The 211,443-nt window shown below is 41.7% G+C and overlaps 7 protein-coding genes across 62 annotated transcripts; 4 read left to right on the top strand and 3 right to left on the bottom strand.

Annotated features, from left to right (window-relative positions):
* The first annotated feature begins 666 nt into the window (after positions 1–666).
* Positions 667–61,867, top strand: LOC137106006 (corticotropin-releasing factor receptor 1-like). Of its 2 annotated transcripts, none has more exons than XM_067488979.1 (15): positions 667–2,089; positions 6,029–6,116; positions 7,309–7,368; positions 7,753–7,878; positions 27,918–28,003; positions 38,808–38,914; positions 44,837–44,957; positions 45,599–45,752; positions 47,748–47,808; positions 51,197–51,269; positions 52,612–52,697; positions 52,865–53,000; positions 53,147–53,188; positions 56,892–56,993; positions 61,324–61,867. In XM_067488979.1, exons 1-15 carry the CDS (start codon positions 2,060–2,062, stop codon positions 61,369–61,371), a joined length of 1,320 nt encoding a protein of 439 aa, XP_067345080.1. In that variant the 5' UTR covers positions 667–2,059; the 3' UTR covers positions 61,372–61,867. The 2 variants fall into 2 exon arrangements, 1 of the variants encoding a protein (XP_067345080.1); XR_010911884.1 differs by having other exon boundaries at positions 670–2,089; positions 56,892–58,079.
* Positions 61,868–67,025: 5,158 nt separating this feature from the next.
* Positions 67,026–94,673, top strand: LOC137106153 (KAT8 regulatory NSL complex subunit 1-like). Of its 7 annotated transcripts, none has more exons than XM_067489196.1 (15): positions 67,026–67,622; positions 73,767–75,225; positions 83,204–83,345; positions 84,442–84,525; positions 85,686–85,795; positions 87,430–87,571; positions 88,278–88,443; positions 88,835–88,990; positions 89,418–89,630; positions 89,752–89,906; positions 90,684–90,808; positions 90,952–91,009; positions 91,520–91,632; positions 91,729–91,981; positions 93,037–94,673. In XM_067489196.1, the coding sequence occupies exons 2-15, from the start codon at positions 73,835–73,837 to the stop codon at positions 93,244–93,246; spliced, it is 3,318 nt and encodes a 1,105-aa protein (XP_067345297.1). In that variant the 5' UTR covers positions 67,026–67,622; positions 73,767–73,834; the 3' UTR covers positions 93,247–94,673. The 7 variants fall into 7 exon arrangements, with proteins under 7 accessions (XP_067345297.1, XP_067345298.1, XP_067345301.1 ...); XM_067489197.1 differs by lacking the exon at positions 67,026–67,622 and adding an exon at positions 70,616–70,798; XM_067489200.1 differs by lacking the exon at positions 67,026–67,622 and adding an exon at positions 70,616–71,080 and having other exon boundaries at positions 90,687–90,808.
* Positions 94,674–94,824: 151 nt separating this feature from the next.
* LOC137106155 (microtubule-associated protein tau-like) lies at positions 94,825–118,265 on the bottom strand. Of its 28 annotated transcripts, XM_067489205.1 has the most exons (16): positions 114,017–116,077; positions 112,246–112,402; positions 110,400–110,459; positions 109,182–109,205; positions 107,097–107,131; positions 106,207–106,341; positions 105,883–105,940; positions 105,746–105,784; positions 105,276–105,520; positions 103,796–103,888; positions 102,420–102,512; positions 101,972–102,064; positions 100,547–100,628; positions 99,552–99,658; positions 98,601–98,751; positions 97,708–97,872 (listed from the first exon to the last, which is right to left on the bottom strand). In XM_067489205.1, exons 1-16 carry the CDS (start codon positions 114,098–114,100, stop codon positions 97,844–97,846), a joined length of 1,485 nt encoding a protein of 494 aa, XP_067345306.1. In that variant the 5' UTR covers positions 114,101–116,077; the 3' UTR covers positions 97,708–97,843. The 28 variants fall into 28 exon arrangements, with proteins under 28 accessions (XP_067345314.1, XP_067345304.1, XP_067345305.1 ...); XM_067489213.1 differs by lacking the exons at positions 98,601–98,751; positions 114,017–116,077 and adding an exon at positions 118,091–118,222 and having other exon boundaries at positions 94,825–97,872; XM_067489203.1 differs by lacking the exon at positions 98,601–98,751 and having other exon boundaries at positions 94,825–97,872; positions 114,017–114,267.
* Positions 118,266–124,451: 6,186 nt separating this feature from the next.
* On the bottom strand, positions 124,452–138,516 carry LOC137105970 (transmembrane protein 150A-like). Of its 9 annotated transcripts, none has more exons than XM_067488866.1 (9): positions 138,360–138,512; positions 137,210–137,418; positions 136,643–136,770; positions 133,939–133,986; positions 133,619–133,705; positions 132,390–132,457; positions 129,941–130,068; positions 126,298–126,475; positions 124,452–125,663 (listed from the first exon to the last, which is right to left on the bottom strand). In XM_067488866.1, the coding sequence occupies exons 3-9, from the start codon at positions 136,699–136,701 to the stop codon at positions 125,416–125,418; spliced, it is 816 nt and encodes a 271-aa protein (XP_067344967.1). In that variant the 5' UTR covers positions 136,702–136,770; positions 137,210–137,418; positions 138,360–138,512; the 3' UTR covers positions 124,452–125,415. The 9 variants fall into 9 exon arrangements, 8 of the variants coding, with proteins under 8 accessions (XP_067344967.1, XP_067344968.1, XP_067344965.1 ...); XM_067488867.1 differs by having other exon boundaries at positions 136,643–136,767; XM_067488864.1 differs by lacking the exon at positions 136,643–136,770 and having other exon boundaries at positions 137,210–137,376; positions 138,360–138,516.
* A 2,800-nt stretch (positions 138,517–141,316) lies between these two features.
* Positions 141,317–143,917, bottom strand: LOC137106102 (hydroxycarboxylic acid receptor 2-like). The gene is made up of 3 exons (XM_067489114.1): positions 143,772–143,917; positions 142,756–143,309; positions 141,317–142,626 (listed from the first exon to the last, which is right to left on the bottom strand). Exons 2-3 carry the CDS (start codon positions 143,131–143,133, stop codon positions 141,940–141,942), a joined length of 1,065 nt encoding a protein of 354 aa, XP_067345215.1. The 5' UTR covers positions 143,134–143,309; positions 143,772–143,917; the 3' UTR covers positions 141,317–141,939.
* Positions 143,918–145,485: 1,568 nt separating this feature from the next.
* stxbp4 (syntaxin binding protein 4) lies at positions 145,486–190,982 on the top strand. Of its 13 annotated transcripts, none has more exons than XR_010911889.1 (23): positions 145,496–147,131; positions 152,258–152,331; positions 152,478–152,573; positions 152,678–152,747; positions 153,105–153,179; positions 157,305–157,390; positions 157,948–158,101; positions 159,301–159,433; positions 160,084–160,190; positions 160,718–160,943; positions 161,065–161,146; positions 165,467–165,537; positions 165,675–165,771; positions 165,997–166,121; positions 167,858–167,947; positions 168,028–168,093; positions 175,051–175,230; positions 176,883–177,002; positions 178,045–178,094; positions 181,240–181,402; positions 181,525–184,817; positions 189,592–189,649; positions 190,390–190,443. XR_010911889.1 is itself a non-coding variant. In XM_067488998.1 (22 exons), the coding sequence occupies exons 1-22, from the start codon at positions 147,076–147,078 to the stop codon at positions 190,550–190,552; spliced, it is 2,313 nt and encodes a 770-aa protein (XP_067345099.1). In that variant the 5' UTR covers positions 145,488–147,075; the 3' UTR covers positions 190,553–190,979. The 13 variants fall into 13 exon arrangements, 8 of the variants coding, with proteins under 8 accessions (XP_067345104.1, XP_067345102.1, XP_067345101.1 ...); XR_010911888.1 differs by having other exon boundaries at positions 145,498–147,131; positions 181,240–181,376; positions 189,592–189,637; positions 190,390–190,477; XR_010911887.1 differs by having other exon boundaries at positions 145,498–147,131; positions 181,240–181,376.
* Positions 190,983–198,658: 7,676 nt separating this feature from the next.
* On the top strand, positions 198,659–211,191 carry hlfb (HLF transcription factor, PAR bZIP family member b). 2 transcript variants are annotated; one of them, XM_067488166.1, is made up of 4 exons: positions 198,659–199,049; positions 200,536–200,892; positions 206,906–207,120; positions 208,363–211,191. In XM_067488166.1, the coding sequence occupies exons 1-4, from the start codon at positions 198,917–198,919 to the stop codon at positions 208,579–208,581; spliced, it is 924 nt and encodes a 307-aa protein (XP_067344267.1). In that variant the 5' UTR covers positions 198,659–198,916; the 3' UTR covers positions 208,582–211,191. The 2 variants fall into 2 exon arrangements, with proteins under 2 accessions (XP_067344267.1, XP_067344269.1); XM_067488168.1 differs by having other exon boundaries at positions 198,662–199,049; positions 208,366–211,191.
* The last annotated feature ends 252 nt before the right edge of the window (positions 211,192–211,443 follow it).

The raw sequence follows: 211,443 nt of genomic DNA, 5'->3' as shown, positions 1-211,443 counted from the left end.
TTATTATCGCATCAGATGAAGCCTGTATAGCTCAAAGTGTTGAGCTATTCCACAAACGTGCACCTCTTTGGAATAAGAATGTCAGAACTCACTTTGTTATTTTCATTTCTTCCCACCAAACTATCTGCAGTCTTGACTGATTGAGGGCTGTCTGGAGGTTGTACATTTCATCACCGGATGCACTTGTTGGAAGAACAGCGCATTTATCTGAACATCTACCGGGGCTGAATCCATGTTCATCACATAAATGCACTGCACCCCAGTCCCACCACGTGATGAATGCTGGGGATGTCTCATGCCTAGATTGAGAAATTGTGTACTAGAATAGACGAGGATGATGAAGAGGGGGGCATGGAGATGGACCACTGTCTGCTTGATGGTACCCTCGTGCAGCTGCAGACAAAGGAATTAAAATGACTGCCTTACATAACCTTCGATTTTCTTGAATAGGACCAGGTGGCCGTCAGAAAATCAACCAAAGCAAATGGTTCTGCTAAATCCAGCATGACACTCGTCAAATTGTTTAAGCTGATTTATTTCAGCACCTATAAACTGGCCTCACAGACACCGTGTAGCTACATGCATGTATCTACACTGCGTCCTCAGAGGAGCAGGTTCATACTAATAACAGAATCTTATAGCCCAGTTTGCCACCACTGACACCTCACGAGATGACATACTCAAGGGAGGGCACTGTCACCTTGGATTAAAGCATGTTTTGAATAATGCCTTGTTGCACATCAGTGGCTCTAAAGAAAGCTTTAGGGCACCGTGCATAAAGCGCTTTGTGCACTCAAAGCCTCTGTGGTGTACAGATATTCACAGCCGTTCCATCCCTGCATGTTAGCATAATATCACATCTAATAATGTGTAAACTTTAGACCAAGATGAGCAGTGACAGGATGGAAATCTTAACTAGGACAGCAACTAATGATTTTTCTGCTTATTGACTGGTGTGCTGATTTATTGTTTAGCCTATAAAATGTCAGATAATGTCCAAGGAGACATCTTCATATGTCACTAACAGTCCAGACCTCAAACATATTTGAGAAACTGGAACCAGAGAATACTCTGCTCTTTTTTTTATTATTGAAAATGGTCTGTGTATGTTTAAATTCTCTTACTCATCTTAACAGCTGAGACCCAGAGAACAGTTGAATTTTAAGTGAAAGTCCTCCGGAGATACTTTTTTTGACACAGTGGAACCATCTGTCCACATTAGCTCACAGCTAAATCTGTTAACTCTGAACTCTGGCAATAATTCAACTGAAAATGGGGACACATGTTAAGAGTGTCCTTTCCTGGACCCTTAAAAACCGCTTCTCCTCTCTCCAGTGATGCGCACGGATCCGCCCCTTCCAAAATCCGCTCAGCCCGGGGCCGTGCTTTAACTTTCTCATATCAGTGACGTCTAGATTGCAAAGGGATTAAAGACTAGCTTCTGGAACCGTGTTGCAGAATTAACTCCACCATGAGGAACTGAGTTACTCTTCAGCCGCGTCACTTACTCCCGATAAAGTCGCACAACGTGGGCGGCGCGTTAGGGAGACGAACCACCGCCACAGCGGCTCCGCGCAGGAGGCACAAGCGGGCAGAAGCTGGTAGAAGCGGGGTAAATCATGCATCTGAAGAGGAGCTTTGGGCCAGGTCCAGACTTTAAGGGTACGGCAGCGTCCGTGTGATGGTGCGCGTCTCCCCAAGGTGGCTTCGGTCTCCAGCCCTGTAACTCAAACTGATGGTGCTGAGTAGGAGAAACCGGGCGGAAAGGACAGTCCATCACCTGCAGCTGAAGCGTTTCTCCTCCCGGGCTCGTCATTACATTATGTTAATGGAACATAACCCGGTACATTATCTGGATACCTCGTCTCTGTGGCTACTCGCCTGGTGACATTCACAAGCCTTGTTTGGCTCCAACCAACAATTTACCTTTTGATTTGCGCAATTAAACTCACGGAATAGTCTCGACGGAGTGCGCTCCAGCCCTGGGAAGGTTTGGTCAAGTCCACAGAAGACATTTAATCACACGCATGGGAATTATGTGAAAAACAAAGGCGTGGAAATGCGTTGCAAACGCTTCTTTCTGCTCGAGGTAAGTTCTGCACCTTTTGCGCTTCAGGTTCAAACACGTAATAGAAAAGGTTTCATAAAAGCAGCATGATGGGTCTTATGTTCACTGACTGCAGCTGGGTGTAATGTTGACGCGAAGGGATTTGGCCCCATCGTCCCATCCAGATGTCAGTTCGGGGCATTGTTTACATTTCATATTTAAAATAAAAAGAGCCATAAAAACCACCCCTCATCTAATATCTGTCTGAAGCAGGACAGTAATCGCGAACAGAGACACATGGGGGATTTTTCTTTCTCCCCCACGTCCCACGGCACCGCTGGAGTCCCGAGTCTGCATCACATTAGTTGAAATAAGCGCTGAAGCTGCAAATTGCGTGTTTGCTCATAAACACTGTCACATGAACCGGGACTCTGGGTTAAGATGGCATGAGAAAACGATCCCGGGTGACACGGACTCCTCCACTAGAGCCTATCTGAGAGTCAAATGCTGATGCTGAAAAACCCGGATTTGCCTCACACTCGTGACGAAAAAGAGTGTTAATGCAGCAAGTGCACTTAATTGAAACTTAAAATTGTTTGTTTCTTAGTCAAACAATTTCAGCGGTTTTTACAGCAGCAGGCAGCAGATAACTGGTAACCATCTCTGTCCGTCCTGGACAAAAAGAAGAGCCTGGGGTCTGTGTAGTGACAAATCCTGATGTTACAGATGCCTGAGGTGAATTCTGCCCGTTGTGTGATGGGAGCCGCTGCACTAATAATATTCAGGAATCCTCTGCTTTCTATTCACGTCCCCACTGTTGTGATTTAAGACACCCCACCCCACTCACTGCAACTCACATAGCACATGCCTGCGAAGGTCAAAAAGTACATTAACAAGTACTGGACTCAAGTACAGCTTTAAGGTACTTGTGTGTTTCTTGAGTGTTATTTAACAGTCATAGGAGGAGTATCAATAATAATGTATTCTGGCCAAATTACATGAATATAACAGCTGTCAAGGTGGTAACACATAATATAATAATGCAGTGTTTTACTTACTGATTGTACTTTGTAATTTTAATGGTAATGCCGTAAACCTACAGCATTACCATCATACAGAGAAATATCAGAAGTACTTTAGAATTGTACAAACTCCATTTACATAAAAGTGAATTGAACACTTTAGTGGGCTGTTTAATGAAGAGGTGAGGCAACACACCAGTGAACGTGTCCCTGTCCCAACATTTTGAGGCACACTTAAATTTAAAAATAAGTAAGTAAGTTATATATAAAAGCATTAAATTTGATATATCTTTGTACTTTTATTTAATGAGAAATAGGTTTTAAATGATTTGCACAGTGTCCCAACATTCAGGTCATATTAGTTCAGAGTCCTTAATGTTGTTTTTTTTAGTACTTTATTAATGGTGAAGAAATCAGTCTGAAAATGTCCTCATGCTTTCACTGCAAATGGACTTGTTATAAGAATTGTCTAAAACCTGCAGCCTGTCTTGTTCAGTCTTGTCTCAGTGACAGCGCGAGCAGAGCGGGTCATTCTGTGTCCGTGCCAGTGACATTTAGCAGGCGAACACACTTGTAAAGAGCTGAACACTTCAATGCTACAGTCACACAGGGAAATTAATAAGCAGGGCGTGTGGAACTGGTGTCCATGCCCAGATGCTAATTGGACGGATGATATTGAGGAGACAGACCAGGAGTCGAATAAAACTGAATTTAGAATGATAAAGCATCAGGCCCCAAAATGTCCAGAATCGGTCGAGCAGAGAATTAAAACGTGGTTAAATATGTCCATTGCACTGCAATAATTAGGTATGTGGGACCTAATTACAGACGGAAACACTGTTACATAACTGAGGTTTTTGCAGCTCCACTTGTTCACTTCAAGCAACTGCAACAAAAATGCTGCTCCAATCAATGCAATTAATCCTGTCCATTTTTTCACTTGTGTTCATAATTGTGTCCATTTACTTTTTATTGAGAAAATTATGTTTTAGTACTGAAGAAATTCACGTTAGCTGTATTACTGGCTTGTTTTATCCCATTTAGACTGTGGCTGTCAGTTGAGCTGAAATCAGTTGGGAGGAGGTGGACAGCTGGTACAGTAGGTTACTGCACCATGATACCTGCCCGACAGTCACTGAGTGTAAAACAGACGCAGTAAACCATAAGGAACCCAGCTTTGAAATCTGGGGCACTCTAGCATTTTATATGAAGTGACTATATACTCTGAAAGGTATTTCAGGCACAGACACACATATGAGGGATTGTACTGAATTTACAGTTTTGTTTTTGACAAATGTGTTTACTGTTTCAGACGCTCCATTATTCATAAAAATGTTTTATTTATTTTGAAATGAAACATTGGATTAATGCGCAATAGTAGCCACCCAGTCGTGTTCAAGGGCAGCTCCACCGAGCTGTAACCCAGTTAGGGTTCAGTTAGAGAGGCCGGTTTAGTCTGAACAAAACAAGGAAACCGATGACATTTTGCAGTTTTCTGTGTCTCATTTCTCCTCATACTCGTACTGACAGCTGCTGCCTGTGCGCAGGCAGTGCATCTGTTTTTCGCTATGCAACATGAAGCACGTCATACACATTCACCTGTTTTGTTTGTGTGTGTTGCCAACTGTCTTAGTTTGGGTGGGTTCCCAAGTCCAAGTCCTCCGTCAGGTCAGGTTAAGGAAAAATGTCGGGGTTTGGCCTAAAATCACAGCTGGGAAAAGTCTTGCTGTTTTGTGAGATGCAAGTGAAAGACTGAGAAGACACTTTTACTTTAAAAAATACTTTAAGTACGTAGGAAAATGTGCAAGTGTTTCACCGTCGGCCGTTTTGTTAATATTTGGAGTCGCGCTGCTGTAAAATCGCTTTCCCCCCAAAAAAACTTTGCTTGGGATGGTTTTTTTGTCAGAGTGCAGCCGGAGAGATTGTAGGAAGGTGCTGTTGAGTTGTAGGCGTATGGACAGTGGTATGATGTGTCCTTTTTGACTTATCAAAAATGAGAAGTGCTGCATTTTGGTTTATCTTTTTAGGGTTTAATTGTGCTGCTGGTAGCAGCAGAGCACTGAGATATGACCAGTGTCTGCTGAGGAGTTGCTCAGCATATTTAGAAAGGCAGCGTCTGATCTTTCTGATGCTGGAGAGGGCACATCTGCTGCCAGAGAGATGGATGAGATGTGATTAGTAAAGCCTAATTATTTGTCAGTGTTGACCCCCAGATTTCTGGCAGAGTTTTTAGAGGGCTGAAGTTGATGCCGTGTTGTTTGGCAGGTCTGACTTCTGTCCTGAAGAGACTGAGTTGAAGAGGAGGAGGACGGTAATTCTCATCCAAACAGGAGTGTGTGTGCTAAAGCTAAAGTGTGTGTGTGAGTGTTAAAAAACAATAATTCCAACCCTTAATTTCCTTCCTGTCATTTAACAACACTCTAAATACAGGTAGTTATCCCGTTCCCACCTTTTTCATTCAGGTGTGTACTGTAAACGGAGCAGATGCTATCATAACACGGGTGCTCGTGTTTAAAAGGCTTCCAGCAGATACAGGTGCATGACGACTTCTGAGCTGCCTTTTTATAGTTTTAGATTTATTTACAGAGACCCCTCTGCACACATGCAAAGTTTGCGATCTGCAACCACACACCCGACGCACATACGTAAATATTTAATATAACATTACAACGCACTAAGAAGGAGACAAGTAATTTCTTTGCCATTATATATTATGGACGTCTTGTCTATTGGCATAAAGGAGCGTTTAAGTGGTGAATGATGTGCTTCATATTTGTTAGAGCCGCTGTTAAATAAATCTCCTCCGGGGCCAAACTCAGTTTGATTCAGCTACTGGTCATGAGGGAATTAAATGAACTAAAGGCAAAAACATTAAAAACACCACAACAGAGAGACTGTTGTTTGTCTTGATGCTGTGATAACTTCTGATTCACTGATGAAGCCTGACCTCTGTTTACAGGTGTGTGTCGTCCTGAGCCTCCTGCCGTCAGCCTCCGTGGCAGATTTGACATGTGAGGCTCTGCTCATGCTGTCAGGGAATTTCTCATGTAAGTTGTGAACAAACTTTTATTACAACTGCACAAGCTTTTACAAAGGCCCTTGTTTTCCAGCACCATCCAGCCTGAGTGTTTTGCTACACGTGATTTAAAAAAAAAAAAAAAAAATCATTCCTATTTCGTCTAATCCCTCGTCTTCAATCACAACTTTCCCCCTGTGGATATTGGCAAACTATCTTTACATAGTATTACATTTCTGTGTAGACTCACTCACACGTACAGTAGATGTTGGGATAAAACAGTTTTAACCACAGCACACACCCAGGACACACACACACACACACACACACACACACACACACACACACACGCACTGATAAACTATTCTTGTTGTTTGCCTCTGGTAATTCTCATAAAGATGCCCCGAGCAATAACAAAGCTTTCTTTTCTCTTTAACTGCCACATTGCTCTGCTATGACAAGGCCTGGGCTTTGCTTCACTACCTTTTAAACGCTGACTGAAAAGTGTCCGGAATTTATTTGACTAATCACTTTTGCATGTAGTCTCCTGGCCGGTTGCAGTTGTCCACAGTGTTAATGGTCCTGATTTGTCCAGAGTTTACAGTTACACACAACTATGAAAAAGCAGCAAATCCACACAGTGGAGAAGAATAAACCACTGAATTGAGTGTCACTGGGATTTGTAACATCTCTTATACTGTGTAAGTGACGTTGCTGTTCTGAGTGCTACATTAGCTTACAGCTACATTAGCTTACAGCTAGTCCAATGATGCATATTTGTTAAATTGATGGCTGAAGAAATGTATTGTAGAAATTTTTTTTTTTAACAGTCTCTAAAATGTACCAGTGCTCGTTTCATATTTTACTGTGATTAATTCATTTTCTCAGCCCAAAAACATGGGTTAAAAGCCAGCTGAAAGCATTAGAAGGGAGTTTCAACTTTGCCCCACAGGACATGCTTATTTCCGTATCTTTTAATTTATATCATCTTGAGTTATTACAGAAATAATAGGCTGACCCTCAGGGCACGTCTGGATTCATATTTGCTGCCATCTTGCTCCTATTGCTTGGGGAAAGGTCTGTCACCAGTGTTTACTGTTGCCCTGCATTGCTCGTCCTTTGTCGCTTTTAAGATGTATCCAGTGAGATTTTGCTGTAGTCTCCTCTAAACTCTGCAAACAGACGTTGAACTTATCGATGAAACTTTTCTCTTTGAATTGCAGTACAGACTCTGGCTTCTTCCTGGAACCAGACCCTGGGCAATGCCACCGCACAATGGGGCGGTGAGTTGGACACATTATTCTTCTCTTAAAACAATGAAATATTAAAATTGGATGTTTTCTGGAGTTACAGCGTGCAGAGCTGTTGTGGGATACCCCACGAGGGACACGAATTTGATCTGAACTTGGATTATAGGGACTAACATCAAAGACAAGAACAATGCTGGAAATAGACTTGGAATTATGCCACAGGAGATGATGCTCAGGCGCAGAACAGCCAACGAAAGCTTAGGAGTAATCATTAAAACCTGTGCACACAAACAGTTGATTCAGCTCCATAATTTAGTGCTAAGCTCAGTGCAGCATTGTCAGAATTTCACTGTGGCTATATGTAGTCCTGACTCATGCCAAGAATGTATGTCAGACATGTCTGTCCCCTTTCTTCAGGCTCAGGACTTTTTTGCGAGACTTCCATCGATGGCATTGGCACCTGCTGGCCCAGGAGCAGCGCAGGCCAGATGGTGTCACGACCCTGCCCGGAGATGTTCTACGGTGTCAGATACAACACCACCAGTGAGTCCACACTGTCAGATGCTGCCAAAGAAAACCAGAAACAGTAGATTGACAACAAGATTTGAGTTGATTTCGCTCCCTCTCCGCATCTTTCCCCTCGAGCAAATCCTGTTTACGTAATTGTGTATACAGAAATTAGCATGAGCATACAAATTAGCGAGAGACAGACAAAAGTGTAAAAACATGTTTACACAAAAGTAGGACTGCTGCAGATAATACAGGATGAATTCCCAGAAGAGAGGAGTGTTATGTACTGAAGGAAAGACGAGCAGTGCAACCGCTGTGAAGGAAAGAAAGATGGATAATATCACAAAGCAAAGCTTAAAGCTGCTGCTTAAGCTTGTTAACATGATGTAGACAGTTATTTCTCAGCAGCCACATGTTAGGAGCAGGAGATGCGTTATATTAATAGTGTTTGTACTTCATTTTGGTAACCACTCCCACTAAAATCCACTTTCTTAAAGATGATCTGAGTCATACAATCCCATAATATCATCTGCTTAATGTGCGGGTAGCTGTAAATATTTTAGAAATCCGATTTTTAGGCTGTTTTTGTTTTTTTGTGAAGGTAAGAAAGTGGTTCAGGTTTCCGCTCTGCAGCCAAGTGACTCTGCTCCTCAGTTTCTTTGAAGGTCAGACTCTTAAAAGCTCAACTGAAATTGAATAGCTGCAGGAAACAGATCTGCTCCCTAAATTGCATCCCCTGCTCTATTCTGAGATAAAATCAGTCCCCAAAAAGGAGAAATTAATAATTTACATTTTTTTTTTTTAGCACGTTAGTGGAATGACTCTGGGGACGACCGTATCTGTTTGATCCACAATGGATTTCTATAATATATATATATATATATATATATATATATATATTTATAAAGCACCTTTTAAGAAAACAACACAGTTGGCCAAAGTGCCGTACACAAACGTAACTACAAGTAAAACACACAAAGAATTATAAATATAAGACATTTAAAGCCACAAACATAAAAATAAATATAATACCAAGTTAACAACAAATAAACACACACACAAAAAAAATCAAACAGTAAAAGCCAATATCTCAAATGGAGTTAAAACGCCAGGATTTTAAGAGAAGATTTATAAGCAGGAAGTTCTGGAACTTGGTGCAAATTTTCATGTGATTCTGTGATTTTTCCCATAGTGTCACTATGAGGTTAACCTGCTGTAAACATTCATCTTCCCCAGAGGATGAATCCTGTGATTTTTCCCATAGTGCCAGTGTTTAATTGTGAACAGAGCAAATGCTGCACTTAATATATAAGAACGAAAAAGCAAACAGTAGTAAAAAAGAAAACATTTAAAACTCATTCACAAAATTAATTTTGTGCATAAATATTGTTTCTTTGATCAATATGATGTTTTGTCAGTTTGGATTTGAACGTTTGAACCCAAATTTCTGACCCCTTCATAATCACAAAGAAACAAACCTGAGTGGGGGACTGTTACATGTGCGGTGATCATTACAGTCATCAGGGAAGTTTCTAGCACATTTTTAGTAGTATGTTTTATTTGAGAGTGGTCTTAGTGAGTTACTTTACCAAAAGGAGCTTTGTACTAATCCCTGACACCAGTGTGTGTGTGTGTGTGTGTGTGTGTGTGACTGCCAAGTAACACTCTGCTAAAGTTAACCAGTAAAATCCTAAAATCCATCATAAACTCACTGAAGTACAGTAATGTGCTGCAAAAATAGTGTCAGGTCAAGTTTGAACACTGCACTTAAGTAATTAAAGCACATATTTGCTTAACAGACAGAGAAACGTTCCTGTAAATTTGGAAAGGTGTTTGTGTTGACATGCTGAATCTAATTTCAATGTTCCCTCCCGTTTAACTGTGTTTCTCATTCTCTGGCTCTGTAGCTGCTAAATTCTCCTCTACGTTGACCAGCTCATGTCTCTGTCGGTTTGCTGCTGAGCAGGTCGGCCACAGTGGCTTTGTAGAGCTCCTCCTCTGAAAGCAGCTGCTGCTGAAAGCAAAGCTGTAGTTGTGGTCTGCACACAAATGAGCTGAAAACTAATATAAAATTTCATAAAGCTGAGCAGAGCTGCACATTCAGCAGATTATTCTCGTCAGGTTCAGGACTACTGAACTAGAAAGTCCTTTTAACATTGTGAAAATACTGATGCCTGTGTACAGGCTGCACTGAGTCTTAGGTCAAACCTCATGGAAGTCCTGTCCTTGATGTTTCTACACGTTATTTAATCCACGGAGGTCGTCATCATTGAGACTTCACTCGTAATAGTGGCACGTGTGTCCTCATCTTTACAGGAGGAAAAATCGTTTTTCACAGCACACTGGAGAACTGTGCTCTTTTAGCCACATCTGCTCATTGGTGAACATTGTGCTGCTTTGTATTTTGCTGTTCCCTCCGTGTTTGGGTCTGTTTGGCTCTTGCAGCTGGTATAATTATCTTCGGGTCTCTTCATTCCTGTCAGCCTCTGCCTGTCCTCAGATCCCTTTCACGTCAGATGTCTTCAGTTTGGAAAATGTATCTCTGCGTATAGAGTTGTGGTAGGTTTTTCACAGGTCTGAAATAGATTTCTGAATGAAACTGTAACAAACTTCCAGCCCACAGAAAGTTCTGGGTAGTCATGAATTTACATGAGTAAAGTGGGAATTCAAGAGACAATAATGACCTTTTGAGCTGTATTGTTTAAATGACGCTGATTTTGGTAGAGAATGTCTTGGTAAACTCAGGTTTACATTAAACCTAACTGGCCACTGCTTCTCCTGTTGGCTGACTCCTCTCTCTTGGGGTTAACACAGCACGTTATCAGTTTCCATCTTTTTCTGTCCCACCAATTGCAGCTTTTGGCATTTAAAATTTGCGTTCGGTTAAATTGAGATTGTTTTCATTCTGCCACCCTCTCTGTCATTTATGCCCCTGTACTCTATCTTGCTCCTGCCGACTTTCAACCTCCTTCTCTCCAGTGAAGACCTCTACCTCTCATCATCATAGTCTATGGAGACTCCTGTCCGACCTTATCCGTTAACCTGTCCATCACCACTGCAGACAGGAAGAGGCTGAGAGCCGATTCTTCGTGCAAAGCCATCTCCACATGAAACCAGTCTGTCATTCCTACCTCACAGCTCACCGCTGTCACACCGTTCTCACACATGTCCTGCACCGCCCTCACATATTTCTCTGCCACTCCCGACTTCCTCATACAGTACCACGACGCCTCTCTCTGAAGCCACAAACAGGCAGTGCAGCTCCTTCTGGCCTTCTTTGTACTTTTCCATCTACGCTCTCAAAGCAAACGCAGCATCTGTGCTGTTCTTTCTTGGCCTGAAACTATAATTGCTGCTCACTGATAATCACCTCTCCTCTCAACCCAGCTTCCACTTCTCTTTCCACAGCTTCATGGTGTGTCTGATCAGCTTTTTGACTTTGTAGTTGCTTGGGCTCTGTACATCTCCCTCATTCTTGAAAATCCAAATTTAATGGACACTGCTATTCTATTTCGTAAATACTGGCCGTGGTCTTGTAGGTTGCTAACAGATACTGTAGCCAGTCAGCTGTTGCACATCGAGCAGCTTGGAAATCTGAAGAAATGTTTAGGTTGTCTATGTTCCTTGGTCTTCACCACCACTGCTAACAGCTGTCAAGTTGCATTTTTCCTCATTGTTTGTTTTCACGCACTTTAGTAACCCGCTGGCTGTACTTCCATGTATACAAGCAGCTGATTATGCAATGATTTGGTTTCTCCTCTACCCTGGACTCAGATTTTAACGGTATGTGACAGAAGACTCTGCTTCCAGACTTGTTTTTAACAGTGTCTGAATTTTCAATCCAGTTTCAGACTCTAGACTTATTTTAAATATGAGGTGTTGCTCCAAGCACTGATCTCTCGTTTCATCCGTTTCGCTCCCTAAAGGTCCATGTCTGCAGACTTTTGTCGTGCGTGTCCTGTCCTGCTACAAGTACACAAAGCAGAATAGTGGGAGAATCAGGTTTCCTTGCTAGTAGTAACCAGGTTTGTCATTGATATCTGGCAGTTAAGAAATCAGGTACTGGAGAAAGGTGCTTCTAACCAGGTTACTTAAGGACACGAAAACACTGATTGTGTCCCAGTGCCCCCTGGGCTCAGCTGTCAGTCAAGCTTGTGCACCAGTCCTGCTACCCAGAGGCTTTTAGGCTAAGTGAGCATTTGTGATAGACCTCCAAAGATGATTAATCTGCCGGTTATTTAGTTAATTGTTTATGTCACTTAGCAGTGAAAAATGCCTTTTTATAATTACGGCATAAAATAATATGAGCATTTTAAAGAGCTGGTTTTAGCAGACAGTAAGTCGAAAGTCGGTATAGTCTGTATACTGTCAAAGAAAAGCAGTGGACAGCTTCCAACTAAAGACGAGACAGCTTGTTCTGTGTATTTGATAATTGTGACCTTTTTTAATAGTTTACTTTATTAATAGAAGGGATGTTGTGTGGACTTTGTCCTTGTGACTGTGTCCTGAAATAGCTCCACGACGACCACATTGCCTGATGTGACCTGACCAGAAATTTCAGCTGCACTGCCTCGGCAAATGTTTTATTACACTTTATTGCATGTTTTGTCATCCCAACAGCAGCTTGGATGCACGTCTGTTGCGTGACTTTGTATCTGTGAAGCACTTCATACTGGTTTAACTGCTCCTCTGAGATCACAGCACTTTCTCCATTCTTACTTCCAAATGTTTGACTTCCTAGTTTTTAAACTACTGATTTGTTGGTGTTTTACAGAGACGCTAATCTGTTTTCTGAATTCATGCACGTCAATTTTTGTTAATTTACAAATGGATTTACTGAGTAGTCGTTTTAGGCAAAGGTTTCTCTCCCACCACAAATGAGGCTGCCTCATAGATTGTGTTGACGTTGTGTGTATTTGTGTTCTTTTTTGGTGTTTCTTTGTGTCTTTTTGAATAGTTTTCCTTGTGGCTGTTTATTGCTGTTTTGGGAGAGTTTTGCACCTCTTCGTAATCATTTTGCATCTATTTTGGTAGCCGTGGAGCTTTTGTGTGTGTTGGGGTTCATAATTTGGATCCTTAATGTCTCTTTTTCGTAGCTGTTTTGTCCTTATTGTTGGACATTCTTATTCTCTTTTGTTTTCTCTTCTTATCCTTCTTTATGTCTCATTTTAATTATTTTTGGGTTGTTTCCTAGTGTGTCATGGTGATTTTGTGGGACTTTGTGGTTGTTTCTGTCTCTTTTTGGTCATTGTTTGTCTCTGTACTATTTGTTTTCTATCCGTTAGTGTTCATTTTGCATCTTTTACCTGAGTTCTCTGACTTCCAAACGAGAAACACCAACAGTGACTTCACACAGAAGCTCTGGTCCAGGTGATCCACCTCTGCTCACAAACAAAACAGGAGCAATGTGACTTTATGTGATTTCACTTGGACGATTCAAATCTAGAATCTTAGGGCTCAATTATAAATTAAGTGCAATATACTTCATAAATTTATAAGGTTTTCGGCACACCTTAGTTCTGAATCAAGTTGAACAGCTGTTTTGACTTAGAGATTCTGTAAAAATTAGTCATATAATCAAAAATCACTGTTATTACCATATAAACTGTGCAGGAAGTATGAATATCCACCAAAACATCTTCCTGGCAGTGATTCCTATCAAACTTGGATCTGTATTCTGTGATGTGTATCTATCTGGGCCACTGCAGCACTCTGAAGGTAATACAAACAATGCCAGGGGACAGGGAGTAAACACAATTAAGTCGATTTTAGGAGATAAAATCAAACGTGTTTCTTGGTGATTTAAAGTCTGAAACCTCCAAAGGAAACATGGAGGCAACTGAGAGTGCGACTGAGTGAAGTGCACTGCAATTCAACTGCAGCTCACCAGTAATTTGACACTGCAACGTTCATTTCACCTTCAGGATTAACATAATGTTCATCGAGTGAAGCCTAAAAGCCTAAAAAAGACTGCAGTGCATCAGCTGACGCTGCAAGTAAAGGTCAACAGTGGGAGAAAGGTTCCGGGGACAGGATGGTGACATGTTTACTTTATGACAAAGTTACAGCCAGTTCATTTGGGATTTTGACTCTGTGACATTGGTACTGAAACGGTAGCAACATATGAAAATGAGAACTTTATTTTTAGAAACAATTTATTATTGAGAAATATTAAATATTTGATATTTCCCTCACTGAGGTTAGAAGAGGAAGCATTTAATGAAACACCAGAGCTGTATGCTGTCGTTTCATGAGCTGAATGGTTTATAAAATGATTGTGCGGTTTATTCCAGAGATGGTTAGTTATAATTAATTATGCTGTTAATTAGTAACTAATTAAACTGTAGGTCTTCAATTATTTATTTGAACAAAAAGACAAAATTGGCCCAATGAACCTGGATGAAGCATGGTGGAGTCTGTCATTTTAATTATTGATGAGTCCCAGAATGACCTACAACACGACTCCTATTAGTTTCACTTTCACACTTTCAGAGTAAAGAAATGCCACACACTGCCTTTCTATGCAGAGACACAAACAGAGCACAAATACTCAGATCTGACTTTTTCTTTGGTTTGTTTTTTGGGTTTTTTTTTTTTTTTTTTTTTTGTGTCCCCTCAGCTTATGCCATTAGTTCAGTGTCGCCACAGTGGATCATTGTCCGCATGTTGGTTTGGCACAGTTTTTACGCCTGATGCCCTTTGTGACGCAACCCTCCCCAACTTCTAGCGGGCTTGGACCACGACTGCACAGCTGGGAAGGGGAATGGCTGTTGGGGGTTCAGTGTCTTAGAACTGACTAGATATGAGAAATGAACAGGAACGGAACAACCAGAAAAGGATGCAAAACAATGCAGAGGCAACAAAAAAGACAAAACCAGTGCAAGGAGAAAGAAAAGCTCTTCTGTGCAGGATTATTTGAGGTGCTCTGTGTTCCCTTATTTCATACATTCCTCCCATGAGTTTAGTGTAATGTCTACTGTCTACATTCTTGCTCATTTTAACACATTACAGGGACAAAATGAGCAGTGTGTGAAACAGATAAACAAGTAAACTAATCAGGTCTTAATGGATTAGCGCCGAATCTTAACACCTAAACGCTTGATACAAAACAGCCTCCGAAAACCTGAGGGGTTGCGCTAAAATGTGAAAGACTTGCAGCATTTCCAAAACCTTAATTTCATTTCAATTTAGCAGATAGAAATATGAGATATAAACCAATTGAAAACTTAAACATTTGGCTTTACCTAGAAATGATGTCTTTGCCCAAATGGATATAATTTCTTTAAACAAAAAAACAAAACAAACAAAAAAAAAAACTTAATGCATTTGTGGCACTTTAAGAATAGTTTTTTATTTTTCACCATTATTATTATAATTATTAGCCTCCTAGATCATTGTAAATTTGTCCATCGTCATGGCTTTGGGGACAGCTGTCTGAAAAACTATACTATCTTTGACTATTTGAATTTCTTCCACCTTTTAATAGCATAAAGTCCGGTCAGTCTTCACCTCTCTTACACCGTGCGTGATAATTCCCAGTTTTTAGTTCATCTTGGAATCTGACAAACTTGCCAAACTCCTCCTCCTCCTTATTCCCAAGCATGTCTACCATCCACTAACCAGCCTCTGGGAGATGTTTAGCAGTCACATCATACTTTAGTTCTGAAATGAAAACTTCTAATATTCTGTTGTCTGTTCTCATCTTCAGAGTAACTGCTACACTCTTCATCGGTGTCACTCTCCTCACTTAGTCATTTATACACAAAGGCTGCACCTGGTCTTTACGGGTTAACAAAACAAATTGTTTTTTGCAAAATGTATTCATCACTTGCCTCAAACATTTCTACATAACTTTTTATCTCTTGATTTAAAAAAACATTAATGAAAACAATGTATTTTAGCATTTCAGACATTTGAAGACCAGAAAACTGTTAAAGACAAATAGTTCGAGAAACACCAAGGAGCTCAGAGGCTTAATTGAATTAAATAAATTAGTTAGACATCGTTAGCATTGGTTGTGGGTCACTCGAGACCAGTGAAACCACTGACGGATTAAATTGTAATTTCTAAGATTTTTGGCACTGGTGCTGGTAAAACTGCAGATGGCTTTAATTATTAAAAAGCCACAATCCCAAGAGTAAGTGGAGAAAAGATGTATGCGATTGGTCCTGAATGTATGTTCTGAAATGTTTAAATGGTTTTTCTACTTTTAACTGGATTTTTCACGTAAACTTTTTTTGTTGCAAATATGAAAGTGTATGTCTACTTTTAGATGTAGAGGAACACGTGGACCCTGAAGTTTGCTCTTTTATTACTGTTGCTTGGACTCTTAGAAGCTTTACTACGTACAGTTTGTTTTTTATCTTAGAGGGTTGATTAAAAAGGAAAAACAGGATTTGTAAATGTACACTTTGTAGTTGGCTGCTTGTTTAGTGGACACTGGGATTACGGCTGCAAACGAAATCTAGCTATATTCAGAAAAAGTTTCATTTCAGTCTGAAGCGCTATGACTCGTATTTGAACAAGAAACAGATTTTTATGGTGCCACAAATGTTTATAATGTTCTCAGCCTGATCAGGCCTCATAAAAATAGTTTGGTTCCACCCATGGATGATTTACTGGCACAAACCCAGAGGCCCAACGGATCAACAGGCTTCCGGGACAGAGTGTCGGTGTGAAGTGACTGTAAATGTCTCTTGTTGTAAAGTCAAATGACCACGAAGAGACACAAAATGATGAAAAAGAGATGCAAAATGACTCGAAACAATTACAAAGGGAGAAACTGCAACAAAGGGACCATTTACAGCAAGAAATAGACTCACGACTGCAGAGACATGCAAACTAACATAGTCAAGATACAAAAACAACACAAATGGATGCTAGATGCCTACAAAGACGAAATGACAGAGACACAAACGGATCACAAAGACACAACTGAGTAAAAGATACAAGAAATGAACACAAACGGGAAGAGAAGAACCAGAACGGGATGCAAAACAATGCAGAGCCAACACAAGAAGACAAAACCCGTGCAAGGAGAAAGAAAATGAAGCACGAGAGATTTGAAATAGTTTATCTTGCCTCTATACAGGAGGTTGTCTCCATGAGTAATTCAGATGCTCTGTCATTCTTTATTCCTTTTTATTCCCATGAGTTCCGTGTATTGTCTGCAGTCTACGTCTTTGCTCATTTTAACACATTCCAGGGACACAATTAAGTGGCTCATTTCATTGCAAGCACATGATGGATCTCATCAGTTTTGGAATTTTTACAGGGAACACTTTTCCATCTTGTGTATTTGAGAGGCCAGTTATTTTATGATAGTGGTGAGAGGCACAGCCTTTAAATTTGAATGTGCTTGACGTGACAGTGATTTTTTTATTTTTCGTCTGAGCCAAAATAGTCACCAGAAGAATGTGGATATTCGGGCAGAACAGGCTTCAGCTAATTGGTTCCCACTGCCTTTCGCTGGAAGCTGCTGCAGAGAGACGAGGTTGCTCTAAACTCAGTGTCTATATCCTGACAGAGAGCTGATCCAGTGTCTTCATATGGTTTTTAATGCAGAGCCTGTGTTATTAGGTTACATGTGGATCGTAGCCTTGATGAGAAGTGTGATGACTGTTCTGCTCATATAGACAAAGCTAAAGCTAAAACAGAACAATATCTGCTGCTCACACAGTCTTTGGGTTTGTGACCTGGTCCAGTGCAGATGAAGAGAGAATGCAGGCAGGTCTCTGTGGGCCTAAAGTGAAGCTGGGGCTGACTTGCACCCCTCTTAACTTATTTTGTGGGGGTTACATTACATTAAATCTGCTGAGCAACAAACTTGTTCTTATCTGACGCATTCGCAAAAATCATCAAAACTTTATTGAAAGTGCAGTTTACTCTGACAGCCACCGTTCTAAGCCTGGGTGGGAGAACTGAAAGGGCCCAGGGGCCAAAGTTGTTAGGGCTGCCCTCATTTTATCTGCCCCGTCGCCCAGGATGAGAAACAAAACCGCGATGATGAGACAAAACGACCACGAAGAAATAAGACAAAATCATCAAAGAATAAACACAAAGACAAAGAGAAGAGCTACTAAAGATTTAAACATCCACAGATGCGAAACAATGATTTGGAATAACAAAGATTTTAACAATCACAAAGAGGTGCAGCACCAGGGCAGTGTGGTTTTTCTGTGTGTGTGTGTGTGTGTGTGTGTGTCCTGGGGCCCATTGGGTCATCATCTGTTCATGTGTCAACTATTTGTGACTGATACAAGCAACATGTTGTCTAAAAATACACATGGCTGCTAAAGATGCTGAATAGAAGTGGCTCCAACATCCCTGGTGTCTGAGGTCTGAACACGTCCCCGCTCTGAACAGCAGCTCCATGAATCAGGACAGAGGGACCCGATTTCTAATAATAGATCCTCACAAATCCTCGACTTAACTTGCTCAGCCATACGAGCGTGTGCACACGGTCACACTCGGAGGATCCCCTTTATCAGAACGAGTCTGAATGTATTAACAGATCATACATACGAAGTGTTAACCCCTTCGGACCCTGATGTCACGGCATCACTATATGTGTTACAGAGACAGTATTTGGCACTGAGTTACTTAGATAACAGCACCAGTACATTAATGTATAAGTACTACGTGACATTTAATGGTCTGACAGAGGTATTAGGAGCAAATTATATTTTAAGTAGCAAAATAAAAGTACTTGCTTCACAGCTGTAATATGGACGGTGTACAGCTTGAGTAGGACGCATTACATAAGACAAATGTATATATTTGTAAGGGCCCTCAGAGAAAGTGGAGAAGTTCTTTTAATGCCAGGAGAGCTTGTAATACCAGCTGACGTTGGACTAACAGAGGATGACATGAGGACCAAAGAGGTGAAAGAACATGAGATTAAATGGCATCTTAGGCCATTTTCTGCCACTTAAATGACATATCACCCAAACTAAACCTCTGAGTATCATGTTGTGTCCCACTTGACATGTTTGACCTCCACATGAGCTCCTGCATGTGCTGCCTGTGCTACATGTGCATACTGCTTAATCCTATGGCATTAAAGCAACATTTGGAAATACACTTATTTACACTCTGAACACTGGCACCTCTGAAGTTGTCTCCTCTTTCTGGGTTGTTTACTAATCTAAACTAATTCAGCAGATACATGAAAATGTATATAGAAGAAAATCATCTCACTTTCCTCTAAGGAAGAAAATAAGCATATTTTACAAAATGTCCAACAGTATAAAACAATGAACAGAGTTTTTTGTGACTGTAAAATATGAGTATTATAGTAAAAGACAGAGGTGGGTGATGGGCAAAGGATGGCAGTAAAATCTCATTAGGGGAAACTCCAGATCTGAAGATGAGAAAAGTTTAAATGCACTTGAGTTAACCTTTCTGCAGTGACTTGGAGCCCGAAAAGAAGCCTAATTGGACTGATCAAAGCATGGTAATCATGCTAATCAATGCAAGATCTTCAATATTGCTGCTGCTCTCTGAGACGAGTGCAGCATGGAGGGGATGACAGACGTCCTGGGGGCATTGTCCAGACCGCTCATCCACTGATTCCTGACAGGGCCCTGTGGCGCTGCACACGCTCCTCTGGTTTCATGACTCAGCCTGGCATCACTATCTTCGTTGCCCCACCCGGAAACCCCTTCACCGTTTGTTGCCAAGCTTGACTTTCCCATAATGGTCCCCAGAGGGAGGCCAGTGGATTTTTAAAAAATGTATGTGCGTGTTTCTGAAAGTAGTGGGGGCAGCTCATGTTTGTTTATGTGGACGCCAGGTTCTCGGGACCTGCCGTGAGTTGTTGGGTCTTCTGCAGACAGAATAGAGGAGGAGAAGCAGGCGGGGGTTTCATTCAGAGTAGTGCTCGTGTTCAGTCGTGTGGCAAAACCCTCGACCCGGCTCGCCCTCCTGCTCACTCACAAGGAATTCAATGCAGCTTCTTGTTGAATGATCGAGAGCTCTGAGGAGCATTCGCTGAATTTTAATGTATGAATGTTATGTGGGCGTGTAGACGCGTTACATCAAAAAGACACAGAAGACAAAAGAGATAAAAGTGAAGCACTGTGGAGGTTTTTGTGCATGAAAAAGGTGCATCCCTGTTTTGATAGCACTTGATGAAACAGTCCATGATTTACAGGGTTTTCTTGTAAGAACCAGCTTCTGCAACAACAGCTGCTAGTTTTCCTGGGCTCCACACCTCCAAATTAAAATGTGACATAAAAGGTTTCTATGGGGACAGTGACCTGAGCAGTACAAGCGAAAATAAGATCTATCAAATCGCCATAAACTATGAATATTGCAGCATCTTTAAAAATGTACGATTATAATAAGAGTCCATTAGAACAATAACCAAGGTTCTGCTAAGACATGGTCACCGAAGAGTTTCAGTGTTTTCACTTTTGCCTTGAACGACTAAAATGCAGGTATTTGAAGACTACTACAGATGTTAATTTCAGGATCAGGATGTAGCAACTGGGCAGAGAATCATTGTGGTGAATCTGATTAAGTTAAACCACAGCAAAGTGTAACTGCTACTATGCATCTCATCAGTACTGGTATAATAGGAACAGCTTTAAAGTAATCTTGCAGTACAGAAATGCCGTAACACTTATTGATGTCTTTTACAGACATTGCCTGGAAAATGTTGCTGCATTCTTTTGTGTTTTTAGAGTTTTTACTAGGTTGTACACTTTAGTGCTTTAGTATTTGTATCTGCAGGGAACAGTACTGGAACCAAATTGAGGAAACTGCTAAAAAACTTTCTTCTTGTAGCAGAGTAACCACGGACACACATCAGCTATGTAAAATATTCAAATCAAATCAAGTTTAATTATATAGAACTTTAAAAACAACATCCTGCTTATCAAAGTACTTAACACACTAAATTCATAAAAATAAACATAAAATAAATAAAATTAAAATAAGGCAAATCACAAAAAATAAAACTAAATAAAATGCAGAATGATTTCGAAGTGTCAGTGTAGTTATATTTGTATATTATATATTTATGCAGATTTACTGTCGAAAAGATATTAAATCAGAAAGAAAAGAGCAAAAACATGCACAACTGAATAAATACATTATCTGAAGTAGAGAGAAATAAATACAGGCAGAAAGCTTATTTACAACATCCCAGCAACCATAAAAACGTTACAAACTATAACCAAACATCTGTAACACAATCAGAAAAAATGAAACTCCAAACAGACATCAAACTTAATATTTCTTTCAGAGTACCGGGCTTTCTGGGTTCCCTGTTCCTTTTACAAAAATAGCCATGATTTGCCCTAATTTCCTTGTTATTTATCATTGTCCTCTATTTATGTATTGGTACTTGATCATACAAGAAAATTACACAGTAAATATAGCACTTTATTAGAGAATGGGACAGATTTCCGATCACATTAAAGTACAGGACGCAGCATGAGAGTAAGTAGTACTACTCTTTACAGACTTTGTTCAGAAAACCCTGGAGATGTCCGATTCTGCAGAACCAAACAGAAGTGAGCCAGAACACACACCCGGTGTGAAAACTGGCATCAACTTCCCTTCTGTCTCCTTAGACTGCTGGTAATTTTTTAAAAAGTTGCTCCAGTTTCCAGTTTGGATCGAGATAATAGTTTGTTTGAATAAAAATGAGGTGACAGAGAACTTTTCCATGAGCGGCAGGCTGAGGCATGCTTTCAGATCACAGGTCCAACTCCTCACCTGAACAACTGTGAGCAAGTCAGTGTGGAGGAAATGAGGAAAGTTACAGTTAAATATCTGTATTCTGTATTTTTGACTCACTCAGAATGAGTTTGTGCAATATTTATACTTTAACGTAATTCTTTTCAAAACACTGTACTAAAAAAAACAAGTAAAAGTACATAAAAAAAAAACAATTAGCAAACTGAAATAAAAAATGAACGTACTCACTACAGGAATAATTGTTATCATACTAAGATAACAATAGCACAGAGAAGTACTTCAGATCTGTACTCTAGTGAATATAGCGAAGTTATACAGTCCAGAACATCAACTTTATGACATTTCAGAGAGAGGTTGTGCTTTTTACTCCACTACTTTACATTTATTGCAAAGATTTCTGTTTGTACTGGTAGGAAACGTTTCATTTTTATTTATTTTTTTTACTAAAGTTCTGTGTGCTTTTCCCTCCGAGCAGTTGTATCAGGAGTTGGTTCCACACTGGTGCCTCATCTGGAACCATTTCACATAGCAGAAATAGATAGAACACGCACCCACTCTTTGCTGATCTAGAACCAAGAACCGCTCATGTTAAGGACTGTGGAAGAGCTATACAGTCCACTAAATATCCAGTCATCCAGTTTTAATGAAGACATTTGGATCTGGATGGATATGTAGACACTCACAGCACTTGGTTAAAGACAAAGGAAAATTGAGATCTGGCTTAATCGAGAGAAACTTACCAGTGACTTCGGATGCAACATGTCGATTTGCTTTCAAACGAAACCACAATCTTTCTCTAACCTTAACCAAAGTGCTTTTCATTGGCTTCATGTTTAGAGCCGTAACTAGTAAACTCACCATGTTGCACTTCAGATTTCAGAGTTGGTTTTGCTCTACAGTGGTGCAGAGGAGAAAAACATTATTTAGTGCAAATAATGTTATTTTCCCTGCTGATGCTGATTTTAATTAGACCCCTGTTCTAAATGCACAGCGGGGGAAGATGCTGCTTAGCTGCAGCCATTGATCCGATGTATTGAAGTGCTAAGCAAGTGTGACTAAATTTGGGTCAGCATATTTGCTCGTGCAGGGCCTACGAATGCAGCTATGTTCATCACTATTAGCCAAAGAGGGAGAAGACCCCCTGTGTGCAGTGAAGTCTGTGGCTCAGCAGTGTGTTAGCACGACCTGCAGTGTTTTTGATACAATACAATACAATGAGAAGAGGATCGTTTTAGCCCTGTAGCACCTGGAGCTCCTGTTTGCACAGGGGGGATTTAGCATCTGGCAGAGACCCCCATTCAGAAACAACAAAGCCAGGTCACTCAGCAAAGATTAAAGCTGATATTTAGTGTGTGTGTGTGTGTTGGGTATTGCTGCAAACAGTGACATCCCTTCTGTGATGCTCTAGAGACAAACCTGTCTTCTGGCAAATCACCAGTTTGGCACTAGCCACCAAATGAAATCAGCAGTTATTTTAAGAACTTGGAGCTTGTGGCCCATGCAAATGCTGTCAGTGGCTCATTCCCTGCAACCTTACAGGACTGCAGAAGAATGTTAATGTACATCCCTAATTCCAAAAAAGTTGTGAAGATGTGAAAACAAGAACAGAACGCAATGATTTGCAAATCTCATCAACCCATATTTATTTCACAATAGAACATACACAACATATCAGATGTTGAAACTCTGGAAAATGTGAGCTCATTTTGAATTTGATGGCAGCAACACATCTGATGTAGGACACGTGCTCATTTGTAGGGCATTTAGGTGGAAGCATGCAATGGTGATTTCTTCATTTCAAACAACTTATCGAAACAAAAGCTAACAACAATGGTGGGGACACAACAAGAAATGTCAATGTCTCAATAACTTGTCAATTGTTAGGTGGCGTCTTGGTCTCATGAGGTCAAGATGTGAACAGCATGATGAAGAGGACTGTTTAAATACAAAGTGTTATTGAACTAGAACATTTAGTGTTTGATTCTGATCCATGAATCACGTTGTGATTTTTGCTGTTAATCACAGCACGTAATGCAATAAGTACTGTTGGACATGTGCATTCAAAGGTTTAGAGAAGGTCGAATTCAGTTCACCTGTAAAGGTTATAGGGCATTTTAGGTGCATTCAGAAATTTCACCTGAAAGTCAAATTTCCCCAACTTTTTGTGAGCAGTGTAAATGTGTGGGTCACTTGATATTTTTAGGTGTTTGACCTGATGCAGACTCATAGCAATGTTTCAATAAAGCAATGCAAAATCTTCCACTGACAGTAGGATGTAAACATGTAATAATTGGTAGTCAGTAGTTACACTTAAGCTTACTAACACTCAAATTTTATTTCCAGAGAGACAAATATACTGACGGAGCTTTAAAGGTTTTTACCATTTGAACAGTGCTATTGTTTCTGGCGTTTATACTAACACTGCAGTTTCATTTACAGGCATGAAGTTAGTATAAATCCTCTCATCTCAGAAGGAAAGTCGATGCACATTTATCCCAAATTATTGAAGTAGTCCTCAAAATGATTTTAATTGTCACGCATTTTTCACACACGTTAGCCCAAAACAAAACGGTGTTTGCAGACTGTAGCACTGATCCTATAAAATGCTGCTGCTGCTGCTGTGGAGAATCAGTGAGGAAATCGTTTTCTTATACCCACTGACTGTAAATGCCAAAAAATAAATGAGCATTCAACAAAGAGGATTATCACCAGACGGCTTAATTTGCTTATTACATAAAGACATAGCTTCAAGGACATTTTCTCTTTGTTAATAAATATGACGGTACACACTGTCAGTTTTTTTATTAAGAGGTTTTCGAGCTATAAATCAGTCTGTGGCCCAGTGCCAGAAAGAGTTAATATCAAGGTTGAAGTGCTTCATTGAAGGCTCTATCATTTAGACCTTTTAAGGTTTTGGCTCTGCATGACGTCCACTCTGTGTGCTGCTTTCACACATGTACTTTATAAATCCTTCTCTAAATAAAGTGACTTTACTGCTCCCACGCCAGTAAATGCATATTATGTCTGGCAGTGTTATTGTGCAGTGTAAATTTGATTTGAATAAAAGCAGAAAGTTATGGGAGCTTTGAGAAAATGAGTAGCTTTAGAGGAAAAGTTGCAGAGCGGTGCACTTAAAAGTGTGATAATAATAGGAAATGGCTATTTTTACTGAGCAAATAATAGAAATGATATTCTGATTCAACTACGCACACACAAAAAGACCCACACAACTTTAGCTTTACCATAATTCTCCACAGACATATTTTAAAGCTCTCTAGATATTGTATTCGGGGTTTAGGGAACATCAGCAGCTAGGTAATCTTGATTGGGGATGACAGTCCCCTCACACTGTCAACAGGCTATTTTTTACGCCGCTCATTGCACATTGTTGCCCTCAGGCTTTATCTCCTCCAAGAATTCTCATCATTTAATTCATTCATTTATTTAGGGTTATGTGCCTCCATCTCAGGTCATGTGTCACGATTGTCGTTTTCTCTCCTTTGGTTTATTGTCATTTATTTGTGGTTTTAGACCTGAAAGGAGGAAATGTCAGAGATGCCACAACAATTAGAAAAGATCGTGATGATGAAATCTTTCACACGCTGTTGTGTGTGTGTTTATATTTCCAATGAGACATGTTTGCTTTGCTATGAAGGTATTACTGATGTAACTTTATGACATCAGATATTCAGGCACAATAACCTTTTTAAGTTTGCGCAAAATCTTCCTAAAATATTTTATTGTTTCTTACTCTTCTGTTTGGGGATATTTCTCATTTATTATAATTTAACCCAAACTTTTGATGTAATAATTGCAGACTGGCTTTGTTTTCATTCCAATAATACCGTCCTTTACCCTGTAATTGGTAGCAATATGATGTAAGAATAATTTCTACCATGTTATTTGTCCTGGGCTGCATGCAGGATCCTTACCTTGATTTTCTTTAACAAAAATCAAAACATGATTCACCACTAAATGTTCTGGTTCAATAACAATTTGTGTTTAAACCGTCCTCTTCATCATGCTGTTCACATTTTGACATCATGAGACACCAAACAATTGACAAGTTATTGAGACATTGACATTTTTTGTTGGGTCCCCACCTCTGTTGTTATAACTCTGGGCATAAACCTCCATTCAGTTTTCGTTAGTGACTATCTGCTATTTAAAGATGCTAATGCATGATGTTTCTCTAGTCAGCATCATTGAAGTGACATGATTCATTCAGATTTTTGTGGCATTTCTTTCTTTTTCTTCTTCTTCTTTTTTTTTTTGCATAAACCTTTTTTATTATTTGCTTAATTCTGCCTGTGGATTTTTGTAAGATATTTGTTTAAATAATGTGTAATGTGTATCAGTGCAGATTTTCTCAGCTGAAAATCACGCAGATAATAGCATTAAAAGACCCCCGGCCCCTCCTACTGTATAAAAACATGTTTGTACTCATATTTAGACATAATTACCAGTTTCTGATCAATTATTTTGCTCCTTTTTCCTCCTTTTAAAATTCTTTTAAACCCCTTTGGTCATTTTGTGTCTTTAAACTGAGATTTCTGCCGATCTGTCGATGTGTTTGTCTGGATTGTCACAGAACACTTCCATCCTTCCTCTGCTCTTCCGTCTCCCACAACCAGTGCTCGGCTCCTCGCATCACGGCCAGATACAACCCAGTGTGTAGTTAACAACATACTGTCCTTATGCTAATAGAAAACGTAATCAGGTTGCAATTTTGTTTGCTCCAAATTGTATTTCCTATCGTAGGAGGTGTGGCAGGCTTACAGCGACTCGGCCAGTTTTGCACCAGTTGTTGTTTTTTAATTGAAGGAAACAGCTGTCAGTCAGCATGTCTCTCATTTCAACACATCAAACATGTGGGCAGGGATTCAGAGGTCTAGAGCCATGTCCAGGAAACGAACACTGCATTTGATTTACACGTTATTTTATGATTTCAAAATGTTGACAGCTTTCAAACGCTCGCCGAGAAAAAACAGTGCAGGTTAAACTGTGTCCCCGACCCCTCAGCAAGCTTCTTTTGCTCCGCTGAATTTCTGGAACAGGTCGACAAAGATGTCACTGACAAAGGTGTCTAACGACCCCTGGAGAAGAGCCGCCATGAGATCAGGCTGAGACGTGTCCATATCACTGTGTGAAAAATGTTTCAATACGATACGGGCAGTTACCTGGCTGACACACACGTGTGCGCTCTCACCGCGGACTGTCAGACTGTTCCACCGCTGACAGTAACCCTGACCTGGAGATGGAATCATCTTTCAAACCTTTTTAATATGCTGGCCACATACAGCAATCACTTCACCCTTTTAACATTACTACACTGCAAACCCCAGAACTAACTTAATTTGAACTGTACTTATTGAATTAGCTGCTCCTCAGGCTTTGGCCCCGAACATTTTATGTTCCGGCTAAGAACCAGCAGCTTCACCTGCTCCCCTGCAGACAGCTGCTGATGTCAGAAATATCTTTTTGAAAATGTCTGACATTGCTCTTTTCAACTTTAAATTGCCTCATTTGCAGTATTTCAATTCCCCAGTGGCCTATTTTATGAATTCCATTTCCTTCATCTTAAGAAATACTAAATGTGAAGTGACAAATGTGAAATTTGCCACAGATTATTTCATTTCTGCCCTGTGAATGTGGCAAGAAATGTTTGCTCTGATACAGTGGGCCTGCATGAAAGGATGTATTTACTCATCATTTGTCTGAGCCTTGACGCCGACCCCCCTGCTGTTCGGGTTGCATTATCCAGCAATGTGCAGAAATGGTAATTTATTTTTCTCGAAAATGAACGCTTTTATGCTGGTTCGCTCTGTCTCTGAGTCTCTTTTGATTTAAAGGAGGAGATGGAGATTGAAATATGCTGCTTTAAATAGTGTCCCAGCTTGTGGTAAATTTGTCAACGATCGCCCCTTTTTGTGAAGCACTGGCCGACCTGCTCCCCACACATCTTGTGTGACACAGCTTGACACCAGGATAACGCGCGTCGCCAGTTCTTGTGTCAGATGTTGAAGACGTGCACGTTGAATGCCGGTTGTTCGTGGACAAATCGCTGGTCTAAATGTGAAAGATAATAACAATACTTAGGCAGAGGGTGGTAGACTGTCCTGACAGCAAACGTGTGAAAAATCACAGCTTGTAAGACCTCGTCTAATGATATCTCCCCCTATTAGCCTCAAACGCTGAAAAAGGTCACAGTGCCACAATGAATTGAGCAGCGATTCACATCCTGTGTATTTCCAAGGATACAAGAAGCAACAAACAGTTGCAAACCATTATGAGTATGTGAGAATATCAATCCCCTTTTGATATTAACAGCCTTCTGTTCTGTTCTTCTCTCGCTCTCTCTGCAGATAATGTTTACAGGAAATGTCTTGCAAATGGGACGTGGGCTTCGAAGGGGAACTACTCCATGTGCAAGGCCATACTTCATGAGGAGGTGAGATGTCATTGTTTGTCCTGATTAATGGGGGTTTTACGTGAAGACCCTCAATACATGAAACAGCTCCATAAATGAGGTTTGTGCTGAGGCTTATTTATAGGGAATATGGATTCGGAGTTTGGTTTCTCACAGCCTGCAGCCTTGAAAGGACGCAAAAGAAAAATCACTGGGGAATTTCTGAGTGTGTCATTTGAAGGAATCTGCTTCACAAGCACAATGAAATGTTTTGAATTTGCATTACTGAGGTTCCAGCACTGAGACTTTAACGTCCTCCTGCTCAAAGTCACAGAAGCTTTATTTGCAGGTGGCACTCTGCTAATCAACCTGCAGCCAAGTAGTTTTCCCTCTTTCATTTTGTAAATTCTTCAAAAGCAACAGCAAAGCAGAGATTCTTCTAAACAGCTCTTGTTCTGTGGTGATGTTGTGAAAGAAGAGAAGGGAACAAACATCCTGCTGTGCTCTAGATTTGTATCTATTCGCATGTTGCTGTTTTATTTATTTATTTACTTTTTCATTTTTGGATTTTTTTGCAGCCTCCACCTGCATGTTGTATTGTGATGTGCAGATGTGATGGTGATGAGAGCTCATTTTAATTAGGAGTGAAGCAGAGGACAGAACATGCCGACCCAAATCAGGCTGGAAAGCCTCACACACAGTGTTATAGTTGAGTGAAAAAGTAATGGCACTGTTTGCAATTCCCTTGTTTTCTGAACACCAGATAACATTCCATGACCAATTTCTGCCGGAAATCGCAAACAGTGCCGTTACTTTTTCCTTTGGCCAAATATTCTAAATGTATGTAAAACATAACATCACATGATGGAAACGTGACACCGCCTGAAGCCAGCTATTAAATAATTCATGAACATTGTAGCTGTGCAGCTTCACTAAGCTTTGTTTCCTTTTTTCCTTTTTTAGAACATTGCATCCTAGATACTTGTGGTACTTTCAAAGGATGTTTCGGGTTTAATCTTTATTTATTTTGCCGCCAAAAAAATCCCATTAAAAGACCAAAACAAGCAATGTGTTAGTCACCCTCTCTATACTTTTGGACTTCTCTGCTTTATGAGTTTCCCAGTCTAAAGCCAATTAGTTTCTACTGAGGTTATTAATCTTTATTTGGTCATAAAGCTGCACACTGTAGTTTTTAACTGTTGTTACTCAAACAATTAGCAGATTATTTAACATCTTTCAGGTGGAATTTCTGCACTCACAGACATGCTGACAGGAATAATTTGGGTAATTCATAAAGAATATACATGAGTTGTTATGCTTAGAGTAATTATGGAAGAAGAAAATGATGGAAAACTAGAACAGGGAAGCACAGGGAAAAACTAGAGGTGCCGTTCAGGATCTAAGCAGTGGTCAGAACCAGGCAAACGGTTAAAAAAATATAACCAAACACATAATCTGCGAACAGATACAAAGGGCAGAGTAGTGGAAAAAAAAAACGGGCGATAAGAATGTGCACGAGGAAACAGATGACTGAGGCAGGAAAGACACACAGCACCACTTGACGAGAGGCTGGGGGGAAACAGACCAGTATGAACGGTGCAGGCTAAGAAGGGTTAACATTCACAGGTGGGTGGAGCAGGGACAGGGCGGGAAACAGAACAGGTGCAGCAGGAGAGGATAAACAAGGACGGAGAGCAGGAGCAACTGGTGTCAGGCACAATAGACCTTTTTCACTAAAAATTGGAAGTAAAGTACCAAAAGCGAACGGGTGACTCGATTTCTGCTTTACGCTGTGCAACACAGTGACTCAGTAACAATGTATCGTAGGGGGAATGAAACTCGCATGTCAACGAATTAAATTACTCTATTTGTATAGTTACGAGCATAAACATTCATAAGTCAGGACATTTAGTTTATGTTTGACAAACATACTTATGCACAATTTAATGACTCACCACATTTATGGCTTAATTTCTCCTCTGCACAGATTTCATCACAGATGTTTATTTATTTTTTTATTTTGTGGCTTTGGGATCAATTTCTATATATTTCAGATCATTTTTCATCTGCTTCATCTGAATTTTGTTGTGAATTTGCATTTTCTTCTTCTTATTATTTTGTTTTTGGTCATTTTTTGTGGTGTTTTTATTTTTTAACGTTTATATTGCATTTTGTAGGCTCTATGACTGTGACCCAGGGCCACCTGGCCCAAGACTCTGGGCCTGTGCAGAATAAATCCACTCTTTATTCCATTTCTGAACGTAAATGTGACAGCTATGAGGTGGTTAGCCTAGCTTAGCATAAGGACTGGACACCACAACCCATACAAATATGTCAGTTTTTCATAAGCTGGGTTCACTCTACATTATATAAACGTGAAAAACCCGTGACCGTTCTTTTCAGCCCATAAAGTACTAAGATTTCTAATCTTGGTTCATAGTGGGAAACAAACTGCTGGCTCCTCACCAAGCTCACTTTGTCTGTCTTTAAAACACATCACTATCAGTCACAACTGTCATATTAACTGTAGCAACTGAGTTTCACTTTATTTTCAAACCTATGTCTGATAATAAGCCTACTGAACCTACTGGGATGTAGGTCACATACTGAGCCATAATTATGGGCTGATAACAAGTGATAATGCCCCACTGAACGGGGTGGTAACAGTCAGTCGTATCTTGAGCTAAGTCACAGACAATTCATCTGGCGTAAAGTTCACCATCTGACAGGCAGTGTGCTGAGTGTAGTGCCATGTTGAAATGAGCCCCCTGAGCTGACCCCTACAGACTGATACTAACACTCTGTTCTCATGCTGGTCAGTGCAGAACACAACGACCTAAATGAATGTTAGAAAAGGTTTTCAAAGTGTACGGGCAGAAACAGTAAAATGTTTCCTCTTGTCTTTCCTGTTAGTCGGACACACTTCTGCGAAGCTACATGTAACATTACACACAGCAGCAGCGGTTACGCCTGCATTAATTATTTAGACAGCTGTTCTGAAAGATTCACAGTGGAGAAAAGCAGCAGACCAGCAAATCTCCTGTCAGTGGCATCGTCTGTATTGCTTCTCACCTTTCAATATTTAAACATAAAATGAAATGTCACAATACGTATAAAAAGCAAAAAGGGAGACTGATGTCTTCGGGGGGTAAGCGTTTCTTAGGGGTCTAAGACCTTCCCACTCTGCTGCACCTATGTGTTTATTTACACATAGTTGCAGCATAAAATGGGACAAAAAAAAAATGAGATAAAAAAAATGGGATAAAATGAACAACATAAAATGGGTTGAAATGTTTAGGTTCTGACAGGTATGCTGGCTGCTTCCTGTCCATGCTAAGGTAAACTCATCAGCTCCCTGCCTGAGATATGGAGACAGTAAAAACATCAGTCTAATGCACAAGACAAGCAAAATGTATATGAGGGAATAAAACATTTTAAATCATGAATACGACACAATATGTTTGCAAAACCTTCTAATAAAGAAAGCATCAAATATTCGGTTCCAACTGGCTAAAGCACAAAAGCTGCACAAAAAAAAACTGAAAGACACAAAGTGCCAGATGACCTGAGAGGCCGACTTGGTTTATGTACTGGAAGCATGTCAGACAATTCAGCTTGCAGCAGCTGAATTGTCTGACATGCTTCCAGTATATGAACCAGGGAGATTCCAAGGAGTTTGAAACAAGGGGTCATTTCAGAAAATGACAGTCAACCAAAGGATTGATGTTAAAAAAGGTCTAGTGAATTTTCTCCTGCTTTCTTCTGTAAGCGCTGAGGCATCTCTGATCTACCCTGTCTGCTACACCAGCAGATGTTTAAAAGCATAATGCTGAACACATCATTTTGTTTTCACTTACTGCGAAAACCGTTAAAATACTGCAAGTCACCAAAATGTCGATTCTGAATGTAGCAGTAAAATGCTTTATATTTATTTCTACTAAAATGTCCACTTTTGATTGCATTTCATAAATTAAGTGCTTCACTAAGTTGCAGCTGGTCCAAACCATTTTTTTTTGCTTCCAGCTAAAGTTCAGCTAATGCACAGTAGCTGCAACAACGGCAGCATTATTCACATCCTTGTTTGCACACTTTGTGTGTATCTGAAGGTTTTGGTACAGTATATCTGTAGGGGGTCCGGACGAGAGAGCATAGGTTTGATGGGATTAGGAGCCAAATTGTTATATCAATCACAGAAGTTCACCAACAAGTCTAGTTTCTGATAGAAATTACGTTTTCTAGGTAGTGATGCGTTGAGTTAATTTGTTACCAGAAACGATGATGCAGAATCTTCGTTGATGATCAGTTTGTAATGAAAAAAGACTAAATAAGACGTAGCTTCTCATCAGTTAAACGGATTCTTCCACTGTCCACAATACTGGGTTCAACCGTTGGCCTGTTGCACCTCTGTTAATAGGAAACTTTCTGCCTTTGTCTCTGAAAATGAGCAGAAACGATCAGATAAAAGGAAGTTTTTGTTGAATGAAACTAAAACGAAATCAAAATCAGATGCTAAAACAAAAATGTGTGTGTGATGTCACAGAAATGAGCGAAGGGTGAACACTGCACATCCAGCTCCTCCTCAGTAAATTAAGGGGTTGCTGTACATCTCTGCAAACAGCTGAATTCAGCAAAGGCAGAGCTGAAGAGCAGTGGGTGAGCAAACTGTAGACCACATCAAAGCCTTCTTTAAGCTCTACAATGTTATTAACGTAGAAATAGGTTCCAAAATTACCACCGGATTCCTTATTTAGGAACAACTAAGTGTCTGAGGTGAGAATGAGTCCAGGAAAAATGACTGACGTAGTATTTGTGGAGAGGGTCTGACACTTTTTGAATGGACACTGATTGGAGCCAGGAGCCGTCACTGACTTTAAGCTACTTCTGCACTTCCTGCTGTGAACATAATCCAGCCAGCGATTATGTTTGTCACCACACAATGTAATTGGGAAAACAATTTAGTAATAAATAAATGCCATTTCTAGGGAACAGACAAGGCCGCTGTTATGTAACTTACAAAAACATCATCCCATTCATGCTCTATTTGTTATGGCAATATTTCAGTCACCCCCTTTCCTGTAGCACAGGAAGAGGTTTTTTCTTCCTTATCAATTCAGTTCCCAGACGCAGCAAAGTTCCAGTCATTTGTACTTTATAGATCTGCGAGCATGTACAAACAGTGTTGTGGAGTGAGACCCTTCATTTAGTGTTTTCTCTCAGACTGTCTGACTGTGATGTCCAATCGATCCCTGCAGAAGATGGATGTAGAGTGTGTGACCTTTTAAAAATGTGCGTTTGATTTCTTGTTTTTTTTTTTTTTTTTTTTTTTTTTCGTAGCCATGAAACAAATCACCTGGTGGTATCGGTGGCATGATTGACGCCAGGGGAAAAGAGGGAAGAGGGCAGTTGGAAAGTAGCTTGTCTTTAGTGAGCCAGATGTGGAGTGGTCTCACTGGGACGAGACGCTGACCTGTTGTCTGTTTGCGGCTCACTCAAGCTTGTTTTCTCAAATATTGAATATTGTTTCTTTTAGAAGAAGAGTCGACTCTCATCCACTCATTCTGTTAGCAGTGTAGTCAGTGTGGCTGGCAGGGTGGGTGGGTCTTATATTATCCTCTTGTCATCCCCCCCCCACCCCCCCACCCCCTTCAGGCTTAACTCGCAGCTCTGCCATCCATTTTAAAACCCCCCGTTTGCTTGATTTATGTCCTGATGTGTTAGCCACTCCTGCACCAGTCACTGTCTATTACAGGACTGATCCACATTTTTCAGCTCTGTATTAATTCTCACACTCCTCGGCTAAATGGTATCTGTACTCATTCGTCTTCTCGTGCTACCTTTAAAACGATCCCTTTGTATGGTGACTCTGCTGTTAAAGAATGAGGACAAAGTCGACAGACCTTGTTTGGTGAAAAAATGCCTGTTACTGCAGCAGAGAGAGATGGTCTGGTCACTGCAGTTAGGGTTGTTTTTACTGGGACAAAACAACAGCAGTAACCATAAAGTATGTAACTGTCAGGACAAAAATACCCACAGCTGAGGACTCGTGTTGGGATCAGCTGTACTTTACATGAAAGTATTGCTTTACACAATGTCCTTTACTTTAGGTGTTTCTCAATACAGAGTACACCAAGTTGGGATTTGGCAGGTTTGAACTTGGAGCCCAGACCCTGAGGAGGAGGGTGGAGGATTATTTACAGTTGTTAACAGCAGCATCTTATCTCAAACACAACTGTGCAGAAGTTGATGTGCAGTGGCAAAATTATCTCAACTGTTTCAAAAACGGACAAAACCAACTAACAGTGATTGTGATAAAAGAAAAACTCATAGGCTACATATGTGTATGTGTGTATGTATGTGTGGCGCAGTGAGGTAGAGCCGTTGTCCACCAGTCCCCCAGTTACTGGTCCAATCCCTGGCTCCTCACATTTCAAAATGTCCCTGAGCAAGACACCACCTTAGTTGCTCCCGGTGAGCGTTGGCCAGCTGCGTAGCAGCTCCTCATCAGTGTGTGTGTGTGATTGTGAGTGTGAATGGGTGAATAAGAAGCAGCTTAAAACACTTTGAGTGTCAATACGTAGAAAAGCGCTATATAAGTGCAGAACATTTACCATTTATGTAGGCTTATATATACAAACCAATGCAAAATACAATGCACTACTTCTGTTAATATTAATATTCATAGCTCTGTATATGCATGTATGTATTTTTACAATGATTTGGACGTTATCTGGTCTGGTCCTTTCAGAAGCTGGGCTGCATGTTGTTTGGTTGAGAACTTTGAATTAGAACAGTACTTGGGCTTTGACTGATGATGTATCACAAAACTACAAAAACGCAGAGAATACCACAGATTGAGAAAGTATATGTTGTATGTGAAAGGCTCCTGACCTCCTCCTCTCTACAAGAACAGTGTGTGTAGGTTCAGCACAGTAAATCATATAAATGAGGATAAAGTAATCTGCTTTCAAACAGTCTCTCTGAAGGAACCGGGTGACAGCGTTACACAAACAGAAGTTTAACTTTAGTATTTTCTTACTAAAGTGTCTTCCTGTATTTTTTTTGTGTTATTTCCTGTATTGTAAAGTTGGTCCCCTGAGATCAGAAAGGTGTGGGGGTAGAAGGGGCTGTTTGAAGCCCGTGAACCCCATCACAGTGTGTTCATCCTCCTCAGGGACCCACAACCTCCTCGAAACGCTCTGCTGAGGTGGAGAAACCCAACAACCACGGGCCTGAAACGAGTCTGGACTTTGGATCACACACGCACACTCAAAGTGCCCACGACATGATTACGTCACAGTGCCAGCAGGTGGCAAAATAAAAGGCAAACACGATTCACCTCAGGCTACATCCTCTACTGAAAATGCCATGTTGTTGGGAGCAGGAATCCAAGCCGTCATGGCTCTGACTCAAAAGTTTAATCACATGGAAGCTGCCACTGCCAGGGAAATAAACAGAAGACAGTTGTGGTTGAAGTTTGCCACATCCTGAATGTTCCTGTGTAAACATAACTTAGCAAAGTGAACTGATGCACTTAGAGAGGTTGAGCTAAATCACCCCATTGTTGTTCTTCTTTGATCTCCCAGGTCTGATTAGGTGGGTACGACCGACCTTTACACACACATCCTTCAACCCACAAAAGAGATTATTTAACCTCCCCTGATGTGAGGTCTGGGGGCAGCGGTGGCTCAGTTGGTAGATTGGCTGCTTATCGACCACTCAGCTTGGCCACATTTCAAAGTGTCCCTGAGCAAGACACTAAACCCCCAAAGTGCCCAACCCCAGCTGTTGAGGATTCACAAGCCAGCGCACATCTGAGTGCTGGTCCAAAGTCTAGTGAAAAGCTTTCTGGGCTAAATTAATATGCAGATCGTGTGATGTGCTCTAGTGACCCCAAGCTCACATGACAAGCTGGAGGAGAAAACCTATATGAAGTCTATGCAACAAAGCAGAGTTGTCTTCAGTTTTTTGCTGGTGCTTGTTAAAACAAAAAGTTAGATCCATAATGTCTTTGTTTCTGGCACATCTCAGTAGGTGATGGACCATCTAAACATGTATTCTCCGTACTACACACACTAGTTACACACGGGTTAAGTAGGTGTACTGTCAGTGTTTGGCACTGACCTCTGAGTGAGCGTGAGGGGTTTGGCAAATATGGCCACGTTCATCGATGTTAACGTTTTCAGTGAGCGACCGTATACTGAGATATTTTCTCCAGACATTGTTAAAAAAAGAAGCCAACAAAACGTTCCTGTTTGCTCACACACACAAAAACCTGTCACAGTGATTAATACTGAAAATGGCTTCTTACAGTCAGTACTTTAATCACTTCATTAACATGTTCTTCCTGTTTCACACTTGTCCTTGTGGGTTATTACTATAGGTAGTGCCCTAGTTATCTGAGTGAAATATAATAGTTTTACCATCCATCCATAAACAGTGCTAACATTTGCATTACATTGACCCCCGTTGTTGTTTGGCAACTATTACAGACAAATCAGGAGGCCAGCAAACATCTCTGGAGTCTGAGAACAAACATCACTTTTAACAGTCTCTGAAGGATGAAAGTGTCACTGCTACACACAGCTGTGAGTTACAGTTGTTGGAGTGACACATAGTTTTAACACATTGGATTCACTGAACTGCACTAGAGCAGCAAAATAAACAGACGTGAAGAGATAGAGAGGAACTTATTATCTCAACAGAACTTTTTTTTGTAATTAAGGAACGTGTCACACAGTGCAGAGGTGTGCAGTAAATCCCTAATGTGTGTCTGTGGCAAAGATGAGATTTCACAGTGAGCGAACACAAGTCATTGTTAGTTTTAGTCTTTGTACGGGAGGTTTGGGAAATAACAGCAACGTGCCAGCGTTACCTTCTAACAGTTTGCATATGTTTCTATCTGTGTGATATCCTGTTCGTCCCGAGCAAAGAACTTGTCTTGTCATGCGATGATACATATTCCACAAAATGCAGCACAACAAGCACAACAAGCACAAGAAGCACACTCACTAACCTGCTGTTTGTCAGAGAGACTTTTAGAGCATCTGAAACATGTTCATACTTGTCCTGTGGGGAACCTGAGATCTCATTATACCATAGAGAAGTTAGGTTCTTCTGTCATAAGTTTGTGAATACATGAAACCCACATTTGCAATGGGGTGTGAGTCTATCAGGCAGAGACCCGCACACTCTGCCCATAGGGTGGTCTCAGTCCTCTTCTGTCAGAGTATCTTGCAGGCATAAGCTTTATTGAGGCCATCATCTGTGACAGCTGTAATTTATGACACATTTTCCCTAGTTCGTTTCTGCAGATGACGGCGTCTGAAGTTGATCTGAGCTTGTCGTTCCTAGTCGTCATTAATTTATTTCCTCCAGAGAATAAAAAAGTGCTACATGATTCATCGATAACTGCTGCTGGTTAAACTGGAAAAACACTTTGAGTTCTGTCTGTAAGTTAGTGTATGTTTTTAGTCGTTCAGTAGCAATCTATCAGAGAGGGTCACATTATGAGACAATGGGCCCCTGAGCACATACAGGGGAACTTGTTGAACTTGTTTTGTATCTCTTCAGTCATTTTTGGTCTTTTTAATGGAGCTCTTTCAAGCACGAAAGATGGAAAGTGACTTCAGAGGCTCTGGCCCTTGGGCCCTTTGACCCCTGTGGGCTGTGCCCAAAAGGCCCATTCAGTAACTCCTTTATCCTACTGCCACCGAAAAATAATAAAGAACATGTAATCAAACATTACTTTTTTCAAACCTGGTTCATAAAGAAAATATTATTTTCTATTCAGGCAATTGCAGGATGTTTTACAGAAAAATCATAAAACCTCTTCAAGAGAAGGTTGTGGAGTGTCCGACTTTGACAAAGGAAAAGAGGTTTTATGCTCCACCAAAGAGGTGTCAGATCAGGAAATGCTCCAATGACTCAGCCGGGTGATGCCATCAAGATTGTGCCATCTGTCCATTACATGGTTAAAGATTTGAGCTGCTGCAGCAAAATACAGTGAACGGGACAGATGACGTGTTTGAGGGTGGGTGGGTAGCACACGGATTAAACATTTAATCTTGGCGCAGACACCAGTGGGTTACGTAAATCCACTTACAGCACAGATTACGGTTGGTAGTGGGGGGGAAATCGCATCACAATGGAAATCAACGACTTAGAGGAAGATGTTCTCTGTAAAACCATCAGATACTGCAGGAGGCCTGATCTGGATTCTGAAGTGTGATCACACACAAAACTCTCAGGCTTGTTAGCATCATAGATGGATTAGTGAACGGGCCTATTGTTTACAGGCCCAGGGCTCATGGACAACAACATTTATATAAAGTGACATCATCAATAAAGAGTAAGTACAACAACACAAAAGTGATTAAAATGTCCACAAAGAAATAAGGAGACACAAAATGCAGAACAAAGAGACCAAAGTTATGGTGTTTTCAAGCTTTTGGTTTCTCAAAAATACTGCAGACAAAAAATGTTTACAACGACATTGAATACAAAGTTGAAAAGCTACTACAAATAGAAACAAACTACGAAGGAAAAGCTGATGCAAATTTATAACAAAAGACACAAAATGGTTGTAAACTACAGTACAAACAAAATGTGCAAAATGACGACAGTAACACATAAAAATAAGAAAAAGGAACAAAATTATTATTGCAAAGAACAAGTGCTTTAAATTTGAGTGCTAACTTTCCTGCTGTTTAAACACCAGCCCCTGCTCCGAAACACAGCAGAAACCTGTTTTCAGTTCTTTGAAGTCATTTCTCTCGTGTGGAAAATACTGTTGATGTGAAGCAGAAATACCCCAAAGACTCATGCTGTGTTTCTTTTCTCCCTGCAGAAAAAAGGCAAGATGCACTACCAAATAGCTGTGATCATAAACTTCCTGGGTCACTGCATCTCAATGGTGGCTTTGCTCATAGCCTTCTTCCTGTTCTTGTGTTTGAGGTAAGTGTTGCTCCCGCCCTGCCACCAGTCCACTGATAATCCTGTAGATATCCTTGATGTGACAGAAACGTCAGTATTCTCATGATCCCCCGTTCAAAGCGCCTCTCAGTCTTATTCAAAAACCATTTGGTCATGGGATCAAACCTTCCTATCTCAATCCTGCATATGCAAAGGGGTTTAGACGCCTGCAATAACTAGGGCACATTCCCCACAAATAGACCCATTAGAGAAACCCCCCAAAACACAGTCTAGTGGAGCCCTGCTGGGACATCCAGCAGAGGGGGAATGGGTCTCTCTGACAAACCGGAGTAAACCGTGCGTTAACAAGAGAAAGGTCTTAGCACCCTCGACAGCCGAGGCTGTTATCGATTCCCAAGACACCCCCGGGGAGTGAGAAAAGCATGAAAGGGCAAAGAGAGACACAGAACAAATAGAAGCTCTACAGGACGGCGTTTATGCACAATCTGTGTTTGTGGGCCACAGCAGCCTGGACAGGAAAGAAGCGAGGGAGGACAGCCAGTTAAAATGGCATTTATTACTAATCTTTTTCACTCTGTAATGAGATTGAAAACCATTTAGGAGACGGTTGCCTCTGCCTGGGTGACGCAGAGAAGGACTGACAGTTGTGTTCAGTGTTGTGGAGCCAGAAAGAAATAAAAGGAATCACAGTGTAGAGGAGGGTGTTAAAAAGTTTTACAAATATGTTCAAACTGTGAAATGGCCAGAAGTGCAAAGTAAATGTACCTTAAGGACATTTGAAGAAAGTGGTTGTTAGTAGTCCTCAGTTCTTACTCAGAAGGTACTTATTAAAGATTTATCAATCACAGTGCAGCCAGAAAGTACAAGTAGTTCCCTAAACAAGTACTCCACTACAAGTAGAGTTACTGAAGTTGAATTATTAAGGACCTGCTCTAAAATGTTCTTTAGGTACAGAAGTACAATTACTGCACCAAGAAAGTGATTTCTGTGTCCATCAGTCTGACTGAGTTACTGCAAACATAAGTATTAGCATTTAAACACTATTGAATTTGATGCTGTCGACAAGTCCGGTCCAGATGTGTTCCACATGTGGCTCGTGAATAAGGTTCCTGCAGAAATCTGAAATATTCAGATCTTGTTAGGTTTGATTTATGAACAGATTCAAGGTGACAACCACTAAAAAACCTAATTTCTGACACCGACTCCTCCAATCTTTGATACGTGGTCTTTAACCTGAGCTAAATGTACCAAATGATCAGAGTCAGTGGGCGAATCAATGACATCATGGTGCCTCACTTCTTATACTGAATGTGGTGCATGTACAATAATGTCATGTTCTTTCGTTAACCTCAGAAACACACACACATGGCAGAAGTGAAGAAAACGGCACATTTTACCACAGAACAGACCTAAACTAAGGGTTCAAGTGGACTAAACCAGGCAGAAGGCAAATAGTCTGCAAATAATCTAAACACAGGCACAAGTCCAGAGAAAAGAGCCCAAACTGGCAAGTACGGCTTGAATGTTAGAGCTCAGAAAACGAGCCAGATGTGCTGATACGTGTTCTTAGCAGGGACTGAAGAAAGAATCACAACCAGGTGGGCTGGCTGGGGTGTTCAGGTGGACGTTATGTGGCTGGACTTAGAGGGAAAGTCCAGGGACACGCAGCAGAGATGACATGAGTTTACGGGAATGTCCAGAAGGGAACAGTGTGACAGAGACAAGCTGCTTCTCATCACCTTATTTTACATGTCCTCACTCTTGGTGACCTGGACATGCTTTCTGCTGCTCCATCATTAGGGACATTTTAGTCCAACCTTTGTCTTTTCCCAAAGTGACACAGTCTCTATCTTTGTGTTGTGATTCACAGTCTGACGCCTTTCAGCAGTAAAAACAGTTTAAACATCCATCAAGTTGAAAATCTCATTGCATCATGTAGAAATAATATCTGGATTTGAGATATTTGCATCGTTTTCAGACATCAAAGTCTCAATAAATATCAAATAATCATAACATAACTAAAGCACCGTGGTAAAGCCAACAAACTGTCTTTTGAAGGATCTGTTCAAAGTGCAGCTGCTGTCTAACTGTTTAGAAGATAACTTCAGCCATTTTCTGAGTTAATCATAGTTTTAATCTGCCTCCACAAAGACACAAAAATGAACAATGAATCTCATCAACTTACAGATGATTTCTTTCAGTCTGCAACCAGGATTAGCTCATGTCTGTGCTGTAGACCTGTGTTGTCCAAAGAATGATTAAAAACACATCACCCAGACACATCGCTCCTCTGGGAGACAAGACTCTTTATTCCAAAATGCTTGTTCGAGACTTGTTAAAAATGTTGCTCCAAATGTCCAGTAGAATTATAGTCACCCGCAACGTCTATGGCAATATGTTTTTAATAAATTAAGCCACTAAACTAATGCAGGTTGCAGACTGACACACGTCACCCCTGAGTAGAGGCAATTTGTTGTTGCTTTTAGTGTCTGTATGGGCATTAAAAATACAATTATGATATTGGCCCAGCTCACCAGAAAACCACTTGTTCTTTTATAATGATTATTCACTTTCATCTTCATCTAATCCCTCTATTGAAACCCAGAAGCTCCATACAGCTCCTCTCTTTGCAGCCTCTTGGTAGGAAATCTGATCGAATCGCTGGGGTATTTGAGCGGCCGTGTTGATTTAGCATGTATGAGAGGAAGTGAAGCAATTTTCTGCTTGTAGGTCACTATTCACCTTCACCTGCACTGTTAGATCAGGAAGAAGAAGAAATTAGTGAATTACACCACAGTCGTGCTGCTTATGAAATGTAAACAAAGTTTTTACACACACACACACACACACACACACACACACACACACACACACACACACACACACACACACACACGTGTGATGGGATGTGACCTCTGTTCTCTCCACATTAGATTCATTAATATCTCTTGAGTGCAGGAGGAGTCATCAGAGATATATAAAAGACAAAGTTAAATATATAAAATACTCAAAAAATAAGTTTTTCCTGTCATAAAGTCAATATATGATTTATGACCAAAAACAATTATTGATCTCAGGGTGAAATGCACAATGTACAGCAGCACAGACACTGAGAGGTGTGAACGGAAAAAACAATTTCAGATGCACAAACCCACTTTTGAGAAACATTGGGAGGCTGCACAAATTGTAAAAGAGAATGTTGCTTTATTATTTGTTGTAATTAGGACAAAGACAACAAATCAAATGATGAGTTGGATTATATTTGGTTTATAACAGCATGCTGACATATGTGATAAGAACTTTTTGGGTCCCTAATTTAAAAGTCTGATAGTGGCCATTGGACACTGAGACCATTTATTTTGGATATTTCCACTGCCAATAATAATATGGTCTCTTCAAAACTGAAATGGAAAAATAATCCAAAAAGAGGTCCCACTGTAGCAGCTGGAATACTTTCTATTCCTGATGTGGGGAGCTGCTCCCCCTGCAGATCACCTTTAAGTGGGTTAAGGTTAGTGGTCTTAAACCCCCCAGATGTTCAGTGATGTTCCTTTCAGGAGGGCCACTCCCTTCAGCTGGGCCTCCTGAAGTGTTTCAAGGTGGGTGTTGAGGTCTCATTTGGATCATAGTCCTACTGAAGAAGCCTGCCTGTTTCTACATCTATTACTTTAGGAGTCTTGACTGACTGCAGGACAGAGTGAGCTCTATCTCACATCTGTGTGTGTCGCTGGCTGCCACACAACCCCACATCCACATCAGAGGGTGTTACTCAACAGAGAGGATACAATCCTACTGTCCATTATAGAAATTAACAAAATTGCCATTTACAGCACACAATGTACTACATAAAGAAGATTATAGAGAAATAACATTATTGTCTATTGTCAAAATAAAATCACATAAGGTCTGTCACTATGACTTATGCTAATTTCTGTCATAACAAGAAGCAGCAGAATGAAAAATGCAGCAACACGTAACAGGAGTCTGGATTTTCTTCCTTTTCACTGTGTCTTTTTTGTCGGAGCTTTCCTCTTAATTAATACATCGGCAGTCGGTCAGTAGGATGTCAAGGGAAGTGAGCTCACACAACGAAATGAATATCACTGTAAAATTCCTCCGCTTCTAGTGTGGCAGCAAAATTTTAGGTTTGTCTGTTAATATACATCATTTTCAGAGAAGGTGTGTACCGGGTAAGTACAAGTAGAATGCAATGATTTCAGACCTATATTTAATTGAAAATATTATGAACAGTGTATAAAATGTTAAAGGATGCCTTTATTCATATTGAACTTGATCTAGTTTGAGTAGTACATGTAACTGAATGCCATTAAACTTCCCTCTGAGTTCCCTATATTAAAATATCTCCACCTGATGACATCACTTGGAGGAGCCTTCAGTTCAGATTACGTCATCTTGTTGCTGCATGTTGGATGTTGTAATCATGGTCATGGTCATGCATACCAAGAGTTCCTCTAAATGATATCATCTGAACTCCTAAGGAAGAAAACCTCCTCCAGGTGATGTCATCTTTTTTTTTTTTAGCTAGAAGCAGGGAAATAGTTAAATATAGGAAAGTCAGAGGGAAGTTTAAAGGAATTCGTTTACATTTACACCCTAAATTAAAGCCATAGAAAGCAAGTATAAAATTAGTGAAATCACCCTTTAAAAGTAAGAAAGTTTAGTTTTATAATAGGATGTTATAATAATATTTTAATAAAATGTATTAATTTTAAATGTGATGCCAATGAAATGTTTATAAAAATTGGGAGATGGGCAACAAAAAACTGAAAAAGTTGTATAATGCTAAACAAAAATCTCAAAACTAATGCGGTAAATTGACATCAGGTCGGTGTCATGCTTAAAACTCTACCATGCAAAGAAATAACCATATTTAAACAAGATCTAGCAACAGCGCTGCGTCTGTCGCCTTAGTCAAAATAGTGTCCTCCATCCTAAAGACCAGAGGAACCATGTGACTTGTTATTAGTGCAAAGTTCAAAAGCATGTTTGATGGCGGTGGTCGGGGGGCTCCATTAATACTGAATGACCCACTGTACATAGTGTATGTAATACAGCCACATATGCTCTCGCTCTAATATATCTATGTAATAATTACACTATCAAAGCACATTCTGCAGGTGTTGCCACAGCATGACTCACCAGGTCAGTTTGGACACTAGGAGGTGAAAACTAGGACAAAGGAGGCCTTTGAAAAAATGTGTTGCTGCCATCAAATTCAAAAAACACTCAATTTCTGCTGTATATTGTTTTTATTTTATTTTGTATGTAAAATTGCACAATAATGTCACTGGAACATTCCTGCTCCTGCCGGCCTGCTCGGTCAGCACAAAGCCAATGCAAGTGACAGCTATTAAGAAATGATGCATGCTCCAAAATAAATCTTATCATTCATGGTTGGCAGAGGAGGATGAAGCCTTAGGTTGCTAATAATGTCATCAGCTGGTGACAACGCACCCGGTTTGTTATGTCCATTCAGTCGTGCGATTCTATTTTCGACCACTTGCTCTGAGGCGCTTGGTCCGATTTTAATTGTGCCCTAAGGTTGATTTTAATATACAGCATTAAAAAACTGATGTGACACATAAAAAAGATTCCAAGGGGAGAGAGTAAAACGGTAGTTCATATATTATTCGAGCTGAGGGTCACTGGGACGTGATGGGAAGTTTTACTTATAGGCTACATCTCTCATTATTCATGCTCATCATCATTTTTGGTATTAAAGCTGATCTCATACTGCGTTGGGTGTTTAATGGAGGAGATTTTTCATTCGGACGTTTCCCACCAGTTTGCTCACATGTTTGCTTTTATATCTTCTGTATTTTCCACTTCCAGCATGAAACCTTCTCCCGTACTCGGCAGGAGGAATGTTGAAATAACAAACGCATAAATATCTCCGTTTCCCTCCCTCTGTTATCCTCACAGGAGCATCCGCTGCCTGAGAAATATCATCCACTGGAACCTCATCACCGCCTTCATCCTGAGAAACGCCACCTGGTTTATCGTCCAGATCACCATGAGCCCCAAGGTGCACGAAAGTAATGTGGTGCGTAGAAATACTCGGTCACAAGTAGAGTCTACTTTTAGACTTACAGACGTTATGATGTATTTTACTTGTGCATTAAGTTGTATGTAGAATTTTACTGCAATACACGTTCCAGCCACTTTATTAGGTACACCTGTTTAGAAGGAAGAAACAAGTTTGCCTTCAAACCTGGTCCTGTTTTTCAGAGCTTCTCTTTTGTCTTTGTTTTTTAGAAATATTATAAAATGTGAAGTTGCAACATCTCAAATGTTTTGTGTGGAGTTAATAAACCTTTGGTGACTTTTATTAGGAGGAGGACAGCAAGCCACTGGATTTGTCTTGAACAGTGTATTTTATGTTTATCATAGTTTTATGTCAAATCTTGCTTTTAAGTTATTTTTGGCTAACAAATCTAAATAAAGGTGCAGTAAAAAGCAGAATATTCTTCCCCTGAAATGTAAAGAAGTAGACACATAAATGATATGCAAATGATTGTGAAAAGTGAAGTACAAGTATTTCAGATTACAAGTTACTCAGTTCTTTGTCTTTAACCAATCACCGTCAAATCCAGCTTAGAAAACAAATTATCAGCAGAACTTGTGTTTTACTTTGGCAAATCCTAGAGAAACAGAAAATGTTTAACGCATTATTTGGTTTTGTAGATTTGGTGTCGCCTCGTCACCGCCTCCTTCAACTATTTCCACTCCACCAACTTCTTTTGGATGTTTGGTGAAGGCTGCTACCTCCACACCGCCATCGTCCTCACCTACTCCACCGACAAGCTGCGCAAGTGGATGTTCATCTGCATCGGCTGGTGTATGTACACTTGTACTTCTCTACACTTTTAGACACCTTAAAGGAATTCTTGGACTTAGCTACACCGACTTACCAAAAGTTCAGAACTGTTTGTTAAAGTGCCAGAATGCGCTTCCACATGTGAGGTTAAGTGGGCTCATTTTGACTGTTGTGAACACCGTTTCTACAGTTTCAGTTACAGTTTCTTCTATAATTTCTAATAAGTATTTTGCTTGATATTTTCTAGATAAGAAATATTACAAAAAGAAAGCTGTGTTTATGCCAAAGACATCAATCTAACTGTGTGACTTCCAAAAGTAATTAGCTGCACCACGTATGATTTAGGTCAATTCATTCAAAAGGGTTGAATACTTATAAAATAATGTTTTTGTTTTTTTACTTTCTTTCTTTACTTTCTCTGAAGGCATCTGCTTCCACTTTGACGTCCAAAAGTGTCCTTTTGTGACTTTTCTTTTCTCTAATTTTTATAGACACTGTAGCAACCCGTCCAATCAAGTCCCATTTTTCTCATCTTTAAATACGGCAGGGTCATCATGTCAACATGTACAAATTAATGGATTATCCTACACGTTCACATACTTTTGCCACAGACAAATGTTTATCTAGTTTTAGGACTTGTGTGACAATCTAATTACATGTGATGGTTTCACAAACTTTCAGGCCACAATATTCAAATAGTGTTTCTTCTCACTTGCTCAGAGATGAAGCATAATTCGGGGCACTGCACCTATGCTATTGACAGGTAAACTGATCTTTTCAGCCTTGCAGTACTGATTGGTTTGCAGGTGCCTGGGGAAATAAAGACACTGACAGGTGCAAATGGGGGTCAATAAGAACACAGCAGCAAAGCTTTGCGCCCCGGGGAGGAGGTTAATTTATGATCCATGAGCAATTTTCCAGGAGATAAATGGTCAAACAATCTACTGGAGAGGTCTCCCTAATGAATTAAACAGCTAAAAATACAATGAAAGTGTTGTACTGGGGGAGGATTCTCCACAGAAACCTGCTTTTATTAATAGCTTATATCAAATTTATAATGCATTAATAAACTACGTATTAATGAATAAATCATTATTACGGCCGATAAACTGTGTATAATTGCGGCCCAGTTTTCTTATGCAACTCTTGGCAAGAAAGTGAATAAGTGTATTTCCAAGCTTATTCATCTAAAAACTCCAGTAAATAAACGGTCAAATACTATTTAACCCGACAATGGGAGCGTTGGACTTGAGATGGAGATTCCAGGATTTTGTGTGGCAGCTGGGAAATGTATTTGTGTGGACTTCACTAACGCCCTGTTTCACTCTGTCAAACTAAACTCCTGAATATGCTCTGGTAGATTAGGTGTATTGTGCCAGCTGGATTACATTTCCCCCAGGGCAGCGTGAAGCGTCCATGTGAAGAGAAGATGGCAGCGCGGTGAAAAAAAAAAGGAAGAAGCTCAGATTCTCCTGGCTTTGCTGAGCTGGTCCTGAGAGCTGAAACATTACCAAAGAGGCAAATTATAGACAAAGATGAAAACAACAAGAAAAAGTGCATTTTTCTACAGTAACTCAAGGATGTGAGAGTAGATTTTCCAGAGGTTTAACACCTCACTGATGACAGTACATTGCTAATGAAGTGGAAAGTTTCCAGTGATGTGTTGGATGTTCACGCTTCTGTTAGTTTCATTTAGACGTGAGTAATGGCTGTTCGTCTGCTTTGCCCTATTCCTGTAAGTCAGTTAATATCAAGATCACTCTGCGTTATCATCAGCGAGAGTCCAGTTGTTCACTCACTCACACAAAGGTCCACATGGTGACAAGTCTTGGCTCGAATCTGTGGCTCACATCAACCAAGCAAGAGCTGCTTCTGACAGAGCTTGGCAAGGTGCTAGTGCTGTGCTGAAAAAACAAACGGACAAGGACTTATTGCAGTGTCAGATCCCCGGAGATATATTTTGTGATATGAACAGGAGACAAAGATGAAAAAATAATCTGTTTTTGTGCCTTGCAGGTATCCCATTCCCTATAATTGTGGCGTGGGCCATTGGGAAGCTTTACTACGACAATGAGAAGTAAGCCCTTTGTTGTCATCCGTTCTTAATATTCTTCTCAGATTTTTACGGAAACTGAACTTTTTTCTTTGTCCTCATCATTAAACCACAAGGGCAAAGTCAAGCTGTCTTACATTAAGGAGATGAATGTCTATTAATAACCTGCTGTAATCACATTTGCACTATACAATGTTCTTAATTACACATTGCCCCCAAAACCATTTTCACTTAGCTCAGGTCTGCTTTCGTTTGATACACGTGGACTTCTGTTGCCCCCATGAGACTCAGCATTGCCCTTGAAAAGTCTTCTTTATTTAAACATTTTTGTCTGGAATTTAAGTTGTAAAAATACACTTTGATCATTATTTACCTTTGTGTGACAACAAAGTGACGTAATATAATTAAGTAGATTGTAGTTAATAAAAGTTTGAGTAACATGTATGAAATAAATTACTTAAAAACCCACCACAAGTCAATTCTAAGCGAGGCAATAAGTTAATATAATAAATATATTTAAAAAGCATTTCTGTTGACAGGCCTACATTTAATGCCTGGGTGAATATCGCAACAAAGCCATGAACATGCGTGAAAGCTGTGAAAACCCAATGCAACACAAAATGAGGACTATTTCAAACGAGTCAGTATAAGTGGACTATAGGTTTTCAATAAACATTTTGCAAAATACAAATAAAAGTAATTAATAAAAAAATAACTATTCAACTAATTATTCAAATTTGAAGATAACATACTTTTATTTCAAATTAGCTGCACTAAAATTGTCTCAGCTTTTTTTTTTTTTATCACCCCTATTTCCAAAAGTTTTTGAGTGATAATTCATTTATGAATGTCAACAACCCCCATGAAAAAGACCAAAGCTAACAGTGCATCTGGCAGTGACTAATCTTAGGCCTCTACACCATGGAGCTCCATTGTTGCTCCAAAAGCACATCCTGCAGGAATTTGTAAAGTAGTGTTCCAACAATTAACACAAGCTCAACCGAGCCCCCAGAATCCTGTGTGGCCTTGCAGTTTCTTAGCCACTGTGTGATGTGTTCCTTCATTATCATGAACATACACTGTAGATTCTTATGACCAAGGCTTAGTCCCCACGATTACACACAGATTTTAAAATTCATTTCAGCCTATGTGCATCTACATGCAGACTGTGTTTCAGAGGCCTTAAAAAGTTGGTCCAGGGTGAAGATGTTTAGAAACTCAGTTTTCCGCGTTGTGGGTTTGTAACGTGCTCATTGTTACAGGCTTCTATTTATGAGGTGATGCTGTGCAGTGTCTGAGCCAAACAAGTGCTGGTATTAATGCTGCTAATGGGATATTTCACATGCTCACATATACATACATGCTCCCACTATGTTTATAAACAGTCTACAAGGAGTCAGTCATGACATTTTTCTCAGGCTTATGATTGACCAAAATGGCTTTATGGTTGCATCGCTGCCTGTTGGTTTGGCAACATAAAAAGACTTTGTTTGCATGGATAGTAAGGAGGAAAACCCCTAGTTCAACAAAATACCCATGTGGGCCAGGCCTGGATCACACACACACACACACTGCCCTGCTAATGTAAATTCAAGATTCACAGAACTTTATTAATCCCAGGGGGCTGCTCACAGCTGCTTTCTGCCCAGAAAGAACTGAAGGAAAAGGACCAACCCAACATGACAACAAAGAACTCTGACATCTGTCAATAAAGGATAAAAGGTCTAAAGATGAATACAATGGGGAGCATAATAAACAGAGGTGGGAGTAAGGAGGAGGACTTAAGTAAGCTGGAAGCTGATGAAGGGCAGTTATGATGGTGATGATGATGATATGATTTGGAAGGACAGTGATTTTGTTACTGAACTAGAAATATTTTATGAATACAAGAAGTAATTTCATCCACTTTCAGTCTGGAGGAGGAGATGTGCAGGTTATTGGAAAAAGGAAAAAGAACCTGGGCGACTGTGGTGCAGGAGGTAGAGCGGTTGTCCACCAATCTCACAGTTGTTGGTTTGATCGCCGGCTCCTACGGTGACATGTCGAAGAGTCCTTGAGCAAAACATTCAAGCCCAACTTAGTTGCTCCCAGAAAGCATTGACTAGCAGCATAGCAGCTCCCCCATCAGTGTGTGTGAGTGTGAGTGTGATCGGGTGAATAAGAAGCAGTGTAAAGCGCTTTGAGTGACAAAAGGTAGAAAAGTCCTATATAAGAGCAGAGCATTTACCATATCTCCATATCATATCTCAACATGTAGCTGACAGGACATGTAGCTGCACAACTCCAGTTTCCTCCTTTTCCCATTCCAATCTGAACACATAGCAGACTTTGGACCCCTGTGCTGCCTCCCCATCACCTTAGCTGAGCACCTGCTTTCTCTGATTGTGATTGGCCTACATGTTATTGGTTGGTTGGGAAGCAGCTTATTGCATTGCCTATGTAATGTGTTTGATGCAGTCTGCCGTCCCCCTCCTGTCCCCCAAACATGCTGAAGCTCTCTGTAGTCAGTGATGCCGTCAAGCAGCCATGTTTCTGTGAATCACATCACTTGACACTCTCAAGATGTTCTGATACTCAGTAAAGCATTAAATCTGTGTCAAGTACCTGTAAAGGAAATACTCTGCCTCCACTTAGCTTTACAAGGAAATGTATGGTCAGGTAGAAATATAAGTAAAAAGACGCCAAGCGAATATTCCCATTTGTAGAACAACAATATGCACAATGGCTATCACAAAAATCATAAAATTCAAATTTCAGTTTGACCTTAACACTTCAACAAGCATCATCTCAAATCAAGTTTAATCTGCTTTAATTTTCAGAGTAACATGTTAACATCACACTACAATCGTAGCCACGTGTTATTTCTCATGTCAAGAAGACGTTTAAAGAAAATTATAGAAGAAAAGATAAATTGTTTTCTATGATTAAAAAAATATTAAGTTAAAATTATGTCAAAGGTTTGACTTTATTTAAATTGAGCTAAACAGGCCACCTGTTGAGTTTTTCAATATTTATTTTTGCTTCTTATTATCTAACTTTGACTCACTATTGTTCGGTTTGTCATCATGACGAACATTGTTTTTTTGTCTTTTGTTTTCACTGGCAGAAGTTGGCTTCCATACAGACACACTGATTAGTTTTCACCTTGATAATTGTACAGTGCAGTTAAAGTTGCTTTAAAGAAATTTCTCACCTCTGGCCAAAATCATGCCAAACACTGTAATTCATATGTTGGTTAAATCACTGACTGGAAAACGTGAGTTTATACCCCTGAGCAACAATTTACATTAATGACAGACATTAATGGGAGCTCATCCTGACCTCAGAGGGGAAATCTTCATGCCAAATAAAAAGTAACAATATAAAGACATCTGCATGTTGGGACTAAGCACGAGGGATTTTCTTCTTTCAGGTGCTGGTTTGGGAAGCGAGCAGGCGTGTACACAGACTACATCTACCAAGGTCCCATGATTCTTGTGTTAGTGGTAAGAGGCTTTGTTTTTGTGCTGTTTGATACGATTAGTCTTCATTCTGTCTTAAAAACGGCAACACATCCTTCATGTTAGCTAATGTGAAGATCTAACTCTTGAGTGCAACTTTACCGTCCTGCAAAAAAACATGGAAACAAGAATGAAATCTGAGGTTCTGTTCATTCTTGTTTGTACCTTTTACAAATACTAATCCCTAAACGCTGGATCATTTCCACAACCTAAGGGGAAGTTTTTCATGCATTTAAATGACTATTATATCAGAACTATCTTGAATTTACAGGTAAGTGTTGTCACTCACATTGGATAAAGGCATCCAGGAGCTTTAAATCAGAGCTCAGACAGAAGACAATGAGCTCTACAGCTGGACCTCAGCCATCTGTATGATTCCTCCTTCAACATTCAGACCATAGCTGTGTTCCTGTTCCTCATTTAGCCAACAGTCTTTGTCAGGCTGGATGTGCAGCTCATCTGACTGGGACTCAGCTCTGCTGCTTAAACAAGCTTTCGTCATCTTTTCCTTCCCCAGCGTCTGCTACCACCCTCACTGTGGCTGTTTGGCCGTTTCTCTGCTCAGTTTTACCTCTTTTCTTATTGCTGGGCCTCCAGTGCTGGTGTTTCTGTCGCCCTAACCTTACATCACATCCGCCTCCTGTCAGTTTCTCATTGCTGCTTTCCCAGATTCTCTAGTGCTGACAGTAGCCTGTTCACTCAGGCTTTTATGTCTTCGCATAGCTCTTGATCCTGTAGGATCAGAATTGGGTCGCCAAGAATATCTGTGGTGCCTTCTGTCATATGGTGCTGTGGTCGACATGGGTGCTGGTAAAGGCAACAGTTAAACTACACATTTAATGAGAACACACAGAACGGAAGCACAAAAGCCTTAATGCAGTTTATCCAAGACCAGTAGAATGGACGGCTATTGAACCACTGCCATACATCTGTTAGGGCTGAGGTCAGGTCATCTGGTCCTGGAAAGTATTTCTAGGGTTATTTTTGCTCCTATCTTACGTCACTCACACATATTACACGAGCCATTGATTTTGACACTCATCACAGTGTGGAAAAATAATCACAAGGACCAATTTTACAGTTATTAAGGACAAGACTGGCAATATTTGGGACATTTCTAACTGTCAAAATATAATCAGAAAAGAAGAGTCAAAGCATGAACTGAAGCTGTAACAAAGCCAAGACCAAATAAATCTCAGTCCTCGTCACACAGTTTTCATTTTGTTTGAGTGAAAACAGGTTTTTCAGTGACTAGAGTCCAGGTTAGAGTCTGGGTTCAAAACAGAACTTCTGGATTCTTACTTTGTTTTCTCTGATTTTCCCACAGATTAATTTCATTTTCCTCTTCAACATTGTGAGAATTCTGATGACCAAACTTCGAGCCTCCACCACATCGGAAACAATTCAGTACAGGTACATTAAATGGCGTCTGCTGTTTCATATTCGCCTGTAGGTTTACACTTTTAATACTTTGAGTTTCATGCTTGATCGGACTAGAACACAATTGTGCCTGTGCACTGTTTTTTTTACCATTTACCATTTTGTCACCATTGTCTGATCAACACTGTCCTCATCTGCAGGAAAGCTGTGAAGGCTACACTGGTACTTCTTCCTCTCCTGGGAATCACCTATATGCTGTTTTTTGTCAACCCGGGTGAAGATGAGATTTCTCAAATCGTCTTCATATATTTTAACTCCTTTTTGGAATCCTTCCAGGTATGAGTTATTTTTCCAACAAACAGTCCAATACCATCTTCCTCTGAGATTAATGTAAAGAGCGTGATAAGCTGCTGTATGTGTGATGAAAACGGCATCAGGGTTGTTGGTGTTTTGGTGATTTTGTGTTCCTCGTTTCCTTGCAGGGCTTCTTCGTGTCTGTGTTTTACTGCTTCCTAAACAGTGAGGTAAGCAGATTCACATGCAGCATTTTATGTTCCCTCTGCTTCAGACAGGGGGAACATAACTTTTACATCCCCTCTTCCAGGGCTTCCACTCTCCCTTTTGGTGACTGTAGCTGTAGCTGCTAATGCAGGGAATCGAGTGGTAAAGCCCGAAGCACTTTAATTTAGGGCACAATTAAGACTTGTCATGTGCAGACATAAGTGACATCACTTTTTACGCTTTAAGACAGTGTCAGCTTCGATTTGGCTCCATGGAGGAATCAGGGGTGAAACCCACTCAGAATAGCACAGAGCACAAATGTTACTTACAGTACATGGTATTTCTGATTTACATTAGTAGCATAATAGTTTATTTGTATTAGTGTTGCATTTCTAAGACGTATATAAACATACAGTAATAATATATATATATATAATAATACAGTAAGTATGAGCTGTAAAGTGTCTCATCCTGAACAACTCAGGCCTGATGACAGTCAAACATTTGACCTTCTTTCCTTCGAATTGCCTAACTCTGCCTTCCTCCTCCTCCCCTCTTTCCATGATCTTTCCAGATGTTTCCTTACAGCTAACAAGCCCACTAACACAAGCAGTTATTTCAGAGATGATGTTTTACCGCTACACAAAACACATGTTACAGAAGAGGTCATGAAGCTGCAGGCCTGTACCGTGAACATCCAGTTAGACACTGACAGTGGCAATGAAAACATGCAGATGTTCAGACGTCAGCTAATGAAACCATTGTTAGCATGTCAACTAAACACAGTTTAAAATATTAATAATATAAATAAACAAGGATTGTAACAGTGGTCATTTTATAGCTGACCAACAATGTCCACCATCACAGAAAAGTGAAAATGTTTAGAAAATGTGTTGTTTTGTCACATCATCCCCAAAATCACACAATGAACAAAAGAGAGGGAACAAAAAAACAGCAGTTCTGTGGACATGTTTGTTAGAAAATATTGACTTGATTGATAGTTTAAATAATTGCTATTTATTGACTAGTCCTTGTGTTTAGGTTTCCTCAGTCTGAGAAATTTTCTTTGCAGTACAAGTAACTTTAGCAGCAGTGGCAAAACACAGTGCTATAGATGGAATCATTAGTTTGTCATTAATATCATGATGATTTTCCAGTTTGTATTTATTAGCTTTATCCTTTATACATTTCGGTCATTCTAATAAATATAATGTCATATGAGTATTTCATATTTATAGAATGACTTTCATTTAAAGCTAGTTTAATAAAAACATTGATGTACGTAAGAAGAAATGTGCGTCGCCTCGTGCAGTTCGCCACATTATATATTTATTGTCTGTTCAGTGGCTCCTTTGTAATATTTTCTGTTTGCAGCCAAGTTACAGTTTACTAAGATCATCTTTAAATATTGTATAGAGCTGAGTTGGTGTTAACTAACTCTGTAATGTCTGTGTATCTTTGTCTGTACACTTCCCTTTTTTAATCAAGTCCTTTTGAATGGAACTAAATTTGAAGACAGGATTTTTTTTTTTTTACTGTCTTCTGTTATATTAAGTAGAAAATTATATTTTTTTCTTTATAAAACCAAACTTACAGCTGCTGTGAGAGTCAAACCGTTAAAACGAGGCAAACTTACACTCACACTTTAACTCTCAATAAATCCTCCTTATGTCAATGACAAAATTCCTTTGGTGATTAGCATTTTCAGTTTAGCTGTATATAGATCATTTTGGGGAAAGATTTGAATAATATTCAGCAGGACTGTGTAGGTGTACTTTCATCAAATTTGACAGGCTGTGCTGGCAAACAACCACATTATTGTTCAGATGTTACACAGAAATCTGTGCCCACTTAAAGCTAGTGACAATAAATGTATTTGGTTGTATTTTCTAAATCCTCCACCTGGGTGATCAAATGAGTGAAGGAAGTTTCTTAATTTCTTTTGTATGGTTGCGTTGGGCACTGACCTTTCAGGGCCACCGTACAAGGCTCGTTCGCTCAACAGCAGTGTGCTACATACATGTTGTTTTTCTCAGCTACCTCCCTCAGCTTGTTCTCTGAACTTTCAGTCAATACCATTTTGGCTGGGACTACAAGCCTGATGTCACCAAACGGACCCTCGTTGACCCCCCACCTGAGCCAGAATCTAGGGGAAAATCTTATTATGTCTTGACCTTTTCTGCATAATGAAGAGGATTAAGTTAGATTTTTAGGTTTAATGAAGACAGCCTTCTGTTTTGAATTCCAATCAGGCTCTGGAGTCACAGCACTGACCATCTTTATATCACAGACTAATCGCTGTCTTACTGTAGTTATTCCTGGAGTAGCATGTGGATGTAATATCAGCTGACTGCTGCCCTTTGGTTATCATCCCTCACTGTTGATGAACAATTGGCTCATCATGAACCGTGTTGTAGCTTCAACAAGGGGCTTAAGCAGCATGTGTGTCTCACACTGGATATTGATTTAGTGGTTTTGTTACGAGCTGAGAGAAGCAGAAAATGCAGAGGGGAAGAAATGAGACAGATGAACAAAGGATACCCGGGGTCACATTCAAGAGAAAAGAAAAACACTTAGTGATAAAACGTGTTGGGGATTCATTTGTCTTCCTTTGGGTCAGAGGACATTCACTAACCATAGGACGGATTCATACGCTGATGACTCGTAAAATGAGGTTTTGGTATTTACTAAACCGTGTGTTTCAAGCAAAGCGCGTCTTTTCAAACCATATTGTGAGCACTGAGGAGGGGGGAGGGGCGCGTACAGAAGGGGACACGTGGGACGATTGATTGTGAGGTGGGGTTGAGAGAGAGAGAGTGGAGGAACCCAGCTTAATCATCATTAAAAGGACAGATGGCGTGTGGTGGACGTGGATTCAGTTCCGAAATCTTAGAAAATGCTGGCTTTGTACGGATGAAAATTTCTGCCAGAAAAAAAAAATCAATGCATAAAAATCATAATGATCATTGGAACCATTAGCTAATTAGTTATAATTCTGAGAAATTAAATCCAAGTCAACATTTGGGACATACTAAGTTTTATGGTAGTAAATCAAAAGCTGACCTAATAACACATTGTTCTGAGGTTATAATATTCTTAAATATCGCACAGTTCGGAAATATCTTACACTTCTGCCCAGTTTCTCAAAAGGTTTTGACCTTTAACCTAATTAATTATGACTTTATATCTAAAACTTGACTCCTAATATTAAGTTTTATATAATATCAAATTTTTACTTCATATCGAAGACATTTTTGACATAATGTCATTTTGATATAATTGCTGTTTTATTTTGACTTTGATTTCATGAAAATGAAACCAATATCTTCTGATTTGATCATGTTGCAGTTTTGACGGAGTATGTCATAATCCTGAATTTTCATTTAATTGGGATTTTTACTTGTTTTTCTAAACATTTTGTTCTCAAGAATTTACTTCATCAGATTAAATATCTGCTGTGTAATATTAACATACAACAATAGTAACATTAACATTGTAACATTGCACCATGTGGGTTTTCTTTTATTTGATTTCTGAAACACCTGCTTTAAGCTGAAAATGAAATGTCTTTAACTCAGATCCGTTAGCTCAGTTCGTAGAACTTCTTTTTTTAAGTACTTCTACTTTAAACATCCATAAGTGTATATTTGGTGAAGATGCACCTCCAACCCTCCATCAGCTGTCTGACCATCATTTTTCTTAATCCCTCGGGTTTGTTGCTGACAGGTGCGTTCGGCCGTGAGGAAGCGGTTTCACCGATGGCAGGAGCAGCACTCCATCCGAGCCAGGATGACCCAGGCGATGTCCATCCCCACTTCACCTTCACGGGTCAGTTTTCACAGCATCAAACAGTCCACATCACTATGAGAGAGGGAACCAGCTTTGTCCTAGGAGCTTCCAGCTGTCGTCATCATTTTCTGCCACATCACTGGAGTGCACTAACACTTTGCGGGCTGGGCCGAGGCTAGAGAGCAAGGGAGAGACTACATCAGTTTCCTAAACCTCAGGAGGGACACTACAAAGAAAATGGATGGGGAAAGAGGACACTGCCGTCTTAAAGAAATGGGAGGTTGGTGGATCAAATGATGCACGTGGAGCTGGGTGTGAATGTACAGCACTCTGTGTCCTCTCATGTTGTAGTCCAGCTTTTTATTTGTTTGCTTCTCGCTGGACTGCACCGAACTGGATCCAGCCCAGCACAAACTGGACTCGAGTGCTACACAGGCAGTTCACAAAGCTATTAAAATGACTTATCACGTAGTGTTGGTTTGTTGTTAATGTGGTGTCCTGCTCGCTCTGCTCCGTGCTGCTTTCATTAACTTTCCAGGAGAAAACAACACATTCCAAACTTTATCCCTTTAGAGAATTGTTCCAAAACAGTGTCTGCAACGTCACATGCTCTTGTGTTTTCTTTCCAAGAAGTGGACGAGAACAATCGGCGACCTCTCGTGTGTTTGTGGAAGCTCCAGGAGCATTAGCTTAGCATAAAGACTGGCAGCTGGGGGTGTGAGGCCAGTCTGCCCATCTCCAGACTGCAGAATGTCACCTACACCTGTTACGGGACTTGCCTCTGTCTTAAAACCACAAATGATCTTTTCTGTTGTGTAGGTCTTCTCTGTGCACTCCTTTCCTAGCTTCTGACTGGCTGAACACACCTGATCCAGGTAATCCACTGTGGGTTGTATAGGGTCCGTTGGAGAACTAGCACAAGGACCAGGATTGAGAACCACTGTTCTAAATTCATCTTAAAGCAGAATGGATGTTTAGGTGGACAAAATAACCTTTAACTGGGGTGGATTGATTTCTTTGCGCTGTGAACACGTTCATCTCACAATGCTGATATGGTGAAACTGCTGCCTAAAAACACCTCCAGCAACACGGAGCAACACAAGCATTTGCTTAAAGTTGATGAATGTAAGCCCAGTATTTTCTTACCTCCTGATAAAAGCAGACACATTCTCAGGCTTACAGAAGTGATCTGAGAGCGGGACACAAACCAAATCAGACCTTTTTTTGTTTTGTTCGATCCACAGCTCCTCCAGTCCACATAACAATGTCCTTGTCCTGTGTGTGTCCATCACCAGTACGTCTCTTTACATAAAAACATCTGGAAAATAACGCAATGTTGAAGACCTTAGTGATGTGATACAGCAACACAGATGGATTTGATTCGGCTAAAAAAATCTGAATTGGGCAATATTGGGCCTCAATGGTGGAAAGTTCACGTGCTTTGTTACTGCGCCTAAGTACATTTTTCACAGAACTATGCTTTATTTAAGTAGATTTAATTATGGCTACTTTGACTTTTACTCCACTACATTTTAATCTCCCTCCATGGTCTTATTCAAAAGACTTGTTTGACATATTAGCAGCACTCAAAGTGAGCTGTTTGCAGTAATTTTACTCTCAAACACATCTTTCACCATATTGGTCCTCCGTCCAGACAAATTGATCCCTTTGAAAGTCTCTTTTCGTCCACTGATTTGCTGAGCTGACCAGTCAGAGTGGTCTCTCTCAATGACAAAAAAAGCTGCCCACAGGTGTCCATCACCCCAGGTCATTGGCACTAGTCAGATCAGTGCATGGGAAGAAGAAAATCTAACAAAAGTCAGCAAACAACAATGTGAACATTCCAATACGATAAAATGAATTCCTTCATTCCAGATGTGTAAATGTGAAGATCTGTGGTGAGAGTGGTGCAGCTGCTAACGGTTTTTAGTTATCTCCACTAATGCAGCAGAACGTAGCCGCTAGTTGGCTATTGGCTGCAGTCTTTGCGATGCGTTCAGGTGCCGTAGTGGCCCCGACAAAGCTGTCACGAGGCCGTGCAACAGTCGGCCCTGGAGGAAAAACTCAATTAGCTTTTTCCTGATACTGTTCTCTGCTTGTTCTGATATGAGGCCGAAACCTAAAACATCATTTGGGAACCTGTTTTCCAGTTTGTCACAGTTTGATGTGGACGGAGGTGAATGTAAAAACACATCGAGAAGCCTGGTGTTGACGCATAAAACTGCATATTAGAGCTTAATGTTGCTGCACAGGCAGAGATACGAGGACAAAGAGCGGAAACATGCTGAAATGAATCAGGTGATGCTCTGTGTGTTGACCAACACCTTCAGTGTTAAACATGCAAAGAATAAACGTAGTGTAACAGTCATTAGCATTGAAGTGTACATTAAAATCACATTGTCAAAAGAGATGTGAGATGTGAAGCTGAGGACCACAACTTAATTTATTTTGTAAAACATCTGCAGCATTTTACAACCCCAATTCCCATAGAGTTGGGAAGATGTGTAAAATCAGAAAGCAATGATTTACAAACCTCATCGACCCATATTTTATTCACATTAGAACACAAATAGCATATCAGATGTAGAGGTGATCTTCCTCGTATCCAGCCGTCCAAAGGTTCTCCACTCCACAGATCGCTGTATAAAAGTGAACATTTATTGAATCCCATGTACTTTAGGAACCTTGTTTCTATGACAACTAGTTAAGCAAACTTAAAAGCTAAACTTCAAAGGCAGTTATATGACTCATTAATGACATAATCAGGACGCTTACATACGCTTTTTAATCTGACTCTAACATACACGTCGAAACTTAGATGATGAAGCTGAGACATCTTACAATTTCATGGAAAATATTAGCTCATTTTAAATTTGATGGCAGCAACACATCTCAAAAACGTTGGGCAACAAAAGTGTGTTCAACGGACGAGGTCGAAGGTGAAAACTGCATGTGCCTGATTTTCAGACATGGCTTCGCAGGAGAAACATCCGGGTGCTGAAGTGTCCTGCCTGCAGTCCAGGCCTTTCACAAACAGAAAAATGTAATGCAACATAAAACGAAACACCCAGCAACAAAGACCCAGGCTGTTGAGAATGGAACAACATTCCTCTGCTAAACCCAGGTGTTTACAGACAGTTGTTAGGAGAAGAGGAGGAGATGCTACACTATGGTCAACATCACCCTGTTCCAACTTTGCTGATGTGTTGATGCCATCGAATTCAAAATGAGCTCATATTTTCCATGAAACGGTTTCAACATCTGATATGTTGTTTATGTTCTGTTGTGAATAAAATATGGGTTAATGAGATTTGGAAATGTTTTACACATCCCCCAACTTTTGGGGATTTGGATTTGTACTTTCTAACTCATGGATGTACAGCGTTTGGAAACAAACCTTAATAAAGAGACTTATTATTTCTGCCTCTACACCAGCAACATAGAGAAGCTGTTTGTTCTTATGAGAGACTTTCTGTAGTGTTCGCTCGACATTTGCACGGGCAGCACAGTTACTTTATTGATTTATTGTAAATACATAAATATGTATATATAATATATGTATATATAATATATGTATATATAATATATATATATAATATATATATATATATATATATATATATATATATATATATAAATATATATAAAAGCAGGATGAGGTGTAAAATCCGGTGGAGTTGTCACAAATATAAACCAAAAAACACACAAACAACACACTGTAAGTCATGTGGGCACATTATCCATGTGATTAGCAACGTACAGTCCACATTCCTACTCTGCCAGGACGCCTGTGCATTTTTATCATTTCTATCCTCTTTATATTAAATATGAACCTCATGTTGTTTTTTCACCCCCTCCCCTCAGAGTCGTGTGAGCACTTGTAGTTTCAGAAAGCTAAACTTCACATGCTGCTGTGATATTGTGCATTATTCTAATGTTAGTGGTTGAGAGGTTTTAATATTTGCTCAGATGAAGGAGACTCAAGCACTTTGCAATGTAAAGGCAGTTACCCCAAAAATAAAATTGTAATTTTATGTTATTTCAAAATGTGAGCAGGAATAAACGGAACAGGTGTTGGAGACGTTGAGAAAATATGTCTTTATAGTCATGAGGTACATATATGGTGGTCAGAAAAATCACAATGTATTCAACATTATTATTGTTATTTATGTTCAATATTGTTATTTTCATACTTGAAAGATGTCAGATAATAAACACAGTTGCATTTGACAGAGTGAAAAATTGAACAAATGGCTGAGCTGTGAACTTTATTTATAACACTGTTCACTTTCCATATGAAACTCCCAGAGATTCAGCTGTTGTCTGGTGCCCACTCTGCTCACGATCACTCTGCCATTTGTCTCCACAGTCCCCCGAGAAAAGCCAGCACAAGAAATGCATTTGGAGCTTTCTGTGATCCTTTTAAGGGAAGACGCAGCCCAACATCGACTTTTTCAACAAGATCCTTCTGCCCGAGTGAACACAACCGGAGGCGAGGAGCTTCTCCTGCTTTTAATCTGGGACGTCACAGCAAAGCACGGCTCCTAAGACAAGCGAGACAAATCTGGGCTAAAACACAAGTTGCAAGGATTTCATTTGTGAAAGTGAATCGGTTTAGTTTGCGAGGAGGAAGTCGGACTGGATGGATGAGTCAACAAAATGCAGAGGTTTCCCACAGGAGACCAACATTTGGTGTGGAACAGCTAGTTTTACTACTTATCGTAACCAGTCATGTCAGAAACGGGATGTGATGCTGAACAATTTGGTGTTTTTGAGGCTTAAGCCAAATTAAGCCACCATGTTTGCACAGTTGTAATCCAGCATTTTTCACCGTTCAGAGCATCAGCTGGCTGTTTGGTGCCCTTGTAAAAGCTAGTTTGGTAAAAATGGGGCCATTTCAACAGGGGCAGGGAGGGAGGCAGGGAGGGAGGGAGGGAGGGCGCCCCACTCCTTTTAAATAGGAGCTTCTTTATGGATTTTTATGGATTTATTCATTTTGCTACATTTGGCCTCTCTTTGTGCTGATTTAGCTCATTCCGAGATCTTCAAACACGAAATGTGAAGAGTCACTTTGTACCGAGGCCCCTGAACTTCAGGGATCCATCCATGCTGACCCGACTGTGGGTCAGCGCTTAGACTGTATTTTCAATTCTAGTCTCCAAAGATACAAGAAATGTCCGAATAATGGTGAAATAAACGAGTGAAAATCAAGCACAAGTCAGTTTGTCTGAGCCATAAATAGGGTTTGAATGTTTGCATCGTATCCAATGTTGGAGCAAGTTGAATACAAATGATGTCAGTCACTGTCAAACTGTGTGGAATGTGATGGCTTTAATAACGGCAAAGCACCTACGGGAATAAAGGGAAAAACATTATGTCAGAAGGTTAAATCTGTGGAAAGGCTGAGGAAACTGTCATGAGAACTGGCTCTTAGTGGTGAATTGATATGCAGTTAATAAAGTAACCACATCATCTGTAATGAATATGGATGACTGTCATAATCACCCTGGTATTGCTGTGTGTAACTGGTAGCAGAAATGGAATATAATAATCTAAACATTGAATATAAAGCTATCAAAAGAAACCTCAGTCCTCGACTTTGTTGTGGGCTGAGGTGGATGTGGTCGTAGGCCACACGTTACCTGACGGACACCGAAGTGTCTCTCAGAATTAAGCTCCTCACTCCTCACTGCTTGACAACACCAGCACAAAGTTAAACATTTGTACACGGGACAAGTTACAAAAGAAGAAATAAAAAAAATACAGAGCTGGGACCCGGTGTCACAGGTGTCTATGAATTATTAGCACATCTGAACCATTTTCCTTATCCACACGTTATAGCAGGTAAAAGATGCCAGAAATGTTGAGATAAGTAACACACACGTGTATATTGGAACATTTTGTCTGTTACACGTTTGAGCAGCAGTTTAGTTGCATAAATCTGTGGCTGCAGAATACTTTCTTTTTTTAAAGTATGTCTTGCTTATAAAACTTCTGATTCTGAAGGCACTGAACGTATGATTGTACAGCAAAGCAGTAATTAAATACAGCATGTACATACTTCAGACTGATTGATTTGAGTATTTAGATTTTTACCCAATTTACACTTTGAACACATTGAGTGTTTGACGTTTTACTCCACCACAGTTCATATGTGACAGCTTTGGAAGCAGATTATTTTAATTCATATCAAATATAATTAACAAATGAATTACCTTCAGGTTACATGATCATAAATCTAAAATATGGAAGTGTTCCGTACTTCCTCTCCTTCTCTTTGATCCCACACACTGTGCAAATGCATGGAGATCTCTCACAGAGATCAGAGCATTTCCAAAAGTATCAAAGCTTTCATTGTGAATTGCACAGAAACATGATAGACGATGCACATTAAGATGCTGATGAGAGAACTTGTTGTCTGCTGTCTTGCCTCTGTTACATTAACTTGATCTGAAGAGTGATCGTGCTCCACAGACAGAGGAATGAAACAATGCAGTATGCAGCTTTTGTTGGTTAAAAATATGTACGTGAAAGTACCTTCAATGAAAAAAGGTGCATGGTAGACACTGAAAATCGGTTTTTGAGAAGAGTATTTGACGTTTGAAATGGCTCCATTGACACTAATGTAGCTGCAAACACACTGACGTGTGCGTAGGCTGCTGCAAAAACAGTGACAATGTAGTAAAACACAGTTGTAACCGAAATGATAAACTTTGCCTTCAGAGTCTTTACAACTGACAGACATTGAGCTGTTCGGGCCAGTGTTGGTGAGTTATTAACATTTCTGAAATCATGATGTAGTGTTTCTCAATGCTAAGGGATGAAAAGTAGAATGCTTGAGCTCATTGGCAGGATGCAGCTGATGGTGTTGATGGAGCTTCAGCTCCACCTACTGCTCTTTTGCTGCAACTACATTCTGATTTGTGCTCAACGACTGGACGCCTCACAATTTTTAACGCCGAGAGGAAATTTGTGTTTTGCAGCAGCACCGAGGCAGATGAAGAGGAAGTACAACGATGAAGTGCTAATTGAATAACACAAAAGGAAATGGCTCACAAAACCTGAGCAGCATTGGTGGTGGAGTGGTTAGTGCTGCCAGCTCACAGAAGGTTGTGGCTTCACATCAGTGGAAAAGTTTCACATGTGCTACTTCAGTGAAGCTGAGTCTATTCTCCACCTCATGTGTCAAGAGTCTGAAACAACTACTGAAACATCACAGGACAAAGTTTGTCTGAAGCAACAAGAGATGAAACATGAAATGTGAAACATTAATTCACTACGACATTTGTTCGAAAACAGTACTGACACTACAAAACTGAAGTACCTGTACTGTACTTGAGTTGCTTTAATAACCGTACTGTGTTCAACTCTTCTGCAACTTACAATTATTGATTAAAAACGAAGAAATGGCACTTTTCTTTCTCAGAGCTCTTAATTATGTCTTCACTGGCTGTTTTTGCTTGATTGACCATTTAAAACCTCGGTACAATCAAGTTTCTGTCCTTTTGGAGTCTCACTTTATTTTTAAAATAACTCAGCTAATGATGCTTGATATTGTTCCAGCTACATTTCAGAGGGAAACTGGGAAATTTGTTATCCACTATATTTGTTTCTTACACTTTTACAGAAAAACAGTTTTGGATCTGATGTGTTTTATACTAAATGCTCTAAACAGCAGTAGGAAGCACAGAGGGATCATTTTCCCTATTGTGCTTCTTATAATAAATTTCATATACGTATACATTAGTTCCCACAATTAATTTCATGTTTCTTTTTGTTATGCGAGTGGAATGTGTGGGGCTTTTGGTAATGCTGTAGGATGTGAATACTTCTTTCAGCTCATGGTCTGTCTCACATCATTACAACACTGATCTCTTAAGTGCCCACGTAGCTCACTGTGTAACAAAAGAAATGATTAAAGAAGTCAGATGAGAAGTGATGAATAAACCCGACCCAACATAAAAAACTGTGGTAAAATGTAACAAAGTAGTTTTACTAAAGTATTGTATTTTATACTACGTTACATTTCAGAAGACAGTAGTGCACATTTTCCTCCACTACATTACTCTCACAGTGTTTGTTACTTTACACATTAGGATTTTTGCATTAACCTTTATAAAATATGACGCTGTGTTGTAAATAAAACTACTCAACCACAAATTCCAAGTCCAAAAATGATCCACTCCAGAGATCGTTGTGTGACAAACAGAACAAGGTAAGAAACTCCCCAAACTGTCAACTAAACCTCTTTGGTTAGACAAAGTCAAAGGCAGCCATGTGATGTCAATGATGGCATCATCAGTACTTATACATACACTTGTTAATCTAACTAATCTTACAATACACAACGAGAAGAGAAATAGAGGAAAACCTGTTTGGCTCACACAGCGATAACAAATTGATTGGATTTTAATGCAAAACATGACACAAGTTCCTGGTTTCAGCTTCTTTTCTGCCACTTTTTTTTCTTGTAAATTACAAAGCTCTGGGTTGAAATGGGAATTTCTTTCGCTTTTTGTAATTGTTATAAATAAGCAGACAATTGATTCAGCAAATAATGAAAATATTCACTTTAAACCTTGATAAACTACAAAATAAAAGTCTGCCTGCATGTAGTTGCATAAATAATTATAATTAATTTTAAAGATTAACAGTTGGGTCATTCTGTGAAGTATTCCTACTTTAACGCCATTAATCTGGTTAAGCGTAAATAATTTTACGTTTAGCTGAGTATTTTCAGGATGTGGTATTAGGAGGCATTTTTACGAGCGTAATTTGTTTCAACATGACTTCCCCTTGATTCCAGTCATTAGGGTAATTAACACACAGTAAATGTTCAGTGAGTGAGCTGTTATGGCCATTAAATGCAGAAATCCTTTCTTCTACCTCGGGCCTTTGTTGCCATGCTGCCAGCAGCGGAGGGTGCAAGTCGTCTCCATCCAATGTGTTTTAGAGGAGCTCAGACTCCAGGATCCCTCATGCAGATCTCTGAGGAGGCCTCTACAACCCCCCTCACTGCAACCCCGAATCCTGGACGTTGATACTTATTAATATTTCCATCCATTGTGTGTCTTTTGCCTGCTCTGATCTCCAGTCACACCAGCTCCAGCTTGACCTCCAGCCGTGTGACGGCTTCGGGGTGAGCTCTGTCCGGACGCCTGTTCTGGGGACACGTTAACAGACCCAGACAAATCTCGTTCCAGCAGCAAAGTGTGTTTAGCATTAGATGCAAAAATTAAGATTCAAAGTCGTGCTCAGTGTTCGGCCTAATCTTCTTGTGAGTTGCATTGTGCTTGTGCATTGTGTGTAAAATTCCGGGGCTCATTTTAAAGTAGGTTCCAAACACAAAAGAGTGGAAATATCAGATACTACAGTTACTTTGACTGAATATACAGCAATCTTGACAGTGAGTAGCTAGCAACCTGCAGTGTAAATAGCATATTGTCATATTGTGGCAGAGTAAAAGCAGACACTTATACATTTTGGTGACGTTGTGGGAGTCAAAAAAAGGTTTTCATATGAAAACAATATTTTTCGATAATGAAGTTTCGTGCTATGAACTTTCGGGACCACATTTCCGCTGTATGGGCATTTGCTCATACTGACAGCCGCGACAGCCAATAGAAAGCCTCAAGCTGGCGCGACAGCCAATAGCAGCGCAGGGGAGGGTTGTTATCAAGTCGTAAACGGTTAGTAACAGGACAAGCAGGTAAGTAAGATTTTCGCTTGTTATTTTCTCAAATTTAACAAACGCTCCGCTTGCCAGGAAAAAGCACCCGGTTAGTTAAATATTCGATTGTTGGCTTTGTGCTGGCTGGACTTTGTAGTACAATTGTTATGCAAACGTGCAAAAAACGGTAGTCATTGAGAAGTCAGTATGGGATCGGGAAGCAAACGAGCTAACTAGCGTTAGCGCAGCCTGCTAGCTACGTTGTAATTGGCCAGCGCCTCGGCGTTAGCTTCCTACGTCTCTGTACCCCAGTGTCAAACATTAGCATGGCTAATATTAGCTCCCCCAGCGTTCAGAGAAACTGCTGTTATTTCAATAATAAAAATCACAGGCAGCTCAGTCTTCTACAAGATAGCAACAGGGGAAAGTCTTTAATAGCTAACATTTAAATTTCTCATCTTGGTGTCAACATTGTTCAACGTTGAAAACTTTTTCATTATAAATGTGCAGGGATAGCTTCAGTGTCGGGAACGTTAGCCACAGCCAGCGCTAGCTTGCCAGCTAAACGCAAGAAGCCCCTGAGACTCACGTCGCCGCCAAGACCGTTAAAAACTTCATGCACTGAGCCTGATTGTGCCCCGGTTGTTTCCACAGAATCCAATTAATGCTTCTTCTTTTTCTTCTTCTGTGTTTTAGGCGTCACGTTATTTCTAAGCATGGGCATTGGAATTATGGCACTTTGGATTATTCCACCAATGGATTTCCAGGTATTTCTAATCATTGTTATTCTTTTATTTTTGGATTTTCCTGCCTGACGCCGACACTGTCCGGCGATCCTCCACCTGTGCTCAGTGGCTCTGAGTAGTGACCCCAAAGAGGAGGATATGGCGGATACAAGTGGCCGAACTGAGATGCCTTTTTCGGATTCCGGGGCTTATCCCAAAAGGAACAGCGGCTCTTTTGTCCTAAAGGGATCTATTTCTGCAATGGAGATAAAGGTATACATCCATTTAATTTTGATTTTAGATTTTCGTGTATTTCTCTCTGGGTCTGAAAGTCACCGATTCCCCACCTGTGGTCAGTGGGGTTTCACTGACACCCACTGGACGCATCCCTATGGAAGTATTTGGCCCATGCATGGATCACATATCCTAACCAGAGTAAAACCGCTCTGATTCCCCTAAGAGGAGCTTGAGGACGTGCCCTGGGACTTTAGACAGCTTTGCTTAGCATGTTGCCACGTCCCCTGGAATGTTACTAATTACCTATAAACTGCCAGTGATGAACACAGTGGATATCATCAGCTAATTCCGCGATAACGTTTGTAATGTGCCTCAGAGACGTTAATGGGGATTTAAATTTCCAAACAGGCGCCTAGATCGTTCCCCCTTTATCTTGCTCGCGCGCACGCACACACACACAAACACACACATAGATAATTGCATAACAATTATGTAATTATCTATGTACATGGGCAATGCAGGACCTGTAGCAAATAATTGGTTGCATTAATTATTGTTTCTCAACAGTATAAAGTCACAAGCATTGGCTGATACTAATTCCATCTAGTTTTTTAACATATCTGATAAATGCTAAGGTTATGTAAATGATTCATACCATTACTATAGACTCTTGTATTAGTGTATGTAGTATTACCCATCCAAGGATGTAACCCAACACCCAACAAACCTCTAATGTGTCACAAGCTTCTTCTGGTAAGTTGTTCTATTGCAGTAAGTGATAAACAGTTATTTATTTAACAGTCATAGAAGATAAACCGGATAAGCATCAGCAACAGCAGTCACATTGTTGTAATATATAATAAGTATTATAGGTGAGTAACTGCTTAAAGTCACACTTCCTCCACCTATAACTAAAGATGATCATTTTTCTGAGGAGCAGCACAGAACAGTATTGTAGGAATAACTCTAAAAACTGTAAATTACTAGGTTTAATTTACCAGCACTACTCTAAAACATTATGCTTTATTTTTAATAATAACTGAGCAACTGAACAGGAAGACACGTAAAAGAAGTGAGGAAGCTGTCATTAGCTGCCAAATCTAAATTGTATGTCAAGCTTACAGGGAGTGGATTAAACTAAAATGTAATGCATTCCAATACAATAAGCCTGGTTGGAGTTTTATCCTTATAAATCTGGGGCTGGTAATTAAACCCCTTTATTTTATAGTATTCTGAAGTCATGTGATTGGTTTTCTAGGAAATGCATGGTTAAAAACAATACCTGGCCCTATTTATAGCACTATGTACAGTTTTGTTGGGAGACTGCACATTGTTGTGATGTTGTACTGCATTATAGAATGTATAGTGCACATTGTATAATCTACTACAGCAAAACAAACTTGCTGCAGCCTAAACTTACCATTTGCCAACTTGTGACTTAGAGTTAACAAAACGCCTTTTAAAGTCTAATGTATTACATTGCATTATATTAGGGATCTTGGCTTCCATGTCCACTCCTGTAATGTTTGTTTAACACAGGTTTGATGTGACTTCCACAGCATATGTTGCTGAATTGTATTTGGCCCATGATTCCATTTAACAGTCATGTTGGGAAGAGCCCCTTCAAGTGGTCACTGGCTGCATCTTCACTAGTGGTGGGCCATATACTTCCTGTGCGAAGTGCCATGAGAGAACAGGGAGTTTGGGCTCAGCTCAGCATTTGTCAAAGGGGTGATCAGAGTCATTCCCAGTATTTTTTTTATCATTATTATAATTTAGCAATTTACAACAGGGTCTGTAGTGTTTGTCAAATTAAATGTAAGAGTTTTTCATAATTACAGAGAAAATTCTTTGAATAGATTTTTCATAGTTTGGTCAAACACAGGGTGACGTTAAGCACATAGGGTGTTTACTGTACAAATGGTTGAAAATAGTCGTAAATACAGGCCGTCTGCACTAGCGAAGCACCGAATCCTTCAAAAAACCCTTAAAAGGTTAAAATCTAATTGTCTTAAATTGAATTCCTAAAAGGCCTCTTATCTACAGTTTTAATCTGTTCATCAGTCCAATGCATTTTCATTGTGTATGAAAACTCTATATTTAGCTGCTAAAACTAGCAAATATAATTTGCCTAAATTGTTTTGACATACTAATTGAATAATCACTGTAACTCAGTCATTCTTGTTTCCCATGCATATTTGGGTGCAAGCTTCATTGATTTGATTACATTAAGTATATCCATGCTGGATTCATCTCCTATTTGTTTGGCCCCTATGTCCCTCTATTGTAAAGGATCATCATTTCTCCTGGTGCTGAGAAACCAAATTATTGGATTTATTGATATCAGCTTGTCATATTTGAGTACTTGCTGGTTTCTCAATTCTTAGTGATAGAAATATTAATGTAACTTTTTTTTCACATGACAAAAACAAGTTAAATAGGGGACAGAAATTTAGGAAATGTGTGTAATTATTGAAGGAAATAAATTATCTTACTGATAATGAAAGTAATATTTCTAATATGAGCATACCCAGGTTTTTCTGTCACACAAACAAAAAGGAGAAACATTGGTCAATTAATGACCCATTAGGAGTTCTTGTTATATACAGCTGGAAATGGGATAAAAATCAAATTGTTGATAATTTCCCCTGTCTTTTACTGTCCATTCATACTAAATTACTAATTATTAATGAAACCCCTGATTTAAAGCTAATAATAATTGGCCTGTTATTTTAGACTTTACAGTAATGATGCCTTTTACTGAAGATAAACTTGGTGAACTTTAAATAGCAGTGGATCTACCAGCAGCACCTTAGCACCAGTTTGTCCCTAACGAGGACACCACTGACACTGCGCTATCTTTTGGAAGACAATGCCCTGCTATGGTATCTTCTTTTGAGCTTTTATGTCGTTTCTTATCTGCCCTTTACTCTAGTGGTGACTATGAGAAATGTCTCCCGCCTACTAGCAGGCAACACACACACACACACACACACACACACACACACACACACACAGAGCACTTCTATGTTTGTCAGAGTCAAATCCGAGGGAGAGCTGCTAGCCGCCATTTTCTAAGCGTCTCTTCCTAAAACGAGAGAAAAGGGCTCGCGACAAACCACCATCTGGATTACGTTACGCTTGCCGAGAATCGGATTTTTTGGTGGATTACCGCGAAAGCGCTCACATTTGAAGTAATTTGGAGTAGAAAGGTCAGTTTCACGGCCTTGCCTTATATTCGCTGTAGCGGCGAGGCGAGCTAGTTGGCGAGCAAGGTGTAGATCGTTGATTCGCCCATTGCTTGAATCCGGAACGGACCCGAGCGGCTCGGTGAACCGGGCCACATTCGGCAATCAGGCTGCGGTTTGGGATTAATTAATGGCAGAGTGATCGATTCCGGGTTCGTTTTTGTGTTAACACCCTTGGTTTTTTTCCACCCAAACTGCAGGGGATTGTTGCTGAAATTCCCTCGGATAGTGCAACCTCGTCACGTGGTAGGTTCCTCCTTTTTCTTTGTTAGCGAGCTAGCTAGACTGGCAGCGTCTACTCCCAACTTCTCGGCGTTGACATATCTGCATTAACCTTACGCACCATTTTATTACCCAGCGGCTACAGCACTCGGGTAGAACAAAGGACGGACACCGGAGATTGCAATAACAGGCTGCCGCTGTTTGTTTCCTTAGTCTAATTGCAATGCATACCCTGTCTCCGCTCTGCAATGGGGCTTAAAGCGTTGTGTAAAATAAGTTGCGAGTGACGGTGTCATGTTATTGTGGACAAATATTAACGTGTGGGACTTTACCGGACGTGAATTCCGCTTTCACGTTCACGTAAGTGCTGCCGCGGCTTGTCGCTTCTACTCAGGGCGTTATTGACCCTCAGCTATCACTGACAAGAGCGTAGGTTGCGTAGCCAGTGACTAAAATGTTTACTTGCCTAACGAGGTTTGCGTAAGGCTGCAAGTCGGCTCGGCAATAAACAAATGGAGCTGAGGCGAAGGCTACAAATGGGCATATAATGTGATTAGGGTAGGTAACGTTTCGCTGCAGTTGCTTTAGCAGACCCGCACGCTAGCTGGTGAGCAGGTTGTTTCTTGCATCAGCAGCTTTCCTGAGCTAACGTTAGCTACGAGCGAAGCGCATTAATTTGCACGCAGTGTATAGAGTGACAGGGTTTAGATCGTTATCGTTGGGTTCCTGGGAGTTTGGTTGATCTGGTGATCGGCTGCTTTATTTATTTTTTTCCTTTTCTCTTTTAACTGGCACGTCTCACTCATGCAAACACACCGATCTCGTATGGGTTTCCTCTTTGATGTATTGAGGGTTACGAAATGGGGTTATTACACTTGCAAACAGCCAGGACTGGAGCACCGGGTCCTCTGATGTATTGACAAATGTTTTTCTGAACATCAGGAAGACGTTTTGGTGATTACGTTATGGTTGGCTAACGTTGGATGTGGACGTTTTTGTCGCATCTCTTATCGTGCAGTGCACAGAGACACTGGTGTTATAATGCGTGGAAATGACAGTTTACCCATGTTAGCGGTTTCATATCCCTCCCATGCATGAACACGCTGCGTGTGTTTGGAGCGGAATGGGCGGTTTTACGGAGATGAATTGCATTGCATAATCTGCTTCGGAAATACCAACATGGCGTAGTGCGCGCTGACTAGAAACTGCGGTGAAATACTGAGCCCCCATTCATCTGACCCTGCAGACGATACGCGGAGATGCAGCTCTCTCTTATTGTATCATGTGAAGGGGGCTTAGTTTAACGTGGCCGTACAAGCCGTGTAAATCAAATGTTACAATTTAAATCAACACCTTAACCCCACAGTGGACGTTCTCTGTACGTAGTCTATTGAATTTGGAAACATTCACTTGGTATTAATGTTCTGCAAAATGGGTTTAATAGGTTTAATAGGTTCCGCTGAATTTGACACAGGAACCTAGTCAGGATGACATCATGTGCTTTGGACTAATGCTAGGGCCTAAATCCACCTACTTACACTGCCTGTGTGGAACCCTACTGCACGCTGATTTGCCTGGGCACATGTAGGGCACTGGGGTTCAGGCAATTTGCGTGGTTTGCCCCGTTTCTTTCCCCTTGTAAAATAATTGATTGCAAAGCTTATTATAAGAAGAGAGGTCTGTTAAGAAGGAAGGCAGTGAAGGCCTGTTCACACATGCATGGGTGTAGGTGGGCATTATTTATTGGCCTGGAATTTAGCTCGGATGCCCACTGTTGTTTCATGTATATCGTTACCATCCCACTTTCCAATGTCGGTGCATATCTTTAATGTTTCAGTATTTCTTTCAATCTTAGAGAAGGTCCTCGGTAGAATAGTGCATTATTTTGACTACAGTGAATCAGATGACATTTACTGGAATTCGGTGAGCGCTGAGTGGACGGTCAGAAAGATAAGGGTGCATTTGATCATGCCAGGTGTTCCTTTCATTTAAATGTTTTCCCTGTTAGTGTTGTATAATCATTTTTTAGCCATGCTTGCAGCCAGGAGATCAAAAAATGTCTGAGTCATTCAGTTTATTTAATTAGGCCTTTAACTAGATAAGTTGTAGACATTAACTTAAGACTTATATTTGAGTTAGCTCGCTGGACTTATTATTCAGCAGTATTTTTATTTTGCTATATTTGGTGTGAGATGTTTAGGAAATACTACTTCGGGAGGTGGTTAGTAGTTTTCCACTCATTGCACAGGGTAACAGGACCTGTAGTGCAAGTATCTCAGCTCTATGTTTGTATATTTGTTACCATCAACTAAAGAAATGGTGAATATGCACAAGGATATTAAAATGTTTATTCAAGTGAAGCAAGTTTTAAAGCAACTTGCCTATGTTTTAAACAGGTTCCTCACTAAACATGTTATTAGTCTATAAATAATTAGTTTTTAATTGTAATTGCACTAAATACAAATTACATTTTGCAGAGATGCTCCTTTCATAATTAAATCAATATTTGAACATGGTTTAACTGGGGTCTATACATGTTTACAATATAAGGTTGTGGGGGATGTAAGCACTATCCCGCACCAACTAGGGTTGGAATTTGACGTTGAATGTTTGTAATGTATTTCAGCGCTTCAGTTCATAAAGTAACTCGTTTTGACGATTAATTTTTTCTCCTTTCTTTCTGTCGTGTCTTATCTGTTCCTCTATCCAGGCTGTCCTCAGGTGGGGCAGTAAGCGGGTCGTGTGGAGCAGGCCGCGGTGCCCGTCCCTCTGCACTGCATGGCTGCGATGGCGCCCGCTCTCACCGACGCCCCAGCCGAAGCTCACCACATCCGCTTCAAATTGGCTGCCCCATCCTCAAGTCTCTCACCAGCTAGTGCAGAGAACAACGGCAACGCCAGCAACATCCTCATCCATAGCAGTGGCCCCACCAAGTGCAAAGCCGCCTCCGAAGAGTGTCCCCTTGACTTTTGTGGCAGCGATCAGGAACAGCAGCAACAGCAGCCCCAATCCGACTCTGTGGCCCAGGCCCAGGCCCTGGGCAAGCTCCAGCCGCTGGTGGCTTCTTACCTATGCTCTGATGTGACATCTGTCCCGTCAAATAAGGAGTCAATTAAGCTGCAAGGAGTGCTCATCAAACAGTCTGTGTTGAAAAGCCACAGAATACTGCCCGGCTCCCTGCTCAACGGAGGAGGAGATTTTCTGTTGAGGAAGAGGCAGGCAATAGAACTCTCTGGGGGTCATCTTAAAAGCCTCATGAGTGGCAGCACGAACGGAGGTGGCCAGCCCATGGCACCTGTCAATGGCCTGGCCAAAAAGCTTGCTACTATGTCTGGCTCTGGCTGTGTGGTGGCAGTGAATGGTGACAAGTCTTCTGCTACCACAGACTCTCAGTCCCAAAATCTGCCCCTGGACTCTGAGAATTTATCAGGGCATATGTCGGTGAAAGGAACCCTTAAACAAAAGCATTCCTCTGGCGTTTCTCAAAATTCGGATGTTAAAAGCCTTGAACCACCCGAGCTTCAGTCTGCTGCACTTTCCCCCCTTACCCATGACAACCCTAACCCCACTGTACAAATGGGTTCAGAGGAGGCTGATTCACACACGCCCAGTCAGCCACAGGGTTCTGAGAGGGAGACACCAGGTAGCAGCCAGCAGGCCTCCCCATCTTGCACACCTGCACCCCAGCCTCCTCAACCTTGTAGTTCTTCCTCGGACTGCGTTGATGCTCATGTTAGGGAGCGCACCCTTCTCAACAGCAGCCGCCAAGCTGAGATTGAAAGCCGGCTACGGCGCCTGCGCAAACGTCTTCAGGTGGTACAGGCCAAACAGGTGGAGCGGCACATTCAGCAGCAGCTGGGTGGCTTCTTGGACTCCGCCCTCAACCGGCTACTGGCAGGTAATCGCAAATCGGAGTCAGCGACCCCTACAGCAACGTGGAGGACTGGACGCCACTCCTCCTCAAACAACAGAGACAGCCTCAGTCGCTTTCTGAAAAATGGGTCCATGCCCTTGGAACTGGAGAGGCTTTATCTGAGTGGCACAGCCAACCTTCATTCAGCAGAAAGCGCCTTTGACTCAGACGTAACTGAAAGTAGCTCTGGTGGGGACTCTGACCTGGAGGAGGAGGAGCTTGCCAGAGTGGACATTGAGCAACGACATGTCAAAATGTAAGTAAAAAGGCATTCTCACCCACAGAAGGCTGATTCTGCTGAGCTGGAGGATTCACTGCTAAAGTCCATATTACATGTTATGTGCAAACATTTTTCACTATTAAGAGTCGACTATAATCTACTTTAACAGTTTGTAAGTAACATAGATTTAACTTAAATTGTCGTTTCAAATATTAACTGTAGGCAGTGATAGACACCTGCTGTGCAAAGAGCATGCGTAGTTGTCTGTAGGGGGTTTATCAGCCTGTAAAAAATGCACAGGCTCGAATGGACTGAAAGTAAAACGCTCTCCTGTCAACATGCTTCCTTCTGAGATCACCGAGACTGAAACTGAATGTTCTGTTTATCTGCAGAGTGAACAAGTGAGCGCCCACAGAGCCTGTGAATGTTTTGATTTTAAACTGAAACCAAGAAGAGACATAGAGATGAGGGTGGCAGTGGTTTTACAGAAGGTGTGGGTTTTAGGTTCTTACACACTGCCTGTTGTGATGTCAGGTTTACCTCAGCAGGAGCGAGCAAATGTATTCCATGGGAAGTGCACATGAGAGTACACATTTCTCTGTCATTAGTGTTTGGAAAGAGGCATAAATACAGCAGGTGGACCAGCTGCATTAATGGACCTACTGACCTGTGTAGGATTTGGTAGATTATTAACACAGTAGCTAAGAACACCGATTTTCTTCTTCTTCTTTCCTGTTGAATTTAGACCTTTGTCCTAAATGTCTTAATAACCCAATAATAAGCTTGTGTGTTTTACACAGATGATCCAAAAGTTGAAAATCTGCTTTTTTAATGTACAGGATATAAGAGCTATTGTGTACCAGTGAGCTAAAATAATTTACTAGTACGTACAGCAAAAGATAGATAGATAGAGAGAGAGAGAGAGAGAGATCATTAGTAGTTTACCTAAATGAAGTACTGTTTTGAGTTTTATTTGTTTACTGTGTTTTTCAGGTCTTTTTTTTTTCTACAGTTTGACTCCAGACCCTTCAAAATAGTGTATTGTTTGTTCAACCATAAAACAATATCACAATACTTGGGTCTTTTGAATTCAGTTTTAGGCACTAAAGACTGTGAGGTAGATTTGAAGCTAATTATGTGGAAACTAAGGGCTGATATTCAAATGTGGACTTTTGTTAATGCAAGAAGGACATGTCTTTATAAAAACAAACACGGCAGGACATTTACCATGCCATGAGTTGTGACATGTGGTTAGTAATTTTCTTTTATAATTATCTTCTTTCAAGATATTTTTATTCTTTAGTCATTAAAGTACAGATTTACACCAAGCAGTTCAGATGAAATGGCTAAATATGGCTATATCTATCTATTTATCTATCTAATTATCTATCTATTTATCTATCTATCTAGTATTAGGAAAAACTTGGTCATGTTTTGGTTTGTAAAAAAATATTAAATGTGGAAGTTTAGGAATCTCATCCACCTCTTAGTCCTAAAAGTTAACCACAGTTTATTTTGAACATGTAATGTAATTTTTATGTCCATTTCCTAATACAAGACAGTTTAATACCAGGTAATTTGTTGAAATGACATGATCAGTTACTCAACACTTGGTGTATGTAAATGATATATGAACAGATGATTATTATTATTATTATCACCACCATTGCAATCATTTTGTTTTGTAGTGAAAGAGGCACCCAGTGTATCTAGTGGGGATCTGAATAAGGAGCCTTGGAAGTTGTGGGTGCTTTCCACAATGAGTGAATCATGTTTGAATACTTTGAACTATATTTGGTCAGGCTTATTTTGAAATAGTGAATGCTACATTGGGGTCATGATAGAAATAATTACCGACATTGTAATCAGACATTTTCTTAATTTTTGAAAGTAATGCTTAGAAATTAAAAAGTAATATTTTGGCACTATGCATTGTTACTGGAAGACATTTGTTATATGTGTTTTTGTGAACAAATGCCAAAGTAGAATATCACAAATGTAAAATATCAGACAAATGAAATTAAGGTAAATGCTACACCAGTTACAGGCTGTCAGCACATTCATGGATTAATATATATTTCCGCACAGTGTTTGTCGGTTTCGGTTCTGTCATCAGATTCATGTTCTGATTTAGAGCAAATGACTGTTTGCAGAGTTGAAGTAGAACCGTCCCTTATTACAAAGCTCACATAGCTAAATGTTTGGAAAATATATTCAGGTGTAACAGCAGGTCAATGGAAACTTGACCCCTGACTAACTCAAAGTCAAGACTGACTGCAGTCTTAACAAACTTTATAGTATCAAACATGTCTTCTCATGTGCTCTAGACTGAGGTGTGGTAAATCCTCTATTACAGAAAAAACAATACATCTTGTTCCAGCTTTACCTGCTTTCCAGTGATCAATCTTTTAAAAGTTTTACTCTAAAGTATCTACACACTGCTAACTCAAGTTACAGTTGTTAATGCTAGAATGTCTCTTAACTGCATTACTACCTATGTGAACATCACACTGAAAACCACCAAACTCTGATCTTTAAGTGTGAACCCACAAACAGCCCTTTGAAACTAATATTGAGACTTTGCCCACCTTTCTGTGGTTTTAACAAGCCAATGTAATTGTTTTACTCATACAAATAAGCCAGACCTAAAAAAAAACTTGAGAACTGGTTCTGCTGTGTTTCGCACGGACAAAGAAATGCCCACATTTCTTGCTACACAATGCAGCACAATTTAGCAATTTGAGCAAAACTAACTATAGTCGTTTGCTCAGATGTTTCCATTATTAATAGGTTTTTGAATGTTTGCCAAGTGGTGGTGCACAAAAGGCTAATAGTTCTGAGTGAATGCTGCCTTGGAAATTTAAACTGTCCATCTGTAAATGCCTTCATAAGCAGCTGTGTGATGCTCATTGTGTAATCATCCCTAATACAACAAGTTAAAAACTGGTTCCCAGCTCCCAGCGTACAGAGAAACCATACCTCATTGTGATCATGTTGGTCTTCTAGGAAGTAGGGTGTGCGTGTGTATAACCATAATGAGACATTTTCACAACTGATATTTGGTCTCAGTTACCAATTAATGGCTTACGGCCCTTCACCGGTCAACACGACAGACAATATAACGTCTTCTTCAGGCAGCAGCACCTCAATTATTTAACATCAGCTGAGTTGACAGCCGTGTGGAAAATAATCTATTTGGGCTGCTTGTTTGGATACAGTGTGCTCCTTACAACTAATCCTGTCATCCCTGTCTATAGCGTGGACTTGGTTTCTCGTATCTTAGGGGATTGGGGGCGAACCAACATCTGCTGCTGCGCTTATGCTGCAGGGCCTTTCTGCTGTAGCCCATGAACCTTTCTGTGAGGCTCAGAACGGCCTCTGCCAGGCTGCGAGTGCGGCTGTTCCTGCCAGTTTCTAGCTGTAAAATGTAGTAAACGTATAGGATTAGCTCTGTATGAAAGTCTGCTATTTTAGGTATGTTGAGCACGGGTTGTTCTGTGTTGAGATGAATGGATATAGTTTCTTGTTTCTGAGGCAACAATAATGCTCATCCGGAAATCTCAGATCTTACATAATGTCTCCCAGAACAAAGAAAATGCTGTCATCTGAACAGCATGAGAATGTACCACGATCTGCAGGACGATCCAGAGTACGGGCCCCTTGTATGATCTTAATGCAGCAAGCCAGTTAAAATGCCTGTCTGCTCCTGAATGAGGGTAACTGGGTTGGCTGAGACTACAGCATGCTTTTCATGCTTATGGCTCAGCATTACTCTGCAGTTTGAGTAGCTATGTTTTCTCCCTCTCTTCATTGCTGTCTGTGTGTTTATGAATTTATGCACGCTCATGTATAGGTTTCTGTCCTGTCTGCCACATCTGGATGTGTTTAGCTCAACCCAAGTTCCACAACACAAACCCACTGGCGTTACATAACCCCCCCTCTTTTATGTAATGACTGCTGCAGCTCTCTGGCTGAATTTGCCCACTCTAGTTTTTCCTGCCCCACACCCTGTCAGCCTGCCTCGTTCACAAACCCAGGATCCCGAGGCACTTCTTCCTGAAAAAGATGAGTTTAACCAGCTGTCCCGTGGAACTCCAGTCAGCCTTCCTGGTATATTAGAATGAAACTGAAAGATTATCTCCCTCCAAAATGATATTTTCCAGCTCTTTTAATGTGCTTTGAAAATCCTACACTCGCGATAAAAGAAATTAAAGTGACAGCTGATGCTGTGATTTCACTTGTTCTGAACATGAATGATGACTGACTGTTAAGTGGAGAGCATTTGCAAAATGTTTAGCTTTTGGCATCCACAGAAAAGCTAGATGTCTTCAGGCATTTGTTTTGCTTTCTCTCTTCTCCTTTGCGTGTTCCTCTGTCAGTGTTTTATACAATCAGCTGGGCTTTCAAGTATGAACATAGGTGTGATAAAGTGGAAATTATGGAAGCATTCGTTGGCCCTTCATGTACATAACTGAGGACACAGCTTTGTTAAAAATAGGCATTTGTTCAAGTGTTGTCATTAGTCCTAAAATAATAGTTGGGGTTTCCTAAATTTAAACGCCCTGTTTGACGACGTGTAGCTCTACATTGAGAGAATACTGACTAGACCGCACTTGTCCTTTTAAATACCTCATATATTCCTGTTTTTCCGTTGTTGTTTTGTCTACGGAAAAATGTTTAGTGTTGCAGTGTAGAACTGTTGTTGCAGAACGGTTAGAAGAGCGAGTCTGTTGGGTTTGGAGACTATACCCCTCTGTATCCTCAACCTGATGATGCAGAATATGTAAATTCTAATTCTGTCTTCAGTCAGCAGCAGCGCCTCAGACATGTGGCACACCTTGCTGAGACAAGGAAAAGGAACAAATGAGAGCCTAGCTTCCAACTGAAACTCAAAATTGGCTGTGTGTCAGAGGAGACAGCAGAGCTCAGGTGATGCTCACACCAAGATGTGGGCAGCAAAAATGTCATGGACACCAGTGTGAATAACTGCATGCTTTGTGCTTTTTAGAGTGACGTCAGTTGTTTGGTTTTAATGGAATTATTGTGGTCAATTGCCTTAACAGATTTTAGTTATTACAGAAAAGCATTGTTTTCCAACATGATTTTGTGTTGTTGTAACTGATTGTCGACATAGACCTCTGAAGGCTTTGTGCATCTGTACAGGCAGAATTTTAGGGTAAAAATGAAGTTGGATTGAGCTGATTATCAGGACAGGGATCATTGCGTTTTGAGAGATTTGCATCACATTGGAAATGTTGAGAGGCTCGGCTGCTCCCGTTTAATGGAAGGTGTATGTTCTAATAAAACACTTGTGAAATGGTGGTGATTAAAACGGTCGTGCACAGTCTGGTCTGTCCTGTAGTGGACTGTCCATACAATATTATTGGTGTTAGAGTCCTTTTTTTTGAGTACTTTAATCCCTTTCACATAGAAAAGTGTATCCGATTTACTCAACATGTACCTAATGTGCAGAGTATTGAATGACGATACTAATGGCAGAGTGGAAACTACATGTTTTCTAAGTGTACAGCATCAGTGAACCTGCAGAGCTTTGTCAGGACAGAAGGTTAATGTCACATGAAAAGGAAGTAACCCGCCCACAGTGCTAACAAAGACGTGATTAACGAAGCAAATTTGACCAATTATCATTGACAAAATAATCACGTGGTTTATTGACGTAAACATGCTTTTTTGCTAAACTGCGCATAACATGACACAAAGTAAATTTGTTGTGGGTTCACTGTGCGTTTCCAGTAGACGGCAGGTATCAGGTGTAGAGCGGTTAGTCAGCTCAGCAGCCAGCTCTCAGCTCTGTTGGGGTCTGTTGGTTTTTGGCGCGAAGTTTGGCCCCGTTTTTGAGCGGTCATGTTGCTTTTGGAAGGGTCAGTGTGGCAGAGGGGTCCCCAACACAGTGCAACATATGTGCTGCATCCAGAGAAGACCTACTATTGAGAATGTGCTGACATCCCTAAAACGGCGGCTGTAATGATTGCTGCTGGTGCTTTTGTGTGTGGGAGTAGGGGAGGAGGATGTCCTGGTTAAGGGGGGATGGAGATTTCTCAGTGCTTCTAACTGGCCCCTCATCCTCCTGTTTCTCTCTGACAATTAAGATTGGACCCAGAATGTCCTCTGTTTGTTTTACCAAACCACAGTTTACCTCTTCATGCAGCTGTGTCAGTCCATTGGACCCAGAAAGTGTATTCATTTTAATTCATGAGAAATGTCCAAAAACTAATAGGTTTGAACTGTAATTTCCTTAAGTTTCTGATCAAGTCTTATTGTTTTCTTTGTGTGACCTTTCTAAGAAGGCTAATACTGCGATGTTGGCTCTCTCTCTCCATTTTAACAGACCCTGCAGGATATAGTTGGTCTTTCCTGTTGTTGAGATCTCATGGATTATTTTCCAGTTCTTTCAGAGAGACATTACACCCGGAATGTCTCTCAGAATTATCCCTTTGTCAGATCAGTTGTCCAACCAGCACTTGGTGAATTATGGCACACAGGCTCAGAGTAATGTGTGCAGTAGATGGTGGCACTTGTTTTGGGATGAGTCTCCACAGGGACATGTAAATGCAAATTATTTGCCAGTGCATTGATCTGATTCACCAGCCATGGGCGTGTTTAGGAGCAGTGTATGTGAACATTCACCACTCGATGTACAAGAACAGTACATGTTTGTTTGTTTGTTTGTGCAGAACAGTATTGAGAATATAGTAAAGGTTAGCACGGAAACACTGCGGCTCTCTTTCCAGCAGTGTCCTTGGTACCATATTGCAGTGAATAAGTCTTAGATGGCTAAATGTTGCAGCTCCTTAAGGGAAGGAATCAACAGATCTTTCATTGCTCTGATTAGTGACTGATGTGTGTGCGTGTGTGTCACAGACGCAGTAACTCTCCTTCTAGTCAGCTCTGAAGAAGACAGGATTCCTGGCTGGATTATTGGTTATCCCAGTGTCTGCTGCACTCTTTACTGACTGAGCCTCTCCGCCTCTCTCAGCACCCTGTGGCCTGTACATTGCTTTTAAAGCCTGTCTGTTCCTCTCCAGACGACCAAAGCCTCCCAGTCCTTGTTGTCCCTCTTTTACTACCCTCTTCCTCTCCCTCTCTCGGCACCAGCCTTTCTCAACTTCCTCCATTCTGGTGGAGCTCTGAAAATTGAAAACATTGGTGGGTGTGGGGCAGAGAAAGCACAGAGGAGTGCAGGATCTCTCTGTCTGCCATCTGAGTCATTATTTTCATTGTTCAGTCATGGTCACTGCAGCCAGGACTTAAATGAAACAACGCCCTCTGTGGTCATTGCTGCACAGTGCAGGAGCAGACATTTTCCTCTCATGTCTGCCTTTGAAATGCCCATTCTCTGTGTCATACTGGTAAAATGGAGTACTTCACTCTATGCTGCCATTCCCTCTTTGACATGGAATGAAGCACTGAAATGGAAATATTCCTTTTTTTATATTTCTTACACACTTATGATGGATCCTGGATCATGTTGTTTATTTGATTAGCAGGCTTTTACAGGGTGCCTGCAGTTGCCATTGCTGGAAGCTTTGTATAATGCTGATTCACTGACCTCTGCAGTCTGACAGGGGAAATGCTTGGAGTCTCTCTTGAATATGTGCTCGAGATGATCCATTTTAGGCTTTGGGTGTTTTATAGGACACAAATGGGCTGCAACTAAAGATTATTTCCATTGTCAGTTAACCTTTTTAAAACCTCTTGATTCTATATAAAATGTCAGGAAATGGCATAAAATGTTTATCCTGGGTGTCTGATTCCAAGGTAACTGCAGGTGACTTGTTTTTTCCAGCCAACAGCCCATAACCAGAAAACTTTTAGATTTTAGACTGATATGATACAAAACAGAAAATGTTAATCTTTGTTTAAAAACAGCAGTTTAGCTTTAAAGGTGGTTAGGTGTTGTTGTTGTTGTTTGTTTAAACATACTTGCAGTCCTATTTCTTATTATATGAATTAGCATCTCGAGTCTCACTCTCGTACCCTATTTGACCACCAGATGGAAGCGGGCCGAAAGCCGCTACACGGTTGAGAGAGCGGCCATCATCAGCCACTGGAACTGGCTCCAAGCCCACATCTCGGACTTGGAGTACCGCATCCGACAGCAGACTGACATCTACAGACAGATCCGCGCCAGCAAGGTTGGTCGCTCGCTGTTGTTCGATATTTTGCTGTGTCCCTAGCATGTGTTGGCTTATGTGCAGGGTAGCAGTCATAAGAATAGAGAACGTTTAAGTGTTTCTGTGGAGGCTTTATGATGTTCTGGGCCCATGTTTCTCAAGCGTCTCAGAATCACTCTTAGGAATCCTGCAGGATCCCCTCTACCTCAGGGTAGGACATAAGTCAGCCTTCTACTCTTACTTTCAGCAGGGACCCACATTGCTCTTAGTATAGTGTGTACCGTCACTCTTTTATGATATTCAGAGCCACAAAGTACAAAATATAGTGAGGTGTGAGACAGTGGGAAATTGAAATGCTGGAATTAGTTCAGTTTTTCAAATGAAATGTTTATGCTTTATATGCACAGCATTGGTGATGTAACACAAGTTTTCAAAGCTTTAATAATCATGTTAATACTAACTTTGTTAGTTTATTGGATGCAGCATGTTATCAACGGTGTTAAATTATCCTCTCCAATACCCTATTTTCCTCTTTTCCCTATTTTCCACATTTGGTAACATGTTAAAAAAGTTTTAGTTCACTCTCACTTAGGACTCAGTCACGTGTGGTCATTTGTTTACTAAAGCATTGTGATCATTGTGTAATTCTCAGCAAAAACTGCATGTGTGTTAAAGCTGCAGTAATGGTTTTTGATTCGCGTGTGGGTCCTTGTTTATGCTCAGGAAACGTTGACGATAATGACAGTGCAGGTTAAAGCAGTGGTTTACATACATGTAACTCACAGCAGAGAAATATAATTTATATTAGTATATTTGCAGCTTGTTTATCAAAACTCGATTCATATGAGTAAAATTGTTGTTAGTCTCAACTCCCACAATCTACCTGTTAATAAACCTCAAAGTTGTAGTGACTGTGATTTTTATACAGCATGTTTAGCTTTTTCATAGAGGATTTGCATCCAGTACACAATCTCATTTTTTTCAAATTTACTTCCACATAGTGAGCTCAGTGTCGTTTTTCTTTTCACAGACTCGGGTTAATGAACTGCAATTTAACTGGTATTTATTAACTAAAATTTTGAAGTGGAGGTATAACACTCTGGTCTCTATTTGATAGGGCTCAGTAGAGTTAGGAGGTATTGCCCCCAGCACAGTGCCTGTAAGTGGGACAGAAGTGAAGTCAGAGCCTGTAAATACTCAGGTAAGTAGAGGGGCGTGTGTTGATACACAGCTTAAATTCTTTAAACTCAAATTGATGACCAGTGTCTCAGAGCACATTCAGTATCTTATGCATTATATCTCATAGCAGTCAGTAGGACCCAACAAGATCTTAAGTTTTTTGTGATTTTTGCAAGAAAAATAAGTTTATACCCACTGGAGGAAAACATACTAATTTGAAGAAGTTGCAATTAGTCAATTGCAATAATTGGGAGACTGAGCAATAGAAATGTGCAGCTATAATTTAGGTCATGTTTATACAATGAGGGCTCAGCACAAACAGCTCAGGTCTTTAAGATTTTCATTAAATAACATTTAAGTGTTTTTATTCTGCTGATTGAATAACAATCAAGCCAATCTGAGTGAACTTGCCGTTTGATTCGATGTCACTCTGATAAACCAGGCTTCATTAAAATGTACTGTCCTGTTCACTTACAAGAGTAATCCTATAGGTGTATAGGTAGAATCAGTGAAACATTCAACCTGTTTGTTCTTGGAAATAAAGCAGCGGCTGGAAATTGTTAAATGTTCACAGGAAATTGTATTTTCATCTTTCTCTCAGCTCTGAATGAATCAAACATAGTGCTTATGTGTAATCATGTCAACATTCATATCCAAATAATTTATCACAGCCTGAACAGTGGATTTGTTTAAGATGTTTATACAAATGTTTGTCAGAATAAGGCAGGTGTGGCCTGTAACTGTAGTGGTTTTATGTAGTGATAGTCACTTTTCACATGTTATATGACTTTACATTTCTGCTTTTGGTCTAAAATGTAAACGGTCTTTCTCAACAGGTTTCTGTGTAAATATTTGAAAAATTTGAATTTGTGAGACATCTTCTGAATTATTACAGCAATTCTAAGGAAACATGAGTTTGATCATAACCATGAAATTGTGTTAATTTGTGTGTAAAAGCTTGTGAAGGAGCTCAAAGCTTTGCAGCTTGGACAGTGGAGAATAGCTCTTTCCACAAATCTAGACTGAATAATTCAAGGCCACAGGACTGGGATGGTTCAGTTTGTCGGTTATGTAGTTTCCCTAAATATCCTGGCTTTGCTGTGTGCTGCTGGTCAGCTTGTGTTCCTGTGCCAGTTAAGATGAGGTGTAACCTCACTGGTTTTGTCTTATCTGTTGATGCAGGATGTTGGTTCAGAACGGCTGGAGCACACAGGCACCGCCCACATCACCAACACAGAGCCGGGCCCTTGGAAAGGTCAAAACGGGCAGCCAGTTAACGGCATTCTCAGCAGGTACGGCTGATAATGATTACCTCACTCTCAAGTTCCCAGAAGGGAATCTGCTTTCTGAGAAACACGAGGGGAGATTTTGATAAGGGATATTAGGGATTTGTAATCATGGAATGCTGGTGTTAATCACAGCTGCAAGAATTATTCACCCTAATTGAGCATCAAGAAAGCAAAGCGCACTTGGTTTTGGTTATTTTTCAAGTAAATAAAGATTCAACGCTCTTCTTAGTCATATAATAGTAAACTGAATGCTTTTGTGTTCTAATATGTTGGTGAAGATAACAGGTTCTTGGAAGTTGCTATTAATGTTATTATATTATTATTATTGATTAATCTTAAAAATGGTTGGTATACTAATCCTTTATAAAAGTAGCCTTTTGTGGTATGTGCATTTCTACAGTTGCTTTTGCAAATTAACCTGAGATTGTTTTATCATTGCAGGTATATGTATTTGATTTAAAAGTGAAAACAATTCTTGATTATAAATGGTAAAAGGCAACAAATGCCATTTAATTTTTTTATTATCCAATTTTTTTCTCATTTTGAATTTAATGCCAGCAACACATTTCAAAGAAGCTGGGACCTGGGCCACAGTAAAAATAGTTGTGTAATGCAATACAAAAAAAACCACACCTGTTGGAACTGCTGAGGTTAACTGGCAACACGACCGTATCGTGATTATGTATAAAAAGAGCATGAGTGGTAAGGATGAGGCCGGGGTCACAATCTAATTTTAGTTTAGTGTACAGCATCTGTGATGCGTTTAGGGGCTTCATTGGGTAACATGCACATCTATGAAGGCTCCATTCGCATTTGTGTGATGACCTGCCTGCAGTTCAGACCCATCAGCCACAAAAAATATCTGCAGCATTTTAAAGTGCTTAGTGTTGTTAAAAGAGGTGATGTAACAAAGCACGGTTTCCGGGGAAACGGAAAACAAACGTGCAGTGTAGGTTCTGAGCCAGTTTTGAGCCCATTTTGTTACTGAAAATAGCTTCAACAAACAAGGCAAAAGCAGAAGAAACTGTTTTTCCTGCATCTTCTGTGTTTGGCTTATGCCTTTGTCAAGTTACAACAGAAACTAACAAAACCTGAGTATTGGTCTTACATTATTTGCAGATATTAACAATATTTCATATTGTCCCAGTTGTTCTGGTAATAGGGTCTGTAGATGTAAATGGACCATGTTGGGGTTTTAGGCTGTTCGTTGTTGAGGCAACACCCTGAACTGGTTGTCATTTTCAAACAATTGTTAGAGAGAAGAATAATCAGACTGGTTGATATTGAAAACTAGTATTTGGAGCCATGTTTACCATCAAATAAATACTAAATACTGTAAGTTTACTGCTCAACCAGATAATTGATAAGAAAATAAAATCCTCAATGTATATATGATCATTTTTACTTCGTGCTTTCACAATAAAAACGTACAGATTAATATCTTAAAAGACCTTGATCAGCATTTTAACTCACTTTAATGGACACATGACCTGAGTCAGTAAAATATTTTTTTCAGTAAACAATGGTATCAGCTGGTGTGTGTGTGTGTGTGTGTGTGTGTGTTTTTATTTATTTATTTTTTACGAAGATTTAAAGATCTGTAACTTTGTTTCCTCCGTTGGTTTCCTTTGTGACAGGATGGGAGAGAGTCCAGACGCCAAGCACCAGCAGCCATTGGCATACGACAGCACGTGCGTGGCTGCACGTACACGACCACTCGTCAGCTGTCGGCGGCGGCGGCTCATTCAGCCCAACGCTGTGCCCAACCTCAATGGCAAGGTGAGTTTAACCGTCTGTTCTGATTGGCTCACGCTAGTTGGAACAAGTCATGAGCATAAAATGCAGCATCATGTGTGTTTCGGTCTACACTGATCAGTTCCTTTGTTTGAAACCTAATAACTGAGTGAAAAAAAAGGTTGTTGACTTGTGAAAAAGTAGGTCATCTGCCCTTGGTGTCCAACAACAGAGTAATCACCCTTGTGACAACTCACATGTTTTAGTTTGGGGAAAATGGAAACATGGACTGATTGTTCATGTTTTTTCCCTGTAACACTGGAGGTTTCCCAGTGACCTTTAAAAATAAAGATGTGTTAGTGTGAAACCTTTAAACTTACAAATATTTTATGTTTAGAGCTTCAGGTCTTTATAATGGAGAGTTTTCTTTTCACTACTCTCACATTGATGGAGAACAAGTTAGAGTCCACTTACAGTTTCAGGGCACAACTAAGGCTAGTTTTTATAATTTTGTCCATAATGTTTCTGCTTTATAAATGAGTCCCATTAGAACAATTTCTCAAAAAGCAGGTATGTTGGCACCATAAAGCCTTCAAAAGCGGAAATGTTTTGCGACTCATGAAAGAGTTTTTAGAATCAGTTTGTTTTAAGTCATATCCGTTCAATAGTAGTTTTAATATAGAAGCTGAATTAAGAATATTCTCAGCTAAGCTCACTTTAAAACCCTCTTTTTTTGTTTGTCTACCTACAGGCCCAGAGAAGCAGCTGTGTCCAGTGTAACTGCAGGGTTAACCCCAGCTGTGTGATGTGTGGTGGCTGGCCCACCCCCAGAGAAGACCCTCAGTATGAGCTGCCCACCCTGGAGCGCCTGTCAAGACTGGATTTTGGCATCCACCCCATCCTCTCCTTCCCTGATGGTCAGTTTTGGGTTTCTTGCTCAAAGGAGATTTCAGTTTACTCAGTGACTTCCTACTTTACATCTAGAGGGGAAGACAAACAAGGAGTGGCGGTACAGAGAATTTTCTACAGGAAGTTCTTAGAACATTTTCTCTCTGTAATGTGTGTCATATTATTCTGATTAGGTGTCGTGTTTCAGTGCTAGGCATCAGTTATGATGGGCCTTTCTCTCTGGTTTCAAGTTTTGTCATTATTAAGCCATTTATTCAGGACCCAGAATGATACTGAGTTGTACTTGCATTTGGCAGAAGCTCATATAGTAGACTCATTATAAACTGTACATGTCACTGTTGACTGCATGTCCACTGGTGAAACCTGAGACTTGAAGCTCTATGTTTATTTCTCCTTCAGACGTTTGTATAGGCCTTCGTCTCCAGCAGGTGATGAAGACCCAGTGGCAGAGCAAGTCGCTAGAGAGGAGCAAACCTCTGAAGAAGCTCTCTCTCAAACACAAGCTTTCTTCATCCAAAGAAAAGCACAAGTTTACCAACTCACTCATGGCAGTCAGTAAGTACAAATGTCACTGAGCCACAGGCTATAAATAAGAGGCCATGACTCAAGAATCGTAGGAAACAAAATACAATGCCACGAATTTGTGAAATGAGCCCATCAATTTTTAAAACTCAGCTCATTATTAAGAAATGTTTTTATTGTTTCTCTTCACAGTAAGAGGTTCTTGCAGGGGTGGTTCATTTCATTCCTGCTGTTTTTTATTTCACAATACTTTATGAACTAAATGTCATTTGACATAATGTCCCAAGACCGTTTGTTCGATTAGCTGTTGCGCACACACACACCTGTGTCTCCAGTGGGTAACATTGATCCTTTTTGTATAGCAGTGAAGAAGGATCATTTAAATTAAAGCATTCACTTTGAAAACTTGACCTCATCTTCACGTGTACAATAAAACACGACTGGGTTTGTGTTGTCGCAGGACTGGGCCAGTATAAGAACCGTGGTGAGAAACAGAGGGCAGTGGACAGCAGCATGGGCAGCAGCAGCAGTGCTGTGCTAAAAACAGCCAGGCTCGAGGCCCATGGTGTATGCAAGACCGAGCGGCTGCAGGCCCTGTCCACACCCTTGGGGCCCTACGACAAGAACTACGGCCGCAAGAGATTAAGAGAGCACTCGCTGGACAGGACGGACAGTAAGTCGTTTGTAAAAGACAGTCAAATGTTTTTCACACGATGAACCTTTGGTATCACATTAAACTTCCAAGGTGTGACCCAAAACCTGTCACCTAAACCTGTCTGTCTCGGATTTTCTAGCCTCCCCTAAAGTTTTCCTGGACTCGAGCAACTCCTGCCCAACTCTGGCCAACATGCACTCGTCCATTCACAGCCCCCTCACGCGCCAGCTGTCCACATCGTCAGAGAACTCCACGCCTCTGGGCCCCAGCAGCCAGAGTGTCCCAAGCACACCTGTAAGGAGACCCCGGTTTACATTAAATGATGATGTTACTGGGCTTCCAGCATTGCTTGGTCTACTGCCATCTGCTGTAAATGCATGCAGAGGACTGTTTTGTTAGACAGGCTTTTTCTATTGTGTGAAACAATATCGCGTGACCACTGAGGATGCAGGTAAATGCAGACTTTCAGGCTCAACGTGTCTGTTATTCGTGCCTGAGACTCAAACCTTCTCAGCAATCCAGGAAATGTTAGAAACATTCTGACAACAAAACAGCCTAATATCAGTCACCAATCACAGTGATCACGTGACGAAACCTGTGAAGAGAAACTCAACTTTTTTATTTTTTATTTTTTTTTTGGTTTCTAAAGCAGAGCTCAGAGTAGTCGGAAGCTTAACCTCAGACCTGTTGATAGTGGATTTTGCATTTGCAGACAAGACTCCTTTGAGAAAAGCTTCATGAGCAAACTTTACCCATATTTACAGTAAATTCTATTGTTTTGTTCAGCACTTACTTTTTAATTGTTAGTCTAGTAGAAATTCCCCTCCCATAGATCCACTGCTACAGGAAGCTTAGTGCAGTCTGATCCAAAGGAGTTATAAGAAGTGCAAAAAGTGAATTTAAATCACAATGAGTGATTGAAATGTGCTTCACTCAAAGCTACAACAACTACAGCCTGTGAACATTTCAGTTTACAGGGGTTGATTTAATCCTTTGGGCTTTTAATAGATGGTCTTACAAGTGTATCACTGTTTTTACATAAATGGTCCTTACACGTCCCTCATCCTCCAGCAGCAGCCCATCAAGCGGAGACGAGGTGAAAGCTCTTTTGACATCAACAACATAGTGATCCCCATGTCTGTGGCTGCCACCACCAGAGTGGAGAAGCTGCAGTACAAAGAGATTCTCACACCCAGGTAAGAACCTGTGCTGTTGGCTGTGACCAGCAGGATCTTTGTGCTGTGGTGTGTTTGGTTGGACATGGTCCCAGTAACTGTAGTTTGTGTTAGGAACCTTGTTCTAAGTGCTGTTTTTTTATTTCTCTCCTGCTTTTGCATAGCTGGAGATCAGTGGACATCTTCTCCCAGCCCATCACAGAAGAGGAGAATGAACGTGAGGTTAGTCTGTTTGTACCAGATTATGATTATGAGGAATCCTTTATTAGGCTCAACTCCAAGATTTAAAGAGGTATTAAGATTATGCAAAACAAAAAACACTTCCAGCATTTTGTCTAGTAAAAAGGCCGTGAGTGAACAGTGGCACCTGGTGGCCAATTTAATAATGGTACAGTATGAGGATGCAGTTTAATAACCTTTTTGGCTAAAATAGAACCACATACATCTCATTTTATTAAGGATTAAAATGCAAGTTTTCTGTTCTTGTGTAAAATAGCTATAAATGGGAAAGAATAAGTAATAAAATTTAATTAGGAATTACAGTACTTTCCATTGATATAGTTATCGATTAACATGCTTTACGAGCATTTATAAAGACTTAGTATCTAAAAATTATTTGGTGAACGATGGAGAAACCGACCAAGGCTGTTCTTTAATATATGATCCAAGAAAATCATTTTCTGTCAGTTGAGTTCTCGAATCCAGGGTCCTGACGGTGTCTTGTGTGTGTAGGTGGAGGACCTGTCAGATGCAGCCTTTATCCTGCTCCATCAGCCCTTTGAGGACCAGGAACGTGCCCGCTGGACTTGGATGGCCTTGGCTCCTGCTAAGAGGAGGGGCAGCAGGTCACTAACCCCCGATTTTAGATGCACAGTGACAAGCTAGACTTTGATTGAACCCTGCAGACATGACTCTTAAATCTGTCTGGTCTCGTCCCTCAGGTCGTACAAATCTGTCGACGGGCGGACCACGCCGCTGCTGTGCGGGACCAATCCTCCCACCCCTCAGCCCGCATCCCCAGACCCAGGCCACTGCCCCATGCTCCACGACTACAGTCACATGCCCTCACCCATGAGTCCAGCCAGCCCTGACACCGCCTCCAACCCCCACACGCCCTGCTCGAGGGACTCCCATCGGCTTGTGTCCAGCGAGGACACGAGGTGCTCAACGCCAGACTTCAGCTTTGAAGAACGGGTATGTTGTACTGAGACCAGTACAGAGTGTTTACCTGAACATGTGAGGGGGTCAAGATTTGCTTGTTTGATCCCTTTGCAGCATCTTATGACGTTGCAAAGATTCCTGTGTGGAATTAAACAGTATCTGGGATTCTGCAGCGTCAGCTTAAATCTCTTCTTCTCTCTCATCTGTGAGTCGGACAGTACTGAATTATTTGTCTTTATGTTGTCAGTGTCAGTTTATTAGGTACACCTAGCTAAACTACTGCTACCAGCCCTGTAATCCACAAGGGTGTTAGTTTTAACAGAGGAGCAGAATCAGCTGCAGGGTTATTATGGGGCATGTAGTTTATGTCTGTGAGGTCAGGCTGAATACAAAAACAAACTTCTCCAGAAGATGCAGCACTGATCCGATCAACAGCCTCCAAAACCATCACACACTTGAATTGGCACCATTCCAGAAACTGATTGAGCAAAAAGTAAACACTCACCCTTTATGAAGGTGGGTTTATTTCCTGCTGAATAGGTCTGCATTCATTTTTCTAAAATAAAAAGTGAGCTTCCTACGTCTTTATAACTGCTGCTGGGTCATCGTGCTGTTTTAGCTGAGTTGGTGCCAACAACACAGGACCTGCAAAAGCTTGAGCAGCTGATGCTCGCTGACACCCCTCAGATTTGATCTCTGCACCTGAACACTCCCGATGAAGCAATGTTGGAGATTTCCAGGAGTTCTAAAGCAGTTCTGATGAAATATACTGCTCCTGTTATGGTTCTTTATTGTCCCATGAGGTAGAAGTCGTACTACAATAAATGTATTCATCAGTTAGCAGCTAATGATTTTCTTAAATTGTTTTTAGGTGGTCTCTGAAAATTGTGATTATTTTTTTTTTCTTTCCTGAATTTACCATGTTATCAAGTGCATTTTTTGCAATGATCCATATTAAGTTCAGTCATCACAAAAAGCGGCAAATCCTCACTTTTGAGCTTGTTCCTCTATAACTATCAGTGTAGCCTAATGGTAGTTGTTGAAGCCATGTTTTCAGGCTCCTTAACCATCATTGCGTCATGTTTTAGACTGTAGCGCCGTGGGAGCGCCGCAGCTTCCCCCTGCTAGAAGACCCGGCCCCAGAGCCAGAGGCGGAGAGCGACCATCACATCAGGCCCAGAATGCGCAGCATCTCAGGTTGCCGAACCACAGCCTACGGTCGGCTAGATTCGGACGACATGGACCTGCCTTGTGACGATGACAGCGCCCACAAACACAAGGCCTCCACCCACCGATAAAGGACTTGATAGGCTGAGGTCGCCCGGCTCTCCCCAACCAACCCCCCTCTACCACCACAGCTCTTTTCTGGCATTAACAAGCAGAACCTCAAAGCAGAATACGATATTAAATGGGTTCCTGTTGTTTGATATTCAAACATCAGTCTAATACTTTTCACAGTTTTTAGTGAACATTATGGAGATAGAAGCCTTTCCCTACACTTGTTTTTGTCACAGGAAAAAGGATAAATGTTAAAAAAAAAAAAAAGTATAAAACAACACAATACAAAAAATGACTTCTGTAGTAGACTAAACAATGTACATGGGGGCTTAGTGGTGTTTCATATGTCGCGTGTACACTTGTAGCGCACTGTGTAGCGGACTCCTCAAAATATGGCCAAAGGGTGTTTTCTATTGACTAGTTTGCTTGTAATTCCCATGTACATTTTTAGTGGAGTGACATAACAAAATAAGGAAAAAAAACAGCCCCTCTCCCCCAAATAAACAGGTACATTTGAGATGTGGTTCCCTCGTTCTCCCTCTAGAGGTCGCCTGAAATCACCAGAGCACTTCTCCAACTGCCAAGTCTAGATTTGTTGGTTTGCTTTCTTTGTTTTTCATTCCTGTTCTGTTTTATTTGTCTGTTCCAGCGTAACAACACATTCTGTGTGTTTTGTTTTTGGATAGTAAAATCATTCCTTTACAGTATGTTTTGGAGAGTGTCCAGCTCCCATTTCACCCCATTGTCAGTTCTGTTGGACAGAGGTTGATGGCGTAGACAACTGGGGTGTCTTTTGAGCACTTGCCTGACTGAAAGTGCTGCCGCATGCTGGAAAAACATGCTAACGTGATCACAACAGTACACAGTAAGATTCTCACAGTGGGGGAAAAAGGAATAAATCTCAGTGGATGATTGTACCATCTGCTAGTTTCACTCCCCTTCCCTCAGTCATTGCTGTATTAGAAAAGTCAAATTGTGGCAAAATAAAGACATAACACAATTACCCCCCCTCCTGTTTTTTTCTCTGGTTCAGCTTGACAAGTTTTCTCCTGGAAACATTTCAAATGTAGCAGTTCTCAGCTAGAAGCCACCCCAAGCTCAGGTTCTTCAATTTAAGGGAATATTTCCTGCTGTTTAATGGTTTCATTGAGTTGATCCGACCCACACTACTCTTGCATGACAGATTTCGTTTTTGCCGCCCTACAGTGTCATTATAACGCACTCTTACCCCCAACCGACCCCCCACCACACCTTTAAGTAACTAATTGCTATGCAAAAAAAAAACTATGGTTTTCATTTTACACCTGTCACAGCCATCAGTCACATTTCTTTTGTAGTTAAGATGTCAATGTACCTGTTCGATTGTTGCAGCAATTAACCTAATCAAAAGCGGAATTGTTTTTCTTTTTTGTAAATAGTACCATTAAAACATTTATGTTTAACTTGGTGCGATTGTTCTGGCCTCAAGTCTGTCGGTGTGAGAACTTTCTGAAATCACGAGTTACGTTGAGGTTTCGAAGCCATTTTGTATCGTGTGTGTGTGTGTGTGTGTGACTCGGCACCGAGCGATTTCAGATGCAAACCCGTCACAACAACAATGACTTCATAGCATTTATTTCCAAATACACATACAGCAACAAGTCATAAACCAGTTATTGATAAAATGCACAATAACGAGAACAATCACATTACCACAACTGTACAGCATCAGAAGTAACCAAAACAAACAATAGGTGAGTTTTTGTTACTGCAGAAAGCTCCACCGCACACTCGGGAACAAGTCCCTCCCTTTAGCACCCAAGTCTAGGACGAACGTGGTCAACCGGAGAGAAAACAACTGAAAAACTACTGTAGCATGCAGATGATGTACGCAAACTTAAATCCTACACGTCTGCATTTCTAACTTTTTGCAATCATAGACATAAAATGTTTTATATCTATGTTGGCAATACGTGTTTAACACACACACACACACACACAGTTGGAAGTAAAGTGTGGGACTGTTTGCTGAAAGTCTGCTGTGATAACAGTTTCTTCCAAACTCAGAACACGTATCTAACACAGGATATAGAAGGAGACCACTGTGAAAGGGAGGCGACAAGCAGAAATCTGTGAGGTGCATGCAACAAGTTATTTCCCCTCACATTTACTGTGACATGTTGACTCTGGGGGTCTGACATTAGGATGCAAACTGAGGGACTTTATGGGGAACTCGTAATAAATCTGCAGCTGGTTGTGTTCATTTCTAATAAATAATTTTTCTCTTGTTATGAAACACACAATATGGCCAAAAGTATGCAGACATTCCTGATGGTTTGCTGTCAGTCATTTTACTTTAATCGTTTGGATTTCTAACAAAACCAGTCGATATTTTAAACCAGTGGCTCCCAACCTCCAGACAGACTTCAAGACAATGCTGAAGCATAGAGAGATGATTAACAGCATGAGAAAGAGGAATATTGTAGTGTTTCTCAAATATGTGGCAATATTTGAAGATAAAGGAGAAACAAACAGCTCTGCATGTGTGTGTGAAGATAAAAAAATGTTTTCACACATTGTTTTGTTTGGTGATGAACAAGAACTAAAGGTTCAGCAAAAGTTGTTCCAACGTTTTGAAAACAATTTTAAGGAAGAACTGCTCTGCACAAATCCGTGACCTCAGCCACCCTCCCACCCCCTTGGGACGACAGCGTGGGCCAGACCACTCTGAGTGTCTGAGTGGGCAAAAATCCTGCTGCCAGGTTCGACATCTGGTGGAAATCTAGAAACCAGAAGAGCTGAAGATATTGCAGCAGCACAGAGCTTTGGATTGCAATGCTCATAACAGATAATCCATCTGTCCACATACTTTTGGCCGTGCAGGTTGGGGTTTGCATCTATCATGAGACTCATTTTCTAACTGTAATGTAAACACAGCCAGCTGAGTGCCACCTCCCGTTAGTTTCTACATGTTCAGTGCCCAGCACACGCTACACTAAGTGTAAATGCTAAATGAGCTGAAGGAACAGGTTTCTCTTGTTGCTCACTGACACACATCTCAACTTCACCTATCACTAATCCATCATCCATCTGCTTTGCGACAGACGTTTTCATTAGTATTGAATTTCAAAACATTGGTTCACGAGACTACGTCACTTTTGACGGATGAAATAACAGTCGTCTTCTCAAATTCCTGAACAGTAAAACGATACAGGTTTAGCTTTATGGGGTCTGGTGTGTTACAATACTTGGCATTAGATATTTGATGAGTCATGGTTATGGGGCCCTGGTGGCTCAGTTGTGGAGCTTTGGGTGGGGATGCAGAAGGCCACGGGTTTGAATCCCACCAGGTGTGTGCCGGCCCCGGGCCCGGATAAAAATGGCATCTGGTGTAAAAACTCAACGTGCGGGACATGGTCCGCTGTGTGGAACCCCTGAAGGGACGAGCCGAAAGCCGTCCACCTCTTTGTGATTTGATCAGTGATGGCAAAGTTACGTAGTCTCACTTTAAGGTTTATCAATAACAGTGATGACTTGTTATTCTTCTTCTACCTATTATGTGCGTGTAGCAGTTTAAATACTGTGATCGGCTCCGTCTCTTTCGTCTTCATCATTTGGCCATGAACATTTCACACTTTAAATGCTTAAGGTTAAATTTTAGCATCGTATGTCGAGCTTAAGCACATTTACAACAGAGCGGTGACAAAAAAATGAACACTGACAGTAGCAGGCACAATACAAATGTTTCTTCATATCAAATACATGTCATATATCCACAGAGTACGATTATAAAACTGTGCCGGACACAAACCAAAAGTTTCTACTCTAGCCATTCTGGGTTTTTTTTGTTTTTTAAATCTAGGTGGCACCTCTGTCACGTACGTTAGCTCGAGGTGCTGCACATGTCGGGACACAAAGCAAAGACAGCAGTGAGGTCTGAAGCATTTTTTTCAGCCTTAACAAGACATTTGCTACTTTTCTTTTAACAGTTTTCCTCACGCCCCCCCTCACTGTACCCTGTTCCTTCTGCTTACACACAAACTGCACCCCAACAGTCTGCACTTCCCTCCATTCAGAGTGGATTTTCTGTACTTTTAATTAGAAAAAAAGAAGTTCGGGGGAAACCCACCAAAGGACTGAAGCCTATTGTCTGAAAGAGGTTTATGACAGAAAACCAAGGCGTGATCAGATTTGTCAGGGAAATTTTGCTGTGCTCAGGTGCTTTAACTCTTAAAGGGACACTTACAAAAGGTAGAAATAACAGCCAAGAAGAGATATGAATTACATTTGGGCCTATTTGTTAAACTTTTTTTCCTTAAGACCTTTACTAGCAACGCCTCAAGTTTCAAAGGTTAGTGAAGGACAAACTGTGAGGGGTAGGTAAAAAAGTCCAGTGAAAGAAAAGAGGAAGGCATCACAACTCCTCTAAGTGGTCGTGTGGCTGAGCTGAGGAGGTGGAGCGGGTGCATTCACAAGCCTTGTTTGGCCAGAGAGGCGGACACCTGGTCAGCAAGCGTGGACAGCTGCGGAGAGTCGGCCATGTTGATGCTGCCGGAGGAGGACACGGTGCTGAGCTGCTTGGGGGAGCCTTCCAAAGACACGATCTCAGCGCCATGGTCGGTGCGGGCTTTGGCCGTCTCACGGAAGTTCAGTTTGTGGCTCTCGATCTGCAGGTGGAAAAGGTCACAGGTGAAAGGTCAAACACGGCAGGGCAGTCGGGCGCCTGCTACTTTGGTGACTGGATGGTGAAAATGCTCTGGAGCTTTAGTGCAAATCAAACTTACAAGGAGAAGCGCGCTCCCTACACCCCACCCTCAGCCAAAATGGAAAACAAGTAAGCCAGCGGGGCCTTGAGGACCAGGATTAAGAACCACTGCTGTACATTATGATCCAGGCTGCTGGATTAGAAACTGCTCTAGGCTCCCAAAACCCTCAAATTCACCATCTGCCGCCTGGTTTTTGCTCATTTTTAGCCTCAAGGGGCTTTTAGCTCGCTTCTTCTGCGTCTTCCCTTTGATAAAACCTCTCTCAGGTGTGGAGTCATCTGGTCATCTGGCAGTCAACCCTGCGGATCATCTGAATCCTTTTTAATCCCGAAAATTCAGCCGAAACTAATTTGAAGCTTCAACAGTCGGAGTCGGTAACAATAAGTGGCCGTTTCTTAAGGTTACACTGATGTTCGTACCTTCGTTGTGAGCTCAAACACACACTAAGTTACGTGGGAAGAAACCTGTTAGAGTCCAGGTCACACTAGAAGCTTGGAAAGCCCTTCAGCACAGAGGACAGACTGTGGCTTGTTGTCCCACATCATTTAGACAAAACCTGTTAACACCAAAAAGAAAACTCCAACCTGTGATGCTTCTAAACACACAGCTGAGTGTGTGTGAGTACTTACAGGAGTCCTCAATCTTTATGAGGGGGTTCGTCAGGATGGGTGTGTTGGGTGCTGACGGGACAGTCTGAGGTGACTGAGGGGGAGTGACAGCGGGGGAGGGGATTGAGGGGCTGCCTGAGGTGCTCCCCTCTGCTTCCTTCCCCTTCTCCCTCTGCAGAGGAGCCCCAGCAAAAAGGAAGTGACAAGACATGCAACAAAATAAAAGACATGGGATGGCATCAACAGAAATACGTGATAATGAGATAAAAGACAACGAATCATCTATGAAGAACTGAAAATCAGCACGATGGAGAAGACGCAAGCATCTGAAGCTCAAAACAAATAAATACATGAATGAAAAAAAGGGGGTTAGAAAAGCGACAGTGAAAAACGGAGGTAGCAAAGATGAGAAACACACACGTTTGTATGAGCTCTAAACTAGGCAGGTTTTGTGTGGAAGCCTGGTTTTGATTCTGCAGACACGGAGCAGACAAGTGAGGGAGGGAGGGAATGTGGAACCACCAACCTCAGTCTGAAGAAACTGGTTTATTGCTTTAAATAATAAATAAATAATAAATAAATTAAAGCAAAAATGAGAAATTCCACAGAACTGACAACATTATTAAAACTCAAGTTCAGTTTCCTTTGATATGGACCTGATTTTTGTCCTGTATGATCTAATCTTTAATGAATTCACCTCAGAAGTCTTTTAAGTCTCACCGAGCCTCTTAGAGCGATCGAACATGTTTCAGCCCTGAGTCTTGCCTGCAGGCTCCCTCAGGCTGCAAACAGCCCAACCAACCCAGCAACAAGTCGGAGCACTAATCTCTGCTCACACTGAGTGAAAACCATGTTTCTAAAGAGCTGCAGTGAGTTTGCTGACCATCAATGTGGGCAAAACTTGAGCCATGCAACAAGCACAACATGTCCCCCTGCAGAACGACAACGACGCGCTAACCATGCTGTCTTTACCTTTTTCTGTCCTCCTCCAGGAACGTGTCCGATGTTGCCGAGGGAGCCGACCTTAGATTGGACTTTAAACTCCAACTTCTCGTTTTTGATCTCTATGTTTCCACCACCTGATGAAAACACACGATGCAGTAAATAAAAACTGAATGCAATGATTTGCAAATCTCATCAACCCATGTTTTATTCACTATAGAGCATAAACAACATATCAGAGGTTGAAACAGATATTTCACAGAAAATATGAGCTCATTTTGAATTTATGGCAGCAACACATCTCAATAAAGTTGGAACAAGGTGATGTGTGTAGCATCTCCTCTTCTTCTAACAGCTGAGGAGACCAGTTGCTGGAGTTTGGCAGAGGAAAGTCGTCTCATTATTGTCTGATGCAGGATTCTAGCTGCACTTTTTCCAGGTCGTTCTTTTCAAAACCTTTCTTACAATCCTCTCATTGCTTTCTATCCATTTGTAATCTCCAAACTTTCTGTTTGGAGCTGGTGTCGCTTATCGTCTGCCGTCTTAAGAAGGCTTCTCCCCTCATGGAAGCAGATGTTTGCTTCGTGTTATATTCAAAAAAGTCTGTGTGTTTTCTGATATAATCTATTTTGGTCTTTAAGCCAGATTGATAGCAAGTGCCACCTAGAGGCACGACCCAAAAAGTTTGCTAGTCCAATGAGAAGTGTGGCTGGTGCCTGATCTGAGATTAGAGCTTTACCAAACCAGGATTTCTGAATATTGGGTACTAAGTTCATTTAGATAAGAAAAGAATTGATTCTAGAGCAGCTGTTACATGTTTTCAGTGGCATGAGATTTGCAGCTGTTACTTTTCCAAGATGTGTTGCCATCAAATTCAAAATGAGCAAACATTTTCCATAAAATGTTAAAATGCCTGTTTCAACATCTGATATGTTGTTTATGCTTGTTATGTGAATTAAATATGGGCTGATGAGATTCTAAAATCATTTTGCATTGGTTGTACATTTTTCTGACACACATTTTACCTGGTTTATGATGAAGGTTGTCTTTGGAGCCACATTTGGATGTAACGTTGCTCAGGTCAATCTTTTTGTGCACGATCTGGACCTGTGACCCCGACAAAACCGGAGGCAGGATTTACAAACAGCACATCCAACTCACGTTGCATTTAAATACAGAATCACTGAGCCGTCTGCAGCAACACTTGCTCTGATGAATGTCGTCTGTTCACGTTCATTAGATTTCATCAATATTATCAACACCCCTACAAACTGCCATGTTGCTCTCAGAAGGCGTGAAAATGTTAGCTCCTGCATGAAGCCCAGTGATCCTATAAACAGACCTGTTAGTCCTCACAACTGTTATCACACATCCAACACAAAACCACCGGTGAGCACTGCAACGTTTGTGCAGAAAACAAGAAAAAATGCGTTAAACTAAAGAACTAATTGATCACATTCTGCTTTTTTTTTTTGCTCGTGTTGTGGAGATCAAAGTGATATTTGTCAGCGACGCCATCAAATACGAGCCGACCATGACCTCATGTCAGGCTCACAAAGTGCCTAGTCTGTCTCAGCTGAGGTCATCTGATGACAGCAGATCAGTGGAGAGTCCGAGGACAGACGCTCTTTGTTGCTGTGCAGAGACTGTTTCCCCTGATATTTCTATGGCACAATCACTTCAACACAACCTAACATCATTTTTTTGTTAATAGATAAGACACAAAATGAATCAACCAAAAAAACAGGCACAAAATGACCAAGAATAGACACAAATAATTCAAACAATAAGGTAAATTACAAAAAACTCGCCACAAAAAGATGAAAAGCCATCAAAAATGAACCAAAAGCAAAATCTCCCAAAAAATAAAAGACAAAAAGGGTCAAAAATACACAAACATACACAATATTAACAAACACACACACAGATACAAAGTGATCAAAAACAAAGCCAAAAAAAGGAAAAACAAAGAAGAAGTCTGTGCTCAGAGGGGATTTTCTCCACGAACATGCATGTTTGAGAAAAACCTCCACATTCAGGATTAGTGCACAGTGGTTTAGGAGCCATTTTGGGTTTTGAACATTTTTAAACACTGATCTCAGTCAAAGTCACAAACACAGAGTCAAACGAGACCATGAGCATTTCATTACATAACACTGGGGCTAAAACAGGAGGTGATGTGAGGGATTCAAACCGGGACTGGACACCACCAACGGAGCAGCTACGTCTTCCTGTTCCGTCTGTCCAGAGGTGACGCAGCTGTTTGTATGAAATGCTCATGACGGTTTAGGAGTTTAGTGATAAACTGTTAGAAGTCAGCAGGTCCGTGGGAAACAGACAGGAGGCTGCGTGCACTGACATCCTGCTGTCAAGATGCAGTCAGCAGAAGCCTAAGGTTGGGGGGAGGGGAGGGGGGACATCTGCAGCTTGTCCCCTCATCATCTACTCACATTGCCACCACCGGGGACATGTTTTAAATTATCTTTGGAGCCACACCGGGACTGCACATTGCTCAAGTCCAGCTTCTTATCAAGAATTTGTACCTGGAAAGTTGATATATGTGGGGAGGGGGGGGGGAGAAAAAGAAGATTATCTCTGGACAGGAAATTAGATGTTGGAGGGACGAGTCTGAGGCTGGCTGAGGAGGACAAGACCTGTTTCAAGACCACAAGACCACCTTTCTCAAAAGGTGTGATGATATAGTCCACCTTCTGAGTGAGGGTTTGAACCTGATCGACCTGAGACGCCACTGTAATGACACGACATCGGCTTTGTGGTAATAAACAAACCAAGAAAAGATGCTGTGAGGCTGAAGTGAACATTTCCTGTGCTCGTGGCAGCGACATCATAAAACAGCCATTTACAAAGTGACATCTCAAACGCGAGCCGTTTTCTCACCTTGCCTCCACCGGGCGTGTGCTTTAGGTTGTCTTTAGAGCCACAGCGAGCCTGAACGTTACTTAAGTCCAGCTTCTTGTCGAGAATCTGGACCTGCAGAGTGTGAGAAGAGAAACAAAGGAACACGTTAAAATAAAAACAGGTTTGGCTGCAGGACAAAGGAGGAAACATGGTATTAAAGGGATGACAACTAGATGTGTTGGGACTCGTTTCGTTAAAAGCCGCCACTCATAACTGTGCAGGTTCGTCACATTCGTTGCAGCTGCTGGACTCAACCACTGAAGGACTGTTAATCTGCTGCAGCAGTGGTTTCTCATTCAAATAACTTATTCTGTTTAAACCAGGAAACGTGATCCTCAAGCAGGTATTTGTTTTATACTTTCACATATCAGAGTAAACTTGTCGTCCACGTAAACACGTGTCGTGGCTGTTTTTCTGTGTGCACCACACATACAACCTCAATTCCAAAAAAGTTGGGAAGATGAGAAAACCTGAATAAAATCAGAAAGCAATGATTTGCAAATCTCATCAGCCCATATTTTATTCACAATAGAACATAAATAACATCAGATGTTGAAACTGAGACATTTCACCATTTCATGGAAAATATGAGCTCATTTTGAATTTGATGGCAGCAACACATCTCAAAAAGTTGGAACAGGGGCAACAAAATCTTTCAGGGAAGCCTCACATATTTCAGCCAGATGATGCTAAACCACATTCTGCATCCATCACAACAGCATGACTTCACAGGAGAAGAGTGCGGGTGCTGAACTGACCTGCCTGCAGTCCAGACCTTTCACCAATCGAAAACATTTGGTGCATCATAAAACGAAAAAGGCCCAGGACTGTTGAGCATCTCTAATCCTGCATCAGAGAACATTGGGACAACATTCCTCTCCTAAACTCCATCAACTAACTTCTCAGATGTTTACAGACAGTTGTTAGATGAAGACGAGATGCTACACAATGGTGAACATCACCCTGTTCCCAATTTTTTGAGATGTGTTGCTGCCATCAAATTCAAAATGAGCTCATATTTTCTACGAAATTTATTCAACATGTGATATGTTGAATAAAATATGGGTTGATGAGATTTGCAAATCATTGCATTCTGTTTTATTCAGGTTTTACACATCGTCCCAACTGTGGTTGTAAATGAGTTTAAATTGTTGCAGTGGCTTTTTGCTAAGTCCACTCTGAGCTTTCAGCAGCTTCGCAGTGGTTTTGGAGCAGATTGCGACTCCACAGACGTCCAACTGTTGAGCATGAGCAAAAAAAAAAGCACAGTATGTTTTACCAAACGCTGGTTTTGACGATCATAACTGCAGAGACACTCAAGAGTCGGGTGTTGAGTTCATCCCTCAGTTACTCACATTGCCGCCACCGGGTACATGTTTGATATTGCCTTTGGAGCCACACTTAGACTGCACAGTACTATAGTCCACCTTCTGATCAAGGATTTGTACCTGGAAAAATGAAAACGTCAGCTTTTAGTTGTTGAGTGCAGACGATGGTTTGACATATGATCTGTGAAGCCTGAAAGAAACGAACCCTAGTGAGTTTGAGGAGGGAGAGAAGACTTTTACGTCAAACACTGAGCAGGAAACAAATGACATAATAAACACACACACACGACTGAGTTCAGGGAGGTTTCAGGCGTCACATTTGATGCTTCACACTCAGCAGTTAAAAAGACCTTATTGTTATAAAACGTCTTTACTCAGTTTCTGATCTGGACCAGGTCTGAACTGGACTACGTGTCAAATTCTCATCAATACGTTGCAGTTAATAAATCCTGCAAGAACTGAAATTCTCACACGTTCCTCTGCCAAAACCCATTTGGCAGCGACAGGTCAGAGCCACCTTCTCTGAAAAGAGAAGGAAAAAGGACAAACGAAGCCCAGATTTAGGGTGAGATCCTGGATGGAGGATTTGAAATGTCTTTTATGTAGACTAGGTCCCATTTTCATCAACTTGAACGTGGGTTTCAAACAGCTATAAGCGTTTTCATTCATGTCTAACACCCTTTCACAATAAGAGGTGCAGCAACAGAGAAAAGGTCCCTGTGAACACAAACATCAGTTTGCTTTGACATCTCCCTTTAACCAGCATCACATCAGGACGAGAAAAGACACAAACCTTTGTCTGTCCCCTAAAACAGAAGAGCTGCATGTTTGCAGCGATAAAGACAATCGTCCGTTAAAGTGGAAGCAAACAGCTGCGTGTTTTTGACTCATATTTGCTTTTTTTGTTCTGCTAGTTAAACATCAGTGAGATTGATGGATTCCTCTGAACCGACATTTCATTATTTTGCTTTTAATATCTCAATGACAACATCTCCTTCAAGCAGTAAAACATGGATACACCCTTAAAGAAAACCTAAACAAAATTAGAACAAATGTGTTTACTGCTAAAATAGACGTCACACACTTACATAACCACAAAACACGCACACACACTCTGAGCACATTGTAGTTTACACGTTAAAACCCCATCAGGAGGCAGACAGAGGGGTCGTCGCCCTGGAAGAAGAAATGTTCGTGTTGTACTTGCAAAGCACAGGAAACAACTGGAAACCAAATGTGCTGCACGTGAAAACCAACAGGTAAAAGCTACAGGTTGTGCTTTTACATGTGCCCTTTGTCTGTTTCCACAAGTGTTTATGACTATTTCTTCACTGGGGGGCAGTAACTTTCCTTTGGGCAGAGCCAGGCTTTATGCTAAGCTACACCAATTTCCTGAAAATGAGGCCTGCAGAAGAAAATATGTGCTTTAATGTCACATTTCAGCAGGAAATGTTAAAAACTGTCTGCACGCAGCATCTTTGTGCAGTAGGAGCCGGCTCTTTCCTACCTTTCCACCTCCAGGCTGGTGTTTGATGTTCTCTGTGGAGCCGATCTTGGACTTTATGTTCTTCAGGTCCGGCATCGGCACTGCGGCGGCCAGAGGTGCCTGCGGGCGGCTCTTCAGCGAGCCGGGGGATTTGGGTGTAGAACGCACCACTGCGATCTTCTTCACTTTGTTGGCCTCAGCTGCAGCAAGCGCCTGACTAGCCGGGGATTTGGGAGTTCCAGGGCTGCTCTGTCCGCTCTTTGCATCTTAGGGAACCCGAGAAGTAACAGGTGAGGGGTTTAAAGCAAGTGGATGGTTGTGGAATAAAGCCAAGTAATAAGAAATCATAAAAACCAGCTAAGTGCTACAGAATCTCGGCTAAAAGCTGTCCAAGTTTGATCCAGATTAGACCAGATCAGACTGTGGCTTTGAGGCCATGCACAACTGAAGCTGACCTATATTGACTTGTGCACTCGCTTTATTTGTTTTACCTTTCTCATTTTTTGCAGTAGGAGGTTTCTTGGCACTAGCTGTATCATAAGAAATGAAAAGTCACACAGAATTTAAACCTTACTACTTAAAAACTAAATGAAAAGAACATTTTTGTGTTTAGTTCTTTATTCCATACCTGGTTGAACGGCAGGTCTCACAGATGTTTTGGCTGCTGGGGTTTGAGGTTTTGCCCCCTGAAAAGTCACAACACAACCAAAAAAAACGGTCAGCAGAGATGTCAGACTGCGATGAAGGGACGAGTCTTTGGTCAGAGTTTATGTGAAAAAAGGAGAAGGAAAAGAAATCGGTGCAGGTTTGGTGAATTCAAACAACCTCGAGTGCAGTTTACCTAGACGTTTGAAACCCGTGGGTCAAAGAAACTGATCCATCCATCCTTCTCCAACAGCCTGAAAGGACATCAGCTCTAAAGTCTAAACGCTTGTTTCAGACCTGTACTTACTCCGGGCTGCCTGGGCCCTGTGCTGCTGGTTTTAATGGGGATCAAGCTGTGGCCGTTTCTGGAGGAATCGTGCGCTTTGATGGTCTTGGTGAATACAGATGGTCTTTTAGGGGAAGAGGTTGATTTGGTGGAGGTCTTATTTCATAGAGAGGGGAGATGGGGAAACAAAAATGAACCAAAAACAAAGGTTCTAATGAAAAGAAACAATGAAAAACAATGGAAATGAATGAAATGGAAAAGAATGAAACAGACTCACCGATATAATGTAAAAGGAACAATCTGGTAAATTTCAACTTGGGTCTTATTTGTGTAGTTTTCACCATTATTTCTATCAGTTGTGAAAACATTAAACCCGACATTAACGCCACCATCATATCCTTTATAAGCAGTTAAACATTGGAAAGCTTTTTAGGATTAACATGATAAAGTAAGTTTTGGCTTTGTTGCTTTGAGTGTTATGTGTAAAACTCAAATGTGCAAAGCGCTGACATTTAGCTTAGTAAAAACCGAACAACTGGAAAGAGGCCGGCTGCATCCAAAGGTACCAAAATCCGCCTCCTGGCATCTCTAAAGCTCGGAACTAACATGTTATATCTCATTTTTAGATACTGACTGTCGGATTAGCTGTCAACAAGTCAGTGTTTTAGCCTGAACCAACCTAGAACCAGGTCAATGTTTATAATGAACAGTTTGGTTGATTTTTTTAACACATTTTGTCCCTACAAGTTTCTCTGACATGGGAGTTTGTTTAAAAGCTGGAGGATTGACTGCTTGTGTCCTGTTTGACACGTTTAAAGCAACACAGTCGTGACCCAAGTTTCTCAAAGCCAGATTTAACCTTCAATAAAAGAAAGGAGAGAAAACCTTTAGTTATGTTCTTTGTCACGTACCTTCTCTGCAGAGCAATTATCCATCTTTCCATGAGCTACAAAATGGAGACACAGACGTTAGATTGACACGTTTTCAAAGTTAATACCTAATAATTCCATTGATATGCATCCAAATTAAAGGAGTTAAGGCTTTTGCTTCCAGGTGTGAGCTTATTTCTATTCACGTGACCAAAGAATGAAGTGATATTGCTGACGCCGGGTTACGCAGCATGCAGTCAGACACAGAGTACACATACTGCATGTGACAACCAAAAAGTGGCTTTTCAGCCTGCACAACCAGCAGAGTGAGCAGAGATGGAGAGATGAAACAGAAAAAGCTAAAGTGGGGAGGGAGGACAACAAGCTTCTCCTCAGGTCAAAGTTAACGTCCATAGAAAATACTCGGAGGGGGGAGTGCTGCATGACACACAGTGGAAGCTGCGTTGTAAATCAAATAAGTGGAAGGAGTCAACTAAAGAGGACTTGATCTGAACTGGTGAACATGACAGCAAACAGACCTTTGAATTCAGTGACCGGCACCACACACTTTTGAGCTGGAGAGATTTGGGGGGGTGTTTTCTGAGCCACACTGCTCCTCATGTCACAGTCATTAGAAATGTCAGACTTTGAATAGATGTCACTGTGCAACGATGAGTCACTGCTGCCGTTTTCAGCTGGCGTTTTGGTCGACAGGCCGTCCTTTTTGGAAATGTTCCCGTTTCTGTTTGCTGAATGAAGATCAGATTGCGACAGACTTTGAGGTTGTTGTGTTTCCAAAGTCGTTTTGTTACTTCCACTGTCACTGCAGGACTTTACAGCGCTGCCATCAGCAGTCACTCCATCTTTTGTCCTCTCAGACACCAGCTCCTCTGCATGATTAACCCACAAGCCTCTCTCACCAATAGATGTCAGGTCTTCCAAAGCCCTGCTCCGGACTAAAGACGTCCCAGATATTTCAGTCGGGCACTCGGAGGCATCGAGGCTGATCGCCCTCTGCGAATCCACAGCTCCAGCCCACTCTGGGCTCCCCCTGCCGGCCTGCACATCCCGTCCAATCTCTGACCTGCTGCAGAGGTCCTCAGAGGCCCATGAAGAGTCACTTAGCCTCTTCCCACTCTCTCCCACCACACTGGTTCCAGGTTCCCGGGAGCAGGAAGCTCTCATGAAGTCAACGCCCTTGGCAGCAGCTCCTTGTGCAGCAGACTTTGTCCCATCGACCGCAAACGTGAACTCACTGCAGACTCCAGTAGCAGCTTTGTCTTAATTTGTTTGGAAAGCAGATTAACGATGACATTCACTTGTTTTCCATCTCCCCATTCAAACCGAAATAATAAAGATGTGAACAGAAGTGGGCACTGATGTCCAAAAGGAAAAAAAATCACTTGTATTTCATTTAAATAGGTGATAATGTGTGTATATACTAAGTGTATATACTGAGAACTGATTAATGGTGGATGGTGTTTAAAATAAATACTCACAATGAAATTAACTGGGGTGACAGACAAAACATGATGCATTCCAGTGAACATAACTAAACATACTGTATGAATGTGATGAAGTTTGCTTCTGACTGCAAAGGATTAAAAAAAGTAACTTTTGAGGTCGACCCGAAATATAAGAGCTTTAAAAGTTCACAAAATGGCTTTAACAGCCGCAGCCGTTGTTTAAAATTTAAAAAGAAAATTATTATTATTATAATAATGTCCCATCACCACAGAATCAAAAGGATTTTTTTCTTCACCTCAGAATGATTAACTTTTCAAACTAAGTTCAGTAAATTTGCATTTTGTTGAAAATTCTGAACAAACTAATGATTAAACTGTACCCAAGAATAAAGCATTTTAACTCTAGAATCTTTTAAGAGTGAGGAAAATGCAATATTATAAACATGTCTCAGTTAATAAATGTTAATATTAACATCATCATTATAAATAATGGTTATTTATTGATTATATTTAAACTCAGTGAAAGTGTTAAAGTATTCAGGTACAGACGCAGCGTAATAAATCTGCCCCGATCCACATGGATTTCTGAGTGCAGCATCTATGATCTGTAAATAAAGACGGTGTAAGTGCCATCAATAAAACATCAAGCAGCCTACTGTACCTGTTGAAGCTGCTCCTCCTGCTGCTGATTGCCCGCGAGGAGACAGAAGGGAAAACAGAGCAGGTTAGCAATGACTTCCTGTCATTCATGAGCGATTATTACACTCGCTTCAAAGAAATCAATACCAAGCCCACATACAGCATGTTCTCAGTTAGTGCATGAAGCCGGCAGCAAATTAAAACAAGCCTCTGTATTTAATCTAAGAACAAAGGGATGAAAATGCAGACGCAGAGCGATCAGGTCTTCGGGATGTGATCATCTCTTTCTTTAAAATAAAGGCAGCGAACGATGATTTTAAAAGGAGCAGAGGATAAACCGTCGGAGCAAACGAAAGGAAAGCGAAGCCAAAGAGAAAACAAAGGCATCATGACGCTGAGAGAAAGCAGCAGCCCATAAACCTTCAACTTTTGAAAAATCTACTCATTTTCTTTCTCGGCCAGAGTGAGAATGACACCATCAGCATGTCTGTAAGTTCAATATGAAGCAGATCAGCACAAAGACTGAAGAGACACAGCAACCTGAGAAAGGCGGTTTAATTAAGATCATCAGAATGTTTCGCAGTTTATCTCCCAGGTCTTTAATTTACGATGTATGAAAATAAAAGCGTAATAAAAGACAATTTGGGTGATTACAGGAGAATTTCTATCAATGTATTTCATCCTCACACAGTATCTTCAAGACGGCCACAAGATTTCGGGCAGATTTCAGCAAAGAAATAGACCGAGAAATAATATCAACACAAAAAGTTTGTGACTCATAACAATTTTGTTAAAGGCACATGGAAACAAAACTTTAAAGGCTCCATGCATTTACGGATCTGAGTCACAAAATACTGAAAAACCTTTGCGAATATGACTCGCATGTGTCCATCGGTCTGTGCACACACACACACAACTACAGCTACATGTAGAACACAAATAAAATCCTTTTTACACATTTGCAATCAGGATTTTTTAAATTTGTAAATGGCCAAACTGCACAATTCAGCACATTAATTAGTGAATGTATCCGAGGCTACTGACAAACCTGAACCAGTCTAGTTGTTATAAGCTGCAGCTTCATTTTTCCTACAGACATCTGAGTGGCATCAGTCACCTCCTGACAAGAAAGCAAACATGAACATTTCCCAAAATGTTGCGCTCTCTTTTTGAAGATGCAGGAAACACAAACTAATGCAAAAGCACAAGAGGCAGCAAGCGCTCGAAGGCAGGAGCGTACCGAGCTGCCCCTGGTCTTCAGAAACGCCTTCAACGCCGCCTGTTTCTGCAGGCGTGTCCTCTGTAGAATGAATACACATCAGTCAGTGACAAACTGTAGTTCAACCCTGGATTAATCTGTTACTCTGTGTTTATGGTCAAGGCTGGACCCAGATACTTGTAAAGACTGTACATGTCGGCTCAGGCCCCTGAACAACACAGCAGGTTTAAAACAGATGAGGTGATGTTGGTAGAAATCTACATCCATGTTGGGAAGGAAGGACGTAAACTGGTGGCCATGGCGACGAGTGGCAGTAAATAAAATTAACAACAGGGAAGAGGTCGGGGTAGATCAGTGGGTGACAACACTTTGAAACAACTTGTTTCTATGCTGTTTCTGTATTTAACCAAACCACAATCTTTGCCTAACTTTTTGTTGCGGTGCCTGAACCTAACTACCCTATGACCTAGTGAGCCTGCTAGCACGTGAAGCAGGTAACTACTGGCCCATATGATACTGCTATTGTAGAGGCCACAAAAAATCAATTCTTCATGCATCTAATTCAAAATGGGCAAAGATTTTCAATACATTGTCCAATTTCCTATCAATCAAGATCTAAATCATTTTAACAGTTTTATGCAAACTTTACACAGCTTCATTACGCGTCAAACAGGTGAATGAGATACTCACTGTGGTTTTCACCGTTGACAAACGGGACGTCTGCAGACAGACCTGAGTCTGTGCGCTGCTTCCTGTTTGTGTGCCAGAAAACGGAGACAGGAAACGGGGAGAACGACTGCACTAGTGAGGGCTGCAAACTGGGGAAAGCTAAGCTACGGACTATTTGGCCATTTGGTTGACAGGGATTAGAAGAAAGAAAACACGATGCTGAAAGGATTCAGAAATCAAACAAGATGGTTTTTTGTTTTTTTTTAATTTTTAACATTTCACTCACTTTTAAAGCTTCAGCTTTCAGCCTCCAGCTTTGATTCCAGACTTTACAGATGACAGCGACTTTGAGGAAAATCTGCTTTTAAAATGTCAATTCTCTCAGCGATTAAAGCTCTAATATAGTGATGCGTTGAGCTCAGTTGACCTTTAACCCGACAGCTATCGTATACACATCATATAATATAAAGATAACGTATGACTTAAAACACATTAGAATTCTATTTGCCATAATGTATAAAATATCCAGGGCTCAGGCTTTATTAGCATTATTACCTGTTATTAATACTTTCTCTGGTCTGTGCTCAACAACCTCATTTTTAGATTTTATTCACCATTGTTTGTTTTACTGATCATTATCTAAATGTAATTTATTTTATTGTGTTATCAATTTTTCATTTATTGATATGTTCATCTTTAATGTCTATGTCCTCATTTCAAGTGTCTTGTTGTCAACTTTTCTATCATAATTTTTAGGTATTTTCTTTTAAATTGTCTCGTTTATTGGTTATTATTTTTAGTGATTTGGCTGTTTTTATCTTTTATTGCCTTTGCTTGATTCAGCTTTTTACCAACTTTCAATCATCTGTAAAGCTCTTTCAAAGTGCTTTATAAATAAAGTTTGAATTTGATTTGATATAATTAATCAGTTAATTTTGACCTTTGTAAAGCTACAGGATAAAGTATGGAAATGAACCTAAAGTGTAGCTGATTCTTTTGAATGAATTTACGATTTTCTGCACAGACATGACGCAGAAGAACCATAATCTTTGCCTTTCACATTTTCTATTACCACATGAGGGAAAAACATGAAGTGGCGCTCGTTTCTCCAGACGAGTTCAGAAAATCAGTAGCAAGGAGTTCTGCTGTTGTCCCGGCGGCTCGTGGAGGAAAAGCACGTATATTTCCCATGCCTGACCTTTCATTTTGGCGTCTCCGGGGCTCCTGTGTCCCATCTGCACGCCGTTCTCCTGGTGGCGCTGGTCGCTGACGAACATGTTGGCTAAGGAGGAGCTCACGGTGTCTCCAGAACTGTGGCTGTTGTTCATGTAGTCCATTGCTGGTCGCAGGTCAGGCTGCAAGAGAGTACAACCCAAAGCAAGTCAGAACAGGGTCAGACCGTCCTGGATGTGTCGCATTACTGGGTTCAAACATGTGTAAAGGATTTTAAGGATTAACTGTAACCCTGGCGTACTTCATGGACACTCTGTCTTCCGGCGTGCAGAACCCAGTCCCAAACAGCGTGTCTGTGAGAAGCAGTTATTTATGCCTCCTGACGTGGGGTTGTTGCTTCATGTTACAGGCTCACAGATAAAAATAGTCCCTCCTGCTCATGGGCACCCGTCCTCACGGCGACAAGCTGTGACAAACGACCGACGACCACGGTCACTTCACCGGAGCAAAGTGTCAACAAGTGGAGCACTTGTTTCTCATTCACTGCCACATTTCAGCACAAAAGAAGCCATTAAGATGCTGGTGCTGCCCGGGCTGCACTGTCCTGACACGGTCCCTCTGTCGATCGGGTGTAAATTGTGCCAAATCTCATAAAAAGAGGATTACATATGAGATTAAAGCCTCTGGTTACATCAGATTTATTTTTTAAATTTCCCTTTCACAGAACTACTCTCTGAATCCACACTGAGCTCATGGCCTAATCAGATTCGGCGTCTAAACTGCTCTTTGTGTTTCTGTGGTGCAGATTTGGCAGCTTCTGCTCTTTATTCTCACTGTCATGGCGTCACGTTGGGCAATTAAAGTAATTCAGTTCAAGCTTCTCCTCAGAGATTAAACCTGTAGTGACCTATAGACAGTTTAGAACAGTAGTCAAGAACTGTACTCTATGCTACTTTTGACTTTGTTTTCACCACATTTGTTAGCTTTGTTCACCAAAGCCAAGACTGTGCAGAACCAGGGTCATCTGGTGATCAGACACCCTCATGTGGATGACCCAGTTCCTGTGCAGATGCCATCATGGTGCCACCTGTACTTCCCTTCTCCTGGTTTTGGGCAGGAGCACAGTAAGTGTGAGTGGCCAGACGGAATAGGGTGGATTTTCACTTTACAGATATTTGGAGCACAAACAGGTTCATTATTCAAACAGGTTCATTTTTCCACAGAAAAAAGAATGAAAACTCCAAAACAAGCAAGCAAACAAAAAAACCTAATTTGTGCAGTAGAATTAGCTTTTTCCTTGTTTACTTGCTTTCTCCCTCAGAAATTGTGAAAATTATAATCTATTAGTACTTTTATTTCTGACTGAACTAATGCATGTAATACATACGTAGGTACAACAGGAATTTCTGTAAAGTAAAGAATCAGTGAAACCTTTTAGTCTTCACAGGGGGCAACACATGTACTTAAAGGCCACTAAACTCACCTTTGACTTCCCTAAACTAGAATCTCTGTACTCATCTCGTTGCACATACTATATTTGTTATCATGGTCGACCTGCTTTATCCAGAACTCCCCCAGATGACATCATCTGAACTCCTAAAGATGAAAAACTCCTCCTGGCAATGTCATCTGGAGGAGTTTTTCAGCTGGAAGCAGAAACATATTTGAAACTATGGAAGTCAGAGGGACGTTTAGAAGCACGGTTATTCGCTCTAAGCAACAAGCAGCAAGCTGTGCCTCTGTCTGCTGGCACAAGTAGCATCTGTTAGAAGTCGTAATTCTGCAAATTCACTTACAACAACCTCCACAGCTCCATCGGCTTTGGGCTCCATAACTTTCAGCAGGTTTCTCTCTCCAACACAGGAACAGGACGTGCCCATTCTTAATGTCAACCATTGCCAACCCCATAGAAATACTAATGAATGCTGAACGCTCAGTCCTCACACAGCAGCTTCATTGTGCCATTACACATGACAGAATCCAAACAAGAAGAAAGCTGCAGCCACGCCAAGGAAGACAATCCCTGCGAGAGGCCGTTCGCCCTGCATCCGGGAGCCCCGACCGTTAGCCAGCAAACAAACCGGAGGCTGATAGGAGCCGGATCCTTCAGCTGCTGGCATTTCTCAGTGTGAGGTTTCAGGCTCTCAGAACAATTTACTCTGCAAACTTTAAGCTGTTATTTTTATCTTTGATCTCCGTGTTGGGACCACACAGGAGCTGCGTGATGATTTGCTTTGGGACAAAACACACAGGCACACACACAAATTTCACCTGCTGCAGAAAGGGAACGTGACAGGGGCTTTGTGGCAGCTTCATGAGGGGGAAAGAACTCAAAGGTCAGCTGATACAGCCAGTTCTTGTCAGGGGCGTGTGAAAACGTCTGAGCCATAAAAAGGGGGAGCAAAACGTGGGAATGGACTCAGAAGTGGAGATTTGTCTCAAATGGCCCTTCACTGTCTCAGATGGAAAGAGAAATGTTGTCTCTGCACAGACAGTAGACAGAGACAAAGTATTTAGTGCTACAAAGTGCTGAGGGGGGTGATGGGAAATGTAGGTAAGCTGCACATACATCTGTGGTTCCTGTTCCTCCAACCAGACCTGTGTCATTTATTAAAGCTACAATGTGCAACATTTGTGGACTCGGATCAAACCTTATGACCTTTGGTGTTGAAATGTCACTACTGGAGGCAGTAGACTATTAAAAGTTTGTCTGTGTGTCTTCATGTTGCCTGTGTTGTCTCGACCAAACAGTTATTAGATCAGAAGCGATGTGAAGTATGACAGCAGTTCCATCCATCCACTTACTGCTTCATGGTTCGAATGCGTGTCACAACTGAGTGCTTGTTTTGCTGGAACCAAACCCAGTGTTGATTTATTGTGACACATTTCCGAATCCAGAGCCACAGAATGTGATACTTTTGCTTGTTAAATGATAAAAAACTCTAACACTCTCACAGCGTTTGCATCATTTTAGGCCCTAATTTGCAGATTAATCAGAAATGTGAGACGGAGGTGTGTTTATCTGTAACGTCAGTGACGCAAACTCGTAAGATGTTTAAAATCCTTTTCAATGTACACGTCATCAAAATAAACTCCACTAACACTGAGCCAGGACAGGCAAAAGCAGCAAATCCTCACCCTCCCACACAGACAAATATTATAATTCGACTCAGAATTGGCCGCGAATCTCACAGCACTTCTCTAACTGATTCATCGTCAGATCAAATCAAAGCCCCAAACCAAAAGAGTTCGTCCTGCGCCAGCGGTGGCTGCTGCCTGCTCACCAGCGCTGAGAGACGAGGATGCTGCTCTCATGCTCCACTGCCTCTGCATCTCTGACCTACTTTCCCCATCGCTCCCCGTCCTTCTCCTCCTCCTATGTCTGTGTTCTCGTCCAGCCTTAAGCAGCCACACACTGACTCTAGCTTCCTAATGTGGGTCTGAAGGAGGAGCCCCTCTCCACATCTTTGCATCTTAGCAGGGCCGGTCTGCACGTGGCCTCCTGCTCTGCATTGGCAAACATTGGGCAGCTGACGTCCCAAGTTAACATTGTCCACCTTTGTCTTCATACATCCAGGATGTCAGTTACATCCTGCTACCTTTTCACGCGTCCTCCCATCAGTGCAACCTCTTAAAACAACATATCTGTTACCCAATCGGCCGTAGACTCAGGTTTCAGTTTGCAGAGGAGTGAACGCCACAGCGCATCTGCAAATGCTGCTGCGTGGAATTCAAAGCATGAAGAATTCCTCTTGTGCAGAGTTAAGTAACGGATGCTCCAGCTGCAGCATGTTTCCATATGTACACAAATCCTGAATCTGCACAGTGTGATCAGATATTTTACTGGTGCAATGAGCCAGCTTCTCCATCAGCATGGTGCCAATTAACTCCAGATTAACAGCTGGAAAATGTGCTCAGACTTAACTCGACTTTTTCTCCCTGAATTAAAACACACAAGCGAAAAACAAACATGACACTTGAGGGTTTGTCTTCACAAAGCTGTAAAGAGAAAAATGTCCATCAAAGACAAAGCAAAACTGAAGGGGACATCTCAACTTCTCCCCTTCTTGTTAAAAACTAAAATATATTCCCATTTATACTCTTTACTTATATAGAGCACAGAAAAACAACCGATTATCACATGCAAAACAAAACATTGCTTTAAAGAAAAAAGCTCAGCAGTTGTGCCAACCTAAGCTCCTCGGGCAGGACGTGGTCACCGTTGGATGTGAGCCTGCATGAGGCACGGGCCGTCAGTGTCTCTGCTAAGTGGAGCACTGCAGCGTAGATTCATTTCATAACGTTGATGCCTGAGGCCACGTTGTGGAAGCTGAGGATTTGAAGAAGCCAGCAGCCGAACTGAGAAGAGCAACTGCATCAGGCCGCAGCTCTGAGGACTTTGTACATTTCCTATCACCTGCTTTTAAACTACTGTGGATTTGACATGTGCAGGACTTGTCCTCCACCATTTATTAGGAGGCAGAGTGACATATGGAAAATAAGGACATGTTGAATGATGGGTATTTAACATGGTTACAGCAGTTTAACAGCAACAAAGGCTCTGAAGTTTGACACTTTTGGGTGAGGGAGGGGCAGCTAGTGATGTTCGCTGCTGCTGTCTCTCATCCTGTAGGTCAAAGTCTGAGAAACTAGTTCAGCAGTTCTCTGGAAGGGAGGAGTCCGTGCAAAAGCTCACTGTGTGTCGTCCAGTAACAGCTCGCGCCAACGCGCTACAGAAACGTACAGAAAAAAAAAACGCCACCAAAATGTCTGTCATTCCGTTCCGCACATCATCTGGCCCATTGAAATGGCTTCCAGCTGTGGTTACAGACTGCAACATGCCAGCCTGCATCCCCCCCCCCCCCACCCGGCCAACAAACCCATGAGGATGGGAAAGAGGTGTGTCCGAGGCGCAGACATGAGAGTAGAGAACCTCGTTCCAGTAAATCCACCGAACCTCTGCACAGCACAGACATCCTCACCTGCTTTGCAAAAGGGCTTTCGCGAGTCCGCTGACCCTGTGCGGATTACGGCACAGCCCATATGTGTCACATAAGCAGCCTGGCTCGCTGCTCGCGCTTCTGAGCGCACGAAAAATGGGCCTTGGCGTTTGCGCATCGTTCCGATTCCAACAGAGTTTGCACATGAAGCACAGACGCACATGGATGTAAATGAACATAACACACCAGGGGGTTTCAGAGGCTGCGTGTTTATGTCGTTAAATGATGGGGGGACACATGATGAGGATGAGCTAGAAACGCTCGAGGCCCTCGGATGCAAGAAAGAAGCGAAAGAACCAGAAAAACAGGAGGGAGGGGGGCAACGCGAAGAGCCTCCCAGTCAGATTCACAAACGGCACAAAGACACCAAATGTTCATCACCAAAGAATTAGCGCAAACACACGAGAGAAAGGACATTGTTGTCCGCACGTGCTCCTCTGTAATGAGATTAAACATATGAAGCCTATTGTGGGGGATTAGTGCTGAAAGCGGGACCTGCTCCGGAGGGTGATGGAGACATGTTCGCTTTTGCTGGGAGTGAGGAGAGAACAAGCGGAGGTGACTGCTCCCACAGGGCTGCAGCGGCCAACACGTTTCGGCGCGTTTGCGGTCGATGAGGATCGATGGAGACGGAGACCGCAAACAGGGACCTGTGCTCGCACGCGGGGTTAGAAATAACGTTACCCATCCGTGTGCGTGACATTTCTATACGTGTAGCGCACAGAGGCCCAACCGCTCCCACCCATGCAAAAATGAATATCAAGCGGCGAATACCGATGGACTGAGGACCAAGCGTCGCCTCGGGTCTCGGTGTGATGACACAGACATGAGATCGGTCGAATAAAAACCAGATCAGTGGGTTTTTCTTACCTGAGTGCGGACAGCGGTGTCGTCTCTTCAGCGGCAGTCGCTCACCGGGGGCGCGCACACACATACACACACACACATACATACACACAGCTCGCCGTCGTGCAGTGCGGCAGCAGGCCGGAGCGCGGCGCTGCGGAGCGGAGACTGGCTGTCCCGGCATGCAACCTGTCTGCTGGGCCCCTCTGCTTCACTGTGGGCTGTAAACAAAGAAAATGTGCATGTTTTACATGTAGCACACAGTTAGAACGTAATGAATGAGGAGCTGCACCGTATAGAGGCCAAAAGTATGTGGACACCTTGTACCCTGTTCTCCACCTAACGAGCCCAGTCAGACCAGGTGAGAGTAGAGAGCCACTTACTAAGTACTGCACTTCAGTTACTGCGACTGTATCACAGGCAAATATTGTACTTTTACTTGACAACTTTTCAGATTCAGTTTATTCAAATACAGAACGATCAGACTTCACTGATAAGAGCAGTATGTAAAACAAGTCCCACTGCAGGTATTAGATTCAAAACACAAATCAGCTGCAACCTCAGGGTCCAAGGATCAGTGGTTTGAGCCCCACTCGCAGCTATATGTCAAAGTGTCTCTGGGCAAGACGCTGAACCCCTAACAGCCCACTCCCCTCCTCAGCTGTGCAGTGCTGGTCCAAGCCCAGTAGAAATTGGGGAGGGTTGCGTCAGGAAGAGCATCCGGCGTAAAAACGGTGCCAAATCAACATGTGGACAATGATCCGCTGTGGCGACACTGAACTCAGCGGTTAAGACGAAAGGACAATAAATAAATAAAATGTCAGTGTTGTGGAGGCAGACGTCCTACTTAATGAGTACTTTTACTTTTAATACTTAAGTACAGATTGTTAGCTCAGAAAACCCTTTAAGTAACATTTTTAATGCAGGACTGAGTTTATATTCTAAAAAAACTTCATACTGTAGCTTTAAGTAACAACTGCTGAGTTTTGAATGTGGTATTTTTTAGACAGTTTTCTGTCAATTGCTTCAATCATATGATTTATTGTCAGACTGTATATGATGTGTGGAACACTCACTTATAAACAGATGAACTGAATGTTCATTATGTAACAACTGAATTCAGTACATATGGTTTCACTGTATGAATGTCGCATAGTTCAGTGATATTTCACAGACAGAATTGGAATTTTAATGATGTTCTGATATTTACCTTTCACTTCTTGTTTTGTACGTGCATCACTTCATTATATGGATACGGTCAGTGCTACACTGTGGTAGCTGTAATAATGATGAATATACAGGTGTGTAACTATTCAGGCTCTTTATTAAGCAGCAGCTAAATGAAGAGTCCAAACCTATAAGACACAATTTTTACATTTTAAACTTTTTTCTTAATTTTAAGTTTTTCAAAATGATGCACTGAACATTTAAATATTTGGTGACGTGTATTTAAATCTATGTAAAACATCCTTAGTGGAAATTTAAAGCATTTTAAGTGCACTGTCCTAACTGAGTATTAATGTGCTGATTAACAACGATGTGCACTTCTTACTAGTTTTCCTTAAGTTAGAGGTAATTGTTGGTTGAACAAGGCCATATACGCAATGTAAATCAAACACCAGTGGGAGGCAGAAATTTGCACCTAATGGACACAAATTTGGGGGGATGTGGTTTTTGTTTGTTCACTTTAATCAAGTAAACCAGATTATTGTTCAAGTAACTACAACTCAAACGTATAAATTGTGTCACATTAGTGTGTTGGTATGAATACAGTGCACAGTGTGTTTGACTGGTAATGATTTTGTTATGAGAGGAAGTAATTCTGAGTACTCAAGACAGAGTTATCAGTACACCTTAAGTAAATATTTAAGTACTGGACACAGTTTATTTTATTTGTACAAATACAATTCCCATTCCAGTGAATGCATGCTTTTTAAAGTAAGGTTTAATCAGAATTCACAGTGCAGCATTATTTAAACTCCACAGTTAAACCGTGCAGGGACTGAGCAGCAGCTGCTGTAACAGACCAGTGTGGTCTGCAGGCAAAGGTCGGGTCTTGGCACATAAAACAGCAGAGGGCTGCTGGACTGAACACTGCACCCTTGTGTCCCTCTTTCACAGGCCTCTGTCACACACTGAGTGCCAACTTTCACACCCAGCCGAGAACCCGCTAAGTCCCAGAAAACAGCAGTGGAATTCCTGATGGTCAGATCTGTTTGGGATCACCAGGTCCGGATTTCTGTGCATTCTTGCTTTTTCCTGTCTGTCTTTTTTTGGAAATCTGCCCCAGACAACAGCCGTTGTCTCACTGTGGGCCTAAACATGAAGGTGGGGTTCACTGTGGGGTCCATCGCAGTCCCTCTCATGGTCAAATCCTCCCTGTACTCACCTTTTAGGTCCTCAGGTGGTCTGCTGTCTGTCGGCCTGAGGATCCACTAGCCACAGGCTTTTATGTGAAAGGAATAGTTTGGGAAAAACACCCATTCATCTTCTTGCTGAGGGTAAAATATGAAAATTGATACCTCACATGTCTGTGTGCTAAACATGAAGCTACAGCCAGCAGAGGTTTAATGCAGTGAGAACTCAACGCAACTTCAGAAAACACATGCAAATATACAAAACACAAGAAACACTTATTGTAACTTTATACTGCACTATCATGTTTTTCTGAGGCTGCGTCTCCTCTGCTGGCGACTTTATAAAACATGAGCCAACAAAATTTAAGCTGCAAAGCCACAGAAACACTCATGATGCTTAGAAGGTGAACACAGTGTGATGGAAAATCAAGTCTGATTAAATGATGACATTTGACTCTTAGCATTTTACCTGGTTATAATGGCAACTTGTACTCAGTGTACTTTTGAAATGTTGTTCAAACTTTGTCTCATATTCCTGTTTTGTCCTGAAGTGTTTGCAGAACTGCTCCAAGGTCAGTTATTGTCTAACAGCAGACCATCCCACACTGTAGTGACCCAGAGTCACTCCACACTCACAGGTGCTTATAAAAGGAGATCCTGAAATGGAGAAAAGCGCTGGGGGCAGTATCCTGAGGGTGGAGAATGTTCTGCCCAGCAACAGAAAGTTATAAGACTAATGTCTGATGTATGAAGTTTAGAACTTATAGGATGGAGACCTGAAACTCTGTTGATGTTCTTCTCTCTTCCTGGATGTTGAAGCTCCTTTACTGATGACACTGGAGGTGTCATAGACCAGATATTGTCATTTTTGCCAAGACACAAAGAATTTATTTCGATCCCCCCAAACCAACTGATGTTTGAAGCCCACTGCTTAAAATGAGGAACATCAACCAAACATTTTTAAAAAATGAAACAACAACTTGTGGTCAAACATTTTCACTGCTTCAATCAGTCACTACACAGTAAACAGCAAGACACATCTCGTGGGGATTTAACTAGACAGAACAAACCCTGCTGCTGTCTGCACTGTTTCAGATGAGCTGCTGAATCACTAAAAAAGAGATTTTCCTGAGACGGTTTCCTTCATTCATTCCTGCATCCAACTGTCTCTGACCTGCAGGACCTGCAGTGAGAATCTAGACTGGACCAAGTCACACACTCACTAGGACTCAGCGTGTGGCCTCTGTTCTTTCTTCACTGAAAATATAAATAGAAACTTCACCTGAAATCACTTAGTTACTTTTTTCACATTGTTCAAACACACTGTAAAAAACAAAAGGGGGAAAACAATAAGAAACCAAATAAAACTTACGGGTGAAAATGTTCCAAAAATCTAAATGAAGACATGAATTTGACATTTAGTCCATTTGTTTCTGTCCATTAGTCCTCAGTCCTCGTCTGTGATCCAGACTAACATCAGCGCAGAGGAGCATCTGTTATAGATGATGAGGAACTGATCACTGGTTTCTCACATTTACATTGATTCAACACTTTGAACTCTTTTCTCTCAGCAGGGAAAATGTGTTTTCCTTTAGTTTGACTCAGTTAAAGTTTTGAGTTACTGAGTGACGTGTGTTCACTGTAAGAAATGTTTGAAACTAATGGAAGACTTCACACAGTCACAAGAGAAGATTTCTGTCGAGCTAAGAAGAAGATGATGATGAAGATCAAGCGCAACCAACTTTCATTAAACACATGTTAGCAGCTGAGAACAACTGTACTGACAGAGAGACTGAAACAGAAGCTGATAATTACAGTGAAACAAAAACCACTTTCCTCACCTCACCAGAACATTTCTGGTTGTCAAGAGTCAAACAACCACAGAGAGACGAAAAATGACCACGAAGTGACACAAAGAGACAAACCACGAGACACAAAACGATCTCAAAGAGCCATCTGTGATAGTTTCCTTCTAATGAATGAGATGTAATATGCAGAAGTACTCAGTTCTTCTGTCATTGTGGATATGATTTACATAAACACGACTCGTTTGTGAAGTAACTAAAGTGTGAAATACATCTAGAGCAATAAAAAGCCCAACATGTTTCGGTTAAAGTGTTGAGTAACCTCAGGTTTACAGTGCAGTGCAGTAATGACACAGACAAACACATCCATGTAAATGAGATTTTAGGGAGCAAAGACTTTTAAAACACAGAAGCAACCGAGTGAGTGATTAAATCCAACAAACGTCCTCTTTCAGCTGCACTCAGTTGACGGGCTGTAAGGAGGAGAAGGCCGTTTGCAGCTCAGGGATTTATGGGGCTGCATTTTCCTCTGACTGAAAGGACATATTTGTTGGCTTTCTGTTCAGAACGATGCTGCACAGTAAACATTTTCTGCTGCTGGACAAAACCTTCCCCGAGCACAATAAGTCGTCTTTATTCCCAGACACTAGCGCAGCTCAGTGAAAAGACTGAAGCTTTGGCAAATACGTGGGAGCCAACAGTTCTGAGTTCTTCAGAGTCCAGTCATCAAGTATCCTCAAACCCTGAGCCCCAAAGGGTTTTATCCAAATCTGACAAGTTTTGATTGTTTTACTGTTCAGTAAACTCAAATTCAGCTGATAATTCAAAGCACAGTTGGGGCTGGGTTAAATAAGTAAGTGTCACAATCGCTGCATGAACATTTCTGGCTGTCAAGAGTCAAACAAACACAACACACAAAAGCACACTGTCTAATAATCCATAAATATGAAACTATTAATGAGATTTTTAATAAAACTAGCTTCTAATATTAAACGTTTGGTCACCATTTCTTTTCAGAGCAGGTTGGTTTTACAGCGACACTCAGTGACTGAAGCTGGAAGTGAATGTGGACAGTACTTTCACTGGACACTAGAGGGGGACATTGTCTCACTAACAGACTGTCCCCCTGCTGCAGGAGACCATCCTTTTCACACCACAACATAGTCAGGATCCTGTTTGTCTCTGCCGGTAACAGAGTAAAACATCCACAGCTTAATAAAATGCTGAACTTTGAACGACAGGCACGTCTGATATTTGTCCATGTTTGTCCCTTTTTACGCACAAAAATGTCTGTATTTCAATTAAAAACCTGTAAAAAAAAATTGAAAACCTTGATGCCAACATTGGATATTTATTTTTATTTAGCTCATTTTTACTTTGCTGAATTTCCATCCCCTTTAATTTACGGTATCATTAAGCTCAATAACTGAGTGACGTGCCCGGTATAAACGTCCGCCGCGAACACCTGAGTGAATATGATTGGACGCTCGTATCCCACGTGGCGGCCAGTGAGCCAATCTCTGCAAAGGAACTACCTGTACGTCATTAGCGGCGCTGAATTGTGTTTAAAAATTCTCGTCTTTATCACACAAACCGAACACCAAATAAAGATGCTTGTGACAGGGTTTGATGGCGCGTGGATTAAAAGAAAACGGAGGAAACCATGACGTCCAGCGTCTTACCTGCAAATGTGAAATGGAGCCAACGACACTAACTTGAAGGAAAAGGTCTGTGATTTTTAAAAAATATATTAATGTGGACCTCCATTGTTTAAATAGTGTAAAATCACGTGCCTGCTGCTCTGGGTGTCATGTGACCATAAAAGGACAGAAAATCTCAGGATGTGTTACTGTAATAATTCAAAAAGCAAAGCAAAACTAACCATTATTAGAATATTTTCGTTTGTTTACTCTTGGTGTTGGGGGGAGGGGGAGGGGGAGGGGGGTTAAGCTCTCAGGGAAACTGTTGACCACCAAACAACAAAACAAACGTTAATTTTTGTCCAGACTGTATAGTTCTTATGGCTCTTGTATTTATAATTTTAACAGTATGTTTCTTCACATTTCTTAAGCTGATACACGTTCAGAACAAATACGAGCTGTGCAGGTCTTAGTAAATCGGGTTCTGGTCCAGTATAATAAAGGCTGTGCAGAGTTCCTGATTTGGGTTTGACTGGTGGTTTTAGTTCTGGAAGAAGCACAGATGTATATGAAAGAGATGATCTACAGAAAAACAACACACCATGAGCAGCTTTAATAAGTTAATGAATCAGTGTGAAACCTTTGTCTGGAAATCGTGTCAGTGCACAAACACTTTATCACGATGTCAACGCACAAAATAAGCACAACATACAGTAACAAAGCTCTTTTTTCTAGTTTGCTTTAATTGGTTTTCTGCGTACACTCTCCAACATTCTCTTTATGAGCTTTCATCCTAGTGTTTGATCCCGTTAAAGCCGTAAGAACTTTTCTTGGCAAAGAGCTGAAGTTTCGATTAAAACAAAATATACAACAGAGCTTATTGGGATGATACGTGACAGATACTCAGGTCATGTTGCCATGAAAAGTTGCACAAAACGTTTCTGGACTTAAAAGATCTTTGGGACGACATGTTCCAGCAACACGAGTTTAGGCTAAACCACTGTTGAACCTCTAAAAATCAAACATTGTTCTTGGCCCACAGCAGCTGTTCGTCTATTGTCAGACGTTTTGGGAAACTTCACCTTACTATTGAGGTAAGGCTGCTGATGTAACACACTTCCTGAGCAGAAACAATGCGGGTTTCTAGGTGTCTGGGTGTCTAAACATTCAAACAAACAGCAGCAGTGACGCCGCTCAGCGAGGAGCCACATCTGAGGCACTTTCCAGGACATTCTGTTTGGTAAAAGGCGGCTCGGGCTGAGAGATCAGAGCACGATTGTTACACTGAGAGATCTCAAACAAACATCAGGACTGTGGATCTCACTGCTGCCCTGCTCCTTCCAAAAAAGGCACTTACACAATGTTTTGCAGAGCATGAGAAGAAATGTTAGTCTTTGGTCACGGCTGAGGAAAACAGCTTTAGCGCTGCAGCTATGTGCAATCGTGAGCTGGTTAATGTGCAGGGCGCAGCTTCTGCATTGGTGCATGCTTTGACCTTTGACCCCCCCCCCAACCTCCACCCCAGGGCCTCTGAGGCTGTAGTTGAGTTACAGCACCACGAAGCTCTCTGGCTGCTGGTGGTTGGACCCTCCACCCACCTCTGTCTTGTGCTCAGAGGTGGAGAAGCTCTGCGCTCCCCCTCCTCTGGAAAGGACCATTAGGGTGTCCCCGGACATGCCCCCGAACTCAACGGCAAAAGTCCCGTAGAAGAGCATGATGAGCATGCAGTAGATCCACTCAAAGATGGCGGAGGCGTGCTGCAAGGCGAAGCTTTCCTGGCAGAAGAAAACTCCACCTGGTGATCAGAGGTTAAGGAGAAAAGTTGCTGCACAGTGGTGTTAAACAGTTATGTCCAGCAGGGGGAGCATCATGATGGAGGGACTGCTTGTCTGGAGACAAAATTCTCAAACTTCCTTTGCTCAGGTTGCTATAGTTACAGCAAACAACCGTGTTTGACTACAGTTGAACTTCATATTATGATTTACACCGCTCATCGACACACTGTCAGTGCTTCAATCAACCCACTTGAAAAGCTACTTCAGGATCACAGCAGGAGTTGAAGGGAACCAATAGGAGAAGCGAGCTGACCAGGTGAACAAGCACAAGAAATGGACGTCGCACCTGTTGTAACCTGCATGTTTACTTTCTTGTTAACAGTCAGACAAGGCACCAGGACCACATCAAGTAAGAGGTTACATGGCACAAAATCACAGGTGAATATTTTTATTCTGAGACTCTGATAAAATAGGTTTGGGCACTTTCCCTTTTCCAGAAAAATGCTTATTTTTCTTTTAGCTCCTAAAACTCAACAGAACAGACAATGATATGATATATGATACATATGTTCAGCCCAGGGTTTGGATATATAATAAGTATAATTCCACCTCTTTGAGCTGTTTAAGATACTGACAAGCATGTGCAAAGGATACTGAGCACCAGGGCGATCAGTGCCAGCAGGGCCATCACCACACGAACGTGACCAAATCTATAGTCCTCCTTGGTTTTGGCCAGTCTGTACGTCAGAGCCGACTGAATGCACACGAACAACATGCTGGAGGGGAAGGCCATTCCAGCTCCGACGTAGTGAAGGACTTTGGCAAAATCCACCTGAGGACACAGAGAAACAAACAAAACTTTCAGCTTTTGCTGCAAATGGATCAAATGAGACTCTGACGTGAAACGGCCGTGATGTCTGATGATCAAGAACATCAAGCAAAACATATTCATTCATAGCGATGTTTTGATACCACGTTTTCAAGACTGAGTACAACTACTTACGTTTGAGTACTCGCCGATACCTTGTACTGATACAAGTACTAAACTGTTTTGCTTCTACAATGACTGGGTGGAGAGTAAGGTCCACATCAATCCATTGCATTTAAGCAAATAGTGTGAGAACGGAAGATCCCGCACGTTCTTCTGCCGAAAACAAATATGGCGGCGATCTGTGTTTAATAAATGGAGCAACTTTCACTGAAAAGAACAAAAAGAAAAGGAAAAAGATGGACAAAGTACAGATTTAGGGTGGGGTCCTGGATGGAGAAGCTTGGACAAACGAGCTATTGGATCCAGTATGGAGATGTTTTGTGAGTATAAGTACATAGGTAGGATCGGATCTGATGCCTGGTACTGGTATCAGCATCAGGACATCGCTAGTAATTTAATTACGTTGGAAAGTGAGCAGGTCCAAGTCCAACACCTTTTGGGCTTTGGAGTTTTTCCTCCTGTACTCTAGTGTCAGGTCAAAAGTTTTTGTCAGACATTTGTGGTTCCATTAACGTCCTCTGGTGAGGACGTTTCCTAACAATGATTAGATTTTCTGCTATGACATTTACTGTACAGCTGCAGTGTTCATTAAAATTTGAGAAAACAATGAAGCCTTCATGTTTCCTGGAAATGTCGAATCAATTGCTGAAGACTCCATAAATAAAAGAAGCTGGAACGAGAATTTCTGCAGAACAAAGGACTAATGTGACTGTTGATTCATAAAAACAGTGGCAGAATACTCACGAATATGTTCACTCTGTTGGAACATAATAAGTTATTATCTGTCCACATCATTAAATATGTTCACATAATATAACAAAGTCAGAATGTGAAGAGACTATATCTGATTCAAATAGTTTTAACTAATAAATAATGTTCATCTTTAAACTGTTTTTCAAACAATGAACTATATCAGAGTGAAAATCAAAGTGCAGTTTGTTTTGTGTGTGTTGTGTTGTCCACATTTTCCCAGCACAATAATTCAGTTCACAATTTTGCACTGTGAAAAACAAACAGACAACCATCCACACTCACTTTCACTTCAGGGTCCTAAATGAACCTACATGCTTGTCTATGGACTTTGGGAGGAAACCACGGGGACAACATGCAAACTCCACACAGTGAAAACACCTGCATTTGTGTGGATGATCTTCAAACTGCTCCTGGTTTAGACGCTGCAGGTCGAGTAAAAAAAAAAAAAAAAAAAAAAAAAAGCTGTGGAAGGTACTTTGGAATTAATTACATGTTACCAGCAGAAATGTCACACGCTACAATTCCTGGCAAAGCCCCCACAGCCTGGACAGCCGCTTTAACTCTGTCGGCACCTGAGGCCACGACACTGTGGGGTCCTGTAAGAGCAAACGTGTGCATGCAAGTTCTTCTATTTTACATCCAACAGTCCAGAAGGTGATGCTCATACTGACTTTACTGAGAAGACTGGATCCAGATTCAGGTTTGAATTCACAATGATCCTTAATTATGTGCAGCAGCTGTTACACAGGCTTCGAAACCTGTGAGCGATCAGCTTGTGTTGTTGAGTTCATTCACAGTGAAGAAACCGCCAGGGACTCACAGTTAAAGGCAGTGACACAGGGAATTAACACCAGCAACACAATGTTTGCTGTGAATTTGCTGAAATCTTCTGCATCGGGGCAGTGGAGCTAATGAGGACCAGCAGTCCAACAATCAATTGCCGGGAGCAGGAAACACAGAAAAGGGAGTTTTCACAAATGGTCCTCAGGTTCTAAGGCCAGACTGAAGACTCCAGGTACAGACGGGAATCCCAGGAAGTTCAGGCAAAAACTCCCACAAGGAAAGTAACATGGCAAACAAACTGGAGCCTCGACTTGGGGAAGACAGAGAGACGTTCTGGCACAGAGGAGCAAGTGAGCGGAGCATAAACAGGGGAGGCAACCGGTGAAAGCAGTAGACAGTGATTAGAACGGAGGAGAGATAGGAGCCGTAACCAGGACGACACAGATCAAAGTCACCACCTCGACAGACCTGCAGCAGAGATTGTGTCTGTTGGCTCCGACTGTGTGGATGGTCTTAATGTACATATGATTTTTTTAAAATGTACATTTTCTAAAGTCTGTTTTCCCATCATAATCAGATACTGAGTCCAGATGAATGAGGAAAAAAGGCAGCACCACAACAATTTATTTTCCAAAGTGAAAAAACCTTTCTGAATGCACTGAATATAATATTAAAAATGATCTTTTACAATTTAAAAGCCACATGTTCTGCTGCTCCAATAACAAGACAAAAACAAGACAAAAGACGGATGCAGTGTGAATCACACTGAGACAACATGAACAGTTCTTGGAAATTATGTAAGAGGTTACGTAAGTTTCTTATTTTTTCAGCTCCTTTTATTAGATTAATTGTGTGCTCTGACTTAAACGTGTATTTTAAAGTTGTGTAAAAAAAAAAAAAAGTCACACAACCAGGTTGCTGTTCTCCTACAGAGATCGACAGCTGTCATGAACAAGCACAATCACAAAACAATACGTTTCTATTCAGTAAACGAAACCATGAGCTGAAAAAAAGTCTTTCTACTCCGTGTTTGTTCTGTATCGTCCCAGTCGCCTTCAGCTGCCCACAAAACAAGCCGTGCTTTTATTCTGAAGTGCACCGTGTAGATGTTTGTCATGGACTCCTGTGGCCCTAAAGGGCTTTTCCTCCACAGGTATCCATGACAACAGAGACACATCAAACTGCCAGCAGTGTTTTGTATTACAGTACTCGTTTTCAGTACTTAGTTACTTCCCCACAGCATAGAAATGCGATTTTTATACACGTGACTAATTTAAATAAAACTCAATAAAAGCTAAAAACTTGTGTCTAGTTGAAGAACCTGTCTCACCACACTGTGCAGTACGTACGTTGTAGAGTGACGATGCACATAAAAGTATTTTTTTTTTGTTTGTTTGATTTGTGGTTGTTGCATTTTGCAGCTTTAGACAGTTTAGGTTTGAACATTGAGTTCAGGTTAATCCAGTTTAAAGAAGTCCTGGACCATCATTTAAACCTGGTGCCATGACGGTGAGGGTCCCCAGGCACTGACTGTTTTTACCATTTTTAAAAAATACAATCTTTGAATATGAGGCCTGACTGACTGAAGATCTGAGTCTCTGCATCTGTGTGTTTTTATGATTTTTACAAAAATCTTTGGATGTAACCCGTCAATAGGAACTAAAATCAACATGAAAGACAGACACACTGACGGGTAAAGCTCAGTCTTATGGCATCTGTTAGCTGACCATGTGAAACTTGGTCTGAAACGTCCTGAAGTTGAGTTAGTACCTGGAAGTTTCCCACCATGATGAGACCGGCGGCACAGATCCATCCGGCGGAGAGGCCGGCCGTGTTCAGAACACAGTTCTGGTGTTTCTGTACGACGTGAGCGTAACGCAGCAGGCCAATCAGCATCACTACAGGAGGAGACATAAAGGGAGCGTGTTAAGAGCTGAATGTGGACGTGTTCTTATCCGGGAACTGTCCCCACACCACAATCCGCAGGTAAAAGGATGATGGTTTGGGACGTCTGCTCTTGTAGACAATGATTTTTTTTTCTCTCTTTTTGTGTGTAAAGGTGTTATTTCTATCTACAGTGTTTTGTAGTGTGGGACTTGTCCCCGAATGCAGCATGATAAAAATCATACTTCATGTGTCTGCGTCCCCCTGTCTGTGAGGGTCTGGACAGTTTCTCTACAAACTGCTGCATGCAGAACAAACGAAGGAGGGATTTTTATTGATAAGCTTGTGTCCCCACTTGCAGTATGAGTAGGAACGTGTGTCCCCTGTCCAGACAAAAGACAAAAGTGAGATGACTGTGTCTAGTGAGAAACTGCAGATTAATAAGACCCCAGTGCTTTATGGTGTACGTTTGGTTCTGTATGTAGATCTGTCGGTTTGCTTCAGAGCTGGCCTGCGAATGAGACCAGAACCAGTTCTCTTTCAGTCGACAAGCTCTATCTGTGTCCGGGTTCCTGATGTGTGTGTGTGTGTGTGTGTGTGTGTGTGTGTGAACAAAACCGTTCCGTCAATGCTTCGCAGCAGTTTTGCGGCGCTCTGCCAAATGTCCATCCGTCTACAGAGAGCAACTGTTTGGACGTTGGTGTTGTTAGTCCAGCAGGGAGCTCGGTGGTCAGTATTTGATCCTCAAGTCTGTGTCACCATAAGTCTCCGTAGTTTGGGTTCTGGGGAGCAGCTTTCGGATCTACTGGACTCCAACAGTTAACGTTCCTCTCATCTGCACCACACCTCCCAGTTAAATAAACTTCCTACAAACTATTGTTTGTGAGGGAGGAATAGAAAAATAGGGGGAGGGGGGGCTTTGATGTTGAACCGATCAGCACTGGGGCTCCACTATCCAGCTGATTAATGGTTAGTGGACTGAATGAACTCATGAATTGTTTCAGTTTACTATTAAGTATTAGCTGGTAACAGCTTCTGAGTTCCACTTATTGGAATCAGTTCAATAACTTGCTGGGTGTTGGTGAAATAATCCTTCAGTCTGTCTCTCAGAGTCCTTTCTGACGCTACGGCCCAACTTTCATTTAGCTAACTGTGACCTTTGACCCTCTGTGTGGTACCAGCAGGTCTCCAGGAGGTGATCACGCCTTTTCACCCAACGGCAACATGCTGAGTAACTTGGTCCAACAACACAAATGTGGCTCATTACTCAGGTGGAAACTGCAGGGACTGACAGGAGCATCACAAACAAACACCTACTTTTGATGGGTGTCTTCATGAAGGATGGCAGAGCACTAAAGGTTCTGAGGTAAATACCGCAACACAGAAAACACCTGAGCTGAGACAGGTTAACGGGGTCGTTAAACATGGCTGAATTCCTTCGTGTTCTCGGCCCCCCCTCCCACAAACACCAATGTGTAGGTCTGTGGAAGCAGATGTCTGTGAGCCACAGTTACGTTTTGCTGTCAGGTGACTTCTATAGACCGTAGCAGAGAATGATGAGAAGTTATTTTATACCCACATCCTCAGACCTGTTTTAACCCACGTTCTGGATCTTTGGATCTGTTCGTGTTAGAATTAGACAGTAGAGCTTCATACTCTGTGAATGTGGAACATATTAACTACCCCCGTGGACCCCTTTCTCATAGGATGTTAGGACTTGTGATTGTTACAGCCTAACGATTCTTTACCTACTCTCACCTCCTCTATTGTCCACCCATCGAGCCTATTGAGGTCACTAGAGGACGTACCTGGGTCCCTCAGCCTGGTTTCCTCAGACTGAAGAAGGGAAAAACTCCAGGGGACTCAACTACCAGATAACCAAAGCTGGATAACTGAGACCCGCATTAACATTACAGTAAAACTGTCTCTTGTTTTACTTGAACAATCGAACGCACCACTAGGAAAATCTCTGGAACTCCCGCATCAGGGGACATGCAACAAGATGACCAGCGTGTCGGTGCTGCTTCCAGATTTTGCACAACCTGACTGTTGAACTACAACAACGACTGGTACAGTTTTCTCATTGCGATGCTTTTGTGCTTTTGCAGCAGATCAAATCTTACTATGGGAAATGTTCCCCCTCAGTGAGAGGGGGTGAGGCGGGAACTGGCAGAGGGACTTAGCTGGAGTCACTCCAGCTGAAAAAACAAGCCTGAAGTCCGGAGTCCTGTGGAACCCGGCTCAGTGTGTTGGGTAAATGTGCGGTAAAGTTAAACCACAGATACAGAGGAGTGTGTCCTCTGTGCACTTGCTTTAAGAAGGTAGTGGTACGTACCCATGAAGGATCCAGTGCTGCATATGAGGCTGAAAAAGCAGCTTTCAGGCGGCAGAGTTCCACATTTACTGCAATGAAAACAGAGCGGAAAGCAGAGGTAGTTAGTGTGAGCTGGCCTCCAGACCCAGTTCTTACAGGGTTCAGATCAGATCCATGACCGCTCCGCTCCGCTGTGCTGTTTACGTGAAGCCCCCTCATTCCTTAAAAATAGCCAGGACAAAGTAGCAGGACCTTATCTGTGTCCTGTGTGTGATATATGCTGGGTGAGGCTTGCTGGGAGGTCGAGCCCACAATGAGACTAGGATGTGCAACAGTTTCCAATGTTCCAGGCGTCTCCAGCAGAGTTCGACTTTAATTCACAGCAACATAAACCCCATAAACTCTTCCTGCTGGTCGTCTCTGCATGTGAGAGCCAAAGAATTCTTGTTTACATTTTGCTGCTCAGTGTGGCGACATTTTAAAGAGCGGCGAGGGATCGAGCCACGACTCGCAGCACAGGCTCTGCTTCCTGTCGAGGGGGCGAGTTGAGACCCCCACTCCTGACTGGGAGCCTCAGTCGGGCAAGTGTGGGCTCATCTTAACATGCACTCTGCACTGCAGCTGCTCACCAACTATCAGAGCGAGTTCCTGATTTACACCTCAGCTTTACACTTAAACGTGACACCATGTTGCTCAATAATCACTGAACAGGGAAAATAATATAGAGCAAAAACAGACATTTTCTCTGGTTGTTGTTTTAACATGAGAACTGTGGAGCCTGTCAAAGATGAATTACTGTCACTGGTTGGGACAGAAAATAAAGTGTATCTCATCTTATCTTAAATGTCTGGTTAGACTAGTTCCACCAACAAGACAATAAATTAAACAAGATTATTTGTTGCCACACAACAGTTTGGACTCTAATAAGTCAGAATAGGTGGTGGAGTGGTTAGAGCTGCTGCCTCACAGCTACAAGGTTTGAATCCCCATCCAGCTGTAGCCTCTGTGTGGAGTTTGCTGTTCTCCCTGTGCCTCTGTAGGTTCACCCCCAGTCCAAGGACGAACAGAGGTGGGGTTGTTATGTAAGGGTTTCTCAGGTAGACACACACACACACACACACACACACACACACACACACACACACACACACACACACACACACACACACACACACACACACACACACACACACACACACACACACACACACACAGCACAATGAGTTCCAGAGGAGAAAAGTGGATTTAACCTGATGAGTGGTATGTTGTCCAGGGTGCAGCACAGTACAGGGCCCCTCTGTAATGGGAGCTGCTCCTCACATGACTCATTATAGAGCCTGAAAACACACACATTTACTCCACTGTGCAGAAAGATACTCACTGTTTATTGTATAACACCAATATAGGTCATGATTTTACTCCCCTCCATTAATAAGAGCCACCACCATGATTTCTAATAAAGTTCATTATGGGTAAAAAGGTCTCTGATGTGTGTGTGTGTGTGTGTGTGTGTGTGTGTGTGTGTGTGTGTGTGTGTGTGTGTGTGTGTGTGTGTGTGTGTGTGCTGTACCAGTTATGCACAGGGCAGACGTGCTGGTTGTACAGGGCCATCGCATATCTGAAAAGAACAGAAGACTGTTTAGTGAAAGAACTGAACGGACATCACAGAGATGGTTTAAATGTTTTTTAACACTTTATTAATGTTCACATGAAGCTACGCTCAGCTGTAAAACAGAGCATTTGAAAACACTGAGGTCAGTCCAGACTCTAATGATCATACTGTGTTTCTTTAAGAGTGAACCTGCTGGTTGCTTTTTAACCTGCACTCTTTAAACACACTAAATCTGATCTGTTAACTTCTCAGTAAGCACACACACACACACACACACACACACACACACACACACACACACACACACACACACACACACACACACACACACACACACACACACACCTGAGATAAATCATTACACAAATCAGCAGATGTTCTGAGCAGATTTCCCTCAGGAGACACAGTAAAAACTTTGGGTGACCACCCCCCCCCCACCCCCCATTTCATGTGACACTAACTTACATTCAGTCACTAACTTACATTTACGCACACATACAGTAGGACATTAATTCTGTCCTTCAAGGTACAAGCTACTGGTAGACATGGGACGCCAGTGTTAGGCTACACATTCTAGAAAGTTTGCTGAGAGACCAGATTCCTGCAGAATGGATGCTATGATGTTCTCACTCTGCCTTTATGGGTTATTTGGTGAACGCACACATACAGTTACAGACCTGTTCACATGTCTGTTTCTAACACTATCTCCTTCTCATCAGTACAGTAGTAAGACGGTTTCATTGTTTTATTTCTCTCATATTTTACTACATCTGTATTGTATGATTTATTATGCTCGTACATATCAGTCTGGATGGATTAACAAATAACTCTGTGACATAATAATACTTCTCAATTCAAGGACACACTTTTGTGATAATTTTGTGTTGTTTTTAAAAAAAAAATCTCTTTTCTTTTTTTTGTGTCTATTTTTGGTCATTTAGTTCCACTTTACTCCAATTACTTATGTTCCACTACACGTAGGAAGGAAACGTTGAGCTTTTTCTCCGCTACATTGATCAGATGGCTGCTACAGAAACGATAAACTGAAACAACATATAAGCAACATTAACTTAATAATAACTAATCCATCCATGCTTTCAAAAGCCATTTTGGGCCACAGATAAGATTCTCACATGACTCTTCACATATTTGACATGACTGTATTGATCACTGATAACAAAAGAAACAGGACAACAGATTCTATCAAGTTTGTTAGTCAGTGTTGACCTTTATCCATCAGTCCACTAACCACAGGCTAAAAAACATTCTAATAATTGAATTTCTTTGCAAATTATTCTCACTTAAAATGTATTTTATGTCTTTCTGGGCCATGTACAGCATGTAAAACAGGAATTTGTTTCTTCAATACCAAATCTTCTCAGCCTCATCTACGTGACCCTATTCCCACCAGCCTTTGTGTTTTATGCTAATTAGCAAATGCTTGTGTACTAACATGTTCGAACCCTAAAGGGCTCGAACATAGTGAACACTGAGGAACATCCTCTTTCAGGAAACCTCATCGATAATTATAACAAAATTAAGTAAAAAAAACAACACTGTTTTTTTACTTCCTTAAGCAGAAGACCGGGGCCCTAAAATGTGATTTAGCAGAAGTCTGGATTAAAACCTGAAGCTGTTGTCATAGCAACAAGCCCTTAGGCCAAACCCTGCTAAAGAGCAGGCTTATGTCCAGCTGGGCTGGATCAGAACCAGCTAGAAAGAATCAGTTGAAGGAGTCTTTGCAGTGTAACTCCATATATTCAACAAATGTTAAGTCAAAAACACTTAAATTGTTGAACTCAATGTTGAGTTCAGTGCACATTTTAAAATTCACTCACATTTGCTGAAAATATTTGATTTATCTAAACAGGATGTGACACGAAAAACAATTGTTATGTGGAATGATCTATTACCCCAGTGCATGCTGGGAGGGTCTCTATCCTGCCATCAAGTGATCACCTTTTATTTTAAAGTTCACCAAATCAGTCGAATGAAATTAGCAGGATGAGAATTAACAGGATCATTTTACACTGATATGAGCTTTGAAGAACAGGGCTCCACTCTGCACACGAACCTTCTCCAAACTCTAACCAGGTGTAAACAGTCTGTTATAAGAGGCTTAAAAAGACCAAGGGAAAGTAAAACTGAGCTCATCGGTTCCTCTCAACCTCCCCCCCCCGTAGACCCTCTGAGCTACAGATAAGAAGAAATAAACACAACGTGGCAGAGAAACGTAGACATGTGATGTCTCGAGTGCCTGTATTGATCACTGATAACAAAAGGATCAGGACTGATTTGCCTGGAGCTGAACAAACTGTGACAACAGGGTGGAGGAGATTCCAGCATTTCGAGTTTGAACTCCAGTGTTTGGTGTTTGATATAAATAATTCACTAACTGCTGATTCACGTGTAAAACAAGCACTTTTGAATCCAGTTCCTTCTTTCTTTTCTCATGACTCGGACCAGAGCCCACAGGTGTCTGAAAAACCACAGGTCTGACAGAATAACGGGGGGGGGGGGGGGGGGGAGGCTTTGGAGACCTGGTGTGAACTAATCTGGTGCTTGTGAGTCCAATTACACCAAAGACAGAAAGCAAATGGAAACCACCCGACAGACAGTCAGGAAATCAAATACCAAAACTAAACCAAACAAAACACCAAACTTGAAGGTCCAAAGGTTTTGTGAACATCCTAAAGCTGGCTTGTATGTTTTTGTTGCCATAACAGTTTGTGTGCTGCTTCTGGACCAGATCTGCCTTGAAATGAGATTTTAATCTCAACGAGTCTCCTGCTGGTTAAACAAAGGAAGAGAAGGAGACATGTTGATGAGTTAAGGTGTGTTCCCACCTGTATTAATACAGGTAGACACAGATCAGGATCAGCACAGATGCTGCAGGACAACAGCATCCAGTTCCAGTTTCTCACTGTTACTTTAGCTCAGCATAGAATTACGATTAGTAATTAGAATCGAAACTTTGACACGGACACGCGAAGCAGATAAGCCACGAGGAATTTCAAGGATGACTGTACTGCAACACAGAGAGCTACTGTTCCAGTAGAGGACAGGTTTACATATTTGAACTGTGTACAGCCAGTTACCGTGATCAGTGCAGGGACAGTGGAACAGTGATGAACAGACCAGTGGAGGCTGAGCTGCAGCACCACGTCCTCTTTAGTTCTGCAGCAAATGTGGACAGAAGAGTCACATGAACGAGTTTCGATTTACTTACACCACCCATATTCCAGTGATGATGAAGACGGGCAGGCTGACAGGAACGAGCATCCACAGAGACATGGTGACCACCTGCAGACCTCCACTGCAAACGACGACACACACGACTTCTTCACACACCCGAGGGACGTTTCAGATCGTCTTTCTTTTCATCCTTAAAATCATCTGGCAAATTAAACAGTGACCGAATGAGTGTTTTGGGCGTTGCTGAAGCAAAAAGCGACATGAAGACATCAACTTTTTACAATGTTTTCATCCTAAATTTAAGACTGAACAGGCTCATTTTTGCAGCGATACAAGATACATCTGACTTAGAACGAATCCAATCCAATCAATCCAATATGTATCTAAAATTTTATTTATGTACACGATCACCCAAAAAAGTTTGAGTACTGTCATCGCACTGTATCCTGCTTTGTGTCAGTCCCTTTAAATTCACTACGTAAAGTGTCAGAGTAATGACAATTTCCTTTTGTAAATCTGTCTGATTAAGTCAAACCCAAATATTCCATACTTATAACAAATACCTTACAAGTATTCAGTGCTGTAACTAAGTAAAGTTTGAGGTACTTACTTAAATATCTCCAATGTCCTTAATTTATTGCTGTATTCCTCCACATTTCAGAGGTAAGTACTTACATTTTACTGCACTACTGCGTTGTTGAAGTTACTCTACACTTTAAAAATATACATAAATGTCTTGTATGTAAATCAAACAGATATTCAACAATCCATGACAATAATCATTAATAGAGTGTATAACCAGTACTTTCATTGTTGTTTGTTTTACCCCTTTATGCATTTATTTAAAAAAACTAGACTTTTACTTGTAAGCATTTGTAACATTTTTTGAACTGCAGTACATTTACTTTTACTTCAGTTGGGCTTTTCAGTATTTCCTATGCTGCTGCATCAAAGCATAAAAATTCAATTAAAGTAATAGAATCAACCAACTAGCTCAAGAAACACTGCTGGTCTGATCACACCAATAAAATAAAAGCTGCACTATATTCTACTTTAAAACCCGTTGAAACGCTGGTGCAGAGAAGGTAAAAATGCACACGTGCAGCTTCACAATCGGTGTTTTATCTGTTAGTGTCACTACACAAACAGCTGCATGCAGATTTCCAGCATAGATTTGTTTTTACCTCTAATTTCTTCAGAGGAAAAGTTCACACTCGTCTCATCTTAGCTCCTCAAAACTCGTGGAAAATAGTGAGGAAAATTCTGAGGAGCTGCTGGTTTCAGTGGAGATGTGATGATGTGGAGCTGTTTTCATTCATAACACACTGACTGCTGCAGCCTGACTGTGGTGAGATAGAGAGGAGGGGTGGGGGGGGGGGGGGGGCAGCGAAGAACTTTAGACTCCTCCCAGCTCAGGTTCAGGTTTCCCCCAACACTTTGAAGCAGCTTTGTCAGCCTGAGCCGCTGTAAAGCCACTTTTCATTGAACTGTGTGTGAGCGTGTGTGTGTGTGTGTGTGTGTGTGAATGACACATCTCAGCATGTTTCCTTAAAAAGCTCAAAATTGTTTCCAAGTAAGCGATTATGCTGCATTAAAGTGCCATTTGTAAGCTTGGTTTTCCCAGATTTCATATTGCATGTTGTGCATTGGAGGAAAACACACTGTCTTGCAGTAGTACAAAGTAACTATTAGGGATATAAGAAGTACTCAGATTATTTTAAGTACCAGTACCACAATGACTGTTACAAGTACATTTTCTGCATTCAAAATGTTACTGAATTTGAAAACATTCTTAAAACTACCAAATGTAAAGTTCTCTTCATGCACAGTGCATCATTATGCATAATATGATACTACTGGATCATTATTATGAATGTGTATCACTTATTCTATTGCCCTAATATGCATTTATTTAGAATTTACTCATTTTAATTTCCCCAGTGTGAAATACTAAAGTCTGATTATTATACTGTTTTTTTATTCTTAAAACCAACTTTATTGATACAAAATAACAGCATAAAGTATTTGCATGTGTAATGATGTAAAGTAGCAGAAAATTAAAATACTAAAATACAAATACCTTAGAGTTCTACCTAAATCCAGTCCTTAAGTATATGTGCTTAACAATTTTACATCAATATTAACTAACTTTACTCAAATTATTCTTCATTACTCTTTATTCCATGTGAAAACAAAAGCAGATGTTAACGGGGTGACTTTGCTCAGTAACATCTGTTTGTACATCAGCTCATATTATATGAAGCGACTCTTTTCTAAAAGTTGCTCAAATATACTAAATATACTGTTTTATTTGGCCGATGATTAATACAAACAGAAACCTTAAAGAAAGTCATGTCCCATGGTTGGAGTTTCCTCATTCAGATTAAACAGTATTTAATAGTAGTATTTATTGTTTTAATAAATACAAAAGCAGGATGGAGACATAGGAAGTCCTCCGACACCATAGGTGGTGTTGTACTCCAGTCTATGAGAGAGAACACATGAGAGACTCAGCAGTGACTTGTGGGATATGGAGTCCAAAGACACAAGGCGCATAAAGCCAAGAATAGGCTCTTAATTCTGGGCTCCCGTAATCTCCTTTCATGACATGAACGTGCTTCACAATATTGGCACAATGAAAATCCCTTCAGTTAATATTTACTGGGTAAAACGTATACATGACGTCGTGGTGAATATCCTCCTTACAATAACATGAAATACATAAAATACATCCACCGGTATATTTTTATTGTTATGTTTTATTATGTGGGACAGTGTATATATTACATATATCTATTTTACTATGATCCAGAACATTGAAATATAATTGTTATTAGGGGATTGATGCAGTTCTGCTGTGTATTATTGCTATTACTGAATGAGTATTGTTGATGAAGAGCATTTAAATGTTGTGGTCGTTTTCAACAAAAATACTTGTAGTTAATGTTGTTTTTTCCTGCAACACCTGAAGGCACCGTCACGCAGCTCCTCGTGTGCTTCACTGTGCAGATGTTGACAGCTGCTTTCAATTCAGCGGCTTTAAATAAAGGGAAGTTTCGCTGTGGATGTTTCTGCCAAAGTTCACTGTCTCATGAAGCAGAGAAGATTTCTACACCAACTTCTGCCACATGAGGGCGCTGACGTTTTCTCACTGTCTCCTCACCTGGAGGCTGCACAAGACACAGGTGTTCAGGGAAAAAAAGCTAGATAGAAACATTTCAAGTGAACCCTTCATCCATCCGTTCACTTTGTCTTCCCCAGTCCACCCTCGTCTTCCAGCTTCTAACATAGTGGACACAGCCGATTCAGGTAATCAGCAGTGACTAGTGGAAATTAAGGACAGTGGTCCACTCCTGCTGGTTACAACAGGAGAGACCCCCGTCTGGGATATAGCACATCAGTTCCTCTCAGCTGCTCCCTGTCTGCCTGTCCTCTGTGTCCTCTGGTGTCACCACCCACTACTGTAACATAGAGTTTGTCCTCTGTCACCCCACAACCTCCCAGCAGGTCTCCACTGGGACCTAGAGAGGACAGGCTGCATGCTGTGGACCTCTGAGACAGATTCCAGTATGTTTAGTCTTTGGTTTGTGAATTTTGAAGACAGCGGTGAGAAGATGTATGGATTTATCAGTCTCCTGGACTAAGAAAGGGTTCAGCTATAAAGTTTTACTTACTTACTTTTACTTTGTTATATTAATTGCAGCGTTTAAATCTTAATGGGAAAAGCAGTTTTTCCCTCAGGGATTCATAAAGTTTTTCTGATTCAGATGTAATAACCCACTTTAACCTGTTTCTGTACCTCTGTGCTGCTGTAGACACAGAGAGACATACAAAGACAAACTGAACCTGAGACTAGAGACCTGTGGACAGGTTAAGGTGCGGCCATGTTTGGACATTTAGTCACAGTCTGCCCCTGGTTTAAGGTGAGACAGCCCAGTCTGTGCGTTCATGCTTATGGCTGTCAGTCATAATTAAACCTGGTACCTGACACAGCAGCTGAGGACGGATCAATAACGAGTCTGAAGTATTTTAAACTAATTCTTATGTCCTCTCAGCTTATCCTGTGAGTTTTTAGGTTTGCGTTGTTATCTCACAAAATCTAAAAAACATGACAAAAATGTAGAAAGGAATATGTCTGAAGTTGATATTAAAATAATTTTATTACATTTGAAACAAATGCAAAGTATAAGCATCTTTATTAGTGGTCTAGACCTTTGGACCCCACTGTAAATATATAAAGTCAAAATACCTAAAAATACAAAGACCCTCCTTAATCCTTAATACCAACATGATCTGTTAGAAAGCACGGAGGGTGGGCAAGTGTCCAGGTTTGCCTGGAGCCCCCAAATCACTAAATCTGCCTCTGGCAGGGCAACTTTCTTATGTGAGCTGTAGTGCAGAATACATAATCACAGCAATGTTCACAGCAAACAAGGTTTGAAAAAATCTTGATCTTCCTCGGGACAAATACTCAAACTTTTCTAGTGATTCGAGAATTTTTATTACAAAAGAAACAAATTTCAGGATGAATGAAAAAAAAACTCAATTGATGCATAAGATGTAGAATAATTGAGCGAATGTGCAAAAAAGATTAAAATTCCTGTGTTTGCATTTGATGCTTTAGCAGCGTAAAACACCAAAACAAACAAAACCTCAACACCAAAGAAACGGAGCCATTTGATGCAAAATACTACAAGAAGCAGATATGAAGGCTTTTACAGAGCTGCTTGATCCAGTCCACATCTATTATCTAGGAGAAGCTCATTACATGGCCTCACTACTCCTGCCAGTCCTCAGTGATTTCAGCTCCTGCTGTGTAGACTGAGTTCCTGATGACGATTGCGTGCTGTCATCCTCAGCGTCCTGACCGCAGCGCAGGGCGCGGGGCAGCGAGCTGCACAGCGCCTTCCTGAACATGGAGCTGGAGAAGATGTAGACGATGGGGTCCAGGGCTGAGTTCAGGAAGTTCAGTCCCAAAGACACGATGTTGAGCTGCGTGAAGGTGTAGAAAGCGTAGCAGTCCGATGGCCGGTACGAACGGATGGCCCACACGCCAATGGTGGTCACGGTGGTGGGCAGGAAGCACACCATGAAGACTGCAACAATGGCAATGCACACTTGCATCGCCTTCCGAACCTTGTCTGCCTTCCCCATCTGCCGCTCCTTCAGGAAGCTGGAGATCCTGATGGAGCAGAACAGCAGCATGGCCATCGGGATGATGAACTCAAACACCGTCAGGATCCGGTGCATGCCGACCAGGATGATGATGGCTTGCGAGGCCTCTTTGTAAGAAGTGAAGAAGAAGCACTGGGTGTTGTTGCCGGCGCCTTTGATATGACTGTAAGCCAGCATGGGAACGCGGGGACTGATGACCAGCAGCCACACAAACACGGACACATACACGGCCCGACAGTTGGTTATCCGGTTGAAGCGGTGATGAGGGTGGACCACCTGGAGAAAGAAAACAGTGATCAGAACTATTGGCAAAATGTTGCTGTCACGGTTGGTTTTTGGTTAAATAAAAGTGACCCTTCGTGGGCAGCTGCTCCCTTCCAAGCCCTGCTCCACTGTCTTTCTTACCTTGAAGTAACGATAAATTGCCACCACGGTCATGAGTCCGATACTGGCGGAGCGGTTGGAAAACATCAAGAAGAGGTTGAGGCGACACAAGCTGTCTCCAAACACCCAGTGGCCCCGAAGCAAGGCATCGATCCTCAGTGGCAGACTCACCAAAACCAGGAAGTCTGCTATAACCAGGTTGAAGAGGAACAGGTTGTTGGGGTTCCAGGCCTTCAGCTTGAAGCAGAAGATCCACAGGGCCACTATGTTTCCCAGTAGCCCCAGTATGATGTCGATGGTGAGGACTGGGGGCAGGATCACACCCTCCAGCTGAATACCAACAGGTGGGCAACCACCAGGAGTTGGAGTCGTGAAGTTTTCACTTTTGTCCAGTAACATTTTGCTGTTAATAAGTTCTGTCTTACCAAAATCTATGAATCAGTGTGATGGAAAAACGTTTGTGCTTCCAATAAAAGTAGCTGAGAAGCTTCTTGACCTCACCAAGGAAAGTTATGAGATTTAAGAAATTTCCCACTTCCACTTTTTACCTTCTTCTTTTTTCTGTTGCATGAAATCTGTTAAAAATACAAAGATAGCAGTTAGTGTTTGTACAAAGGTCAAGTAAAAAGATTCCTACCAACCGTGCATTCATGGTGGGACACAAAACTAAGGCAGCAGTATCTTTGAATAAGATTAACAGTTAAACTATAAAAAAAGTCCTAACCTATGTATATGACTTACAGTGTTTTTTTAAGTATAAAAAAATGCATCTGGATTCTCTAATTATTTATTATGACTGACAAACAAAATCATCATATTACAATGTAAGACTGTTATGTCGCAGTCCTTCTAAATCTAATTATTATTTGATAATTATCCATTTACATTACTACACAAACCAAATCAATGCTATCCTGGTGTATGAGTACAGAGATGTTACTATTGAAATAAATTTTACATTTATTTATTTATTTCACCTTCCAGAAATGTAAATACAAAAAAAACAGAGCCTATAGGGACAAATACTCAGTACTCACCAGCCAGCAGTGTGCATTCATTCATAAAGTAGTGACAGGAGGATTAGAGGGATGGCTGCCATTTGTTCCTGTATTTATGCCCCTAAACAGAGTTTCCTGTGTTCAAATCACCGTGTTCGTCTGTCAGCAGTTTCCACATTGTAAAGGAAAAAGTGTCAAGGGCAGAAATCTGGTGTAAATCTCAAGTTTCGCAAGACATTTCAAAAGTGTTGGGGTCCTATTTTTAGAGGTTTTAAAAAACAGCTAAGTTAAAAAAGGTTATTTACTGGCTCACACACTGTAGTAATAATGCAACAAATTCAAACATAAAATCAACTCAGGTAAAGTCATTATGTTTGAAAAAGTATCAGAAACCTGCAGCGATTAGAAAGATTACTTATATTTTGAAAATCAACACTTTTCATTTCCTCACCGTGAAGTCGACAGCTTCAGTGTTACACATCAATCAGCCACAATATTAACTCAAGTTAATGTACTAAACAGATGGTTTATGTTTTAAAATACCAAAGTAAAAGTACTTCATTAAGGAAAGTATGTTTTAAACAATACTGATGGCAAAACATGTACAGTACATAATAAAATCTAAGGGTTAAAGGTCACTGTTGATTTTAACGCCTTTATGTGCTGAGATTATTAATTGATCAATAATTTTAAACTATAACGACCAGGTGGCGGTAATGTTGTGGCTAATCCATGTACATTCATAGTATGTTATACTGTCGGCGTTGGTGTGTTAAATTGAGTTTCAGCTGTCAGATTGGAAACTAACTATGAGCTACGACGACTTACAGTGTTACCTGATGTTATAGAGATGACAGCTGATGGCTGATTCAGTGGAACGTCAGACAAACAGAGGAACCCTAGGTCTGGCAAGGTGACCAAGGCAAGTTTCCAAGGTCAAGATCCTGAGAGAACTACGAGAACTTTGTAAAGTGCTACAGAAGTACAGCCAACTTGCTGAGGCTTAGCACATAGAAGGATGAAGCCCTGTTAGTAGGCAGGACATAAGCCAGGCCACGAGGACCAAGGTCCTCTGTAAATAAGCGAGTGGACATTTGGTGAGGGGCATAAAATCAGGACAGCAGCAAACTGAACAGAAAGTGAGGGATCTGAAAAAAGAGAGCAGACTCAGATTTACAGACTCAAGTATTCATTAGAAATTCACTCCACTTAGCATTTTAGTCAGAGCAGTCAGTAGTGACTGTGCTTTGTTTAATCAAACCCAATCTAACTGTGTCTGCGTTATATCAAGACTAACCATCTGAGTGTGAGTCAGAGGAAAACCAGATGAAGTAACGGAGCCCAACACAACAACATCAGCTCTGGAAAATGACACTTAGCGTACATGTTACACCACCCAGCAACAATGGTTATCCTGTGATTTCAAAACTTCCTCAATCGTCCCCAGGAAGAAAAGCCATTTCAAAACGAGGACACGTCAAAGGCCAGAAAGTTTGAGGAAATGTGGCTGTGCGACTTTAAAAAACTACGCACTTATGACACAAAGAAACACATTTGGTCCTTTACCTGAATATTTGGTAGATAACTTGAATTTCTACACTGTAACATGTTCTTTTTCACATTATTCTCAAATTAAATGAAAATGTTCATATGTCATTTTTATGACATATGAACAGGTTTTAAGAAGTCTAACCTTTAACCTTTAGTTAAGGCAGTGTCAGTAATATTTAATATTATTAGTAAAATTCCAACATGTATATAATTTCTAATATTTTTGTAGAAAGAAATACATTCCCCTGTAAAAGCAGTGGGACAGTGAGGCCGTTATATTTGTGTTTGCTGCACACTTTTGGGTTTCAGATCGATCAAATCACATTTCCTATTTATATCTGTTTGTCATTTCCTGTCATTGTATTCCACGGTCTGCCTTTAATTCAGACCAACCTCACACTGGTTTAGTTTAGTTTCAACGGAATTACAATATGTCTGCAGCTATAGAAGAGTAAACCAAAGTTTCCAACATGGTACAAAATGTGATAGTTTTTAAAGCCTTTGTATTTAGTCGGAAAAGCAACGCAGGCGCGAGGACGGAAGCGTGGCCTTAAGTTAATCTTCACCAGCGCTGGTTTCTGGATGTAAACACTCTTTGGTTGTATCAGGTTGTTTTTCAGTCTGTGAGAGTCTCTTGAGGTTTGACACTGGTATAGATGTGGACAGTGCTGTCTTAACTGTCCCACCACTAACCCTGCTAACCGAGCTGGTTGTGCTGTTTCTGCGTGACGGGAGCCTGACATCACACACACATACAGGTGACGTGACTGTGCTTCATAAATATCACAACCAGCTGTAGAGACGTCAGAAGTGTAAGACGCAGTCATATTTAACAGGACACGTTCCTGTGCAGTCGAATCAGTAACAAAAGTTTCATGGTAGTTTGGTGACTAATTGTTGATCTGCTCAATGACAGTGAAATTACACTTTAGAACTTAGTTTTAGTTTTTATTTTATACACATTACATTTTTTATAACTCTGCCCTTTTTCTTGGTGTAGTTTTGTGTTTGTAACCAAAGACTGTTATTTGTAACTATTTCTGTCTCTAGTTACTGGGAAAAGTCATGATACACAACACTGGATGCTAGTTTATGTTCATGTGCTTGTACTATTCGTTACACATTACTACTGTACTAACTCTGCTTTACATACAGCTGCTGAACCTGGCACAGCTTTCACTTTCTCCCTTTTCCCCTCTTCTTCTTTTTCTTCCATCTGTCTTTTTAATCTCAAACATTCTGCAGTGATGACTCACACTGTTATTTACGCAAACAAATGAAATTTGAATTTGAATTTAAATGTATTGAGTGTTTGCCTGCCTGGATTTCTGCGAGCCCCCTGCAGAATCCTCAGTTCACATGTCATTTATCTTTATTAAGACATTTCTAAAGCTCAAAAGAGACATTTAAGCTCCTTCCACTGTTTTTAACTTAATCTTTCAGCTGAAGGGACTAGTTTCAAGTTCTGTGTGTGTGTGTGTGTGTGTGTGTGTGTGCGTGCGCATGTGCTTTGTGTACGTGTGTGTAACGGACGCGTATCAGCATGGATTAGTGTGTAAAGGTAACCGTGTGTCTCTCCCTGTCTAGGCGGATTTCCATCCTTCTCCTCTCTCTCTCCAGTCACACACAGCGACCTGGTTTGAACTGCCGTCGCCGTCTCATCTCATTCTGTCTCACGGCGGCTTGTGTTTGTGTGTGACTGTGTGTATGTATGTATGTATGAGAGTGTGTGTGTGTGTGAGAGTAGGATCAGGTGTCCTTTTTTTTTTTTTTGCTCTTCAACTGTTGTGCGATGCCATTACTCCCTAAGGAAGCTGAGCGATTCGATGGTCTGTCTCTACTCTACTGGTAAGATAATTGCCTCCTCCACTCCTCCTTCCTCCTTTCCTCCTCTCTGTCCTTCCTTCTTTTACTTCCTTCTGCCTTCACTCCTATGACAGACAGAAACTTGGCTCGGTGACAGTTATTTTTGTTTTTCTGCCTTCGTTCATGTGGGTCACAGACTTGTGAGGTGAAACGAGTTTACAGCCTGTTTACCAGCCTGTGAGTTTAGCTCCACATGCTTCTGGCTGTTCTAGGTCATGTTCACATGCTTTAAAGGACAATACCAACATTTCTAATCACAGCAGCACAGTCTTTAAGGCTAAATGTGTTCACATCTTGGAGCGTTCTGCCGTTTCATGATTTTACGTTAAAGTCAGGCTGCTGCTAATGATTATTTCATTATTAATTTCTGCTGGTTATTTTCTTGATGATTCAATTTGTTGTTTGGATGCATGTCTGAAGATAATAACATTACAGAACCTGGAGAAAGACAATTCATTTTGTTTAGCTCAAAATTAAACATGACTCTATTTTAGAGTAAAACCCATTTTAAAATCTTGATTCTTGCATTAACTATCATCTACTGCTGCACATGATGCAGCAGTGGTAGTAACTGCACTAATTCTGTAGTTCACTTCCAGTTCGCTTCTTCTCTACAAAAGTTTAGTTAGATTAAAAGCCCAATCAGAATAAAAATGCTTTATGAAAGCATGTGAGTCAGAATTGACCGGCCTGTTTCGAATGAATCTTTAATCTTAATGAGAGGTGTGTTTGGTTCATTTATTTTTTCTTTTCTTATTGTGATGCTGAATTCTTATTCTGATCTTATTCTAAAATATTTCTGCATGTAAACACTTGATCTCATCATTTCTCAATTGTAGGAATAAATATATTAATTCTGTGCATGTTTGCCCCACATGGTGGTAATGTTAGGTACCGTGAGGAGTTTCATTTTTTCAGGAACACTATGTACTTCTGAGATTGTTGCCTAATTATAAATACCAGCAGAAACCAGCTCTTCCTATGACACAATGTTGGTCCATGTTGGTCTGTATTCTTACTAAACGCTTTGAGCATGTAAACAGATCAGTGTCGGTGTAAGACGGTGAGATAGATCATGATCTCTGATATCTGACTGAAGATGTCTTGTCAATGTCCCTCAGCTATGGCTTTATTTTAAAGTTTTATTTAAGTCCAAAGACGTAGAAGAAGTTTAGAAGTTTTCAGAAAATGCAAAGAATCAGAAATGATATGAGAACTTTGCTTTTTGCTCTCCCATTAATCATCTGATGACCCCTCCCAGTTATACTCTGACACTTTGAGGGGGCTGGATCTCTTGCTTGAGAACCACTGGACTAAAGTAGTTACCTGTATATCAAGTCATTTATTCTGCAGCTCTTCTGTTAATGAGCATGTGACCACTTTCTAAAAATAGCCGTTTTTACCTCAGACAAACTGTCCGGGCTGCTCTAACTGCATATGTTTTATTGAATACTGCCACTGTCACTGCCTCATGATTAAACCATATGATTTATATCTGACAAAACAAACTGTGTTACTATGCTCCATTTAAAACACAGGATAAGTTACGGAGCTCGTGCGAATGAAGATCTGCTGAAATCAAATTTTGTGATATGCTAAAATTGTAAACCAAGCGTGAATGTAAATAGGCTTAAGCTGCGAGTGATGTCTAAAGCGGTTTGTGTGTTTGATGTGAAGCTGCAGCAGCTTCTGTTTCCCACCCAGCGTCATGTGACGGGTAATAATCTGTCAGCATATGGATCCATCTGCATCACTCATCCCGCCGAAAACATCTGCTCCACTTCACTGCAGGGACTCTCCTCTTTTTCATTTCCCTCTTTTTTATTTCAGCGGGGACAGAGGAGGAGATTAAACACGTAAACACCAAACAGTTCTTCGCTTTTTCCAGCATTAAATATTTAAAACAAGCCAGGCTCCAACTAACTTGTTCATTTTTAGGACGTCCACAAATAGGAAAAATATGTTATAATGACCAACGGGCAGAATCTGATGAAAAAACAAATCAACAACAAAACCAGACAAAGTTTTTCTTTGAGCTGCTCTGACTTATAAAAAAACACTCAAACATTTTTAGTTTGGTCATCAAAGGGTTGAAAATCTGGGTTTAACACAGTGTAATGTAAAGCAGAGAACTATGATCACAATATGTTTTTTTGTGTGTAAACTATGTTACTAAGTGCATTCAGATATTAGGAAAAGCAGCACATCTTGTACTGTGGCTGCTCTCGGTAGAAGTAATAACACTGATACTTTTTGTTTGTTCAGTAAACTGAGATTTGAGCCTTCACGTTCATAAAGTCTGAGATTTTGACTTAATCCAAGAAAAACTGTTTATCTGTCATTCAGAGCAGGTGAAAGCAGAGCAGATCTGATCAGTGTGTGTTCATCCCGTGTTCCCCCCGACGGGCAGCCTTTGTGTGATGTTAATGACTTGGGGCAGGTAATAAAGATTATCACGTATTAGGTGATCAGTTTAATTGCGCCCTCGTGTCCCAGCAGTTGGGATTGCGGAGCTAAGCTGAGAGAGCTGCAGTTGGTTTGCTTGTTTATGGGAGAACAAGACAAGAGGGGGAAAAAACAAGGACAAACCCAGTAGCTCCTGTAGGAATCAGGGAATTTAAACCAGGCGTAATATTCAGTTTGTACTGATGCAGGTCGTAGTTGTCTTTGTCAGTGTGTCTATTACCACAGTAAGTCTAATTATCCTCTCGTCTATTTGAGACTGGGGCTGACGTTTCTCAGATCCCTTTAGAGTCTGCACGTCTTTTGTTGGGTTCGGGTAGGTTTCCCATAGACTTGTGACTAAAACGTTGAACCCTTCTACATTAGATAATTTACAGATTATACTTTAATATTGCATAACTGCATCGCTAGCATTCAGCTGAGTCAGACTAATGAAAGTCTGACCCTGAAAAGCTGAAATTGTACGAAAATGATCTACTGCATAAAGAGGATGATGTTGGTTTATCTAAGATCATCAGGACAAACTTCATGTTGTTTTTATGAAATACAGTGTCGTTTTTTTAAGTGCAGTGGAAACAAAGTGAACAATCCACCTACTGAATGGCGACGAATTGAAAAAGTGCCTGCAGACACAAAGTTTCTCATCTGTAAAGGTCTCAGTTATCAGTGATCTATGTTGAACGAGGTTTAGTCTTATTATGCAACAGTGTCCTGTAAAATATGACTCTATAGTACGAGTGTGTGTGATATTGTAGTTTTGGGGATTTTATTGAAGACAAGTAGACAATATTGGAAAAAGGCGAAACATTCTGCAGTTAATGTACCACAGTAATTCTTGTGTCTTAAGTGATTCAAAAGTAGTTTGACTTCATCATCTTAACTGCTTGAATTGGCACCATGTTATTAGCGATGTAATTTGACAGCGTTAGTCATGTTTGGCCATCTGTTGCTTTTCTGTCTGGCACTGTGTGTTTTTGTGCTGGTACCTCAGCTGGTTTCGACAGATCATGGACAGCTGACTCCCAAAGCTTTTCATATTCCTTATATTCCATGTGGTGGTTTGCAGATGGTGAAACAAGTCGGCTGTCAAGCCGTCTTTAATAGAAACAGATTTCCGCCATAGTTTACCTTGCTAGCCAGACATACTGCACCACTGGGTGGAGCTCCACACCCCACATCTGTGTAGGACAGTCAGCAGAACATGGCAGTTCAGATCCATGACCTACAACCATGTGTTTTGGAGTAAATAAAACATGTCACCCAGTGGACTGGTGTGTCCCCCTGTCTGCTTTATGAATCTGATTGTGTTTTAAAACTCTCTAACCATGAATATTTAGGTCTTAAGGTTGGTGGCTGTGGGTTAAGATGGCTAAAGTTATTATTGCAAAAATAAGTCTTTTTATGGAAATCAGTGAATTCCCCTCCACCGTGCAGTCTGTATTTCTTTACTTCACTGTACATTATCATTACATAACATGCAGAATATGAAACCCGGTTTCACAGCTTCCCTTAAAACAAGAACTCATTTTTTAAAAAGTTTACAAGGTGACGTCACAGTGGTGAACTGAGCTTTCTGCTGACAGATGTGTGAAGTAACTGACTTGTTGTTTTGCACTTCTGTACTTTAGCCCAGTTTAGAGTCTGTCATACAGCCGATGTCCCATTGAACTTTAGATTCTACTACAGTTAGCTGATGGCTGGACAGCCAATAAAGATTCAGCATGACCTAACTATAGCTCATATAATTATTTGTCTTCAAAGTGCCAACTTACAGAATACCTGCACTATGTTTTGTTACAGCTTGATCACAAATTCATGTTTAGAACACGTAGAATGGATTCATGGGCAGATCATTTTTACCTGAGTGACACTAAGATCTTTGGTGCAGAGGCCTGATAATTAACGTTGCACTAATCCGTATTTTCATATTAAAGCTTTCGATGCCTCGTGTGATGTCAGGCCCACACAACAGCACTTTGAGCAGAGCAGAGATATTCTCCCTGCTGACCAATCAGAGAATTTCCACATTTTTTGTTTTGTTTATTTTAAGTTTTGCGAATTAAAATAAAAGTAAACATTTCTGAGTTTGTGTTTAACATTGTTCCTGGCTGCTTGGTTCACTCATCTGGCAGGGAGACCTACCATTGGATTACAAAGACACACACACACACACACACACAGACTGAAACAACCTCTGCTTACTGCGTCTCTGCTCTGATGTTGAGCTGAGCCTCGGGACAGGACCAGCAGACAGCAGGATCATGTTTACCACGTCTGAGGAATCTCTTCAGCTTTAATCCAAACCTTCTCACCCACAAATCTCTGTGCAAACACACACACACACAAGAGCTGAGTCACCACAGGGACTGAGGAAATAATTTCTTTATGTCCTTTGAATGCTTTTCATCACTGTTTGTGTCTGCTGGCGCTCCCTAACATCCAGGTCACAGTCTGGTTCAGCCGCTGTGCAGTGTACGAGGTGACAGTTTGTGTGGAGGACAGAGGGAGGGGGGGGCGACATCAACAAAATCCTGTGATGATTTGATTATTTTGAGCAGCAGAGCACTGACGAAAGAGAGAAGGGTTTCTAACAAGGCAGGATGTTGATATGATTTAGAATCTGTTGTGTTTTTGCTCATTGCCAGGATGATCATGGGCCCACACGGCATCAACCGAGCCGTACAGAGGCTGGAGTTTTCTGACTGCAAGAAGGGACTCGGTGAGCATCTTCCCTTTGACCTCTTTGACCTCCGAGTCATTATTAATGCCTTAAGTGTCTTTAAACTTGTGACAAATGATGTGTTCTTCTTGGTATTCTGCGGTATTTCTCATTTCCTAACAAAGCTTATGTGTTTGCATTCACAGGGGTAAAAATAATCGGAGGTTACAGAGAGCTGACAGGAGAGGAGTTCGGTATCTACATCAAGCGGGTGATAGCCGGTGGGTTGGCCGCTCTGGATGGTAAGTACCTTTTAGTATTTTGTTGTGTTTTGTGAAAAGAAGAGGAGATTTTATTTTTATCATCCTCCCTCACCTGTCGATGAGTCTGTCACTCTCTGTTCCAGGCCGGCTTAAGTCAGGTGACCTGATTTTGGATGTCAATAACATCAGTCTGATAGGGGTAACCAATGAAAGGTAATTCTGAGTGTGTGTGTGTGTGTGCGTTTAGTTCATATGTGGACACGTCTTATATTTTAGGGTGATGGTTCAGTTTGGGTGGAGCTGCAGCCCTGCTTGTTTTCTGTTAGCTACACCTGAACAACCCTTACGTTCCAGCTTCTGATTGAATGAACACACCTGATATCCAGGTCATCAGCAGTGGGTAGTCAGAAAACAAACAGGGCTGAGGCTCTTGAGGACTGGAGAGTTAAACTGAGGTGAGGTGTGGAAAGCAAAATGAGCCTGTCAGTTTAATGTCTCCTTTCTAACAGTTGGTACAGTTTATACTGTACTCGATGCTCATGGTAACATGTACAATCGATTTCCTGACAGGGCGGTGGAAATCCTGAGGACAGCCTCCCTCTCTAATCACATGTCCCTGCTGGTCGCCAGAGACGATGAATCCAGGTACACAAATGCATCTTTACCTCAGAATTTTCAAGATGAAATACACGCTGTTTTTTTAGAGCCGAATCCTTATTTGCATGTTGTGTGTCACGTTGTTGTGTCATGCAGCTGAAGTTTCCTGAAGATTGTTGCCTGGTTTCCTTCAGATTGGATTATGATTTATCCCAAACTCGTCCTATCGCAATAAGAATACAAAGACCTGTAGGTTCTGAGAGGGAAACCTGTTCCATTCATAGTCAGGTGGTAGAGAAAGTCTTTCAAGATAGAAATGACCAGAAGATGCTTTAGCTCCTGTCTGCTTTAATCTGAAGGTTTTCCCAGCACTGTGTGAAGGCATGGAAATAGTTTATAATTAAACCAGGATTAATAGCTTCTGTCCATCACAGCATTTAACTGCTTCTTCCCACCTGAGAGTCTTAATTTTATGAGAGGAAACATGGCTTTTTCGTGGTGTCATATTTTAAGCATTTATTGATGATACACATAATGTCCCACAACAACCTTGATTCCTCTGCACGTTCTGCTTCATTAGGGTGGATGCTTGTCTGAGATGATCTATAATCTACATGTTCCATTAAGCTTAATTCCTTTGTTTATATCCACCAAAGTTTCATGGCATCATTTTCTTCTTTTTTTATATAGATTCATTTGGAAACATAGAAATGTACCTGGTCATCTGCTTTGGATTTGATCATGCCATTCAATGTCCTATCTCTAATGTTATCACCATCATATAAATGGGCCAGTAGGTACTGGCTCTACATGCTAGAAGGCTCAATAGAATTAAAATACTGAACTACACCTACTGATAATATCAGTGCTCGTAGGTAGAAGGTGACCTGCTACGTCAGCTCGGCCTTTTGTTCTGTTGTTTGTGTTCTGTTCTGACAAGTGAACAGAGGAACTGCAGCCATACAAAGTGTAAACATAGCAGCATTAGCTTCTTGTTTCACGTCACTTTGACTGCACACACACAGTTTGCAGCTACGTTTTAACAAGGATATGTCTGAATGAGTTTACCGGCTTTGTTAAAAGCTTGGTGTGTTCTCTTGTACTGAGTTGCTAAGATGAACAGCCAGTCACAGGTCCCACTTGGGACAGGATTGAATGAGTGACTTTATTAGTTGACACAAAAAATGTACAATTTGTTAAATCACAACGTTACAACCAAAAGGTTAATATTAATCCTGACTTTGCTCACACTGAGATCCATGCAGGGAGGTGAAGAAACACATTTTTTAGTGATGAAACCTTGTTTTTACAACAGTTAAAAATAAAATAAATGACACTGTGTCCACAGCTGCTGGGGAAACAAGTCTGTTAGTCATTTAGAAGAATCAGAAGGAGCCTTTAACCTGCTTAGACTGCAGGCAGAAACTACTGTAGAAGAATTTAAAATTGTGCGTAAAAGAAAGGTCTTCTTCAAACAGCTTCATACAAAAGAGATTTTTTTTAGCATAGAATGTCCGTGTGTGTAATTCCTGACAGCAGCGGAGGTTTTGGAGACACGACTTTGCCCGTACAAATGAAGCACGTCAGTAGTTTGATCCGTCCTTGATGTAAATACTGAGCTGAAAGTGCATGTGGCTGACAGGCAGCGTCCTGCGCTTCACCAGCGGGAGGTAAACTGACCTGGCACTCTGCTCTCCCCTGTGCTTTTCCACGTCAGCCTGCCACATTGAGACAAACACAGCCTGACACAATAGGGACACTCGACTGTCTGTCCACGGGGTCTATGCTCGGGGAAAAAGCTGATCAGAGATACAAAGCACAGGGATTAACAGAAACAACAGCAGGTAGAGTCTGTTTCCAGGGCGCAGACTTTGCAGGGCTGCACTCGTCTTCTGTTTAAGGTCAGAGTTGGGTCAGGTTTTAATCAGGCCTATGTGTGTCTTTGTCCTTCTATTTATCACTTATGCTCTATCACTTGTTCCTTCACTGAATGCTGCAAACTTAGAGCTAGAGATAGAATCTCAACAGAGATATATGTGTCATGTGGAATCATATGAAGCCACGTGGCCTTTAATAACCACCATGATATTTACATTACCAGCTTGTTCCGGTTGGATGTGGGCCACGGAACATCACTTATTTTTAGTAACTTAACGTGTTTATGAAAAGTTGAGGTTTTAAGATGTTTTTACAGCCTTATTGTCGGTGTGCAAAGAATAGGTTGGGCCGCGATTATCCACTTGTTGGCAGGCGATGCTTATCTGCATATGTGGATCCATGAGGACAACAAGGTGATTTGAGGCCTGATGTTTAAAAAAAAAAAGAAGGAATAACGCTGCTGACAGGAAATAGAATTGTTGTTGTGACTGCAGAGAAAGGTCAAGAGAAGGGTCCTGCCATTTTTTTTATCATTATGAAACCAAACTGACCTTGTATGACTCCTGTTCTGGGGACATAAATCTATTTACTCAGCCACAGTGTGGGGTCTCGACCCCTCAATAACCTAAATCATTTCAGAGCTAACAGTTGGTTTATTGTTCGGTTAATGTTAATGTTACAGCCACTGTCCTCTGAAATGAGTGTGTGTGTGTGTGTGTGTGTGTAAGAGCAGATTTGTGGCAACACGCCAGAGCTGAACCTCGACGGCAGAATTGTACTTTACATTTGAAACAAATTCTGATTATTATGTGCAGCTGGTCCTGAGTGTTACAGCAGGTCACAGCGAGGACACCGTGATGCAATCATGCAGCGGTGGTGGGGGGGAATTTGCCTCAGCAGTCTAAGCTTATAGGTGGAGTTTGGTGAGTTCAGGATGGATCGAGGAAGATTATGTCATTTGTAAGCTGCTGTGCTGAGAGTTTGGTAAATTCTCTTTAGCTCAGAGACAGTTTACAATGGATTAGAGTTAGGAAATGAGTTGTGTGTGTTAATTTGATTAAGAGAGAAGACAGTGAAGTGCAGTATGTCAGTCAGTGGCTGTTTGATCAATTTAAGTTGAGCTCTGCATTTGCTCATTAAGCTTAAGCTCACGTCACACGATTTAATGCTCGTCTTTTTGTGTAGATGCTTCATGTTTGTATCCAGCTCCAGTGTGAACAACTGAAGGCCTAAACTGTCACACTGGCTTAGATTTACCTGAAATATGAGCCACATTTGAACAACAGCAATGTCAACATCTGCTCAGTTATGCTGTGTTCCTCCCAGTTTTCCCCACAAATAGGAAACATCCTGTTCTCTCCACTGTCCCCTGGCTCTGTTTTTGCTCTCCTCCCTTTTTTTTACTGGCAGGAAGGAGCTGACACTAAAAGATGACAACAGGTGATATGTGCAGAGAAGTCAGATGTTAAATAAACCACATGAATGCTGATCTGCATGTTCTGAGAGCTACACAAAGATTTAGAACTAGCAACACGTACAGAAGTGAACCCCTTAAAACCCCTTCTCTAAAACCAAAGCAAACTATCTGGAAGTATATCTGGGTTATGTCTGCTGTTTTCATAGTTCTCCAATAACTAAAGTAACTAACTGATGTTATGCACTGTTTTCTTGCACCGGGAACCTGTGTGTCTCTGGACTGCAGGTGTTTTGAACATTAAGAGCAAAGGTCAAACAGGTGGCCTGTGAGCTCAGGATGTTTTGTCTCAGTGACAGTGCAGATCCTGTTTAAAAGGAATTAACTGTCGATCCCATCAAAGCCAGATCAGACAGTGATAGTAGGAGCGACTTCTGGTTTCCTCTGCGACCATGTGAGGGAGACAAACACTCACAGATCTTCCTGCTGCCTCAGCACAATCAGCACAATATAAAACTAATACACTGAACCCTTCATTGAGGGTTTCAGCAGTGAAAATGAAGCAAAATGCACTGAGAGTGTCTGTAGTACAGTTTGAAAATCAAAGTTCCAAAGTTAAACGGGAAAAGCAGAGATATTGAGCCAACTTCAAGATTTCACCAACTAAATTTTTTATGTAACACTAACTGGAGCAAACGGTGCAAAATCCTTGTTATCTTTTCTTACCACTGTATATGATGTTAAATTTGGTTAGTCACATATATGTTTAATATGTTTATGGTCCTGATAGTAACTACAAATCTGAATACACTGTTCTCCTAACATACAGTATCTGTGTGTGTGTGTGTGTGTGTGTGTGTGTGTGTGTGTGTGTCCTGCAGGAGGGAGTTCTCTGAGCTGATGGAAAAGTACAGCTCCAATAATATCACAGCTTCAGAACAAATCTCACCAACTCAGCTCTCCACAGGTAAAATGCCCACGACTATACCCACGTTTATATTTCAGTCATTTATACTTAGTTATTACACTTATTACAACCTGTACGCAGTTCTGAATGTAACCGGAGATATAGATATAATAATGGCATAAATAATGTTCCGACTTTTGCTTTGTGAGGATTTTTCCCTTTCAAATGCTGCAGCATGTGTTGACCTTGCTACAATCTTCAGTTTTTTTCAAAAACAGACCCGATTGTTCAAAAATGTCCCATAATATTAAAATGTTCTGACTTTGCAAAAATGCCTCGTCTTTTCTCAAGTAACACTTTCCAAAAATGTCCCTGTTACATAAAATTAGAACATTAGAAATGTTTTACTCTCCTTCTCTGTCCATCCAGCATCTTTTATGAATGATCACTAATATTATAAAATAACTGATTAAATCTGTGTTCAATTATTTTGTGCAACTCCTCTTATTCATGCATCCTCCCCCACTCTTCATTCTTCTCTCCATCCCACTCTTTTTGTCTCCCTCCACTTCCTGTTCACCTCTCTTCTTTCTTCTTTTTCTCCGGTTTCTGTGCAGGGAAGCTGACAGACACTGCCTCCTCCTCCTCCTCATCCAGATCTGAGAGCCCTCAGCTCCTCAGTCCTAAAGAGGGGGTCACTGCCTACACTCAAAGCCACCCCTACTCTGCTACCCCCCCCTACACTGTGCACATGCCCTCGCACGCCTTCGGGTAAGAATCAGATGGCTGGTGCAAAACCTTTAGAGAAATACCTTTGACAGTCTGAGTCTGTCACCAGAGTAATGATGGAGTACTTCATTAAAAAAGCACGTTCAGAGCAAACATTTCTATAAACGTAGTTTTATGAATGAGAACTATTCTCCTTTATGGCCTATGCCTCTGTTTGCATTTGCATTGCCAGTAGGAACTATAAAGTGACGAAGAGTCCGTATGCATTTATGTATTCCTGTATTGATTTGTTGTAAGTCTGCAGCTTTTTGTAATATCCAATACATTTTTCCACCTTTCATTTCAGGCCAATGTCAGTGACTCTGACATTTGGCACTGACTTCAACTCTGGCACCAGCTTTTCTCTTCTAAAATGAATTCTAACACTAGAAAACAAATGAACATGAGCCCACAGTTGGCTGAAATACGACTGTTCACCTCCCAAGGAATGAAGGCAGACATCGCTTGCTTGTTATCAGGAGCTGGGCTGCAGACTGCTGAGGTCACCTCGGTCTCACAGTGCTGAGGTCGACATCATGAGATCCAGATCAAATTTAAACTCAGAATAAAGTGAAGACACCTTTCAATATAAATAGGGTCATTTCAAAAAATGAAAAGGTAAAAAAGCAGCAGTGGGACTAAAATTACAGCTTCAACCTGCCTCTTCTCTCTCAGGGTTTTCTCAGTGTTCGGTTGCTGTAGGAGCTAAAAACGCTCCTCAAAACGATGTTCTTGAAGTGGTCATGGTTGCTAATTCCTACGCGTCAAAAACACAAACAGCGGAAACTTACTTGTAGAGTTTTAAGATCTATGATGATGTTCCTCTGGTCCAAAAGCACCTATCATGTGATTGAACATTACTTCCCTATTTCTGTGCATTTTCTAAAAACACAGAAAGACTTTAAAATGAGAACTGCTCACATTGTGTTTCACTCCTGTGATCTCACTGCAGTAAATGCAGTGTAAGGTCTAAAGGTATTTTTGGCAGGTAGTTACATAAACCGGTAGCTTGTGATTTTGCAGGATGTGAACACTAGTAATAGCTAAAAATAGTTTGAATGTATCTTCAGCAATTTCACAGCGTAGGAAGATGGAGAGCAAGAGGAGGAGGGAGCTAGAGATTATGTGGTGGTGTTGGCTCGGTGCAGCCCTGTGGGTTTTAATCATGCTTAGTGTCATGCACCCTCTCTCCATCTCCTCAGTGACAGTGTCATTCAGCTGATATGTGTTGCCAAGGGGACGGGCCTGGGGCTCATCATCAAGGGGGGAGCCAACCGTGCCGAAGGACCAATGGTGTTCATACAGGAAATAGTGCCTGGAGGGGACTGCCACAAGGTCAGCATCCCCTTTATCACAGAACATATGTCAGTTGATTTAAACCAACTTGATCATTTAATCAAGTAAATGTATAATTACAACAGGGTACAAATATTGTGCTACAAGTAAAAGTTTCTACATTTAACATAGAAAGTACAAAAGGATTAACGCAAAAATACTTGAAAAACCAACCGTAAAACTACTCTTTAGACTTACCGTCTCATTTCTCATCAGTCATTATGATATTATTGGATTATAATTATTGATGCATTAATGTTTTCATCACTTTAACATTGCAGGTGGAAACGATGGAGCTGATCATATGAGCGTAATGCGTACTTTAGTTAAAGTACTTTGTTAGTAACAATGAGAACAAGTGTAAAATTAAAACTCAAATAATTGATTCACACACTTCAAACATAAATGGTAATAATAATAACGTAAACTCCTGTGACATCTTGTGAAATGACTTCATAAAACACTTTAATTTGCATTTCTTTTTCTGTCATTGTTTAGTTTTTTATGCTGTATTTTATTCATTTTATGCTCAGTAACAGAGTCTGATCTTGAACCACGTAAAGCACTTTCTTTTAAAAAAGAGTTAATGTGTTCAGGGGCTCTGGTGGCCCACCGGGATCTGAACTGTCTGTATATTTGTGCTGTTTCAGGACGGCAGGCTGCAGGTCGGGGACCAGTTGGTGTCCATCAACAAAGAGTCCCTGATTGGAGTGACGTACGAGGAGGCCAGAAGCATCCTGACACGCACCAAAATCAGGTCCAGAACACCTGCACACATCAATTATTCACATGATGTGTTAAAGCAAGGATGAGGTGTCACACTGTTAAATGGCCGTGATAACATAGAAGTGATGACCTTCTGCTGGAATCTGCCTGTATTTGAGTGAGAAAGAAATATGCACTGAGCTAATTGAGTTTCACATTTTAACTGACTGGTAATCTGTTATTACCATGTAAATTTAGTTGTATTATTATTATTAATATTATTTAGTTTTCACACATAACAAAAATTGTATTTCAGTTTTGTTCATGAAGTTAAATAGTCTGAATATTACATACAAAATTTATACTAATGAGATTGTAATGTGATGTTTTCAACAATAAGATAAGACTTTTTTGATATGACTATTGATCCCATGGTGGGGAAATTCCAGAAAAATACATAATCACTATTTGATATTGGTGACAGAAGGAGTTAATAGAAAGAAAATACTCTCTTCTAAAGATTATAATGGTGGCTCTACATTCATCACATGAATAACAACACAAGTGGTCTTGTTTCAGACCAGACCCCACAGTGGAAATTGCCTTTATCAGGCGGAGGTCGTCCTCTAGCTCCAGCAGTGGGCCTCACAGCCCCATCTCCCTCCCTGGGTCTGGAGGTGGGGGTGGGCCGCAGACGAGGGCCCCGGGGGTGAGCAACGTGCCTCTGCAGCCGACCGTGGTCACCAAGATCACCTCCAGCCGAAACCCCGTCAGTGAGACCCTGCCAACAGTCAACGTCAGTCAGGTCTGAACATCACAACATCTCAAACAAGGACCTGCTCAAATGGTGAAAGTCATCTGAACCAGGACCTGAACAACAAGTGGGTCACAGCGACTTCTGTAATATGTTGTGTTGATGTTTGCAGGTGCGAGTGTCTCCAGGAAGAACAGAGCAGCCACACCTCTCCTCCCCACCAGAGAGCGACAGCATCACTGATACGAACCCTGGTATGAATATGTAATTATCTGTATATCTGCATATATATGTATCTCTGTGTGTGCTCTATGTCTGCATGTGGTGCAAAGTGTGCCAGCTCTATTTAAGAGTGGCAGCTTTAGTCCTTTCCCAGAGTGGGTTGGACTAATTGGCTGTAGAATTATGGCTTCATGTAGCATTAAGGACCAAATAATAACCAAAGATGTTTCCCTGCAAATAATCAGGTACAGAAATTGTACATTTCTTGCTGCAGATTGTGTGATAGAATGTCCATAGTTGCTTCACATCCAAAGTTAATTTATACCAAACATTCAGAAAAAGAAAATGACTTGACTGGACGTTGGAGCTGATTCTTCAGTCAGTGAAGAAGCAAATGAGGTGATTAAAGTTCCAGTCAAAGCTGAAATGATAGAAAAACGTGCTGGACTTGTTTTAATGTGAGGAAGGTCACAGTCTTTTCTATTTTACATGCTTTGTGACATTTTACCCTTCGTGGAGTTATTGATGTTTCTTTTTAACACAAAAGTGTTTCAGAAACAACACCGTCTCCTAAAAATTCAGTTTCTTCACTGCTGCACCTGCAATTCCACAACAAGGGAAGTAAAGCTGTTGTAGAGCAGAAAGAGGGAGGACAGAGCAGAAAGGCCTGATTCAGTCTTCTGTTACAGGACCTTGAGTTGCACACTGCAGCTTTAAGCCACAATACCATCACACACAGCCTAAACATACTAAACAAAAAGCTTTGCTAGTGTAATGTGGTGGCATTTCCCTTTCTTACAAAAACCTGGGAGATTCAGTCCTTAGAGTCAGAATGGAAGAGAAAAGAAAAGTAAAAACTTTTCTTGTAGTCTATGTTGAGTATATGTCTAACATGTGAGGAAATCACTGTGCAACAGTCATTTTAGAAAAGGGATTTGAAAATTATGCAGATCTACAGGCCTGTGCACAGATGCCCTGCTGTAAACTGTGAGGTGCAAATGAAAGTCGGGCAGCCGTTCTGATTTTGTCAGACAAAGAAGGAGGCAGAGCCAGGGACAGATGGCGTGTGGTTGGCTGCCTGTCCGAGGAGGAAGTGAGGCAGGCGGGAGGTCTGGCCTATGATTGGCTGAAGAGGTGTGAAGCATCGTCCCATCTCAGCGTCTGTGAGAAATCCTGATGTCTTTCTCCATATGTGCATTAATCTGGCTTATTAGTCATCTTATGTCACTGAAATGTGGCTCCATAAGAGAGGAAGGGTTTTGAGGGTGTAAAGAGTTTAGTTGTACCATTACCAGTAAACCAGTGTGTAGGAACATTTAACAATACATAACAATACAATCTAACATACACTAATACAATTTGTCAAATATTTAACAATTTGTTAACAAATTGTTAATTATTTAACAAATTGGGTAACATTGGATTAATTAATTAACAGAGTGAGTTGTTTCACTATGGGACAAGCTTCGCCCTCCTCTTATTATCATGGCTGACCGCACCTCCTAATCATTCTAGGCTGATTTCTTTTGATGGTCCTGCAATATGGAGTCTGTAATAACGCACAAATGTGTGAGCACTACCCCAACATGCTGTTGCACAGATGTCCTGAACTGACACCTCCTTAAACAGGGCCCATGATGTGGCCATGCTCCATGGCATACAGCTGGACAAACAGCTGCTCTGTTTTCCTAAAACCTGATGTCCTATCCACATACACATGCAAGGCCTGCACTGGGAATTAAGTGTTAAGTTGTTGAACCTCCAAAGGAAATTAGTGAGGATCGAAAGCACAAAGGCTGGATTGGGCCATGGACACACCTTAGCCTGTCCTGGGGCCCATTGTAGACATTAGGGTGGATAGACAGAGCTGGTAAATCACTGACTCACTTTGCTGTTGTCAGTGCTAAGAGCAGAGTTTAAATAGAGAGAAATTTCAAACCCAAACTATTAAACTATTGGGCTCAAAAGGATGGTCAGAGTCAAGTCCGACAGCGGGGCAAGCAGCAACTGGAAACCAGGGGATGCTGTCTGGCTGGTTTGTCACAAAATCCCAGGGAGAGATTGCTGCCAAATAAAGCCTTGCTCTTCTTCAACAACTCCTGAAGGAAGCACAGCACATCAGCCACTGAACACTCAGATTTATCTTTGCTATCCAGTGCTTGCATGGCCAATGAGGTGCTATTAAAATTAGTAACAAGCCCTGCCATGGGAATGCTAGAACATTCTCCCTATCATGTCTGATAGATAGAACAACAGTGGACAGTGAGTGTTTTCTTGCAATGCAAATAGATCTACGAACGCTCGTCCAAATCTCTGCTAAATCTGTTCCAACACCTGTGGGAGTAGCCTCCATTCCCTGTACACAGGATTCCCTCTGGACACGTTTGAACCCCGGGTCAAAATGCCTGACACATGTGTGACATGCGGGGACACAAACATTGTGCCGCTCCACAAAATTCTTTTCTGGGCCAGTCTGTGTAGCTGCAGAGGCCGAGTTCTGCCCTGTAGACTTGAGTTCACCAACCAATGATGTCCCTGAAGAAAACAAAGAAAATGTCTCAGGGCCACAAATAAAGCATGCGGTTCCAACATGCACCATGCAGTATATATGAGCACGATCCTCCTTTCCAACTTTTTTTCTTTTCAGAGGTGGGAGGGAAGGTGAGGGTGAGACTAGGTTGCCCATTTCTTTCTTCTGACCCCCGGATCGGATGAAAGGTTTCTAGCTGCTAATGCAGCAAATGAGTGTTTGTCCCACAGTCTCGTGTTATTAGAGCTGGCCTGCTGATTAGGATGCTGACCAGCTGAATGTCTCTGTTCCCTGCCAACACTCTATTTACCGCTGGCTGCAGCAGCCCTGGCCATCTGTGGGGGGCGAGGGGTAGGTTCCCATGGTAAGCGAAGGTCAAAAGCTTCGCCCTCTTGTTTCCTGAGGCTGCTGGTATCTCATATCTTTTCCAAAGCTGGACCAAAATGACCCTCTGTGGGATCATGAGTGGCAACCATAACATCTGCCTACTGCGCATGACTTAAACCTGGCAGTTTTAGCCAGAGGGCTCTCTTGTCAGAGACTGCCAGCCCCATCACCCTGGACCACCCCCTTGGGGGAGCGTAATATTAGGGCATATTAGGACCCACGTCCTCCAGGATCTCTGCCTTGTCTGCAGACATTAAGAGAATACAGGAGTGATGTGATCCAGTTTACTAAGCAGAGAAATGTTGGAGGAAGATGAGATTGCCCTTAATTGGGCTGAGGGTGATAAGCCACTGAAGGTTCCACAGCTGCTTATCTGGCGGCAGGGCTGGCAGAAGGCTCTTACCATCGTACAGGTCCTGCTCTGACCTCTCTGCATCTTGGGCTGCCCGTCACGGTATTCACAATTTGGATGTGGCCCGCTTGCACACCTTATACAGGTTGCTGTCCACTGGGGGAGTAGCATCAGTGGTACTAGGAGGCCTTGATTGCTGGGCTGGGAAGGTGGAGTCATTCTCCTCTTCCTCCATATTATCCATGTCGAGGAGGTGAGAGCCGGAGTCGCACTCTGCATCCTCCACACCTGGCTCGCCCTCCTCACGTTCAGTGAGCTCCTGCAACAGAGTGGCATGATCGGGGACTCAGTATTCATCATATCCACCAAGATTGTTTTAGCTGGCAGATGATGAGTGTCTCCTGCGGGCAAATGTGTGGCTGATGACAGGCATGGTCCTGATTATTAGCCACCGCCACTCTCAACTTCCATTCTAAAATTATTACTGGCATCACCGCACAGTGTTAGCACACCTGCGGGTCTGCCAGCGTAGCCTGAGTGTATTCAGGTGCGCTGAAGGTCCTTTACCAAGATTAAAGAGCCACATGACACAGGAGACGGGGAGGATGCAGCCTCTTTAGCCTTAATCTCCAACCCTTTGGCTGGGGTTGGTACCATAGACATAACGTAGCTCACGGAAGGAGACTGACTATGAAATTACCACACTAACTTTAGGCCTCTAACACGTCCTTTAGGTGACACTATGCCAGTAAGGTTCGTTCTGGGTCAGACTTTTTCTTCACTGGTCTAAACTGTTAAGCAGGTTAACACCTGCCTAGAACACGCTGGGGGAGCTTACAATAGCACATGGAAAGAAAGCGAGAATGAGTCAGGAGGGGGGGTCGGCAGTAATAATAAGAGGAGGGCGGAGCCTGAAGCGTGGCTGGACCTGTCTGGCGCTGACAGACGTGGTGTCATTGGAGCTTCCGTAGTTGGTCACGCCGAGGCAAATCCCATAGTGAAACACAGAGCGAATGTTATAAAAAGAACAACTATTTACTTTGCTTATTGCAGTCAATTTTCAATAAATTCTTCTGTTTCCAGAATCTGCGAGCATTCAGAGAAAATGTTCCCTGAGCACCAGCTGTCGCCTAAGACTGGAGAAGTTGGAGCAGGTCTGTGTGTGATCCATTCTTATTTATTCGTTATATAATTAAACAGCTAAAGTCCTGCCCTACTATCAGGTTAGTTGTGTGTGTGTGTGTGTGTGTGTGTGTGTGGGCATTGATCTGGTCTATGTGTGTGACTCCAGGCCCTGGATCTGATTGGTCTAAAGCCCACAGAGCATCAGCGACAGGCGCTCAGGTCCAGACTACAAACAGATCCAGCTGGGACAGTGGCCTTCACAGGTAAGACAGCAAAGCTTTTCAACTTTTAACTTTATCCATAAATGTAATGTATTAATCCTTAATGAATTCTGCAGAACTTGAAACATCACAATGTTCTTTTAAAGCAACAATTCCAATTCACAATTACATTTGTGAATTTAAAAAAGCTGTATTTAGTTGTGTAAATGAATTGAAACAGCACCAAAACATGGCAAAGAAAACATGTGTGTGTTTGTGTGTTTGCAGATTTTGAGAACCTGATCAGAGAATTGTTCAAGCCTCAGCTGGAGGAGTTGGCTGTCACCCAGCCGGGGGCGAGGTTCACATCTGATGACCTGTCCAGTCTGTTGGAGTCACCCAGTAACCCGTGGGTAAGAATGTGCTGCAGCACGGCTGCTGGCTTCCGCCTCCATGTAGCAGGTGGATTGTCTGCATTGTGCATAATATTTCAAATGCTTCACTTTCTGATCATGTGATCATGGGTTGATGTGAAACACAGGACTCCATCTGCATGACTGGTCACATAAACACAGGAACTGCATGAAAGTGCATTAATGGCTGATAATAATGGGCTGGACGCATCGATCCTGATGATTTGTTCCCTGGACAGATGATGCAGATTGATTGTCCCTGAAATATCATAGAGACAAACCCATTGTTGGAGTCACAGAATGAGAAGGTCACTGTAAATAAAACTCAATCTGATGCATGAAGGGGAAAACGGGCCATTTTGTTTCACGTTGTTTCTATATTTGGTTATTATGTGTAACTGTTCTCTCCTGTTTGTACGTGTTTTGGGATCATTGTGCATTTGTTTTAGATCATTTTACAACGTTTTTTGTCACTTTTAATGTATTTTCTTAGTATTATCTCTCTTTTTTGAATGCTTGTTTTCTATCTGTGGATATTTTTCATCTTTTAATAGAGCTCAGACTTTCAAATGACAAATATTAATGCCCCCTGTATAAAGAGGTTGTGGCTGTGCCCCCTTTGGTAATCTATTCATGTTGGGATGGCACCTGTGCATTTATGACAAATTCATTTCTAGCAGATAAAAGGCAGCAGCAGTGCCGACAGCTGCTTTCCAATTTAAACGTCATATTGAAGGCAAACGGAAGGAAATTCAGTTACGTTCTGTGCTCAAAAGGCTTTAACTCCGTTAAAAAAACTGCTTTAACAGATTCCAGTCCAACTCTAGTAAAAATAAAAGGTTGGCCTTTTTGTTTTTGCCTTTTTCTACTTGAGAAAGCTGACGATAGCTGTGGAGTTGGTCCCTGTCAACACCGTGGTCATTACTGACGTGCTGGTCCTTTAACCGAGTCGTATTGATGCGGAAGCTCTGACTTCGATCTGTGAATGCTCTCAGTGAAAGGGACATGTGAACCGTCCTAATGATTTTCTACACAGTCCGGGGTCACACAGTATCGGAGCAATAATGGATCATGGCCTGTGAGACTGTACATACGGCCTTTCCTGGAAATGCAACATTTTTGGGAAGAAGTGTAAAAAAACTGGCCAGAATTGTAATTTAAGTTAACAAAAATCCTTGGACCTTGGATCCTTGGAGCAACCTTGGAAAACAAAAATATGGACAATACTTTTTGGAAGAAACTTTGACAAAATTGTTTAGTTTTTATTTATTTATTTAGTACTGAAAAATCACAGAGAACCACAGCAGAAACCAAAACACAGACATTTGATAAATTCCTTATGAAAAAAATGAAAGACACGTTTCTCTAAACGCCTAAAATGAAAAAAGGAGTTGTTAGTGTCTGTCCTGAGGAATATTTTTGTAAAACTAAAAAGTTAACAGCCAAATATTACAGGCTTGTTTAAAGTGAGCTGAAAGAATCTGTATACTGCACCTGATGTAGTGTTTTCTTTGTGTCCACTATAAACCCCTGTCATTCAGGAGATTCATTTATGAATTAACAACCAAAAGGACGTTTTATAGGGAGATTTTTACTGGCAAAGGTTTGATTTTCATTCTATTAACCTGTTGGCTGGTTGCTGTCTAACAGGTTGTGTGGAAGTTTTTGTGGTTTTGGGCAAAAACTGAACTTAAGTCACCTCCTGCTTTGCTGATTCATCTGTTACTAATGTGCAGCCATCACCATCGGACTCGGAGGACCTGGAGGAGATGGAGAGGCTGAGGAAGGAGCACATCGAGGCTCTGAGGGAGATCAAGAGGCTGCAGGTAAGATCGCATCCAGCTGCTTCACTCTGAGGAAAATGAATTTCAGGTTTCACCTGTTTCTCTGCTTCTCTCATCTTCAGGAGCAGCTGGTGGAGTCTCAGAGAGTTCACCATCAGATGGAAGAAGAGCTCAGCAAGATTAAACAGGTGAGTCACAGCTGCTGCAGGTACCTGGCACCAGACTCTGCCATTAATCTGCTTGCTGGCGAGAAACGTTGGCTTAGTGTTCACTTTATTAGGTTCCCATGTATAGTTGAATCCAGTCCAGATCAACTATTCAGCTGTGACGTTGACTGGTTTATATACAGTTATCGAATTCAGTCCGGTGAATCTCCACTTAGGCCCTTCCAAAAGTTCAACAGATAAATGTATGGAGTCGTCAGGTGATTGAGTACGGAAAGCAGAAAAGAAGTGCTCGTAATGTTAACTCACAACTTTTAGCATTTGTTTTGTAAAATATAGAGAACTTTTATCTCTTTAGGTCTCAGTCATACAGTACAATGGCAAATGTGGAAATATTTTGTTTTGGTGTAACTGATAATTTGGAGACATTTCAAAAGGTGACACAACTACACAAAAATTGTTCTACAAGCCAAAGTTATAAAAACTTAAAAACTATAAGTTTATCATATTTGTAAGAGTGTAATATTTTAATAGTAACTTGTAACTAAAGCTGTGAAATATACAAGCCCAGTTCCAAAGAAGTTGGGACGATGTGTAAAACCTAAGTAATAACAGAATGCAGTAATTGCTGCCCGTGTTCCAACTTTTTTGAGATGTGTTGCTGCCATCAAATTCAAAATGAGCTCATATTTTCCATGAAATGGTGAAATGTCTCAGTTTCAACATCTGATGTTATTTATGCTCTATTGTGAATAAAATATGGGCTGATGAGATTTGCAAATCATTGCATTCAGTTTTTATTTATGTTTTACACATTGTCCCAACTTTTTTTGGTTTTTAGCATAACATGTAAAATATTGAAGTTAAGTAGCTTTACTACACTCTACCTGCCTAATCAGCCTTAAATAAAATGTATGTAGGTACTTGCAACCCGTTGAGTATCACACCAGCTTTAACTATGACCTTAGGAATAAAGATAGAATCTGCAGAAACTGAACATTATCAATCTCATGGACTAGAATTAATAACAGAGCTGTACAATAGATTGTACATATCACACATTATATGGGACAAATATGTAAACAAAATCAATCCAGTAAATGCAGTAATATGTCATAACGAGTGAACGTTGTGTCCTGTCCTGGTCCAGTAGTTGGGTTGATGTGGTGCGAGAGCCTGGGGGCTTCTGTAGTGGTGCTTCTTTTAAAATAGATCAGCAGGTGGAGCTCTACACACACCTACACAGACCCATGCTGCTTCACCTGCAGTGGACTGTGGGACAACACTGTCAAAGTGTGGACCAAAGACTTTACTTCAAGTCCAACACTGCTTTTGTCGTTTTCCAAACCAGACTTCCAAATTCTGCCTACACAGATTGGACGTCACTGCATCTTTCAGGTGTTGAACCTAAAAATATTGTCCCTGAAACTTCCAGTCACTTCATGTTCTCTAACAACATGAGCTACAGTAACTGTAAACAGACACTTGACAAATGTGTTGTATGTTTCACCTCACGATTTACAAAGGGTTTAGGACCCGAGTGAGGAAATGATGATCCTGTTACCCTCTGAGCTGTAGATGGACTGAGTGTACACGCTGCCCATGGAGGCCCACGATGAGCAGCAGTGGCTTTGTTCAACATCCACCAGTCCGAGTGTGTGATGCCAGGGCGGACCGCCGCTTGAAAGTGTTGGCGGACTCGCACTGCAGCAGGTTTACAGTGGGAGGAGTGTAGGGCCAGCTCCGTTTTAAAATAGTTCCTCTCTGGATTGGTTTGCTGTGATTCATAGCAGAGGGGTCTCAGCCTCTCCGGCTCCTACTCTTCTGCCTCTCAACTTTTACTCAATTGCATAAACCGATCGATATCTACATTTAGAAGCGTCTAACAGATGTACTGCAACAACAGGGACTTGACCAGGACATTTCCTATGTGTGATTTGGACCTGAGGGGAGAAGCAGGGAACATTCAGTTCATGCTCAGGCCTTTGTTTTGCTTTTGTGAACATCTTGGGCTTATGTGCTGCTAGCAGCAGCAAAAGAGCGTCAGAGTTTCTCTAGCAGCTTTACAGACAGATGAATGTTACAGGTTTGCCTTAAGCAGCTTGGTTTTCGACCGGTAGTCACGGAGCACAGAGGGGTTTGCTGTTCTTTGCTTTTTTACACATTTATACCTTCCAGTGCGTAAATGTAGACGGGAACTGTTCACAGGCGTAGACACATGCAACCTGTGACAGGTCTTAAATGCATTAGAATCAAAGAAAACTGCACACAGCTTTGTGCTGCCTAACTGTCGGGTTCAGCTCTAAGTGGTGTTAAACTTCCTTCTACATGTTCTCTGAGGCCGTGCAGACGAGTGTAGCAGATGACTCTTAATCCTCTGAGGGGAAATTCTCTGGACAAAGTTATTTCTGAATACACTAATCACAAAAAGTTAGGGAAATTCGACCTTTGGGTGAAATTTATGGGAAATGTAAACTACAGTGATATTATATCATGAATGTAGGACACTTAAGTAAAACCATTCATTTCTTCATCTCAAATAATATATCCAAACAAAAGGTAACAACAGTTGCGGGTAAACCACAACATAAAATGTCAATGTCTCAATAAATTGTTGCTTGTTAGGTGTCGTCTTGGTCTCATGATGTCAAAGTGGGAACAGGATGATAAAGATGGTAAATGTTCTGCACTTATATAGCACTTTTCTACCTATTGACGCTCATAGTGTTTTACACTGCTTCTTATTCACCCATTCACACTCACAATCACACACACACACACACCGATGGGGGAGCTACTATGCAGCTGGCCAACACTCACCGGGAGCAACTAAGTTGGGGTTCAGTGTCTTGTTCAAGGACACTTCAACATGTGACCAGAGGAGCTGGGTATTGAACCAACAACTGTGAGATTGGTTGACAACCGCTCTACCTCCCGCGCCACAGTCGCCCACAGCAAGAGGACTGTTTAAATACAAATAGCTATTGAATACATTTAGTGGTCGATTCATGGATCAGACACGATCCACGTCTGTGTACGTATCCCCAACTGTACTGTGAGCAGAAGTGTGTACACACCTTAAGGGAAGTGGTAACTGTGATTTGCTGTCATCAGCTCCTAAAAGTCTTGACTTGCTCACGTCCATTAAATAAGCTCCCGCCTGGCTGATTTACAGATGTACTGTACTGTAGGAGATGTGCAACAGGCTTTAAACTTTAAACCAGGCAGGGCAGCAGAACACTGCTTCACTGCATAATGTTAGAATCAGTGGACAAGATGATAGACAGTTTGTCAATCATCATCATGATAGACAGTTTGTCAATCATCTTGTCTTCTACAAATTATGTTCCTATGCAGCTAAAGTGCAAATGCAATTATTGTAGAAAATGCATCATGGGAGATGCCCAGCCACCATTAGAGTACAGCACACAAAGAGTCCAGGTGTAACCGGACCCTGCTGGCTGTGATTTACGTTTTATTTTCCAAATGAAAATGACCAAAAAGAGCTTATGTAAGATAAATATAATAGCAGGTTTCTTTAATCTGTTTATACGAAGTTAAATAAATTGAGTAAATTACTTACTGATTTCTGCACAAATCAAGGTACAGTTTTCTTCACAAACACACATTTTAAGATGCTTTTAGCCAAACGTTGTTAAAGCACAAAGCACACTCCTCTATAATCTGAGGTGCATTTAATACTCTCTCAGAGGCTTTTTACCAGTGATGCTGTGGCTTTCAGTGAAATCACCAGCTTACAGATGGAGACATTAGCCTTTTATTGCGTAACAGCAAAATGAAGCAAGAAGCTGTCATGAATGAAAATGTGAGTGTCATTTCTCAGTGAGGTGTGGAGGTGAAAAACCTTTGATTCAGTGTCAGGCTGTCAGGTCCGGATGGAAACAGGACCAGCCACTGCTCCTTTGTTCTGCCTCGCATTTCCAGGCTGTACAGCTTGTGCTCAGCGAGGGAGTTTTCTTCCATTAGGTTGACTTTTCTGGAGAGCTGCAGGGGAGAGAGGCCGAGGAGAAGCAGTTGACATGATCCCTCATTAGAGCTGGAGGTCGGGCTTCGAGACGGGGGGCCTTTCAGGGCCCCTCAAACTCTCCAAGGCCACAGCTGGAGAGAAGACAGCTCATGCTGGGATCCATTAGTTACCCAACCAATGAGCCCGGCCACACAATCACACTTCATCTTCATGCCCGGTGCATACACTCCTCCACTAAGAGTCATCATAGAGGCTAATTTTAACACAGTGTCCCACTTCCACATTGTGTGTACACCAGGACCACGTAATGATGCTGAGCGTGCTCTGTCCAGAGCGCACTACGGTTTACTGTTACATTTAACAATACATGGATATTATTATAGAATATTGTTGCATTTATAGGTGCCAGCGGATTTGTGGTGTGATAATGTGCCAAGTGGATGACACTTGGTTGAATTATTTGACAGCCGGCCTCATAAAACGTGCAGTAAGTTGTTATCATGCTGGACCCTGCACACAACTTTCTGTTAATGTGAGATTACATATGAAATTTTATCTTCCTAATATTTGTACTAAACCTACGCATGTTTATCTCAGGCTTCAGCCTGACCCCTAGGTCTTTGTGACTAAACTCAACCTAACCTCAGTTTGAAATCCAGCGTTTTTGACTGTTTTGTCTTATGCCAGATGCTTTTTTGGTTCTATTGTAAGAAATAGCAGCTGCCATTTTGGTGCCTGCTGCAAAAGAAGTGCAGTTTTAACAAATGCTGCTGTTGACGCGTATGAGAGGGGAGGGACTAATGATGGATATGGGCATCGTTTGTTTTCTCTCCTTTGAGTTAAAACCCAGTGATAATGATGGGACAGAGCGTGTCAGAAAATGAGGACCAGCCATGGTTTCTCCACACAAACATTAAAAGACATGCAACACATTAGTTTTCTATCGCAACATTTTCTCCTGATTTGCACAATTTTACAGTTGCCTGCTGAGAAAAGTGAAGGCAACAGATGGACGGCTCTCACTACCTCCATCAGTGTTTGTCTGTCCGTGTCCACAGCATGTGATTTCTGAGTGTTTCTCAGAAATAACCATGTCTTACGTGTCCTTTGTGTGTGTCCTCATCCACTACACAAGACAGCACCACAGGAGCAGGGTCCCAGCTGTCAGGATCACTCCTGTCTGCTCCCACCTCAGTGTGAGTCTTTGTGGGGTCCAGGTTGAGTTTTAGACTGTGTGTCCAGTCGTCACACCTTCAAAGTCTGTTTGAGGGTTCAGATTTAGCTTTAGGGTTTACAAAAGATCTGGGTTGTGTTAGACAGTAAGTTAGGATGAATGACATACTGCACAGGCAATAGGACTGAATTAACAGACAGAGCATGTGTATTGTAACTGTGGGAATATGTGAGATAGTGCCATCTGTGTATAACCTTCCATTTTATTAAATATAATATATTGGGTGCAAAGTTTTTACTTAAAAAAAAATATATATATATCCATCAGTGTGATGATGTGTTCTGAAGTGCAGTGCATCAGAAAATGTGATGTAAATGTGTGTTTCTACAGGTGGTAGACAGAGCAAACACTTATATTCACACCTCAACCAGAGCAGCTCGCTTCTGATGTTGTAGAGAACTTATGTAGAGATGTGGAAGTACACAGAGTAACGAGTACAGTATGAAGTTTCTGTTGTATCATATGACCTCTGTTAGCAGATTTCCTTTTTGTGGACTAAATATTAAGAACTTCACTGTGGATAAGAAAAGATGTTTTCCTTCTAGGAATCTATGACAGCGATGTTGGTGATAAGGTTTGACTCAGTCGGCTTTCGAGTTCATCTCAAAGTCGTTGGTTGAATATCTTTCAAATTGAAAGTAAAATTCTTTTATGCCATTTCTGTAAGGAGGCTGGAGGCACCGTCACAGCCCTCCGTCTCCTTCAAGTTACTCTCTAACTAAACTGCAGCTCCAAAGATGTCATTGTAGGGAATGTTACTGCGACTGGAATGTGTTTTATCAGCATCCTGAGGTAGGTTTTAATTTACAGTTATGATAAGATGCAAATATTTTGTTTGCAGACAACATGTTTTTTTCCTGCTCGTTTATCTGATCTTCCTCACATCATGTTTTCCTGCTACTTCACTGACTGAGAGCAGCGCTGCCTGAGTGTGTATTTTAGTGCTGGGAGGGGGTTGGGTTACTAGCTGCTAGTGTGCCAACGGTACTGGGAGTGGTTGCTTCCCAGTCAAGAGGGATCACACTGTGTAATTGTTGCAGGTGTCTGTTTCACTGCCCTGAGAGTTATGTAACTTCCAGCCTGGTTTTCCATTCTGCTCTCATATGCTGACTGGAGATAAACTGCAGCTTTGTGAAAACCAGGTGGATGATGTGGAACAAAACCCCAACTCCACCTTAAAACAACAAACTGGAATGTGTAGAAAATACTACGTATTATTTTATTATGTTCATTAACATGTGTGTTGTTGAACATATGACTGTAAATGCTAAACATCAGCATCAGCAACTGAGATGAGAAAAGGAAACTTTCACAAAAATACCACCTTAACTCCTCAACTTCCTCTTTTTAGGGAGTGACCTTTTAAGGTGTGTCGTGTTTGTGCTGCAGAATGAACAGGAATTAAATATACTGGTCATTTCGGCTTTGCTTTTCCCAAATGTTGGTGACCTTATCATGGATAGAAATGTCCCGAGCTGTGACAGGTGTGGCTGAGTCCTGCTGGGTAACGAGTGCACAGTCTGCTAATTCACAGAAGCAAAGATTCCCTGAGGCAAACGCAAAGAGCTACATCACACTAACACAACCTGACACCAAGAATTCAAAGTCCTGACTCACCTTCAGATATATGTGAGGGTGAAAAAGCTCTGAATGGACCTGCTCGCACTCACTTGAACTTCATGTTAATCTGTTCAGTGGTTAATGATGAGCATTCCTCTTTCTCTTTGGCCTCTCTCACTTTCCTCCACCCTCCTGGCAGGAAGTGCAACTTGGAGCAGAGGAGAGTCGGGCTCTGAGGACCCGGGTCCAGCTGGCCGAGGCGGCCCAGAAGCAGGCGAGGGGGATGGAGATGGACTACGAGGAGGTGATCCACCTTCTGGAAGCTGAGATCGCAGAGCTCAAGGCTCAGAGGGTGGAGCAGCCAGTGGCGACCAATAAGGTGAAACACCTGGATGTTTGTTCAGTCTTTGGTTTGGTAAAGATCTCACAGGTTTGCTTGGATGCAATGAGGAGACCACTGCTGGTGTTTTGCAGCAGCATCAAATCGTAGTGATTCCTTGGACGCATGTGAACATTCTTAAGCAGTTTGTTCTACTAAACTGGTATAATGCTGGTGTGACCCTGAAATAACCAACATTATGCAGAGATAAGTGTTTCTGTGACACCAGTTATCAGGTCATTGCCTGTCTATGTCTATGGCAGTGAAACACTGAACACCACAACCTGTGCTGCTACTGGTTCTACCAACTTGGCAAGTGATTTGATTTTTCCTCTTGTTGCTCCTCTTTTCTTTTATCTCTCCACTTTCCAATCACCCCATCAGTCAAGGCAGATGGTCGCCCGTCCCGAGCCTGGTTCTGCTCGAGGTTCCTTGTGTAAGGAGTTTTCTCTCTGCATTGCTGCTTAGTGCTTCTCGAGGGGGGTTTGTGGTGGAGAGGTGGACACATCAAGTCAGAGAATTTCAATAATTGTGGCTCGATTACTAAGTTTTGCAGTCTTCTCTAGAAGGGTTACACCAGCACAGACTCTTGTGCTGGTGTAACCCTAAATAAAATATATATTAAAATACAAAATGCCACAGCTTATCTTCATTACTTTCTCTCATACATTTCCCTCCTCCCCTCTAGGTTTTAGTTTCTCCCTCTATCAGCAGCAGTGAATCTGGGTCAGTGCTGTGCTGCGTCTTATTCAGCGCCAGAGCTGCTCCCCTCTCTGCTGTCGCCTCTCTCCAACAGGTTATTTTTACAGGAGTCTGGCTAGCAACCTGCAGGACCGGCAGGCTGGCTGCTGACTGCGAGCAGGGAATCACATATTAATACATGTGTTAAAGAAGAAGGCCTCCTCTGCGGCGCTGTGAATACTAGGACATGCTGAAAGCAAAGTGCTGACACTGGCCTTTCTGAACTACAGAGGGAGGTGGTTCACTCTGAGAGTGACACAATACTCAGGACATCCAGGGAAAGAATCCATTTTTAAAAACGACAATGATCTGACTGAAGGTTCTGTACATGTATATTTCTGTACATGTAGGTAAAATCCTGGGGGTCTGAAAAATTAAAGCCAAATAAAATTTGAACGTCAACACTTTTGGCCCACTATCACATATCAGCACCAAGAAATTGTTTTTGTTGATACTTGTGTAAATTCAAATCTGTTGTGTCTGTACATCAATGTGATGATACAGGACAAGGGCTGGAAACAGAGGAAGCAACAATACTGGTTCTGTTCAAACATAACAAAACTCACCTGCCAACACTAGTTTCTCAGGTTGAGTTGACTTTTCATGTTGGATTCATGAGAAGAGCCAACAATGAAGAATTTAGGATGAGCAGACTTTTTTAAATTACATTTTTAAAATTATTTTCAAACTTTTTGTCACATGCTGTGACATCTCTATATGCTGATCTCATGCTGACCCTGAAAATACCTGGACCTTTGGACTGAATATGACTCCTGAGCGGAGCATACAGTACTGTAAACGTATTAACTGGTCTCCACAAAGAAACTACGTTACATACACATGGTTTTATCCAGAAGAACATTGTCTTTAGACCGAATAAAATGTCAGTCCTTCTTATTGTTTTTTCACAGCAGGAGGAGACAGAGGAGTTGAAGAAGAGAATGGCCGTCCTGGAGTGTCAGCTACGGAAGAGTGAAGCGGCCAAAAAGGGTTTTGAGATGTCGACTGGAAAACTGCTGAGTTTTGTTGAGGTAAACAGTCAAAGTAGGGGTCAAATCTCAACATTTCTCCAGTCCCGTCTTACTGTAATGAAATCTCAAGTGCAGAGCCATGTACAGGTGTATCAAACTCACTGGCCACTTTATTGATACACATATATGTACATATATGTACCTTTGTGACATGGTGCTTTATCCTGCTGGAAGTAGCCATTAGAAGATGGGTCCACTGTGGTCATAAAGGGATGGACATGGTCAGCAACAAAACTCAGTTAGGCTGGTGCATTTAAATGATGCTCAGTAGGCACAGAGGGGCCCAACGTGTGCCATGAAAGCATCCCCCACCCCATCAAACCACCGGCAGCCTGAAGCGGTGAAAAAGATCCATGCTTTCATGTTGTTTACGCCAATCTGACTCTGAATGTTGCAGCAGAAATCGAGACTTCTCAGACCAGGCAAAGTTTCTTTCTCCTATTTTAATAAGCTCTTGTGAATTGCAGTCTCAGTTACCTGTTCTTAGCTGAAAACAGTGCCACCTGGGCCCAGACCACCTGCTTCAGGATTCAACTTGTTGTGCCCTCCTCTGCAAACCTCGGTTGGTTACAGCACCGACATCATCGCCATATTCAAACTCACTTAAATCTCCTTTCTTCCCCTTTTTATCCTTGGTTTGAACTTCAGCAGATCATCCACGTCCACATGCCTAAATGCATGCATGAGTTGCTAGCATGTGATTGGCTGATTAGATATTTGCATTAGGAGGTGTACAGGTGTACCTAATAAAGTGGCTGGTGAGCGTAGTCCCCTTTGCACAGAGTCATCCAAACACTGTTGCACTAGCTGAAAAACCTTTTTTCTGCACACAAAGCAAAGCATGAGAAGTATTTGTGTTTTAAAGTGAAGAAATGGAAGATTTCACCTTCAGTGTCAGTTCATGTGAAAGGACAGATTCAGCATGATTTTGCTTTATATAATAGTCCTTCGTGCAGCTGGATTTCAATTTCCAAACTGACAAGTGAGACCATAAAAGAACTTTTGTCACATTTAGTTTTTATTTCTCATTGTGTTTCTGCAGAATGTTCAGGAGTTTCTGCTTGAAGGCCACGGACCGACAAAGAGCTACAGGTGTGTGTCTGTGCCTGAGTAACGACTTGACAGCCTGGTGTTCATTAGCGACATGGCGGCTGTGCTAATGAGACAGATTGGTGAATATCAGCTGCTAAACTGGTTGCTGTTAGCAACAGCTCTCCATCTCATGTGTTTTCAGGATTTGTGTGATATGAAACCCGGGTTTGTGCGGCTGCTTCTGCAGCCGTTCATTTTTGGTGAGCTTCCAGTTAGAAGGAAAAAACCTGATTAAAATTTCATCTCTCTCCACAGACTTTCATTGTGATCACGACTTAGTGGGTCTTGCTTCTTCAGATGTTCTGGGTCCTGAACTGAGACACAATCTCACACTGTGCAGTTCACTTGTCTCAAGATGCAATGAAGCAGATTCAGAGCAGAACTGATCCTCATTCATGTTCCATGGTGGAGATGCTCTTTTTTCATCTTCTGACCAAAACGCTCATTTTGAGAATAAAATAAAAATTAACTTTGCAGCTCGTCAACCCGCATTTTAACAAACGGTTCACTTCCTCTTTCTGATTCTCCTTCATGGAGCCGCTTTCACTCAGAAAACCACATCTGCTACAACTCTTGGACCTGAATCTTAGATCTCAGCTTGTCTCTTCTGAACTTTTCTTTGTTCTTTTCCTTGTGTTCAGCCTCAGTCTGGCCTTAGTTTTCCTCAGGGAGCTCAGCTCTGCTCTCATGGCCCCTAAACTTCTCCCTAACATCAGCAGCTGTGGTCCTGGACTCTTTATCTTCACCATGTGCTGTCATTGTCTCCTTATAGCTCATTTAATATCCCATCTGAGAGGAATCAGTCATTTCCTTAGAAAATCTATTTAGAATAAAAAAGTCATCTGTTTTCGTCCCTGACACGCCTGCGGTTTTTCATGGGAGACGACACTTTTATATGAAGAACAGTGAAGTGAAGTTGTCGGTAAAGTGTGTGTGTTCCCAGTGGTGTGTGTGTTCATGTGCCATCTCTAGCACCTTCATTAGAGTCACGTAATGAGACATCCTGCAGCGAGCAGAGCCCATTAGCGCAGACACCGAGTGGTCCAGCTCGGCCCACTTCAGCCCAGGTAGGACACCGTTAGCTCCTGTTAATGACCGCCTGCAGCGAGCAGTAGCCAGGCGTTGGTGTTACGAAACTTCTCGAGCTATAGAGGCTCAGTAATCTCCACCGACCAACACCACAGAAGAAGAAAATCGCCGAACTGGGGACTGTACATTCAGCTTAAGACAACAGCTGCTCGTTGTTTTTACTTTGGTTTCTTTCTTTTCTTTCCTTCCTGTTGTGTCCTTTTTCTTAGGTCTTTCCTGTTCATCCTTTCTTTCTTTCTTATTCCTGTTCTGTTCCTCTCGAGTCGTTTTTTCTTTCTGCTTCCTTCCTTGTTGACTTTCTTTCATTTTGTTTCTTCTGACTTTTTCCTTGTAAATTTCTTTTTCCTTCCTGTCTTTGCTTCCTCACTACTTTCTGTTGCTTATTCTCTCCCATATTTCTTTTCTTTCCTTCTGCACACATTTCCATTAATATTTTTTTCCTTTCCTTCTTACAGCTTTTTCCTTTCTGTGTTTTTTCAACATTTGTATTGTCTTGTTTTTGATTAGATTTTTTCCTTTTGTCGCCTCTTATCTTTAATCTTTGCTTGATTCCTTGAATCCCCTTCTTGGTTTTTGTTCCTATTCTGTTTTCTTATTTCTATGTATCTTGAGAATAGTGATTTTACTTGCATATTTCAGTCCACCGATAATAATTTAGTTTTATTTTACTTCAGTAACATTTAAATAATGAACTTCTATCATTGAACTGAGGCCGTGATGTTGCCCGCTGTTGTATTGAGTTCGGCAGAACTGTAACACAGAGTTATCATCACCTTTTGGCCCGTTGTGTAAGAGTTTTTCTGTAATTCAGGTCAATCGGTCATGTTATTAAGTCACTCAGCTATGACACCTCCTGCCTGGCTTCCTTTATTTTCAGTCCAGGTCAGTGGGACACCTCGACTCGTCTTTCATAACCATGGGACCCCCTGGTCGTGTTTGTTCTTCCTATTCACCTGTCCGTCTGTTTCTAGGCCATGCGTAAGCTGAAATATAGGCTGTTCGGTCTGTCCGTTCATTGAAGGCAGCAAGCATGAGGTGTCGTTCCTCTTTGTTAGTAAGAAATGGCTTTGAGCTGCCCACTCGCACCCAAGTAATTACTTTATTTCATAATTCTGAACATTGCTCTCATTAAAGCCATTAGTCAGCCTGACTTGAGCGCTCTAATAAAGGAGCACAGTTAGAGAAAAAGAAAAAAAAACCTCATGACAGAAAGAGCTGGACATTTCATTGTGCACAGGTAATAAGTTTGGTTTTAGTGAGAAGACAAGAAGCTTTCTTTTTAGAAACACAAACAAGTACAAAGTCTTGTTTGCCATTAAGTTGTCACTCATCCTGTGGCTGTTTGCTGATTGGAGCAAATTCATCGCTGTAACTATGAACAGACCTCTGAATAGTAGCTGCAACCATAGCGATGTCACAAATTTTCAGCTCGCTCCATCATTTAGACGTCTGGAGTGTAAGCTTGTTCATCAGCAAGCGGCTTCATGGGCTCTGCTGCTTGGAAGCTTTGCTGAAGGGGGAAGTGTTTGAGTCACTGACTGTTTATCTCAGTGATGATTGGATGAAAGAATGAAATCGAGGAAAAAGGCACTGTGCTAAAAACAGTAATGTTTCTAGAGCTCTTCCAATAAAAACACGGATGACTTTTAGCCGCTGTCGTAGGTGTGACAGCAGGTGATCTCCTTTAAAGAGTGACTGAAGGTGGCTCGGATGAGTGGGACAAGTTAATAGGTTGTGATTTTGACTCAAACTCAGGAGATTTTGGGTCCAAATCTAGAATGAAAGTGTTGATTACTGTACTTTAACCAACAGGATAATGGTCAATGACAGATAATTGGCTGACTCCATTTTAGCTTTTTATTAACGAGTATGCATTAAAAACGGCTGTGTCATTGTTCACATACTTCTTTTTGTACTTTGTGGTTATCTGGTAAATGTATCTACTGAGCATCTCACTAGGGCCTATAATCTTCTCCCAGGCCAAAATCACAATGTTGTGGAACCTGAATGTTGTCATAGTCTTTCCCCGCTGACTCGTCCTCCTCTCTGTCTGCAGCTCTGGAGATGTAAAGGTCGGGGCATCCTCTCAAGGCCCCCCTCCTCGCTACAAGAAGACTCCCTGGACGACTGCCACGCTGGCCCAGGAGGCAAAGGAGCTCACACGGACTGTCAGGGCCATCCTGGAGGTCGACTGTAAGTGATCACCTCCACGCATGCAGGTTTGCATGTCTTCCTCCTCCTCCTCTCTGTCTCTGTGCTGCCCTGCATGCGACTACCACCGGATGAAGCTGAACTGATCCTATCGACCTGCTGTTGTGAGTGACTGTCCTCCCCGTTTCAGTGCTGACCTTCTAGAGGACCCGGCTGTATGAGGACAGCGAGGCTCTGAGACATCAGCAGGAAATCTGCAGCCACCTGTGAATCCGAACACTCTCCTCCCCAACAGCTCCTCATCTCCTCAGTACTTGTTAGCAATGGACTCATGTTTAACCTCTGCATGAACCATTTATGATTGTGCATTTCCTGCACATTCTCTAAATATTCAAAAGATAGTGAACTTTTGCTTTACTCCAGTGTAAAATGTGGCCGTTGATGTTGAGATAAACTTTCAGTACGGTTTTGTTAATACACTGGAAGCTGGAAGAAGGTCACTGTAAAGCTGAAGGACTACATGAACATTTAAAAGTTTGGCCCATTGAATCACCTAAACTACCAGGTAACTTTCAGCTTTTATGACAGTTTCCCTAAATGTAAAGTCACTGGACTGGTTGATCGCTTTAGTAGTAAAAGAGGAAAAAACAAAGAAATTTAATTACAGTGTTTCAAAGAATAGGAATGTTTAAAAAAATAGGCAAAATAGTATTAAACAAAACAAGCGACTGTGGTGCAGGAAGGTAGAGCGGTTGTCCACCAATCTCACAATTGTTGGTTCAATCCCCGGCTCCTCCGGTCACATGTCGAAGTGTCCTTGAGCAAGACACTGAACCCCAACTTAGTTGCTCCCGGTGAGTGTTGTCCCCCATCGGTGTGTGTGTGTGTGTGTGATTGTGAGTGTAAATGGGTAAATAAGAAGCAGTGTAAAGCACTTTGAGTGTCAATAGGTAGAAAAGTGCTATATAAGTGCAGAACATTTACCATTAAAAGTATTTTTGTTAGATTGTATATTTTATTCGCAAAATGTTGAAATTTTTGTCACAAAGTTATTTTGTAGGAACAATAGAAGCTCAAAGATTCTGACTTGTCCTTTCAGGGTCGGCCGCAGCACAATGTGTTCTGCATGTCGGCTTGACATGAGCTATAGATGCTCTTCATGCTGCAACACTCCCATTTTGTCCAGGCTTGGGACCACCACCAGGGTGGCCCTTGGATGGGCGGGGCAACGCTGGGTGGGGTGGGATTTCATCCCTTCTGCATCCCAACCTGATTCTTAACCCATTGAGCCATCAGACCTCCCCCCCGTAGGAACAATAGAAGAAATCTTAAAACATATATTTTATAAATGTAGACATATACATGTTTTTCAATATAACATATTTCAGTTTTTTGTTGTTAAAATATAAATAAGTGTGAGCTTCCTAAAATTCTTGCAATTTTTTTTTTATTTAAAATAAAAAGCTCCAAAACAGCAGCTTCCCTGTCTGGGAAAATGAAGCTGGAGTTAACTTTAACGGCTGACGTCTCGTGTTCAGTGAACTCAGTGTTGGTGTAAAACGATGGACAAAACTCCAAAAATGTTGATGTAGTCCTTTAAATTTTACCCAGCCTCTGTCTCTTTACCATCACAAATGCCGTCATCAAATCAGCAAGCAGCAAGTCGGCGTTATGATATCATGTGATCACTGAGTAACTTTGTGTTTGAGGGGCTGAATGCTTGTGTTTGTGCAGTAGATTAGCCAACAAAACATCTACAAATATCATTAAAGAGTACACGAGGAGAAACACTGAGACCTCTGCAGTCACAGGACAGTTCCAATCTGAATGGACCCTTTAAATGATTTTCTCTCTGCCTTTTGTCCTTTTCCAAGTAAACTGTCTGACACAAACTGTCTCCACATCCTGACTTCTTCTTTGTAAAGAGAAGCAGCTGCTCGAAACTTAAACTATGTCAAATGTAGTCATATTTCTAAATGATTTCACAGACGTTAGCACATGGAAAAGTTTTGGGGGTTAGTCACCAACATGGAGTGTGACTGATACAACTGAAATGAAATGAAGGAGAAAAACGAATTCAGCTATTGAATAGGTGAAGCAGATATTTTCAAAAAATGCCGTTCAGCTCTGCTTTAAATTTCAGATCCAAACATTCATGAAGTTTTTCCAGAGTTTTCTCTTGAGCAGCTCCTTCGAGACCCTTCTGGTCTGCAGTATGATGTGAACAAGATAACAAACTGTACCTGTGACCTGGCTACATGTTAAATCACCTCCAAGCAGTACAAGTACACAAAGCAAAGCTGAACCTGTTGTTGGAGGAATTTCCAGGAGGGCACCAGAAAGTACATTGACTGTTTGATCGGTCCGATACAACAAACTAACTCTTCTTGCCGTGTTCATGTGTCCATCTCTAGTGTAAGTTTGTGTTTAGCAAACAGCAGCTATGAACTGGCCTTAAACAGTTGCTGGGTAGTTCAGAGGGAAGACTAGAGAGTCTGGCTGCACTTTACCTTGACTGAACAAGTCAGGTCCTGAGAGTTTGGAGGATTTCCAGAATTTATTCTGTGCTCTGTGTTTTTTAAAGTTGAGAGTTTATTCCGCTCTGGATAAGTGGAATAGTTGGTCTGATTTCCCCTTGGTTGAGTTTCCTGTCTCAGAGAAAATCCCAAATGCATCACAACTCACCTGAAAATATAATCTGCCCAGTAGTTAAACAGATCTGTGGGAGGGAAAAGAAGATAAACACAGGAAGAAGATCCCATCCTGTGCCGGTGGACAAAACCTGGAACATCTGAACAATGAGCACTTTCTCTTTCATCTGATGCTGAATGCACTTAAAAAAAAAGCTTCTTGAAACTACTACACTCATAAGAATATATGCTGTCAACTCCAAAACCTGCTGCTTTGGGCTGGATTACTCACTCGTTACATGCTCCAGAGTTTGTGTGGGACTGGACCTAGGACCACATCCAGTAAAGGGTCTTTCTGTGGTTGCACCTTATGTTCAGAGCTTCCCAACAAACCAGGGAAGATTCCACTTTCGGACTTTCCCAGTAATTACACAGGGCTGGGATGTGGTTCTGGGAGCCCTCAAGGGTAGTTCAGGAAACCTGGGAGTGTGAGCAGGTCTGTTAATACTCAGGATTTAGGCCAACGTGCTGTTGTTGTATTTACTGGCTGCTCATTAGCTTTTTCAGGAAGCTTGAAATGATTATTCTACATGGACACATTTATGCATTTAGTGTTTTTACATATTTGTTATCACTTTCATGATGGTTCAGGAGGCAGGATGTGTGTTGTTGACACAGTCACCTAGTTTCCCTCCATCAGAGCATCAGTGGGAGGACGAGTGCTTAGTTACATAATTAACAGCCGTGATCTGGGATCAGAGGCAGCGTGAGCGAGCGTCCTCCATCGTCCACAGCATCCTGTCAGAGGTAATGAAGACGGATGAAAGCAAGTCACGGCACAGATGGAAAGTAGGTCAGTCTGATCCAGGGGCCACATCTCGTGTGTGTCTCTGTGTGTGTGTTATTGCAGGCCTCTTTGGCTGGATACAGGCATCGCTTCAAAATCATAAAGCTTGTAACAGCAGAGCACTTTTTCTTCCCTGTTTGTTTGCCAACACAAACACAAAGCGTCTGACAGATTGCATGAGAAACAATCAGCAGGATGAATCGCTCCCGTTCATTCACTTTTCGAGCTGTAACTCGGACACTGTTGCCACGACAACCATGTCTCCTATGAATTACATTCATATGCATCTGTCTCCTGTACACCCACCAAAATACATTTGAGATACATCAGTGTTTGTTTGTTAAACACATTAACAGCCGGCATTTTTCAGACGAGTCCGGATCATGTTCCACAGTCAAAGTCACAGCTTTCAGCAGCTCCTTCTCATTTAGTAGCAGTGACTCTCATCACATCCAGAAACTAGAGGATAATACTTGGAGGTTGTGATGTTTAGCAGAGCTGCGTTTGCACCTACACGACGGTTGCACGATTACGTCACCATCACTACACTTCTAATTCATAATTAACCTTAGTGTGACCTGACGTGGCCAGAGACTGAGAGTTTAAACACAACACAGCTGTTTGGCGTGATGATGTCGCCACTTGTTAGCCACTACGTTTGTAGGACACGTGGAAACTTCCGAAAGCATAAATGACGTGGTTATTGTTTGTGCTGAAATAAAAAGTAAATCTCCTGAGCTTGTGTCAACTACAGACCTTATTTTAATTAGAAATATTAAAAAATCATCCAAAACATCAGAACCACCTCTTTCTGTAATGCACTCAAGCATGACTCTACTTCCTGCTTCCCCCTAAATAATAAACAGAATTTTCAACCTCAAAACTGAGAAATTGCAACATTGTGAAAGTAGAATTCATGGCAGAGCTGCTGTATTAAATTGTACACCTGTACCTAATAAAGTGGCCGGTTAGTGTATGTGTAACTGCTGCTCTCGGTGACAGATCTCTGAAGAAATGCAGGTTTAAACTGTGCAGTGAAAACCGAAAGTGAGGTTTGGATGTGACTGGAAATCTGCTGTGGGATCAGATCAAACTACATGTTTGTAATCGACTGTAATCTGCAGAACAGGCTTTTACATTTTTCTCATAATTCCCACTGCTGCTAAAGATCTTTGTCACCTGGCGGATATGAGAGAGAGAACTGCCTGATAAAGACTCAAAGCATCAGTGAGTGTGAACTGTACGAACCGGCTGAACTCTGGACATGAATAATGCAGTTAGAACAGAATGTGGTTTGTAGGCGACTGAGCTGAAAGAAACTGAGAATGTTTCAGATTTAACTGGTTTAGTTTGAGGAATCTGCCCAGTTACTTCGACAGACAGAACAAAGTTCTATTTTTTGTTCTAATGAAAGTCATTTACACATGTTCTAAGTATTTGATACATTGGCTGAAACATACACGCACTCAATTCAGATTCCTTCCATTTAGTCTAACAGGAGCATTGAGAGGTGGAGAATCTCTATGGAAGTTCTTTTTTTAAAATTCCCTTTTAAAGCAATTGAACATGATGTAAATGTGTCAGGTTGGACTGTGTGTTGAACCCTTGACTGAACATCATCTTGATGCAGTTTGATTCTCCAATTGTAGACTGATGGCGTCTTCCAGGTATTAATCACTTCAGGTCATGTGGTCTGCACTGAACAGTGGTTCAGTCTAATGACCAACAGGAGGTGTTTGCTGTGTGTAGTTTGGACTTCATCTCCAATAGCTGCACTGATGATTTGAAGATTTGTGAAAAACTGCTGGTTCAGCACCTTGAGTACAATTGTGTCAGGATTTCTTCATCTACAGGACTAAAAATTCATAAAAGGTTCAGAGATTCCAGTGACTTCTCTGCAGAAAGGACAGGGCTAAATACCCCCACAGCTGTAGACGGGTGCTGTACAAATGCTGACATGTAATGGAGTAAAAGTAACAAAGCGGAAAATACTGCATACTAGTACCTGAAAAATGCAGTACTTGTTATTTACCATCTCTGCAAAGTTGGGTTTGCATCTTTACTGTTTTCCTAAATGTCCTAAAATAAAAAACCGAGGTTTCCAGTCTCATTGGTTCATATTTAATCTTCATCTCTGAGCTTCACAGTTTGAACAGTAACAAGTTTTCACCGAGCGAAGCCGTGAATAATGTCACAGATTATTCTTCCAGACGTCGTCTTTCCATGTCTGCTTTCTAACAGTGAAACTGAATCAGCTGAGAGATTCTTGTCTCACACTCGGTCCAGCAGCTGATGTCGTACCAGTTTCTTTGTGTTTCTGTTGCTATGACAGCCGCACCAGCACAAATTAGCGTCTCTGTCTCTGTCTCTGTCTGGATCCTTAAAACTGTCCACTCACACACACAACAGTAGATATTCCAAGTGAAAATTAACACGTGTTAATATTTTTGATTCTGATCGATCGATTATTGAGGTCAAACTGTTGCACTGGGCGAACACACACCGACTGAGCCTTTAAAAGATGAAAGGACTGCAAATAATTGTTTCGATAGGAACCAATCAGAAACCGACAGTAACACAGAGCGAGAGTCTGAACCTTTATTGAAAAGAGGAGACTCATGAAATCAGGGCTGGAGAAATGTTTCTGCCTGCACACAGGATTATATCTGTTAAGTTTTAAAGAAACAGCTGCCGTTTAAATCTGAATGATATTTTATCATATTTAACACTTTCTCTTCCTCCAGATCAGTGAATCACCAACAAGTCTGAGCTGTTCTGTCATTAATCTACACATTTATAATTGTTGAAGCTGGAAAATGTTGGAACATTATCTCAACACAACAAAAATAAGTTGGAAACTTTATTAATTATTTATTAAGTCCTAAGAAAATGTTTCCAGTGTTTCCACCAGCTTATCCTGTTCAAGGTCATGGGGGTCTGGAGTCTCTCTCAGCTGTTATTGGATGAGAGGCAGGTCCAATCTGGACTGGTCTCCAGTCTGTCTCAGGGAAACAGAGAGACAACCATTCACACCTACAGGCAGTTTAGAGTCACCAATGAACCTAACATGCATGTGTTTGGACTGTGGGAGGAAGCTGGAGGAAAACCACACAAGCACGGGGGGAACATGCAAAGAGGCGGCTGCCAGCCAGGGATTCAAACCATCGTACATCAGCTCTGTTTGAAACGCCCCTGAGTTTTCTGTGCCCGAGCTTGTATCAGATGGGGAAATGAGTCCAAGTCATTTCAGCTCGTTTGGGTTATAGTGGTTACCTGCACGTCTGTGGAGACATGAGGGGGGGTTGAGTTGCCAAGCAACTGCAACAAATTACCAACAATAACGTTAAATCATGTCGACCCATTAGACTGGATCACAGAGCCTGGTGTTTTTCAACCGAGGGAAACACTTAAAACCCCTTGAAGCTCATCACATGTTTTGCAGTGGCTGAGTGTGAAGATCTCCCAACATGTCGCGGTGATTTCTGTGCATCATTCTGCAGAGGCCGTGCATGTGTGTGCACACGGGAGAGGCGTGTTTACTGCTGCATTTCTACTGCATGTGTGTGTGTGTGTGTGTGTGTGTGTGTGTGTGATGCAGTCAGTGTAAGCTGCATGCGACTGCTACTGCAGGACATCATCACATTTTTATCATGCTGGGTATGTGTGTCAGACTGAGATGACTGAGTCAGAGTGTGTATCTGTACGAGAGTGTTTATGCATGTGGGCTTATAACTGTGTGTGTGTCAGTGTGAGCTGCATGCGAAACACACACACACACACACACACACACACACACACACACCATATCTGAGTGTTATGGTTCAGTCGTGTTCGACCAAGAGATTCACACAACTTTGTGCAGATGTGGCCACATACTAAAAACACTGAGCTCCCAGAGGTTTCATCAATAATCCAGGTCAAAAGTATTTGTTACAACAGCAAAGAGACTCACACAGAGTTACAACCAACACCCAGCAGGTCTGACTACACTAGTTAAAGTGTTTCGTGCTTGGGTTCAGACGCTCACAGCGTTTGAGAAAGATGCGTTCACTTGTCTTTAAACTAAAAACCTCTTTGGGACTGTTCACTTCATTAAAAACTAAATATGTGGTAGTTTGTCACTGATGGTTTGTGGACTCTTCTCCTTCATACGACCCACAGAAGTGTTTGCTGAAAATGTTAAAATTGCCCTAAAATGATAAATGGGTTTAGAAAATTAACAAAACTTGGGATGAGACAAAGTGTAATGACGTCAATTTAATGTGTCCACTTTGGTTTTTGAGCACAAAACTGCAAAACCTCAGCTGGAAGTTCATTAAGCAAAGTTCAGCCAGTCTGATCCAGGATCTGGACCTGTGTTTGTAGTCAGCGCAAATTATTGAGACAGGAAGTGGAATTTAAGAAATTGATAAAATTTAAGTCTGGACCTGTTAATGTGACATCTGTGGATCAGAGTTTTATTTGCATGTATATTGTATATCCTGTGATCTTCTTTTCTCTGAGCATGTGACACCGGGCAGCAGCTGAAGCTTCGCTGCTTTTGTTCTCAGAAACAGGGTTAAGAGACTTTTTATCTTGTACAGTAAGTGAAGGGATGATTGTAGAAAAGTCCAGTCAGACTCACAAGACATCAGCAGAGCTCCTCGGGAAAAACCAGGCCTGATCTTTGTGGGTGTGTGGGTGATCTCCTGACCTCAATATGTCTTCAATCCAAGAAGCTACACATGATCAAACCACATTAATTATGATGGTCTCATGATGGTTTTTTCTCCCCCTGCAGGTCTTCCTTACGGCTGGGAGGAGGCCTACACTGCAGAGGGAGTGAGGTACTACATCAAGTAAGAGCTCAGACATACTCGCAGACACACTGGCGGGTTACTGACCTGGACCAGGTCTACCAGGCGCGAGTCCAGGGGGCCCAGAGGTCCGGCATCCACAGCCTCTTAAGTTACTGTTGTCATTTGTAGTTTGACCGCAGCTAAAGATGCAACATGTTCACAGAGAGATAGAAACAACCTCAGACGCATGGACGAACTTCTAAGAAAAGGCCCAGAACCCCCAGAAACATACAATAGACTTAAACCAGACCAAGTTTTTCCAAGCAGTACCAGTCAGTACTAGTACTGTGACTCTACCTGCACAGTTCTCTAATGCAGTACTTTGCTGCAACAATATTTCCTCAGCACTGTGACACTTTGTTCCAATAACCAGTAGAGTAAATAATTAGTGTGGGCCTTGGATTTACTGATCCACATCCTGACGTGAGTTCAAGCCTCACCTGGGTTAATACCTCAGGCTTCATTCAGTTACTGGCCCTAATTCATAAGTCAAAGCCAAAGCAGATCACATTCAGCGTTTCCACTGTTCTTTTTAATAATATTAATGTTTGTGTCCACATGATGAGTTCAAGCCCAATGGTCCTGCACTTGTAGCTCCGGGTTTGGTCCCCACCAACTCCGGAGAGATGTGTGAGAGGACATGTGCTCATCTGAGGACACAAATGATTCGTTTGAGGCAGTGGAATCAGCTGTTGCTCTATGAAATCAGTCACCTCTTGTATTTTTGTTCTGACCCAAAGTCACATAACCCAGACGACATCGTGGAGCCTCCCTGTGACGAGCAGCACCACCTTGGGGCCTCCTCCTTCCCTTCCTCCTCCAGACTCCTTACAGCTTGAGGGAGAGCGGGATGCAGAGCTGATGGACCGCCGACCCAGCCCATCCATAGAGACAGAGATGTAAAAGCCTGCAGCAGATTCCTCTTTGTTATTTACACACCTGCTTTTCTTTTAAAAACGTTGGAAATGTCCCTGATTGTTCCGACTCTGCATTGATGTGTAAACAGGAAGTTACTGTAATAGAACCTGTTCAAGAGCCCAAATGAAAATAAACTAACGTGAATCTTCACAAACTTGGTTCTTATTTTGGATCTGTGTCCAGTGGTGCATGAAGTACTTTTACTCTAGTAAAAGTAGAAATATCAAGTTTTACCAAGTCTTGCATACAAAGTGTTAAGTAAAAGTACAAGAGTAAGAGTACAACAAAAAGTAGCGATTATGCAGAAACTGTATTACTGCATCTTTTTCTTTCAGACCTTTTTAATGTCGAGCTGCTGCTGCACTTTCTTCACAGTCTCGTCGTCTTATCCAATTCTCATCTGGTACATTTTGTTCCAGAAAGAGAGAAATTCAGAAAGCTTCAGGTCAAGCAGCTGAATAGTTTAAGTGGTGGTGGAAACTGTATCACTCAAGAAGTTTACGGCTTTTGTTTTAGCCTCATCATGAAAACTTGGTTGTCAACGAATAGGCTCCATCACAGTTTTCGCCAAATGAGCTCTGGTGTCACATGTGGGACTGCATCCCTCCTCCACACAGCTGTGACGTCCGAGGACGTGCACAGCTGATGCAGGAAGTCCACGAAGGGAACTTAAGGTCTCCGTGATGCACACAGGCCACGATCCCACGTCCGCCTTTGGGACTGGACTTTCTGTTATAATCGTCTCTGGTTCTTTAGGTTTAAGCTGCACTTTTATGTTATTCACGCTGTGGAAGAGTCTGGGTGTTTGTCTTCCAAGCAAAGAGGAAGACATTCTCAGAGGATGGCGCTATTGTGAGTGTCCACAATGAATCCTGATGTTTGCTGCTACAAGCTTGTTCAAACTAACAAGACGTACTTGTCCTCTCTGCCAGAGTGGACGGGGGAGTAAACACAGTCATCAGGACGTCAGCTTTCCTGCCACACAGGGAAGAGAAGGACAAGGTGATGCAGCGGCAGCAGAATGTGTCCACATGTGTAGGAACAACACCATTGATTAGCAGTAAAGTTTAGCAGAAGAACTGATCACATACAGACTAAACCTTCAAAATAAAAGTGCAGCCAATATTACCAATATGATGAAGGTCCAGACGACAATGCATGTGTACATATGGGTAAAATTGTTTTAATCATTCAACGCCAGCACAGACACAAAACGATGAGGGAAATTAGAAGCTTGGATCTACTTTCACGTGCACAGAAATGTCTGTTACGTTTATGCTGCTGGTACTTTGAGAATCTTTTGTTTGACCAAAATGCAACAGAACAGCTGAATTCTTCCCTGTGCAGCAGAGAACTGGTTCAGTCTGTGCTGCATCAAATACAGCCGTCATTATCAGTGGATTGCGATACGTCACAGAGAGGATCGATCAATCGTAGAGAACGACACTTTTTACATTTCCTGTTTTTAGACTGATTCTTGACTTTTGTTCTGATGTTAGAGACTGACAAAATAAAAGTCCCTGTGAAGAAGCTGAATCTGTGTTGAGTGCAGTGTGTGATGTGAACACTGCTTTTTCCCGTGGGTGTGGGGGCTGGAGGTGGACGGGCCGAGCTGAGATTCCTCTGCCTGGGGCCCCAAGTATTGATTTTCCTTCTTGTGCAGCTATAAATATCTGCTGCACACAGACACGCTAACGACACAAACTCAGACCAGGCCGGGTGCCTGATTTTATATTGTTGGACACATTTGCGGCAGAGTCTATTTCAAAGTCTGGTTATGTGTCCGCAGCAGAATCCTGGATCTCGTTTTCCTTTGTGTTTCACTACGCTGGTGACCAGGGCTGTTTTTACCTTTAATGTTGCTCATGTGTAAAATGCAAAACGCGGCCAAACTGTTGAATCTGCTTCAAGCAGTTGAGTTTCAGAGTCAACCTGCAGCTAAATAGTTACTTTTCACAGTATCGTCAAATATCGCTGCTTTTTACGTCCTTTGACGTCTTACGTGGACGTCGCAGGTACTGTAGGACGCTTTCTGTTCTCTGCTACACCAACTGTTATTTTATCATTATTTTAACATTGTTTTATCTCGTTTATAGTGGGTATTTAATTAGGAACATTTTTCTTTGTTATAAACCTTGATTCATATGTTGTCTCCTCGATATTCTGAGTAAGAGCTAAGACTTTGTCCAATCATTGTATTGTTTTTCACTGCAATGACCTGCATGTACAAAGGGGCACAATACTGTAAAACTGTACTATAATGTGAAGACTGCTCGTCCTGTCGAGGTTTGGTAAGCAAGTGTGCCTACTGTTGGTATATGTCCATGACAAATGTCCCTTTGGGACAATATAGTTTGATTTGATTTGATTTGAGTCAAACCTCGGTCTTCTGTGGCTAAGTCTGTCCAACCACCCCAAACACGTCTCTATGACGACTCTTCACTTTATATACTACATCATTGCTGTTGTTTTCAAATATCGAAGTACGGGGGTCCCACTGTACTTGACTGACTATTACATATCACGATACAGGTGTTACGATACGATAACGCATCATCAAGTTGATAATGCAAATGAAAGTTTACTTTTTATCAAATCAGAGCAGCAGGAAATCAGAATCTAGTGATCAGGAATTGAAACGTGTCTTAACCTAGCTCAGATGGGCTGCATCAGAACTTCACATGCCCCCTCAGTACAGTACCCCAGCCTTTATATGAAGGATGCTCAGTTTCTTCTCATCTCTCAGTTGTTTGGTGGCTTGTTTGGTGTCTGGGGTTTTTTATTTTAACTTTGTGAAGCTGAGTTCTGTGATGGTTAAATACGAAACATCATCAGTCATTCACAGAGCTGTGGACTTCAACTTCAACTTCAACTTCAACTTTATTTATATAGCGCCAATTCACAACAAAGTCATCTCAGGGCACTTTACAGAATAAAGTCAAGATTATAAAGATATATAAAGAGAACCCAACAATTCCCCCTGGAGCAAGCCATAGGCAACAGTGGAGAGGAAAAACTCCCTTTAACGGAAGAAACCTCCAGCAGAACCAGGCTCAGGGTGGACGGCCATCTGCCTCGACCGGTTGGGGTGAGTGGAAAGGGGAGAGAGAAAAGAACAGAGCAACAAAAGCAACAACAAAACATCGGGCAGATTGGTAGGATCAGTAGCTTCACGCTGGAAGACACACAGCTTCAAAGCCGGGGGACACCTGCAGAAAGGGACAGAGAGAGGGAGACAGAGGAGGACAAAGACAACTACGGGAGAGAACACACAGAGTTAATGACATACAATGGTGACAATTGCTGGATGAGAGGAGAGGAGAGAGGTCAAGAGGAATGGAGCATTAGGGAATGGGTCCCCCAGCAGTCTAAGCCTATGGCAGCATAACTATAACTAACTATTTGCTTTATTAAAAAGGAAGGTTTTAAGCCTAGACTTAAAAGTAGAGAGGGTGTCTGCTTCCCGAATCTGAACTGGGAGCTGGTTCCACAAGAGAGGAGCTTGATAGCTAAAGGCTCTACCTCCCATTCTACCTTTGGAAATTCTGGGAACCACAAGTAGGCCTGCATTCTGAGAGCGAATTGGTCTACTGGGATGATATGGTGCTATGAGGTCTTCTAAATATGATGGAGCCTGACCATTCAGAGCTTTATATGTAAGAAGCAGGGTTTTAAATTCTATTCTACATTTAATGGGAAGCCAATGGAGAGAAGCTAGTGAAGGTGAAATATGATCTCTCTTGCTAGTTCCAGTCAGCACTCTTGCTGCAGCATTTTGGATTCATTGCAGGCTCTTTAGGGAGTTACTGGGGCATCATGAAAGTAGGGAATTACAGTAGTCCAACCTAGAGGTAACAAATGCATGGACCAGTTTTTCGGCATCACTTTGAGACAGGATGCTCCTAATTTTGGCAATGTTCCGTAGGTGGAAGAAGGCTGTTCTAGAGATTTGTTTTATATGTGAGTTAAAGGATAGATCCTGATCAAAAATAACTCCAAGGTTCCTTGCAGTAGTACTGGAGGCCAGACTTATGCCATCTAGTGTAACAATATGGTTGGACATCATATCTCTGAGATTTTTGGGCCCAAATACTATGACTTCAGTTTTGTCTGAGTTTAAAAGTAAAAAATTGTGGGAAATCCAGGCCTTTATGTCTTGTAGGCATGCTTGAAGCTTTATTAACTGATTATTTTCATCTGGTTCCATAGATAAATATAGCTGGGTATCATCAGCATAACAGTGGAAATTTATGGAGTGTTTTAATGTTGCCTAAAGGAGACATATATAAAGTAAAAAGTATGGACCTGTCTATTCATCAATTATTGCACCAAATATGGCTAAAACTGCTAACCTGTCATTCATAATCCCTGCGTGGAACATGGACTTGGTGAGAGAAGAAATAAATAAAACTCAGAACTGAAAATTAAATGTTAAATATGATTCATCACCAATCAGCAGAGAAGTTACACAACCTGCAAAGCCTCTTGTCCTTTGTTGAACCTTGAGAAATCACAGACTGCATCAATAACTCAGTCCTGATCGGATTAGAAAGCTCAGCCCAAACAGATCCCAGCTCGTCAGTGATTGTCCCGTTTACCAGCGTCACTGACGATGAGCTTAACAAAAGTCCCAAAAGGACTCGTTACAGCTCTTTTGTTGAAGTTCTTTGTGAGCCCAGGTCTTAGTGGGTGTCTGAGAATAGGTCTTGGCTCGGGCCCACTGAGTCTTAAAGCAGTACCAGGAGGTCAACGCTGAGCTGATTCAGCCCAGCTTTGGTTATGTAAATTATCATTTGAACTGTGTAATGAGACGAGGGCGCTGCAGGCCCGACACTCACGCTGGGATTACATGAGCATGTTGTTGTTTACAGTGGGCTAGAAAAAAGTGACCCACAAATCGAGGGCTTGTGTGTAACTGTAGTTCTCGTGGTATCAAGCCTCCGAATGATCTTCTCAGCACGAATTAGACCAAATGGTTTTAGGAGGAAAATCCAATTTACTCCTCTGGAAGTTTCAGAGTAGACTCTTTGTGGCCCAAAAGCTGAACAAACATCAGCCTCAGCTGATCCTTGTAACCCCTGTTAGAGCCCCGGTCAGAAAATGTGGCGTTTATTCGTGTCAAACACGTTTTGTCAGCTAATAATGAAGAAATATGTTGTGAATCCAACACTAATACAACTATTACAACAAGCACCTTCAACCTAAACCACCACATACATGGCAGCATCCGTCTCCTGAAACTGCACCCCTTCCTATACCAGGCACCAAAATGGCAGCTGCACTCTTACCCCACAATGCCAGGAGTCTGTTTCTGTCTGAAGGAGTTTCTGGGAACAGTTGAACCCACCAGTCATAGCCAGCTCACTGTAGAATCTCTAAAAGATGAAGGAGAAATAAAGGGAATAATCAGCACTACAACAAGGTGCTTCTGAGAGGCTCTCTGTGGGCCCTGAAACCAGGTCACAGCACCAAGGTGGCTGCTATAACTGTAACTACTGTAACTGTAACAAAAGAAGTATTGGGTCCAACAGTACGTACTTTTCTTTTGGAAGTGTCACAGTGTCCAAGCTGTGGTGACGGTTTGCGACGTAGAGGAAATGTCACTGCGGCAACAAGCAGCTGAATGTGTGCATGCATGTTTAGCCCGTCTTTGACTCCCGAGTAATGCTGCTTCATAACAGCAACAGCCTGTGTAGGAGGGAGCTGGGGTGGATGGTGGAGCCACGGTAGAGCTTAGCTCAACTCCAGATTCTCCAGAGTGGTTTAGGCAACAAAAGAGTTGTTTTCCTAAACCTAAAGGTGTCGTATTGATGACTTTCCTTAAAGTGTGTAACTGAAACAAGACGCTAATAAACCTCCTGGTCAAACAGGAATCAGTGCTTTTCTCGGCTTGGCCTCACTCAGCACACTTAGTTAATATCCCTGCAATGCTGCCAATGCTATTCAGTGAGTGTTCCAGAACCAGGCCACACTACGAGACGAGCTGGAGCTGATGCTGTCCTACCTGAGAAAACTGATCGGTGTTCTTCTTCTGTGATATTTAAAGTTCTTCAGGTTGAGCTTAGACTCTCATAGCACTTGGTTCAGGTTAGAGAACAACGTGAGCTGGTTCAGAAAAACGTAAATTTGACCCTGTGTGCAGATGAGATCCTGGACGTTGAACATCCACTGATCATGTTCCCTACAAGGACAGAATCGGAGCTGCAGTTCCACTGCAGAGGTATTATTATTTTTAGGAGACAGGGCCTAGACATTTCAGTGGGGCCCTGTTGACTGTAGACTTGTCGGGTCTGACCTCAGACCGGAACCGACAGCAGAGGCCGAGCAGGTGTAACGTTTAGTGCAGGTTAAAGAGACGAGTCAGAGAGATGCCCGGACGTGTCTGAGTCCTGTCCTACTTTTCTCTTTCACAAAGGTCGTCACAACATCACTGTGCTTTAGCAACCGCTGTTGCTAAGGAAGTTTAAATGAGAGCGAGGCTGCCGGGGATTTGTCGAGGCAGCGGAGGACTCTGGTCTTTGTATCGTCACATATGGTGTTTGGCTGCTGCATGTAAGGGGACTCTGTGATCCACTTTATCAGATTAGATTCTGTCTTAGGAGCGGAGGAGGGAGACTTCTCTCTAATTTACTGAGTCTCTGTCTTTCTCTTCACAGTTTCACGATTTGACATGAAATCTAATAATATTACAGATTTATTACAAATAATATTACTATTTGAGTCTTTCACCTCCTTTCCTTCTTTGGTTTTCCTTCCATGCTTCCTCCCCCTTTTTTTTCTCCCTTGTTTCCTTTCCTGTCCTCTCTTCTCATCTCTCATCACTTTCTCCTTTTTCTTCCCACCTGTTTCCTCTCATCACCTATTTTCCTTTAATCTCATTTCCTTTTGATTGTTTCCTTTCCCCTCCTCTCCTTGATTTTTCTTCTCTCCTTGCTTCCTTTCCTTTTTCCTATCATCTCCCTGTTTCCTTTATCTTTTGTTCTTGTTTCCTTTCCCGTCCTCACTTTTCCTCTCCTTGTCTTTCCTCTCCTCTTCTCCTTGTTTCCTCTCCTCTCATTCTAGTTTTCTCTCCTCTCCCCTCCTTGCCCCCCCTCCCTTTTTGCAGGATTTGTTTTCCTCCTGCTCTATAGCACATGAGGTTCAATGTGACCAGGCTGCTGGGGGGAGAAGGGGGAAGAGGAGGGAGGAGAGAGGAGGACACGGCGGCCTCTGATTGGACAAAAGTAGGTCAGGCCAGCCCACTCATGTGACCCAGCATTCCTCTGTGCAGCAGCTCAGTGAGTGTGTGAGTAAGGATCAAAAATAAAGGAACCAGTAAGAAAACAAAGTGTGTTTAAACTTATTAAAGGTGTGTTATGTTTTTATGCTCATTATGACATCATCACCATGACAAACACAGTGAAAACACTACAGGACAATACAGAGATGGATGTGTTTGTGGATCTTAGTGACGTTTAGGTTCATCAGCATTCAAATAACTTTAAAAAAGAAATTAAATGTAATGTGTGGGTCTGCAGAATGTTGATGCTCTTGTCATGTGGTTCAGTTGCAGTATTTAAAATTATTATTCTTATTTGATGTTTATGATGATGTGGACAGCAGACAGCTGTTTGTCCTGACATGGTTACTGAAACTGAACCTGATTATTTCGATGTCACATGGACGGTGATGTTCGTTCTGTGGTTTCCAGGCTGATTTCCTGCCCTAAAACTAGTTACGAGATGGAGAATTGGGTGAAATACTTTTCATCCAACGTGGATGAAAAGTATTTCACCTTTTTCTCCATCAAACAGTAAAGAGTTCAGGTGTTTGCACCAGTTCTGCCAAAGTAAAACTGTGCACAGGTCAGGGGCCTCACAGGTCAGGGGGGCCCTGGACCAGATACAGCTCAGATGAAGATACAGCAGTCTGGTGGTCTGGTTGGGGTGGGGGTGGTGGGGACTTTTACCTGCCTGTGGCCAGCGACCCATTTTTTCATAACCCGTCCATGTTTGTCAGAGGGTTAGAAAATCCTGCTCTGATGCTGTATTGAGCGCTGTCAAGAGGGAGGGAGGGGGAGGGAGGGGTGTGGAGAGGGAGAGGCGGGAGTTTGGCTCCCGGTTTCACGTCAGCAGCCCTCCGTCCTCACACATGGGATCCGGATCGGTCTGTCCGCCTCCTGCAGCCCGGTCTGCCACAGCTCTTGTTTTTACTCTCACACACTTTTATTCTAAAAGCTTCACCTGCGCGTATCCCCCCCATGTAGCTACAGAGCAGAGGACTCCCACCACCTCAGCCTTTTCTGCCTGATTTCATTGCTCAAAGTGTTGGTTTCTGCGTTGCTTTGCTTGGTTGGATCCTCGGCTCCCAATGCAAGGAGGCGTGATGGAGAAAATGTGCCGACATCCCATCCCGCTCAATCCAAGTTTTCTGCCTCCGGCGACGCACGGGGTGCTCAAGTCTCTGCTGGAGAACCCGATGAAGCTGCCGCTGCATCATGAAGGTGAAGTTACTGTGTCAGTGTTAGTTTTATGTGTGCGTTAGAGCCATAATCACGATCAGTGTTTCTCTGCGCCTTCAATATTCTCCAGCTGTGCGTAAAGGAGGCTGCGCTGTCCGTGCGCCGTGAATTCTGCGCCTCCCGCAAAAACTTTTCAGAGCAGGGAGGGTGTTCACGAGCTGCCGGACAGACCAGAAATATCAGTTTCTGTCATCACTAGGAACGAGCAATGATTAAAGTAATGTAAGAGATTTGGACATCTGATGTTTGTCAGATGTCATCAGACATCGTATTATTTAAGGAAACATAATAAGAGCGGGTCACACTCAGAATGACAGAGTGAGAGTAAATAGAGTTACTGCTTTAACAATGATGCAAATAAGGAACAAGCTTGTCCACCGTTTCTTTGGGTCTTTGAATCCAACATGTGCACTGTAATTAACACAGCTACTAAGAAATTAAAAAAAATAAAACTCATCCGTGAGCTCTGATCCATGTTAGGAAACATTTTGAAGCTGATTTAAAAATGTTGTCATCATGTGCAGAAATGACCCAACGCTGTCTTTTACATATCACCTTCCTACATAACTAAAGCACAAACACAAATACATTTGGAAACATTAGTAGAAAAACATTAGAAAAATTTTCCCAGACAAAAAATCTTAAATGCAGAAGATCCTGTTTCTCGGAATGCAGTGTACTTACAGTTCTTACAGTTGTGCTTAGATTGTCACAGTACATTGTTAACATTAGAAAAACACTGTGGTCTAAACTGAAAAGATTTAGACGTATGTACTTCAATTTTTCTTTAACTCACCTAGGAGAAGACAGAGTGGACAGATGGGTCAGCAAAGCCTGAAACAGGAGACCCAGTGTTCCTGTTTCTGTTTTCTATCAACAGTTGAAGTTTCTTTTACTTTATGTAACTAATTAGTAGGATTGTGTCCTAACTACTGTGTCTCTGAGAGCTCACAGCATTGCAAATAGACAAAACTCAAGCAAATTAAAAAGCGTGTTTCTTAATACTGCACCTGTGTATTCAAATCGATGAATTCATTTTTTTTAATTAGCTTGTGTTTTGTCTATTTGCAGTGCTGTGAGCTCTCAGAGACACCAAAGTAGTTTTTGTATCTCAGCTTTACCAAACTTTAACCTTAGATGTGGAAATTGTAAAAAATAAAAAAATCATTTGAATCACTCAGTGACACTGGTGTTGTCTTGCAGATGGAGGATGTGAGATCAGAAAAGTGCTGTGTTGTAGGGGGATGAGAAATTTTTTGTAGTTTAGTTTGGAACCTTGTATCAGTTGTTTGCTTGTGCATGTACAGAAAGAGCTATGGATGCAAAGAGAACATTCTGAATATCAGAATATCTTCTATCACCAAGCCAGTCAGAAAGTCCAGAGAGCACATTATAATCTGTAACCCTGAACCTGAAGCATTTTCTTTTTGGGTTAGTACTGACCGAATCCTACTGTTGTCCTTCGCAGCTTTCAGCAAGGAGCAGGAGAAGGAGAAGAACTTGGAGGAGGAGCGCAGTGCTCCCCAGTCGGCCTTCCTGGGCCCTACACTGTGGGACAAGACTCTGCCCTATGACGGAGACACCTTCCAGCTGGAGTACATGGACCTGGAAGAGTTCCTGTCAGAGAACGGCATCCCCTCCAGCCCCTCCCACCACCGCCATGACCAGCATCAACCACATGCTCCACAACGTCAGCCGCCGATCATGCCGACGGCACCACCCACGCCGGCGCCCTCGGTGATGGACCTCAGCAACCATGCCTCCACCTCCGTACACACGAGCGTCGTCTCCCCGAACTGTCTGCACAGTAGCCCGGCAAGAGCAGGTAACACAACGATGGGCACGGTTGTGTACTGTTTTACCTTCTTTACGTTATCAACAAGTGGTTGGTTCACAGGGATGACAAATGAAAATCTGTGACTCAGTTTTGTTGAGATGAAAATCGTCTTAACAGCCCTTCAAAGTCTTTAAATTACCCTAGTTATTTAGTTTTAGGTAAATATTAAGCAGGGTGTCATCAGCATAGCTGTGAACAGAAACAGAAAAGGTCTGAGGATGGATTCATTCATCTCCACAATGACAATAAAACACTGTCAGTAGGAGAAAAAGTAAGTTACCACCAGACTAATCCATCACTATCAAGTTTGTACTTTTGACTAAAGGAGGACGCAGAGTTGTTAGTGGGATCACGTCCCGACTGTCAGGTGACCAAATCGAGAAATCATTCACAGAAACTAAATAAAATACTTCGACAATTGTTCGTGTAACAATTGAACCTCAGCTTTCTCTTTGCATGTGATCCCACTGTCCTGCAGTAATCATGTGTTTGTGTTGTGCTTTACTCTGCTCAACAAAGAGCACAAAGTTTCAAACGTCGACCTGAGCAGCACAGACTTGCAGCACATATTGGTAATGACTGAGGGGAAAAAACATCCAGCTCAGGAGCCAGGAGTGATGGCAGTGTCGAATTCATCACCTCGACAGATGCGTGTGTGTTTGTGTGTGTGGGTGTGTGCTTGTGTACCAACATGTGTTGTGTGCGTGTGAAGGCGACTACTTCCTCTTTAACTCGTTTACTTGCGCATGTTTGTAGAAAATGAGCAGCCTTTACACACAGCATGCAGAGACATGTGACTCTGCATGCTGTGTGTGTGTGTGTGTGTGTGTGTGTGTGTGTGTGTGCCTGTCCCTGCATGAGATCAGTGTTTTAAGAACATAGTGTTCTCTGGAGAAGTAGGCCAGGGGGCGGCAACCCTCACATCCACACACGAGTTTCCAACTCCGTTTACATTCACATCAGCTAATAATCCCCACACACGCACACACAGGGCTGCTGGGTCTGGGATCCTGTTTCTGGCTCAGAGTACGGTTGACGTCGTGAAGCCGGCTGCAGACGTTTCAGTACTAAAGCTCATATTGTAAAGAAACCACACATAAGTCCCATAAAAGAACTGTGCTCTAATAACAGTTTGTGTGTAGTCACCAAGTTACCAACAATGACTGGAACACTTTAAAGTCCCAGTGTCAAACTCTGCACATACATTTTTCTGCTCAAACACACAAAGTACTAATAACCACAGGTTGTTGACTGGAGACGGACTTTATTTATCTCCATTTAAAAAAAACCCTGAACATTAAAATGGTCTGAACCATCAACCACAGCTTGATTAGACACATCGAGAGCATGAAAGAAAGAAAAGAAAGATGAACAAGCTCAAGTGAAGACTGACTGTTCTTCACTTTTTAAGCATTGATGCAGTTTCTCATGAGTCTTATGGACCATGTTTCACACACGTTCTTTCATGACTCTGCACATCAGCAAACTGTAGCTTCAGGCCTGTTGATACCAGCTTTAATCTGCTGCTCTCGGCTCTAAATATAGCAGAGTAATCTATGGCATAATCTGGCATATTTGTACACATGGCCCCATGACTGCACTTCAGATAAGGAGGCTGGAGTGGCTGGGGATAGCCAGGGTTCACCAGGGTTCACCAGGGTTCACCAGGTAACGATAAACAAACTGACAGAGGGACTAAAGAAGCACAAACATCTTCATCTGGTCTTTAGCTGGACTCCCTGCACAACCAAATGTCCTACTTCTTCCTACCTTCAAGTTCATTTACTCTCTAAAAATGTCACTGTGATCTCATAGTAAAACAAATCCTGGAGTTTGCACAGGCCTGAAGAAGTAAAAGTATCACATATTAAATGTACAAATAAGACAATTTGGGCCAAATTAACAATAGAAAGCCCCATCAGTACTTTATGTACTGACGCCTGCTTTCTACAGAAAAACACATCAGAGTTGATTTTATTTAACATATTAATTTACTTTATGATATTGAAATAATACTGCACTTTTTACAGTGACATACGAAACTCAAAAGTATCTTAATAAACATTTCTCTAGGAGCCTTCTGCAGTTTTATCCACATCTCCATCTCCAATCAGTTAATCGTGGCACCTCCTTTTTGGATAAAAGTTTGCTTTAAAGTAACATTTACTTAGTGCGTCATGATCTAATCAGTTCATCCTGGTGGACGTTTGTGCCAGATGTAATGAAATTCACTCCAGGTGTTAAACTTATACTAAACATCAGGTGTTGGTGCTTTTTACACAAACTGTTCCTCCCAAAAAAGGGAGAAGCAAAAGAAAAGGGGGGGGGGACTTGTCTGAAATAGACTTTCGTGCAAAGTGTGTATTTGTAATTCAGTATTTGTGTTGCTTTTACCCAAGTGGACACAACCTTTCACTTTACTACTTTTAGCTTTAGGCACCTTGGCAGTTCTTGCTGAAATAAAAATGTACACAGTCCAAAGGTTGTTTATAGACAGCTTCTCTTCTTCTTTTGGAAAAAAGTCAAATCTCAACAAATGATCCTTATACTTCCCCTCAAACATCTCTGCACTTCCTGCAACTGTGACCAATCAGAGAGTGTCTACCACTCAGAAACTCACGCAGCATAAGCAGACGTCTAAGTTTGGCAGATTAAAAGCACAGGCAGATTAGTCATGGAAAATGGAAAATGAGCGATTTTTCCTTTTGTTGCCATCTGCAAAACCTGTTGCACATGTGCACATCACGATGGTGATGCTGAAATGATGTCGTGCAGTTCAAACTGCAAGAAGGTCAGTCAGAGCTCCAAGAGTTTGTCCTCGCAAGTGCACGTGTCTGTGTAACATTACCTGCAGCTCCAGAGATGAGGGATGAACTTGGCTCAATGGGAAACATCAGGAACTGCAGCCCAGCGACTCACACACACACACACACACGTTTCAGGACATCTGTCAGCATCACGTTTATGGCAGCAAGACACATCATGTGCTGTTGTTCAGCTGCCACCTGCTCCTGCACATAAGACACCACCCAGCTGCCTTCGGGTTACAGTCACATAGTTGGAAAATTCAGCCTGGTGTTTACCTGTTACTCACCAGCTGGTTGGGTAAATGTCTCTTATCAGTAAAAACCAAAAGCAGCTTGTGCACAGTGATCAAGTTTGGCTCAGGTAAACGTGTGAGGAAGACGCCTGAGGAAGCTGCCTAAGTCAACAAGATGCCTCTAACGAAAGCGACCCAGTGTGTGGAAGTAGCTTCTGTTGCTGATCCCCACTGGAAACTTTTAGTGTAAAAGTGCAGCTTTCTGTTGGTGTGTTTCACTGCAGATTTTTCTGAAGTGAGATCTCGTTCTCTGATCTCAGATGAAAAAGCATGAAATTTAGTAAATGTTTCGCATTTGCGCTGGAACAAAAAGTCGAATTACTTTAGTTCATTGACTCATAGATTATTGCAATTACGGCTGCAGCTGGAGTTCACACAGTCTCCTGGGTGACATTAGAACAGCAGAATCAAAGCTAAAATCTCAAACCGCACCCTCACCCCACCCATCTGAACCTGGACCTTTATGGTCTCCTGTGAGACAGCACAGACACACCTGGCCCCAACCTGAGGGTGGCGAGCTCTGTTTTGGTTTGGGTGGTTTGGTGGCTGAACTTTAGCTTCAGTAATCAGATATTCAGATTTTATCAGAGCTGCAGGAAAACTGACAGAAGCTTATTGTTGGGAGGCAGCAGAAAGAGAAGGACACAGGAAGATGAGTTTGTCCACAGGTCACAGGTTTCAATTTAATATGCTGATGTATGTTCTTAAAATGTGAAATTATACAAACATTTTTGTACGTTTGTGTAAAACATAGAGTGGTTGATGTGTGGAAAAACTTATAACTTTACACGTCTCACCTACACGGACAAAAGTTTGAAGTAAAAGTCCTTTAGCGGAGCTCAGTGCATTTTCAGAGAATAATGACTGTTTTGAAACGGTGCAGAGACATAGCATTGAAACGTGAAGCAGTTCTGACAGTAGGCGCCAGTCTTCGTCTGTGATCATGTGTTAATGAAGACAGTTACATAACGTCTGTGTCTGCACAGACAAAGACAAGCAGCTGAGACTCACTGAGAACTGGCACTTTGACCACAAATCAGTGCTGGACTCCAGACCAGGCGCTGCTTTGTTCTTAGTCTGATGTGTTGCTGGACGGAATAATGGAAACACCTTTCAGTCTCATGCAGTGCAGTCCAGCAGCAGCAGGCTGCAGCCTCCACAATGATCTGAAGCAGCACCTCAGTAACACTGAAGAACGAGGTTGGATCCATAAACGAACACCTTAGTGTGAGACGCTAGTGGTAATATTTGCTGTTTATATGGCAGATTAGTTCAAATGAGCAAAACCACCACGAAGAAGAAAGAGATTGTTAACACAATGACCAAAAACGGACACATGAAGGTCAAAAATAGACAAAATGTACCCGCATAGAACAACACACTAATGATAACTAATTGTAAATAAATAAATATAAAAGACAGACAGTGACCAGAAATATATGGCGAATGACTCTAAAAGGTAAAAATGACAAACAACAGCCACTTACCGACCAAAAAAGAGACAAGGAAAGACAGATGAAGACACTAAATATCATCATTGTCCTCTGCAAAGCTGGGATCTGGTGATAGATGGATTGACATGAATTCATATTTTCTTGTTTTCACAAGCCCCCATCAGCAGCTGCAGCTTGTTGGTTACACAGTCACATTTTCATGATGAAACACTTCCTGTTTGTCGTGTGAACCTACACACACTCACACAGACCTACAAACTAGAACTGATCCAGGTCCGTCTGCCTCCACCTGCTGGCTGCTGCCTCTCACTGCACCAACAGTGACTGATTTACTCCACTACTGATGGTCGTCCTGTACTTTTTATTCACTACATGTATCTGACAGCTGTGATAACACTGAGGTTCAGATTAGCAACAAACATTATGACGCTTTATTAATCACTGATCGTAATAAGTTTGGATTCACAAACTACAGAATTAAATATGAATTATTGTGATGAACGATGCATAAATAATCCAATTACAGAACACATTATTCTAAAAACACATCACTGTATAAAGAGTACATTTTCTTCATAGTGCTTTTTGAAATTTTTAGTTAGAATAACTTTTAATCTTTACTAAAAAAAAAAAAGTAGCATTACGCAGACATAGACCTGCAAATAAAATATTACTTAAGTACAAAATTATTGATTTTTATTTCATCACTTTAATTTCGCAGCTGGAAATGATGGAGCAGATTTTAACGACCTTATCCACTGTTTTAATTATCACATATCCTGAATCTAATAATTACAATGCGAAGTACTTCACGTAGTGAAGTAAAGTCTCATCATTATTCCGTATTTAATTATGTTAACCTGATTCTGAAAAGTAAAAACTTTGAGTCAATTTACTTTGTTACTTTCCTGCAGTGGAATTGTGGGTTATTCCCAACTCTGCTCCTCCGGGACCTCAGGGATAATTTTCGAGCTTTTTCCACTTCCCATTGCTGATCACCTGGATCAGGTATGTTCACTCAACTAGAAGCTGTAAGTCACCATCTCAGACCAGGGTGGGAGAGAGGAAACAACATGCTCTGACTTCTGATTGACTGAACACACCTGACCCAGAGACACTTACAGTATCTGGGCAGAGTTCTCTGAGGAGCAGGAATCCCTGACATAAAGTGTAAAAGTACTTGTAGAACTGTCCGGTCCAGAGTACTATGGGTCCATATTGTAAAGTACAGCAGTGTCCATCATCACAGGTCTGGAGCTGCAAAGTCATGAGGCTTCAGAAACAGCAGCTTTCACACGTGTCCTGAACTTAAAGAAAGTCCTGCTCTGTTTTTTTCCATGGTGTAAGTGAACACACCACCAAGGCTGCTCATGTCTGTTTTCCAGTGTCTGACACACACACACACACTCACACACACTCACTCACTCACTCTGTTTTCGTCCTCCAGGCCTCCCCAGCTCCAGAAACACTCCCAGCCCCATCGACCCGGACTCCATCCAGGTTCCAGTCGGATACGAGCCCGACCCTGCGGATCTGGCTCTGTCCAGTGTGCCGGGCCAGGAGATGTTCGACCCCCGCAAGCGCAAGTTCTCGGCCGAGGAGCTGAAACCGCAGCCGATGATCAAGAAAGCTCGCAAGGTCTTCATCACCGAAGATCTGAAGGTAATTTGGAGCTGGTTCTGTTGAAGCTGAGCTGTTTTACAAAAGAGACAAAACTTGAAGCGAGGCTAGACGAGGTCCAGTCAGCAGCTTTCGGGGCATCAGTCAGTTTCTGTTGGTTCTCAGCCTCTAAAACATGTTGACCCAGTACCAGAGTTTAAAATGGGACAACCTCAGCACGAGCAGCTGGGCCCAGTCCTGCAAGTATCACAGGGAGACAGAAGAAACAGAAAGATTCACATTCTGTGACTGTGGAGGAACATGAGACAGCTCACACACCAGACATTTATGGACAAAGGTTCCATCAGCAAAAACACGTTTAGAGCACGTTTAAAGTGAAATCAGGACAATGAACGATTTCAAACCAAGATAACACGGAGGAAACGAGGAAAACAATTAAAATGTAGTTGAAACAAATGCAGGAAGCATAAAACCAATGCTCTGAGGTGGAGTTTGATATTTAAGTTCAATTTCACTTTAAAACATTCTGGCTTATGAATTAAAAAAAGGGCAAAGCAAAAAGAAAAAGTGAAATTTGCTGGTGCAGTACACAAAGTTCATGCAGGCAGACGGAGCCATTAGTGCTGATTAGAGTCCGGCAGCGGGCAGAGACGTGGACTCGCCGTCCGTCAGCAGCCTCCACTGTCTCTGCTCCCATTGGCTGAGAGCTCCTGGTTAAGAGGCTTAGATCAGAGTGAATGAGGGAGCTCTGCTCTTCACTGTGAGGTCAAGCCGAGAGGATTTAGCTTTTAATTTGGTCAAATAAAAGTGGCCAAAGGCTGATTGTGAAAGCAGCTTCAGACCTTTCTCTCATATGTTTGACTCACTGCACCTCCTGTCTCATAAGGTCAAGTGTGTGATGGTGCAGGGACTGCAGGGCATCAGAATCTGCCCGAGAAATATCAGGTTTTAAAGAAGTGACTCAGGAACAGTTTGAGCTCAATTGGTTTTCATTTCAACCAGCTCTGAAAATCAATAAATGTGTGAGTGTCCCCCCCAGTGTAGCTCACTGTGTGTATGGGACAGGAAAACTTCAGAACTTGTCATTCCGCGATAGTTCACAGTAAAAGTCACCTGGTAACAGCTGATTGGGCTCAAAGCTGATGTTCTGAGTATAAATAGGCAGGACAGGCTAAGATCTGAGGACAGGAGTCCAGTCATGTTTCCGTCTCGTGTCCTCCCTCACCTTTCTTACTTTGAAGTAATTTCCTTTTTTCTCTTCTCTCCTCCTTTGTGTCCTTCGAGCAGGATGACAAATACTGGGCCCGGCGCAGGAAGAACAACTTGGCGGCCAAACGGTCCCGGGACGCAAGGCGGCTCAAAGAAAACCAGATCGCCATCCGGGCCGGCTTCCTGGAGAAGGAGAACTCAGCTTTGAGGCAGGAGGTGGCCGACCTGAGGAAAGAGCTCGGACGCACCAAGAACATTCTGGCCAAGTACGAGGGGCAGCACGGACCGCTGTGAAGACGCTCACACACACACACACACACACACACTCTGTCCTCACAGCTCGGCTCACAGAAGGTGACATCTTTGGCTCTTAACTGCTCAGTTTCACTGGAGCTCTGTAGCCAGGTGACCACAAGTCAGGCTTAAGACAAAAGCATGTCTCCTTTCTGAGCCTGGACTATTTCCAAGCATCATCTCTAATGGCTTTGTAATATTCCTTTATACCTGTTTCTATGGCAACTGTCTCCAAGTGGCTGCTTCAAAATGGGCGATCGCCACCTGATGTGAGTCGAGGCTGTTGTTCGGAGTGATCACACACACACACACACACACACACACACACACCAGTCAGGATGCCTCTGTGGCTGTGAACTCTCCTCATGGACAAACCCCTACTGCATTGACCCGACTGTCACCTGACCTTTGACCCCCCCCACTTGTACATAACCTGCCTTTGTCCCACTCCTGCTGACTCTGTATATGAATGTGCGCTGCTTCCTGACGCTCTCGTAATGGTCAGTCAGGATCTGTTCTCTTGCTTCAGTGGGTTTTTCTATCACACCTGGTTCAGGCCTTTCTGGGCGCTGCACACTGTATGTATGGAAATGAAAATATACCAAAACATAGAAAGTACTACCTGATGTATGCCAAAAAAGTACTTAATATATGAACTATTTTTTTACAATCCCAACATTTGTGTGAACTGAAACGTGTACATGCCCAAATCTGCTGGTTATGAGGCTAAATTAGCATCAGAGAGCGAAACCCCTACACTGCTGCTCCACACCCCACAGGAAGCTGTGATGTAACATCATCAGTAACATCGAAGTAGTTTCAGTCAATCTCAAAACGATAAGAAACAATAAGAAATTTATTTTAAAATAAATTGACAAAAATATTGTAACTTGAATCCAAAGCAACATTTTATGTGACAGATCATTTCAGGATCTGCAGCCAACAGGAGACTATTTGAATCCTGGGGCAACAATGTGCACGTGCAAGTTTGGAACCGTTTCGAGCATTTTCCTGCAGGGTGGGGATTTCTCACGTTTCACAGGCAGCAGACTTGGGTTCGGTTCCTGCCTCGAGTCTGTCTTCTCTGGACGAAATGGTGACTGGTTGAAAACATTTCCTCAGTTTCTTTCTTTCAGACTCTTTCCACCACCTGGGTCCTGTCCCAACACAGTAGGCTTCAGTCACAGTTTAAGACGCTTCAATCTGTTCATTCCAGTGGAAGGATTTTTAGTGCACAGACATCCTCAGAGTCCAAATTGAAGGACGCTGTAGCTTTTTATCTGGACACAGGACACAGGAGGACAGACTCAGACTCTGGTTACCCAGTTTGATCAGATCTTACACCAAAGACACAGAAAAACTTCTTAGCCTAGTGGGCACAGGTACATGGACTCCCTGAAGCACAGAAAGACTCAAGATGATCACAGACAGACTCTGAAACCACAAATAAAGACAAAATGACCATAAAAAGACTCAAAGCCATTAGAAAGAGATTTAAAAAGACAACAGAGACTCTAAAAACCAGACAGACCCAAAGACCTCCATACAGATAAACCAAAATCAAATCAGCTCTTTGATAAGCGAAGAGCTTCCAAACCCACAACCTGACCCTTAAGTGGTTTTGTCAGAACATAGGACCCCCCCAGACCCCCACTTGAAAATCTGTAGACTGTCAGTACTGAACAAAGACCCTATAACTACTACAAGGACACTCAGTCCCTCAAGAAAGGACTCTAACTGACACAAGGGAGCCTGTTGCTCCTCTGTAGATCAGGGACCAGAACTCTCCCCAACCTCCCGAGAAGTTACAGTAGCTCGGAGCTTTCGTGGAAGGAAGTGGACTGACAGCAGCTGCTCCGCCCCCAAATGTCTCCACTTCAGTCCTGAGCTGAGACCTAAATTTCTGCGGCTAAAAGACGACAGGACCCAGATGTCAACTAAAGATGGAAGTGGCCCCAGTTGTTTTTTTGGAGCTCAGAGGGGTCCTCCTTACTGTGTGGACAAAGGGTTTGATTTAGTCTAGAAACCGAATGTGATGGTTCTTTGTCCTGTGAGGACGTCCCCGGTGGCCAAGTGAGACATCGAAGCAGTGGCGTCAGCTTTTTCACAGAATCCAGTATAAAGGTTTATTGACATATTAAAGGTTTTAATGTTTCTACAGAGACGTTCTTCTTCTTTTTGTACAGTCTGTTTCCTGTGTATTTTGGACAGGGTTACACATACAGTAGTAGTACATTCACCAAATCACACGGCCCCAGCACTCGGGCCGTGCATGGGCATTATGGGACTCCTCCAAGTTTCCTTTAGGGTCCCGACCGTCTCCTCCCTGCGTAGGTGAAATACCTCAGACTCTGCAGCTCAGGTGCTTCACTTGTCCACCTCTGTACAGATGCTTTGTATAGTTCCACAGCTGGTTGTGACCTAGAGGAATGTAACCCCCCCCCCCCCCAACATGAAGCACTTCTCTTTAGTTTTTCTTTGGTTTGCTGTGTGATTTTTCTCTCTCTCTGCATCCTGATGTTTGACTCTGTGTCCAAAGATATTTTCCTACATTTGTCTTGGATTAACTTTCCCATGATCAAATTAACCAATAAAGAAAAGGTAAAGTCAGTTTTTTTTGTTCTTTCATGAAGCAGCAGGTGAAGAAAACTGTGAAAAACTGAAAGAAAATAATGTGAAAGGATTGATTTCTGATAAAGTCTTGTTACAGTCATCCAGAAATAATACAAATAATAATAATTCACCTTCACTGACCAACAAAAGGACCTGTTACTAGTTATGTGTGACCGAGCGCTGTTTTATACGTTTAGAGACAAAACGAGCAGGAGACAGGTGCCTACAGTAGTAAATCCTACAACATGT

Source organism: Channa argus, chromosome 20 (assembly GCF_033026475.1).
Source record: "Channa argus isolate prfri chromosome 20, Channa argus male v1.0, whole genome shotgun sequence".
NCBI classification, from domain to species: domain Eukaryota; kingdom Metazoa; phylum Chordata; class Actinopteri; order Anabantiformes; family Channidae; genus Channa; species Channa argus.
This window is presented reverse-complemented; position numbering and strand designations above follow the sequence as displayed.

Coding starts and splice junctions, on each gene's coding strand:
- LOC137106006 (XM_067488979.1), top strand. CDS start 2,060: ATGCGTTGCAAACGCTTCTTTCTGCTCGAG. Junction 47,809..51,196: donor CTTTACTACGACAATGAGAA/GTAAGCCCTTTG, acceptor TTCTTCTTTCAG/GTGCTGGTTTGGGAAGCGAG. Junction 53,189..56,891: donor ACTGCTTCCTAAACAGTGAG/GTAAGCAGATTC, acceptor TGTTGCTGACAG/GTGCGTTCGGCCGTGAGGAA.
- LOC137106153 (XM_067489196.1), top strand. CDS start 73,835: ATGGCTGCGATGGCGCCCGCTCTCACCGACGCCCCAGCCGAAGCTCAC. Junction 75,226..83,203: donor GAGCAACGACATGTCAAAAT/GTAAGTAAAAAG, acceptor TTTGACCACCAG/ATGGAAGCGGGCCGAAAGCC. Junction 91,982..93,036: donor ACTTCAGCTTTGAAGAACGG/GTATGTTGTACT, acceptor GTCATGTTTTAG/ACTGTAGCGCCGTGGGAGCG.
- LOC137106155 (XM_067489203.1), bottom strand. CDS start 114,100: ATGGGCACGTCCTGTTCCTGTGTTGGAGAGAGAAACCTGCTGAAAGTT. Junction 105,941..106,206: donor CAGGGCCCAGGCAGCCCGGA/GTAAGTACAGGT, acceptor GTGACTTTTCAG/GGGGCAAAACCTCAAACCCC. Junction 97,873..99,551: donor CTGGAGGAGGACAGAAAAAG/GTAAAGACAGCA, acceptor TTCCACCTGCAG/ATCGAGAGCCACAAACTGAA.
- LOC137105970 (XM_067488864.1), bottom strand. CDS start 137,274: ATGTCTCTGTGGATGCTCGTTCCTGTCAGCCTGCCCGTCTTCATCATC. Junction 126,476..129,940: donor TCATGGTGGGAAACTTCCAG/GTACTAACTCAA, acceptor CTGTGTCCTCAG/GTGGATTTTGCCAAAGTCCT. Junction 125,664..126,297: donor ACTGATCGCCCTGGTGCTCA/GTATCCTTTGCA, acceptor TCTGATCACCAG/GTGGAGTTTTCTTCTGCCAG.
- LOC137106102 (XM_067489114.1), bottom strand. CDS start 143,133: ATGTTACTGGACAAAAGTGAAAACTTCACGACTCCAACTCCTGGTGGT. Junction 142,627..142,755: donor CAATTTATCGTTACTTCAAG/GTAAGAAAGACA, acceptor TTCTTTCTCCAG/GTGGTCCACCCTCATCACCG.
- stxbp4 (XM_067488997.1), top strand. CDS start 147,076: ATGCCATTACTCCCTAAGGAAGCTGAGCGATTCGATGGTCTGTCTCTA. Junction 160,944..161,064: donor CAACAGTCAACGTCAGTCAG/GTCTGAACATCA, acceptor TGATGTTTGCAG/GTGCGAGTGTCTCCAGGAAG. Junction 189,650..190,389: donor GGAGTGAGGTACTACATCAA/GTAAGAGCTCAG, acceptor TCTGACCCAAAG/TCACATAACCCAGACGACAT.
- hlfb (XM_067488166.1), top strand. CDS start 198,917: ATGCAAGGAGGCGTGATGGAGAAAATGTGCCGACATCCCATCCCGCTC. Junction 200,893..206,905: donor CAGTAGCCCGGCAAGAGCAG/GTAACACAACGA, acceptor TTCGTCCTCCAG/GCCTCCCCAGCTCCAGAAAC. Junction 207,121..208,362: donor TCATCACCGAAGATCTGAAG/GTAATTTGGAGC, acceptor GTGTCCTTCGAG/CAGGATGACAAATACTGGGC.